Source organism: Cetorhinus maximus, chromosome 5, assembly GCF_964194155.1.
Source record: "Cetorhinus maximus chromosome 5, sCetMax3.hap1.1, whole genome shotgun sequence".
In the NCBI taxonomy this organism is placed as follows: Eukaryota; Metazoa; Chordata; class Chondrichthyes; order Lamniformes; family Cetorhinidae; genus Cetorhinus; species Cetorhinus maximus.
This window is the reverse complement of record NC_135883.1, coordinates 79,350,811-79,639,168: the sequence shown is the minus strand read 5'-3', so window position 1 is coordinate 79,639,168 and position 288,358 is coordinate 79,350,811. Positions and strand designations below refer to the sequence as shown.

Here is a 288,358-nt window from a genome sequence, read left to right as displayed (position 1 = left end):
CACAAAGCAAGATGTTTATGATTGTTGGAAGCCAATCAACTCAAACCCAGAATATTGCTGCAGGAGTTCCTGAGGGCAGAGCTCTTGGCCCAACCATCTTCAGCTACTTCATCAATGACACTCCCTCTGTCATAAGGTCTGAAATAGGAGTGTTTGTTGATGATTGCAGTGTTCAGTTCTATTTGCAACTCATAATATAGCAGGCACTGCTTAAGACCTGGACAACATTCAGGCTTGTGCTGGTAAGTGGCAAGTAACATTTGTGTCACACAAGTGCCAGGCAATGACCATCTACAACAAAAGAGAATCTAGCCATCTTCCCTTGACATTCAATGGAATTACCATCATTGAATGCCCTACCAAGATCCTTGGTATCAAACTGACAACCATATAAATACTGTGGCTACAAGAGCAGGTCAGAAACTGAGAATTCTGTGGTGAGTAACTCAACTCCTGACTCCTCAAAGCCAGCCCACCATCAACAAGGCACAAGACAGGAGTGTGATGGAACACGTTTCATTTGCCTGTATGAGTGTGGCTCCAACATTCATGAAGTTTGACACATTCTGGGACAAAGCAGCCTATTTGACTTGCACTGCATCCACCACCTTAAATGTTAATTCCCTCCACCACCCAGACACAATGGTAGCAATGTGCATCATATACAAGATGCACTGCAGCACTCTCCAAGGTTCCTCAACAGCACCTTCCAAACCATGACCTCGACCATCTGGAAGGCCGAGAAAAGCAAGTGCATGGGAACACCACCACCTAGGGCAGGCAGAAGAGTGCCATTGTGGCAATGTCACTGGAGTAGTAATCCAGAGGTCCAGGCTAATGCTCTGGGTCACAGGTTCAAATCCCACCATGACAACCGGTGGAATTTAAAATCGATTAATAAATCTGCAATTAAAAGCTAATCTCAGTAATGGTGACCATGAAACCAATGTGAATGGTCATAAAAGCCCATCTGTTCACTAATGTCCTTTGGAGAAAGAAATCTGCTGTCAAAAAGTGGTCTAGTGGTTACAGACTCAACTACGTGGTTGACTCTTAACCAAGCCAGGCAGTTGTATCAGACAAGTCAATAAAGAATGAAATCAGACAGGCCACCACGCACCTGGGCACCAGAAACAATAATGGCAAACCCAGTCCCATTGACCCTGTAATGTGCTCCTTAACATCTGGGGGCTAGTGCCAAAATTGGGAGATCTGTCCCACAGACTAGTCAAGCAACAGCCTGACATTGTCTGTAAGATGTGATTCTGTGAGTGTGACTATGTCCCAGACACCACTATCACCATCCCTAGATATGTCCTATCCCACTGGCAATACAGACCCACCAGAGGTTGCGGCACAGTGGTATACAGTCAGGAGGGAGTTGCTCTGGGAGTCCTCAACATTGACTGTGGACCCCATGAAGTCTCACAGCATTAGGTCAAACATGGGCAAGGAAACCTCCTTCTGATTACCACCTAATGCTGCCAGCTCTCCACCCCCTCCCCCACCCCACTCTCAGCTGATGCATCAGTGCTCCTCCATGTTGAACGCCACTTGGAAGAAGCACTGAGGGTGGCAAGGGGACAGAAGGTACTCTGGGTGGGGGACTTCAATGTCCATCACCAAGAGTGGCTTGGTAGCACCACTACAGACTGAGCTGATCGAGTCCTGACGGACATAGATTCTAGACTGCGGCAGGTGCTGAGGGAGTCAAGAGAGAAAAAACCTACTTGATCTTGTCCTCACCAATCTACGTGCTGCAGATGCATCTGTCCATAACAGAATTGGTAGGAGTGACCATCATACAGTCTTTGCAGAGATGAAGTCCCATCTTCACATTGAGGATACCCTGAGACATGTTGGGTGACACTAGCATCCTGCTAAATGGGATAGATTTCGAACAAATCTAGCAACTCAAAACTGGGCATCCATGAGGCGCTGTGGGCCATCAGCAGCAGAAGAATTGATTTCAACCACAATCTGTAATCTCATGGCCAGCAAATCCCCCACTCTACCATTATCATCAAGCTGGAGGGTCGCCTTTAGCTCAATGAAGAGGGCAGAAGGGCATGCCAGGTGCAGTACCAGGCATACCTATAAATGAGGAGTCAACCTTGTGGAACTTCAACACAGGAATATTTGCATGCCAAACAGCGTGAGCAGCATGCATAAACAGAACTAAACTATCCCACAAACAATGGGTCAGATCCAAGTTCTGCAGTACTGCCAGATTCAGTCATTAACAGTGGTGGACAATTAAACAACTGGTGGAGGCTCCACAAATATTCCCATCCTCAATGATGGGGGAGCCCAGCACTGCAGCTGAAGCATTTGCAACCACCTTCAGCTAGAAGTGCCAAGTGGATGATCCATCTTGGCCTCCTCCTGAGCTCCCCAGCATCACAGATGTCAGTCTTCAGCCAATTTGATTCACTCCAGTTCAACTCTTTTGTCCACGTTTGGATCAATGCTGTAATAGGTCAGGAACTGAGTGGCCCTGGCAGAGTCCACGCTCAGCGTCGGTGAGCAGGTTATTGCTGAGTACATGCCACTTGATAACACTGCTGAAGACACTGCATACTGCAAAGGCTGTGGGCCCCGACAATATTCCAGCAAAAGTACTGAAGGCTTGTGCTCCAGAACTAGCTGCACCGCTAACCAAGCTGTTCCAGTACAGCTACAACACTGGCATCTATCTGGCAATGTGGAAAAATGCCCAGGTACGCCTGTCCACAAAAAGCAGGAAAAATCCAACCCAGTCAATTACTGTCTCAGTCTACTCTTAATCATCAGCAAGTGATGGAAGAGGTCGTCAGCAGTGCTATTGAGTGGCATGTACTCAGCAATAACCTGCTCACTGACGCTGAGCGTGGATTCCACCAGTTCCTGACCTCATTACAGCACTGGCCCAAACATGGACAAAAGAGTTGAACTCCAGAGGTGAGGTAAGAGTGACTGCCCTTGACATCAAGGCAACATTTGACCAAGAATGGCAAAAAGGAGCCATAGCAAAACTGGAGACAATGGGATAAAGGCAAAATACAGTGGGTGCTGGAAATCTGAAACAAAAACAAAAAATGCTGGAAATACTCAGCAGGCCTGACAGCATCTTTGGAGAGAAAGTCGGAGTTAACTTTTTGAGTCCGTATGAGTTGTTTTTGTTGTAGACAATGGGAATTAGGGTAAAATTCTCCACTGGCTGGAGTCATACTTAGCACTAAGGAAGATGGTTGTGGTTGTTGGAGGTCAATCATCTCAGTCCCAGGACATTGCTACAAGAGTTCCTCAGGGCAGTGTCCTAGACCCAAACATTTTGAGGTGCTTCATTAATGACCTTCCCTCCATCATAATATCAAAAGTGGGGATATTTGCTGATGATTGCACAATGTTCATTATTATTCATGACTCCTCAGATACTGAAGCAGTCTGAGTCCATATGCAGCAGGACCTAGACAATATCCAGGCTTGGGCTGATAAGTGGCAAGTAATATTCGTGCCACACTAGCGTCAGGCAATGATTATTGCCAACAAGAGAGAATCCAACCATCTTCCCTTGATATTCAATGGGATTATATTGCTGGATCTCCCACTATCAACATCCGGGGGCGGGGGGGGGGGGGGAGTGGTTACCATTGACCAGAAACTGAGTAGGACCAGCCATATAAATACCGTGGTTACAAGAGCAGTTTATAGGCTGGGAATTCTGTAGTGATTGACTCACCTCCTAACTCCCCAAAGCCTGTCCACTATCTACAAGGCACAAGTCAGGAGTGTGATGGAATACCCTCCCACTTGTCTGGATGAATGCAGCCCAAACAACACTCAAGAAGCTTGACACCAACCAGGATAAAGCAGCCCGCTTGATAGGCACCCCATCTGCCACCTTAAACATTCACTTGCTCCACCACTTTTTACAGCAGCAGCAGTGTGTACCATCTACAAGATGCACTGCAGCAACTCACCAAAGTTCTTTTGACAGCGCCCTCCAAACCCGTGACTTCTACCACCTCGAAAGACAAGGGCAGCAGATGCACGGGAACACCAGCACCTGGAAGGTGCCCCGTAAGGCACTCACTATCCTGACTTAGAACTATATCGCCATTCCTTCACTGTTGCTGGTTCAAAATCCTGGGACTCCCTTTCCAACAGCACTGTGGGTGTACCTACAACACATGGACTGCAGCTGTTCAAGAAGGCGACTCACTCCCACCTCAAGGGCAATTTAGAGATGGGCAAGAAATGCTAGCCTAGCTAGTGATGTCCACATCCCATGAAAGAATTAAAAAATACTTGCAAGTTCCCCTCCAAGCCACACACCATCCTGACTTGGAAATATATCACCATTCCTTTATTGGTACTGCTGGTCATAGAATTCCCTGTGGTTGTAACTTCACTACATGGATTACAGTGGTTCAAGGCGGCCGCTCACCCCCACCTTCTCAGGGGCAGTTAGGGCTAGGCAACAGACTCTAGCCTTGTCAGCAACATCCAATGAATTAATTTTAAAAAATGCTTGTGCTTCTCAAGATCATTCCTCGTATTCTCCTTTACAAAACTTTAAAAGACTTTCTGAACTTTGAGATTAAGTCTTACAGGTCTAGTTTGATTATTTACTGCCCCCCTCCCCCCACACCACCACCCCAGTCCCCCATTTTGAAGATGGGGACAACATTTACCATTTTCTAACCCTCTGGTATTTAAATCCAAAGGACTGAAAAATATCTGCAAGAGTACTCACAATTGTCTCAGCCAATTTGTTCTGAAACCTAGAAAGTCATCAGGGTCAGGAACCTTATCCACCTTGAGCTTTCATACTCTAATCGATCCTCTTGTCACATAAAAGTGAATGCGTACTGATCTTTTTTAAAAAACTGTTCACTCCAATTCCAGTATTTCTCAGAGAAATAACAGTTAAACACTTTGGCAATTATTCTACTGTCATGAATGCTGAACTTTGCAAGCCAGTCAGGTTTTAAAAGCACCCTCCAACTCAGTGGTTCCCAAACATTAACATCCTGCGAATCTCTTTCATGAAAATGCTAAATTTCACAAACCCCCTCCTAAAAATAAATAATTTCTAGGGATTTTCTCCCTTACCCGAGTATAAATTATTAAAGCAGTGATCTTGGGAATATAAAATTTGTTTTTCATATGACACTTTATTGTACATTATTAATAATTACACTATTATTTCATTATTTAGCAAAATGCAATAAGTGAAAGATAACTACCTAATATAAATTAAATGCACAAAATCAAACCTAGTTGCCTACAGAACTGCTAGACTCCAGGTTGATGAGGGAATGTCCCAATCATTTCCATTCTAGCCAGATTATGTCACCAGTCATGGCCAAATGGAGTCTTTAATATTGGGCATGAGGGCACATGTCTATAAAGATGCAATAAAGGCATCTTTGATTTTCTAGCAGCAAGAGAAGCAGCAGCCTCCCATTCTGATGAGCAAAAGTCCTCCCCCAGACCTTCGACCATAAGACGTAAGAGAAGTAGGCCATTCGGCCCATTAAGTCTGCTCCGCCATTCAATGAGATCATGGCTGATCTGATAATTCTCAACTTCACTTTCTTGCCTTTTCCCCATAGCCCTTGATTCCATAACTGATTAAAAATCTGTCTATCTCAGCCTTGAATATACTTAACAACCCAGCCTCTGCTGCTGATGCATCGAGGGATAGGGGTAGCCATTGAGAGATTGGAGTAGGACTCAGAGAAGAGAAGAGGCCTGGGCCACAGGTCCATTATCGAGGGACTGGACTGGGGAATGGCTTCAAGACTCAGAAGAGGTTGGGAGGGGAAGCTCCCTAGGCAGCTGGGGAGTTAAATTAAAATGCAGGTACTTACCTAAAAGCTTCACTCCAAGCAGAAGACACAGCACACCCGAACAACAACAACTCTCCATCTTCAAGTCCAGTCACGAGGTGCAAGAAAAGTCGCATTCTCCAGGGCCAATGATTGCTGTTGTCAGAACAACAGCAACCATTGGCCAAGCAGCCTGTCAATTGGGGTGGTCTACATACCATTTGACATTGACCATCCTGAATGACAAGCTGCTTGGCCAATGAGAGCCGCCCACCCACTGCTACCACCTGAGAGCCCAGGCCCTAGTCATTTGGTGGGTGCCAAACTGACAGCTGTCATTTTCCAGTAATTTTGGCATACAAGCACTTCTGCTTCCGCCATTATGGTATTTTTCCCGCTAACTCCCTGAAATCTTTTAGGGGTTCATGAATCACAGTTTGGGAGCCACTGCTTCAACTCAAATTAAAACATAATTCTGAAAGGTGGAGAGAGTGGGGAGAGGGGGGGGGGGAAGAAAGGAAGGGTGGTGAATCCCTGGTAAAGACCTCAATTTGGAGAAATGTCCATGTGACTTCAGGTTGCCATGGGGGACGAGAGTTGAGAAGGGAGAGAAAGTCAAATAGAAACTCATTCAGGCGTCAAGTTGCAGCTTCTATCATTTCTCACATAAGTTCACAAAAAAAGGAAAAGCTGCTGCTGAGAAGCAGCTAGAAGATAATCAAAACTCTCCCAGAAACCGGTCTTCTCTGTTCGGGAGGAAATGATGGGGAGAAGTATGGGAAGTAATGCTGAAAAAAGACATTCTGTCGAAGCTTTTCGTCTTACTCATCAGGATAATCGCAAGAATACCAAGATCAGGGAAAAAGTTTTACCAGAGCCAACTAAACTGTTTAAAAGGAATTGGATACAGAATTCTCTGGAATTCTGGGTTGTTAGGATTGTTGTGACCCAAGGGAGACGGGAATTCATTGAGGTGTGGCTTTCTGGTGATAATCATATCCAAAAAACTTGGTGGGTGTGGACTGGTTGGCGACAGATACTAGAAAGATTCGAATTGGCATGTTGAGGAGTGATTGAGTATGGCTGGGAGAAGAGCTGGGGGAAGCTTCTGGACTGCCCTCTGATACTACATGTGTACCCGAAGCATGGCATGAAGTTAAAGAAATTTATCTTTTTTAAAAAAAATCGATATACCATTTGCCTATTATTTGAATTTTGTTGATTTTAGTTTGTTTGTTACAGTAAAAGCTTTAAAAAGTGAAATCTTGTCCTTTGGTTATTTCCACTGGTTTTGGTAAATTCATCTTTTCTAAGTAGTTATTGGTCTCTACAGGGACAGTAACATGCCTTTGGATACCATGTCACTATTGCCATTTTTTAGTGGGTCCTTTTTTATTTCTGAACTGCTGAAAATGCTCCACTGTTCTGCTTTATGTTTCCGGCAATGCTTTCCTCATGGCCCATCTTTGCAGCCCTCAGCAGTTCTTTGACATTCCTTAGAATATCTTAATTGGATATCCCTATCCTATTCTTTTCCTGAAAACTTACAAATGTTGTACTGTACAGGTAGAGTGTCATAACCGGCAATCTCAGGACCGAACCTGTGCCGGATTTTGGATCTTGCTGGTTTTCGGAAGCAAGGTGATGGTTGGCTTCAGCCTCACGCATATTGCAACATGTCTGCACCTATGTATTTATCCCTTCCTTATGAGACTTGTTTTGCCCTAGGGTCAGACTATTTCCCTCTTCTATGTTGCTTCTTTTCATTCTAAATGTCATATAAGATATAGTTGCCATGGGTGGTTATAGATACTGCTTACCTGCCAGAAATAGAGTACTATTGTACAGTACTTTCATTCACCAGCAGTACCTGCAGCTGGGCACTAATGGGGAGATTGGCAACATGTTGTGACTTAGGTTCGATTGGGCTGAGCTGGGTCAGGTGGGGTCAAGGGTCGCTCCAACCACTCAGTGCAGGAAATGACAGGCGTGTAATACAGCATGGAAGTGTTCATTTTATTCTCATTCTACTACTGGTCAGAGGGCAAATTTGGAATTCTGCCTTCTACTGTGGATTTGTGGTTAATTAACTAAAACTAGCAGAATAATACAAATGTTTTAGGGGCTGAAATTTTAAATACTTAACTTCTAATTATGCACTTGTTTTCATGGGGTATTTTTGCATGGCTCACTTAAAAAAAATGTCAAGTTTTCAGACATGGCCAGTTTCTGGACTGCCGGATTTGACGTACCATACCTGGGGGATTTTTGTTTCTCGCCAATGTGTCATTGCTAGTAAGCAAAAATAGTCTTCCTCCTTTATTCTATTTATTCTTTTATTTGATTGCTGACCTAGCTCAGGGATAAATAATTATGCATCTTAAAATTACCCCTTTGAAATTATTTCACTTTCCTTCCACACTTTTTCCTGCAGTGTCTATTTCCATGTTAACATTCCAATGTTTTCTCTCATATCCATAAAAAACAGGTTTAAGTTTTTCAACTGGTTTCCTTTGGTTTCCTACCCTCATATCTACTTTGAAAGTGAATAGGAGGTGTGATTAGCGGATTTTTTTCTTCAGTGTTGTCAGGAAATGAAATGTACCACCACAAAAAGTGCTGTATGAAAAGATAATGACTTGAAGTATTTAAAAATCAACATTTAGAAGAGTAATTGAAGTGACGTGAATGGGGCTAACTGAATAACACTGGGGTAATCCTGAACAAGGGGTAAAATCTTAAACTTAGGAGTGAAATCAGAAAGAATTTCTTCACCAAAGGGTGGTGGAAATCTGGAAATCTCTTCCAGAAGGCTGAGAATATAGCATCAATTGAAATTTTCAAGACTGACTCAATAGATTTTTATTAAGGTTATCATGGATATGCACAAATAGGAGTTTAAGAACAGATCAGACATGATCTAACTGAACAGTGGAAGAGGGAGCTTCTCCTGCTCCTATGATCCTTTGAAGTGTGGCAGAGGCACGATGAACTGAATAGCCTCTTTCTATACTGTAATGCTCAAGTTACATTTAACTACCTGTTCTCTGTTGTTAATACAGCTCCTTAGTAATTCCATTTGGTTTCTTCTGAATGTCAAAAATTATCTACAGTTATGTTTTGTTTTTTAGGTCGTATTAATTTCGGGAACTTTATCAAAAACAAGTTTTTGTAAACATGTATATGACAGGCATCTATTCAGCCAACTGCAATAAATTTAAAAGAGAAAAATCATTCCTTCTGTCTTTATTTAAGAAAAACATCAAAATTTCACCATCATATTCTAGAATGTGTGTCTGTGTAACTATAAAATCGATATTCAGTCAATTTTGTTTCTGTGGTAATGAAAAATAAACAATGACTCACCAATAAAATTTATGATTACCATTTTAGACACAAATACCATCACCATTTAAAGGTCTTTATAATCTACTCACCTGATCCTTCACACTGTCGCCTGTAAACATGTATTTTACATGATAAAGAAAATCACAAATAGGGTCCATATAGCTCAGGTGCTTGCTGTTTTGGTCTACATTCTGTAACATCTCATAAAATGCAATGCCAATCTGCAAGAGATAGGTATTAAAATTGATTAAATTTAATTTATCCATTAAATCCAGGGGTTACTCACCATTCACTTTAATTATTCAATACAACAGTCAATTCTCACTAAAAAAAACATTGGAACTATTCAACAGTTCTAATCGCATTTGTAAAGAGTGAACAGGTTAACACTTTGATGCCAAAGTCCAAGCTGCTATCACAAGTATATTATAATGAGGGAAAAGATTTCATTAATTGAAAACTAAGCACTCAACCTAACTTAACATGTTTCTTTGGGCTTCACTGGTTAAAACGTTCACAAGGGGGCAAATACAGCAGTTTGTAGCAAGACACCACATGGAACTACATTTAAAGAGAGGTGCAGCAGAATATATTTCCAAAAAATCTCAATGTGATCAAATTGCCATTAAGAAGTGAAAAGCTGAAAAGAAAACCGAGGCCATGTTTTAATCAGAAGTCACATTCCAGCTGATCAGCTTGTCTATTACTAATGAGGGCAGTAGAAGCATTGGGAAACTCAAATGTCAAAGAACTCAATGCTAGCTGAAGTACATTTAATGGGTTACAGGTGTCATTGAAAGCTAGGAAACTATTATGTGTAAAAACAAAACACATGCAGGATTGCCTCAAAATTCTAGCACTATTGCACAATAAGTAGCCTGAGCAAAGTAGTATAACGTGAATACCCAAGAGGAAAAAATGCCACATTCCTTTGCAACCACACATGAGAAAAAATGGTTTTAGGGAAAACATGTTAGAGATTAAGTAAATTAATAGAAGCAAAATAGTAATTAACAGCTCATTAAGGAGAGGAACTGAAAGGAAAACATGGCTGGATGCATGATGTGTCTCTGCAGAAGCTATTAAAATTAGTAAGGAAGAGCTAGTGTAAAAATGGTGAATGCAAATAGTTGTGCATCTAAGAACCCTAAAAACAAATGGCCACATACTAGGTAAAGGAAAGCAGTAACAAACTTTACCTCAGAGAGCTGAAAATGCAATTACAGCTGAACCTGCAAATTATATTAGCCCATAAACCCCCAATGAAAATCAAAATGGTTACAACTCCATGCAGACAGAAAATAATCAAACTTTTATTAGCAAAACTGAGACAGAAAATAAGAAAGAAATACTGTCCAACTGGTGGGGCAGCCCCAACAGAGGCAGAAAATGGCAATTACATTCCCCTTTGCTGAGGCAAAAAACATTGATCTTATGGTGGAACTTCTCCTTAGCCCCATTCTGCGCCTAGCCGTTAAGGGAAAATTAGCCCAACTTTTCTCCTCTCTACTGTTCCACCCACTCCCCGCCCTGTCCATCGCCACCTCTTTTCATCTCTTCCCTATTTTTCTCCTCTTCCCATTTCCGCTATTCCTCTCAATTCTTGCCTCTTCCCTTCCACTCCGTTCCTCTCGCCCTCATGCTATGTTCTCTCACTTTCACTTTCTGCACCCCTCTTCCTTCTGGTCTTCAGCCAATTTTCTCTCTCTCCTTTGTCTCCTTCCCTTCCTTCACAGGCAATCATAGACTTCATCCCCCCCATCTCTTCCTCTTCAACCTCCTCCTCAGTTTTGGTTCAGTTACTTCCTCTCCAAGTCACAAACGATCCTGACTTGGAGCTATGTCGCCAGTCCTTCACTGTCACTGGGTCAAAATCCTGGAACTCCCTAACAGCACTGTGGGTGTTCCTACAACACATGGATTGCAGCGGCTCGAGAAGGCAGCTCACCACCATCTTCTCAACTGTAATTAGGGATGGGCAATAAATGCTGACCCAGCCAGCAATGCCCACTTCCCATGAATGAATGAAAAAACTTCCCTGTCCTTTGACTCTGCTTGACTTGGAAAGTCCCTTTGGTCTTGACTCTTTATGTGGAAGAACATATGAAATAGACAATAAAATGGTAAATGGGGGGCTATGTGACAGTTGCACTTGGAGAATCTCAGTAATCCGACAACAAAGCAGAAATTTAGCACAACCATGTTAAACTGGGAAGGCAGAACTTTAAAAGATTGTTCGTCCAGAGGTTTAAATTGTATGTAGCATGGGATAAAAACAAACTTAGACGAATCAATATTTAAAGGAAATAATAAACAAAAGTTAAATCAAGAAGGGAAGTACCAGTGATAATTAGAATTCAAAGTGGATCACTGAAATTCAAAGTGAACTAAAGGTTGAAGGAGTTTCACAAATGGAGTGCACTACCCTGTCAAACCTGAAGGAGGGAATTGGGAGAAGTATAAGAAAGGGCACCTATGAAGTTACTATTGGGATTTAATCAGGGAGTGAGTCATCACAATTTGGGAAACGGACAAGCAATCAGATTAGTGATCAAAGCTGAGTTCAGCACGCTTAGGGGCAGAGTTGACATGAAGGTAAGGAAATGGAGACAGTAGATAAATTAAGAAATAAAAAGAGAATTTGCTAGAAATACTCAAAAGGTCAGAAAGCATCCGTGGGTAAAGAAACAGTTAATGGCCCACATCTTCCAGTCTCCGAACCATCAGAGGCTGATGTACCCCCCAAGATACTTGTTGGGACTTCTCGGAAGTCCCAACGCACTGACTCTGTGGGAATTGCCCGGGAAGTTTGAACTTCCGATGGGCAATTACCCTGCCCTCAGGAGTCCGTCAACAGAGTCTCCAAATCTGAGTTAAGCATCGGAGACTTTGGACAGTTCCAACTTACTTACTTGAACAGTTACCCAGGAAATGTTAGTCAGGGAAATCCTAGTCTAACTCCTGGATAACCATACAACTGACCCACAACCACTTACTCTGACCCCCACCCACCTGACTCCCCCTCGACTCCTGGACCTGACCCAACCGTTATCCCTGACCCGACCTCATCATGTGGCTCCCCACCACCACCCTACTCCCTTTCCTTACCCACTCAACCACTTTACCAACCTACATATTCTCTCATTCACTCAGACACCTATACATTAACACACAAAAAGCTGTTTAAATGTCTAAGCTTTTCAGTGTGGTGCTGAATTCATACCAGAATATGGTAGCTAGTGCCGTAAAAAGGAGGCGTGGCTTGTCTTCCTCGAATGATCCAACGCTATGGAGGAAGCAGCTGGATTAAAGGTACATTCCACATTTCGGAAGAAGCCAGGGTCAGGTGGCCTGGCCAGAAATGTAGAGCTCCAGCACGACGCAGAAAAGCAGGAGTGGAGTGGCAATCTAACAGTGATTGACGTTCCTTGGAAGATTGGGCCAATGTTTCAGGTCAATGACCTTTCATCAGAACTGGGTTTGGAGTTCTAATGAAAGGTCAATGACCTGAAATGGTAACTCTTTTTCTCTCCACTGATACTGCATGATTTGCTGAATATTACCAGCATTTTTTGTTTTTATTTCAGATTTCCAGCATCTGCAGCATTTTGCTTTTGTGTTAGTGGATGAATTAAGGTTAGGAAAAATAGTAAAGGTAGACTCTCGGGCATTTTTTTAAACCCAAGCGATGACGTTGGTGAACAGATAGCAGACTGGCTACCAGTGCAGAAAGAAACAAGAGGAAGAGACGCCAGCTATAAAAAGAAATGATAGATTGAACTGAAGTTTGCATGTCACGGAGAGATTGTAGTCTCAAGGAATTCTTTGCTCAAGACAACACCGATTGGATGATAAATTGAGTACCTGCATCTAGAGCAATAAAACAATTAAAGGTTAGAAGAGACCCTGAAATGACAAGGAGGAGAGGACTAAAATGTTGGGGTTGATGATATAGGGAAAGAAAATACAGGAGCCTTTAAAGTCACACACGCAAGGGTTGCCTCCAAACTCAAAAATGGCTGGCAACAGAGTGCAGGATCAATACTGTCCTCATAAATAACTTGGAACAATCTTCAGAACACAAAACATTGGTACAGGAAAGGCCAGCTGCACCTGAATCAAATACAATTGCAGAGATTTCTGAAAAACATTGAGGCAACAATTGAAAATCATTTAAATGTAGACATTAGGAGGCGAGAGAGACAGGAGTGGGGAGATTTCAGACAGGATAGTTCACAGGGTAGAAGGCGTCAAGTGGCAATGTGGTCAACAATGCCCAGAACCAGAGACCTGGAACAGACAGACACTAACCAAAGAGAGCTTAGCCATCTGAATCCCATTCCCAGTGACGATGACAATCTGCACCTCTTTACCTTTGCCAATCAACACAAGCAAATATTAAGAAATGAGACATTTGACAGTTAATGGGATTCAAGGTTCTGCTAAAATGGATTCAAACATGATAAATAAATGTCCCAGCTGAATTTAAGCATATTACTAAGCGGAGGAAAAGAAACTAACAAGGATTCCCCTAGTAACTGCGAGTGAAAAGGGAACAGCCCAGCGCCGAATCCCCGCTCGCCTAGCGGGCGCGGGAAATGTGGCGTATAGAAGACCTGAGGACTTGAAGGGATAATGGTCATGTGAAGAAATCATTCTACTTTATTCTTTCATGTGATGGGGGTGTCGCTGGCAAGGTCAGCATTTGTTGCCCAATTGTAATTGCCATTGAGAAGGTGGTGGTAAGCCACCTTCTTGAACTGCTGCAGCCCATTTCGTGCAGGTACTCCCACAGTGCTATTAGGGAGTCCCAGGATTTTTAAAAAAATTCATTCATGGGATGTGGGCGCTGCTGGCCCAGCCAGCATTTATTGCCCATCTTGTTCAGAGGGCATTTAAGAGTCAACCACATTGCTGTGGGTCTGGAGTCACATGTAGGCCAGATCAGGTAAGGACAGCAGATTTCCTTCATTAGTGAACCAGATAGGTTTTTACAACAATTGACAATGGTTTCATGTTCATCATTAGGCCTTTAATTCCAGATTTTTACTGAATTCAAATGCCACAATCTGCCATGGCAGGATTCAAACCCAGGTCCCCAGAGCATTGCCCTGGGTCTCTGCATTACTAGTACAGTGACAATACCACTACTCCATCGCCTCCCCGAATATTAAGACCCAAGAGCGGTGAAGGAACAGCAATACAGTTCCAGGTCAGGATATTGTGTGGCTTGGAAGGGGAACTTTCAGGTGGTGGTGTTTCATGTGTATGCTACCCTTCCTCTAGGTGGTAGAAGTCACGGGTTTAGAAAGTGCTGTTAAAAGAGCCTCCATGAGTTGCTGCAATGCATCTTGTATATATACTGATGTCACTGTGGGTCAATGGCAAAGGGAGTGACTGTTTAAGTTGATGGATGGGGTGCCGATCAAGTGAACTGCTTTGTCCTGGATGGTGTCGACCTTCTTGCAAGTAGCGAGTGTTCCATCACACTCCTGACTTTTGTCTTGTAGATGGTGGACAGCCTTTGGGGAGTCAGATGGTGAGATACTCATATCCGAATTCCCAGCCTCTGACCTGCTCTTGTAGCCACAGTATTTATATGGCTGCTTCAGTTCGGTTTCTGGTCAATGGTAACCCCAGGATATTGACAGTGGGGATTCAGCAATCGTAATGCCATTGAATGTCAAGGGAAGGTGGTTAGATTCTCTCTTGTTGGAGATGGTCATTGCTTGGCACTTGTGTGGCACAAATATTACTTGCCATTTAGCAGCCTAAGCCTGAATATTAACCAGGTGTTGCTGCATGTGGACATGGACTGCTTCAATATCTGAGTCATGAATGGTGCTGAACATTGTGCAATCATCCGCGAATATCCCCACTTCTGACCTTATGATGGAAGGAAGGTCATTGATGAGGCAGCTGATGATTGGGCCCAGGGCACTACCCTGAGGAACTCCTGCAGTGATGTCCTGAGATTGAGATGTTTGACCTCAATGACCACAACCATCTTCCTTTGTGCTAGGTATGACTCCAACCGCTGGAGAGTTTCCACCCCCACCCCCGATTTCCATTAACTTCAATTTGCCAGAGCCACTTGATGCCACACTGAGTCAAATGCTGTCTTGATGCCAAGGGCAGTCACATTCAACTCCCCTCTTGAATTCAGCTCTCTTGTCCATGTTTGGATTAAGGTCAGGAGCCCAGTGACCCTGGTAGAACCCAAACTGAGTATCAATGAGCACTGACAAATGCATCTATGACAGGTAGATTGGTAAGGACAAAGGTCTAGCAGGTTTTCTCCTTTTTTTGGTTCCCTCATTAACTGCCACAGGCCCAGTCTGACTGATATGTCCTCCTTCAGGACTATGCCAGCTCGGTCAATAGTGGTGCTACCAAGTCCTCCACACAGAGTGCATTCTGTGCCCTTGCCACCCTCAGTGTTTCTTCCAATTAGAACTCTGGATTACTAGTCCAGTGACATTACCACCATCTCATACTGGCATGTCTCATTTTCAATTCTAACACTTGATGACATTTAATTCAGTAAGAGTTCCAACTGAGAAATAACAAACTCATTTTCTATAATTATGCTCAGCGGTTGGTTACCACAAACTGCAAGTTAACATTTAAAATTCATACTGAAATTAAATTTTCGTAAACAAAGGACTGACCTCAAGCATACATCGGGTCCTTTCTTGCTGGAACCGTTGCAGGAAAGGGCCAACGAGATGATATATGTACAACAACTGGAATTCAGTCTTCACCAAAGGCTTTAGCACTTCTGTGAGAAATCTGAGGAAGACAAACAGCTTATTTATTTTCACAATATGTTCTAATTTTCTACCTTCTTACTCTTCTTTGGACTCAAGCTACAGGTTTGTGTTGTGGACAGGCTAAGGAAACAAATGGAACTATATTTTTTTCTTTCCATGACATTAAATAACATGTCCTTGTTCAAACTTTACACAAAACTATACATAAATTAAAAACCACTGTACAGCCTTCAACCTCACTTATGTGAAAAGTTCTGAAGTTTTATATCAATGCTGACATTATGCTTTTTTTAACACAATGCTAATTTAGACTTGCCAACCCCACCATCTCAAATCATGGGACAATTTCTTAAAAATCAAGAGAGTGCAGTTCTGAAGAAGTGTCATATTCAATTGGAAAAGTTCAGTCTGTTTCTCCAACAGATGCTGCCACAGATCTGCTGAATATTTCCAGCATTTGTTTTATTTCAGATTTTTAGTATCCTCAGAATTTTACTTTTATTTTAGTGAATAGATCAGTTTATTTTAAACCATAAATTTTGTTCCGCAATCAGATGCAAGTTCAAAAATTTTCAATTAATTTAATCACTTAAGAGCTCAGGCAAACATGTCCCTCCTTGTGATGGACTATTGGAATTAATGAAAGGTTTCTTTCATTGAAACTATAAAATAAATTCTATCCTTCCATGATAGGCAATGTGTTTATTCAATCGGTGACTACTTCCTGCTTTTTTAAAAAAAAAATCTATAATATTGGACATATTCACTTGACCACACAATAAAATTAAAATTATAAAATTATATAAAGTTAAAATTAGCTTAGTTAGGAAATATTCAAATGTGAAAAGTTCAATATTTAAAAGTTATTTAAAAAAATTTATTAAAATTCTTAAATAAAATCATGCAGGATTCTGTGACACCCAATTTAAAAGAAATCTGAAAAGGTAAACACTTATTATGTCAAAAGAAGGATACTCTGCCCTATTTAATTCAAATTCAGTTGAATTCTCAGTAGAAATATTGTTCAAATCATGAAAATCACTTGGCCAGTTTTAGATGGAGGAGATTCAAGTGGGGATATTAGATAATTACTTTAATTTATTCAAGGAGCTCGAAAGTGCTAGATTAGTGAATCAGGCAAGTGCTACAGAGGTTTCCCGGTGTCTGTCTTTCTTTCTTTCTTGAGAACTCAGTGCTTCAATATCCTCTTTGTATGCCAAACATCACTGACACAATATCTATCATTATTCCACATCTAATTCCCATCAATGCTGGTGCTTATAAATCTCACTTCCAACATCCTCCAATTTGTAGATAACCTCAAAGTAAGCAACTCTTATTTTCATGAAAAATATAGCACCTCATCCACCATTTGATCTTCAAACAACGGTCCTCAAATTTCAATTAGCAACACATGTCAGGATGAAAAAGAATAGTCTCAATTTTACTTAGTGAAGCAACAATAGTTTATTTTAGGGCAACAGAACTCAACTAACTAAATTAAATTGAGCTTGCAATTAAATTAACCAAAGCTTTTTTTAACCCTCACTATCCAACAGATTTCACTTACTTCACATTAATGGCTTTCTCCTGAAGCTTATGGGACAATTTTCAGAAATTTAGACTAATGCACTATGATTCATTACAAATAATAAAACAATATTCTACACATTGAAGATCAAAGTTATTTTGTTGGACACATTTAGATGACAACTTTTAAATATAGTATCCTCATATATCTATACTGTTAATAAAATAACTTATTGTCGTATCACATTAATGGACATACTGGCTGCTGTTTAAGATCAAAATTCTTTTCCCCATTGACATCTTTGTCAATTCCTCTTCTTACATCTCTCATAATTCCATGATGTCAAGCACCATGCCTTTAATCGAGCTCCAATCTAAACTCACCTTACTCCCTACTTGACCATCCTGACACCGTTCTAAGGTAATATCTCCATCTACTTCTCTAAGGTCACTTTCTCCAATGTCCTCATAACCCTCTCTTCCCCCACACCTTCTTTGATCCCACTGTTATGTTCTCCTATGCCAACTACATCACTCAAACAAGTCCGCAGTTGTCCAGTCCATCTGCATCATTCTTTAAAATGTCTACTTTTTTGAGAAAATCTAGCTCTCTATCCTCAACCTCACCCAGGACAAGCATATTGACATCCTGAGGTTGACTGTAATTTGGCACCTTAGTTGGGGTTTTGTCCTGTTCGACATGATCTCTTCCCTTCCCCAAACCACCACAGAAATAGTGTGTCATGCATCTAATACTATAATTCCTATTTCACTTGTATTTTCTCTATATTTGAACATTTTACTATCTACCATCCATCCCCTGGTCCTGTAACCACTGTGGGTCACGTTATATCCTGTCTACGTTGCTCAGTCCTAAGCCTCAGTGCTTCGCACACAGTTTCTGTTCAAGCTGAACCCTCAGTCTAGGTCCATAATACCTACACAACCTTGAAACCTATACACCCAACCAGTGTCCTGATGTAGCTGCCAATATGGTCCTCTTGCTGACTGATAGACATTGTGGTCATAAGAGGTCAGTGTGCCAAATATAAAAATCTTCGACTCTTACTCCCAACAGGGACTTCCCCTCTCTGCTTCATTCAAACATGAAGCTTCTTATGTCTGATCTTACCTATCTGTGATTGCCTGTCTGCTGCTTTTTTGTGATCTGATTAATCTATTAGGCGGTAAAGATCAATCAGATTCCATTAAAAGTAGGGGAGAACACAAGCATTTTAATTAGATATACAGAGAAACAGACTTTATATATTTAGCAGGCATTTTAACGAACATTTTGGACAAGTTTGACTAGTGACTGGACCTCATTCAGTCAATAATCGCCAGATGAATGGATCGACAAAAAAAAAAAATAGTTTGAAGTTTTAGCTGGAACTCTCCCTCTCATCAATAAGTTGGGTCAACAAGAAAGGAAATAGATTAAATTGCTGCATCCCATGTTGAATTCAGTTGTCATATATGGTTCTAATTTTCATGTAAACTGGCCCGCTTAATTTCACACTTGAATGCAGGAGACTGAATAACTTCCATCAGAGAACGGAATTAAGTGGAGTTCAGGAATTACTATGAAGACATTAAACTTTAGTCAGATTTTTTCTATATTTTCCCATGACCTCACTTATCAAATGTGATGAATGAGGGATGGTGCCGAATCATTGGCATATGAGAAAAACACAGCAGGCCCATTACTGGTTTTATGGAAGTCTAGACAACATTAGTCTACCCAGCACACAAATAACAATTCATTCCTGGAGGGAGGAATAAAACACTCTTCAAAGGGTCAACATCTTAGGTCCAAAATCAAATGGTATAAAATCTCCTCAGTGGTTATAAACATGGAATCTCGTAGTATAGCTTGGCAGATCCCAGGGCCCTCTCACCAGCCACCCTCTTCAATGTTTTTTAAAAAATCTTGAGAATAAAGTCAGCATTTCACCTGATGGAGGATTCTGAAAAAATAGCTTAATATGCCCCTACACATCAGTATTGAAACAATTGAAAAGGGGCATAGGAAGCAGGATTTGCATTAATCAAAAGCTCACTTTTAGTTTGACAGAAAAGCAAGAGGGAAGAGCAAACAATATAATACTGAAGAGAAATACACACTGCACAACTCATTTCTGAGCATTATTACCTTTTACTGAACTTACAACTTGTGCCTAGTAGTTGGGTAGAATACAAGCCTTTGAAAGCTTAAATGATAATTTCCATTTTGAGAAGAACCAATTTGGTAAAAATTACCACGTTAGAAATAAGCATTAGAAAGTTTGTGCTATTGTTTTCAACAACAGTAATTGGATATCAACCAGTTTCACAAAGCTATGTGCAGTTTAAGGGGGAACAAAGCATCATTTACAACAATTTTGGCACATAATCACTAGGTCTTAATGTACAATTAGTGTGTCTGGAGCACAGTCCCTGAATACCAAGAAGAAATTCATTTTATTTAGGCTATTACTACTTGCTATGTTTCTGAACAATTTCTGGTAACACTGTTGAGAGCCAGAGATAAGAGAAATATTTAACCGCATGATACAAAACTGGAAGAACTCAACAGCGTACAATGAATTATGGAGCTACAAAACACTTCCAATGCTTGAATCAAGTCTAGAACATTTTATGAAAAATAAATGAAACAAATCAGCTTTACTATCAAAGCAATGCACTCATGAAAGTAGAATGTAAAAATTGAGACTTTATTGCTCAAAAGTGTGCACATTAATTGGGAAAGGAGCAAATACCACACAATTTGTCTGCATGTATCGAAGTGTGGTACATCAAGACTACTGAATCAACAGATTGATCTGCTAGCCATTGTTAATGAACTCTTGAAACATGCTCTATGTCCCAACACCCCTGGGGACCAAGCCAGTAATGGGAAAAGCATTCAGAAATATTTAGCAAACCATTCTGTTACCTCTTTTCACCTGTTATCCTTTATTTTTGATGCACCTTTAATTTGTATCCTGGTCAGTGACTAAAATCTTTGCGGTGGCAGATACAGAATTATGCGAATCTGCATAATTTGTGTCGTAAGTACAATCCAAGTATAAAAAAGTAATTCACTTTTGAATGATCTATTATTGCATTTGTGAAAATAACTACAACCAGTGATGTGCATTGTAAAACACAACCTATTTCAAGCTAAATTAGTAAAAATATTCACTCCCAACCAACTTGTGACAATTAATGAACCAAACAATGCTTTGAGCTCATCTGCAAAATTTTTCTCCTCCTTTGGTCATTTTTTCAAAATGTCAGCTAGTGAAGGGATAGTTCTGAGCATTAGCTGACTTAAGGCTTAGTGCCAGACTGGTATAGCAATGTAGGCTTAATCTTTCACTTTGCTCGGTTCCTTATCTGAGCTGGAGAGAGAAAGTGAGGATAGTCCTAACAACTGGAAAATATAAGATATTCACAGAGGTCTGAGTGCAAAAAATAAATGTCACTAATCAAATTAGAGTGCACACGAGTTCTTCTTAAAAAATTAAAATAGAGCTTTTTTTAAAAAACTGCTAGTACATGCATGCTTGGCTCATCAATTCTTCTATAAAATAAAAAGATGAGAGGTTGCAATGGAGAGGGAGGTTGTGGGTGAGTAAGGGATCATCTATCAAATTACCATCTTTCATCATTTGTCTAGGAATATGACAGCCGTCTTGGATAAACTTGGGCTTAAGAGAGTAGAGTTGTTGAAGAAAAAGGGCTCAGATGGAATTCCCACATCTCCTCCAATACAAAAGCTGTCCCAAGAAACTAGTTTCCTTTTGTGTGCTACACACATTTCCCTTCAACGACTCTCCACTCCCTTAAGCCCAAGTTTATCCAAGATGGCTGTCACTTTCCTAGATAAATAAAGACGGTAATCTGATAGGTGATCCCTTACTCACCCACAACTTTCCTCTCCATTGCAACCTCTCATCTTTATTTTATTAATCTTGCTGATGTCCAGTGCTAATCTGCCTTTTTTTTATTCCCACAATCCAAAATTACGCAATCTTATAGTATTTATCTTCCCTACAAAAAGATCAGATGCCTACTCTTACTTATTTTTTTCCCAGGTTTCAAAAGTGTGGAGCTTTTTTTTTTAATAGTTTTGGTTTTCTCCTAATGTTTTTAACTTGTGTTCACAGTTTCCAGAAGCAGGCCAGTCTCAAACTGCATTCTTATGAGTATTGTGATCATTCATAATACCATGTTACAGGACAATTACCTTTCACTTATAGTGTAATGCACTAGAGATCATTTGAGGTGCCCACCGTACTCTCCCACTTGCTTGAAAATGGTGTAAATACCATACTGTTGAACCACATTCAGTTTAAAGATAAGACATATTCACAAACCTATACACTCAACAGAGATGCTATTGGTAGAACGCTTGGCCGAGAAATTATATACTTTTTCAAAGAAAGAGGAGTCCAAGCTCTTTGCATGTTCCTTTCAATGGCTCTCAAATAAGTCTTTGCTGAATGTTACATAGAAATTTATCTTGTACAGAGTGTTATCTGTCTCAACAGGGAAATAGGCTCTGCTTTACTTTCTTCTTGGTGATTGTATTTAGTTTCATATTAAAGCAGGCTTATTTGATCAAACTTTTAAGTGCTCAGGCAATTGAGATATTAATCATATCCAATACTTCAGCAGATAAAACAGTGGTTTCAAGAAAATCTGAGCATTCATTTGCCTTTGACACCTGATTTTTGTAGAACAAAACTCCCTTGATAAATCATATATTTGTCTGCAGACTTGCATACTACATCACTTGAGTATTTCAAGGTCTTTATGTTTAAATATGATTTGCAATCTTCAAGTGAGGTATCATCTACAGATCAAATAACCAATGATTTATAGATAGCTGGATTCCTGTCCTCGTTATGAGGTTTAATAGGAAAGGCGACTTGTCTAGTAACCTATATATCTTGTTGGTCACACAAGCAGTCCCAACCTTCAGGTTCCCTTTTCCTCCTCTAATTTTCAGGCTTTTAAAAGTTAAGCTACATTTCTCTTTACTCTTTTCCTCATTTTTTTTGTCACTTTTTTCAACTTTGCTGGTATTCTGCTACATGCACCACAACTTCTCAATAAAAAGAATCTGAAGTTCTGAACCTTCCTTTCCAGTTTCAGAATTTGACTAATTCAATTAAACCCTTTGTGTGTAAATAACAACATACTTAAATCATCTAAACTTGAGTTAAAAATGCCTTATATTGAAGGCATCGGTTTACTCGAACCATTACTTGCAGGCCATCCATGAGTGACAGAACTTTCTCATAATTAAATGTGTTTTTAAGAGTAGCTTTTTCTGCAATACTTTTCTGTATTCTATAGGTTTTTATTTTATGGATTTTTATTGCACACTGATTTCCATATCAAATTGCTAGTTGTAGACCCGCAATAATCTTTCAAGACTCTTTTCCTGGTCTTTATCTTTTTAAAAAAATTCATAGGTTTTGATTGTAGGGTTTTAGTCAGAGCGAGTAAAAGAACCTGATCAAATTTATGTGACTCTCCTCAAAAGCTATACCCTAACATTTATTTTGAATTAGCTTGAAGAGGCACTGACTGCACGAAAAGGGTTGAATTATTTTCCATCAGAAGTCATTTTCATTAGTGATGCCTTACTCAAATTATGAACTTTGCATTATGGAGGCATGTATTTTTAAACATGGAAAAAAGTTTCCAAAATGTATTCAGGAAGGTGATGCTCATTTTAAAAGATGTGGGTCAGTCAGCAAAGGAGTTGGGTTGCAGGATCAAATTCTAGTAACATTCATTCAAACTTTCATTATTCCAAGGATGGTCAGAAATTCCCTACAATTAAATATTGGGAAGACTAAACCCACTGCCTTCTGTCCCTGCCACAACCCTCGTTCCCGAGCCAACAATTCCATCCCTCTCCCTGGCAACCATCTGAAGCTGAACCAGACTGTTTGCAACCTTGTTGTCATATCTGACCCAAAACTGAGCTTCTAGCCACATATCTGCGACATTACTGATACTGCCTATTTCCAGTTCCCTAACATCACCAAAGGCTCTGGCTTCAGCTCATCTGTTGAAACCCTCACCCACTTGCCTTTGTCACTTCTGGCCTTGTCTATTCTGACACATTCCTGGCTAGCCTCCTACATTTCATTCACTCTAACCTGAGGTCATCCAAAGCTCTGCTGCCCGTGTCCTAACATGCATGTTCCATTCACCCATCACCCTTGCTTGCTGATCCACACTGGTTCCTGGTTAGGCAATGGGAACAGTGTCTCCAAATCTACGCTGTCCAGACCCCTCATGATTTTGAATACCTCCATTAAATCTCCTCTCAACCTTCTCTTCTCCAAGGAAAACAGTCCCAACTTCTCCAATCCATCTATGTAACTGAAGTTTCTCATCCCTGGAATGTTGTAAATATCTAATTCATGGTTCATGTTACTATTTTAGAGGTAATGTTTAGTTCCGGGAAGATTAAAGCTTAACTGTAGAAAATGGGATAAATGCAACTAAAGCAGCTTGGAGTCTATTACGCTTAAATGGTTGGGGCCATGTCAACTTAACGGGTTAACAGCTAGAAAGATGATACTAAAATAGCAGGTTGGTTTACTTAACTAGGGAACTGGAGATGTGATGTCTACACTGCTTGCAAAGAAATGCCATCCAGGGAGATGTTTTGTTTTGGAATTAGAGCTAAATTAATTTAAAAGCATTCAGTGAACCCTGAAGGGCTATTTCGTCATGGGGATGGTTGGAGCTTAATAAGGTTCTCTGGTTTCCATTTATCTGTGTTTGCTTGAAGAAGGGGCTGATTGCAGTTGTACCTCATGTGGTTTGCAGCTCAGACAGAAGCCCTGGGAGCTGACAAGGTGGCGGAAGGCCGTTGATTCTGTGCTGGAGACAGTTAGGGCTCAGAAAAGCACTGAGAGCCATTTATAGCTTGGAGAAGCTGGGAGACTTGAGTTCGGAGAAACCCAGGAGCGTGCCAGCTTAGTGAAGCTAGTGGTCTGTGAAAAAGTTGGAAGTGTGCTGGTACTTAGATGTGGGAGTGAAGTCTCAGAAGGGACTGAATCATTGGGAGATGAACAGTTGTTGAGGCAGTTGGAGTCAGAGTGGCTTTTGAGGGAATTCAATGGCTAGATCTTCAAAAGTAAAGAGTTGAAATCCCTCCCAAGGGAAACGGTTTTACCAAGATTTTGAGACATATGATGGACACGGGTGTCTGGGTGCGTTACTGAGAAATCGAAGAGAGCTGTCCTGGTCCGCACCTGCCATTTAACGTGCAGTGTGGTGTCTTTGACCACACTTTTCCTGTTAATTCATATTTACTTCATGTTAATTCTGAATGTCAGAGTATAATATAGATATTGTAGATTGTTTTACAAAGTTTGTTTCGCTTGTTTAAAACTGTGGAATCTTGTGGCTTTATTCTCCTTGTGGGTAACTGGGATTTCAAACTTTGTCTACTCTAAAAAGTTACAGGTCCCTAACTGGATTGTAACACTTTCCAAAGTGTGCTGCCCAGAACTGGATGCAATACTCCAGTTAAGGCTGAACCAGTGTTTTATACAAATTTAACCAACTTCCTTGTTTTTGTACTCTATGCCCCATTAATAAAGATTAGGATGCTGCATGCTTTATTAACCACTATTAACCACTCTCTCAACCGGTCCTGCCACCTTCAATGATTTGTGCACATATGCACTCAGGTCCCTCTGGTCCTGAACCCCCTTTAGAATTTTACTTTTTATTTTATGTTGTCTCTCTGCGTTCCATTTACCAAGCGAATCATTTTATGCTTTACATTAAATTTCATCTGCCATTTGTCCGCCCATTCCGCCAACTTGTTTATGTCCTTGTGAATTTCCCCACTCTCCTCATAGTTCACAGTACTTTCAAGTTTTGCATCATTCGCAAATTTTGAAATTGTACCCTATACACCAAGATCTAGGTCATTAATGTATATCATGAAAAGCAAGGCTGCCAACCCTGGGGAACTCCACTATGAATCTTGCTCCATTTCGAAAAACATCCATTAACCACTACTTTGTTTCCTGTCACTTAGCCAATTTCGTATCCATGTTACTACTGTCCTTTTTATTCCATGAACTCTAACTTTGTTCACAGGTCTTTTGTGTGGCACTTTATCAAATGCCTCTTAAAGGTCCATGTACACGACATCAACAGCATTACCCTCATCAAACCTCTCTGTTACCTTCTCAAAAAAAATCAAGCTAGTTAAACACAATTTGCTCTTAACAAATCCATGCTGGCTTTTCTTAATTAACTCACATTTGTCCAAATGATTTTTAATTTTGTCATGAATTATCATTTCTAGAAGCATCCCCGCCACCGAGGATAAACTGACTGGCCTGTGATTGCAGAGCTGATCTTTATACCCTTTTCTGAACTAATTTTGAATTAATTCATGGTTTGTATGGACAAAAAAAAAGACTTGCATTTGTACAGCACCTTTAACAACCCCAGAATGTTCCAAAGCACTTTACGGCCAATTAAGTACTTTTGAAGTACACGTTTGTAATGCAGGAAATGGAAGAGCTAACTTGCACGTAACAAGGTCCCACAAACAGCAATGAGGTAAATAACAAAACTTTCTTTACTGCTGTTAGTTGAGGGATAAATATTAGCCAGGACATGTGGGAGAGCTTGCCAGCTCAAAAAATAGTGCCATGGGATTTCTTTACTTCCACATGAGGGGGCATTAGGGGCCTTGGTTTAACATCTTACCTAAAAGACAGCATCTCCGATAGCACAGCACTCTAACATACTGCACTGGGACTGTCAATCTAGATTTTGTGCTCAGATGTTTGGGGTAGGACTTTAACCCTAAACCTTCTGACTCGGACAAGAGCGTTACTAGCTGAGCCACAGGTAACAGCTGAGCGATGGAATGTGTTTCAACTCTGGTATCACTTGGTTAGCGTATAGCCATCAGAAATGCTATAAGCTCACTACATTATTATAGTAAGATAATATTACAGACAGAGTCATATTTTAGAAAGACTTCTATTACATACTTGGGGATAAGGGAAAGTTGTCCAATGCTTGAATGGTGCCACACTGCATGTGCCAAGGCTAAAACATAGCTGCAGTACATCTCGCAATAAGACTGGTGACAAGCTGTGAAATCAAATAGTTGGAATGGATATCCAACCCATTCTGTATCCGAGGTCAGTGTAGCACTGTTGATAACACTCACAATCCGATCATTCAATACTATCCAGTAGGGCTCCTTTAAATACAAAATAAAAGAAAAAATTATTTTTTGGAAACAAGACTTTTACTAGAAGGCATTTTTGAATCCAATATTTCAAATTTGGGAACATAGCACACTTTCAACTAAATTGTGAACCAGAGTGCCTGCAACCTTGGGGTCATATTTGACCCCAAAATGAGTTTCCGACCATGTATCTGTGCCATCACTAAGCCTGCCTAGTTCCATGCCGGTTATGTCACTTGACTTCAGCCTGTCTCAGCTCATCCACTGCGGAAATCCTCTTATATGGCTTTACCTCTAAACCTGACTATTCTAATGCACCCGGGCCAGTTTCCCATGCTCTATCCTCCATAAACTTGAAGTAATCTAAAGCTCTGTTGCCCATGTCCTTACTCGCACCAAGTCTTGTTCAACCTTCACCCCATGTTTGATGAACTACACTGGCTCCCAGTTAAGTAATGTCTTGATTTAAAAATTTTCATCCTTCTTTTTAAAATCCCATGACCTTGCCCCTCCCAATCCCCAGAATCTCCTTCAACCCCACAACCCTCCAAGATATTTGCGCTTATCTAATTTTGGCCTCAAGTATCCCAAATCTTAATTTCTCCACTGTTAGCAGCCATGCCTCCAGGCGCCTGGGTTCTAAACATTGGAACTGTCCCCCCCCAAAGTCTCTTCTTCCTCCTCGAAGACATTCCTTAAAACCTAGCTCTTTGATCAAGCTTTTGGTCATCTGCCTTAATATTGACTTATGGGGCTCAGTGTTAATATTTGCTTATAATGTTCCTGTGAAATGCCTTGTTTTATAACATTAAAGGCACTACATAATCACAAGTTGTTATTTATTGCACTGCAAGGCATTTGCCTGCATGTTGGACAACTAATTTTAATGTCAAATATAACACAGTAGGACATTAATGATTTCACTAAGTTGAAAGGTTGCGACCGAATTTGTCCTACAAATTTTACTGCCATTCCATAATGAGTTTTTCAGCTGAATGGTGGAAGCAGTCAACTAAATCCACTGCTACTTTGACCTTATCTAGTACAAACAGGCGTTGCAGACAAAGTCTGAGCACTCTTTCACCTTGTCTTCTGATATCAGATTGGAGTGGTCTGGTGTGCTGCCATACCAATGTAACAGCCTAGCTTTTCCAATAGGTTACTTCTATTTTTCCAGATATCCTCCCACTTTATCCCCAACCCATTTTCCAGTTACAGCATGTGGTTTGGGAAGTATCCATGCATCTTTGGATGAGCAGATGCAAATGAGGCTGCAACAACATACTGACATCATACCCTCCAGAGTTGAAGGGCATAGGGGGTAGGAAGGAAAGTGGAGTGAGGGCACAATCAGATCAGCCATGATCTTACTGAATGTCACAGCAAGCTTGAGGAGCCAAATGGCCTACTCCTGCTAACTCGTATGTATATATGTATCTTCTGATAATATTATACTTGTTCTCGTTCTTTTTCTTGCCTGCATCAAATGTTTCTGGATTCTTTAGAAAAGGAGAAAAGTGAATTGAAAACAGCCCAGCAGTTTGAGCTGTAGGACAAACATTGAACCCACATACTCCCTTTCTCAATATCACTACTGTGGCAGCAGGAGTGTACTTCACTCTCTCAATGTGAAGCATTTTGCAACTTGTAGAGCTATATAATGAAGCCCCCATTCATAGGATATGATAAGATCACAATAACAATGCTTGTACATGCAATATCTTCTTTCTTATATGCTGCCAAAGGCTGTGACCCCCTACCCAATGCGCTCCTCTCCAACTTATTAACTGCCCACGCTGCATGGCACTCAGCTAATGTAGGAATTATTTACAAGGAAACTCTACAGCATTTTATTGTTCTAATACAGTTTTTTCCCCACCTATACCAAGGGTGTTTATACATGAGGTTTATAGAGGTTGGTGACTGTACCATTTCTTGATAACACGTGGAATCGAATTGGCTATAGACGGGCTTGTGTGATGCTGGGGACATCAGGAGGCAGCTGAGATAGATCATCCACTCAGCACATCTGACTGAAAATGGCTGCAAATGCATCAGCCTCGTCTTTTGCACTGATGAGCTGGGTTCCCCTATTATTAAGGATGGGGATATTTGTGGGCACTCCTTCTCCATTTAGTTGTTTAATTGTTCACCACCATTCAGACTCGATGTGGCAGGACTGTAGGACTTAAGACGCGATCCGTTGGCTGTGGGATTGCTTAGCTCTGTCTATCACTTGCTGCTTGGCATGCAAGTAGTCTTGTGTTGTACCTTAACCAGGCTGACACCTGTTTTTTTTTAGGTATGCCTGGTACTGATCCTGGTAAGCCCTCCTGCACTCTTCATTGAACCAGGGTTGATCCCATGGCTTAAAAATAATGGTAGAGTGGGGGATGAGGCCAGGCCATGAAGTTACAGATTGTGGTCGAGTACAATTCTGCTGTTGCTGCTGATGGCCCACAGCACCTTATACATGCCCAGTTTTGAGTTGCTAGACCTGTTTGAAATCTATCCCACTTAGCATGGTGGTAGTGCCACACAACACAATGAAGGATTTCCTCAATGTGAGGTTGCGACATCATCTTCACAAGCACTGGGCGGTGGTCATTTCTACTGATACTGTCGTGAAAAGATGCATCTGCGGCAGGCAAGTTGGTGAGGACGAGTTGGTTCTTCCTCCTTGTTGGTTCCCTCACCACCAGCCGCAGACCCAGTCTAGCAGCTATGTCCTTTAGCTCTTGGTCAGCTTTGTCAGTAATGGTGCTGCACTCTAGGTGATGGACATTGAAGTCCCCCCGACCCATTGTACATTCTGTGCCCTAGACACCCTCAGTGCTTCCTTCAGGTGGTGTTCAACATGGAGGAGTACTGATTCATCAGCTGTGGGGGGATGGTGGGAGGTTTCCTTGCCCATGTTCGATCTGATACCATGAGGCTTCAGAGGGTCCGAGTCGATGTTGAGAACCTCCAGGACAACTCCCTCCCGAATGTATATCACTGTGCTGCCACCTTTGGTAGATCTGTCCTGTCAGTGAGATAGGACATCCTCAGGAATGGTGATGATGTTGTCTGGTACAGTGTCTGCAAGGAACAATTCCGTGAATATGGATATGTCAGGCTGTTGCTTGACTAGTCTGTGGGACAGGTCTCCCAATTTTGGCACAAGCCACCAGATGTTAGTAAGGAGGACCTTGCAGGGTTGACAGGGCTGGGTTTGCTGTTGTCATTATTTCTTGTTTCACTATTTCTTTTAGACTTCATAGTGTTTTGATGCATCTGTAATACTGCAGACTATTCAATTTATCCAGGTGTGATCTGGTTCCAGGTGCTAAGTTTGCTCATCTATCCTCAGCAGCAGAGCTGCCACATTTTCTGTTACTTAATATCTGGCCAGGTTTTAAATTATTGCAGGGTCCAGATTGGAGACAGGGAAGCTTGCAATTTCATGCTGTTGGCCTCAGTGCCAGTTTGCCAACATGGTCCCAACCCCGAGCCCAGGAGGCAGCTAATTTAGGCCAATTAATGATAATTATGGGGCTTTTTCAGGCTGGCCCCATTCCCACATCGACTGGGATTTTCAGTCAGCAATGCAGGTAGCCCACATCAGCCTGGACAATGGACAATTTAGTGGGCTCAGTGCAGGAAGTGGGGCGGTGGGGGGGGGGGGGGGGGGGGGTTAGAATCGCACAAGGGATTGCCCACGACCTATAACGGCTGCTGCCATCCCATGGAAGGGTTGTCCCCTCACAATCATAGCCAAGCAGCTGTGGCAGCTTTAAATTTAAAAAAATGACCTCTTCTTCAGAGGGCACCTCCATGTTGAGGTGCCTGTTTGCTCTCCATTACGCATGTGCAGCTCCCATTCTCAGCTGGCAGGGCTGCTGATGTGTCAATGCTCCGTTTGGCTCTCCAGCCTCAGAAGCCCGCCCAGCATCCTTCCTTGGATGGTGAATCCACTCCCTGCCATTAACTGGTTTGGCCCCTTAAAATTCTCGGTGGGCATGTCTGGAACATACCGTTCAGAGTTGAAACCCAGAACTGAACCGGCTGCCGGGTTCCCAACCCAGAACTGAAAATCCCGGCCATCATTTTTCATAGCTGGGGAAAAAAGCCTCTAATGGTAATTTTCAGCCATAGGATGAGTTCTGGAAGTTCGGCTCACCTCCGAATGAATGGTGGAAGCCAGGATGTGGAAAAATGCCTCCCAAATTCACTAATTCTGGCATAAGCGATCCATCCACAGATGACCTATAGTGCTGATGCTATCAAAGCATGCAGGATAAGTCAGCAATCAACTGTTTTACAAATGGCAAGCAAGTGCCTGCCCTACTAGGTGTGCATTTTGGCTGCGTCTCAGTTGGGACAGGATGCAAAATATTGACCCTGCCCTTCCCCAGGTTCAAAAAATGTTCTTAGTGACCCACAGGTTTACACAACCCCCTTCTCTATTCTAAGGGGGCTGAAAAGTAAAGGCCAAATAATGCTCAGGGCTAGGTAAATCCCACATCCACTAACTGCCAATGCAATATTCCTGCTCTTACTTGGCAACCAGCTTGTTGTTTGTCCATCAGGCCAAGAGTGAGGACACACCCAAGTTGGAAGTATCTCCTTCCCAACCATTCGTCCTTTTATGTCCTTGTTTGGGGTAAGCAGAAGCTAGGCCCCAAAGAAAGGCAGGAGAATTGGTGAGAAAGAGTTCTTGTGCACAACTGTTCTGGATCTTCTTTGCAATCTTATTGTCAAGCTATAAATCGTGTTAAGGCCTTTTTAAGAAATGCTTGCTGCAGTTGCTGTTTTTTTTCCAGTTCATTAACATTGGAACGTAACGCAGGCTTGAATGGTTGCTGGATGGAATTTTCAAAGCTTGGTACTTTAAATAAAAAATTGATCAATATTTAAATTAATTTTGAATTTCTGCTTTTTATTGAAAACTTTTCTCATCATACTACAACCTGTGCTGTTAAGACTTGTAGACTTCCATGTGTCCAGTGCATTCAATTGTTTAATCTCATGTGAAGCAAAAGAATTGGCTAAAGATTGGCATCTTTGGTGACAGGGACTTCAGGAGGAGGCCAAGAAGAATCATTCACTCGGCACTTCTGGCTGAGGATAACAATAAGCCAATGTCCGCACTATCATGTCACTGGAAAACCAATGGGTTTTCATAGTAAAGCATTAACCCCAGAGAGACTGTGGAGACTTGATAGAAAACCTTGTTTTCCCCCATTAAAAAGTTAGAAGAAAGAAAGAATCCTTTTGGTATTATAAACTAATCCTGAATTCAGACTCCACAATACAAAGGCTCATTGACTGCATCAATTATTAGTATGCACTCAGAAGTTATAAAACTTCAAAACTTACAGGTAGTGCAGTTATCACAAGTCCAATTGCATTCATCCAGGCAGTAATGTTCTCTCTCGGCACTAATGGCTGGCTGAAGAAAAAAAAAAATTTAAATGACTAGTACAGAAGCAAATGACAAAAATACCAGCACAGAAATAGAATACTGCGGATGCTGAAAATCTGAAATAAAAACAGAAAATACTGGAAATACTCAGCAGGTCTGGCAAGTGTGGAGAGAAAAAGAGTTAACGCTTTTGGAAGTTGGCAAATGTTACTGTTTTTGAAGAAAGAAGGGTAGAGAAAGCAGAAAACATCAGTTGTTAGGAAAATGCTTGCATCTATCATTAAGGAAGGTTTAACAATGCACTTAGAAAAGCATAGTATGATTCGAACAAGTCAACATGATTTTACAATGGGGAATCCTGATTTAATAAATTTGTCAGAGTTTTTTTTGAGAATGTAACTAGTAGGTTAGATAAAGGGGAACCAGTAGATGTAGGATTTGGATTTCCAAAAGGCATTCAAAAAAGGTGCCACATAGAAGGTTAATAGGCAAGATAAGGGCTTATGGAGTTTGGGGGTAATATTTTCGCATGGATAGAGGATTGGGGTAACAGATAGAAAGCAGGTAGTGAGCATAAATAGTACTTTTTCAAGTTGGCAGGCAGTGAATGGTGGAGTCTGCAAGGATCAGTGCTGAGGCCTCAGCTATTTACAAGCTCTATTAATGACTTGGATGAAGAGACAAGAGAGTAATGTATCGAAGTTTGCTGATGAAACCAAGCTAGGGAAAAGGTAAGCCGTGGGGAAGATACAGAAACTGCAAAGAGATAATAGACAGGTTAGGGGAGTGGTCAACAAAATGGCAGATAGAGTATAATGTAGGGAAGTCTGAGGTTATTCACTTTGGTCATAAGAATAGAAAAGCAGAATATTTTTTAAAAAGGTGTGAAATTTCTAAGTGATGTTCAAAGAGACTTGGTGTGCTCATACAAGGAACACAAAGTTGGCAGGCAGGTAGGGGATTGGAGTACAAATGTGAAGTTTTGCTACAATTGTACAGGGTTTTGCTGAGAACACGTCTGGAATACTGTATGCAGTTTTAGTCTCCACAATTAAGAAAGGATATACTTGCATTGGAGGCGGCACAGCGAAAATTCATTAAATTGGTCCCTGGGATGATGGGGTTGTCCTCTGATGAGAGGCTAAGTAAACTGGGCTTATATTCTCTGGAGTTTAGAAGAATGAGAGGCGACCTCATTGAAACCTACAAAATTCTTAAGGAGCTTGATGGGTTGGACAGAGAGATTGTTTCTCCTGGCTAGGGAATCTAAAACACATGGGCAGAGTCTCAGGATAAGGGCCCGATTATTTAAGACTGAGGTGAGGAGAAATCACTTCACTCAAAAGGTAGTGAATCTTTGGAATTCTCCACTACAAAGGGCTGTGGATGCTCCATTGTTGAATACTGTTAAGGCTGGGGTAGACAGGTTTTTGGTCTCAGGGAATTAAGAGATCTGGGGAGCAGGCAGGAAAATGGAGTTGAAGCCTAAGATCAGCCATAATCGTATTGAATGGCAGAGGAGGCTTGACGAGCCAAATGGTCTACTCCCGCTCCTATTTCTTGTGTTCTTGTAAATGAACTTCCATAAGAACATCAGATCATGAAAGGTCATCTACCTGGAATTTAACACTTGCTCTCTCCACAGATGCTGGCAGCCCTGCTGACAAAAACACCAGCCTAGTTTTAGAGACAATCCGTACAAGATTTTTCTGACACATTAACAAGGAGAAGCTTCCAAAGAATCATTAATTCGAAAGGGACTAAGTTAAAAACCCACATAAATTTCACAGAAAATTATGATTTTAAACAAAGATATGTTGTGAAACATGCTCATCATTCTACAAAGACAAAATTTATAATCCCACCCAATGCACTCCTCTCACAAGACTCAATAGAAACAACTTGATTTTTGCAACAATGTGCAGCTTCTTTTGTATTGAAAGGTGTGGATGGAAACAAAGCAGAGATGTAAGAAAGTGTAAAATCTGCTATAAAGATTACTCTGGGGTGAAGGCGTGTTTGTGATCTTTACAGTTGATAGTGCACAAGCACATACAACAGTGAAGAAAATGACACTCCCAAATTTTCACACTTTACAGGGTGGACTGACTCTTAGTTCTAATTACTTGTATCACTAATATCTAACAAGTTAACCCATGAAGCCTAAAACTGATGTGATTATCATAAAGAATTCAGTCAAATCACATTTTGGCAAAATACCATTAATTTACATATTAAAGCTAAAGCCTTCTTTCCAAGCCATTGTTGTCCAAACTGTACAAAGTTAATTTCCAAATGAAGTTACCTCTTAAGTACAACGTTAAGAAGTGCATTTCCTACTTCCTTCCCTGGAACAGACAATGCCATAAGTTCCACACAGGTTACATGAAGGGCATGTGCTGCTGGGTTGGGAAATTCATTGAATCGCCAGTCACAGTTTGGAAATGGACCAGGTGATTTTCCTGCCATTGGTGTACTGATTAAGGGAAATATTACTGAATGTGTAACAGTGAGTAAAGTTTTCTACAAGTACGAGACAAAATAAAATTACAGATTATGCACAGCCGTACCTTACTAAGTACATTGTTCAAAAAATAATTCTGATGTACCAATTACACAATATTTAAAATAATTCTAATTTGACTAATGCTTATAGATCAAGAAAGAGTAAAACAAGTGCTTCCATGACCCATGCTCAATAGGAATTATTGCCAATAGAAGACCTCAAACCACAACAAAATCTTACAGTGCTGACTTCGTCTGCACCGGAGTGCTGCTTTGGGCTGCAGTAGAGTGCTTAAGTTGCAGTTTGGTGACTGAGGGAGTTCGGTGAGGAGGGAACGAGGTGATCCTTTGAGTACTGTAAGTATGGTCAGGTAAGTATTTATCGCTTATAGTTTTTAAGGTCTTATTTTGTGGTTCATCATTTGTAAAGACTATATTTTGTAACAACAAGGAGCAGGGAAGAAGGGCCCTAGAGTAATTGATATTAAGTATCTTCCAAAAGGTTTAATTTAATTTAAAAGGGTAAGTCATGGCAGGAGAGCTTAAAGCTGTGGTGTGCTCCTCCTGCTCTATGTGGAAAGCCACGAACATTTCTAGTGCCCGGGCCCAGCATGTGTGTGGGAAGCGTCTCCAGTTGCAGCTCCTGGAAGTTCAGGTTTCGGAGCTGGAGCGGCAGCTGGGGACACTGTGGAGCATCTGCGAGGCGGAGAGTATCGTGGATAGCATGTATAGAGAGGTTGTCACACCACAGGCTAAGAGTCCACAGGCAGGAAGGGAATGGGTGACCACCAGGCAGAGTAAAAGGACTAGGCAGGCAGCGCAGGAATCTCCTGTGGCTATGCCCCTGCAAAACAGATACACCGCTTCGGATACTGTTGAGGGGAATGGCCTCTCAGGGGAAAGCAGCAACAGCCAAATACGTTGCTCGACGGTTGGTTCTGATGCACAGGGGAGGAGTAAAAAGTGTGGGAATGCAATAGTTTTAGGGGATTCAATTGTAAGCAAAATAGATAGGTCGCAAACGAGACTCCAGGATGGTATGTTGCCTCTCTGGTGCTAGGGTCAAGGGTGTCTCAGAACGGCTACAGGACATTCTGAAGGAGGAGGGTGAACAGCCAGTGGTCGTGGTACATATTGATACAAACGACATAGGTAAAAAAAGGGATGAGGTCCTAAAAGCAGAATATAGGGAGTTAGGAAGTTGAAAAGTAGGACCTCAAAAGGTAGCGATCTCAGGATTACTACCAGTGCCACATGCTAGTCAGAGTAGAAATAGCAGAATATATCAGATGAATACGTGGTTGAAGAGATGGTGGAAGGAGGAGGGTTTCAGATTCCTGGGACATTGGGATCGGTTCTGGGGGAGGTGGGACCAGTACAAACTGGACGGGTTTACACCTGGGCAGAACCGGGACTGATGTCCTAGGGGGAATATTTGCTAGACTGGTTGGGGAGGGTTTAAACTAAAATGGCAGGGGGGTGGGAACCTATGCAAGGAGTCAGAGGAGGGGGAATCAAGGGCAAGAACAAAAGACAGAAAAGGGAATAAGAAAAGTGATAGGCGGAGAAATCAAGGGCAACAATCAAACAGGGCCTCAGTGAAACATAGTGGGAACGGGACAAGTAATGTTAAAAAGACAAGCCTTAAGGCTTTGTGCCTTAACGCGAGGAGCATTCGCAATAAAGTGGATGAATTAACCGCACAAATAGATATAAACAGGTATGATATAGTCGGGATTATGGAGATATGGCTGCAGGGTGACCAGGGATGGGAACTGAACATCCAGGGATATTCAGTATTTAGGAAGGACAGACAAAAAAGAAAAGGTGCTAGAGTTGCATTGCTGGTTAAAGAGGAAATTAATACAACAGTGAGGAAAGTTATTAGCTCCGACGATGTGGAATCTGTATGGGTAGAGCTGGGAAACACTAAGGGGCAAAAACCATTAGCGGGGGTTGTATATAGGCCCCCAAACTGTAGTGGTGATGTTGGGAATGGCATTAAACAGGAAATTAGAGACGCATGCAATAAAGGAACATCTGTAATTATGGGTGGCTTTAATCTGCATATAGATTGGGCAAATCAAATTAGTAACAATACCGTAGAGGAGGAATTCCTGGAGTGTAAACAGGATGTTTTTCTGGACCAATACGTTGAGGAACCAACCAGAGAACAGGCCATCCTAGGCTGGGTATTGTGTAATGAGAAAGGAATAATTGGCAATCTAGTTGTGTGAGGCCCCTTGGGGCTGAGCGGTCCGAATATGATAGAATTCTTCATCAAGATGGAGAGTGATGTAGTTGATTCTGAGACTAGGGTCCTGAATCTTAATAAAGGAAACTACAATGGTATGAGGCGCGAGTTGGCTATGATGGTTTGGGAAATGTTACTTAAAGGGATGACGGTGGATAGGCAATGGCAAACATTCAAAGAGCGCATGGGTGAACTGCAACAATTGTTTAATCCTGTTTGGCACAAAAGTAAAACAGGAAAGGTGGCCAAACCATGGCTTACAAGTGAAATTAGAGATAGTATTAGATCCAAGGAAGAGGCATATAAATCCGCTAAAAAAAAAACAGACCTGAGGATTGGGAGCAGTTTAGAATTCAGCAAAGGAGGACCAAGGGATTGATTAAGAAGGGGAAAATAGAGTACGAGAGTAAGCTTGCGGGGAACATAAAAACTGACTGTAAAAGTTTCTATAGATATGTGAAGAGAAAAAGATTGGTGAAGACAAATGTAGGTCCCTTACAGTCAGAAACAGGGGAATTTATAATGGGGAACAAAGAAATGGCTGACCAACTAAATACATACTTTGGTTCTGTCTTCACAAAGGAGGACACAAATAACATAACAGAAATGTTGGGGAACACAGGGTTTAGTGAGAGGGAGGAACTGAAAGAAATCAGTATTAGTAGGGAAATGGTGTTGGGGAAATTGATGGGGTTGAAGGCCGATAAATCCCCAGGGCCTGATAATCTACATCCCAGAGTACTTAAGGAAGTGGTCCTAGAAACGGTGGATGCATTGGTGGTCATCTTCTGAGATTCTATAGACTCTGGAACAGTGCATACAGATTGGAGGGTAACTAATGTAACCCCACTATTTAAAAAGGGAGGTAGAGAGAAAATGGGGAATTATAGACCAGTCAGCCTGATGTCGATAGTGGGGAAAATTCTAGAGTCCATTATAAAGGATTTAATAGCTGAGCACTTGGAAAACAGAGGCAGAATCAGACAGAGTCAGCATGGATTTACGAAAGGGAAATCATGCTTGACAAATCTACTGGAATTTTTCGAGGATGTAACTAGTAGAATTGATGAGCGGGAGCCAGTGGATGTGGTTTATTTGGACTTTCAGAAGGCTTTTGACAAAGTCCCACATAAGAGATTAGCATGTAAAATTAAAGCACACGGGACTGGGGGTATTGTATTGAAATGGATAGAAAACTGGCTGGCAGACAGGAAACAAAGAGTAGGAATAAACGGGTCTTTTTCCAAATGACAGGCCGTGACTAGTGGGGTACCGCAGGGATCAGTGCTGGGACCCCAGCTATTCACAAATATATTAATGATTTAGATGAACTAAATGTAATGTCTCCAAATTTGCAGATGACATAAAGCTAGGTGGGAGGGTGATCTGTGAGGAGGATGCAGAGATGCTTCAGTGTGATTTGGACAAGCTGAGTGGGCAAATGCATGGCAGATGCAGTATAATGTGGATAAATGTGAGGCTATCCACTTTGGTAGCAAAAGCAGGAAGGCAGATGATTATCTGAATGGCTATAAATTGAGAGAGGGGAATGTGCAATGAGACCTGGGTGCCCTCGTACACCAGTCGCATAAGGTAAGCATGCAGGTGCAGCAGGTGGTAAAGAAGGCAAATGGTAAAGAAGGCAAATGGTATGTTGGCCTTCATAGTGAGAGGATTCAAGTACTGGAGCAGGGATGTCTTGCTGCAATCATACAGGGTCTTGGTGAGACCGCAACTGGAATATTGTGTGCAGTTTTGGTCTCCTTATCAGAGGAAGGATGATCTTGCTATAGAGGGAGTGCAGCAAAGGTTTACCAGACTGATTCCTGGGATGGCGGGACTGACATATGAGGAGAGATTGAGTCAGTTAGGATTATATTCGCTGGAGTTCAGAAGAATGAGGGGGGATCTCAGAAACCTGTAAAATTCTAACAGGGCTAGACAGGGTAGATGCAGGAAGGATGTTTCCGATGGTGAGAGAGTCCAGAACCAGGGATCACAGTCTGAAGATACAGGGTTGACCATTTAGGACTGAGATGAGGAGAAATTCCTTCACCCAGAGAGTAATAAGCCTGTGGAATTTGCTACCACAGAAAGTAGTTGAGGCCAAAACACTATGTTTTCAAGAAGGAGTTAGATATAGCTCTTGGGGCAAAAGGGATCAAAGGATATGGGGAAAAAGCGGAAACAGGCTACTGAGCTGGATGATCAGTCATGATCATAATGAATGGCGGAGCAGGCTCGAAGGGCCGAATTGCCTATTCCTGCTCCTATTTTCTATGTTTCTATGTAAAATAAACAAAACAACTATATTTTCATTCTTATTAATTAAGTTGTGTCTTAATCTGCAGATATAGTAGGAGCTGAACAACATGAAGAGGATGGTAACTGGACCAACTTATACTGCATAAACTACAAATAAACATTAATCATCTAGAACTACCAATATCTGTTCTAAAGTTTCTTGAATGCTTTCGCTACACTTGGACACTAATTCAAAAATCCTGTATGTAGCATTGAATTACTTCACATCAGGACTTTAATGAAAACATAAGAATCATAAAAATCTTTTGAATCTCTGGAAGAAACCTCAACATTACAATTTAACAAACTTTCAATTGGGTGTGTTTCTTGTAAAGGCAATATTCTGGTTGTGATTCATATATCCTCTAATGAAATTATATTAACTACTCAAGGCTTTTTGTGGTATTCACTTGCTGCACAAGACAATCTAGCTAGCATAGAGGAAGGATATTCTCCACTAATCGACCAATTAACTTGCAGTAGTATGTGTCGTCAGGAACCCATGGATTGTCTTCTCGTGCATTCATGGCAGATTTCAGATAGGTTTCACTTAAACACCAGCCTTGCGGTCTGTTATCTTTTAGTGAGCCAATGACTGCATGAACGAGCTTGCGTTTAAGATTTGTGCGATCTCGCAGATGTCTCTCATAATAATGAAGTGTGTTGTACAGGTAGGTCACAGGCCGGTCTACAGTGGAAACAAAAATGCATATCCCTCAGTCCACTGAAAAAAATATATCTGAGATGCTATATTTTAGTTCATTTAGTGAAAACAGAACAAGCATTTCTTTTCAAAATAAAAATGCAAATTCTCCCCACAAACAGGAGTGCGATAATATTTGCAGACACCATCAGTGCCATTCTTTGGCTGATTGTCCACCAAGTTTGTTCAACGACTTGTTACATCGAGAGACCGAGAAGTTAGGATTATTCTTTTCATTGAATAAGGGGAGATTTAATTGAGGTGTTCAAAATCATGAAGGAATTTTGAGACAGCAAATAAAGAGAAACTGCAGTGGCAGAAGGGTGGGTAACCAGAGGACACAGATTTAAGGTGATTGATAAAAGAACCAGAGACAGCATCAGGAAGAAGATTTTACGCAGCGAGTTATGATCTGGAATGCATGATTTGGAAGAGTGGTGAAACAGATTTAACAAAAACTTTCAAAAGGGAATTGGATAAATAATTGAAGAGGAAAATCTACAGGCCAAGGAGAAAGAGAAAGGGTGTGGGACTAATTGGACAGCTCTTTCAAAGAGCAGACACACACAAGAACCTAAGAGTCTCCTTCTGTGCTGTATAATTCTTTGATTCTATAAAGAATCAGGTGGTTAATTTTCTTCTCCAAGAGAAAACTTGAACATTAGAACCTAGAACGATACCTAAATAATGCATTTCTTTACATTTACTTTCTTTTGCATACTGTAAAAGAAAATCTCTCACCTATCCTATTCATTTTGAGCGCTGTCCTGACTTGGGGTTTGAAACAGTTTCTAGTTCACTCTGTAGTGTTAACAACTAAGTATATTCATCACTTCAGACAAATTTCTCAAATACCCTTTACACCTTTCCCATCTTTCAAAATCTCTACTTGCTGTAGGAATCTCAGGTCACTACCCTCTCTCCCATAAAGCCTTAACATAGCCATCATCCGATCCTTCCCAAACTCGAATGTCCTCCACTTATTCAACATGAAGAACCCTGTTGCTTAGCAATCTTCTCTGGATGCATGGCCCAGCATGGATCCTTCACTCTTCCAATTTACCCAATTTTTTTTGAAGTTGTTGTTGAATCTGCTTCCACCACCCTTCCGGGCAGTACGTTCCAAATCGTAACTCGTTGCATAGAAGTTTTTCCTTGTGTCATCTCTTGGGGACAAATTTAACCCCAAAACATGTAGGTTTGGATCAGGTGGGAAGTTAAAATGATAAAAATTTCAAACTCAATCCAAATTCACCTATTTCTGGCTTTAACGGTGACAGGACAAGTGACCAATCAGCTCTGTTAAAACCTTCTTTCATTTACATTTTCTATTTTTGACCCATGAACATTCGTTTTCTCTGGCCTTGGGAAATCTGGCAGATAAAGGGAGCTGACAGTGTGTGGATTCAGAAAGCAAGTGTCTTTACAGCATGGTTTGTGGGCCAGGAGGAGCAGCAGTACTTCCTCTCGGCCTAACAAGCTACCCAGTAAACCCATCTTACGATCTGTGTGGTCCCCACATTCAAATCACCCACTCCTGATTCACTCCAACACCCAGCAATCACCGATACCTCACCGTGAGCTCTCTGTTCCACCGCGATCTCTGCTTTCTTGGCCCTGCAAATTTTTCAAGTATTTATTCAATTCTTTTTTGGGAGTTATTATTGTATCTACTTCCACCTTGGTTTTAGGCAGTGCATTCCAGATTACAACCACATTAATTCTTTCCCCTCACTTCATCCCATTTAAAACAGTCAACTTATAACTTAGGGATGCCATAAAAATCTTGCTCCTGCAGTGTATTTGATGAGTATTCTCTCTTCAGTAGGGGCAAATCTTTTTGAGATTCTGCACCACTGGCCGTGTCTCATGCATATCAAGTGGCTCAACAGAAAATCATTGGCACCGCACTTGCAATTTTCCATTAGGTTGCCCTGCTGGTGTTAAGAGGCTTGAAAATTCCATCTTACATTTGCTGACAATAGGCTTAAAATATGAGCAACCTTGATGCTAAGAATAACATATCAGTTCACTAGCCACACAAAAAAAAAGGATTGAAACTGAGCTAGTTATAGAAAAAATATAAACTACATCTACCTCATTAATGCACAAAGAAATAGATAATGTCTATTGAATATTCCAAAATACAAAAAAACCTACCATGAAACTTATATAGGCCTCCTAGGTGATCAAGAAGTGTTTCCAAAGATTTTGAAACTGGAAGTAATTCCAAAAATCTGTGGATTACAATATCAAACACTGGCAAAAATCGAAGGCAGACATTTCCAAAATAAATGGGGAGATACTGAGGCTGAATCTGCACGGGGGGATTAACCTGTTCAGCCAGGCCCTCAAAATACAGCTTTTCAGGATATTTCTGAAAGAGAAAAACAGCAAATAGAGAACCTTCAGACAATGGATGTCAAAATGGATTCTATTCCTACACAAATTTCTTATAAATATTTTGCACTTCTAATTCTGTCTTTTTAAATATTAATTAGCAGCATAATTTTATTCTCAAGAGCAACAGTTTATATGAAAAGGTTACAGTCTTTAATAACAAAAGGACATAAAAACCTTTCAAACTAAATTTTCTAGTGATTTATTAAACAGCTGTTGCACAGAGTATAACAAGTTTGCAAGCCACTTCTCATTCCAAATTATATGTTAAAAACAGATTTTGAAACATACGTACCCACACACAAAGGAAGGCAAATGAGGTTCTGACCTGAACAAAAACTCAATGACCGTTCCTTTCCCTAGTGGAGATTTTCCACTTCAGCCTTGCAAGCCAAAGGCTTTCTTATGATTTTCCAAACAGAGCTGTACCTTTATATATCTGTATAAAAAAATGCTGAAGGGCTGCATCTGCCCAGTGGGTACACCGCTGGTTCCTCTGATTGCCATCCAATAAGCCTCGCCAACAATGCTGACAAAATTATTCTGCTTGAAAACTGCAATCTTAGTTTCAGGCAGTTATCTTAAAAATATTTTTACGATCACAGTCAATGGCTACCTCAAATCTGGATACAGCAATACTTTCCATTGGTTAATTATATTTTCCATGCAAAAATAAAACAAAATCTTTCAAGGGTCTTTACTTGAATTAATGGATCAGAATGCTGATTGATACTAAGAATGAATTTGACCTAAACTGCTGACTACATGAAGTGCATAAGTTTAAACCAAGATTTTCCTTAGCACTTTCGTGTTTTGATACTCATACCATCTTGAACATTTTGTAAACTTTGACCATAAAGCGTAGCTTGCTGTGGGATGAAGTTCTCAAATTTTAATGAATATAGTGGGACCCTATTATCTTGGAAATGGTCTCCCAATGAACCTTTGAAGAAAAATTAAATGTTTTGTGCAATTTTTAAAAAAAGGGCTGTCTACATTTGCAAACTCTACAAATAATATAGTTTTCTTACTATTAATAGAAGTGGGATGGGAAGAGGGGGAGAAAAACTAAATGTTAAGTCAAAAAATCGATTGAATAAAATTCAGTCATTAAACCTTTGGGGCTCACTTTATACTGGTTATAAATTAGAATTTAACTTAAGTAACGTATCCAATATTTAGTATCACTGAGCTGAACCGCACTGGATGATTACTGTACAACTTGAAAATCTGATTTTGGTCATGTCATAAAATTACATCAATTTTCCTCTTACTTGAACTGTGCCCAAAGAGTCCTTATAGCAATACAATTCAAATGAGGTTTTAGACCAAATAATGTAAAGCTCCAGTTATGACAAACCATTTCTCAAACTTGGAGCCATCATTAGCTGAGCAGTTGGTATGGTGCTAACAAAGAATGTTTCTTCTAAGTGCTAAAGTATTAATATAGTTCATAATATCTGCTCTGAAGTTTGCTCCACAGGCTTTGTAGCAATCACTTTCAGTAAACATCAAACAGCTCAGATATCAGCAGGGAAATGGAAAAGCTAACTTAAAATGTACAAATTGAAATGGATTTAAAAAACAATAGATGCAGAAAATGCTATACCTTATTTTAGTATCTAGTTTAATTAGAATGAAGGAAGAAAAATTACATTACTTGGGCTTGACTTGTATTACAATTGGGCCAGTACAGGGTTAAATGTTAAATTCATTAGGATCAGAGCTCAAACCGAAAGCATAACGTGCCACTGACAGTGCTATCAAGTGACACTTATCCACCAATAACATGCTCACCAATGCTCAATTTGAGTTCTGCCGGCACCATTTGGCTTCAGACCTCATTACAACTTTGGTCCCAACATGAACAAAAGAGCTGAATGTAAGAGGAGAGACGAAGAGTAACTTGCCTTGGGCATCAAGGCAAGACCTGACTGAGTGTGGCATCATGGAGCTCTAACAAAATTGAAGTCAATGGGAATCAGGCGGAAAATTTCACTAGCAGCAATCATACCTAGTGCAAAGGGAGATGGCTGTAGTTGGTGGGAAGCCAAACATCTCAGCCCAAGAACACTGATAGAGGAATTCCTTGGGACACTGCCCTAGCCCAAACATTTTCAGCTGCTTCATCAACCACCTTTCCTTTATCATAAGATCAGAAGTGGAGATGTTCATTGATGAGTGCAGTGTTCAGTTCCATTTGTAACTGTGCAGATAATGAAGCAGTCTGAGACTGCATGCAACAAGACCTGGACAACATTTAGTCAACAAATAGAAGTAACATTCAGACTATACAAGTGCCAGGCAATGACCATCTCCAACATGAGACACAAAAAACCACACCCCCATGACATCCACAGTATTCCCATTGCTGAATCTTCCATCAACACCCTGCGGGGGTCACAACTGACCAGAAACTGAACTGGACCAGCCATATAAATACTATGGCTACAAGAGCAGGTCAAAGGCTAGGAATTCTGTGGCAAGTAACTCACCTCCTAATTCCCCAAAGTCTGCCTACTATCTACAAACCACAAGTCAGGAATATGATGGGATTCTCCCCATTTGCCTGGATGAGTGTAGCTCCAACAGCACTCAATTGCCTGGAAGAGGCATTTTGCTCCTCTTGAGCCCATAAAATGTAAAGTTAAAGCTTACTTTTAGATGTGTCCTCAGAGCAGCATTCACTGCATATTTTAAGTGATAATGAGTGCCCACTCAAACCGTTGTTAAAAGGCTGTCAGGATACTATTAATGTAATAAACATGGATTCACAAATAGGCATGAGGCCACTGCCTAATTTATGTGGTTACCTAATCAGCAGCATACATAATGGCATTACAACTCCCGCAGGGCTGGAACAGCATGCATAATTAACCCACTCCTTTATGACTGCCCCTTGCCCACTTGTGCTCAGTAGAAATGATCCCTCTAATTCCCCATCACTATATGTGCGAGCTGTTTCTCACATTGCATGGTCCCTTTAAGATTGCCATGCAGCTGCACATGCATGCATCTGGGAACCTCTGCTTGCACGTCGTCTGTTTGACCCCTACTGGAGAATTCTGGATTGCTGGGCAGTCACACACCCACGCAACTTAAAAGAAACATTGCTCGGCAAAGGAAATTAAAAGCCACCCTGCCTCCAGCTCATCTTTTTACTGACTGCTCTTTTCCTTTTAGTGCTATCTATTAAAATTCACCTTTTGCTCTAAGTGTACTTTTAAAAATAATTATAACAGCCAAGAACACAAAATACAACAAACTACAAACTTAGCTAGAATATGTTGTCAAAAAAGGAAGATGGATGAACAGAAGTTCACCCTATTCATTTCAATGATTTCCATTTAGTGCTGTAACTGGAACCCTAAATCATTAACACAATGTTTAAAAGGGGGAATCAAGGTCCAAAGCTTAGGTAACTTTGTCATTACATACTTTTCGTGATTGTAACTGTCATTTATATATTTCTTCCTCCAGTGAATGGAATTCTGCAATTTGAAATTGGCATATATACCCCCAAAAAGTAACATTTAGAAAATAGCATGAGACTCCTTTTGGCTAGAGGTGCATGATTAAAAGCTTTGAAAAACAGGTTGGTATTTTTAGAATCACTGAATCCAACATGCAAGCAAAAACACTACCAGGATTTTGTGATTATCAGGTTTGCTTACAGTTGTTTCACTACACAATCCATTTAACACAAGATAATTAATACATTTGAAAATGTCTTTCATCTGGTAAGTTTTTGAAAAATAAAAGGTTTAATTTTTGAAGAATGATAAATTTTAAGTTCTGTATAAAAATGATACAAAAAACATCATAGCCTTGACACAAATGTATGTCAAGGGCTACCAATATTGATTAACAAAACACATGAAAAACTACTCTCAATTAGAAATGGAAAATGAACACAGAACAGTCTTTACAAAGAGGACCACAGATCTGCTACTGATATTTAAACTATAAAACCTTGCATCAATACCTTTAGTTTTATATCTGACATAAAACATTAGAGATGACCAGAGACAGTCACTCACCTTGTGGTAGTTCATGTGTTTTGTATGCCAGTCACTCTGCAGCCAGTGCTCTGGGGAGTTTTCCTTCACAAAGTCACTCACTCGGTTCCTAAAATCATTTGGTTTTAACAGCAGTAGCTGAATAATGAAGTAACAGACTTGGGCCTCATTTCCCTCATGACTTCGCAAAGCCTACATTTAAAATTAAAATCCAAGCTTCCATTACAATAGAGCTTTTTGAAGGTCATTGCTAACAACAGTGTCAATTTTTTCTCTACAATAGACAAAAATGATGATGATGATAAGCTTTGGGGAATTTCAGTGGCTGGTTACTTTCACATCCTCATTCTTCGCTGTGCCTCACAGATTTAACAACTACTGTCCAGCTTTTGCAGTAGTACCAATGGCAAAGCTATCAGTACTCTGCTGAAACCAACAGAAATTTCAGGAGTCCACAGAGGTGCAGAACAACATGGAAATCTAGAAGGTGCTATCAGTGATTCTCCCCGGAAGGTGCGCTATTGAGGCACTGCCTCCCCAGAGCGCAATCCCTAAGCAGTCAGTGAATTGATGAAAACTTCCAATGTCAGGCCAATAGTCTTACAGTAAAAACCCTTGGAAAAAGTTTTGTTGTTGAATGAGGTACAACTAGGTTTTTAAATGGCATATTAATTACTGCTTGAACACCCTTACTGACCCTGAAAAGCTAATTCTATATTATGATAAAAAGTTCCACATTTTTGAAATGTTTAAAATTTGCTTATATTTCAGCTTTGATATTAACCCATATTCACAATCATTTATTTTGTTATCTGGAAATTAAAATTAATAATGAAGGGATTCAGTGATTTTAACATGCTGTTTGTGAAGATATTTCAATGTAATTGGCTGCTTACCCTGCTGGCTGGCATCCTGCAGCTATACACCTGGAGATCCCCTTGATTTGGCACCAGATTTAAACTTTCATTGGCAAAGAGCAACTCCGCACCACAGATCTCTAGTTATTTGTGGGCGGCTCTCTTCGAGGTTATCAGTAAGTTTGCTTCTCTGCTCACTGCAAAATCTAGGCCAACTACATTTTACTTTGAAGGGGAGGGGGGAATCAAGTAGAGCACAAATCCAGATACAAAAGGAGAGAAATCCTGTCCATCAGTTACAATATCAGCAATCCAGTTATAAGATAAATTACACATAATTCCCTCTGAAATCTGTCAAAAGAGCTTTCTTAAAAGTTAGTTGTGCGGGTGAACAGGAAAACAAATCAGAACCATAAATTCCAAATTCCAATCCACATCAGCGTTAGCCCTTGTTGGACCTTATCTGAGGGGACTCAAAATGGGTATCAAAAATAGAAAGAAAATTCAGTGCTTACTTTGAGGGGCATTCAAGTCACAAAAACTATGAAAATCTTAAGGTGTTATATATTCAATTCAAAAATGTTCATTTATCCAAGTTACAATATTCTAGTGCCTCAAAATCTTGTTGGTCTGAAATATCAACAATGCTGCATGACATATTCCCATTCATAAAATGCTTTTTAAGAAATTTTAAAAGAGAATAACAGTGAACTTTAATTACCAGGCATAATATCAATCTGTCCAAGGTGACGATGTTATATTTCCACACCATGTCATTGAGGATCTCTATGCATTTATTCAATTGTTGTCCTCCAGCAGAGGTTGAAAATTCATAGACTAGGAAGTCAGCAAATGTTCGAACGTGAGCTACCAAAGCTCTAGCTCCTATTCTTTCCAACACTCTGCAGTCAAGTGAACAAAACAAATCTCTTTTCAAAGGACATAATTTACAGAAAAATAATGTAATAGGGTAATATAGTAATATACAAATGACAACACATTTGTGAAGAACTAAAATAGAGAAATGGGCATTCTATAATATGAGCATTTACTTCTTTTGCTACCGCAAATAGGAATAGACATTTCCACTGGTTTAACATTAATGGCAAAACTATATTACAATATAAATTTAATTTTATGTAGATGGAAAATAGAAGTAATTTTTAAAATTTATTTTGAATCAGCTAAAAACTGACAATGCCTATAAACAGAATCTCATTATCATATATACATTAAATACAGGTCTATCTCCTATATTATTGCACACTGAAATATTGTCATCTTCAAATTAAGTGTGATTAAAGGGTGGAGGTTAGGACATAATTCAGTCCTTACTTTTATCTTACCCAGTATAAATTTCTATACCCATATTTACGAAAAGCTGCTTAGGTAAACTTGAGACACTGTAATTACACCTTCTCCTTGGTTTAGTTGCAGCATTTTTACTAAGAGGGAGGTGCAATCATGACTTGACATACGAGATATACAAGTCTTGTGTCTTTGCCTGTAATGCTGACTACAACACCCACTCCCCACACGTCTCTTAAGCAGGTCATCCCTCTTCACACAATTTGCATTTTTTAAAGCACAATAAAGTCTTGTGCATAAAGAATTGCAAGGGCTATATTCAAGGAGGAAACATACTGTTGCACAAACACCCTTGGTGTCACAATTGCAGACTGTGGGTTTGTATGTGGCCACTTTTCAAAATGAGGGGGGCATGATTTCTTCTCTGAAGGAAGTCAAAAAACAATAGCCAATTAAGATGACAATTAAAATCTCAACTCCTGCACATCAAGATAGCTCAAAGTGTAACAATGGCAAGGTTTTAGGAACAAATCTGTTCTTTCAATTAAGAGAATGATACATGCCATGGTGGAGGGAGAAATTAAAATAAAATGTTTTAATTAAACGAGATGGTAGCTAAACATATCCATGCTATTATTTGGCAGATCTACATCAAAACTATTTTGCAGGACATAGTTCGCACATGCAGACAGCCTGTTAATTTTTAATATCCCTCACTAAACTCACAGTAAGAAATCTCTTAAGGTGCTCACCTGTAGCCAATCTGGTTAATGTGATCTGTCTCTAATAACATTTTCCACAGCAGACAGAGGAAGAGTGGTGGAGATCCCTGCATGGAGAAGTGAGTGATGATATCGTTCTCATTGGTCATGGACTTCCACTTCCTGTATTCTTCTTCTACGTTCTTCTTTAAATTAAACCGACTCTCCTGAGGGACATTGTTCTGCTTGAAAAAGGCCTAACATAGATAAAATATCTCAAGTTAATATAAGTGCACAAAGAAATGTAATTTAGGTACTTATATATTAAAACAAGATAAAACAAAGTAGTGGTTGCCCATTTTTTAAAAATACTTGATCAAAGTACTCAATTCCATATCTGGTTGAATTACTTTAGATTTCAACTCACTAGGGGTTTAAAAACCTCCTGCTAATATTTCTACTCCAACATTAAAACATGTTTTTAATGGATTTTCCCTCTTTCTTTTTGTTTACTACTTAAAACAAATACCTAGACACTACTCCCCAGACCATTTTCTTGAGTAGATATGGAAATAATGCTCAAAATGACGTCCTGTGATAGTATTCTTTTCTCTTTCTGGACATCACTGATAATCCATGGCATATTTTTTATAATATGTTGAAGAATTCAACAGGATTAACTTAATGTGAATTATAGAAATTAGGTCAAAGAAATATTCCTTCATAAAAGAATCAAATGAAGCCAAGAATGAACTGCAGCAAACAAACTTAAAACAGATACACCCCTTGGGTATATACTATTGCTACAACAAGTACTTATATATTGCCTTTAATGTAATAAAACATCCCAAGGTGCTTAACTGGAGAGTTATTAAGAAAAATTTGACACCAAACCAATAAGGCGATATTAGGGCAGATGGCCAAAAGTTTGGTTAGAGAGATAAATCTTAACGAGTGCCTTAAAGCGGAAAGAGAGGTACAGAACTGGAAATGTGTAGGGGCGGAATTCCAGTTGCAGGCACTACCTAGGTGAATTAAAACTGGGAATGCCCATCAGGCCAGAATTAAGAGGAGTGCAGATATCCTGAAGAGTTGTGGTGGTGAAGTTGATTAGAGAGATAAGGAGGAGCAAGGATGACAGAGGGATTTGAAAACAAGGATGAGCATTTTAAAATTGTTTAATTGGGAACCCAATAAACAGAAGAGATAGAATTGCATCGATATAGCACTTTTCATGACCATCAGACATTTCAAAGTGCTTTACAGCACCTTGAAATATATTTACTGTTGTAAAATAGAAAACAAGGGAGCCAATTTTTGCACAGCAAGCTCCCAGAAACAGAAATGTTATAACGATCAGATAAAGTTTTTGATATTGATTGAGTGATAAATATTGGCCAGGACACCAGAGATAACTCCTTGTCCTTCTACAAAGCAGTGCCCATGGGATTGTTTACATCCACCCGAGGGGGCAGATGGGGCCTCAGTTTAATGCCTCTTTCGAAAAATGCCACACCTCTGACAGTGCAGCACTTCTCAATGTTGAACTGGGAGTGTCAGCCTTGATTTTTGTGCTAAAGTGGGATTTGAATCTGGAACCTTGAGATTCAGAGGGGAGACTGCTACCATCTGAGCAGCCATGGCTGAAATTGAAGGTCAGTGAGCACAGTGGTAATGAGTGAATGGGACATGGTGCAAGCAAGGGCAAGGGCAGTAGAGTTTTGCATGATGTAAAGTTTACTCCTGGCAGGCTGGCCAGGAGTATGTTGGAATAGTCAAGTTTAGGTAAAGAGAAGATCGAGGGCTTCAGCAAGTGAGTTGACGCAGAGTCAGGTGATATTAAGGAGTGGAAATAGGCAGTCTTAGTGGTATGTGGTCAGGGCCTCACCTCTGGGTCAAATATGACACCAAGGTTATGATCAGTCTGGTTCAGCCTTAAAGATGCCAGGGAGGGTGATGTGGTCTGTAGTTAGCAAACTGAGTTTGTAGTAGGGACCTACGATGATGCCTTCAACCTTAATTGGAGGAAATTTCTGCTCACCAAGCGCTGGATATTGGACAAACGGACAGATAGTTTAGCAACAGTGGATGAATCGCAGGAGGTGGTGGTGAGGTAGAGCTGGGTGTCATCAGCATATGTGAAAACTGATGCTATTGATATGAGGTCATCCCACTAACCCATAACAAAATGCATTAAAAATATTGGGTTAATGCAAACAACTTTTGAACCGTAAAAAGTGGCAATTAAGGTCTACTCAAAGTAGCAAGTCTGATTCTGAAGCCTACCATTGCAGGTGTGCATTTCATAGCTACTTGCCTTACAATATTGATGCCCTTCCATAAAACTATAGTAGAAAACACAGATCATTCTGATGTTATTGCAATATCTTCATCATTCCTGTATGGTTTAGTTTCGAAAGACAGCAAATTACTTTCCTGAGGTACTTCAACAAGTTGCCTTCTGGATTTATACCCAGTTCTCCTGCATCTGTTTGAACATGCCTAATCAGGCCTCCCTTCCATCTCCATCATCAAAATAGCCCCAACCAAAATCACAAACAACATTCACATCATATTTACAGATTTTTGACTATTTGACCCGTGTGGAATTTTAGGTAAATTACATCAAGATGTTCGTCCAAGATGAATTCATCTATAAGGAACTAAATGTGCAGAACACACAGACCTTTGAGAATGCTGATTAAATCCAGATGAACCAGCTGGAGAAGTACTGCTTCCCACGTAACACTGCTTGAGACAATGCAGGTTCATCGAGACATTCTAGCAAACATTCACTCGGTCAGAAAATGTTAGAAAACACCCAGGTCAGGCCTGCTAAGTCTTTTCCAGAATTTTCTGCTTTGAATTCACATTTTAGCAATTTTTGCTTTTGTTCGCTCATAATATACAGGAATGGCTTCAAGGGTTGGTGGCAGTTTGATTAACAGCTTAAATGGCCAATTTCCAGACATGGTTAAGTTGGAGGAGGTTTAGAGACTTTCCTGTCCATCTACAGAAAAAATTCTGCAGAATCTGGAATGGGAGTCAGAGTTAAAGCTCCTTTCTTAAATTTAGTGCTGATTAGTATCATAGAATTGCTACTCAGTAAAGTGAAATTAGCCTAATAGGGATAGTTTGGAATTCTTCGTTGTTTTCTGTGTTATAAGAGCATTATAAAATAGATTCACTCTAAGTGAACTACGTTTCCATGCCAGTCCCACTGATGTGCTTTTCCTCTTTAGTCTACCCCTTTCCCAGCCCTGTCCCAGCCAGATTATCTTCCCATACTTTAAACTTGCTTGAGTTAAAGATAGGACAGGTTCTTGGACAGCACACACTGCTGAGGGAAATCAACTAGTGAGTAAAACAATGGAATATTTGTTACAACTATCACAGCACACTAATACAAAAGCAAAATATTGTGGATGCTGGATATCTGAATTAAAAACTGTAAATGCTGGTTATGCTCAGCAGACCAGGCAGCATCTGAACATATAGAAACAAAGTTAACATTTCAGTTCAATGTTCTGATTGAAAGGTCACTGCTCTGAAAAGTTAACTCCATTTCTCTTCCAACAGATGCAGCCCGATTTGCTTAGTATTCCCAGCATAAACTTCTGATCATATAAGTGAAGTTTGCTTATGGGAGGGAAACCCTTGCTGTTCATCTGAAGAGAGTAACAAACTCAAACCGAAAGCAGGCTATGACCATAGTGCAACAGATTATGATCTCCCTCAGCAGCCAAAGACATGGGCACACCATCGTCCTTCAATGCCTCTCCTCCACTACCCAAATCCACAAGGCTGCCTTCTTTTGCTTCCAAACTTACTTAATCCATTTTTGTCAAAGCATCCTAACAATGGCTTCTCTACTACCCCAGTGCCATCCAATATGGAGTTTTCCCAAGAATTCTTCCTGGGCAGCCACTTCATCCTTATTTGCATGTTGCCTCTTTGTGTCATCTGAAGACATGAAAGTTTCTGTATTTACAGTAACTGACATTCAAATCTACCTCTTGCCTCTCAACCTCATTCACCATCGCCACATTCACATGCTGCTTATCCAAAATCCAATCTTGGCTGAGCCTTAACTTCCTCCAGTTAAACAAAGCAAAGTCTTTGCCAGAAACGTCATACCTTTCACACAGACTTCATCGCTTTCCCTCAGGCACAGTCTTAGGTTGAAGCAGACAGGTTGCAACTTGCGCATCCTGCTCAACTACAAACTTAAGTTTCCAATTGTATATCCTCTCCTTTACAACCACTTCTAATTCAGTCGGTCCATCTGCTACTGGAATTGTGGATTTCAGATTCTCTCCTCTTTCGAGGACAAAAGACAATCCTTAATTTAGTTATGCTTCACTGTGGTCTCGTTCAGGAGATGAAGTTTTGTTGACGCCTCATTGTAGGAATGTGAATTGTGCCTTGGCCAAAGCAAAAGCTAAGAACCCCAGGTGGAAGGAAGGGTGCTTGATGTGTCAATGCCTTATTTGGGAGATGACATTTTGAATTGAATTTCTCATTCAAGGGCTAGAAAATACACACACAAACAATTCATGGGAGATTTTGGCGAAACACCTTGCAAAGCAACCATGACGAGTGCAGCACTTTGACAGCATGTCTCTTTTTCCAGCAATACTCAAGTTCTGCACTCCCAAGCAACTCCTTTACAATAGACTTTAACATTTTCCCAATAATAGATGTTAAGCTAATTGGCCTATAGTTAACTGTTTTTAGCCTCCCTCTCTTTTTGAATAAGGGCACTACATTGGCCATTTTCCAATCTTCTGGGAATCTTCCAGAATTTAAGGATTCTTGGAAGATTACGACCAGTGCATCCACCATCTTTGTAGCTACCTCTGTTACTATCCTTGGACGCAACCCATCAGGTCCAGGGAACTTATCGGCCTTTAGCACCATTAGCTTCCCTAGTACTTTTTCTCTAGTGATAGTTATTGTATTTATTTCTTCCATGCCTTTTGACCCTTGATTATTTAGTACTTTGGAATGCTGTAAGTGCCTTCTACCGTGAAGACTGAAGCAAAGTATTTATTCCACTCCTCTGCCATTTCCTGGTTCCCCATTATTATTTCCCCAGCCTCATTCTCTAAGGGGCCTATGTTAAACTTGGCCTCTCTCTTCCTTTTCATATATTTAAAGAAGCTCTTACTGTCTGTTTTTATATTACTTGCTAGTTTACCCTCAGAGTTTATTTTCTCCCTCTTTAATAATTTTTTGGTCATCTTTTGTTGGTCCCAATCCTCTAGCTTACCACTAATCTTTGCCGCATTGTATGTTTTTTCTTTCAATTTGATACTGTCCTTAACTCCCTTGGTTAACTATGGTTGGTTTATCCCCTTCCTTGAATCCTTGTTCCTCAATGGGATATATTTTCTTAAACGTCTGCCATTGTTCATGATCTTGTACACCAGCCGCTGAAGGTAAGCATGCAGGTGCAGCAGGCGGTAAAGAAGGCAAATGGTATGTTGGCATTCATAGCCAGAGGATTCGAGTACAGGAACAGGGATGTCTTGCTGCAATTGTACAGGGCCTTGGTGAGAGCACACCTGGAATATTGTGTGCAGTTTTGGTCTCCTTATCTGAGGAAGGATGTACTTGCTACAGAGGGAGTGCGGCGAAGGTTTACCAGACTGATTCCTAGGATGGTGGGACTGACATATGAGGAGAGATTGAGTCGATTAGGATTATATTCGCTGGAGTTCAGAAGAATGAGGGGGGAATCTCATATAAAATTCTAACAGAACTAGACAGGGTAGATGCAGGAATGATGTTCCCGATGGTGGGGGAGTCTGAGGATGTGGGGTAGACCATTTAGGACTGAGATGAGGATAAATTTCTTCAACCAGAGAGTGGTGAGCCTGTGGAATTCGTTACCACAGAAAGTAGTTGAGACCAAAACATTGTATGCTTTCAAGAAGGAGTTAGATATAGCTCTTGGGGCGAAAGGGATCAAAGGGTATGGGGAGAAAGCGGGAGCAGGCTATTGAGTTAGATGACCAGCCATGATCATAATGAATGGCGGAGCAGGTTCGAAGGGCCAAATCGCCTACTCCTGCTCCTAATTTCTATGTTATGTTTCTAAAACTGTCATTTGCTCCTTTGTCACTTTAAGATTTCAATCCTTTCCTAGCCTGCCTCTCATCCTCCATAAACCTCAGCTCATCCAAAACTCTGCTGATTAAGAATGAGATATAAACAAGTTCTATTCATTAATCATTGCTGCCTTTATCAATCTTTCTTAATTTCTAGACCCCAAAACATCTCAAATTAAAAATTCTCAACTTCACTTAAATTCCTTCACTGCTTGCCCCTTTTTGTGTCTGTAACCTACCAAACTCTGTTCCTTTGACTTTGGCCCCTGATTCTGAACTCCCTTTCTCTTTGTCCCATTGCTGGCCTCCAACCACCTAGGCTTCACTTACTGCAATTTTCCCACTTAGTCATAGTCATAAGTCATTATGGCACGGAAGGAGGCCATTCAGCCCATAGAGTCCATGCAGCTCCCTGTAGAGCAAACTAGGAGGTCCTATTTTCCCGCTTTATCCCTAAAGTCCTATAAGTTTATTACCTTTAAATGTCCATTCCAATTTCACTATGAAATTACTGATCGTCTCTAAAACCCTTCATCTATTTTCTCCTCCTTAAAGGCCGGCCTTTAAACTCATCTCATTGGCTAAGTTCATGGTCACTGTCGTAGTTTGGGATTTTTCCATAAAACACATGCAGGCAAGAGCCATCGATCTTAATGTACATTTGCAGCAGTGACTGATTGCTTCAGGCAGTTCCAGTTTGAGCTCTCGCTCAAGTGATAGTTGAGAGATTTTCAAATATGAAATAGGCTGTTGTTGGGACAAGTTTATAAACAATGGTCCTTTAGTTAGCAATACCTAGTCATTCAGGACACATTTAGCACCTTGACAATTTGCTTTGACTCCTGCCAGTCTTGAAGGGGGCACTTTTTAAAAAAAATCAAGACACAAATTCAGAAAAGCACCAGAAAGGGTTCAAAGGGAACAAAGGCTGAGGGGAGAAAAACTTCCATACTGTCAGCAGAACAGAAAACACAGTGAATCTACCTTCCCACATTGTACAAGAACCCCTCCAAGTGGGCTAGTCTAATGCATTGTCTCTAGATTGTATTTCCTGCTGATACAGTGGGTGCTGACTTTCTGTATCCCTTCAAAGAGGGAGTAGACCGGTCCAGACATCGTACTATATAGAAGATAACTGGTTTTACAGATAATACATGACCCATGTAATTTCTTGGATTGGCTTAGGTCGTCCAAGAAGTCGGAGAGGAATTTTCCAGAGTATTTTATCATTTATCGGCACTGGGTTTTTGGCCTCTCCCAGGACACTGCATGGTAGCAGGGATTGAGAAGTCATGATGCTCCAGCCATCATGAAGTGGGGTAGGTTTAATGGACCGGCTGGTCGTTTTCTGCCCATCCTTTTAATATGTTCACATTCTTTATTTTTGTAATGGTACACAAACAGAAGTTGAACTGTTTAGCAACTGTCACAGACAACATGGGCTGAATTTTGCCGTCGGCGAGCAGGGGGCGGGGCCCGCTTGCCGACGCGAAAATGACGCGGGATGATGTCAGGGGGAATCCCCAACGTCATCCCACCCCATTTAAATCTTCAGGAAGGCGGGGGTACAGCAAAATCAGCTGTCTGCCCACCGACCTGTCAATGGCCAATTGAGGCCATTGACAGGATAATTAAAACAATTAAAGGACCTGCCCGTCCAACCTTAAGGTTGGTGGGCAGGCCAGGAGCCCCAACGGGCTTCTGAAAAAACATGAAACCTCATTCACCGGCGGGATGAGGTTTCATGTAGGGTTTAAAAAAAGTTTATTAAAGTTTCAGTGAAATTTATTAACGTGTCCCATCTTGTGTGACATTGTCACATGAGGGGGACATGTTAAGGATTTTTAAATTTTTCTATTTTTAAAGTTTATACAGGTGTCAGCAATCTCCCTGAGAGCCTCAGGGAGATGTGCACTCTTTCGTGCGCATGCGTGAAAGAGCGCACTCTCGCTTTTGGGGAATCCCCCCCGCCCGCACATGAAGTGCATAGCACTTCCCGTTGGGCAGGCCTTAATTGGCCTGCCCACTTAAAATGGCGGCGGGGCCTGCTTCTCCGGCAGGGATTGGCTCCTCGCCCGCCGGAGATTGGGTCGGGCCCGCCCGCCCTACAGGCAGAAAATTCTGCCCCATGTTTCTTTGTCACAATGGAATAAAGCAGTTCATGAACCAAATTTCTCTAGTGTTAACTCAATCTGTCTTAAAGGAGATTAAGGAAGCACATATGCTAGTCACAGATTAAGTTCAGATCACGGCAAGTTTCATCATTATCTTTGAGTTCTGCTGCCACACTAGTGAATACAGGGCAGAGGGAGTCAAGTTCTATGGGGAAAAAACAAGCAACCTGACAGCTTACAAAAACTGATATCATTGACTCTAAGTAAATATCTGTTGCATATCTAAAGTTGTAACAGTTACCCTTTTACACATTAAAGCCTCTTGATTAATGCAAGTTGCTATTCCTGTTAAAGTTGTGCAGATGATTCAGAACAGTTCTGTTTCAGTGGAAAACTAGAGCATGGCCATAATTTAATACAGAAAAATAATGCAGTTACAATATGCCATGCAAATCAAGACTAAGTTGTCAGATAAGAGGTTAGAGATGTGTTAATGTTTGGCAGCACAAAAACAAACAGGTGGTGTTAAGAAGAAAATATAAAGTGCTAGAACACACCTTCATTTGAATTTTCCATATTTATTAACTTTTCCAATTCTTGGTAAAATGAGAACTTCTTTGACAATAATAAAACTACTGTCCACGTCTGATAATCAGATTACATCTTGCAACCAGTAAACAGTTGGTAATAGGAACAAAACAATCCCATATTTGAATCAGTCTTGAAGGAATGACGTGACAGAGCTTAGGGCCTGGCCAGTTTGAATTCATATTTTCTATTCTTACATTAATTTGTAGCTTGGCTCAGCAATGTGACAACTGAAAATGATTTATCTGTTTGTTGAAAGGGTTTAAGCCTACATTTTTTGTAGCTGATGAGTTGTGGATTGGGAAAATACATATGCTATCTGATTTGCCAGTCAAGTTTAAAAAACAGCTTTTCTCTAATGACTTTAATAACAAGGAAAAGTGCACAAACATTAGCCTGGAGTCCAAATTCAGTCAAAGCAAATTTTGTTTGATTCAGGGTTGGAGATGGCTGCTGAAGTTGTTGACTCTTCTGGAATCCCTACGTCCCCACTCTCCCACTACAAGAATTAATTCAAAGTAGGCCATTAATGATTAATTAGGAAAAGTAAACATTTTAAATCTTTCTTTATACTAAGGCCAAAAAATGAGACAAATATTGGCATTAGGAAAAATGAGACAATTAACCAAGTTGGTGCTCATATCCTTTTGTTTATTTCGCTACGGGGAAGGGTCTTGCTCAAAATTTACTGAAAAAACATTAACATTTCAAAACCTTTGTATTGGAATAGACTTATGTCATTAATTTACTGATGATTAAGATAGTTTATTGCAATTTACTATTTATTCTTGTTTGTGTGTTAATTTTACATCTTATAAATGCAAATAATTCCCTTTTAATCTGAGACCTATGGTCTGATGACATGGTGTTCTATGCCAGTTTGGAGAGATCTGAACCAAATAGTGGCTTGGTCGTATTATTTCTGGTACCCATGTCAGTAGTAAAATGAAACATTGTTCATCCAGCAGTACTACTGTAGACAAGTAGTGCAGGCTTGCATTTAGCAGCTGCCTTTAATAGAAAGCATGATAAAGAGGACTGAGAAATTGCCAAATTTGGATCTATCCTGAAAGAATGGCACTGGAACTCATTGGAATATAGTTGGTGCACAACAGAAGATCGGTGAAATGATGAATTGCAGAACAGGGCAATAAAAAGTGGAAAGATACATTAATATTGGCCTAACATGGCTAAAGAAACAGCATATTCAGGTTAAGATTTCTGTTGCTGGAGACCACCACCTCAGTGCTTTTTATGTATAAGTGCTTTAATATTCACCACCAGGTTAACTGAAAACACAACAAAACTTATCTTACTTGTAATGGAGCTGGGAAACAGCTGAGAGTGTGTGAAGCCCAATTGTGAGGGGTGAAAACCATGATAGTCTGTAGAATGTCTTTACACCAGGTACCTTGTATAGATTCTGAGCCTGTAAAAAAGTCTACATTTTTTTTTAAAAGACAAGATAAACATTAGAGGATAATGCAAGTGTAGCATTGTAGGGTGCAGTGGTTATGTCATGTAAGAACATAAGAAATCAGGACAGTAAACCATATTGCCCCTTGAACCTGTTCTACCATTCAAAATGATCATGTCACCTTCTGCCTCAATTCTATTTTTCTGCCCGCTCCTCATATCCTTTGATTTCCTGATATATCAAAAATCTGTCTCAGTCCTAAATATACTCTATAATGGAGCATTCACGACCTTTTGCAATAGCAATTCCAAAGATTCACAACCTTCTCAGTCTCCTCATCTCAGTTTGAATTGATCAACCCCTTATCCTGAGACTGTGCCCCTTGTTCTAGATTTCCCAGCCAGGGGAGCAACCTCTAGTTCCTTTCAGAATCTTGCATGTTTCAATAAGATCGCCTCTCATTCTTTTAAACTCCAGAGTGCATAAACGCTCTTCCCTGGAACAAATCTAGTGAACCTTTGGTGTACTGCCTCCAAAGAATGTATATCCTTCCTAAACATGGAGACCAAAAATGCATAGAGTACTCCAGGTGCGGTCACATCAAAGCCCTATACACAGCTGAAGCAAGACTTCCTTATTCTTGTATTCCAATCCCCTTGCAATAAAAGGTCAACATACCATTTGCCTTCCTAATTGTTTGCTGTACCTGCATACTGACTTGGTATTCCAAGTGTGCCCAAGTCTCTCTAGAAGTCAATATTTAGAAGTTAGTTGGTACTTTGAGTTGGTACTGGATTAGCAATCCAGAAGTCATGACTACAACCTTACTGTAGTAGTTATGGGCACAAGTTCAAATTCCACTATTGTGAAACTGAATTCAATACATCTCAATTTGGGCACTTGCACCAGGAAAAAAAGCTTCTGCCATAATGCCATAAAATCTTAATTAGTTCATTAATGTTCCTCAGTGAACATTATCTGACAACCCTATCAAATCTGATCTATACTGGAGTCCCACACCAGGTGTCTGACTCTTAATTCCCTCTGAAATGGTCTTGCAAACTTCTATTACTTAATAAAACACCATCACTACAAACCAATGATTCAAGAAGGCCCACCACAATCTCACGGCATCTAGTAATGAGCAAAACAATACAATCTTGTCAGTGTTGCTCACATCTCAAGAACAAATGTAAAAAGAATTCCAGAAACAAGGCAATACATTAGTTGTTAATTGATATGATTACAGGATATTTGACTCAAAATAAACATTCTAAACATGGAGCAATTCACAATGCAGTTGTAATACAATTGAATTTTTAAATTAACTTACCAGTTACATGTGTTGCTCTAGCTAGAGTTAGGATTAGAGCTCTGTTAAGTTCCTCCGACTCAGCAGAAAGAACTGTTTTGGGGTCACTGAGAAACCGTGTGAATTGGGGCTGGACCTCTGAACTGCCCAATGCTGTGATCAGTCGGAGAGCTGTGCTTTCAACACTAAATGGTCAAAGGCAATTATTAAGTTAATAAAATTTATGGTTCCATATTCAAACTTATTCTAAAATTTAGTGACAGTGTTATTGAAAAATCCAGGAACACTAATCACATCAGGGCAAAGACCACATCAGTGATCTTAAATCTGTGTTATGGTATGTGAACTACAATCACTGGTCACCATCGTCCCCCGACGCACACGAAACTAAAAACTAGCGTTAGCCTGGCGACCTTTGTTTCTAGCTGCATTGATAATTATAGCTAACACTATACCCTTTTCAACTGTATGGTTTCAATGAGAATACTCAAGAACTGAATTAATACTGACTGCTGCAGACCAGCACCTGCTATGTTCAAATTCATCCTGGTGTACCAATCTCACCATTTGTTTGTTCTACCTTGCATCTGCAATTGCCTCCAACCCTAAATTAGTTGGCTTGTCTCAGTGGAGGCTCTAAGTCAAGTCAGGGGTTCAAGCCCCACTCCAGTATTCAGGCATCAAACCTGATATTTCCTTGCAGTACTAAAGTTGTGCTGTTTTTCCAGATGAGGTGTTTGGAGACCCGATCGACTGTTCAAGTAGATGTAAAACATTCTCTGAAGCTATTTAAAGAGCCAGGAAGCTGTCCCATTGGTCTATGCAACATCTATCCCTCTACCTAAATTACTATAAACAGATTAACAGGGCACTTGATGTTTGTGGGAACTTGCTGAGAATAAAATGGCTGCCATATTTACCACATAACAACAAATACTATTGCCTGGAGTGTCTTGGAATATCTTCCATTTTTTTTTCCAAGAATCCTCCTGATACTCTCCACTTCCTCTTCTCTCTGTTCCATTATTGAGAGTACAATCTTTGGGTGTTTCCATAATTTAAAATACATTATATATTAGTGCACTAATGTTGTAGTCATTACTGCTGTGCAAGAGTAAGTAGTGAATGTGGAGCAAACAGATTGCCTACCTAGCCTGAAATGGTTAGTCTGCTTTAAGATACAAGACAGTGCTATAAATAACTTTTCCCAACAGAAAGAAATCCCCTCAAAATATTGGGCAATATTCTAAAATAGTAGATAGGGGTCGAAGGCACCTTTCATTTAAAAGTACTTAACTAATTATAATATTTTTTCTTTAAAAACAAAAAATAATATTACTGGCAGGTTATGTACATCCTATTATTTCTAAAATGATTACCGTTATCAACACCAAGAGAATTCTTCAAAATAAAACTATTATGCATTACAAGTTTTATATAAATTCTATCTATAAACAGAATACAAATCTGGGGTGTTCCAATTATAAAGGTAATACTGAAAATTTGAAATTATATTCAAATGTTTCAATTAAATAAGGAATCCAGGGGACAAGAGAGCAAGAAAGATCTTAAACGGAGAACCTGACACTTTGTTCAGGATACTTATAAACATTTTAAGAATTGGGTAGCAGTAATCCTCTTATCTGGATTTTGTTTGTAAGGATTAATAGAGATCTTCAAGAATTATGATAAGTTTTCAGATAATGGATGGTAAAGGTTGGTCCCACTAATTGGTGAATCAGTAACAAGAGGCCATGGACTCAGAATAATCCATTGAAGAAAAAATGAGGCCAAGTTTCAAACAGTTATTTGAATTTGGAATACTTTACCACAAGCAGCCACTGAGGCAGAGATTATATCTTTTGAAAGGCAATGGAATAAGTATTTGAAAAACTGAACATTAAGAGATCTGGGAAAAGACAGTGATGCAGATTTCAGATCGCTCCAGTGAAAGAGGTAGCATTGATAAGGTTCAATATTCCAAGGCCTCCTTCTGTGCTGTAACTTCCATTGCTCAAAAGGTAACTCCAGTCCATTGAAGTCACATTTAAAAGGTTTATAAGATCACCTTTACCACACTATTGTTCCCATTTAAAGTCACACTGCATGGAAGTACCAGCCCAGTTCTATACATGAAAGATTAAAAATAGCTTACCACAGGTGAAGTTGGTTTTGATTGGTCTGTGGTACAGCTGCCAATGAATGAAGGTGGCTTAACAGTTGTACTCTGTAGTGAGGTTGGATGTGATGCATGCGATAGCTGAACATCTCCAGCAGAGTGTGTAGGATCCCCCAAGCATGCGACTTGAAAACATTTGGTAAAAGCTGGCCTAAAAGAAAAAAAACATTTAGTCCGCTTTGTATGCAAACATGAAATTCGTGTTCGCTTTTTTCAGATCTGTATTTCAAAAGAGCTAAACCACCTGCCCATAGTATATATGAGAGTATTTTTCAAGGCTACGGATGCTATTTTGGAAATTTCATTCTTTTCAATTACAAAAAGGAGATCACATAATTATAAGATGAATCTAAAAATCCATTCCTGAGAACTGCAGAGTCTTACAACAGGGAGCTGTAGTAAAAATATATTTTATAACGGTCAGCAAATATCAATTCTGGGACATTGAACAATATTAGATTTTGGGAATTTTATCAATGCCAAGCACTTTCAGTACACCTATACCTGATTTTGGAAGGATAAAACTCCTATCCCACCAATCCAATTTCTTACATTTCTAACATCAATCAATCTTGAACTACCCTATGAGTGAATTCTGCCAAATTGGATGAGATTTAAACACAAATTCTAGAAGTTCACTGTAGCATTGAGAAGAGACTATTTATATTCCAAATTGGGTTAAATATTTCATTGTTTTCCTTACTGGCAGCAGTTAGCATTTAGACATCAATCACATACAGGTTTAATGCTGCCTTTCATCTGTCTGGAACAAAGTAGTTCAACCTGACCCTTGTAGAGTAACAGCTAAGATATCAGTGTGACATTTCCAGTCTCCACACTTCTGTGATTCTGAAGAAAGGTTACAGACCTGAAACATTATTTATCTCTCCACATATGCAGGCCAGGCCTGCTGAGTATTTTCAGCATTTTCTGCTTTTTATTTTGAGTTTCTGTGTCATGCTGCATTATATTATGACCTTTCAGACAATACAATTTTGAACAAAAATAAATTGCCAAAATCATGGCTCCTTTGGCAGTATCAGCTCCAGACAGTTCCAAGAGTCAGCAAATATCTAGTTAAACATGGACATTCAAAGCCATCCTCTGTTTAAGGATAGAATGTCAACAAATGGACTATAGCATTCCAGCCAACTCGTCTCGTCTGTCTGGTTCACCATGGACAAAAGACACATTGAAACTCAATGTGTGTTAGATGAATTTGGAAGGGTCCCTCTCAACCTCCCAGTATTTTATGATGGTCCCTCATGTGAACCCAAACTGGGTAAATTTCAAAGTGCCAAATAATAACAGGGTGTTTATGGACCTGAACACCAGCCTTATTTGGAAAAGGACTTTGGACTTGTAACAGATCATATTGGTGTTGCTTGCTTTTAAAACAGCAAGAATCAACTTTGGAGTGACAGAGTCACCATCAGGCAGCCATCGAACCAGCTGCAGTCAACTAAGCAGCCAAGGTGCAATACCTTGAAAGTGCGAGGTCTCTCCACAACCTGTTGCAACTTCGAGTTCACCTGAAAATCAACCTCCTGGAAATTCAACTACAAGCCTTGCAGCTTACTGGCAAACCTCTGCCTACAAGGCCTTCACTTCAACCAAAAGCATCAGCTCATCTATGAAACTACAGGCCTGCCTCAATAGACAGACTGAGCCAATTATCCATTGTAATTGTATTTTTTTACTTCATTTGTATCTAGTCTTCGTGTGAGTGAGTGTGGGTGAGTCGAATGAGTGATTCATCACGTTTTTTAAAACCTCCGAGCAAGTGTGAAATAATAAATAACCTTTATTTTAAAACTCAAAAAAAGGTTTGCTGCTGGGATTACTTAAATTGAGACCACTCTGATGGTAAGAAAATACACACAAGGGAGGTGATGGTGTAGTGGTATTGTCGCTGCACTAGTAATCCAGAGACCCAGGGTAATGCTCTGGCCATGGTGGAATTTGAATTCAATAAAAATCTGGAATTAAAAAGTCTAACGATGAAACCATTGCTAATTGTTGTAAAAACCCATCTGGTTCACTTTAGGGAAGGAAATCTGCAGTCCTTACCTGGTCTACATGTGACTCCAGACCCACAGCAATGTGGGTCTTAAATGCCCTCTGAACAAGGGCAATTAGGGATGGGCAATAAATGCTGGCTTAGCCAACGATGCCCACATTGCCCACATCCCCTAAATGAATTTAAAAAATTCAAAAATATGCACACTGATCAAGGACAGTACGAAAACACAAAATTCTGTCTGTGACACCTGCATCTGCAGCATTTTGCTTTCATCTTGAACCCCATTTGTAAATACGTATCATATTTCCAACTATTTCCAACTGTTAAGAACTTTCACTAGGAAATGGAAACTGAACCAAAAACCAACTGTCCTGCCTGAACTCAAAGCATGGGAAATCAGCACGCCTACAGCATTTGCATGAAGTTCTCTGTCTCTGCTAGAGGGAGGGAGCTGTGCCTGATGCAAAGATTTGAATTCTTGTTCCTTGTTCAAGAGCAAGGACAACTGCAGCAATTGCAACAACTATCTTCCTGCTAAGCACTGGGGGATAAGTGTTTGCCCGCGTTGCCCTTGTCAGACTCCAAATCCTGGTTGAACACACTCCTAATCCCAGAGTAGTTTCAGAACTGGGAGATGTATAATTGACATGAACTTCATAGTCCGATGGCTGCAAGAGAAATGCTGTGAACAAAGGAGACCACTATATATGGCCTTCTTCAATCTCACCAAGGCATTTGACAATGTGAGCAGTGGTAGTCTATTTAAGCTGCTGGAGAAAATTGGCTGTTCGAAGCCGCTCAGTATGACTTTCTATGACAACGTGATGAGCAAGGTCAGCTAATATTGGAACCCTTTGAGATCTGGAGTGGGGTCAAACATGGTTGTATTCTGACACTGACATTATGGTATATCCTTCTCTTTGCTCTTGTCACATGCCTTCAGGTTTTCTACAGAGGGTGTTTACTTACATGCCAGAACTGATGGAAAGCTGTTCAGCCTTACTCACCTGAGATCTAAGGCAAAGGTACACCAAGTCCACCTCAGATTTGATCCTTGTTGAAGATGCTGCACTAACATTCCAGACCAAGGAACCCTGCAGCTGCAAATTGACAGACTCTCTCATGCCTGTAAAGAGTTTGGTTTGATCATCAGGATGACAAATGTCATGGTGTAGGACTTTGCCATACCATCATCCAACAGCATTGACAATGTGACACTGGAGGTTGTTGACAGTTTCACATATCTAGGTTGCACAATCACCAGCAATCTGCCACTTGATGCTGAAATCAACGCATGCATCGCAAAAGCTGCAGCTGTTATGAGCAAGCTGAGTAACAGAGTAGGGAACAACAGCAATCCAACTGAGAATAACAAACTGAGAGTCGACCAAGCCTGTGCCCTCAATGTACTCCTCTACAGCAGTGAGACCTGGACAACATATGCTAGGCAAAAGAGGCTGAACAGTTTCCACCTTCATTGTCTCAGATGTATCCCCGGCATCGCTAGGCTGGACAAGGTCACCAACTCAGAGGTCCTGGAATGCGCCAATTCGATCAGCATACACTCATTGCTACGTCAACGACATCTGTGTTGGCTCGGCCACGTTCATAAGAAGGATGGCAGCCATTTACCAAAGACCTTCTGTACTGTGAACTGGCCACTGGGTCATGAACTCCTGGGCGCCTACACTGCAAGGACACCTGCAACTGAGATATGAAGTTGATGACACTGACAGTGACAACTGGGAGATAGTCACTGGTGGCTGTGACCTCTGGAGGCTGACTGTTTGGAAGGGCATTGGCAGGGGCGAGCAGAAATGAAAAGCTCAGCTGGCTGAGAAGAGGGCCCAGAGAAAAGAGGCCAGCGAGGCCAGGTGGTTAAAAGTGAGGTTGAGTGTCTTGGGCCACAGGAAGATATAGATGGGATGGTCAAATGGGCAGATAAGTGGCAGATGGAATTTAACCCTGAAAAGTGAGAGGTGATATACTTTGGAAGGAGTAATTTGACGAGGAAGTATTCAATGAACGGCATGACACTAGGAAGTTCTGAGGGACAAAGGGACCTTGCCGTGTGTGTCCATAGATCTCTGAAGGCGGAGGGGCACGTTAGTGGGGTGGTGATAAAGGCATATGGGACACTTTCCTTTATCAATCGAGGCACAGATTACAAAAGTAGGGAGGTCATGTTGGAGTTGTATAGAACCTTGGTGAGGCCACAGCTGGAGTACTGTGTGCAGTTCTGGTCGCCACATTATAGGAAGGATGTGATTGACTGGAGGGGGTGCAGAGGAGATTCACCAGGATGTTGCCTGGGATGAAACATTTAAGTTATGAAGAGAAGTTGGATAGACTTGGGTTGTTTTCGTTGGAGCAGAGAAGACTGAGGGGTGACCTGATCGAGGTGTACAAGATAATGAGGGGCATGGACAGGGTGGATAGGGAGCAGCTGTTCCCCTTAATTGAAGGGTCAGTCACGAGGGGACACAAGTTCAAGGTGAGGGGCAGGAGGTTTAAGGGGGGATGTGAGGAAAAACTTTTTTACCCAGAGGGTGGTGACGGTCTGGAATGCGCTGCCTGGGAGGTTGGTGGAGGCGGGTTGCCTCACATCCTTTAAAAAGTATCTAGATGAGCACTTGGCACATCATAACATTCAAGGCTATGGGCCAAGTGCTGGTAAATGGGATTAGGTAGGTAGGTCAGGTGTTTCTCACGTGTCGGTGCAGACTCGATGGGCCGAAGGACCTCTTCTGCACTGTGTGATTCTGTGAATCGTGCACCTTCTCAGCCAATTGTCTTCCTCTGCAGCAAAAATGGCAGAGACCGGAGACTGCTGCCCGCCATGCCAGAGTGGAGCCACACCAGGCAATGCCCAACACAGAATTGACCACCAATGTCCAAACCATTGTCTTAGAAGACACAAGACTACTACCATATAGAGTGAGAGACAGAAAAGGAAAATAAAATTTCCTTCTACTGGCTTGATGTGGGAGACCAGTGATGAAACTACCGTGTGCCACCAATCCCCAGAATTTAATATTCTCAAGGTCCAAATCAAATAAGCAAGGTTTATCAGTAATGCTCAGAAATCTGACAAGTACTCCACAAGTTTGGTTCCTTTGGGTTCCTTTAGCTCTCTTGTACTCAAAATACAATTTTTAATTTTCCAACTCAAAAGCATGCAACAGTCTTCAGAAACATGTCCTTCATAAATTAAATCTGAGCTTTAGGGAAAAAAATAAATTAAGGATGTGTACTGATTCTCCACAGATGCATCCAGGAATAATACACTTACTGATAAAACCTTTAATTCCAAGAGATTCAATCTCCATATAAACTAGGAGACGACTGTAGGTTTCCACGAGAGCAGGAGCCAATGCTAGACTCGATTTAGCATGGGCTAGTTTGATCACCCTTGTAGCTATACTGTGAATGAGGCTGAAACACAGGATATTTAAATCAGTAAAAGTTCAAGCAGTACTATATAAATACAGAACAACATTAATGCACTTCGATTACTGATTATAATTATATTGCTGCAAACAGGTAATTTAGAAAGTTTCAGCTTGTAAACAAAAAGCTAATTCTAATTATGTGGCATAGTATAGAAAGGATACTCGCTATTGTGATATTACCAAAATATAATATGCAGTCTTATGACAATCTAAAACCTAAACTAATGCCATTTGAGCCAAAGAAACAGGCTTATTTGTAGCATTCAGGTCATTTAACTGTGAGCTCTGCACAGAATAAATTAATTTTTAATAGGAAAAACAAGGTACCTTTAATAGTCCCTGAGCAGGGCATTACTGCAATGCTTGGTAGTTATTTATGCTTTCACCACTAATATTTATTTGGGCCAAATGTAATGCTATAAATCAGTAATCAAATGATACAAAGTCTATTCTGAAAACTGTTCCTTCCTTTCACTATAGGGCATTTCATTATCTACTTGGCAAATGAATAATGATGATTATAGTAATAATAGAGGCTCATAAAAAAACATTATTCTGCCACAATGTGGTCCAGCAAGATTAAATTCCAGTGACTACCTCATTTTGGCATGGACGGTTAGTGAATCTAATAAGTTCATTGGTAGTGGGGTAATAGATCCCGAAGCCGTGCAGTTTGTTCCAGGAAGAGATATCCTCAAGCTTCCATTCCCATAAATTGTTTCAACCAATACTCCCATAGGTAATGTAAAACATTCAGAATTAGTAGAATATGCATTGCACAGCAAGGCAATCTTGTAATCGTTCATCTGTAGGCTTTTGTTTCTCAAACTTTGCTGTAAAAATCTGTATTGAAAATAATTAGAGTGAAGTTAATAACTTTGCTGCATTTATGATTATTAATAAAGTAAACGTTTGATATTTACTAATATTATGAGCTGCTTTTCATAAGAAATCAGTCTTTTTGTCTTCCAGGGAATTATTTCCTCTAAAGGCATTTACTTTCATTGCTCTTGCACTATGCAAACCACTTACTAGATTTTTCTCTCCAGGAATGGTGATGAAAGAAGGGGTTTATTTCTTCAGAGCATTTTAATGTTTTGGTTTTATTCACCTTTACCTTTCAAAAACGCATCTTTTAGGATACAAAGTCATAAGCACGTATTAATGGCATTGCCATACATGCAACAATGTTATGCTAGTACAGAAGAACCCACTAATTTTAATTATATTTTTTATTGACCATCACAAGCAGCACCGCCAGAGAACCTCACTTGCCTGCAATCGGAAAAAGGCACATTTCCTGCCATTTCCTATTGCACTAGCTTAAAAATCAGGTATGTTGCCCTGATCCATTCACAGACACGCCGACCCTTAAACTTTACATTTAATAGCTTACTCATGGTGGAGTTTGAGAGAGTGAGGGATGGGTATCTGCAGTTTGGAGTTATCATTTTGTGCCTTCCTGTTGAGATGGATCCAGATACAAGTCATGGCAAAAGCATGAGTAGACTGTGGTTTGCTAATGTCAGGTACAGGAATGCACTGAAAACAAAGTAAAATAAGCATATCAGAATCTGGAAACACTCTTCCTTCTTCACTAAAAAAACTGTAACAAGATGGATTTGACGTATAAATCCTACTTCTTTCTCTGGGTACAGCAGATCAAACAGCTTCATCACTGGGAGGAAATCAGCTAGTGCATTCTTCTGGATACTGCCAGAAATGAACTGCAACAAAACCCACATCAGATGGTCTCGCCCTTTTATTAGACCTCGGCCTGCCAGCTACAAGATAAAGACAACAAAGTTACAAAAGTTTTGCTTTTAGTGCTGCAGACAAATAATTTTGTGGTGGAAAGGAGGATTTCAACAACAAAAGTTTTTTTTTTTAAAAAAAAGTGAGACACACCACAAAATTCTTTGTACCAAGTGCCTGAAATGGGGGTGGACAGAGTAGGGAAGTGAGCCAATTTTAAGCAGTTTTGTGGAAAAGAGAATTTAGAAGTTGCCCTTCAATGGCAGAACACAACCGATGATCATGCAGGAAGCGGCTGAGCCACATAGAAATAACATGTCTCAAGGCTGGCATTTTGCCCATCATACATGTGACAGCAAGTCTTCACAGTATCACTCCCATGTTTAAATATCCTCCCAACAATGGGATGCCCCAGGATTGCACGTGATACTCGAACTGTGACCTATCCTTTTTAAACTTAGCACCCAAAGTATGAAACCCAGAATTAATTTGTATTTTTTCTTTCCTTTTCAATCTAACGACCAACTTTAAAGATGTAGCTGTACTCCTAGATCTCTCTGTTCTCCCCGATATTAACTAGTTTACCTTTAAGGGCAAGGGAACATATTCTGTCAATAATCATGCACTCTAATTTTCATAACATATGTTCTAAGTGATGCCCCAATGCTGTCAAAATTCCAGGCTCATTATGTTGTGATTTCTTCAAAAGAAAAATCAAGCCACTCAAGCACACCTTGTCTTTTACAAACCTAAGCTGAATGTCTCTGATCAACCCATGCCTTTAATTTTATCTTATGTTATGAACTCAAAAGTTCACTGGTAACCCAATCAATAGTTAGCTTATAATCTCCTGGTTTACCCTTTCCTTTTTTTGAACAGATATTGCTTTTTCCATACTCCAATCCTTTACCACAATTTCAGTTTTCAAAGATTTTGTGTAAAATTATAGTTAGCATAACCATCAACTCCTTTCCAACCTTCATCAGTATTTTCATAAATATTAACTTGGCACAGTAACTTTTGCAATTTTCAGCAACTAATATTTTAAATCATACATACATTTTAATATTTATCTCAAGTAGTGGTCCTTCAACACACTACTTTGACACTTATACTTTCATATTCCTTTATAAAGCTAGGCCAAATTACTTGAGAATCTCTGCCACTCCTTCGCTCTCAAATACAAAATTGTTTACGGGTCTAAATAGCCCAATTGTTGTTCAATTATTCTTTCACTTATGTGCTCATAAAGCATCGTCCTTCTTCCATATTCTTTTACCTTCTTAATGTTTTCCATCGTTTCCCTTTCACAACTTTCATGTTTCTCATTTGTTTCTCCTACATGACCTCACTATATTTACTACGTCTGCTTAAGCTTCATTTTTGTTGTAAACTTCATTTGGAATCTCATGACCTTTGTCTTTGAGTTAGAATATTTTAACTTATAAATTAAAGCATCCTGCAATTTGGATACTAAATTGGTTTGTTTCCAGTCCAACACTTTTATACCGGACTTTAAAATCTCTTTTTAATGTGAATCAAATGAGTTCTGGTCACTATTTTCCTAGCACTCAACTACCAAGAAGTCACTTACATGCCATGCTCTGATACTCAGAACTGGAGCAAAAATTACCTTCTTTCTTGTTGGACATGCAACATATTGGGTGAGATTCTAACTCATTCAGAACCCATTCACTTGCACAGGGTTAAAATTGGGCCCACTGATTAAAGGAGGTTTTCTGGGTGGATTCTAAGAAACCCTCTCCATTTTGACTACAAATGCTGGTCTTATCCTGGCCTAGAATTAGTCCCATAATTACAATTGTTATCACTGCATCTGCAAATCACACCCTCAATTTCTTTCTATTTTTCAGTGATCCATAACATACACTCAATACAACAACAGATTATTTATCATTTCTTAGGTATCTGGCACTGTATATATTACAGACCCCTGGAATTTCCTTTATTATCTCTGCCTGAGACCGCTTTGTTTTTACAAACCAGTTTTCATTCAATTACCTTTTCTATACCTATCTTGTATATTATGATAGTTCCAAATACCATATTTAAATGCCATCTTCTGTTAATAGCTTCCATGCATCTCTTCTAGGCTTGCAAACGGCAATTTCTTTACTGATTGCAAACTGTGCAGTTGAGTTTTGCTGCATTTCTTAATGAGGTTCAGAATCTGTCCACGTTATATATTTTGGTATAATTTCCCATTTGGAGCTTAAGCCTACTAATTTACAAACTACAAGGTACAAAATGTGTAAATTCAACTTATACAGTCACTGGATAATCATGGAGCAAAATCTGTGTACCAGTGTAGATTTGAAATTATATACATTTATAACTTGGCATTTGTATCCCAAACATACCTTCTGATGAAGTGATAACACCATGTGTGGGAAACTAGCAAATTGAAATAAGACAAAGAAAATGAGTTGACTCGAGAGGTGCTGCCACAATAACTGACTGGTGCCTCCATCATCAAACTTTTCTTCTGTCTCAGAGCGTTCCATTGCATAAACCACTAAATCCACAAGCTGGTCTTCCAAAACTGGACAGCGCTGTTTGTGCTGTAAAGTAGACACTTATTACAGAAATGAACATTAAATACATAAGATTGATTACTTATGCAAAAGAAACTTGACAAAGCATGAAATGCTAACCTAAACACACTGCAATGAGATATTTCAGAAAGCACCTAATTTGCATGTAGCGTAAAAAAAAGATGCCAAGCGCTGCAATGATTTCCCCTCTTCCCCAAATCTACATGTCCAGAAACTCAACTTTTGTTTTTTTTGAAGTCTCAACTTTGGCCAACAAGGAACATAACCACAAGTGTTCTGGTAGACAAATTAATAAAAAAAGATTTTTTCATATTTCTTTAGAACCTACATTCTATTACTACCTACATATAAAATTAGCATGCTTTCCATTTGCGATCATGAAACTTAAAAAATACATTGTATTTTCTTTGAAAGCATGCCTTATGAGCCCTAACAAAAGTACAGCTACTTTGAACACATCTGTTGATTCTACTTTAATATACAGTGTAACTACTTTTCACAGGTCAACAACAGAACATTTGCTCAACAACTTCTCCATGACGACTGTAAAAATCTTAGGTGCAAGAATTGCAACAATCACACATTCTGTAGCAGACAGCGACAGACACCACTGCATTCTCTACGTATACCAGCATGCAGATCTACTTTATTCTCTAAATGGCATCAGTTGCTACCAAGCAGTCAGCATCTCGTTAGTCACAATACAACAGTAAGATTGTAAACATACCTGAGCAATGTTCAAGGTCTAGAGCATTGTAGGATGGGCAGGACAAGACAGGACAGAACAAAAATAAAGGAAGAAAAAAAGAAAGACATAACAGTGACTATGAGGCCAGCCTCAGGTTGCCCCGACAGGTCAAGCCCCACAAAAACCAAAAATGTACAAGTTCTAATATTTGAGGCTGGCCTAATAGCTAAAGCAATGTAAATAAAACTCAAATCATGTATTTCTTTACATTAATTCTACAATTTTTTCCACAAGATGCTGCATTTACAATATTTTACCATTCCCATCCACAAGGCAATACAAACTAGATTTCAAAACTTTTTTTCCTATTTCAAGTAGCTCAAAAGTAAAATCCGTAATAAGATAAACTAATGCTAACTTACAATCCGACTATTTTTGCTGAACACTTGTTTGCTTATTTTGCCATAGCAACAGAAAAGAGAAAAAGAACAGTGCAGGCTATATTTAGAAGTCAAGTCCATAGTAAAATACAGTGAGATACAGTACCTGTTTATTCAGACCTAGCATGTTGCAGACCATATCCCTGGAGTAAGGCTGTTCTAAAACATATCTCAATAGAGCAGTCTGCGGGTCAAAAAGATCCTAAGAGAAATAAAACGCAGACTTGACGTTCACTTTATCTTTTTTAAGAGAGGATTTCAAAATAAATGCTCATAATACCCCACCCCAAAGAAAAACAAATGGGATTGTGAACTTGTTTGGGAAAGAAAAGCCAAGTCTCATTGTGCAGTCTGTTGAAACAGCTGTGCCCAAGTGAAAACACTGCTTGATTGACAGCTTTTCTCTTAGATCTGATTCTCAATTGCTCAATGTTTATTCACACAAGATAAAGGGGTGTCAAGTGCTTGCAGTTTCTTCTACTGGTACTGTGAAGGTCTGTTGATTGACACTTTTATAGGGCTGTAGTAAAAGCAGTTTTTTAAAATAAATTCTGAACGAATGATGGCTTCTTCAAGCTTTTCCACACATGCCAGTGTTACTACTGGGTTCGCTGGTTCTGTACAAAGTGTATACTGGATGAATGGGTATGGAAGTGCCTGAAATTGGCATGGGGGTTACAAGGAACAATGGGGGTTGGATGGAGGGGCAGAAGGCATGGAGGATATGAGGGGCCATTGGGGGTGGGTGGAGGGGTATAGGTTGGCATGCGAGGGGCTTTGGGAGTGTGCGGGTGGGGGGGGGGCGGTGACCTTTTAACCACCCACCTCAACACTCAGCAGCCCATGGCTGCCTATGCATTATTCCAGGGGCAGCAGGCCTGACTCTGGTTAACACCAGCCCCAGGAGTGAAAATTTCATCTTTGCAGGCACTATCACCAGCTGGAAATTTCCCAACTCCCGCTACCTGCCTCGAGAATGAAAATCCAGCCCTTGAAGTTTGCCAATACTGGTTTATACTGAATTTACACAGAAGCCTTTTTATATCTGCTTTGCATCAATAACTTCATTAAAGGGACCATTAAAAGGATATGATCTCATTGGTTTGGAATTGTAAAAAGCATTTCATTATATTGAATATTGCTCTCCTCACCAAACTGCCATTTATTTCCTTTAATTGTCTTCTGTGGTTTGTATGATCATGTACCTCGGGAATTCAGCAATATTTCCCCTTGATTTTTAAGAACTGCAAAATCAACTAAGTGCAACGTTTTAGCCAGTAACTAGACTTGAAACCAACTTACACATTAGTTACCAAATCTAGTATCCTAATCCTGGAATTTGATCAAAGTTCCGATTTTAATCCTGCTGATGCGGGTTTCAAAATTTGATGCAAAATTTACCAACTTTTTTTAAATGACTTGCTCATTTATGGTTCTCCCCAAAATTCATCATTTACAATACACTAGCTTGCACACTTTCCATGTTGTGTTTGGGGCACACAATCCAGGTGAGAAACCAGGATCCTTACCCTGTTTCATTTAATATCTACTTTGGAACCATTTCAGCTCCAAATCTCCAAGAAAATCAGCGTATTAAATTCTTACTCACCAACCATGTGTCTGGTCAATATACCCTCTAAGTTTCTCTCTAAAATAGTTGCTAATTCTTCAACCCAATTCTCTAGTAGGCTACTTGATGAAAGTCATGCATGTACAAGTCAATTTTCTGCAATGTTGCCCGTGGTCAAACAACGCTGAAAGGTGGAACAAGATTAAAGGGCAGGGGATATATGGACCAGAGTGTACAGGTTGCCATTTTAAAGTTATACAGCCTGCATGTATTTTCATAATATTTTTTAAATGAAATGATTGTATGTAAAATTAAATACAAAATACACTTTGATTGGGAAATGGAGAAGTACAGCTAGGTGATGCACACAAGTTTCTCTGCAATATAAACTGAGGAGCTGAGAAATGCGAAAATGATATGCAAGTGGCAACAGAAGGGTGAAATGACAGTGTGATTATTTTACATAGGCATTTTCCACTATAAATGGGAAAGATGTCAGGGGGTACATGTCGACACAGGAATTTTAATAAATACTACATAGGTTTTCCTGTGTCTAGATATTAAATTATTTATATATGCAATCTTTGTTACAGATTACTTACAATATGCACTATATTAAATCACTTTGATGATAGTATAAATCACTTGAAAACACTTGAAAAATTCAGTGAGTATATTCTATATTAAAGTAAGAAAATAAAGCCAGTAAAACACTGGCTATAAAAAGCAGTCTGCAGGGTTTCCTTGCATTAGCAAATAGGAGGAAGTAGAACTAGATTTTGAAGTAGGGTGCGTTTTTAAACAAACGAAGCTTTGAAGTACAAAAGTTTCTTCTTGCTTTAAACAGATTAAGCTACTGGCAAGACAAACAATTTCTTGCAGGACAAAGCCCGAAGTAGCATTAACTTCTTTAAAATAAAAGGGCACCACAAAACATCTAAGCCGTACTTAATCAACTTCATAACACAGGAGGCCATTTAGCCCACCAAGTCCTTGCAGACTCTTAGAGCAATCCAGTCAGCCCCATTCCCCTATTCAATCCGGATAGTCCTGCAAGTTTATTTTCCTCAAGTACCCATCCAATTTCTTTTTGAAATCATTAATCACCTCTGTTTCCACCATGCCCAGGAACCACAAATTCCAAATTGTTACTATTTGCTGTGTAAAAAATGTTCCTCCTCACATCTCCCCTGTATCTCTTGCCTTAAAACTTAAATCTCTGAGCCGTAGTCCTTATACCATCAGGTAATAGGAACAGTTTTTTTTTCCCAGTCTACCATTTTTAAACCTATCATAATCTTGTATACCCCTAATAAATCACCCCTCAATCTCCTGTGCTCCAAGAAGAATAACCCGAGATTCTCCAACCTCACCTTGCAGCTAAAACCCCTTATCCCTGGATCTATTCTGGTAAATCACCACTGCACCCTTTTAAGGGCCCTCATATCCTTTCTAAAATGTGGTGATCAGAACTGACAACACTCTAGGTGTGGCCTAAATTGTGTTGAATTATTATTTTATTGGCATAGACTGCACACTTCTACCATTTTAATAGTATTTTTAATTTAACGCTTAGCTGCTGGATGTTTTCCTCTTTAATTTCAGTGTAATATGAAGGAATGTTACCAGTGTCACAATGGCGAAAGGTATTGGATAATATGAAATCTCTGATCAAATTGGCATTTGGTTGTAGTTACATATGTAACAATGACAGCTGAGAAGAAAACTAAAAGATAGCAATAAAGCATAAAAGTTCAAAGAACTCTGAAATAAAAAGGCACAGTTCAAGCAGTAATAACATCTGAATCCAAAAATCAGACTCACTGGGTGTAGAGCATTATCTGAGACAGCTAGTAATAGGAATTTTGTTCTAAAAGTTAAAAATCCTTCTGACTTACCAGTTTTACAGCTCCACATGTTATACTGTGTCATTCACAAGTGCAAGTAGTAATTGTTTGTGACATTAATACAAGATTCAAGATCACAAGAATACAAACACAAAATTGCCTTCAGTTATTTACTGAATACTGACCAACTATAAAATATATACTGCAGCTACCAAACAGAAATGACAGCTCGTCTTACATAATTGCACACACAAATCTAATATTTCAAAATGCATTAAGTATAAATAGGGGTTTAATGAAAATGACAAGATTGAGCATAATTTACTATCCAATGTCAAATATGCAATTCAATACAACCAGCATTCTAACTTTCAAAGTCTATCTCCAAACACACAAAAATAAATCAACTTGCAGTTTAGCCTTTAGAATCATTGATGTTTTCCATTTTTGATATGCAGTCATACTTCAAAAGTATTTTTGTTTCTCTTCTTTTGTACCAAACAATTTCTACTTGTTTTTGCTTTTTAAAAACCACGTAGCATTAAGAGTTGAGTTCACAAAAGATAGAAGCACAATATAAATTAATTCAGATGATCCTTCAGTTACTCTTTACATGTGCAATGTGCAATAACTAAAAGTGGGCCCTATAAGTTAATAAGCAATTCTTGCTTGCTGCTTTAATGAAAAGTCAGGAAAAACAGAGCACATCAACTTTTGTTCATAGATGGCAGAACATTCTCCCTACCTTGATATAAATAGCCAAGTTCACATACATGTGTGAAAAATACAGATTCATAATTAACGGAGATATCCTAGCTGTAGGAATTCAGAGAAAAATGTCTAGAAACAAGTTAAAAATTTAATTTGTTGAACACCTGAAAATAAATTTGAACCAATAAAAGAAAACACCCACTTCTATTTTCAAGTCATCGTCACAAAAAGGACAAGCTACTATAAAATAGTCTATTCAGTGGCTCCATGAATCTTCAAATAAGTTACTAGGGCTCAGAATTTGCAGAGTTTTTGACAATGAACTGTCAGGGTTTGCCATTAATACCCCTCTGATCTGACTGCAGATTCAGGGTTTAGTGCAAGCGCAGATTAAAGCAGAAATCCTGAAAATGCAGTCTATCTCTCATTGCTTTGTTAGAGGCTGCATTCTGGATCTGCATATTCCACCCATTTGTTAAGAGCTGGGAATCATTGAAATCAATTGATCTGGAGAAAGCTCGCCCTTCTTAGGTCTCGTATCGCTGTCAGAAACCCCATAAAAATGTAAACTTTGTTCAATGAAGCATAACTGGATTTTTAACGGTGAGCTGAGTAACAACTACTGCTGAACAACTAATCTGGCCCTGAAAAATATCTATGGAATATTGTTAAATTTCTCCATTACGAATAATTGCTTTTAAAATAATTGAAGTTATTTCAGCTTCTACTTTAACCCATGTGTATGCCCCAATAATTATTTCATGTTCTGTAAATTTTTTAAAAGTGATTTGATAATTTGTGCTTTTCATTTCTTGGTTTCCTGCCTGAAAATTCTTTATTATTTGGACAGCTTGATGACATCACTACAGCAAGATGCTGGGAATCCCCATTAAACTAGACCATAATCAATTGCACGTCAAGTGGGGTAAAGGTTGTTACATCCCTCAGCGCAGCTTTCTTCGAGACCAGCAGCCTGCACCCTTGCTTCAGGGTTGACTGCAAAATCCATGTTAAGATTTTGAAAATGAGTGAAGTTTCTACTTGTCTAATCATTAAAGATAGGAATAGGGAACCTGAATGCAGTCAGTCGCACAAGTTTACCTTGTCATAAGGCAAGAGTCCTCTCAAAGGAAAACGAAGTGTTGTTGGATCCAGTTTCCAAGAATTGCAGATTGCACCGGAGTTATTCACCACTGGCAAAAGACTGCAACGTCCTAGTCATTGTGTGTGGGGATAAAGAAAGAAAAGCAAGCAAGAGTGCACAAGATTATCGTTTATTTTTACATTATTCGTAACCATATAACTGAATTCCTAGTTTCTGAACAATGAAGCAACATATGGTTAAAATATGAACATGCTCAATTTTCAAATTTAGCTTCCAGTAGTTTAAAAAAAAGTAATCTTAAGTGAGGGCAGCGCATCTCACCAGTATTAAAAAAGCAAATATATGTGTATGTAGATAATCAGCAAGGTGCAAGTAAAATGGTTGTTGGCTGATTTAGTAACAATATTTAACTACAATTTACATTAATATAGCACTTTTAACGTAGAAAAATATTCCAAAGAATTGGTATGACAACAAAAGGATTCTATGCCAAAGAGATTAGAAGTGTAATGAAAAGGGTGTGCTTCAAGCAGAATGGGGTGCAGCAGGGTCAGAAAGGAGGAAAGGGAGATGAAGATGTTGTCAGGATATTCCAGAGTGCAGAATCTAGGCAGTTGAAAGTACTGCCATCAATAATAGGGTAATGCACAAGTGGGCAGAGTAATAGGAATGGAGTATTCGAGTGGGGGTTGGGGGGGGATGGTGGTGGTGGCGGGGAGGAGGGTAGTTACAGAGATAGGGAGCTGTAAATCCATCAAGGAATTTAAACAACAATGAGAATTTTAAATTTGAGGCATGATTGTACATACAACAGTGATTAGACTTAACATGTACTTCATTGGCTATAAAGCACTTTGGGATGCCCTGAGGTTTTGAAAACCACTATATAGATGCAAGTCTTTCTTTCTTTTTAAAAGGCCAGTGAGCACAACTGATGGGTGAATGTGACTTACAGGGGGATAGGAAATAAACAGCTGTTTTTGCTAAATTGGAAGCTCGTGGAGAGTGGAGAATGAGAGGCTGGTCAAAACAGCAGTGGAATAGTCAAATCCCAAGACATGGATAAGTGTTTCAGTGGCAGGTAAGCTGAGGCAGGGGGTGGAAACAACAACATTTCAGACCTCCCCAACAGACACTTTTTGCGATGAACAGCTCAGAACTGGATAACTCAGAATCTCAGTTCAGAGACAATGAGAATACCAAGGTTGCAAATAATGTGGTTCAATGTAAGACGGTGGCAGAGGAAGGAAAGTAGGACATCAAAACGGGAACTAATTACTCCTATCAACTGCGGTTCAATTATTTCCCGTCCACCAACTGCGCATCAACAGAAAACAAAGATCTTGGCCCACGATCTCAAGAGCATTCTAGAAATTAGCATCTAGCTCTCTAAATTCAAACTTCCTCAATTCAAATAATGTAACCATGTTTAAAAAGCCTCAAATTTCCACTTTGCAACATTATGTAAAAAGCTCAAGCTGAATTATTTGGTAACTAAAATTTATTAAGCACAAAAATGATCAATAGGCTACAAATGGAAAGAGATTGGGAGGGAAAGATAATTATAATGAGCAATCTTCTATAACTAAGCCATTATTTCCCAGACTGTCACTGATTTCATCTTCTCTGGCGGGTATCTACATGTCTGGCATTGGCTTACTCTTTCCTGGTACTTCTCCAATTTGCCAGATTTTTGATGCTTCCCTTCCCCTCTGCTATTCCGCTGTAAGTGCTCATCTATTCTTTGTGTCTCAGATACATCTCTTAATCATCTATTTTTTATTATTCATTCATGGTATGTGGCAGCACTGGCTAGGCCAGCATTTATTTTCCATCCTTAATTGCCCTTGACAAGGTGATGGTGAGCTATCTTCTTGAATCACTGCAGTCCATGTGGTGTAGGTACACCCACAGTGTTGTTAGGGAGGGGGTTCCAGGATTTTGACCCAGTGACAGTGAAGGAACGGTGATATATTTTCAAGTCAGTCTCAGCATTGCCTCCTTGCCTCATGCCATTATCACTTCTGTAAATTAATCACCACCTGTCTTCCACCTAATCACAGGCATTTCATTTTCTTTTCTCCACACCCCCTTTTCCCCTGCTCTATTTCTCCTTAAAAGCTGGTCATTTGTAACAGCTCCCAGTTCTGACAAAACATCGACCTGAAATGGTAACTGTACCTTCCTCACTACAAGCAGTGCCTTAACTGCTTAATCTTTGCTGTATTTTCTGTTTTAATTTTTAAGGTCAGTTGATGGATTCAAACCATAGCATTGAGTTGCCAAATGCTGACTAGCAGCAGTTTGGTTTATTTCAGATTTCCAGCATTTATTTTTTAAATGAGTAAAGTTTTGGAAGACTTTGTGAGGGTTGTGAATGAAGAATCACTAGTTGAGAGGGAACTAAATAAACACTAAGAGTAAAATTATTGAAGTATACAGGGAGGCAGTTTCAAAGTAGGTATCTCTCATATGGAGCTTGCACTAAAGAATTGGGCCAACTCTTCTCCTTCTATGCTTAAGCTATGATTCATATAGTGTCTGCCAATTGCTATGTATCATTCCTATATTCAAACAATTATAGCCATCTCTATAAAAAGCTTACTTAAATCAATAACTGAAGTCAAAACATTTACTGTACATTTTATGTAAACACTTAAATGTTTAAGTCATCTACAGAATACCCTGCACAAAGGCCTTTACAAATACTTCTGATATACAGTAAAGGTTCTGATGAAAGGTCATTGACATTGGCCCAGATCTTCCGGTTTCCGGATTGTTGGAGACCAGACATTCAAAAAGGTGTGCATCAAGATCCCGTGGAAGTCCCGAAGCACTGAGCTCTGTAGAATTGCCCAGAAAGTTTAAACTTCTAGTCAGCAATTCCCCAATTCCCTGGGACACTCCGCAAAAGTCTCCAACTCTTAAGTTAGAGTCGGAGACTTTGGACAGTTCCGATTTACTTATTTGGATAGTTACCCAGGAAATGCTAGGCTGAAAAATCCTAGTCTAACTCCTGGACAGCTATGCAACTAACTCTGGACAACCCTCCCGACCCTACTACCCCTCCCGACTACTCCCCGCTATCCAACTTGACTAGCCCCCGAGCCGACTACCTGACACCCTCACCCAGCTGCCGTTTCACCAACTTACCTCACCCACATACCCTCCTGCCACCCTACCCATTCACTCATACACTAACACTGGACACTTAAATTTCCCATACAGCAGCTAGTGCCATAAAAACAGCACATTTTGCCTTCTCCCTCTTACACTAACAGCGCCGTGATGGAATGCTCAAAGGCATGACGTTTCACATTTCTGGAACAGTCGGGCCTGGGAGAGCCAGCAAGAAATGTGGAGCAGCACCGGGTCATGGACAAGTTCGAGCGGAGTGACAATCCGACGATGATTGCCGCTCTGCAGAAGATCCAGGCCATTAACTCTGTTTCTCTCTTAGCTGCTGTATGATCTGCTCAGTATTTCTAGCATTCTCTGTTTTAATTTCATGTTTCCAGCAGCTGCAGTGTTTTGCCTATGTACAGGAAAGATATGTCAGTTTCAAGGTCAATGATTCAAATAACGAAGAGTTCGAAACCCTTAATTATGAGCGTGAATCAAGCACATCATGAGAATCAGGCAGGAACTGATATTCAGTCTTCACTGATTTGAAATTGATGTCACAGGCATTGTAAATAGACATTTAAACTGGTTGTTCCTCTTGAGATTTAATGCATTTATTAGTTCAGAGAGAAAGTTTGCACTCTTACCACAGATAGAGTTTATTCGTGCAGTGGGTCTAAAGCTGTCCACAAAATCAGATGCCAGGTTGCCTAGCAACTGAAAGAAAAACCCCAAAACAAGACAATTTTTAGTGAAGCAGATAAATATGTTGTATCCATTGAAGTTTTCAGGAGTTAAAGTCAGTCTGTAGAAACAGGCAAGCAACCAGATAATTACAAAAAAAAAAATTCAGCTTGCACCCTTGTACAGGATATCTATATTTAGACAAAAATAGAATTACAGAATCTGGTTCACAGAATCTATCTATTTAGTATGTCAGTGACAACTTCTGAAATGAAGTGCACTAATTCAGGTTATTTAATTGCATCTTTAAATTAAAAAGAAATTTCCATCACTTCAATGTCAGCTTTTCATGGAACCCTGCATCATTCACTCCTCTCTTAGCAAGTACTATTGCAGGTATATCCACCTGAGTGATTTAGAGAGTCAGTTAAAGGACAGTCCATCAGGTGGCACAAACAAAGCATGAATAAAGAGGAGCAGATAGCGGTGGCAGAGGAGAAGGAACCTCATGGTTCAAGAATTTAGATATTATAGGGCCGTCATTTAAAAGAAGGATATTTTCTATGATAAATGTGAGGTAGTACATTTTGGTAGAAGAATATGGAGGTCAATTATTACTTGGAAGGTCCAAGTCTTGGTGGGGTAGGGTTACAAAGGGATCTTGAAGCACAAGTACACCAATCATTAAAGTTGAGCCAAAGGTTAGCAAGGCTATAAAAAAATCAAACCAAGCACTTGGCTTCATTTCTAGAAGGGTAGAACTGAAAAGTAGGGAAGTTACATGAAACATGTATCAAACCTTGGTTACATCACACTTAAGGGTACTGTATGCAGTTCTGGTCATCATAATGTAAAAAGGATATATGGAAGAGATGGTGCAAAAAGCTTTAAAAGATGATGCCAGACATGCAAGGATATACATATAAGGAAAGGGTTGACATGCTGGATCTCTTCTCCCTTGAAAAGTGGTTGAGAGGTGACTTAATAGAGGTATTTAAAATTTAAAATTACGAAAGGTTTTGATAGAGTGGATAAAGAGAGAATGCTTCCTCTCGTGGGGAAAAGTAATAACAAGAGACCATCAGTACAAGATAGTCACCAAGAAATCCAATATGGACTTCAGGAGAAACTTCTTTATCCAAAGACTGGTGAGAAAGTGGAACTCGTTATCACAGGGAGTGGATGAAGCAAACAGTACCAGTGCATTTAAGGGGGTGCTAGACAAGCATTTGAGGGAGAAGGGAATAGATGGTTACAATGATAGATTTGGATGAGGAAAGATGGGAGGAGGCTCAAGTGGGGCATAAATGAGGGCATGGACTGGTTATGCTGCGTGCTGTCTATCCTATGTAACATCTATATCTCTTCCTGACAAGAGATGTCGCATGTAGAACATAAAAGTTATCCTCTTTTTTCAGGAAAAGAATAGCAACAGCCTCTTACCCAATGAGATAATTTTCCTTCAGGATAAAGCTTTCTAATCTCAGTAACTGCAAAATATGCTGGCAACAAACAAGCATTTCTGTCTAAGATGTATGCCACAACCTAGAAAGAATAAAGCAGGGGAATATTTATTTAGATGAAATCAAGTTAGAACAAAAAAAACTTTCCTCAGTTTAACAGACAAACTACTGCTTGAAAGAAAATTAGTAATTCTGTTCACTTACAAAATTGTTTTAGTTTGTTAACTAAAAGAATGCATTCCTAATTCTACACATTGGGGAAAATTAGTTGGCCTTGCGCTCCAAGCATGAAGCTCAATTCAAAAAGAGTACAGATTGGAGAGTTGGTGCTACAGCATTGTAGCCACATTCCAGATCCATGATTTAAGCTCAGCTCCTGACGAACAGTGCAGCGTAGATTAATTTATATCTTAATTTATTTTCCGGACTAATAAAAGCAAATATCATTCCGTCCATAAAATTAATGGTATGATGTAAAACATCAAAGGCACAATTCTACTTCTTAAAGGAAATAAAGCATCTGCGCAGGCTCAAGTAACTTTTAATATTAACTTCAAAGGCTGGAAACACTTTAGCAGAAACTTACATCTTTGGCTGTTTGCAATTGTTGAACAACAGCAGAACTGACTGTGTTAGGAATAGTTTGGATCTTCTCTAGAATTGCTTTCAACAGGTCTCTTACGCCCTAAAAGAAAGATTAAATTATACTTTACAGATTAATCAAATATTCCTCAATGCTAATTCAATGCTCCTACAAGTTCCTTCAAAATGACAATAGCTCACTTACAATAACATTGTTTGAAGTTCTAATACAACGGCTTTGAAACACATTATAATTGGTAGTTACCTATAGAATTTGGGGGTGTTATTTCACCCATTCAGGAAAATGAATAATCATACATTTAATCAACAGAAATTGGGTTGGAATTTGCTGCCCACAAAGATCTAATCGCCTCCCCAATGTTTCCCCCCTCCCTTTATTGCTGGCAGCTTAAATCTGGTGCCAGGTCAAGGAAATCAGCAGCAGCTGTGACGTCAGAAAGCAGGTAAGCAGCCAAGCACATTGAAGTATTCACAAACAGCAAAAGCACTTAATTTTCTTCACTTTTAATTTAAATTTTAGATAACAAAGTAAGTGATTATGATAGGATTAAGATAGAAGCTAAATAAGGCTTTAAAAAATTAAAAATATGGAATTTTGGGGAGAAATTTGGCTTTCCACAAATACAAAACTAGCTTTTCAGGGACAGTAAGGCTTTTTAACAGTAATTATGAAGTTAGTACACCATTAAAAATCCAGTTCACCTCACTCAAAAAGGTACAGCGTTTTTATGGATTTTTACTGCAAGTGTATCATAATAAGAGTGGAATTTTCATTAATTCATAGATTCCAGTCTGGGGTTGCAACAAAACTGCATCCTCGGGTGAAGTGTAGAATCACTGACCGCAACTTCTGAATTTCCTCATTATTCCACTTATGTTTTAGTGCAGTAAGTGGAATGATGATGCCGAATGCTGCTGGTTTCCTCATCATTACCACCTTAAAATCTAGACTACTACTAGACAATAGGCAAACCTAATAATTAGAAATTCTCCTGTTATTAACACCAAGTCAAGTTAATCAATTCCTCGAACAGTACCTTGTAGTCAACGCCACCTATTATTTTTCGAATGAGTTTAAACGTTAGAGCCCAAAGCTGCATCCTCTCCCATTCCAGATTTTCAGAGTTAATTAAAGACTCGCAGACCAGTCTGGTAAACAAATACAGAAAAGCATTTTGGAATTTTATATACAAAATGCCACTAACTATAACTTTCACATAGCACAGAACTGTTATTATTGCACAAATGTGAACTAATACACAGATTACAGGATTTGCAGTTTTTGCTTGGATTGATAGTTGAAATGTTACTCAAAATAACAATTTTTAAGAAATCTGATCTCTGACAGGCAGTAAAGTTCACTCTTAAGGATCACTTCGTATATTTGTCAAATAAATGGGTCAAACCTTGTCATCTAACAATATAACATGCTCTATTTCATCCTTGCAGTGCTAAGAAGCAAAAATTCATTTTTAAAGAGGGAAATTAGAAACAATGCCTCGAAGTTAATTTCAAAGATAAAGCACTTACATGCTCTGCATGTTTGCTCAATTCATATACAAAGGGTGCAATGTTGAGAGTAGACATTCCCATTACATTTGAATTTACCTCTCTGGCATTCTTCCTTCTTCACTAATTCACTATTTCTTCAGTGAAATTTGATCTTTCTCATGGGAATGCATTTTTAGATGGTGCACCAGAAGTCAAGTTGCAACTTAAGCAACAAATTGGATATTGGAAAACAGCAGTTGCGCTGCTCAAAATGTTGGTATATCACATAACAGCACAAACCAATCAGTAATGTCAGTATTACAAACTAACAGTCCAATGAGGATTTTTATCAAAATACTCAAGGATTAGGCCATTAGAGGGCTTTAATCTGGGTTATTTCTTATATCATGATTTATTGAATGAAAATGACATCTCCTGGTGCATGAAAGCTCATTGTCAGATAAAAACAAACAAAAAGCCATAGCCAGTGATTGCGTTGGATTTGAAAGGAGTGAAGAAAATGAAAATGGAGATTGAGGAAAGGGAAGCATGTATTATATTCACAGAATGCAATACATGAATGAAATTATATCATTTCCTGTAATATTACATATTTGGCCTTTTCCTACACTTAAATCAGTCATGTTATAAATAGTTTAAAAACAGCTTCCTTTCTTCTTTCAGTTATACCTGGGAGGCAGCAACCCGCTTTCAACTGCCATAGCCAAGCAGTCATACAAAAAGGAAATCCTCTTGGGGTTGTGCTGCCCATGGATGAAGCGAACAATCCACTGCACACACTGTTCATGGGATTCCTAATGTTCAAAAATATATATCAATATATTATTTGCAGAAACTTCTATAGTTTGAAAAAAAAGTTGTCTGGAACTGGAAATAAACTTCAGGCAATCACTGATAAATATGATTCCAACCTGAGGAAGATTTGTCCAGAGTTGTCTGAAAGCTCCAAGGCAGCTAATCAGCTTGGTTTTCTCATCTTCAGCTGTGTCCATAAACATACTGTGAAAGATGTGTTTAAATAAAACAGGAGTTGACTTCAAATGCTCTTAAAGTACATTCATATGCAACACTTCAGGAAAGGATAAAAAAAGTACACACAAGTGTTGGCATTCAAAAATCTATTCCAGTAAGAAAATACATAGTACAAATCTTCAAAATTTAACAGCGCAAGTGCTTAAACATTGCAAAGAAGCAACTGCATATTGCAACGCAATGACTAATTTTTTGAACTTGGAACAAAGAACAAAGAAAAGTACAGCACAGGAACAGGCCCTTCGGCCCTCCAAGCCTGCGCCGATCATATTGCCCATCAACTAAAACATTTTGCATTTCCGGGGTCCGTATCCCTTTATTCCCATCCTATTCATGTATTTGTCAAGCTGCCTCTTAAACACCACTATCGTACCTGCTTCCACCACCTCCTCTGGCAGCGAATTCCAGACACTCACTACCCTCTGCATAAAAAACTTACCCCGCACATCTCCTCTATTGTTTTCTCTTCTCACCTTAAATCTATGTCCCCTAGTAATTGACTCTTCCACCCTGGGAAAAAGCTTCTGACTATCTACTCTGTCCATGCCACTCATAATTTTGTAAACTTCTATCAAGTCGCCCCTCAATCTCCGTCGCTCTAGTGAGAACAATCCGAGTTTCTCCAACCTCTCCTCATAGCTAATAACCTCCAGACCAGGCAGCATCCTGGTAAACCTCCTCTGCACCATCTCCAACGCCTCCATATCCTTCTGGTAATGTGGCGACCAGAATTGCACGCAATATTCCAAGTGTGGCCTAACCAAGGTTCTATACAGCTGCAGCATGACTTCCCAGCTTTTATACACAATACCCCTACCAATGAAGGCAAGCATGCCATATGCCTTCCTGACTACCTTATCCACCTGCGTTGCCACTTTCAGTGACCTGTGGACCTGTACACCCAGATCCTTCTGCCCGTCAATGCACTTAAGGGTTCTGCCATTTACTGTATAATTCCTGCCTGTATTAGACCTTCCAAAATGCATTACCTCGCTTTTGTCCAGATTAAACTCCATCTGCCATTTCTCCGCCCAAGTCTCCAACCGATCTATATCCTGTTGTATCCTTTGACAATCCTCTTCACTATCTGCAACTCCTCCAACCTTAGTGTTGTCTGCAAACTTACTAATTAGCCCAGTTATATTTTCTTCCAAATCATTTATGTATACTACAAACAGCAAAGGTCCCAGCACTGATCCCTAAAGAACTCCACTAGTCACAGCTCTCCATTCAGAAAAGCACCCTTCCACTGCTACCCTCTGTCTTCTATGACCAAGCCAATTCTGTATCCATCTTGCCAGCTCACCTCTGATCCTGTGCGACTTTACCTTCTGTACCAGTCTGCCATGAGGGACCTTGTCAGAGGCCTTACTGAAATCCATGTATGTAACATCCACTGCCCTTCCATCGTCGATCATCTTTGTCACTTCCTCGAAAAACTCGATCAAGTTAGTGAGATACGATCTCCCCTTCACAAAACCATGCTGCCTCTCACTAATACGCCCATTTGCTTCCAAATGGTAGTAAATCCTGTCACGAAAAATCTTCTCCAATAATTTCCCTACCACTGACGTAAGGCTCACCGGCCTGTAATTTCCTGGATTATCCCTGCTATCCTTCTTAAACAATGGAACAACATTGGCCATTCTCCAGTCCTCTGGGACCTCACCCGTTGCCAGTGAGGATACAAAAATTTCTGTCAAGGCCCCAGCAATCTCCTCCCTTGCCTCCCTCAGTACTCTGGCGTAGATCCCATCTGGCCCTGGGGACTTAACCACCTTAATATTCTTCAGGGCGCCTAACACCTCTTTTTTGATCTCAACATGATCCAGGCTATCTACACACTCTTCCCTAGACAAATCAACCGCTAAGTCCTTCTCTTTGGTGAATACTGATGAGAAGTATTCATTTAGTATCAGTTGAGGTTCTTCTCCCCAAAGAATCATTTAAACAGTGAAAAGCAGCAAAAACAAAATTTAGGTAATAGCAGTTAGCATGAATAACAACTTTACATTATATGGCACTTTTCACAAAGCTTTTTACGTCTAATATAGTACAATATGCATCCCAGACATGATAGTTACCTATCTACATTCTTCAAACATTGAACAGATTACACTGTTGGTGCATTGCATTTAAACTTTTTTTTTATTCATTCACGGGATGTGGGGTTTGCTGGCTGGGCCAGCATTTATTGCCCATCCTTAGTTGCCCTTGAGGTGGTGGTGGTGAGCTGCCTTCTTGAACTGCTACAGTCCATGTGGTGTAGGTACACCCACAGTGCTGTTAGGAAGGGAGTTCCAGGATTTTGGCCAAGAAACAACGAAGGAATGGCGATATAATTCCAAGTCAGGGTGGTGAGTGACTTGGAGGGGAACTTCCAGGTGGTGGGTGTTCCCATCTATCTGCTGCCCTTGTCCTTCTAGATGATAGTGGGTTTGGAAGGTGCTGTCGAAGGAGCCTTGGTGAATTCCTGCAGTGCATCTTGTAGATGGTACACACTGCTGCTAATGCGCGGCAGTGGTGGAGGGAGTGAACGTGGTGCCAATTAAGTGGGCTGCTTTGTCCTGGATGGTGTCAAGCTTAAGTGTTGTGGGAGCTGCACTCATCCAGGCAAGTGGGGAGTATTCCATCACACTCCTGACTTGTGCCTTGTAGATGGTGGACAGGCTTTGGGAAGTCAAGAGGCGAGTTACTCGTTGCACGATTCCTAGCCTCTGACCTGCTCTTGTAGCCACAGTATTTATATGGCTAGTCCAGTTCGGTTTCTGGTCAATGGTAACCCCCAGGATGTTGATAGTGGGGGATTCAGTGATGGTAATGCCAATGAACATCAAGGGGCAGTGGTTGGATTCTCTCTTGTTGGAGATGGTCATTGCCTGACACTTGTGTGGCACAAATGTTACTTGCCTCTTGTCAGTCCAAGCATGGATATTGTCCAGGTCTTGCTGGATTTGGACATGGACTACCTCAGTATCTGAAGAGTCCTGAATGGTGCTGAACGTTGTGCAATCATCAGTGATCATCCCCACTTCTGACCTTATGTTGGAGGGAAGGTCATTGATGAAGCAGCTAAAGATGGTTGGGCCGAGGACGCTACCCTGAGGAACTCCTGCAGTGAGGCCCTGGAACGGAGACGACTGACCTCCAACAACCACAACCATCTTCCTTTGTGCTAGGTATGACTCCAACCAGAGACGAGTTTTCTGCCTAAATTCCCACTGACTCTAGTTTTGCTAGGGGTCCTTCATGCTACACTCTGTCAAATGCGCCTGAATATCAAGGGCAGTCACTCTCACCTCACTTCACCTCCAAGTTCAGCTCTTTTGTCCATGTTTGAACCAAAACTGTAATGAGGTCAGGAGCTGAGTGACAGTGACGGAAGTCAAGCTGAGTGTCAAGTTGTTGCTAAGCAAGTGCCACTTGATAGCACTGTTGATGACTCCTTCCATTACTTTACTGATAACTGAGAGTGGACTGATTTTTTTGGATTTGTCCTGCTTTTTGTGTATAGGACATACCTGGGCAACTTTCCACATAGCCAGGTAGATGCCAGTGTTGTAGCTGCACTGGAACAGCTTGGCTAGGGGTGCTGCAAGTTCTGGAGCATAAGACTTCAGTACTATTGCAGGGCCCATAGCCTTTGCAGTATCCAGTGCCTTCAGCCATTTCTTGATATCACTTGGGGTAAATCGAATTGGGTGAAGGCTGACATCTGTGATGCTGGGGACCTCCAGAGGAGGCAGAGATGGATCGTCCACTCAGCACTTCTGGCTGAAGATTGTAGCAAATGCTTCAACCTTATCTTTTGCACTGATGTGCTGGGCTCCTCTATCATTGAGAATGGGGATATTTGTGGAGCCTCCTCCTACAGTGAGTTGTTTAATTGTCCACCACCATTCACGACTGGATGTAGCAGGACAGCAGAGCTTAGATCAGATCCGTTGGTTGTGGGATCACTTCACTCTGTCTATCACTTACTGTTTATACTTATGACTTCACATTAGTCGTGTTATAGCTTCACCAGGCTGACACCTCATTTTTAGGTATGCCTGGCGCTGCTCCTGGCATGCACTCCTGCACTCTTCATTGAACCAGGGTTGATTCCCCTGGCTTGATGGTAATGGTAGAGTGGGGGAAAAGCCAAGCCATGAGGTTAGAGATTGTGCTCGAGTAGTTCTGCTGCTGCTGATGGTCCACAGTGCCTCTTGGATGCCCAGAGTCTTGAGTTGCTAAATTGTTCAAAATCTATCCCACATAGCATGGTGGTAGAGCCACACAACATGATGGAGGGTATCCTTAATGTGAAGGCAGAACTTCATCTCCACAATAACTGTGTGGTGGTCACTCCTACTGATACTGTCTTGGACAGTTGCATCTGCAGCAGGAAGCTTGGTGAGGATGAGGTCAAGTATGTCTTTCCCTCTTGTTGGTTCCCTCACCATTTGTCGCAGACCCAGTCTTGCAGCTATGTCATTTACGACTCGGCCAGCTCGGTCAATCGTGGTGCTACTGAGCTACCCATGGTGACGGACATTGAAGTCCCCCACCCAGAGTACATTCTGTGCCCTTGCCACCCTCAGTGCTTCCTCCAAGTGGTGTTCAACATGGAGGAGCACTGATTCATCTGCTGGAGGGCAATACGTGGTAATCAGCAGGAGGTTTCCTTGCCCAGGTTTGACCTGATGCCATGAGACTTCATGGGGTCCGGAGCCGGTGTTGAAGACTCCCAGGACAACTTCCTCCTGACTGTATATCACATTGCCACCACCTCTGCTGGGTCTGCCCTGCCCGTGGGACAGGACATACCCAGGAATGGTGGTGGTGGTGTCTGGGACATTATCTGTAATGTATGATTCCGTGAGGATGACTGCGTCAGGCTGCTGCTTGACTAGTCTGTGAGACAGCTCTCCCAATTTTGACACTAGCCTCCAGATGTTAGTAAGAAGGATTTTGCAGGGTCAACAGGGCTGAGACTACCGTTGCAGTTTCCGGTGCCCAGGTGGTCTGTCCGGTTTCAGTCCTTTTTTGTGTCTTTGTAGCGGTTTGATACAACTTGCTGGGCCATTTCAGAGGGCATTTAAGAGTCAACCACATTGCTGTGGGTCTGCAGTCACGTGTAGGCCAGACCAGGAAAGGACGACAGATTTCCTTCTCTAAAGGCATTTGTGAACCAGATGGGTTTTTACAACAATCGACAATGGTTTCATGGTCATCAATAGACTTTTAATTCCAGATTTTTATTGAATTCAAGTTCCACCATCTGCCGTGGCAGGATAAAAACCCAGGTCCCCAGAGCAATACCCTGGGTCTCTAGATTTCTAATCCAGTTTTACCAGACATTTGAACACAAATAATAATAACACAGTTTAACATTGAAAACATCCAGTTGGGTCACTAAGTGTGGAACTCAATCACGAGACTAACTACACACTGCAACTAAACGATCACAAAAAAAATCTGACATTTCTTTGAGAGGTTGAGGCACGTAATGATAAGGTAGAGCTGGATGGCATCATCGTGCACCTGAAAGTTGATCTTATATTTGTGGACAATATGAGTAAGGGACATAACGTAATGTGAGCTAAGTTTCATTCCACGTCAGGATGCCAATACAATCATGAACAATAAAGTTGTGATCTGGTAGAACCCTTAACTTCTCTTGTTAGCCATGGTTGGATCACTTTTCCTGCTGGCTTTTTGTACCTTAAAGGAATGTAGATTTGTTGTAAACCATGTATTAATTCTTTAAATGTTCGCCATTGCCTGTCTACCATCATATCTTTAAATGTAGTTCTCCAATCTACCCCAGCCAACCTGCCCTTCATAGTTACCTTGTTTTAGATTAAAGACCCTAATTTTGGATTGAGCTATATAATTTCAAACTTCATGTCACTCTTCCTTGAAGGCTCCTTTACAATGAGATTACTAATTATGCCTTTCTTATTGCACAGTCCTAGATCTAACATAGCTCGTTCTCTGTTTGCTTCCTTAATATACTGTTTGAGAAAATCATTGTGTCTACATTCCAGGAATTTTTTCTACTCAGCATTAGAGCTAATTAGGTTTACCCAGTCTACATGTAGATCGAAGTCCCCCATGATTACCGCATTACCCTTGCTTTATGCACTTCTAATTTCCTGATTTATACTGTGCCCTACGTTACCACCACCCATTTGGTGGCTTATAATCAACTCCTACCAAAGTTTGTTGCCCTTTGCTGTTTCTTAACTCCACCCAAACTGATTCTACATCTTGATCTTCTGATCCAAGATCCTCTCTCGCTAATGTACTGATCCCATCCTTTATTAACAGTGTGACCCCATCTCCTTTTCATTTGTCTTTCCTAAATGTCGAATACCCTTGAACTTTCAGTTCCCAGCCTTGGTCACCATGCAGCCACATCTCCATCAGCTTTGAGTATCCAGAAACCAATACCCAGGTTCAGAGTTGATTACGGGTATGGAATGGTCCCAGAAGGGAAAAGTATGGGCACTGGTGGATGTTGTCTGATGGAATCAAGGAAGAGTAGAGAGCATACTCGGAGCCAACAGCAGTTGATCCTGGAGCCCAATGAAGGTTAACTGTGCTAAACAATCAATCATAGGCATTTCTCAATTAAAAAGTGAAAAAGTGACTTTATAATCCCAATGACACAACAAGTAAACACCATACTGCAAGATTGATCACCCAGAGCAGGATGCTGTAAGATTCAATCCATATCTGTCCTTCAGCCGATTAGTTGATCTTGTCTGGGTTAGAAGTAATGGTGCCACAATTTGTAGCAAAGCCTTGGCTCAGAAAAGAAAGAATTAATTTTCAAAACCTGATCATTGACCAATGCTTCTTGCTGCATATGTGGAGAAGACTGGAGTGAGCACACAAGACAACATAACTACCGCTGATAATCACTGTCCATGCTATGGAGGAGTATATGGGGGAGGGAAGGAGAACAGATATGAAAGATTAAGGAAATATATGTCTAAGCTTAGCTACTTTTAATTTTATTGAGATGTTTATTTCAGGACATTATTTTAGGCCCCATTAATTTGTAATTTGCAGAAAAGAAATTTAAACTTGAGTAGGTGGAGCTGGGGTCTATTTGACGAAGAATTTATCTTTAATAATGGGTTCTAAGTTACAGACTAAAACTGTTAAGAAGTGAAAGTATGTACTCACCCAGCAAAGGCTTCCTCGATTACTTCAGTTTTCTGCAAAATAAAACAGTGTAATGGCCACATGAAATCTAAATGAAAACAATAAATGCTCAGGAAACAATAAAAGGGCGGGAAGGGTTGTGATAGGGGGTGACACAGACAAGGGAAGGAAGAAATAAAGCTAAAGAAAAGCTACTAAACTGTCAGTAAAATGTCATGAAAGTGACATTCAGCCCTCAAAATATTTTTTCATAGTTTCATAAATTCATAAATATTTTCACAATATAATCCAAGGAAAAGATTGAAAATGAATTATTGACACGTTGGTGTCAAATATTGAGTTACACAAAACAGTTAAACTCCAAATCTTACACAATTTCTAAGACAAATGAAAAAGTTGAACATATCCAGTTGTAGGATAGTACACATGTTGTAGGCAAACAATTACATTCCAGTTCCATTGTGCCCATCTCATTGCATGTTTTCTAACATTCAATGTGTAGTTGTATTTTTGTCTGTCGTAGTCGTTTTGCACCTCCGAATGTCCTTGGGTTGATCACTGGTCAAAATTACATCTTCTCAGTAAAAAAATGAAACCAGAATGGAATGAAGGCCAGGCCTGGTAAGGATGGCGAAACCCTTCCCTGAATGACATTAGCGACCACAGTGAACCTGTTCAGTTTTTGCATAGTTTTTGGGGTGACAGCCAAGAAATTGCCAGATCTATTGAATTCAGTTGCACAATTTGTCATGAAGAGATTTGAACACATGCCTGGGTTACTAGACCAGTTCCAAAACCTCTGGGTTACCTTTTTGACTTATTAAGCCTGCGCCATCCCTTAATGCAGCTGAAATAAAATAATTGTCATTTTGCACTTCATTAATTTCCATCTCTCATTCTCTCCTAAAGCTAATAACACTGTTTAATGGTGATAGCTGCCTTCTAGCATTTTACACAAGCGTTCAATATTCATCACTCTGATCATAAGTTAAGAAACAGAGAAAAAGCAGGCCATTCGGCCCCTTGAGTCTGCTCTGCCATGCAGTAAGATCATGCTTAATCTGACTGTGGCCTTAACTCTACTTTCCTGCCTGTCCCCATAACCCATGACTTGCTTGTTGATCAAAAATTTGTCGAACTCAGCTTTGAATACATTCAATGACCTAGCCTCCACTGCTCGCAGGGGTGGAGACTTCCAAAGACTAATGGCCCTCTGGAATGTTAAAACCAATGCATCCAATTTCTCTGCAGCCACTTCTTTTAAGGCGCTAGGATGCAGGCCATCAGGTCAGGGGACTTGCCAGCCTTTAGTCTGAGAACTTTATCTCTAGTGATCATGATTGTTTTAAGTTTCTCCTTCCCTTTTGCTTCTAGATTTTCTACCATTCTTGGTAAGCTTCTTTTTTCTTCTACTGTGAAGACCAATTCAAAATGCTTTATCAAAGCCTCTGCCAATTCCTTGTTTCCATTATTAATCCCCCAGTCTCATCCTCTAAGGGACCAACACTCACTTTAGCTACTTTTTACCTTTACTCGTAGAAGCTTTTAGTGACTGCTTTTATGTTTCTTGCTTCTTTTCTTTCACACTCCAATTTTTCCCTCTATTTTTTAAGTCATCCTTTACTGTTTTAAAACTAAAACTGCAGCTTTAGCTGTGAATCATTTAAAAAACTGTATAAATGTAAAACTCTGAGCATTACTCTCTCTTTACTCCATTTCACATTACTCTAAATCCATCCATCTGAAGGCAATATTTGTGATGCCCATCTCCAGCTTTCTGTGCAGAGGTACTCACCTGTTTCTCTGCACAGCACCAGATTTCTGCCGTCCTCTGTCTCTATATAGTTTTAAATTAGATTCTCCCGATGCAATTTATTCCCCCCTCCCGACTCCTATTACCTCCCTCCCCTCCCCTCCGTCCCTCCCTGCGCCCAGCTCCCCCCTCCTCTGCCCCTTACTCCCTCCTCCTCCTCTGCCCCTTACTCCCTCTCCCTGCACCGTAACTCCCCCCTCACTTTCCGAAACTTTCTATTTCTCACTCACCACCACCTCCTCGAAGATGCTCTGGAGCTGCGTCTCCATGGAAACCGCCATCTCGCGGGCTCGAGCTACTCTCTCCCCTTCAAACCATGGGAGCCGCGAGCAGTTTCCGTTTCCGGTATTAGTCGCCCCGTCTCCCCTCATCTTCCGCTGCGCCCCAACGGCCTCAGCACTTTGGTTCCGGCCTAGTGAGAAGCCCCATTGTCAATGCCGCTGGCTCAAAGTTTCCTTTCTCATGGCTAAGTTTGCGCCTGAATAGAAAACCAACGTTCTGCAAGAAAGCTGCGTCTTCAGTGCTTGCCCCGCACTCTGTTGCTAGTGTCCGGTTCGAAGCAGTGACCGAGCACCGGAGTTTTGCTGCTTGAATGGAGGAAACCTGCTTCATGTGAGCAGGAGTGAACGCCGAGCGCCGGCGCCCTCCAGCGGCACCTGGGGCACTGGCTATCCGGACAGACATGCAATAGCGTCAACATGGAAATGACACCTTGGGCACAGCCCCAGGATTTGATCCAAAATGTATTCATTCCGCCGAGGTCAAGTTACGCTCAAATTTCCTGCACATCTCTTTATAATCCATCCCAATTGTGGACCCATCCCTCTGGATTCTTACCTGCTCTTGATCTTTTCATTAAGAACTGTCAGCATGACATCAGCGGTCTCAATTTCTCTGCTCCTCTCAGTCTCCATCTGAACTTGCCGCACTCCATTCTCTTAGGTCCAACCCAGACTTGTTATCAAACCTGCTGACAAGGGTGGTGCTGTTGTCTGGCGCACTGACCTCTACCTTGCAGAGGCTGAGCGCCAACTCTCAGACACTTCCTCCTACCTCCCCATGGTCCATGACCCCATCACTGAACATCAAGCCATTGTTTCCAAGACTGTCACTGACCTCATTCCTCTGGAGATCTTCCCTCCACAGCTTCCAACCTCATAGTCTCCCAACCCCAGACAGCCCACTTCTACCTCCTCCCCAAAATCCACAAACAGGACTGTCCCAGTAGACCGATCGTGTCGGCCTGCTCCTGCCCCACGGAACTTATTTCTTCCTATCTTGACTCTGTTCTCTCTCCCCTTGTCCGGTCTCTTCCCGCAATTCCTCTGATGCCCAACGTCATATAAACAATTTCCGGTTCACTGGTCCTAACCGCCTCCTCTTCACCATGGACGTCCAATCCCTCTACACCTCCAGCCCCCACCTGGATGGTCTGAGGGCTCTCCGCTTCTTCCATGAACAGAGGCCCGAACAATCCCTATCCACCACCATTCTCCTCTGTCTGGCTGAACTTGTTCTCTCACTGAACAATTTCTCCTTAAACCTGTCTCACTTGCTCCAAATAAAAGGTGTACCTGCATGGGCCCCAGTTATGCCTGTCTCTTTATGGGTTATGTGGAACATTCCTTGTACCAGTCCTACTCAGGACCCCTCCCACAACTCTTTCTTCGGTACATCGATGACTGTTTCGGTGCCGCTTCATGCTCTCGTCTGAACCTGGAAAAAATTATCAATTTTGCTTCCAGTTTCCAGCCCTCCATCACTTTCACATGGTCCATCTCTGACACTTCCCTTCCCTTCCTTGACCTCTCTGTCTCAATTTCTGATTCTAGACTGTCCACCAATATTCATTACAAGCCACCGACTCCCACAGCTACCTCGACTACACCTCCTCACTCCCTGCTTCCTGTAAGGACTCCATTCCATTCTCTCAGTTCCTTCGCCTCTGTCACATCTGTTCCGATGATGCCACTTTCCAAAACGGCACTTCTGACACCTCTTCCTTCTTCCTTAACAGAGGTTTCCCACTCACGGTGGTTGACAGGGCCCTCGATCGTGTCCAACCCATCTCCCGCGCCTCTGCCCTCACACCTTCCTCTCCCTCTCAGAACCATGATAGCGTTGTCCTCCCTTGTCCTCACTTTTCACCCCACCAGCCTCCGCACTCAAAGGATCATCCACCGCCATTTCCGCCAACCCCAGCATGATGCCACCACCAAACACATCTTCCCCTCAATTCCGCCCCCCCCCCCCGGCTGTCGGCATTCCGTAGGGACCGTTCCCACCGGGACTCCCTGGTCCACTCCTCCATCAACCTCAACACCTCATTCCCCCTCCCACGGCACCTTCCCCATGCAATCACAGAAGGCTCAACACCTTCCCCTTTACCTCCTCCCTCCTCACTTTCCAAGGACCCAAACACTCCTTTCAGGTGAAGCAGCGCTTCACTTGCACTTCCTTCAATTTGGTCTACTACATTCGCTGCTCCCAATGCGGTCTCCTCTACATTGGAGAGACCAAACGCAGACTGAGTGGCTGCTTTGTGGACACCTTTGGTCTGTCCGCAAACATGATCCAGACCTCCCTGTCGCTTGCCATTTCAACAAACCATCCTGCTCTCATGCTCACATGTCCGTCCTTGGCCTGCTGCAATGTTCCAGTGAAGCCCAACGCAAACTGGAGGAACAGCACCTCATCTTCTGATTAGGCACTTTACAGACTTCTAGACTCAACATTGAGTTCAACAACTTCAGACCACGAACTCTCTCCTCTATCCGCATCCCTTTTTTTACCTCCTTTTTTCAATATTCATTTTTATTTTTTATCCACTTATTTTTATTTATTTTAATTTTTATTCATTTATTCATTGTTTTATCCCCACCTTTTATCCTATTTTCGATCTTTTTTCCCCACCCAACATCTTCTCGCCCCATCCCACCCCCACTAGGGCCATGTTCATGTTGTTTTTTCCAGAGTGCTTACCCTTGTCCTGCTATTATCACATTCTGCTTTCTTACCTTTATGCCACTATCAGTTCCTCCTTTAGCACTTACCACTACCATTAACACCCCTTTGTCCTTTTGTTTTTTGACATCTTTGTCAATCTCTCCTTTGCCTCCACCTATCGCTGGCCTTCTATCCAGCTTCACCTGCTCCACCCCCCTTTAACAGTACAAATTTCATCACATTTTTACTTCTCTTTAGCACTGAAGAAGAGTCATACGAACTCGAAACATTAACTCTGTTTTTCTCTCCACAGATGCTGTTTGACCTGCTGATTTTCTCCAGCATTTTCTGTTTTGTTTCAGATTTCCAGCATCCGCAGTATTTTGCTTTTAACCAGTTGGGTACCAGATCAGTGTCAGGATCCAAGGAAAACAATCAACCCACACCATTACATTCCTTCTTTAAATATGGAAATCCAAGTTTCAACTTCTTTCAGTATTGTTCATGGATGGCATTTTTTTATTATTCTTATTCTTTCATGGAATGTGGGCATCACTGTCCAGGCCAGCATTTATTGTATATTCCTAGTTGCCCTTGAGAAGGTGATGGTGAGCCTCCTTCCTGAACTGCTGCAGTCCATGTGGTGTATAGGTACACCCACTGTGCAGTTAGGAAGGGATTTCCAGGATTTTGACCCAGAGTTAGTGGAGGAACGGCGATATATTTCCAAGTCAGGATGGCGTGTGGCTTGGGGGAATTTGGAGGCGGTGGTGTTCCCATGCATCTGCTTGCCCTTGTCCTTCTAGGTGGTAGAGGTCACCAGTTTGGAAGGTGCTGTGGAAGTAGTCTTGGTGAGTCCCTTCAGTGCATCTTGTATATGGTATACACTGCTGCCTCTGTGCTTCAGTAGTGGAGGGAGTGAATGTTTAAGGTGGTGGATGGGATGCCAATCAAGCGGGCTGCTTTGTCCTGGATGGTGTCAAGCTTCTTGAGTGTTTTTGGAGCTGCACTTGTCCAGGCAAGTGGAGAGTATTTTATCACACTCCTGACTTTTGCCTTGTAGATGATGGACAGGCTTTGGTGAGTCAGAAGGTGAGTTACTTGCTGCAGAATTCCCAGTCTCTGACCTGCTCTTGTAGCCACAGTATTTATATGGCTGGTCCAATTCAGTTTTTGATCAATGGTAATCCCGGGATTCAGTGAATGTCAAGGTGAGATGGTTAGATTCTCTCTTGTTGGAGATGGTCATTGCCTGGCACTTGTGTGGCACAGAGGCCTTGCAACCTATCAGCCCAAGGCTGAATCTTTTCCAGGTCTTGCTGCATATGGACACAGACCTGCTTCAGTATCTGAGGAGTAATAAATGGTACTGAGCACTATGCAAACATCAGTGAACATCCCCACTCCTGATCTTATGATGGAGGGATGCATTGATGAAGCAGCTGGAGATGATTGGACCTAGGACACTAACCTGAGGAACTCCTGCAACGATGTCCTGGAGCTGAGATAATTGACCTTCAACAACCACAGCCATCAATCTTTGTACCAGGTATGACTCCAAACGCTGGAGAGTTTTCTGCCTGATTCCCATTGACTTCAATTTTGCCAGAGCTCCTTGGTGTCACACTTGGTCAGATATTGCCTCAATGACAAGGGCAGTCACTCTCAGCTCCCCTCTTGAGTTCAGCATTTTTGTCCATGTTTGGATCAAGGCTATATTGAGATTAGGAGTGGAGTGTCCCTGGCGGAACCCAGATGGGGTTTCAGTGAGCAGGTTTTTGCTGTGTCAGTGTCACTTGATAGTAATGTCAACAACATGATGATCGAGAGTAGACTAAGATGGGGTGGTAATTGGCCAGGTTCAATTTGTCCTGCTTTTTATAGATGGGACATACCTGGGCAATTTTCCACATTGTCAGGTAGATGACAGCGTTATAGCTGTACTGTAACAGCTTGGATAGAAGTGTGGTCAGCTCTGGAGTGAATGTCTTCAGTACTATTGCTGAGGTGTTGTCAGGTCACATAGCCCTTCAGCCATTTCTTCATATCACGTGGAGTGAATCGAATTGGCTGAAGAATGGAATCGGGCTCTTCAGGGGGAGGCTGAGATGAATCATCCACTCGGCACTTTTGGCTGTAGATAGTTGCAAATGTATCAGCCTTATCTTTTGCACTGACATCCATCATTGAGGATGGGGATATTTGTGGAGACTCCTTAGTTGTTTGTTTGTCCACCACCATTCAAGCTTGGATGTGGCAGGAATGCAGAGATTAGATCTGATCTGTTGGTTGGGGAATTGCTTAGCTCTGTCTATGCATGCTGCTTATGCTGTTTGGCATGCAAGTAGTCCTGTGTCAAAGCTTCACCAAGTTAACACCATTTTTACGTCTGTCTGGTGCTGCTCCTGGCATGCCCTCCTGCACTCTGCATTAAACCAGGGTTGATCTCTTGGCTTGATAGTAATGGTAGACTGGGGGAAATGCTGTGCCATGATGTTTAAGAACCTGCCAGATAAACTCATTGAAAGAAATAAAGCAAGTCACAGAGAGGATAAATTTTTTAAAACTCAAAAATTTGCAAAAAATACCAGAAAAAATTACTGTTTCCGAACCTGGAAAGCTGGGTGTAATTTGAAGAAACCCTCTGAGCAAGTGGAATACAGGAAAGTTTGTAACTTGGGAGGTCAGAGATGAGTGGAGAAATCGATAGATGATGTTTGTAAGATCCAGGTGGTTTGGGCGTTTTTAACTTCCATAACCTTTAGGCCATTGCTTTAGGCCAATACTCCAAACTGGAGTATTGTGTACAGTTCTGGTCACCACATTACAAGAAGGACATAATAGCTCTGAAAAGAGTGCAGAGGAGGTTTACAAGAATGTTGCCAGGGTTAGAAAAGTGTAGCTACGAGGAGAGATTGGATAGGTTGGGGTTATTTTCCTTAGAACAAAGAAGGCTGAGAGGTGACTTGATTGAGGTGTACAAAATTATGAGGGGAATAGATAGAGTGGACAGGATAAAATTGTTTCCCATGGTGGAGAATTCTAGAACCAGGGGACATAGATTCAAGATAAGTGGCAGAAAGTGTAGGGGGGACATGAGGAAGAACTTTTTTTACGCAGAGGGTAGTGGGTGTCTGGAATTCACTTCCCAAGTTGGTGGTAGAGGCAGAAACTCTAAACTCGTTTAAAATGTATCTGGATCTGCACCTTAAGTGTTGTAAGCTGCAGGGCTATGGGCCGGGTGCAGGAAGGTGGGATTAGAAAGGGCACCTGGGTGTCCTCGGGCTGGCATGGACAAGATGGGCCGAATGGCCTCCTTCTGTGCTGTAGCTTTTCTATGGTTTCTATGTCTTTGATTTAGGCCCTGATTACACAAGAACCTTCAAGAGCTGGGGCAGGGAGATTGGCAATCAATGGAGTCAGGGTTGGGGGAGTGGGCAGGCTAAAGGCTTCCTTGAGTAGCTGTTGGAGGATTCTCCTGGCCCATCCTGCTCCTTTTCTTCATTCATACAAGGGATGTGGGCATTTATTGTCCATCCCTAGTTGCCCTTGAGACGGTGGTGGTGAGCTTCTTTCTTGAACCACTGCAGTCCATGTGGTGCAGGTACACCCACAATGCCTTTAGGGAGGGAGTTCAAGGATTTTGGCCCAGCAACAGTGAAGGAACGGTAATATATTTCCAAGTTCAGGATGGTAAGTGGCTTGGAGGGGAACTTCCAGGTGGTGGTGTTCCCATGTATCTGTTGCCCTTGTACTTGTACATGGTAGTGGCCGTGGGTTTGGAAGGTGCTGCCTAAGGAGCCTTGATGAGTTTCAGCAGTGCATCTTGTAGATGGTACACACTGCTGCCACTGTGCATCGGTGGTGGAGGGAGTGAATATTTGTGGATGGGCTGCTTTGCCCTGGATGATATCAACCTTCTTAAGTGTTGCTGGAGCTGCACTCATCCATGCAAGTGGGGAGTATTCCATCACACTCCTGACTTGTGCCTTGTAGAGGGTGGACAGGCTTTGGGAAGTCAGGTGGTGAGTTGCTCGTCACAGGATTCCTAGCCTCTGACCTGCTCTTGTAGCCACAATATTTATATGGCTAGTCCAGTTCAGTTTCTGGTCAATGGTAACCCCCAGGGTGTTGATAGTGGGGGATTCAGTGATGGTAATGCCATTGAACGTCAAAGGGCGATGGTTGGATTCTCTCTTGTTGGAGTTGGTCATTGCCTGGCACTTGTGTGGCGCGAATGTTACTTGCCACTTGTCAGCCCAAGCCTGGATATTGTCCAGGTCTTGCTGGATTTGGACATGGACTGCTTCAGTATCTGACAAGTCACGAATGGTGCTGAACATTATGCAATCATCAGCAAACATCCCCACTTCTGACCTTATGATGGAAGGAAGGTCATTGATGAAGCAGCTGAATATGGTTGGGCCAAGGACACTACCCTGAGGAATTCCTGCAGTGATGTCTTGCTTTTTCTGGCAATTTTATATGTCTCCTCTTTGGATCTAATACTATCCCTAATTTATTTTGTAATCCATGGTTGAGCCGCCTTTCCTGTTTTATTTGCGCCAGACAGGAATGAATAATTGTTGTAATTCATGCATACGTTCCTATAATATTAGCCATTGCCTATCCACCATCAACCCTTTTAGTAAGGTTCCCCAATCCGTCATTGCCAACTCGTGCCTCATACCCTCGTAGTTCCCTTTATTTAGATTCAGGACCCTAGTTTCGGATTCAACTTCTTCATTCTCCATCTTAATGAACAATTCTATAATTTTATGGTCGCACTTCCCCAAGGGACCCCGCACAACAAGATTGTTAATTAATCCTTTCTCATTGCACAATACCCAGTCCAGGATAGCCTGCTCTCCAGTTGGTTCCTCAACATATTGGTCTAAAAAACCATCACGTACACACTCCAGGAAATCCTCCTGCACAGTATTCTATGTGTAGATTAAAGTCACCCATGATTACAGTTGTACCCTTATTGCATGCATCTCTAATTTCCTGTTTAATGCCTTCCCATACATCTCCGTTACTGTTTGGGAGCTTATAGACAATATCTATCAATGTTTTTTCCCCCCGGTGTTTCTTATTTCCACAAACAGATTCCATATCATGACTTTCTGAGCCAATATCCTTCCTCACTATTGCATTGTGTAGGCGGGATTCAACCTCCTTCCCTGAGACCCCGGGTTGATCTGGCTTTCGCGTGGGCCAGCTGCCCTCTTAACTACAGCTCAGACCAGGTCTCAGGTCAGGACAAATAACTCAGGACGTCCATTGTTTGGATTCTCGAACAAGACGGTTTATTCAAGCTTGTATAAGCATATGCAGGGAGAGCAGCCTCTTAGTCCATCAAGGGGCTGTCTGCCGTAATTACAAAGTCTCGTAACTTATATACTTTTTCTTATCACAATACATTTGAGTACATTTGAATATATTCACTTGGTAACCGACACACAGGTGCCATGTTAAAACTATCCTATTGAGTACATAAACATGCGATTCTGCTAACCAATTATTCTGAAGGGTGTATACATAATTATATTATCCAATTAAAATTAAAACACGTACGCAAGACCTTGGTTCTCACAACTCAAGACTGCTGGTGTTTCATCAAAGACCCCTCTGTCTATTGTATGTTTTCCATATCTAAGCTAAAGCCACCTGCCCCTTCCCTATCTGAGAGAGGAGTATACCTAAACTAACTTTATGTTAGTTTTATCTCCAGTCCAGCTCTCAAGGCTTCAACGCACCATTTTACCACTTGAACGGTTCTGTCTGTGCCTAGATATCAGCTCACCTCTTAAAACTTTGTAAATCACACAAAACTCAAAGCTCCTTTGTGTGCAATGTCCATCTGCTTACCCTCAGCAGTCAATATGTTCAGCATCCATGTCTACCTGGAGATTTTAGGGTTTTTTCAGTAAATTCTTAGTGTTCTCTTTTAGCATTTTTAATTTTCCCCTAACCCATTGATTTCCTCCTTTACTAATAGTGCGACCCCACCTCCTTTCCCTATTTGTCTGTCCTTCCTAAATATTGAATACCCCTGGATGTTCAGTTCCTATCTTTGGTCACCTTGCAGCCATGTCTCTGCAATTGCAACTATATCATAACCGTTTATATCTATTTGTGCTGTTAATTCATCCACCTTATTGCGAATGTTCCGCACATTAAGTTACAATACCTTTAGACTTGTCTTTTTAACCTTGTCAGTCATCTTAGCTTTATTTTGCACTATGACCCCAGTTGTTTCTCGCCTTTGTTTTTTCTGCCTTCCACTTTTACTTCTTGGTTTTCTGTCTTTCGTTTCTATCCTTGTTTCACCCTCCTCTGTCTCCCTGCTCAGGTTCCCATCTGCCTGCCATTCTAATTTAAACCCTCCCTGACAGCACTAGCAAACACCCCTCGAGGACATTGATCCTGGCCCTGCCCAGATGCAACCCATCCTGTTTGTACTGGTCCCACCTTCTCCAGAACCGGTCCCAATGTCCCAGGAATCTGAATCCCTCCCCTCTACATAATTTCTTCAGCCACATATTCATCCGATATATCATATTTTTTCTACTCTCACAAGCACGTGGCACTGATAGTAATCCTGAGATTGCTACCTTTGAGGTCCTACTTTTTAATTTATGTCCTAACTCCCTGTATTCAGCTTGTAGGACCTCATCTCTTTTTTTGCCTATTTCGTTGCTATCAATATGTACCACGACCACTGGCTGTTTGCCCTCCCCCTTCAGAATGCCCTGCAGCCTCTCCGATTCATCCTTGACCCTGGCACCAGGGAGGCAACATACCATCCTGGAGTCTCTTTTGCAGCCGCAGAAACACCTGTTTGTTCCCCTTACTATTGAATCCCCTATCATTATAGACCGGCCATTCTTCTTCCTCCCCCCTTGTGCAGCAGAGCCACCTGTGGTGCCATGGATTTGGCTCCTGCTGCTTTCCCCTGAGAAGTGATCTCCCCCAACAGTATCCAACATGGTATATCTGTTAGAGAGGGGGATGGTCACAGGGGACCCCTGCACTACCAGAGTGCACCACTCTGCCTGGTGGTCATCCATCCCCTTTCTAGCTGTTCAGTCTTTACCTGCGGTGTGACCACCTCACTGAACATGCTGTCCACAACACTCTCAGCATCGCGGATGCTCCACAGTGAATCCACCTGCAGCTCCAGCTCCGAAATGCGGTTAGCAGTAGCTGCAGCTGGACACACTTCCTTCACACATGGTTGCCAAGGACACTGGAAGTGTCCATGACTTCCCACATAGCGCAGGAGGAGCATATCATGGGTGCAAGCTCTGCTGCCATGACTTCCCTTTAGATTAAGTTCGTTAGTTACTCCCTTTAAAGAATACTAACTATGCTAGGGGCCTTATTCCACTACAAACACTCCCACTGCAGCCCAAAGTCCTCACCTTATTTTGTTTAAACTAATGGATTGCAGCAGTTTAGTTAGTAGAAAAAGTAGAAGTACTCACCTAACCCTACTTACCAATCAGCTGCCTCCCCTGTGTTGCGTCACTTTTTTAATCATGGCGTTACTTTGAACTCCACCGCCTGAAGGTCCTGAGGGTTCGCCTCTCCTCTCCAGTCTTGGCCTGTTTTTCGCGCTCTTTTATGCCGCTCTCGCTGGCCTCTCCTCTCCGGTCCCGGCCTCTGTTTTTCGCGTCTTTTTATGCCGTCCTCGCTGGGCTCTCCTCCCTGGTCTAAAACTCACCTTCTTCCAACCCTAACAGCAACTTTTAGTTTATTGCTAAATTAAAGAAAGACTGGACTTTGGATAGAATTTAACCCTTAATTTAACCCCACCAATCTCCAACTGAAGCTCTCCACTGCAGCCAAACACAGCACACCAATCCCAGGGATGCTGGAAAATTCTGGCCACTGACCTAGAATCTGCAATCTTGGCTATGGCCAATTTTAAACCAGGGTCCCAATAAAAAGGGTCAAAGGGCAGAATTTTACGTCCTACTCGATCAGGCATAAAATCACACGTGATGACTTCGGGCGAGTGTCCCGATGTAATCACGCACTTGCGTGATCCTTCGGTTGACGGGCGCGCGCAAGAGTCGGCAGCATGCCCGCCGACAATTAAGAGGCCCATTAAGGCCCTTAAGCAGGTAATTAATCTGTATTTTTTGCTGCCCATCCAACCGTTCAGTTGGTGGGCAGGCAAATCGGCCAGGCGGCCTTTGGATTTTTTATGAAACCTCATCCATGGCGGGATGAGGTTTCCAGAAGGAATTCTTAAAAAAATTTTTGAAACATCGTTTTAAACAGGCCCCTCTTCATGTGACTGAGTCACATGTGGGGACATGTTTCTCTCATTTTTAAAATGTTTATTTTTGTGTCCACAAATCTTCAGCTCCTTGAGGCAGCTCTGTGCCCTCAGGGAGCTTTCAGCGTGTGCTTCCCCACGCATGCGCAAACCTCTGCCCTTGCACACCTCCTGCCCCCACCCCGGCAGCTCCTCAGCACGTGTCTCACACCGGCTGGCTGTTAATTGGCCAGCCAGCATGAAATCGTGCTTGGGGCCCAATTGCGTGTGGCGGATCGTTTCGCGGCCACTCCCGGGCCTGCCCCCTGCGCCCGCCCGACAACTGGAAAATCCTGCCCTTAGAATCTTCCTGCACAGAAGGAAGCCTTTCAGCCCATTATGTGCCCGCTGGCTCTGCGAAAGAACTTTCCAATCCGTCCCACTAAATATTTTTACATATCCTAGTTTGTAAGCCATTTGTGCCACACACACAGAGTTGAAGTCTCCTTAAATGTTCAAGCAGCAGAATTTACAAACTCAGATAGACTAAGGAAGACAAGGGTACAGACTCAGATGGGGCCAATTGTGCTCATAGTTTCTGCCATGCTGAGGCCAGAGTTGATGGTCAAGGACCTTTCAGATTGGACTAATCTTTTTTTCCTCCCAAATCAATTGGCTCCCATGAGAGCAGCACAAACTAAAATGAAAGCACAGGACTGTGCAAGCAGGGACGATTTCCAACAGTGGAAGTTGTAACAGTGTCACAAAACATTTTCTGTGGGTTACGCCCTTAGAATAACATTAGTAGCCAGGAAGTCAAAATTATTGCAGGCTTTTCTTAAAATCTGTGGCGCACATACCAAGCATTGGGACAAGCAGAAACATTATGGACAATTCTGAGAGTAGGCAAATTCTTAAGTCACACTGGAACATGTAAGTTTTTTTTGCAGCATTTTTACTTCCATCCTGATTGCCTTTTGAAGCTTTACAATGCACTGTTTCCAGATTATTAGCAAAAAGCGTTGAGCAGGGCAAGATTGAAATTTAAAAATTTAGTAAGCAACCAGGAGACCACAAAAATTTTAAATATTTAAACCTAGATTAAGAAACGTCATGTCATCCAACTCTGTGAATATACTAATGATGAAGTGAGTTGGCTAACAAACCTCTGAAAACAGATTTTAACGGCTAAATCATTTGGGGCAGGAACATTTTTAACAATTCGTACTGCTCCTCGTTAAGGAATGTTGGTGAGGCCAATTTATTCCTCAGTGCTGCAAATATGAACTTCTTTCCCAAGAAGCTGTTGCTTATGATGAACCAACTGATAGTAAAAGAATGTGGTCTAATTTCAAAAGAAATTGTGAGCTGTAGATTGTGTTTCGTAGTCCTCACCTAACAGGAAGGGAAATCAAGGCTTATCACCAGCTGACAAAGCTCCAGACATCTCCAATACATGTGCTGTACTTGTGTTATTAAAAGGCAAATCAAAATCCTGCATTGCAGATACATATCAGACAGCCTTTGAACCCTGTGCATTCTGTTGCCTGAGACCTGGAAACCGCTGGAAGATTCTGGGATAAAAGCAAAAAACTGCGGATGCTGGAAATCCAAAACAAAAATAAAAATACCTGGAAAAACTCAGCAGGTCTGGCAGCATCTGCGGAGAGGAACACAGTTAACGTTTCGAGTCCACATGACTCTTCAACAGAACTAAGTAAAAATAGAAAAGAGGTGAAATATAAGTTGGTTTAAGGCGGGGTGGGGGGCGGGGTGGGAGTGGGACAGGTAGAGCTGGATAGAGGGCCAGTGATAGGTGGAGATAGTCAAAAGATGTCATAGACAAAATAACAAAGAGGTGTTGAAGGTGGTGATATTATCTAAGGAATGTGCTAATTAAGGGTAGAAAGCAGGACAAGCAAGGTACAGATAGCCCTAGTGGGGGTGGGGTGGGGTGAAGGGAAGGGATCGAAATATGCTAAAAGGTAGAGATAAAACAATGGATGGAAATACATTTAAAAATAATGGAAATAGGTGGGAAAAGAAAAATCTATATAAATTATTGGGGAAGAAAGGGGGGGATCGGAAAGGGGGTGGGGATGGAGGAAAGAGTTCATGATCTAAAATTGTTGAACTCAATATTCAGTCCAGAAGGCTGTAAAGTGCCTAGTCGGAAGATGAGGTTCTGTTCCTCCAGTTTGCGTTGAGCTTCACTGGAACAATGCAGCAGGCCAAGGACGGACATGTGGGCATGAGAGCATGGTGGAGTGTTGAAATGGCAAGCGACAGGGAGGTTTGGGTTATGCTTACGGACAGACCGAAGGTGTTCTGCAAAGCGGTCACCCAGTCTGCGTTTGGCCTCTCCAATGTAGAGGAAACCGCATTGGGAACAACGAATGCAGTAGACTAAATTGAGGGAAGTGCAAGTGAAATGCTGCCTCACGTGAAAGGAGTGTTTGGGCCCTTGGACGGTGAAGGGAGGGGAAGTAAAGGGTCAGGTGTTGCACCTTCTGCGGTTTCATGGGAAGGTGCCGTGGGAGGGGGTTGAGGTGTAGAGGGTGATGGAGGAGTGGACCAGGGTGTCCCGGAGAGAACGATCCCTGCGGAATGCCACCGGGGGGGTTGAAGGGAAGATGTGTTTGGTGGTGGCATCATGCTGGAGTTGGCGGAAATGGCTGAGGATGATCCTTTGAATGCGGAGGCTGGTGGGGTGATAATGAGGACAATGGGGACCCTATCATGGTTCTAGGAGGGAGAGAAAGGTGTGAGGGCGGATGCGCGGGAGATGGTTGAGGGCCTTGTTAACCACCGTGGGTGGAAAACCTCGGTTAAGGAAGAAGGAAGACATGTCAGAGGAACTGTTTTTGAAAGTGGCATCATCAGAACAGATGCGACGGAGGTGAAGGAACTGAGAGAATGGGATGGAGTCCTTACAGGAAGTGGGGTGTGAGGAGCTGTAGTTGAGGTAGCTGTGGGAGTTGGTGGGCTTGTAATGAATATTGGTGGACAGTCTATCACCAGAAATTGAGACAGAGAGGTCAAGGAAGGGAAGGGAAGTGTCAGAGATGGACCATGTGAAAATGATGGAGGGGTGGAAATTGGAAGCAAAATTAATAAATTTTTCCAGGTCCTGACGAGAGCATGAAGCAGCACCGAAGCAATTATCGATGTACCGGAGAAAGAGTTGTGGGAGGGGGCCGGAGTAGGACTGGAACAAGGAATGTTCCACATACCCCATAAAGAGACAGGCAAAACTGGGGCCCATGCGGGTACCCATAGCCACACCTTTTATTTGGAGGAAGTGAGAGGAGTTTAAGGAGAAATTGTTCAGTGTGAGAACAAGTTCAGCCAGACGGAGGAGAGTAGTGGTGGATGGGGATTGTTCGGGCCTCTGTTCGAGGAAGAAGCGGAGAGCCATCAGACCATCCCAGTGGGGGATGGAGGTGTAGAGGGATTGGAGGTCCATGGTGAAGAGGAGGCGGTTGGGGCCAGGGAACTGGAAATTGTTGATATGATGTAGGGTGTCAGAGGAATCATGGATGTAGGTGGGAAGGGACTGGACAAGGGGAGAGAGAATGGAGTCAAGATAGCAAGAAATGAGTTCTGTGGGGCAGGAACAGGCTGACACGATTGGTCTTCCAGGACAGTCCTGTTTGTGGATTTTGGATAGGAGGTAGGAGATTCTGGGATCCTTCCTCAATTAAGCATTTGCAAATCATTCCTTCTGTCCTGTAAATTCTTACTTTAAGGACTGAGAAGCAAAGTTGTTAGGTCAGAAGCAGCTTTAGGTTTATTTTAGATAAAGTGCATGATTACCCAGTGTACCATTTTCACAGTGAGTACTTTGATGACCCAATGCTGGTTGATGTTGAAAAATAATATAGACCCAACTTACTAACTCTGTAAATATTGCCTTTTTTCTAGCTAAGCTGAAGCTAACTGGCTTAGACTTTGAAAATATAAACTTGGTCTTCTGCCTTTGTTAGAGTATAGTTTGGCCTCTTTGTGTCTGTGTCTGTGAAAGAGTTACCTGTCACCTGCCTTAAGTCAGAAATGGTAGGGGTCCCACTAAGCTGTCAATCAGTGTTATTATCCATTTTTGTGTTAGCTTGAGCCACCCACTGTGTAAATGAAATAGAATGACATCTAGACCCACAGGTAGCACAAGAAAGCCTGCTTCTCACAATGGTATTATATGCTTGAGATTCACTGGGGGTGATTTTGACTTTAGATGGTAGTATAAAATGGGCAAAAATGGATCAGCAGCCTGTCTTACAGTTCTCCCCATTTTTATTTCCATTCAAGCACTATGCAGTGAGGATGTTCAGTGACCCCATTAACTATAAGAATGTGCACAAATAAAATATGTGTGTGAACCTACATTGACTTCATAAAAATAATGTACCTATAATTGTACAGTGACTTCATAAAATATTTTTGAGTGTGCACATATTTATATATACTCCCTAACAGTACTGTGGATGTACCTATGCCACCTGGACTGCAGTGGTTCAAGAAGGCAGCTCACCACAATATTCTCTAGGGCAATTAGGGGTGGGCAATAAATGCAGGCTTAGCCAGTGACACCCACATTCTGTGAAAGAGTAAATAAATATATAGAATGACTTAAGGAAATGTAAAATAATCCATTTTTTAAAAAAAGAAATAAATTATTCTCCAATTTGGCTGGAGCTGGATCTCTTCCAATGTTGTTAATTTTCAACCACGTGGAGGTTGAACTCTTCAAGTGTTCTCTCGGAGCAAGAAGTGAACCTGCTGATACTAGCTGAAACAATCTTTGTAATTATGGGTATGCCACCAAGTGATAATGTTGGTTGCTGACATGGACACGTTTAATCATTGTATCAGTTTGCGATAATGGAGATACTCCCAAAATGATGTCACTGGGCACGAAGAAAGATTTGAAAGTGTGAGGTACCCATGCAATTAAAGATCAATCGTGAAATCAGGCAGATCTTCTGCTCAGTGGGCAGTTATTGATACTATTTTTAAATAAATGCTTTTTATATAGCGAATGCCCAACTACTTTGTGTAATTCTTTAATAATTATGGCCAGAATTTTCCAGCCCTGCCATGGCGGGTTTCCCCATGGTGGGACCGGCGAGCTATTGAAATCTCCGTTCACATTGGTGAAACCGGAAGATCCCGCTGGCATGAGGAGCTGGAAAATTCTGGCCTATGTCTCAGCAGTTTATTTGTCTTTGATTTTACCTCATGCTTAGAATTTATTGCTCTATGTAAGAATTTATTGATAAGTTTGATTACCTTAGATGTAATAATTTCAACCTACACACTTTATAAAGTCATTTGAGTCTAAAGATTTACATGATATAAGGAAGTAAAGAATTAATAGAAGAAGCACGTATCAGAGAGAGGATGTATGTGTGAGAGCTGTGTATCAGCAGCTTTTCAACAAGCTTTGGGAACTTGTATGTCTGAGGATTATTCTCAAAAATGAGATCATCACAGGAGCCAATGGTGAATGTTCAAGTGGAGACTTCAACAAAAGAAAATAGGGAACTAAAAATATACAAAATACTATGTGTGGTAAGTATAATGATTGTCGACAGAAACAAGTATTTTGGATTTAAATAGTTTTAGTAGATTTACTACATTTGTAACTACCAGTACAGAACAATATGAAGAAATTAGCTGATTCTGAAATGAGTTTTCATACCATTATATTCATTCCTGAGTACAAACATCACAATTTCAAAGGAACAGGCTCAAAAAAACTAACTTGAAAAGATTGTATTTGTTTTTTCTCATGCGAATGAAATTGATTAAATTATTCTAAGCTATTTTAAATTGTTAATAATAACATTTTAATTAACACAGTAGCATCTGTAGTGACTTGATTAAAAATTACAATTGACTTGACATTACAAACTTTACTGAACATTCATTTGATGGTGGAACAGCTTTATAACAGTTTCAACTGTAAACCCTCACCGTCACAGATACACTCGTATCACTTAGTTCAGGTAATTTTCATAATAAGAATTAACAAAATTCGTTGGGTAAGAAATTAGGATCATCAACTACTTACAGGTTAATTCTGGCTAGAACCTTCTATAGTTGTGGCAAGCTGCAAATGTCTCCAGGGAGTGTTGTGGCAGGTGTTGAAGCACCTTTTGTTTGACTGCAAGGCTTCTGCAAAAACTGGTTGCTCCCAGATATGGATGCACTAAAAGTCATTCCCCTTGGAATACAGCATGCCTTGGAGAATGATTAGAGGGCACACAGAGCTGGATAAGCTGTTACAAGAAGGAGGAAGGGAGAGGGAAGGAGAGTTCTTTATAGAAGTGATATCTACCCAGGGTGTTCAGAGAGCAATTCCCTTTCCTGAAATTCAGTGAGGAAGTAGTCCATGTCCGAATGCAGCAAGACCTGGACATTATCCAGGCTTGGGCTAACAAGTGGCAAGTAACATTTGCACCACACAAGTGCCAGACAATTATGCATCTCCAACAAGAGAGAATCTAACCATTGCCCCTTGACATCCTTGACGCCCCTTGGCATTACCATCGTTGAATGCCCCGCTATCAACATCCTGGGGGTTACCATTGACCAGGAATTGAACTGGGACTAGCCATACAAATACTGTGGCTACAAGAGCAGGTCAGAAGCTCAGAATCCTGTAGCGAGCAACTCACCTCCTGACTCCCCAAAGCCTGTCTGCCATATACAAGGCATAAGTCAGAAGTGTGATGGAATACTCTCCAATTGCCTGGATAAGTGCAGCTCCGACAACACTCAACAAGCTTGACACCAGCTTTAGACATCAGGTGTCTAATTTTTTTTTTTTTTGCAATCTTCTGGCCCACCACTAATCTTTGCAGCATTGTACACCTTTTCTTTCAATTTGATACCATCCTTAAGTTCCTTAGTCAGTCACGGATGGTGTGCCTTTCTCATAGAGTCTTTCTTTCTCGATGGAATATATCTTTGTTGAGAGTTATGAAATATCTCCTTAAAGGTCTACAGCTGCTTCTCGACATCTTACATTTTAACCTAATTTCCCAGCCCACTTTAGCCAACACTGTCTTCATACCCTTGTAATTGTCTTTATTTAAGTTTAAGATACTAGGTTTAGATTCACATTTCTCACCCTCAAACTGAATGTGAAATTCTATCCTGTTATGATCACTCTTATCTAGAGGATCCTTTACTATGAGGTCAATGATTAATCCTATTTCATTACACATAACCAGGTATAAAATAACCTGTTTCCTGGTTGGTTCCGAATGTATTTTCTAAAAAAAACTATCTTGAATGCACTTAATGAACTCATCCCCCAGGCTTCCTTTGCCAATTGTTTTGTCCAACCTATATGAAAATTTATATCATTCACAGTTATTGCAGTACTTTTCTTACAAGCCCTCATTATTTCTTGATTTATGCTCTGTCCTAAAGTGTAACTATTAGAGGGCTTATAAACTACTCCCATCAGTGACTTCTTTCCCCTGCTATTTCTTATCTCCACCTGAACTGATAGAAACATAGAAAATAGGAGCAGGAGTAGGCCATTCAGCCCTTCGAGCCTGCTCTGCCATTCATTATGATCATGGCTAATCATCCAACTCAATAGCCTGGTCCCGCTTTCTCCTTATATCCTTTGATCCCTTTCGCCCCAAGAGCTATATCTAACTCCTTCTTGAAAGCATACAATGTTTTGGCCTCAATTACTTTCTGTGGTAGCGAATTCCACAGGCTCACCACTCTCTTGACCTTCCGAACAAGATCATTTTTCATTACTGTGGTGATCTCATCCTTCATTAACAGAACTACCCCACTTGCTTTATCTTTCTTCCTGGTCTCCCAGAATGTCAAATGTCCTTGAATATTCAGCCCCACCTTTGGTCATGTTGCAACAACGCCACTGTAATGGCTATCATATCAGACTCATTTATTTCTATTTGTGCTATTAATTCATCCATCTTTCAACAAATAAAAGCAAAATACTGCAGATGCTGGAAATCTGAAATAAAAACGGGAAATGCTGTAAAAACACAGCAGGTCTGGCAGCAGCTGTGGAGAGAGAAACAGAATTAACGTTTTGAGTCCATGTGACTCTGCTTCAGATACGGACTCAAAATGTCTAACAAATGCTGGTTATCATTAGCCATATTTCTACCTTGAACTATTGCCTTATCCTGATTCTTTAACTTTTTAAATCTCCCCTCACGTGTACCCTCCCCCACCCCCACCCTACTATTGAGTTTAAAGCCCCAGCGAGCGTGTTATAATTATCTCTCTGTTAGGAATGCAAGGCCATGATTATTTATTTGACCAAAGGTTTCCAAGTATGAAGCTTGTTATCATTTACTATCACAGAAAATATAAAACCATTTTGTGGAATAAGTTATCTTAAAATTTTCACATGTGAGCTATGTGCCCAGCTTATAGGCTGATTAAATCATAACACCTGGTTAATGCCTTCATGGATCTATTTAGGGCTTTAATGTATCTTTGTACTGGTATAAACATGACCTGTCAGTAAGTTCAGCAGGAGATAAGTCCCAATATAAAACTGGAAAAATAGTTTAAATAAATTGTTAAGTATAAGCTGCTTTAGATGTCTCGACCTGTCAAAAGTAGGAAGGAGCTTAACAAATACAACAGAATTACATATTATGACTCCTGGGGATTTGGGAGTGGGGCATGAATTTCCATGGAGATTTTCCAGCTCATCCACCATAATGGCTGCAGAAACCCGGGAAAAACTGTTGTCGCCATTATTCTGGTGTTCCCATGGCTCTTCCGTCAAAGTCACGAGAAATAGGGGGCCTATCATGGAAGTGCACTACTAACGACCATTATTGAAATATTTATTGATGTTCACTCTTTTAGTTATTTAACACAGCTGCGGCCAGAAATTAAATTCATTAATTGGTCTCATGCCCAGTGAAGGCATGTCCTATTCACACCCTTAAGCATAGACTGCATTCAGGATATAATTTTCTGAAACTGTCTTCTATTTAAAAAATGGACACTGACAAGGTGGCTAAGATAGCTTCTGGAGGTCAGCTGATTTTTGCAATTTCTGCCCCATACCCCCCAGAAAGTTCCTACTTTAAAATTAAATGGTGATGCTGGGCTCCAGTCACCCAACAGGTATTGATGTTATTGTAGATAATCTTCCATTTATGGATCCATTTATAGATGAACCTGCCCCAATTTGAAAAGTTTTGAATCTTGTGCCAGGTTCTTAGGTCATTTGGAAGAGACCATCTTGCATGACATTTTAAAATCTGTATTCAATGAATTTTGGTTAACTTTGCAACTGGTACTAGGAAGGGACAAAAGTGAAGTACCTAACAGAAATGAGTACAACATGTTCAAGTCAAAATATGGCTCTTGTGGAGTAAAGAAATTGGACAGTGCCTGGCAATGTGAGGCTAGGTTGTAGAAGCATAAAGGTTGATTGATTCAAGAAGTCTTCCAAGTGTACAATAAAATGATTGTATCACATAGAGTGTAATATACACTCACTAGGAAAATGTGCATATTAATATGTACAGAAAAGCTTTGGGGTACATTTCAATGAGAGTTTTTTCACTTGTCCACTGTAACTTTGGCAAAAGAGCCATGGAAATCTAAAAACATTGAGAATGTCTTGAAACTATTTTCCCTGAGTACGAGAATCCTAGCAGAAATTCATCCCCTCTGGGTTTAGTCATCCAAGTATCACAAGAGTGAAAATGGAGAAATTGGACTATTAATGTTTTGAATCACTATGAAATCACTAAATTTAAATCAAATTTTTTTCTCAACAATTTATTTTGTAGCACTCAAGTTCTAAATAGGCTTTCTATATAATACTATCCCACCAGTTGAGCAGTAGGAGCCTCTTGGTATTTTTGGTAAAGCTAAGCAGCAGGGAGTAGTCATTCTTTTTTTTCATTCATTTATGGAATGTGGGCTTTGCTGGCTGGGCCAGCATTTATTGCCCATCCCTAATTGCCCTTGACAATGTGGTGGTGAGCTGCCTTCTTGAACCGCTGCAGTCCCTGTGGTATAGCTACACCCACAGTGATGTTGGGGAGGAAGTTCCAGGATTTTGACCCAGTGACAGTGAAGGAATGGTGATATATTTCCAAGTCAGGATGATAAGTGGCTTGGAGGGGAACTTCCAGGTGTGGTTTTCCCACATATCTGCTGCCCTTCTCCTTCTACATGATAGTGGTCGTGGGTTTGGAAGGTGCTGTCTAAGGACCCTTGGTGAGTTTCTGCAGTGCATCTTGTAGATGGTACACACTGCTGCTACTGTGCATCGGTGGTGCAGGGAGTGAATGTTTGTGGATGGGCTGCTTTGTCCTGGATGGTGTCAAGCTCTTGAGTATTGTTGGAGCTGCACTCATCTAGTACTCTATCACACTCCTGACTTGTGCCTTGTAGATTGTGGACAGGCTTTGGGGAGTCAGGAGGTAAGTTACTCGCTGCAGGATTCCTAGCCCCTGACCTGTTCTTGTAGCCACAATACTTATATGGCTAGGACAGTTCAGTTTCTTGTCAATGGTAACCACCAAGATGTTGTTAGTGGGGGATCCAGTGATGGTAATGCCATTAAATGTCAACGAGCGAAGGATAGATTTTCTCTTGTTGGAGATGCTTATTGCCTGACACTTGTGTGGCACAAATGTTACTTGCCACTTGGCAGCCCAAGCCTGATTGTTGTTTAGGTTTTGCTGCATTTGGACACGGACTGCTTCAGTATCTGACAAGTTGCGAATGGTGCTGAACATTGTGCAATCATCAGCGAACATCCCCACTACTGACCTTATGATGGTCACTGATGAAGCAGCTGAAGATGGTTGGGCCGAAGGCACTATCCTGAGGAACTCCTGCAGTGATGTCCTGGAGCTGAGCTGACTGACTTCTAACAACCACAACGATCTTCATTTGTGCTTGGCATGACTCCAATCAGAGGAGAGTTTTTCCTCTTATTCCCATTGACTTCAGTTTTGCTAAGGCTCCTTGATGCCACACTCGGTCAAATGCGGTCTTGATGTCAAGGGCAGTCACTCTCACCTCACCTCTGGAGTTCAGCTCTTTTGTCCATGTTTAAACCAAGGCTGTAATGAGATCAGAAGCTGAGTGGCCCTGGCGGAACCCAAACTGAGCGTCAGTGAGCAGGTTATTGTTAAGCAAGTGCCGCTTGATAGCACCGTTGATGATCCCTTCCATCACTTTACTGATGATTGAGAGTAGACTGATGGGGCGGTAATTGGATGAGTTGGACTTGTTCTGCCTTTTTGTGTACAGGGCAATTTTCCACATTGGTGGGTGGATGCCAGTGTGGTAGCTGTACTGAAACAGCTTGACTAGGGACGTGGCAAGTTCCAGAGCACCATCTTCAGTACTATTGCCGTAATATTGTCAGGGTCCACAGCCTTTGCAGTATCCAGTGCCTTCAATCATTTCTTGATATCACGTGGAGCGAATTGAATTGGCTGAAGACTGGCATCTGTGAGGCTGGGGGCCTCTGGAGGAGGCCGAGATGGAAGGTGCACTCGGCACTTCTGGCTGAAGGTTGTTGTGAATGCTTCAGCCTTATCTTTTGCACTGGTGTGCTGGGCTCCCCCATCATTGAGGATGAGTTCCCTTCAGTGAGTTGTTTAATTGTCCACCACCATTCATGACTGGTTGTGGCAGGACTGCAGAGCTTAGATCTGATCCGTTGGTTATGGAGTTGCTTAGCTCTGTCTATCAGTTGCTGCTTATGCTGTTTGGCACACAAATAGTCCTGTGTTGTAGCTTCACCAGGTTGATACCTCATCTCTAGGTTTGCCTGGTGCTGCTCCTGGCATGCCCTCCTTCAGGTTTCATTGAACCAGGGTTGAGTCCCCTGGCTGATGGTAATGGTAGAATAGGGGATATGCCAGGCCACGAGGTTACAGATTATGTTTGAGTATAATTCCACTGCTGCTGATGGCCCACTGCGCCTCATGGATGCCCAGTCTTGAGTTGCTGGATCTTTCATAGATAGCACTTGAATTATACATTCACCCAAAGTGAATCATTTATGGTAGATCACAGCTATTTTCAAAATGCGTTGTGGTTTCCACTCCAGATTTTACTTTGATCAAGTGTTTCCCTTTGTGCAACGATTTTGATCTAAATACATGATTAGACTGTGAGCTGTTCCCCATTTTTCTCCAGGTGCTACTTTTGCCTGATTAAATGACGCCCTGGAGTGATCTTTTGCAAGTTAAGCAAAATATTAATTCACAAAAAATTAACTGAATATCAATTGATAACACAAGCTAAATTACGATCATTAAGTGGCCATGTCTTGTGCAACATAACTGAAAGTGGCTGTGTTCCTGATTAAGTTTATGTTCTAGGTAGAATTTGGACTTTGTTATGCTTGCTTGAAACAAGATAAACAATAGTTAATTATGGGAAGTAAGAATAAGAATGTCTGATCCAATGTTGGGTTGGGCCATTTTTCAAACGTCCCGCGACCACCTAAAACAGGTTTTAGGCCACTTTTATATGTAAATGAGTGTCCTATTTTAGGCCTGCCCTGCAAAATTGGATTCTGATGAGTAGAGCAGTATCTTCAGCAGTCACTGTGACCTAGGTTTTTTTTTAAATCACAGGAGTGTTCTCCTAGACTCCACAGTACTCATGCCTGCACTACCTAACCCCGCCCCCTCGCACCCTCACTCCCCTCCCAACCCCAAACCAAACTTGAGCTGCTGAGTCAAGCTTCCCAGAATTAACTTACTTAAAATGGGTGAACTGCCTGTGGAGGCACAACAGGCACCAACAGCGCTCATACAAATAATGTAAATGAAGTCCAATTTTGGGCCAGTCTTTTTATTTTCCAGTTTTGGGCACACACTAATGGTACACCACTAATTATGTGCCCAAAGGTGGTCCACAACCAATTTCTACTCCTTTATTCCTTTGCTAAATCAAAATATCTCAGCTGGGGATAAACTGACACAGTTACAGCTTTCTTAAGTAAATTTATTTGTATGTGACCACCTCTGGAAATAAAGCTAACATGGGCCTACTCCACATTGACAACTTAGATTCTGCAATTATAGGAGTTGTTTGATACCAGCTTTAAGTTGCTATGTCACTCCAAGTCAAGTGGGGCAAGAATCAAAATGTGTTGCGTCACGTGCCTTAAGTGCACAAAAGTAAAATCCTCTGCAACAATTTATATTTATAGAATTCCTTGAACATGTTTTAGGTGCCTAACAAAAGAATAATCAGGCAAAAGTGGACATTGAGCCAAAGAGGGTGACATTAGAAGGGGTGACTAAAAACTTGGTTAAAAAAGTGGGATTTAAGGAGTGTCTTAAATGAAGAGAGCACGGTGGATATACTTATGTAGGAGGAAATTCCAGAGAACAGGGTTGGAAGGCTGAAGTCAAAGCCATTAATGATGGAGCAAAATGGGAGGTAATGTACAAAAGAGGCCAGGGTCTGAGGAATGCAGATTCTTTGGGCAATTATATAACTGGATTACGGTTCAGTTATAGGGGGAGGTCATGAAACAATTCAACCAAGTGGATGAGAACTTTAAATTTGAGGCATTTGGGGATTGGTAGCCAATGCAGGCCAGCATGCATAAAATTTGTGAGCAGGACTTGGTGCAGGATAGGATTTAGGCAGCAGAGTTTTGGATGAGGTGAAGGGACATGGGGAACGGGAGGCTGGCTGGAGAGCATTGGAATATTCAAATTGGGAGGTGAGAATGGTATGGACAAAAGTTTCAACGGCAGATGGAGTGAGGTGGGGTGGAGGAGAAATTGTGATTTTCATAATGCAGAGAATATAAAAAGCACAGCTCAAGGTCAAAACTGAGGTTGTGAACAGATAGGTACAAACGTAATGGGACACGAAGCAAAATTCGGTGAGCTGCTTGCAGATGCATATCCGATGATGTGCAAGATCACCCGTGGTCAGCCGTTCCACCTCCCCAGCAGAAATTACTCTCACTTCCGTGCCCACCACTAGACTTAGACTCCAAAATGGAAGACCTCAGTTTCAAAGAGAAGGATTCCTTTGATATAGCAATGCATTTTTTTTTCAGCTGGGTTATTAAAAATTGTTTAAAACTTGGACAATGATATTTGCAACAGAATTAGAAATTATGAGTAGATTTCAGATATTGCACACCTCCAAAATTGAGAGCCGTATACTTACTATAGATGTCAATACATCATGATTGAACCAAGCTTTTAAACATTGAACTTGTACATTTTGTAAATTCTCCAGGATTGTAACTATTATTGCCAAGAATCCGAAGTTCAGTTTGTTGTAATATGTTGAGAATTTCTTGTATTTATCATTTGCTTTACAGAGTATTGCATGCACCATGTCAAACCGAATTAATTTACATTGCATACTGATTTATCATTACTGATAAATGTACCACACCCATTTCACAAACGTTCATTTTGCAAGATTTCTGGCAAGGGTATCTTCAATGCGATAAGACACTTTCATCTTTGAACCTAAGATTGCAATGTGCTGAATTCAGAGGTTCTATGGCTTATTACATCATTATTATCTTGTGTTATCTTGTAGAGCTAATTCAGTGACAACATTTTCTTGGCAGGTGCTACTCGTTTGTTTAGTTGTTGTATCTCTTGGACTTGGACTTGGACTGGGCCTGAAACCTCAGCCATCTCCTGTTGAAAAAAGATGTGAGTTTAGTTTACTGATTCTTTACACAACTCATTAAAACCTTTTGGTAGGGCCACTGCTTAGGCCACAGCAATTGCTGAAAACTTCTCAATGAAGCGGTTCTGACACCTGCTCCACTCAACCCGAACTAATTGCTGCAAAGGGACCTAAAACAGGCATTTAGACTCCTCACTTACATATGCAAGGAAGCTAACTTCACAGCCCCCTTGGCAGCACCAAGTGGACAATGGCATTGCTGCAGCACAAAGGAGAGGGTGCTTCGATATGAAGGTACCCGCATATGGTTATGTAAATCCTTTTGAAGAAACTGTGTCCAGCCAGACCCTGGTGCTCAGGGGTAGGGGAGGGGATATTATTCCAGTGGCAGTGAGTTTGGCATAGGGATGTCCCTTGCTGCCAGGGAAACCCCTCCATGGGCCACAGAGGACCCATCATGGAGAAACCTCCCTATGCCTAGCGCCCCCCCCCCACCCTCCACCATGCCCCCTCAAAAACCTGATGGGAAGCTACCAGGTATACATGATGGTCTCTCCTTGTGGTGTAGGCCCTTCCAAAGTGGGCAAGATGCTGGGAAGGTGGGAAGTGTCCTCAGTTGGGCTGTTAAGTGGCCAGTTGGCTGCCTGGCAGACAGTTGCATTGCTGACCCAGAAGGGAAAAACAGTTTGGACCAGTATTCTTATTTCCCAGTTTTTACTGTTTTCTCCTTCTGGGTAGGTGCCTGCTGCTAGCAATATGGTGTAACATTATGATCCCCTCATGACACCTCCCCCCACCATATTGCCAGCACACTTGCATCCCAGCCTTTGAAAATTCAGCCCCATATTCCTGCTTTCCTTTTTACGGCCAATGGTATCTGTCTGACCCAAGTGGACATTCATCATACGTAAGAAGCTTAAGAGAGTGGGTTTTGTTTGAACATGAAAACATCAGAACTCCAGCCCTGAACTTGCCCACAACCACATTCCAGAAAGGACCATTGAAATGAAGAGCAGTGAGAACCTTGGCTAGTAGGAATTAACATGCTGACTTCAGTTACATCAGTGGAGAGAAAAGTTTCAGTCTGAAACCTTTCTGGACTAGATGAACTGTACACTTACCAACTGAACAATCAGCGGTTCCTTTCTTCAGCCTTAATGTAGCTTTAGATCTGACAAGCTCAAATTCAGTTGGAAACTGACTTGACAAATAGAGTTGGCTTATCAACACACTATCATACCAGCTATTATTATCTCATATAATGACCAATTAATGTTTCCAGTTAGCTGCAGAAACCGATGCTCTACACCCTTTGACGAGGAAGTTGGGGATTGTCGTTGTGATGATCTCTGTAATAAAACTGGCAGCTGTTGCTGGGATTTCACAGAAGCCTGTCTTCAGCCAGGTACGTGTCAGAGAAAGAAATCCACAAACAGTTCAAATGTCACCTCTCCAAAGCTGCTTTCTCTTTCTCTCCTTTTCATTAATCATTATTCTTATTGAAAAACTTTTGATATTGGGAGATAGGAAACATGTTTTGAAGCTTCTGCTCTTTCATGTGACTATTTCTGAACAATAGTTTGGGATATATTTTGATTTGTTAAAGAACATGGATGTGTTGGTGGAATGAGCAGACAACTGGCAGATGAAATTCAGCACAGAGAAATGTGAGGTGATTCATTTTGGAAGAAAAGATATGGTGAGACAGTATAAAATAAAAGGAGAGCCTCTAAAGGAGGTGCAGGAACAGAGGGGCCTTAGTGTATACGTACATAGGTGATTGAAGATGGCAGGGCATGTTGAGAGAGGAGTTAATAAAGCATATAGTATCTTAGGCTTTATTAATAGGGGCATTGAGTACAAGAGTAAGGAGGTCATGTTGAATTTGTTTAAGACACCTGTTAAGCCTCATCTGGAGTACTGCATCCAGTTCTGGGCACCATACTTGAGAAGGGATGTGAAGGCTTTGGAGACTGTACGGAAGAGATTCACAAGAATGTTTCCAGCGATAAAGAGCTGTAGCTATAAGGATAGATTGGAGAGGTTGGGACTGTTTTCCTTAGAGAAAAGAAAGCTGAGAAGAGGCTTGATAGAGGGATTCAAGATCCTGAGGGGTATGGACAGGGTAAATAGTGAGAAACTATTCCCACTCAAGAGAACATCAAGAACTAAAGGACACAGATTCAAAATAATTGGCAAAAGAAGTAAATGTGATGTGAGGAAAAATTTATTACCCAGAGGGTGGTTGGAGTCTGGAACAAACTTCATGAGAGATGATGGAGGTAGGTTCAATCGAGGTATTGAAAAGGAAATTGGATTGCTACCTGAAGAGAGAGAGTGTGCAAGGTTATGGGGATAAGGCAGTGGAGTGGGACCAGGTAAAATGCTCTTTCAGAGAGCCAATGCAGACTCAATGGGCTGAATGGCCTCCTTCTGCACTGTAAAGATACTGTGATAATGTGAAGGTGCTGTGATACTGTGAAAATTATTTTAGGAAATACGTATTCTAATCCAATAATGGTTTAGAACCATAGGGCTGAATCTTAGCTCCCTAAAATGGGTGGATTGGTGTTGGTAAAATTCAAAAAAATTGCAACAGGAACCCACCCTCCTCAAACCCACCCACTTCTCATTTTAACAGAGATGAGATGAGGGGCGAGTAGCCAATCAGTTTGTGGGAAGTGGGTTAGACATTTGAATGTTGTTGCTGTCTACCTTCATTTTAATAGTCATTAACTCACATTGGCTGGATTTTCCAGGCCTTGGAAAACCCAGCAGCTGAAAGGAGGTGAGAGGGCCTGAATCCATGGGTTAAGTGCCTTTACAGAGCTGCTTGTGGGACAGGAAGAGCAAGAGTGCTTCCGCCAGGCCATTCAAGCTACCCTGTAACACCCCCCCTCCCTGACCATGATCTATCTGCTCCTCCCTCCCAACTATCACCTGTTCCCCCTAACCACAGTTGCACAATCCAACCCCAACCTCACCCGACAGCCCTATGCCCACCATCTGCTCCTCTGACTATTATTACTGCCTCCACTGCCCTGTGATTGGGAACACCCTCTACCGCCATGATTGGGATTCCACCACCAGATATCCCTGTCCTCCTTGACTGAGGCCTTGTGAAGCAGGCTTCCTGTTCAAAGACTCCCAGCCTGTCAATCTGGCTGTCTGAGGGCCGGAAACTGCCACAAAGTTTTAAAGGAGGTCTGAAGATAAAAGCTACAGAACATTTGGGGTCTCGGTCTTCTGAGTTTCCCGACCTCATAACAGGTCCCCTGAACAGAACTTGCTCTGGGCTAAAATCCAGGCCATTCAATTAGAACTTAAAGTATCAAGGAGGCAATTCAATCCATTGTGCCTATGTGCTTGTGCTAACTCTCCAACTAGATTTATTGATCTAGTTCAATTTTCCTGTCCTTTTCCATATCCTTCGACATTCTTTTAAAAACACATAACATCCCTTTTAAATGACTTTATAGGCTCTACCTCAAGTATTTCATGTTTTAATAAACTTCTGTGTGAAAATATTTCTTCTCATTTCCCTTCATTGTTTCAGCAATGATTCTCAATTTATTCTTTACTGTCGCCAATTCACCAACCAGCCGAAATAGTCTAATTATTTACTCTTAAAATATTTCACAATTTTGAGAACCTTTAATAAATGCCATTTAATTAGATGTTTATGGTTTGAACCATGGTTTGTTAGAGTCTTCATTCTTCCATCTAGCAAAGTCAAGAAAATCACATGGTATATCCAGTAAAGCAGAATGCAAAGACTCAGGTTCTTTGGGATGCCCGAACTAGCCACAGTGACTTAAATAGAAGTACATTCCAGATTGTAGTAAGGAGTGGGTGTTTGCTTTACAAGTGTTGAAACCCAAAAATGTAATTGTCCTAAAGGAAGATACTAAACTGAGCTCCTGTTGCCTGGTCCAGTGGCTCAGATAAAAGTTAAAATCTCAGTTCAACTATTGGTATCTTGAGGTTCCTGACCAAAAACCCTTCCTCAAATAAAAATGGATTAACTAGCTGTTCAACTTATTGGTCAGGATTTTACATCCCTCCTGCCCGTTGTGATATTACAGTCCTGCCGAACTGAATGGAGATTTAACTGGTTCACCCTGTCTGCCGGGCAGGAGGGGACACACCACTGCAGGGCCGTAAAATGCTAGCCATTGTTGCTAATAGGATCTCACTATGTGAAAGATGTTTGACTACATAACAAGTCACTGCATTCACAATGATTTATTATATGTTAAACACTTTAATGTATTTATCAGGCATGATAAAATGCTGCTTCATTTTAATTCAGAGTGGCTGGTTCATGCTTATCAATGGCTGCCATTCTAGCTGTTTGCATTTCCTAAGAAGGAAGCTGGATTAACTGGATATTTTTGTAATTTAGCTAAGCTCTGGACATGCACTAAGATCCGCTGTGGTGAGATGCGTTTACCCATGAGCCTCTGTTCATGCTCTGATGATTGTTTGAAAAATGGTGATTGCTGCACTGATTACAAGACTGTTTGCAAAGGTAAAGAATTTCAACTGCTCAATTTTTAGCATTAGCCCTGCTCTATATGCTTAACACTACAGTTACCTACAATAAATGTCTTCTGTGAGAGATGGCCCTATTTAATCATCATATCTAGATTCAAATGTAATTTTTTCTTCATCCAGAGTTGTGGCACAAGCACAAACCATTGTGTTATCTGCAGACTCAACACCTTCATCCGGATCATAAATATAGATTTCAAAGAGTAATAGTCCTAATACTTATCTATAAGGGATTCCGTTAGTAACCATTTGGTACATTGTGATAATGACTGTGAACTATCGTTGAGCAATCTACAATTATATCTATCAGAATCTGAGTATTGCTGAAAATAAAGGCATGCTGTCAAAGCTTTTCATCTTGCACTCAACAGGACAGTTCGCAAAAATAGCAATAGTAAAGGGAACAACAATTTATACGGCATGAGAAGAGAGTGTTGATTTGTTGGCAAGTAGACTCTGATTGGTAGAGGCATTACCATGGAGAATGCACAAGGAAGCAGTTAACTGCAATGCTTTTGTTCAAATTCAAACCAGGCAGGCCAACTCTGATTGGTCAAGGCATTGCCATGGGGAATGAACCAGGGGATAGCTGTCCCCCAAGCTTTTGTTCAGTTGAAAAAGGCACAATGCATGGCACCTACATACCTGGCATTGGTCCTGAAAGGTGCCCAGTCTACCTCAGATTACCCTGGAAAGGTAAGGTGTCTCAAATATTTGAGCAACAGGTGAAGCTATCCATTTCATGCTGTTACTATGCAGTAGCAACACGAATGGTATTCTCCACTAACAGGATGCTGCCGTCAAGCCAATAAGACGATCTGTTTATCACACAGAAGGGTAAAAAGTGCCAGGTATGTTGGCTGTGCATCCCAACAACTGGTGGATTGTATCAAATAGCATGGCCCTTTAGCTGTTCGCAACAGGCAAAGCACAGACTGTACCCAACCAGCCCTTATTTGCAAAACTAAAAACATAGGTTGGAATTTTCCAGCCCCTCACGCTGGTGGGATCTTCCGGTCCTGCCGATATGAATGGAGATTTCGATGGCTCACCGGCCCTGCCGCGGGGGTGACTGAAAGATTCCAGCCAAAGTGTGCAATATTAGATGTGATTCTGCAATTGGACAACACTTGTTAAAAAATCCTAATTACGCTAAGGATTACACTGACAACCAATTTAAGGATATCAATCAGGCTCACAGTATGGCTTACTTACAGATGCTAGGAGCTACATATATTCACACACAGGGCCCTATCCTTTGCAGACAGAAGGAGCATGTCCACGCATTCTGCCTTTGTCAATTAACTGAAAGCTTGGGGAACAGCCATTTCATGGTTTATTCCCCATGGCAATGCCTTGACCAGTCAGAGTCGACTTGCCTGGTTTGAATTTGAACAAAAGCTTGGCAGTTAACTGTTCCCTGATGCATTCTCCATGGCAATACCTTTACTAATCAAAGTCCACTTGCCAACCAATCAGCACTCTTCTCATGCAAATTGTTGTTCCCTTTACGATCAGTATTCTTGCAAACTGTCCTGATGAGTGCAAGATGTGAAGTTACAACAGCATGTCTCTTTTTTTTAGCAATACATCTCATCAGTTGAATGACAGAAGTTGACGGGTCCTGTGGTGTAATTTTAGTTAAAACTTAAATTGAAGTTTCATTTGTCTGTGTCAAGTATTTGCGTCAATAGGATTCCTGCCAGTTGTAGGTATGGTTCTAAATGATGGATCCAGCAGTAACTACACTTAATTTAATGAGAGCCACTTGCAAATTTCAAAAGCTAATTTCAATAATTTTGTTTCTTGTGTAGCGGAAAGGTCCTGGGTGGAAGATGAATGTGAAGAAATCAGTGATCCCCAATGTCCAGCAGGGTAAGGGATGCTGGAATTTGAAGAACCTGTCAGCTCTATTATTTGAGTGGTAGAGGGAAGATGAAAAGGCAGCCACATTTAGAATGATAAAAATGGACAGATTAAATGAAAGGAAATCATTATTTGATTTCCTAGCACAGTGTACATTTTAGAAAGTGAGCCCGAGTCTAATCTACATCTGTGTCCCACCGATGTGTATATATCTGAGCTGGTGGAGGGTGCGTGTGAGCGCCGTGATGGTTATTCTGGAGCTTCGTCCTTTCAGTTAGTGAGCATAGGAGCATAGGAACGTAGGAACATAGGAACAGGAGAAGGCCATTCAGCCCATCGAGTCTGCTCCACCATTCAATACGATCATGGCTGATCAAACTCTTTAATGCCTTTTACCCACACTATCCCCATAACCTTTTACGTTATTGCTAATCAGAAATCTATCAATCAGAAACCTTAAACATACTCAATGACTGAGCTTCCACGGTCCTCTGGGGCACAGAATTCCAAAGATTCACAACCCTCTAAGTAAAGAAATTTCTACTCATCTCAGTCCTAAGTGGCTTCCGCCTTATTTTGAAATTGTGTCCCCTGGTTCTAGACTCCCCAACCAGGGAAAATATCTTACCTGCATCAACCCTGTCTATTCCTTTAAGTATTTTGCAGGTTTCAATGAGATCAACTATCATCTTTGAAACTCTAGAGAATACAGGCCCTGTTTCCCCAAACTCTCCTCATAAGACAATCCTGCCAACCCCGATTCAAGTCTGGTGAACTTTCATTGCACTCCATCTATGGCAATAATATCCTTTGAGGTAAGGGGACCAAAACTGCACACTGTCTAACCAAGCTTCCATACAATTGAATCAAGGCTTCACTACTCCTGTACTCAAATCCTCTTGCGATAAAGGCTTAAATTCCATTAGCCTTCCTAATTGACTGCTGCACATGCATGTTAGCTTTCAGTGACTTATGGACAAGGACATCCAGGTCCCTTTGTACATCTACACTCCCTAATCTCTTACCATTTAAGAAATAGTCTGCACATCTGTTCCTTTTACCAAAGTGGATAACCACACATTTTTCCACACTATATTCCATCTGCCATGTTCTTGACCACTCATTGGGCTGAATTTTACGCTGATCAGGTGGGCACGAGCCTGACACGATAGGGCATGAAATTGCACGAGATGATGTCGGGCAAGCATCCCACTTCATCCCGTGCCCACGCGATATTTCAGTCAGCAGGCTCACGCAAAAGTGGGAAGCGCGCCCGCTGACAATGAAGAGAGAAATTAAGCCCATTAACGGCGCAATTGTCTGTCATTTTACGCAGCCCGTCCAACCTTATGGTTGGCGGATGGGTGAATCAGTCAGGCGGTCTTTACATTTTTCAGCAAACCTCATCCAAGGGCAGGATGAGGTTTCCGTTATTAAATTAAATAAAAATAAAAATAGAAATCTGTGGACAGCATTTTTATAATCTATATGGTCAGGTGTCTGATTGTGATGCTTGGACATTTTTTTCCTGATTTTAACAAATTTCCTGGGTTTTGGGTCCTCAGCTCCCTGAGGCTGCTTTCTTCGGTGAGCTTTCTGTCAGTGCTCGCTCGCGCCCGCGTTGAAGTCATCGCCCATCCTCTTCCCACCCCCCACCCCAGCAGTGCTGAGCTTTTCAGCACGCGCTTCACACTGGCTGGCCATTAATTGGCCAGCCAAAGTGAAATGGCAGTCAGGGGCCGATTGTAGCCAGCAGTCTATTTCCTCACCACTGCCGGGCCCACTGATGGCGCCCTCCTGCCAAGCTGAAAATTCAGGCCACTAAGTCTGACAAATCCTCCTGTAGCCGCTTTACATCTTCCTCACAATAATTCCCACCTAGCTTTGTATCATCTGCGAACTTGGAAATATTATATTTGTCCCCACATCCAAATCACTGATATACATTGTGAACAGCTGGGGCCCAAGTATGGTACCCCACTAGTCACAGCCTGCCGAAGCAAGAATGACCTGTTTATTCCTTCTCTGTTTTCTGCCTGTTAACCAATCCTTAATCCATGCCAGTATATTGCCTCCTATCCCATGTGCTTCTATTTTGCTAATCAACCTCCTGTGGGGGACTTTATCAAAGCCTTCTGAAAATCCAAAGATACAACATCTATCAACTCTCCTTTATCAATTTTATTAGTAACATCCTCAAAAAACTCCAACAAGTTCGTCAAACATGATTTCCCATTCGCAAATCCATGCTGACTATGCCCAATCAGATCACGATTATCCAGGTATCCATTTATCACATCCTTTAGAATAGATTCTAGCATTTTTCCTACTACTGATATAAGGCAAACAGGTCTGTAGTTCCCTGTTTTCGCTCTCCCTCCCTTCTTAAATAGTGGGGTGACATTTGCTACCTTCCAATCTTCAGGAACTATTCCGGAATCTATAGAATTTTGGAAAATGATCACCAATACATCCATTATCTCTATAGCAACCTGGGATGCAGAATATCAGGTCTGGGGACTTACCAACTTTCAGTCCCATTAACTTCTCCAATACAACCTTCTTACTTATACTAATTTCCTTCAACTCCTCATTCTCTCTAAACCTGGGAGAAACAGACACAAAGGCCAGGATTTTCCCCTCGGTGATTTGGGGGCGGGGCCCGCTCGCCGAGGGGAAAATGACGCTGAATGACGTCAGGAGGAATCCCTGACGTCATCCCGGTCCCTTTAAATTTTTAGGAAGGCGGGTGGACAGCGAAATTCAGGCCATTGACAGGCTAATTACGATAATTAAAGACCTGCCCGTCCAAGCTTATGGCTGGCGGGCAGGCCAGGAGCCCCAGCGGGCTCCAGATTATTCATGAAACTTCATCCACTGGCAGGATAAAGTTTCATGTCCGTTTTTTAAAAATGTAATAAATTTTATGTGTTTATTATTAACATGTCCCATCTCGTGTGACATTATGAGGGGGACATGTTAATAGTTTTAATATTTATCTATTTTTAGACTTGACTTACCTTTAACGAATCTCCCTGAGACAGGACTTTGCCTCAGGGAGTGGTGCGCTCTTTCGCGCGCATGCACAAAAGAGCACACTTTGACAGATGGGGAATCCCTCCACCCCCCGCACAGGGAGCGCATAGCGCTTCTTGTCAGGCAGGCCGCTGGGTGGGCCTTAATTGGCCCGCCCACTCAAAATGGCGGCGGGCCCTGTTTTGGTGGTGGGGGTCGGCTGTCTGCCCGCCGCCGAGCTGGTGGGGCCTGCACACCATCCAAGGGCAAAATTCTGCCCAAAGTAATTGTTTAGCTTCTCTGCCATTTCATTATTCCCCATTATGAATTCTCCTGCTTCTGCCTGAAATGAACCCACATTTGTCTTAGTCAAACACTTCCTTTTTACATGCCTAAAGAAGCTTTCGCAATCCATTTTTATATTTTTTGCTAGATTGCATTCATATTCCATTCTCCCTTTCTTTTCCAGTTTCTTGGTCTTCCTTTGCTGCATTCTTAAAAACCTCCCAATCCTCTGGTTTACTACTACTTCTGACAACTTTATAAGCCTTTTCTTTTAATCTTATACAATCCTCAACTTCCTTTGTCAGCCATGGTTCACTGACTTTTTTTAGGTTTTTGCACCTTGAGTGAATGTATAGGTGCTATAATAGTTCTTTGAAGACGATCCATTGCCTACGTACAGTCATACCTTTTAATGTATTTTCCCAATCCACCTGAGCCAATTTGTCCCTCATACCTTTATAATTTCCTTTATTCAACTTTAACACCCTTGCTTCAGAGTGAACTACCTCACTTCAAATATAATGTAAAATTCTATCATATTGTGGTCACTTATCCCTAAAGGTTCTTTTACAAGAAGATTAATTAGCCCTTTTTCATTACATAATACTAGATCTAAAATAGCCTGTCCTCTAGTTGGCTCCTCAACATATACTGCACTAAAAAACCATCCCTAACACACTCCAGAAACTCTTCCTCCACAGCATTAGTGCTCAATTAGTTTACCCAGTCTATGTGCAGATTGAAGCCACCCATGATTACTGTATTGCCCAAGCTACATGCTTCTCTCGTCTCCTGTTTCATACCGTGCCCCACATTACCACTACTGTTTGGTGGCCCATAAACAACTCCAACCAATGCTGCCCTTTGCTGTTTCTTAGCTCCACCCAAACAGATTCTGCACATTGTTTTTCCGACCTGAGATCCTCCCTTACTAATGCACTGATCCCATTCCTTATTATCAGCGCAACTCCACCTCCTTTCCCTTCTTGTCTGTCCTTCTTAAACGTTGAATATCCTCGAAAATTCAGCTCCCAGTCTTGGTCGCCATGCAGCCATGTTTCCATAATGGCAATTATATCATATCCATTTACCTCTATTTGTGCCTATTTGTAGACATCATCTACCTTATTGCGAATGCTGCGCGCATTCAAGTAGAGTGCCCTTAACTTTGTCTTTTTGACATCATTCCACATTCGAAGCATACTCAATGCTCTGCTTTGTTTCCCCTGCCTTCTAGTCTCACTACTACTTCCTGTTACCAACTTTACTTTCTTCCAATTTGGACCACCCCTCAGGTTCCCACCCCACTGACAAGCTAGTTTAAACCCACCCCAATGGCACTAGCAAATCTCCCTGTGAGTATATCAGTCCAAGCTCTGTTAAGATGTAACCTTTTCAGCTTGTACAGTTCCCACCTGTCCCAGAACTGGCCCCAATGCCTCAGGAATCTGATGCCCTCCCTCCTACACCAGTTCTCCAGCCATGTATTTAATCGATCAATCCTCCTATTCCTATACTCACTAGCACGTGGCACTGGGAGTAATCCTGAGATTACTGCTCTTGAGGTCCTGCTTTTTAATGTGATTCCTAACTCCCTGAAACCTGCTTTCAGGACCTCATCCCTCTTTCTACCTAAGTCGTTGGTACCAATGTGGACCACGACTTCTAGCTGATCCCCCTCCCCCCGAAGGATGTTCTGCAGCCGCTCCGTGACATCCTTGACCCTGGCACCAGGGAGGCAACATACCATCCTGGAGTCACGTTTATTGCCGCAGAAATGCCTGTCTGACCCCCTGACTATGGAATCCTCTGTCACTATTGCCCTTCCATTCTTCTTCCTCCTCCCCTCCCCCGACCTCCCATACAACTGAGTCACTCATGGTACCACAGGCTTGGCTCTGGCTGCACCCCCCTGAGGAACCATCGCCCTCATCAGCATCCAAAATGGAAAACCAATTAGCACGCAGGATAGACTCAGGGGACTCCTGCACAACCTGCCTGGTTCTCTTAGACTGCCTGGCAGTCGCCCATTCCCTCTCTGGCTGTGCGCTTCTGACCTGCGGTGTAACCACCTCCCTAAACATGCTATCCATGTAGCTCTCTGCCTCGCAGATGCACAACTGTGTCTTTAGCTGCTGCTCAAACTTGTGCAGCTGGTGACACTTCCTACAGATGTGTTTGTCAGGGACACATGGTACATCCACGACTTCACACTAACCGCATGATGTACGTTCCACTTGGCTGAGCTGACCTGTCATCCCCTAAGTCTAAAAACTATTTATTTCACTTAGAGTAAGTAGAGTGAGTAGAATAAATTACTAGTAACTTAACTGCACTTACACTAACTTTATCTTACTTTGGTTTACTTTATTATTTCATTTCACTTTGACTTGATTTAACTTTGCTTCCCTATTGCTAGTGTTCCTTACTGAAATCCAAGTAGCTACTTCTTTATAAATGATAGGTTTGTCTATTATTAAGCTGTTTAATCACACTCCCTAACAGCAGCTTTTTACAATTTCCTGTGATGTCACCCTGGTATTTTGTTTTCATACTCAGCCCGCTGCCTGAGTAGAGGTCTCCCTCGCAGGTCTGGCTGTCTCCCCTCCCAGAAGGTGACTCAGAGGAAACATGCAACTTGCTCTTAGATTGATTTTATTAGGGGGAACCTGGATTTAAACCAGGGTCCTCTTGATCTGCAGTCAAATGCTCTACCACTGAATTATACCCCTGACGTGTTGAGCATGAGCTAGGTAAGACTGCAAGTGACTCACTGTGAATGTCAGGATTTGATGAGGTGATGGAGCTGTGATCCGTATAAGGTTGGTTGGAGAGGCTGATCTCCCCCTTCCACGCAGGATCAGTCCCCAGCCAGCTCGGCTGCAGCCTCTTCGAGTTCACTGAAGGCAAGGATGTCAGACGTGCCTCCCCCCGGTCTGCGTTCTCTTGCGCCTATTGTGCGCCAGCTTGGCGTGTAGGAAGAAGAAAGAAAGGCATGTGGTGAGAAGGGATGGAGCAGAGATTGGGTGAGATCATGTCCCCTGTGTGTGGTGAGCCCTCCCCAGAAGGGCCAGAGGATGGAGTATGAACAACATGATAGATGGGATGGTGATGTGAACGCTTCAGTGAGAGAACGAGTGTTGAAATGTGTCTCCCGCTAATGGTTGCATGAAAGCCCTAAAGAGAGTAGCCATTTGAGCGCATGATGCCATGATGAGAGTTTGATATTGGAGGGTGTTGAAGGATGACTTACCCTGGCAGGGCGGATAAGATCATTCATCCTCTTCCTGCATTGGGTGGCACTTCGGGTGCGGGTATCAGCCACACTGACCAACTTCACTACGGTGTCCCAGGCCCGCTAGGTGAGGCTGCTGTGCTTCCTGCAGCCATCCATGGAGTAGAGTATCTGCACCGCTGTTCCTGCACCTCTCTGACCCAGGCCTGGAGGGCCTGGTGGCTGAAACTGGGTGCAGACTTCGTCCTGAGGCTCTCGGCCTTTCTCTTATGGGTTGCAGACATCTCTGGTGGGCTGGAGAGATTGAGGTTGTGTGTTGGACTGGCCTTTAAATATGGAGCCCGGACCTTCGAATCAGCCAGCTGACGGTGGACGGATGAACCTGCTCCCGACTCACCAGGTGATTCGGAGCGAAACGCGCCTCTGAATAATTAATGAGGCTCCAAGTGCAGAACCAGGTGTGAGTTGCCGCCATTACGGACAGCGGGCTGGGCGCTGCCGAAACCGCTCGCCAATGCACTTAGTTTCATTTTGGAAGAATTCAACCCGATAAGTCTGAAGAAAAAAGAACAGAGTGGCCATTTGGGTAAAATCAAACAGACTGTGTCAGGAAGGGACAGAGTTTGACGACATTAATGAAGAAAAGTGACCAAGGTCACGTCAGAGAAAAATAGTAAGAAATAAAATTAAAGGCACTATATTTGAATACACAAGAATTTGTAACAAGATAGATGAATGTAGTGTGCAGTTTAATCAAACTGCACGAAGGTTATAAAACAATGCTTTTTTTTATTCGTTCATGGGATGTGGGCATCACTGGCAAGGCTAGCATTTATTGCCCATCCCTAATTGCCCTTGAGAAGGTGGTGGTGAGCTGCCTTCTTGAACCGCTGCAGTCCATGTGGCGTAGGTACACCCACAGTGCTGTTAGGGAGGGAGTCCCAGGATTTTGACCCAGTGACAGTGAAGGAACGGGGATATATTTCCAAGTAAGGATGGTGAGTGACTTGAAGGGGAACTTCCAGGTGGTGGTGTTCCCATCTATCTGCTGCCCTTGTCCTTCTAGATAGTAATGGGTTTGGAAGGTGCTGTCTAAGGAGCCTTGGTCAATTATTGCAGTGTATCTTGTAGATGGTACACACTGCTTCTATTGTGCGTCGGTGGTGGAGGAAGTGAATGTTTGTGGATGTGGTGCCAATCAAGTGGGCTGCTTTGGCCTGGATGGTGTTGAGCTTCTTGAGTGTTCACTCAATCCAGGCAAGTGGGGAGTATTCCATCACACTCCTGCCTTGTGCCTTATAATTGGAGGACAGGCTTTTGGGAGTCAGGAGGTGAGTTACTTGCCGCAGGATTCCTAGCCTCTGACCTGCTCTTGTAGCCACAGTATTTATATGGCTGGTCCAGTTCAGTATCTGGTCAATGGTAACCCCCAGGATGTTGATCGTGGGGGATTCAAAGATGGTAATGGCATTGAATGTCAAGGGGCGATAGCTGGATTCTCTCTCATTGGAGATGGTCATTGCCTGACACTTGTGTGGCATGAATGTTTTTACTTGCCACTTGTCAGCCCAAGCCGGAATATTTTCCAGGTCTTGCTGGATTTGGACATGGACTGCTTCAGTATCTGAAGTCATGAATGGTGCTGAAAATTGTGCAATCATCAGTGAACATTCTTACTTCTGACATTATGATGGAAAGAAGTCATTGATGAAGCAGCTGAAGATGGTTAGGCCTAGGACACTACCCTGAGGAACTCCTGCACTGATGTCCTGGAGCTGAGATGACTGAGCTCCAACAACTGCAGCCATCTTCCTTTGTGCTAGGTATGACTCCAACCAGTGGAGATTTTTCCCTCTGATTCCCATTGGCTCCAGTTTTGCTAGGGCTCCTTGATGCCACACTCGGTCAAATGTGGCCCTGATGTCAAAGGCAGTCACTCTTATCTCACCTCAGGAGTTCAGCTCTTTTGTCCATGTTTGAACCAAGGCTGTAATCAGGTTAGGAGCTGAGTGGCCCTGGCGGAACCCAAACTGGGCATCAGTGAGAAGATTATTGCTAAGCAAGTGCCACTTGATAGCACTGTTGATCCCTTCCATTACTTTACTGATGATTGAGAGTAGACTGATGGGCGGTAACTGGCAGGGTTGGATTTGTCCTGCTTTTTGTGTACAAGACATACCTGGGTAATTTTTCACATTGCCGGGTAGATGCCAGTGTTGTAGCTGTACTGAAACAGCTTGGCTAGGGGTGTGGCAAGTTCTGGAGCACAAGTGTTCAGTACTACTACTGGAATATTGTCAGGGCTCATAGCGTTTGCAGTATCCAGTGCTTTCAGCTGTTTCTTGATATCACATGGAGTGAATCAAATTGGCTGAAGACTGGCACCTGCGATGCTGGGGACCTCCAGAGGAGGCTGAGATGGATTATCTACTCAGCACTTCTGGCTGAATATTGTTGCAATTGCTTCAGCCTTATCTTTTGCACTGATGTGCCAGGCTCCCCCATCATTGAGGATGGGGATATTTGTGGAGCCTGCTCCTCCAGTGAGTTGTTTAAATGTCCACCACCATTCACGAGTGGATGTGACAGGACTGCAGAACTAAGATCTGGTCTGTTGGTTGTGGAATTACTTCACTCTGTCCATCACTTGCTGCTTATACTGTTAGGCACCCAAGTAGTCCTGTGTTGTAGCTTCACCAGGTTGACACCTCATTTTTAGGTATGCCTGCTGCTGCTCCTGGCATGCCCTCCTGCACTCTTCATTGAACTAGCGTTGGTCCCCTGGCTTGGTGGCAATGGTAGAGCGGGGGATATGCCGGGCCGTGAAGTTGCAGACTCTTGAGTACAGTTCTGCTAATGCTGATGGCCCACAGCGCCTCATGATTGCCCAGTCTTAAGTTGCTAGATCTGATTGAAACCTATCCCATTTGGCACGGTGGTAGTGTCACACAACATGATGGAGGGTATTCTCATTGTGAAGACGGGACTTCGCTTCCACAACGACTGTGCATTGGTCACCCCTACTGAAACGGTCATGGACAGTTGCACCCGTGGCAGGCAGGTTTGTGAGGATGATGTCAAGTATGTTTTTCCCTCTTGTGGGTTCCCTCACCACCTGCTGCAGACCCAGTCTAGCAGCTGTGTCCTTTAGGAATCGGCCAACGCGGTCAATACTGGTGCTACCGAGCCACTCTTGGTGAAACATAGAAACATAGTAAATAGGAGCAAGAGTAGGTCATCACCCTTCGAACCTGCTCTGCAATTCAATATGATCATGGCTGACCCTCTATCTCAACGCCATACAACCCTTCTCTCCCATCGCCTTGATGCCTTTAGGGTCTAGGAATCTATCTATTTCCTTCTTAAATATCTGCAGTGACTTGCCCTCCACAGCCTTCTATGGTAGATAATTCACCACTTTATGAGTGAAGAAGTTTCTCCTCATCTCAGTCCTAAATGGTCTACCCTGTATCCTAAGACTGTCACCCCTTCTTCTAGACCGCCCAACCAGAGAAAACATCATGCCTGCCTCCAATCTGTCCATCCATTTCAGAATTTTATATGTTTCACTGAGATCCCCTCTCATTCTTCTAAACTCCAGTGAATACAGGCCTAGTCAGCCAATCTCTCCTCATATGACAATCCTGCCATCCCAGGAATCAGCCTGGTGAACCTTCCTGCACTCCCTCTATGGCAAGTATATCCTTTCATAGGTAAGGGGAGCAAAACTGCACACAATACTCCAGGTGTGGTCCCACCAAGGCCCTTTACTGCTGCAGTAAGACATCCTTTCCTCCTGTACTCAAGTCCTCTCGCAATGACAGCCAACATACCTTTTGCCTTCTTAACTACTTGCTGCACCTGCATGCTTGCTTTCAGTGATTGGTGTACAAGGACACCCAAGTCCCTTTGTACATCAACATTTCCCAATCTATCACCATTTAAATAATATTCTGCCATTCTGTTTTTCCTACTGAAGTGGATAACTTCACGCTTACCACGTTATACTGCGTCTACCATGTATTTGTCCGCTCACTCAGCTTGTCTAAATGGCCTTGAACCCTCTTAACACCCTCTTCACCATTCACATTCCCACCAAGTTTTGTATTGTCAGCAAACTTGGAAATATTACATTTGGTTCCCTCACCCAAATCATTGATATATATTGTGACTAGCTGGGACCCAGGCACTGATCCCTGTGGTACCCTACAGTACATAGTAATCAGCAGGAGGGTTCCTTTCTCATGTTTGACCTGATGCCATGAGACTTCATGGGTCCGGAGTCAAGGTTGAGGACTCCCAGGTCAACTCCCTCCCAACTGTATGCCACTGTGCTGCCACCTCTGCTGGGTCTGTCCTGCAAGTGGGACAGGATATACCCAGGGATGGTGATGGTGGTGTCTGGGAAATTGTCTGTAAGGTTGTCATACTCTATTGGCATCAAAGTGGTATCAACGCTCAGGGGAAAGTGTAACTCCAAGAAACAAGCTATTCACAGAAAATATTCACTGCTGATGCTCCGGATCTCTGTCCTATTCGGGGTCTTGGCCCCTCAATGCAGCCATCACTAGGCTTTTTCTGCTGCCCAGCTCCTGGCTGCAGTCCTGTTCTCTCACTCTCTCATGAGGATTCTCAGATGAGGGGTCCTTCCAGTCGGTTTAACTAGGTTTCCAATTCCATTGCTGGCTCCTTCGCCACTCACTTAGGGGCTTCAAGATGTCCTAGGCTCCTGCCACTCACAATCCCTGGATTCGTCCTTGCTGTTTTCTCCCTCACCTGTTAGCATCTAACTCTGCCCTTCAGATTGTCAAAGACACTACTCCTCAAGGGATAGGCCTACTGGGGTCAACCAGCTATCTTTCTCGGTGCTCTCCCCCAACATTGCCATCTGCTGCTGGAGGCCCAGCTACGTGAATTAGTAGCAAAAATAGAGATAAATGCGTTTGATCTAGTAGCCGTTATTGAGATGTGGTTGCAGGGCAACCAAGGTTAGGAGCATGCAGGATACTTGATATTTTGAACAGATAGTTAAATGGAAAAGGGGGTCTGTTAGATTTGATTATAAATGATGAGGTAAAGTCAGCAGAGAGAAAGGATCTTAGCCTCAAAAATCAGAATATAGAACCTGTATGGGTGGAGCTAATAATTAGCAAAGGGCAGAAAACATTGATGGGTTTAGTTTATAGGCTCCCTAACTGTAATCACAATGTTGGAGTATAAATAATTAATTTTAGTAAAGAGAAGGTACTGGAGAATTTAATTGGGCTAAAAGCCAATAAACCTCCTCGGCCTGATGGCCTACATCCTAGGGTTTTAAGAGAGGTAGCTGCAGAGATAGTAGATGCATTGGTTTTAATCTTCCAGAATCCCTTTGATTCTAGAATGATCCCTTTGGATTGTAAGGTAGCAAATAAAACCCCACTGTTCAAAAAAGGAGGGAGATAGAAAATAGAGAACTATGGTCCAGTTAGCCTGACATCAGTATCAGGTAAAATGCTAGAATCTATTATTAAGGGCATGGTTACAGGGCACTGAGGAGCTCTTAATTCAATTAGGCAGGGCTAACAAAGATTTACAAAAGAGAAATTGTATTGGCAAATATTTGAGAATTTTGAGAGTATGACTAGCAGGATAGCTAAGACAAAACCAGCAGATGTAGTATATTTGAATTTTCAGAAAGCTTTTGATAAGGTGCCACACAAGAGATTGTTACATATGCCTTAACTGTATGGGGTTGAGGATAATACATTAGCACGGACTGAGGATTAGCTAATGAACAGAAAACAGAGCAGGGATAAACTGACAGTGTGCAACCAGTGGACTGCCGTGAGGATCTGTGTTGGGTCTTAAGTATTTTTAACCTCTATCAATAAGTATTGCTGAAGAAAGATATTTTGTCGAAGCTTTTCATCTTGCACTCATCAGGACAATCACAAGAATACCAATGTCAGGGCTCAGCAGCAAGGGCTGGGGTTTGCTTTCAGCAGGCCTTTGAACGAGGGACCACCCCACCCTCCCAACTCGGAAGTCCGAATGATGAGTCCCCGCCCACCCCTGGGTGAATACCAGCAGAGGGGGGATGAGGCCCTTAAGTGGGCATTGATTGCCCACTCGTGGGCCTCAATTGTCGGCAGGGCAGGAAGGCTGTCCTCGAGCCTTCCTGCCATGGATTTAACTAGGGCAGTGGTGAGAAGGTGGCGGCAACCCGCCACTCACACCTAATTAAATGCGCCATGCCGCCAAAATCACCATGGGGAGGGCATTAAATTCTGCCCCATACCTGGGGCAAATTGCCTTAAAAAGGCAACCCTGGAAATGCAGAGGGCAGGCTGGGGCCTAGTGCATCAGGTCCTGGACTAATTTTACTGCAGTCCCAGTGATTTATGGCTGGGAATGTGCAAGAAATTCTAACAAATTTTGGAAGCTTTTTTTCTATAACTTTGTAGATAGAGCAAACCATGTGCCTATGTGCAGTTTTTGGTTTTGCACTCTTTTTACTAGATGACCTTTAACAATACGACCAGCATATTAGGTTTGCTATTGAATTTAGTTTGGGAAAAAGGCATGATGTATTCTTTATTACACTGTTGTAAATTATACAGAAATAATCTAACTTGTGATCCTTGAATTTCAGGTTTTCTCACCCACCTTTGATATTGGTTTCGTTAGATGGTTTCAGAGCCGAGTATTTAAAGACCTGGCACAGTTTACTGCCAGTTATTCAGAAACTCGGTAAGTAACTGAAAATAGCAACAAACTGAAAGCCTCTGTTAGAGTTGATATTATGCTGTACAATAGTTGTACTCAAAGTACTAACACATTCACAAAATCAATAACAAAAGCAATAACATAAGGATTAATGTCTATAAAAATGGAATTCTGTACAAAGGCTTTACCAATAACATACAATTTCAATCCATGTGTTCCTTTCCATGGTTTAACCTTTTCAAATCTGTGTCATAATTATCTGGAAAACGCATTCAAATGTAATTTTTCAATATCCTGAAAACATCCTTGAGATATAAATTTTAAAATAATGAAAGCAATGAAATCCTGTTTTTAAAAACGCGGATTGAAATTCCAACCACTCCTATGATAGAATTACGAAGCAAAAATGATACATTTTTGAGACATTATGGAATTGATTTTAACCAGATACAAGGAACTAAAAATTCATTTGGCTCATATTTTGGGCGCAGTGATTCTTGACCTGCCTGCGCCAATTATGTTGGAGATGGGGAGCATACAAATCTGGTGCTCCCACCTCAGTACTACGATTGCGGCATGAGGCTGAGTGGGTTCCTTACTGCTGGTGGCCTCTGCACTCAGCAGGGAGCTAGAGACTGTTGTAGCGAGACCACGTGAAGCAGGAAACACTCTAAAGACAGAATGTCACTCTTAAAGGGAAACTGCAATGAATAAGCTTGCTGGAAATTAAAAGATGAAAAAAAGATCGCCAGGGCAGAAGAAAGGTTCCAAAATATCAGATGCGGTGTTACAGAAAATAGTGTTGGAGGTGGGCAGGAGGAGAGGCACCATGGGTCCACTGGAGTGGGGTTGGAGGATGGGGCAGGAGGCCCTGAAGGACTTTTTTCATAAGGTAGTGGGAGCTGATGACTTTGAGGGTCAACCTTTGGAGTCTGAAACCGAGAACTTGAAAGCTACACCTCAAGAATCTAATGATCTCGTGTGGGTGGTCAAGGTCAGGGAACACATCTTCACAAAACATCTCCTACACTCCCACAACATCAGCCTCTCACACTGCTTAATGCAGCACACTCCCAACAGTTACCCAGCAGCACTTTTTGATGCTCAGGATTCATTTCTAACATTCAGAGATTCCACCTCACTCTCGCACACCTTCCAATGCTACCAGTCTCATACCCACCTCTTGCTGCCTCCACATACCTCCAGTTATTCAGTCATGACAGGCACATCACATAAACGCAGTGCAGCACAATCACTGACAATCTGCTGTCTCCCTTGTAGTACAAGGTGAAACATAATAGAAGGGAAAGAGCAGGCAAGAGACAAGGACACCCTCACCTCAAGTGTTTTATGGTTCGTAGTGTTATAATGCCAGCTGTGACTGGACCTGTGGCATCCAACATCACTGAGAGCATTGAGAATGATGGCATTTTCCTTCCTTATGACCTTCTCAAATCACAGCTCATCCTCATCCTGCTATCTGGAATGATGAGCAAGCTACAGATGGTGTGACCACGGACCTCTTGCTTCCCACCTCAACCTTCTTCCCTCACATCAACTTTCCCCTTCTAATTTCCTGTTTTCAGACATCCAAGGACTTCTGCCTGATGAGCCACAGGAGCCCCAGGAGGAGGAAAGAGAGCAGCACTGACCCAGAGGCATTGTCTCTTGATCTGACACTCACAGCCACCAGTGCAGATACTTTACATACTTCACAGGCAAGTCTAGGATGGAGATCTGCATGTGGTGAGTCATCTGGGCCTAAGTGAGCTGCAGCCAGGCCAGGGATAAAGGTTGGTTCATTTACCAGTTCACCAGAGGATGAGTTCTGCTACAGAGGACTTTGATGGGAATCATTGGGGAGAAGGTTGATGGACATGCACACCAAACTACTGAGTGTATTGGCTGGCCTGACAGACAGCCTCCTGTCACTGATAAGGGGCAAAAACGTGTCTATCTCCAAGTTGGCAGAGGGCATTGCACAGAGCGTACCATCTCTGCAACCTCTGCTCCATTTCATTGTTGTGCTGCAGACCCAGAGGCACTTCACAGCTGCCCCAAAACTTGTTGGAGCTTTTCTATGGACAGGTCACCAAATGATCTGCCTTTCCCATGAGCAGCAATGCTCCCTGCCAAAACCTGGAACTCACCATAACACCTGCAAAAACACTCCAGAGTACTTTCTGCACTTTGTCATAGCAGAAGTTCTTAAATATTGCCTTATATGCAATCTGAGTACCTGACCTTTTAAATAACACCAGTACAGGGACCATATTGCAGGTTAGCCATTGTTGCTTGCAGAGTAACAAGCGAATACATTACTTTGACATTCCTGGTTGGGCTGTGTGACGTCAAGACAGTGCTACTTCATAGGCTTCCAACACAAACAGCATCATCCACAAGGGTCCCCTTCTCATGAGGGCATGCCATGTGGGCCACATTGGATCTGGTGGGTGGTGGTACAGTGCACCATAGCAAAACAATGTGTGGCCTCTGCAGCGCTAAAGTAATTCAAGTACTGGCATTCTCCTGTACACAGATCCCCACATTTCCAATGTACAGTTTTGAGACTATTGCTTTTCAACAGTGCAAGTTCCTACCAGCAGGTGTCCCCAAAGTGTGCATCACTTGCAATCTTCACCCCTCCATAAACTCCAAGTTACCTCTCTTCCTCCCTTTCCACTTATAAAAACTTCCAGAAAATTCAGCTTTTGGCCAAACTTTTGATCACCTAGCTTACAATCTTTCTCTATGACTCTGGGCAGGATACTCCCCTCAGGCTATGAGACCATATGTCAGGGTTAAATGGGGGTCACAAGCCCACACTGATTTAATCCAAGCGATGGGGGTCTCATCCGCTCTTTGGAGAAGCGATTTGAGGCCCTCGTCACCTCCTTTACGGAAGGTCTGCCATATTAAATGCTGTCAGGCACTTAACTGGCCAGCAGTGGGCCTTCCCCAGGATTAAGGACCCCATGGTGGGAATCCTGTCCATTCCCCTGCCCCCCACTCTGCTGCAGGTGCTGCTGGCACCAAATCCACAAACATTCACTCCCTCCACCATTGACGCACAGTAGCAGCAGTGTGCACCATCTACAAGATACACTGCAGGAATTCACCAAGGTTCCTTCAACAGCACCTTCCAAACCCACGACCACTACCATCTAGAAGGACAAGGGCACCAGATAGTTGGGAACATCACCACCTGGAAGCTCCCCTCCAAGTCACTCACCATCCTGACTTGGAAATATATCGCCGTTCCTTCACTGTCACTGGGTCAAAATCCTGGAACTCCCTCCATAACAGCACTGTTGGTGTACCTACACCACATGGACTACAGACGTTCAAGAAGGCAGCTCACCACCACCTTCTCAAGGGCAATTAGGGATGGGCAATAAATGCTGGCCCAGCCAGCAAAGCCCACTTCCAGTGAATGAATTTTAAAAAAGCATCACCAGAGGAATTGCTCACCGCAATGCACTCACCATAGGCCCAGGATCAGTGAGACAGTCAGTGCCCAGGTGAGTAAGGGTGGAATGGGGTCATGGGGAGGGGGTTGTTGGCTGGGAAGGGACTGGGGTGTCAGAGAAAAGGGCAAGGGAATGGCCCTCAGCAGGCATCCTCCTTCCTGATATCGGGTCCCTCATTCAGACCAGGGTTTTGCTTTTTGGGCCATCCCGTGGCAACTGCTCACTTAAGGGCCTCAATTGGCGTCAGGATGGGAAGGCTGTCCAAGAGCCTTCCTGTCACAGACTTAATCAAGGCAGATGTGGGAAGTCAGCATGACCCCCAGCCCACCCCCTCTAGCCTGATTATATGCCCCCACCCATCCCCGCAACCTCCAAACTCACCTTGGGGTAGGAAGGGCATTAAATTTTGCCCTGTGTGAAAGACTGTCAATGGTTTTCCCTGAATTGGTCAATTAATGTGGCCAAAGTACGGGTTCACTGTCAAATTAAGCATGTCAGGTGGGCTCTCGAAGCTATAGGCCAATGGGAGGCCGTACCCAGCAATAAAGAAGCAGGATCTTGCCTTTCTCGATAAGCAAGAGAGAAAGAGAGAGAGAGAGATGGCACCTTAAGCTGAAGGGACCCACTCTGCAACTTTTTAAACTTTTAAATGAAAAAGTCCCCTTGGCAGCCAAGCCATCATTGTGGTGGGAGAGCTCCTCTTTAGGGTGGCTGCAGCCAGGGCCAGGCAGGAAGTAGGGCCTTAAAGCCTGTTTGCAGTCCTGGCCCTCCTCATTTGTATTGAAACCAAAGGCCCAATTTTTAGTTCCCTCAAAACCCATTCACTTAAACAGAGTTAAAATTGGGCCCCTGTTTTCCTAGCATTCTGTCCTGTATAAGAAATGTCCTAAATCCTGGTGGTGGATAGGCATGTCCAAATTCCCCACATTCCAGGGAATGTATCTTTGGGAGATCATGGTCTGTCCTGGGAACTCCGTTCATTACACCTTAAAATCCCTAAATGGAGAGTTAGCCTGAGTTTCATTGAGGACCTTGGAAAGGACCCAGAAACTGTCAGGCTGAATGTAATTGATCCTGGAAAAGCTTGATTATCTTTATTTGAAAGACAGGTGTGTCACGGACAGAATGTATTTGCTCTGTTCCTACCCGTAATGAGTATGTTTTGTATGGTAAAAGAGGTGTCTTTTCTTACCCTTAGAGTGTGTACTCTAATTAAATATTTCAGCAGCAAGCTTTCATGAGTTTTAAAAATAAAGATTATTTATTCTCACACACTTACCCTGAATTAACGCAATGTCAGAAACTCGGTCTCACACGTACACAGAATCACAGAATCACGGCATTGTTATGGTGCAGAAGGAGGCCATTTGGCCCATCACATCTGCACTGGCACTCCGATTGAGCAACTCACCTAGTTCACTCTAATTTCCTTTTGAATGCTTCAATTCACACAAACACACACATACGCACAAAGATTGGATACAGATACAAATAGTGCACTTTTATGGATTACAGTTAATTCAGTTTTTGACTTACGATTTCCAGTCTCTCATATGGCAACCCTATGATTTTTTGAATGGGTTCGATGATTTAATATTGAAGTGAGGGTCTTGTAAAGCAAAGGGTCACATCAGGTTGTGAGGTTTATTGTAATCGAATATCCAGGAGTTGGCTCGATGGCGAACCTTGAAACTGGAACAGGTTAAGTACTTTGATTGCTTAATGACTTGCAATTTGTTTCAGAGTCTGATTCTCAGACTGGCTGATGACTAATGCCTCTGATGGATCTGCTGGGTCCTGGGGTAATAAGGGTGCAGTCCCTGAAACCAGCTTTTTATCTCATGACCACTGGGTTAACACTTCTGAGGCTCACCCAGTCCAGTTTGGATAGGGGATGCCATTGTCATACAATGGGAAGTTGATAGTGGCTGTTGAGTTTCGATCTCCCCTTTTGTCCAGTATGGAATATGGAGACAGGCAGTCTGGAAACTCCATAGTATTTAGGTGTTGGCCCATCCTTAAACAATGAAATGTGTGAATTTCACAAATGGCTCCGAGGTATCCTCACCCATAAGCATATTTAATTAGATATTCACTGGATACTTAATACAGTCTGTAGTCCAAATACCATTTGCATAAATTTGCAGCAGCCATCTTAATAGCTTTTTGGTGTCCAATTTTTAAAAGTATTGTCTGAAAGTTCATAATATGAGATGCTGATGCTGGGCATGACACGCCTCCACTGCATAGAAAAAATAAATTCAATTTTCCTGGCTTTCCTGTAAAGCAAGAGAAAACATACACATATATTCTGACATTCATAGAGGAATCTAGTACCGCAATAGTTTTCCCCATTTGTTGGATTCCATTGCTGATTTATACTCTGAATAGAGTCAACAGCAATGTGTGTAGCCTTAGATTAAAAGGCTATAAGGGTAAGCTCCATTAGAACAATCTAGCATCAGTCACGTTAAATTTTTCTAGGAGCCTTAAAGGGTTATGGTCCATCTATATTAGGATCCCGTGGTGCCCATTGCTAAGATAGACCTCAAGATAAAAGCAAAATACTGCAGATGCTGGAAATCTGAAATAAAGACAGAAAATCCTGGAAAAACTCAGCAGGACTGGCAGCATTTGTGGAGAGAGAAACAGAGTTAATGTTTCGAGTCCAAAGAAGAGTCGCATGGACTAAAAAATTAACTCTGTTTCTCTAGGCCTCAAGATGTTGGAGAGCTAATAAAAGGCCTAATGTTTCTTTCTTATGTGTAGAGTACTTTTTGTGATGTTTATTTAGCTTTTTTGAGAAATAGCCAATTGTGCATTCAATCCTGGTGTCACTTTCCTGGCGAGGTACTGCTCCAACCCTTATATTGCTTGCGTTGATAGCTACTCTAAAAGATTTACCAAAGTTTGGGGTGGCTAGTAAGCGTTCATTTGTCAGGATGGCTTTTAATTTATCAAAAGCCTTTTGGCACATCTCTGATCACACTACTTTGGTGGTTTTCTTCAGTAAATCTGTTAGCAGGGTGACTAGAGTGCTAAAGCTTGGGGCAAACTTTTGGTGGAACTTGTACATTCTCAGAAATCGCAGGACTCCTTTCTTTGTTTTGAGAATGGGAAAATTGACGAGGGTGCGTATTTTCACTTCCCAGGGCAGCTCTCGACCTGGCCCCACCAAGTGCCCCAGATTACCTTTGCCTTAGCAGGTTCACTCTTAGCTAAGTTCACTACAAGGTTAGCCCTCTGTAGACCTGGAACACTGCTTTTGGGTGGTCTAAATGGTCCTTCCAGGCATCACTGTAAGTTAACAGATTGTCTAGGTATACTGCACAGTAGGTTAATCCAGCTATTACCTGGTTTGTCAACCTCTGAAAGGTTGTTGGGGCATTGTTAAGCCTGAAGGGCATGACCTTATACTGGTATAGATCATCTGGGGCAACAAGAGGTTTCTCTTTCTCTGGGGGTCATGGGGACTTGCCAGTACCTTTTCAAAAGGCCAATTTTACTGAGGTAGACAGAGTGACCTACCTTACCTATACAATTCTCGATGCAAGGGATTGGATATGAATCAGTTCGGGTCACTGCATGAACCTTCCAATAATCAATGCAGGGCTGATTTTATCTATCTGGTTTTGGGTGTTCAAATATCATTTTTTTCAAAGAAGGGGGAAAAATCATTACGCTTTCCAAACTACAACTTATATGTTAACTCATTTATTAACTTGATTTTAAAAAGCAGTTTGTTTTATAATAAATCTTTTATAATACTTTTTGTGTTTACTGAAAGAAGCCTGGTTAGAGTCTTTTTATATAAGAACAGAAAATGCTGGGAACAACTCTGCAGATTTGGCAGCATCTGTGGAGAGAGAAACAGCATTAACGTTATAAGTCCATATGTCTCTTCTTCAGAGACATATGGACTCAAAACATTAACTCTGCTTCTCTCTCCACAGATGCTGCCAAACCTGTTGAGTTTTCCAGCATTTTCTGTTTCTATTTAAGATTTCCAGCATCCGCAGTATTTGCTTTTATCTTAGAGTCTTTTTATGCTGGGGATAACAGTATCAAAGGTAAACAATTGGCCAGTCTTGTGGGTGAATTAAACATTTAAACCATTGTTATGGCCTATGGAGAAGTGGGACTAGAATTAACTGCACATTCCTCCCATCTGGGTCCGTAACACAACATACACCCTATTGAGTGGCAATGTTGGCATATTTCTAGGAATCCTAGCTTTATCAAAGCTGTATCAAAGACTGAAAAGCCATTGAAGATCTGAGATTTGAATGAACTTAGACAATGAAGGAAAAAATGACCAACTTCCTCTAAGACTATCAGGAAAAGGAGAGATAATTTACCAATGATATTTCGGTAAGACTGTCTATTGTCTGTAGGCATTGTAAGAGAGCCACACTTCTCTCTGTATCACATTGCTCAACTATGGGTAATGGGAAGAGTTGCTGAGGATATGGAGACAAGACATCTTCTGTAATGAGACTAATTTTCTGTAGATAATCAACTCAGAGACAAGATCACTGTACAGGATTCTGCAGCTTCAGAAGTGCTAAAGATTCTGTGCTAACATACAGCACTGGAGGAAAGAAGACTTTCAGCTGGGACTGAAGTATGGGTGGCAATTGACTTACACCCTTGGAATGTATCAGCTCTTGAGCAGTGTGATCCACTCTGGACTCTGACCTGAACTCAGGTAAAGCATCCTCTCTGGAAGATTCTTTATGGACAACAGGAGATAAAGTAGGCAATACATTGGCAGATTCAGTGGAACTTAGATCTGAATGCTGCTCAGCACGAAAAGCAAGTTGACTTCTCTAAAAAGACAACAGAGACTTCATAAAGTGCATCCATCAATAGGAAGGAAGAATCATTCTCTAGGACCTCTAAACCCTCCAAGAGATCACTCTGTACTGCAAGGGATTCTTCCTCATCACTCTCTGGGAAGTGCCAATTCAGGTCCCACAGGTCTTCCTGGGGATGGTCACCATCTACTGCAGTGCCTTCGATATCCATCACCTCTGGCTATAGCTTGTGAAGAACTGAGAGATTCATAAGTTCAATCTCTGCCCTGGGTCTAGTGGATGGTGTCTCTGTGAAAGAAATAACTTACTGCTGAGTGTATAAACTTCCTCAGCTTCTGAAGGCTGAATTAATACTGTTTCCAAATAAAAGGTTGAAGATTGTTGCATGAAAGACAGTGAGTTGTTCAAATGGTGGGCATAATCTGGTTTTATTAGGATTCCGAGAAGTATGGCAAGATTGCCATTCAATAAGGGAATATGTTGATTGTGAAGAACATAGAGAGAATCAACGATCTGACTCCCCCTGTAGGGAAGAGGAGCAATAATCCTGCCTTTGATTGGAAGGTATATGCCACCTGGACCTTGTAACTTGATGTCTGATGGATGTAGATTCATTGGCTGAAGTCAGTTAAGGTCATCTGCTAATATGTTAACAGCAGCTCCTGCATCAATTTTAAAAGTAGTAGCTTGTACTGTAACTGCCCAATAGTCTGGATTAGAACTATCAACTTCTCCTACGAACTATGTAAATTGGTCTGTTTCTTGACTTTCCATTTCTTGGATGGAATGTGTTTCATAAATACCTTCTGGTCTTCGACTTTTATTAAAATTGCTGAATTTGCAGAAATGCTTGAAATGTCCAGTTTTGCCACACTTCCATGCCTCCTGCTGGGAGAGGCAATGGCATACCGGTATTGTCACTGGACTAGTATTCCAGTGTAATGCTCTGGGGACCTGGGTTCAAACCCCACCATGGCAGATGGTGAAATTTGAATTCAATTAAAATCTGGAATTAAAAGACTGATAATGACCATGAAACCATTGCAGATTGTTGTAATCTGCTGTCTTTACCTGGCCTGCCCTACTACATGAGACTCCAGACCCACAGCAATATGCCCTGATAAAGGGCAGTTAGGGATGGGCAATAAATGCTGGCCTAGCTAGTGATGTCCACATCCCAAAATCTAAGCTGGGTTTTTGCATCACAACGCAAGCATCTCAAAATGGAACATAGGAACAGGGGTAGGCCATTCTTCAGGTGCACTTCAGGGAGCCTCCTTAGACAGTACCTTCCAAACCCACAACTGCTACCAGCTAGAAGGAGAAGGGCAGCAGATTGATGGGAACACCACCGCCTGGAATTTCCCTTCCAAGCCACTCACCATTCTGACTTGGAAATACATCGCCGTTCCTGCACTGTCACTGGGCCAAAATCCTGGAGCTCCCTTTCTAACAGCACTGTGGGTGTATCCACATCAATTGGACTGCAGTAGTTCAAGAAGGCAGCTCACCAACACCTTCTCAAAGGGCAATTAAGGATGGGCAATAAATGCTGGCCTAGCCAGCGATGCCCACATTCTATGAATGAATAATAAAAAATTCAGTCCACCAAGCCTGCTCCTCCATTCAATTAGATCATGGCTGATCATCTACCTCAACACCACTTTCAAGTGCTATCTTCATATCCCTTGATGTCATTAGCCTCCAGAAATCTATCCATTTCTGTCTTGAATACGCTCAGTGATTGAGCTTCCACAGCCCTCTTGGGTAGAGAATTCCAAAGATTCACCATTCTCTGAGTGAAGAAATTCCTCCTCATCTGAGTCTTAAATGTCCTACTCTTTATCCTGAGGTTATGTCCCCTGGTTTTAGACTCACTGGCCAGGGGAAACATCTTATCTACATCTACCCTGTCACGCCCTGTAAGAATTTTGTAAGTTTCAATGAGGTCACCCCACATTTTTCGAAACTCTAGGGAATACAGAACCAGTCTCCCTAATCTCTCCTCATAAAACGATCCTGCCATCCCAGGGATTAATCTGGTGAACCTCCGTTGCACTCCCTCTATGGCTTATATATCCCTCCTAAGATAAAGAGATCAAAACCATGCACAGTACTCCAGGTGAGGTCTTCACCAAGGTTCTATACATCTGCAGAAAGACATCTTTACCCCTGTACTCAAATCCCCTTGTAATGAGGGCCAACATACCATTTGCCTTCCTATTTGCTTGCTGCACCTGCATGCTAACTTTTAGTGACTCATGAACAAAGACACCCAAGTCCCTTTGGACACTTGCCCTTCCCAACCTCTCACCATTTAAGAAAAACTCTACCTTCTTGTTTTTTCTATCAAAATGAATACCTTCACACTTATTCACATTATATTCCATCTGCCATGTTCCAGCCCATTCACTTAGCCTGTCCAAGTCCTCTTGAAGACTCCTTGCATCCTCCTCACAACTTACATTCCTACCCAAGTTGGTGTCATCAGCAAATTTGGAAATATTACAATTGGTCCCCATGTCTAAGTCATTTATATAGATTATGAACAGCTTTGGAGCCAGCACTAATCCACTAGTAACAACCTGCCACCCTGAGAATGATCCATTTATTCCCACTCTCTGCTTTCTGTCTGTTAACCAATTCTCAATCCATACTAGTATACTTCCCCCAGTCCCATGTGCTCTAATTTTATTTACTAATTGCCTGTTTGGGACCTTATCAAAAGCCTTCTGAAACTCCAAATTCACCATATTGGTTCTCCTTTAACTATGCTACAAGTAACATCCTCAAAAAACTCTGACAAGTTTGTCAAACATGATTTCCCTTTCATAAATCCACGTTGACTCTGCCCAGTTTTATCATTCCTTTCTAAATGTCCAGTTGTCACCACCCTTAACAACAGATTCTAACAATTTCCTTACTACTGACTTTATAATAACAGGTCTGTAGTTCTCCGCTCTCCCTCTTCCTCCCTTCTTCAATAGTGGGGTTACATTTGCTACTTTCTAGTCTGCAGGAACCTTTCCAGAATCTATAGAATTTTGAAAGATAACCACCAATGCATCTACTATCTCTCTAGCCACCTCCTGCAACACTTTAGGATAAAGCTCATCTGGTCCAGCGGATTTATCAACCTTCAATCCATTTAACTTTTCAATTACTACTTCTTCACTAATACTAATTTCTTTTAGTTCCTCAGTTCCTCATATTTCTGGGAGATTTCCACAGATGCAAAGCAACTGTTTAGTTTCTCTGCCATTTCTCTGTTCTCCACTGTAAATTCTCCTGTCCCCACCTGTAATGGGCCCACTTTTGTCCTAGCAAATCTTTTCATTTTCATGTACTTAAAGAAACTTTTACAGTCCACCTTTATGTTCCTCACTAGTTTGCATTCATATTCTCTTTTCCCTTTCTTAATCAGTTTCTCGGTCCTCCTTTACTGGGTTCTAAATTGCTCCCATCCTCAGGCTTACCACTTTTTCTGGCATCCTTATAAGCCAATTCCTTTGATCTAATGCAATCTTTAACTTCCTTCATTAACCATGGCTGATTTACTTGTCCTTTTGGGTGTTTATGCCTTAGAGGAATGTATATCTGTTGTAGGCCATGTAGTATTTCTTTAAATACTAACCATTACCTGTCTATTGTCAAATCTTTTAGTGTATTTTCCCAATTCACCATAGCCATCTTACCCCTCATACCTTCATAATTTTCTTTCTTCAGATTTAAGACCCTAATTTCAGAACTATATCACATTCAAACTTAATGCAAAAGTCTATCATATTATGATCACTGTTTCCCAAAGGCTTCTTTACAGCAAGGTTATTAATTAGCCCTTTCTCATTACACAACACAAATTCCAAAATAGCCCAATCCCTAGTTTGCTCCTCAACATACTGCTCCAGAAACCAATCTGGTACACACTCCAAGGGCAGGATTTTGAGGTCGTCGGGCGGGCATGGCGGGCAGGCCTGCGAGCTGCCAGGAAATGATCCGCTGCCTGCAGTTGGCCCCCGATGGAAATTTCACTCTGGCGGGCCAATTAAGGCCTGCCCAGTGTGAAACGCAGTTCCGCACAGGCTAGGAAGGGGCGGGGGCCTGTCGGCCGCCAGGTCCAATGGCGGTGGTTTAAAAATGGTCCAGGAAGCCCCTGGAAGAGTGCATGGAAGGACATGTGTTCAGTGTTCCAAATGGAGTCGAGTGCGGCTGGACACGGCGGGTAGGTCGAGTGGGCACTTGGCCCCCCACTTTTCTGATGAGTACCTCGCCATCCTCCTGGAGCCCTCGACCCCAGAGATAGGAGGAGGAAGCCACTGCACCTCACCAGGAGGGTATGGGAGAAGGTGGCAGCAATGGTGAGCAGCCATGATGTGGTGCCATTCTAGTGTAGGGTCTTCACTGATGTGAGCCTCGAACTTGGAGTCCCCATTGATCATTGGAAGATGATGGCAGCATGATGCAGATCCCCATTGTCTCACCAGGGTACCTGGTATGCGCAGTGAGTGTGGTGACTTTAACTAATGACATGTCCTTGTTTTTCCTTTTAGGTTTGCCAGCAGGTATTCGCTCTGCGGACCCCAAAGGGCTACCCTGACACCGCAAGACCACCGAGCTTCTGTTGCACCTGTCACACCTGCTCTCTGAAGCAGGCACCAACGCAAATACCAGCACCTCGGTTGGCATAGGTTCGGCGGCTAGTATCTCAGTGCACATTGGTGAGGACACTTCACACTTGCTTGAGGTGCAGGTGGAAGCAGAGAGTGCCCAGGGCACCGGCAGTTGGAGGACTGCTGAGGACCAGGATGATGCTCAGTCGAAGGCTGATGATGAGCCTCTGGAGTCATCCATTAGGTGGTAGATGCTGGATGTCCAGCGAGATGTGCAGGAGGATCTATCGGAGATCATTGAAGGTATGCATGCCATGGTCTCCGTTATGGAGGAGTCCATGTGGAGCGTGAGCACTGCGTTGATCCTCATGGCTGAGCACATTGGTCCTCCATTGAGAGAGTGGTGACTCTCATGGAGAGGCAGCTCCAGTGACAGAATGAGGTTCCTGGGGCTGCACTCGGACCTGCAAGCCCTCTCATAGGCAATGACCTCAGATGGTCAGTGCCAGTGTAGGAGATGGATGAAGCACCCAGTATCCCAGCTAGGTGCCCATCCATCAATGGTGAGCAGGGAGGCCGGAGCGACCTCACGTTGGCACACGAGCTGCTTGTTGTCTCTGTGGGCTCCTTTCAGGGTGCTCTGGATGATGGCAGCAGCTCCTCTGCCCCTCTACCAGTGAGTGTTGCATCTGATGATGCTGTGACGACTGGGAAGATGCCAGCCATGGAACTGGCCACTCCCTCCCAGGCAGGGCCAGCACAGGCTCCATTGGCCAGAGGACGACTGCCAAGATCATCAAGGCCAACAAAACAGCAGAGTCAGCAGGCTGTCTCCAATGCTGGTGCCAGCAAGGTGGGGGGGGGCACCAAGACATAGTACTCGGCAACGTAAGTTAAAGGCACCATGAGCACAAGAGGGACAGGTCACGGGTGATTTTATGTTCATTTATGTTTACTTTATCTATACTGGTCTGGGGATGAAGATCAGCGAAGTTTATTTAAATAGTTTGGAATTGTCAAAATTAGATAAATTTTGTTTTTGTCGTCATGGCCTGAGTATGCTTCACCTTTTTATTATATTGGTGCGGGTTATGCCAGTATGTAATGTTTGATGTAATTGGCTCTGAACTTTATTGCACAGTCACTGAGCGTTCTTTGTGTTCAAATGAAATGGTCATTTCAGACATCTGGGATGGAGGCGGCAGCCTTGGCATGTGGTTAAAGCTGATCTTTAACAGCCTAACTGAAGGAGCGTTGGATCAAGACATTCCTGGTGTTCCTGTCTCCCTGGGGTTGCCAAAGTCCGCCTCCACGCCCTCATCGTTCTCCTCACTGTGCTTCTCTTCTGACTCACTACTGGGCTCATCATCTGTGGCCTGTGCAGCTATGTCAATATCCTCTTCCTCCACTGGGTTCCCCCTTTGCCAGTGCCAGATTTTGGAGAGTGCAGCATGCAGCCACTATCAGTGACACCCGCTCTGGGGGGTATTGTGGTGCTCCTGCTGAATGGTCCAGGCATCAGAAGCGCATCTTCAGAAGACCTATGGCTCTCTCTACCACCACCCTTGTGGAAGCATGACTTCTTTTGTAACACTTCACTGCCTCTGTTCTTAGGTGGTGGGGAGGCGTCATCAGCCACCTATTCAATGGATAGCCCTTGTCACCCAACAGCCATCCATCCAGTCGGGCTGGAGCACTGAAGAACCTCGGCACCTGGGAATGTCTGAGGATATACGCGTCATGGGAGCTGCCAGGATACTTTGCACAGACTTCCTGTGGTCACACATTATCTGCACATTCATCGAGTGGAATCCCTTCCTGTTGATGAAGGCACCCGACTGACCCTCTGGTGCCTTGATGGCCAATGTGTGCAGTCAATGGCACCCTGGATACGGGGGAACCAAGCAATCGCTACAAAGCCTCTGACTCGCTCACAACCTGGCTGGCCTCATCCGTATAGTAAAGAATAAATGTCTACCTGAACAGAGCTTCTGTCACCTGTTTGACACAACTGTGGAAAGCTGATTGGGAGATTCCACAAAGATCCCTCTCTAAGTCCTAGAAAGAGCTGGAGGCATAGGAGTTGATGGCTGCCATGACCTTCAGAGCCACTGGCATGGGGTGTCCACCCACACAGTGGGAGCCGATCTCAGGCCTAATCATCTGGCAAATGGAGGTCACGGTCTCCTTTGAGAGGCGGCATCTCCTTCGGCATTGCGCCTCAGACATATTGAGGTAGCTGCATCGCAGCCTGTAAACCCTGGCAACAGGATAGTGGCATCTTCTGGGGCCCCTTCTGCCTTGGGCTTCCTGCTGGCCCTGTGCCTTTTGTGCCTGCGCCTCTCCTCCCACAGGTGCCTCCCCTGGAAGCTGCATTGGGACACGTGGCCTCCTCTCCCTTCTGCCCCTCTCTTCCTCCTCAGAGGAGGTGCCACCAGTCAAGACCACAATCCCCATTACCAGGGTAACAGAAGGCTGTCTGATACCTGGAAGGGTCTGCACAGTCTGAACTCTCCGGGGGCCTTGCAAATACCAAGGAGACCTGAAATGAAGCCTAGAAACGCTAACAATGAAGCCCTGAACAGAGATGAAGCTGCCACATACCAATAAGTCACCAGCAGCAAACTATCTACCAAACTCCTCACTAATTACACTGGCAATGCTGCTGACCCTTTTTTCCGGCCCTTGGATGAGGTTTTTGAAAATGTCAGCTGGCCGCCTGCCCGTTTTGCCTGTGTAATGAGTGCAAAATCGCACTGGGCATTGAAAAATCAGTGTCAGTTTGACTGTTAATGGCCTTAAGTGGCCTGTTAATTAATGGCGGGTGTGGCTCTGGCACCCACTCGCGCCCGCCAAGCAAAATATTGTGTGAGTGCACCATGATGTCGGGACGTTCGCGTGCTATTTTACCCCCTATCGGGTCGGGGCACCTGCCTGCCCGCGGGTCGTAAAATTCTGCCTCAAGAATTCCTCCTCTAGATCATTAGTGCTGACTTGGTTAACTCAGTCTATGTGTAAACTGAAGCCACCCATTATTACTGTGTACCCATGTTACATGCCTCTCTAATTTCCTGATTTATACCCATGTGTCCAACATTACCACTGCAGTTTGGTGTCCTATGTACAATACCCACCAATGTTTGCTGCTCCTTGCAGTTTCTTAGCTCCACCCAAACTGATTCTACATCTTGATCTTTCGATCTAAGATCATCTTTTTCTAATACACTGATCTTGTCCCTTATTAAGCGTGCTACCCGACCTCCTTATCGTTTTTTGCCTATCCCTCCTGAATGCTGAATATCCTTGGATATTCAAATCCAAATCTTGGTCACTCCGTAGCCGCATCTCCATAATGTGAATTAAATCATACCCATTTGCCTTAATTTGTGCATTCAAATCATCAACCTTTTTGCAAATGCTATGTGTGTTCAGATAGAGTGCCTTTAATTCTGCCTTTTAACATGATTCTCTATTCTGATCCTATCTGATTCTTGCCTATGCTTCATCTGTCTTCTATTTTTACTTTATTCTTCCTTTTACCAGGTTTGCTTCCCTTGAATCTGAGCTCCCTCTCAGCTTCCCATCTCCCTGCCAATCTAGTTTTAACCCTCCCCAGCAGCACTATCAAATCTCTCTGTGAGGATGTCAGTCCCAGCCCTGTTAAGATGCAGCTCTTCCATTTTGTACAGGTCCCACCTGCCCCAGATCTGGTCCCAGTGCCTCAGAATCTGATGCCCTCACTCCCACATTAGTGTTCAGTTCTTCAATTCTCCTACTTCTATGCTCACTAGAATGTGGGACTGGGAGTAATCCTGAGATTACTGCTTTAGAGGTCCTGCTTTTCAATCTCCTTCCTAGCTCCCTGAGATCTGCTTTCAGGACCTCTCCCCTTCCTACCCAAGTCATTGGTACCAATGTGGACCATGACTTCTGGCTGTTCACCCTCCTCCAGAAGAATGGCTGCCAGTATGGAGTTTCCTACCCTTCTGGCTGGTTTGGCGGGCTGTCTTATGGGCGGGGCTGCTGCCCATGGGCCTACTCAAGCTATGGAGTCACGAGAAGCTTTGGAGTTGCCCCAAATTATATCCCGATTAAATGCTCTAAGCTTGGCCTGCCTAGCATACTGGACTACTTGGTCCAAAGTAAGATCATCTTTGGTCTGCAGAAGGTCGGAGAGTTTTTTATCCCAGACACCCACGACTATTGTGATTATGGATTAGCACATCCTTCCACAAGAACCAGCCAGGTGATATATGTCAGTTAGAAATAATTCAATCGATTCCACAGGTTGTTGTGACCACTGGTTAAAATGTGCTCGTCCGACTACTAAATTTTGCTTGAGGCTAAAATAGTTGTCAAAGGCTTTAAGAATGTATTCAAAGTCGGTGGTGGACTCCTGCACACCCTGCTCTCGGAGAATTGTATCTGCTACTGGACCTATTGCATAAAAGGAACTAACTTGGAGTTTTTACTCCTTCTTGTGAAGACTCGATGCTGCTCGGTACCGGAGAAAATGGTGCTTCCATAACTCCCACTGCTGGCCTCTCTGAGGTCCTGTGACGCTGTCAAATGGGCAGGGTAAGGGCAGCGACTGCTCACCTGGTACAGTCATCGTTACCTCTCTCCAGTGTGCCTCCTTCTCCTGCTGACTTTTTACAAGGTGCTTTCAAAGGTTTTTTCCCTCTGTGGTTCCTTTCATAACACCAATATGTTTTTTACATCGATGTCTCCACTGCTGCCACCACATTCTGAGATGTGTTCTTCTACTTTGGGTCTAAGCATGGGGCTTTGTTTTTAGGCAGACTGTCGACATACCCTGGTATCTACTTAACATTTGTTTGTTAGTGCTACATCTAAACAGGTTACAGGGTAGGCATGTTGCTCCTAGGCATGATTCCAACCTCTTTCTCTTGAGAGTTTAACACATGACTGACAGATGTCAGTGGTACATCATGACCTCCGTCGTATATTAGCATATCCCATCTGTCAACCCTTTATGGCTATACCTAGTGGCTATACCTTTCCGCTGATCTTCTACTAGATGGATCAATAGGGCATTTAGATTTTCCAGTATTTCTGTGTTTGCCAGCCTAACAACCGGGGGTTTGACCTGGGGGTCATCCAGTCCTTCCTCCTCATCTGACACATGGCTGTCCCCTGCTATTTCTAGCATTTGGCAAATACTTACTGTTTGCCTAGGCTGTGATATTTCTTTACATATTAAGGTGACATAACTGATGTTTCTTTCTCCAGCCAGGGGTGTGGATCAAATAATTTACTTCACTGATCCTTTTGGCCACCCAGTACGGACCACTAAATTTGGCCCTGAAACGATCTTTTTGCAGTGGCAACAGCACTAGGACTTGTTCTCCTGGCTGAAGAGTTCTGGTCTCAGCTTGCCTATCTGCCTGTTTTCCATGACTTGCTGGCAGGCTTTTAAATGTAACTTTAACACTTGTGCTGTGGCCAAGAGTCATTCTCGGGGTGTGGATACGTACTCTAGCAGTGAGGTGTCCTCCCTAGGCGCCAGAAACTTTTCTTATAGTGGCAGGAAGGCTAGAATTTCATTCCACAGCTCTTCCATTGGCGAAGTGGATTCCTGGAATTTCAGGCCCCAGGAATAGTCCTGCTGATAGTACATTTCAGGCACTGTGACTGATCAGAATCATGTTTAAAGAAGAATGCAATATTGTTTAATCTTCAAATAACTTGGAAATTTTGATACAAAGTTAAAAAAACAGCCTTACTGAAATTAAGAATGAGTTAAAAATGAAGGATAGGTTTTGCTCTCAGAGAACTTGAGTGCAGAGGATCACCAGGGAGGATTGCACGCCTGTAATGGAGTCAGCCTGATTTTTCCATCCATTTGAAATAATGGACAGAAAAGCACACAGGATCTGCCATAGGAGTGCAAAGCTCCTTGCCTGATTTTCCACCATGCACTCTGGGCATGCGATTCAATATACCAAACATTAAAGTGTCAAATCTGCCCTACCTTCTTATCATTTGAGACATTTGAAAACGACTTTTGCCACAAAACGTGAAGGTAACTTAATTTTTTACACATAAACTCTCAGAATTAATCTATAATTAAGATTGAGGATTAATCTGGTAGTAACAAAGCTGTGTGATAAGTCCCAAGGTTTCACCATACGTTTTAGGAGATTTCCAACATTTTCAATTGGATTTCACAGCTGGTTGAGGTCAACTTAATGAAATCATGTTCCAAATGTACCATGTAGTAATCAAACTGTAGTGATTTTATATCATATATAGTCAGTGCGTTTACATTCTTATTCTAGTGTCAGTAGAAAATGATTTTTCATCTCAAGGTGTCTCACTTGCATTGCTTTGGCATCAAATCAGCTCCAGACTGCAGATTTAGGTTGCATTTGTAGTTATATTACAATTGTAGTGCAAATGCCCCTTAGAATTGTTTCTGCACAAGTCAAGCAAATTGATTTTGTACCATGTTAAGCAAAGTAAACTGAGATTATGTCGTGAAACTATAACTAAAGTGAAATGAAATTTTATTTGACCTTTTAGAAATAGAATTAAACATGATGTGATTATTCCAGAGACCTGTGGAACACATTCCCAGTACCTGAGAGCCATGTACCCAACTAAAACATTTCCTAATCACTACACCATTGTCACGGTAAGTTTTGTTTTTAAGCCCCAGTGACTTTCGTTTAATGTTCTGTAGAATGTGTTGCTTCAGAAATGAAAAGGGCAAACAAGATCATAAAGACATGGTATCAAGCTAGTTAGTCTGTGGACTCAACAGTCTGCTGTCACCAAAGACTGAAATCAGTGAACGATAAGGAGACAAAAGCTGTCACCTGTGTTTAAATACGTCCCTCTTCAGTAAAACCTTTTCCTGGCATTTATCTCTTCCCATCTTGTACACTTTGGGATTTCTGCCCAAATTTTCAATTGGATTTCACAGCTGGTCCAGATTGGCATGAATGGTAAAAATTACAACAGACATTGCATTGTGCAGGAACACAGTGGAGGACTGGGCAGTGCTTCCCAGAGAGGAAAAACATTTCAAAATGTCAAATTCCAGTAACACTAAGTAATATTGGCATCTGTAATACCAATCTTCCATTTTAAACAATTCAAGATCAGTCCTGACAAGTTTAACTGGCATCCTTCATTTCCAAGTTTTACTGTTTTTCCCATTCTCACAATGACTCAAGAATTTTTACCATCCCAAGAGCAGAATGGCAGTAGGAAATTACTGATTTGCTTTTTTATATAATTTTTAGTGATTGTTCTGCATCAATAAGAAAGTGTGCTGTTTGAAGTAATGCTAGAAGCAAACCTCTTTTGCATACAGATTCTGAAAGATTCCCAAATGGCACATTATTGAAAATACTCGTTACAATGTACTAAATGGCTGTTTGCTTTCCTTTGCATTTAACATAAAACTTCTCACATTTGAAAAGGTTAGGGAAATGCTTTTACTCTTAATGATCAATTTTATGAATGTGCACTTTGATGTGTCTCCTTCCACATCAGGATTGTTATTTGGTGAAATCATGGGGAAGGTCCCTGTGATTTCCCCAAATGCTCTCAAGGAGGTGTCCCATTGGGAAGGTATTTTTTTGTAAAATTTACCCTTAACAATGACGGAGAATTTCTTTCCAATGAGATATTGTTATTTATGTAGGCCCAAGATTTTCTTGGGGCCCAGGGTCCAATGAAAAATTAGGGAGGAAGCAGCTGTTCAGGGTTTGAACAGGGGTGGGTGGGGGGGGAGGGGGTTAGGGTGGTTGATGCGTGGCGGCTGGAGGGGTGGAACTACATGCCAGATGTGGAAACACTGGATCTTGGCTCTGGAGAAACATTAAAGGAGTGTCTCCCTAGAATTTGGGCAGGCAGTGCTTCCATAGAAAAGCCCACAATGTTAGAAGGACCTTGAGCTAACAGAATGGCTTTCCGCACTGGAATTGCCACTGCTACCACTTCCTTTGCACTGAGTGATCTGGAAATTGGCAAGTTACTGGCATTCAGGTCTGTACACTTAGGGCAGGATTTCATGTCCCACAGGCAGGCACGTGCCTGACCCGATTAGGGCGTAAAATAGCGTGCGATGGCGTCAGGTGAGTGTCCCGACGTCATTGTGCACTCACGTGATATTTCGGTGTTGGCGGGCACGTGCGAGAGTCGGCAGCATGCCTGCCAACAGTTAAGAGGCCTATTAAGACCATTAATCAATTAATTAAAAGCAATATTTTGCTGCCTGTCCAGCACCTGTTGGTGGTGGGTGAACCAGCCAGATGGCCTTTGGATTTTTTAGGAAACCTCTTCCACAGGTGGGATGAGGTTTCCAACAGTAATTAAAAAAAATATATTTTGACAGCATTTTTACCAAGTCGTTGTTCATGTGAGTGAGTCCTATGTCGGGACATGTTTTTCACATTCTCAAAATGTTTATTCTTGATTTTCTTCAGCTCCCTGGACAGATATCTCCCCCCATCAGTGGTGGGGTGGGGGGGGGGAGTTGATGGGCGGGCGTGTGCAGGCGCACTTCTGATCGGCGCCCCCAATCGGAGGCATGGCACCATTTTACGTGGGTGGGAAAATTAAGGCCTGCCCAGCGTGATGTCCATACAGAAGCGCTATGCGTTCCCTGTGCGGGCGGGGGAAATCCCAAAATTGAGGGTGTGCCCTTTAGCGCATGCGCACGAAAGAGCGCAATCATCTCCCTGAGGCTAAGTGCTGCCTCAGGGAGATCGCCACTACTTTTGATAATATTAAAAATAGAAATAAAATATTTCCCTTACATGTCCCCTCATGTGACAATGTGACATGAGTTGGGACATGTTCATAATTTCCATAACAACTTTATTAAAATTCTTAAAACCCTACATGAAACCTCATCCCGCTGGTGGATGAGGTTTCATGTTTTTTCCAGTTGCCGCCGGGGCTCCTGGCCTGCCCGCCAACCTTAAGGTTGGACAGGCAGGTCCACTAATTACTTTAATTGATCTGTCAATGGCCTCAATTGGCCATTGACAGGTCAGCGGGCGCGCAGCTGATTTTGCTGCACCCCTGCCTTACTGAAAATTTAAATGGGGCGCGGTGATGTCGGGAGTTCTGCCCGACGTCACTGCGTGTCATTTTATGCGTCGGCGAGCAGACCCTGAGTGTGGTGAAGTGAGGTTCCTTGTCCCTTTAAGAGAATGCACATGTACTGATCATGTGACAGCACTGATGAATCAAAATGCAGCTCGGGCAACTGAGAACTCTAAGTCTAGTTCTGGAGGTTTCTGAGTGAGCACTTCTGATCTGGTGCTCTGCCCTATGTCTCAATAAACCATCACTGTTTATTCTTACATCAGTCTCTCCCCGTTATTGATTGCAAGCAGGAATTGATGAGAATATAGGAAGGCATGCAGTTAGAGTTCGGTTGGCCAACAAACTAATTTACCTAAGACATGAAACTGAGGCAGCTCCCTTCCTTCAGGAAACTTTCAGTGCGCACTCCCCCATGCATATGTAGACTTTTGCACTCGCACTCCTCCCGCCCCCACCCCGGCAGCGCTGAGCTTCTCAGCGCAGCTTTCATGCTGGCTGGCCGTTAATTGGATTTGGCTAACTTCAACAATGAAGTAAATTCTCGTCCCTATCTGATTATCTGTTAGCTATTTCTTTTGTATAGTTACTCTTTGCTGTCAGGATATGGCAGTAACTCTAATAGTAAGTGATGAATTCAGTTAATCTGAAGTTAAATACAATATACTTTTATTTATACAGGGACTGTACTCAGAAACACATGGCATTGTTGATAACAACATGTATGATGTTAATTTGAACAAATTCTTCTCTCTGCATGGTGATGAAAAAAACGATCCAGTTTGGTGGGGAGGACAACCAGTGAGTAAAGTGTATAATATTTCTATTTTTGTACAATTAGAAATTAGTACAAATCATGTCAGTTCTTGATGTCTGAAAATCTGAGCATGAAGAATGGTGTGAGAATGATTCTGTCTGAACCAATGCTCCTTCTAAGCTGTGCAGATGCATGTTCATGTGACAAAGAGGAATGTGGCACCCAGGGACAAAAAGGCTGTGCACTACCAGCATCCCTTTAAGATGCATGCATGCGTGATCACATGGAAATCAGAAAGGGACAGTGCAGTGAAATAAATGGCACAGTGCTAGGAAATTATTGATCTAAACTAGGTCAGTAGTGTCTATATGCATTCATTGTGTGTTATATAGTGATGATAAAAAAATAACTATACAGTGCAAAATGTACTAATTAAAATAGACAAAGCTGTAAATACATAGAAGCTAGAAACAAAAACAGGTTATGGAATTTGCACATAAACCCTTCATCAGAACCCATGTTCTCGCTCCAGATGCTAAATGATCTGCAGTGTCTTTACAGTTTTTATTTTGTTATTTATTTCAGATTTCCTGCATTTGCAGATTTTCCTTTTTATTTTACCATTGAATATGAGTTTTGTTTGTGGGTGAAAGCTACTTCCAGTGAAACTGCTAAGGGCAGGTGGCAAATTTGAACTGTTACATTCAGAAATTCATTCTGCTGGTAATATAACTGAAAAATGAGATGAAATGTAAATAAAAGAATGCAGCTGCTGGGACACTGGGTTATGTGACAGGTTGAAACACTGACTGTTTAGCTCTGGGACCTTAGTTAGAATTTATCTGGACTAATGGGATGAAAATTCTTTCCCTCTGTAAGTGTTCTACATGAGGTACATTTGGGCAGTCTCAGTGTTTCATTATTCGCCTAAACCCACATTAAGTCAAGTCACACATAACCTGGGGTGATTTTTTTAATTAATTCAGGGAATGAGGGCTTTGCTGGCTGGGCCAGCATTTATTGCCCATCCCTAGTTGCCCTTGAGAAGGTGGTGGTGAACCGCTGCAGTCCATGTGGTGTAGGTACACCCACAGTGCTGTTAGGAAGAGGGTTCCGGGATTTTGACCAAGTGACAATGAAGGAACGGTGATATATTTCCAAGTCAGGATGGTGAACGACTTGGAGGGGAACTTACCGGAGGTGGTGCTTCCATCTATCTGCTGCCCTTGTCCTTCTAGACAGTAGTGGTTGTGGGTTTGGAAAGTGCTGTCGAAGGAGCCTTGGTGAATCCCTGCAGTACATCTTGTAGATGGTACACACTGCTGTTACTGTTCATTGGTGGTGGAGGGAGTGAATGTTTGTGGATGGAGTGCCAATCAAGTGGGCTGCTTTGTCCTGAATGATGTCAAGCTTCTTGAGTGTTGTAGGAGCTGCATTCATCCAGGCAAGTGGGGAGTATTCCATCACATTCCTGACTTGTGCCTTGTAGATGGTGGACAGTCTTTGGGAAGTTAGGAGATGAGTTACTCGTTGCAAGATTCCTAGCCTCTGACCTGCTCTTGTAGCCACAGAATTTATATGGCTAGTCCAGTTCAGTTTCTGGTCAATGATAACCCCCAGGATGTTGATAGTGGGGGATTCAGTGATGGTAACGCCATTGAATGTCATGGGGCGATGGTTGGATTCTCTCTTGTTGGAGATGGTCATTGCCTTGGCACTTGTGTGGCGCGAATTTTACTTGCCACTTGTCAGCCCAAGCCTGGATATTGTCTGGTCTTGCTGCATTTGGACATGGACTGCTTCAGTATCTGAGGATTCGCGAATGCTGCTGAACATTGTGCAATCATCAGGGAACATCCCCACTTCTGACCTTATGATGGAATCAAGGGCATTGATGAAGCAGCTAAAGATGGTTTGGTTGAGGAGCTCCTGCAGTGATGTCCTGGAGCTGAGATGACTGAGACCTCCAACAACTTCAACCATCTTCCTTTGTGCTAGGTATGACTCTAACCAGTGGAGAGTTTTCTCCCTGATTCCCATTGACTCCAATTTTGCTAGGGCTCCTTGATGCCACAATCGGTCAAATGCGGCCTTGATGTCAAGGGCAGTCACTCTCACCTCACCTTGGGAATTCAGCTCTTTTGTCCATGTTTGAACAAAGGCTGTAATGAGGTCAGGAGCTGAGTGGCCCTGGCGGAACCCAAACTGGGCATCAGTGAGCAAGTTATTGCTAAACAAGTGCTGCTTGATAGCACTGTTGATGACCCCTTTCATTACTTTCCTGATGATCAAGAATAGACTGATGGGGCAGTAATTGGCTGGTTGGATTTGTCCTGCTTTTTGTGTACAGGACACACCTGGGCAATTTTCTACATAGCCGGGTAGATGCCAATGTTGTAGCTGTACTGGAACAGCTTGGCTAGGGGCGTGGCAAGTTCTGGAGCACAAGTCTTCAGTACTATTGCCGGAATATTGTCAGGGCCCATAGCCTTTGCAGTATCCAGTGCCTTCAGCTGTTTCTTAATATCATGTGGAGTGAATCGATTTGTCTGAAGACTGGCATCTGTAATGCTGGGACCCCCGGGAGGAGGCTGAGATGGATCACTCACTTGGCACTTCTGGCTGAAGATTGTAGCGATGCTTCAGCCTTATCTTTTGCACTGATGTGCTGGGCTCCCCCATCATTGAGGATGGGGATATTTGTGGAGCCTCCTCCACCAGTGAGTTGTTTAATTGTCCACCACCATTCATGTTTGGATGTCCAGGACTGCAGAGCTTTGATCTGATCCATTGGTTTCTTATGATATTTGGCATGCAAGTGGTCCTATGTTAATAGCTTCACCTCACTTTTAGGTATGCCTGGTGCTGCTCCTGGCATGCCCTCCTGCATTCTTCATTGAACCTGGGTTGATCCCCTGGCTTGATGGTAATAAGGTTACAGATTGCGTTCGAGTGCAATTTTGCTGCTGCTGATGGCCCACAGTGCCTCATGGATGCCCAGCCTGGAGTTGCAAAATCTGTTTGAAATCTATCCCATTTAGCATGGTGGTAGTGCCACACAATACGATGGAGGGTATTCTCACTGTGAAGGCAGGACTTCATCTCCACAACTACTGTGCAGTGGCCACTCCTACCAATACTATCGTGGACAGATGCATCAGGCAGGTTGATGAGGTTGAGTTCCAGTATTTTTTTCCCTCTTGTTGGTTCCCTCATCACCTGCTGCAGACCCAGTCTAGCAGCTATGTCCTTTAGGACTCAGCCAGCTTGGTCAGTAGTGGTGCTACCGAGCCACTCTTGGTGATGGACATTGAAGTCCCCCACCCAGAGTACATTCTGCACTCTTGCTGCCCTCAGTGCTTCCTCCAAGTGGTGTTCAACATGGAGGGGCACTGATTCATCAGCTGAGGGAGGGCGGTATGTGGTAATCAGCAGGAGGTTTCCTTGCCCATATTTGACCTGATGCCATGAGACTTCATGGGGTCCGGAGTCAATGTTGAGGACTCCCAGGGCAGCTCCTTCCCAACTGAATACCACTGTGCTATCACTCCTGCTGGGTCTGTCCTGCTGGTAGGACAGGACATGCCCAGGAATGGTGATGGTAATGGTGGTGTCTGGGACAGATATGATTCCATGAAGATGACTATGTCAGGCTGTTGCTTGACTCGCCTGTGAGGCAGCTCTCCCAATTTTGGCACTAGCCCCCAGATGTTAGTAAAGAGTAAGAAGCAATGACAGGGCTGTCGTTTCCGGTGCCTAGGTCAATGCCCGGTGGTACGTCCGGTTTCATTCCTTGTTTCAGACTTTGTAGCGGTTTGATACAACTGAATGGCTTGCTGGGCCAGAGGGCATTTAAGAGTCAGCCACATTGCTTGGGTCTGGAGTCATATGTAGTCCAGACCAGGTAAGGATGGCAGATTTCCTTTCCTAACGGGCATGAGTCAAGCAGATGGGTTTTTACAACAATCGACAATGGTTTCATGGTCATCATTAGACTTTTAATTCCAGATCGTTACTGAATGAAATTCCACCGTTTGCCATGGTGGGATTCAAAGCCAGGTCCCAGAGCATTACTCTGGGTCTCTGGCTTATTAGTTCAGCGACAATACCACAACGCCATTGCCTCCCATGGTTTGGTCTGATACTTGTCATAATCCAAGGGATTCGAACTTGATACCAATTGGTTACAACAGACCTTTTATTAACGCATAATGGAAATCAACACATTACAGTGCTTAGGCAGTAATTTACAGTTCCAAACAGAGCCTCTATCACTTTTTAGGTAACCGGACAGAGTAGCATGTATTGTCTATTTCTCCTTGTTCAGCTTCTTTAGCGAGATAGGTGTTAGGCTCCTGCCAGCATTACATCCACCCCTACAAGCTACAGTGCCTTCTCCTTTGTAATGTTAGTTAAAATCCTCCCACAATCTTGGAGATGTATCCTGTTTTTCTCCCCCTCTTTGGTTTGGACCAATAATCAACCTTTAATACATTAACTAGCTTACTTCATTGATCTTTCACAGAAAATAGCATTTGTTGATGTGGCTCACAAGTTTCAGCTACTCATTGATCAAAAGCACTTCCTTGAGACCCACCATCCTATTTTAGACAGAGAGGTCTCTTCAAGCAAGCAGTTTATATTTTGGAATTACTCAAACTACTGCCTTTCTAAAGCTACTTGAGCTATTGCATCTTTAACATTTGATCAGATTATTTCATTATCAAAGAGAAAATCTTACCCTTACAACAATAGATCAGCAAATAAATTAGTATGCAATTATTAGTAAATTAATCCATAACTTTATCTAACATCATGAGGAGATCTTACCTTACATGACATTCATTTCACACTAGTTCCTTCATGACAGGATACATCTGTCCTCTGCTCTGCATTTTGCAGGCATTCATAATTTAGCTTATGGGTGGAATTTTACACCCCCTCCTGCCGGCGGGATTTTCTGGTCCCGCCAAAGTCAATGGAATTTTGAACGGCTCGCCGCATTTTACAGCCTTTCCCTGCTGCAACAGGGCCATAAAATTCTGCCCTATATTTCACATCTCCTTGCACTTCACATGGCAATTCGCAAACTACAACTTATTCTTACAAATTATTGCCAAATACTTGTTATTAAAAGCAGTAGGTCAAAGAAGAAAAATCATGTCCAATCTCCTCATATACTACCAGAGAGATGGGTTTTCAGAATTAGTGCACCTGGCAGAGCAGCTTGCATTTAATTAAAAAACATTTACTACAGGGTGCCTAAATGGTGTCAATTTGCCACATGAACACCCCACACTTTGATAAACCCGAATTCATGAAATTATCAAGCCCAGCAGAATTGGCTCTGTTTAAAGGAAGTAAGAAAATCCAACCAGAAATTTCTGGTGAACTGTGGAATGAGTGTCCTTATAACATCTTTGAAAATTACTTCCATATACAACTCAGTGCCTAGTAACTCTGGACATCCCTTTACATGGTGTGATTTGGAAGTCATGTGCATCTATTGTAAAGGTTGGAAAATGAGGTGGCAAACATGATATTATTTTTACATCATTGGAATATCATAATATAGCTCCAGCCTGTTTCAGATGGGAACTTTCTCTGCCACTCCCTGGCACACTGAAGTATCTGCCCTACGTGGGCATTACAAGGTGAAACATGTCTTTACCCTAACTTCAGAACAAGACCCCGCACCAATGTGGGGAACATAAGAAACATAGAAATAGGAACAGGAGTAGACCATTCGGCCCCTCAAACCTGCTCCACCATTCAATGAGATCATGGCTGATCTGCTTGAGTTTTGAATTCTACATTCCCATTTGCCCCTGATAACCTTTGATTCTCTTGTCTAACAAGAATCTATCTACCTCTGCCTTAAAAATATTCAATGACCCCGCCTCCACCCCCTTCTGAGGCAGAGAGTTCCAAAGTCACACAACCCTCTGAGAGAAAAAAAATTCTCCTCATCTCTGTCTTAAAATGGCGACCCCTAATTTTAAAACAGTGCCCCCTAGTTCTGGACTCATCCACAAGAGGAAACATCCTTTCTACATCCACCTTGTCAATACTGTTCAGGATCTTATATAGTTAAATCAAGTCACCCCTCACTCTTCTAAACTCCAGTGGAAACAAGCCCAGTCTGTCCAACCTGTCCTCATAAGACAACCTACTCATTCCAGATATCAATCAACTAAACCTCTTCTGAACTGCCTCCAACAGAATCACAGAATTGTCATAACAGAGAAAAAGGCCATTTGGCTTATCATGTCTGCGCATCTCTGAATTACCAATCCACCTAGTGCTATTACCCAGCCTTCGCCCCATAATCCTGCACATTCTTCCTTTTTAGATAATAACCCAATTGAATGCCTCTATTGAATGTGCCTCCACCACACTTTCAGGCAGTGCATTCCAGATCTTAACCACTTACTGCATGAAAATGTTTCTCCTCATGTGTCAATTGCTTCTTTAGCCAATTACTTAAATCTATGCCTTTTCATTTCCGATCCTTCCACCAATGGGAACAGTTTTTCCCTATCTAGGTTCCTCATGATTTTGAATACCTTTATCAAATCTCCTTTCAACTTTCTCCTCTCCAGGAAAAATGGTCCCAACTTCTCCAATCTATCTAAGTAATTGAATTTTCTCATCCTTTGGATCATTCTCATTTATCTTTTCTGCACTCTCTCTAATGCTTTCACATCCTTCCTAAAGTGCAGCATCCAGAACTGGACACAATGCTCCAGTTGTGGCTGAACTAGTGTTTTATACAAGTTTAACATAACATCCTTCTCATGTGTTATGATCCCAGTTGAGGTTACCCCTGGACAAGCCTGATCCCAGAGTGAAACCCAGCTTGATAGATCCTAACTTTTAATTTGTTTGTTTAGATATGTGGAGAGTGGCTATTGAACAGAGTCACCAGAGTCAGCTAGTGAACTTTTAACAAAAGAATAAAACATTTATTTAACAAGAAAAGATGAACTATATTACAATACTCCTTCACACACAACTATACCTTTATAGATATACAGATATAAAAGGATAACACAAGTTACAAAAGCTTTCTTATACTTTAATGTTTACAGTAAGTACACAGTCCATGTAAACCTATGGTGACCTGTAGTCAGGTACACCACATTCTGAAACCAAGTGACAGATGCCACCTCAACCAGATGCTATGGATCTTTCCTCAAAGACGCCAGATGCTTGTCACATCATGACCCAATCTGTCTCACTGAACTCTCTCTTTCACATGAGGGTTTCCAATCTCCACTTTCCAAGAACTCGTTTTGGAATCTTCTCCCAGACCAATGCTTCCTCTCAGATGCCTTCTGCAAGGGTTCACCTCCAGGGTTTTGAACTCTCCTTCCGATTTTCCTCTCCCCTGGGTCACCACATGCATTCAAACAGTCTTCCACACACTCTCTCTCACCGACTCAGCTGTCAACAGTACACCACTGCTTCACATGTCCATAGCAAAGAGTTGTAGACCTTCTGCCATCTCTTTGGATCTTCTGGCCTCTTGCAAGCTGTTCTCACGTTAAATCTACTTTCTGCAGCTTTTGTCTCTTTAAATCTGGAGCTTGGAGCCTTTCTCTCTGGCCCTCACTCTTAACTTCATTTAACAGGACCTTTTCCAGGCTCCTGTCCTTCCACTTGACTAAAAGGTCTTCTTGCGACTTTCTCCTGTTCCACTCCCCTGGATTTTGGGATCTTTTCTTTAGCTTGGGACTGGCTATCTGTTCCCTTTGCTCCAGTTTCTCCTGACAGCTACTTTCAAAACCAACTGAACTCAAACAACTTCCAAATCAAACTGCTGTTTATAGTTTCTCTTGTGTGTCTGTGGGAGGGTCTTGCTTCTCTGGACCCTTGCTGCTAGGCAACAGCCCAGTTTCTCTACTCTTGTTTGTTTAACTTAGCTGCAACAGTCATAAAACTCTCATTAGAAATGCAAGCACCTTTTAAAGTGAAACTAAAACTCAATTTGACCTTTTCGTAACACACGGATATAGAAATACAAATCAAACTTTAATGTTAAAGCTAAAGCTCATTCCTAACACCCACAAAATACAAATATAATTTAAACTATCTATATTTCCTAACACAAGTAATCCATACCTCTATTAATAAAGCTAGGATATTGTATACTTTATTAACTACTCTCTCAACCTGTCCTGCCATGTTCAATGACTTATACACATATACACCTAGGTCCCTTTGCTCTTGCACACCACCGCGCCCCCCCCCACCCCCCGCACCCCTTTAGCGTTTTACCCTTTAAGTTATATTGTCTATCTCTGTTTTCACAGAGTCTGGGTCAGCAAAGAGCTAGGGAATTGTTGTATCAGTGCCTGCTGCTAACATAGACCAGGGGGTGAGCAGAGCCTGTGATACTGCGCCAGCTGCAACATCAAACCTATCTGCACCTCCAGCTAAGCATGTCTCAATGTGGACTTTTAGCAAAGGTGCTTAGATTGTTCCAGTGCACAATCAGCTCTGCAGTATGACTTCCAATACAGCTACATTGAACAATGGTGGGGGATCAGATACTGAGCTACTCCATCACTTGCCTATAGTTGGGCTTTCTTTTCCTTCATTTTGACCTGTCATTTCTTGATGCTTTATCCCATCAACCTCATCAAAGATTAGGTTCAGATGCCCTTTCAACCTTCCTAAAACTTTTGAAAATTTTTGTCACCTTATTGTCTTTTTAATTTTTCCCATCCCTATAAATTTCACTTATATACAATTTCTTGCTTCCACCATTAGTGGAACTCTTATACTCACCCTACTGAATCTTTAAATAATTATACGAAACATCTGGCCCAGAAAATGTTAGAGTTATCAACACGATGTCATTTGGCAGGATGAGCATCAGCTCTTAGCCATTTAGAGTTGGTTTACATCAATGGACAATAATTGAACCTTTGTTTGGACAGATTAAAGAGAGCTTTACTTTGTTTTTGGCTATACTGTGTCTGGCCTGGAAGTGGTTGAAGCCAACAATGCTGGACAAAAGCAGCAAAAAATGCAAGGGTGAGAGGGTAGTATTCCAATGAACTGCATCACTGAGCTCTACTGTCCTAATTGATGTGAATCACTGATCACATAAACATGTATTAAATATAATTTTGTTCTTTGAATAGTTGTGGCTGACAGCTATGTATCAGGGTTTGAAAGCAGGTACCTTCTTCTGGCCTGGATCTGAAGTGAAAATAAATGGAACATACCCAAACAAATTTGAGAAATTTGATAAGTAAGTACAATGTTACAAGCATATGCAAATTATGTGGACAATCCTGAAGCAATTTGTTGGAAAATTATGAAATGAGCACAGTTGTGTTATTATACCAGGAATGAATATTTGAAATCCAGAAATCTATTTTCTATGCAAAAGCAATGAAGTGAGTTTTAGGCCCAGGTTTTTTGCTGAGTCGGGCTGAATTAGGAGCCCTTCAAAAATGGCAAGTGGGACCCAATTCTGGGATCCCCGCCCCATTCCAGTTTCCAGCAATCTTTTGCCAGTGCGGGATAAGGGTGTGGGAAGCCTGCCCATGCACAGCAATCCCATCCTTGCCAGCTCCATTGTAGGGGTGTGTAAAAGGACCATACCTACATTTCCCATTGATAATAATTTTGTCAAAATCTCGGATAAACATCAAACTTTTTGTGTAAATATATATGGATACTAATCTGTGGAACGGTTCTGTGGGTAATTTTTCTATACAGTTTTAACTTATTAAATCTTCTTCAAGAAGGTAATGGTAAAATTTGGGAAATTTAGGCAGTTTGAAATTGTTATAATTAGACTTCCTGATTTTCCTGGATAATTTTTGCCCAAATTTAAGTCAAATCAACTGTGAACTTTGTTGAGTTAAAAATAACACTGAATGTTATTGGCAGAAGGATTAGAAGGGAGTTGAGGAGGACATTTTTGCACTCAGAGAATGATGGGAGGCTGGAACTCTTTGGGTGGAATCAACCCAGATTTGCACTAAGTGCGGCAACAGGTGTGAAAAAAGACGTTTTACCCGCTGGCTGCAATGGCAGATTTTTGCATCATATCATCTGCTTCCCTCCTCATTAATTATGCAGTCACAGGAAACACGCTGTCTCGCTGGCGGGCAGCCTCTGAAATGCCCGCTATGTCGTTACTTCACTGTTTCCTCATTCCAGGTGCCATATCTAAACTGCAGCCACGCAGACGGTTCTCAATGCTTGCAGCCCAGGACTGCTCCAGTGAAGACATGGCCCTGAAAACCAAGGAGAGTTCAGTGACCCTTCACTGGAATGCCTTTTGGAGGTGCAACGTGATGTACTCCATCCCTGCTCTGGTCCAGCAATCTCACCATTCCAGCTTGGGAGGAAGCGGCAGTGGTGGTCAGTGCCAATGCTGCACAGGAGAGGTTGGCCATCCAATGCAGAAAGAGGATGAATCATCTCATCCGTGTCGCCAGGGTACAGCAACCACCTCATCACTTTAAACTCACACACTCACAAGGCCATTCACTGGCATGTCACTCACTGCCAGCTCAAGGGACATCACCACTCACTCTCTCACACACACCTTCACATCTCCATCTGGTCTCATCTCATCTGGAGACTGCCTCCTCAGTCCTCACTATCTTGAAGCCACTTGCACAGATCAACATGTGCCCCCACACACACCCTGGGACACCCCCCTTCCCCAGTACAGCCCTCGCCCTGCAGCCTCTTCCCTTGCCTGAGGCCACTTCTCCCACTTCCCCAAGCAAGCCCTAGTAATCAGGCCAAGGTGCCCGGATGATCCAGCTTGGGGGGATGATCTCAGCGAGCTGGGCTTATACTGAGATGTTATCGTGCATGCGGCGGCAGGAAATGCAGCCTGCCATTGACGATCACAAACTGGTTTCACAATCGCATAAAGCCGATTTTTGGCCTTCTCACGATATTGTCCACCCACACCCGCCATGATGCCCGCTGCCAATGGGACCAGATGATTCCGCCCACTTTTTGATAGAATGGTAGAGACAGAAGTCCTCATAACATTGCAAAAATATCACATTAGGTGCAGTAACTTACAGACCAACATCTGGAATGTGAGCTGTATAGCTCTTTTGTTAGCTACAATGGGCTAAATGACCTCCTTCTGTGCCACAGATTTTCTATGTTTCTACATTTGTAATCAGAAAACTTCAGAAATTGTAGAAATTCAAGAAAATATTGTGTCTTCAAGTCAACATTGGGTCACAAATTGATTCAGGGAGCAGGGATCTGTGAGCAGAATTTTATGGTACCCTGCCAGCAGGTTTGCAGGTTGTGGGGGAGTGGGGTGGGTGGGGGGGGGGTGGGGCGTGGGGGGTGGGGGGGTGGTGTTTGGGCGGGTGGTGAGTCGTTTGGCCTGTAAAATTCCTGGGTGGCCTTCCTGCTGCCCTCATTTTGAGGGTGGGGGTGGAGTTCAGGGGCAGGGGCGAAGCCTGGCCGGTCACCCTGCTCAGGCCTTGGGTAGGAAGAGGGTGGGATGCATCCCTCAAGGGGCCCCCTTTTCACATTAGGTGGCCACCTCACCCCCACCCCAACAGGGTTTTCCCCCCTGGGATGCTCCCCTTCCCCCACCCCTCTGTCCTCTGCAACAAAATCCCCCTGCCACTCTCACTCTCCCCCCACTCCCAGGGCCTCACCTCCCCTCCCCGCTGTGTGACCCCCCCTGCAGTTACCTGGTCTTGGACTCCACTGCTACCACTGGCACTGCTGGGACTACAGAGCTGCTGCTTAGTCAGTTTGGCTGGCAGCTCTCTGAGGCGGGACTTGTGTCTCCAGCCAATTAATGCTGCAGGGATGCTGTGGTCAGTGGAGATGCGTTCCCTGCCAACACTTTGGGTGATGAGGTGGAAAACCCTGCTATCTTGAAAAATTCTGCTCTATTGTGTATGTTGTGTGACATTTACCTACCCAATTATAGCGGAGGGAGGATATGTGAAGATTTAATTTGCCTCAAGGGTGATTGGCTGAATTTTCCAGTGTGCATTGGGACCTCAACGCTCAGCCCAATGTGGGGGTCCCATGACCATCCAGGTAATCATGTCCCCGCCGACACATCCTCTCAGGAAGTGTCCTACTGATTGGCTACCTCCACTACTGTCATCCTATGAGGATGATGGGTAAGCTCTCAAAGGCCTACAGCGATGTCAGGCCAGCAGCTCCACCAGGAATGATGGCCATTGCTGAGATTGGTATGCCTCTGGCTCCAAGGGGGGGATGATGATCATGGTAATATCACTGGACTAGTAATCCAGAGACCCAGACTAATATTCTGGGGACATGGATTCAAATCCTGCTGCTGCACTCTCCCTTGCATCTAACCTCAGGTAGGGAAAATTCAGCCCGATGTTTCTGTTTCAGAATTTAATTGGGCATCACTCTAATATTTGATTCAATCTTTTAGGGTGCAATTATCAGATTTTACCTGGTGAAACGCTATAATCAGTAGGCCTAGTTGCCATAAAATGAATACGATAAAACTTAGCAGCTGAGATTTGTCACTTGCCAGTAAGCAGCAGTGGGATTGCTGCTGACAGGTGATAGCGAATGCTGACAGATTTGACACTTGCTCCTCCCTCTAATGCTGGTGTAATTAGGTTACATCCTATGCGGCTGGGTAGAGGGAATAGGAACAGGCTGTTGGTGTTGCCAGGTTTCCTAATTTTAAGGCCCTAATTTTTACTTCTGGTTTGGGTGCGCAGAGATGGGAGAAATCCCGGCTCCGTGAACCTGATATTTAAAATGGCTGCCGGAATGTCGGATTTTCCATCTCGATGTGGGGGTGGGGGCGTGCTGGTAGGGGGGGTGGCGGGGCAGGTGGGGGAAGCTGGAAGGAGTCCTAGGCCCAACCAGCTTCAGCTGCTTCATCAATGAACTTCCTTCCATCATAAGGTCAGAAATGGGGATGTTCGCTGATGATTGCACAATGCTCAGCACCATTCACAACTCCTCAGATACAGAAGCAGTCCATGTCCAAATGCAACAAGACCTGGACAATATCCAGGCTCGGGCTGTCAAGTGGCAAGCAATATTGGTGCCACACAAGTGTCAGGCAATGACCATCTCCAACAAGAGAGGATTGAACCATCGCCCCTTGACATTCACTGTCATTATCATTGCTGAATCCCCCACTATCAACATCCTGGGGGTTACCATTGATCAGAAACTGAACTGGACTAGCCATATAAATACTGGGCTACAAGGGCAGATCAGAGGCTAGGAATCCTGCAGCAAGTAGCTCACCTCTTAACTCCCCAAAGCCTGTCCACAATCTACAAGGCACAGGTCAGGAGTGTGATGGAATACTCTCCACTTGCCTGGATGAGTGCTGCTCAAACAACAGTTAAGAAGCTTGACACCATCCAAGACAAAGCAGCCCACTTGATTGGCACCCCATCCATAAACATTCACTCCCTCCACCACCGACATACAGTGGCAGCAGAGTGTGCCATGTGCAAGATGCACTGCAGAAATTCACCAATGCTCCTTAGCTCTGAAGAGGTGTAAAGACTCGAAACGTTAACTCTGTTTCTCTCTCCACAGATGCTGTCAGACCTGCTGAACTTTTCCAGCATTTTCTTAGAGTTTTTACTCCCTCGACAGCACCTTCCAAACCCATGACTGCTACCGTCTAGAAGGATAAGGGTAGCAGACACACGGGAACACCACCACCTGGAAGTTCCCCTCCAAACCACTCACCATTCTGACTTAGAAATATATCTCCGTTCCTTCACTGTTGCTGGGTCAAAATCCTGGAACTCCCTCCCTAACAGCACTGTAGGTGTACCTACACCGCAGGGACTCAGCAGTTCAAGAAGGCAGTTCACCACCACCTTCTCAAGGTCAATTAGGTATGGGAAATAAATGCTGGCCTATCCAGCAATGCCCACACTCCATGAGTGATTAAAAACAAAGTGAAGAGGTTGTTGGATGTGGAGGCAAGCTGAGAGGAAGGCCTGCCTCAGGGCTCCAGCGCTGCATCCAGAAATAAAAAATAAGGTTTAAAACATAATATTCTATGGTCCTGCTACATCCAGTCGTGAATGGTGGTGGACAATTAAACAACTCACTGGAGGAGGAGGCTCCACAAATATCCGCATCCTCAATGATGGAGGAACTCAGTACATCAGTGTGAAAGATAAGGCTGAAGTATTTGCTACAATCTTCAGCCAGAAGTGCCGAGAGTATAATCCATCTTGGCTTCCTCTGGAGGTCCCCAGCATCACAGATGCCAGTCTTCAGCCAATTCGATTCACTCCACGTGATATCAAGAAATGGCTGAAGGCACTGATAGTGCAAAGGCTATGGGCCCTGACAATATTCCTGCAATAGTACTGAAGAATTGTGCTCCAGAACTTGCTGCGCCACTAGCCAAGCTGCTCCAGTACAGCTACAACACTGGCATTTACCCAGCTATGTAGAAAATTGCCCTGGTATGTCCTGTACACAAAAAGCAGGACAAATCCAACTCAGCCAATTACCACCCCATCCATCTACTCTCAGTCATCAGTAAAGTAATGGAAGGGCTCATGAACAGTGCTATCAAGTGGCACTTGCTTAGCAATAACTTGCTCACTGATGTCCGGTTTGGGGTCTGCCAGGGCCACTCAGCTCCTGACCTCATTACAGCATTGGTTCAAACATGGACAAAAGAGCTGAACTCCCAAGGTGGGATGAGGTGAGAGTGACTGCTCTTGACATCAAGGCAGCGTTTGACAGTGTGTGGCATCAAGGAGCCCTAGCAAAACCTGAATCAGTGAGTATCATATCAGGGGGAAAACTCTCCGTTGGTTGGGGTCATACTTAGCACAAAGGAAGATGGTTGTGGTTGTTGGAGGTCAATTATCTCATCTCCAGGACATCACTGCAGGAGTCCCTCAGGGTGGTGTCCTTGGCCCAACTGTCTTCAGCTACTTCCTTAATGACCTTCCTTCCATCATAAGGTCAGAAGTGGGGATGTTCGCTGATAATTGCACAATGTTCAGCACCATTCGCAACTCCTCAGATACTGAAGCAGTCCATGTCCGAATGTAGCAAGACTTGGACAATATCCAGGCTTGGGTTGACAAGTGGCAACTAATATTCATACCACACAAATGCCAGGCAATGACCATATCCCAACAAGAGAGAATCTAACCATCGCCCCTTGATGTTCAATGGTATTACCATTACTGAACCCTGTACTATCAACATCCTGGGGGTTACCATTGACCAGAAACTGAACAGGACTAGCCATATAAATACTGTAGCTACAAGAGCAGGTCAGAGGCTAGGAATCGTGTGATGAGTAACTCACCTCCTGACTCCCCCCAAAGCCTGTCCACCATCTACAAGGCACAAGTCAGGAGTATGATGGAATACTCTCCACTTGCCTGGATGAGTGCAGGTCCTACAACACTCAAGAAGTTTGACACCATCAGGACAAAGCAGCCAACTTTATTGGCACTCCAGCCACAAACACTCACTCCCTCCACCACCGACGCACAGTAGCAGCAGTGTGTACCATCTACAAGATGCACTGCAGGAATTCACCAAGGCTCCTTAGACAGCACCTTCCAAACCCACGACCACTACTGTCTAGAAGGACAAGGGCAGCAGACGGATGGGAACATCACCACCTGGAAGCTTCCCTCCATGTCACTCACCATCCTGACTTGGAAATATACCGCTGTTCCTTTACTGTTGCTGGGTCAAAATCCTGGAACTCCCTTCCTAACAGTACTGTGGGTGTACCTACACCACATGGGCTGCAGCGATTCAAGAAGGCAGCTCACCACCACCTTCTCAAGGGCAACTACTGATGGGCAATAAATGCTGGCCCAGCCAGTGAAGCCCTTATCCCGTGAATGAATAAAAAGAAACATCCCACCAGCCCTCATCCCTCACATCAGGCCAACCCATAGCCCCCACTCACCACCCTTTTCCCTTACACCTCCCAACCCACCTAGAATCCACCAAGGGCAGACCTCAAGACCCATGCAGCGATGAGATAATATAATGTTCTATAAAATAAATTTCTAAATGTCTACTGAAGACTTCATCATATTGAAAAAATATTCATTCGTAAGAACCCATTTGCTACATTTACATTCGTTCAACTAAATAAAGCCTTATAAGAACAAACATTTAAGTTAAGTTCATAATCCCTTATAGCAACAAGCATTGGAATTCCTAATCCCACATCAAAGAGTCTATAACCACTTGCATCTGTCAATCAAACTGTAAAATGGCAGGCATGCTAATGTGATAATGGATGGTTGTGAAATCAGTCATGCAGTACTAACTCAGTAATGGAACCCCTCAGGCTTATCTCACCGGACAGAGTGAAATAGCAAGATATCATTTTTGTTTAACACTCCAGACATTTTTTTCAAAGATTTAAACAGCTAGACTTTTATTGGTCCCTTTGACAGGTGCGTCTGACAGTTTTGACAGGTCTGTTAACAGTTCCAATGCGCTTGAAAGTGATAGGTTTATGCACTTTTAATGGTTATTTAAACCTACTTTTAACAATTTCTAAGGACACTGTACCTACCTCAAAGGGCACCTGACTTCCACCAAAGGGCACTTTAGCTCCTCCAAAGGTGTCGCAGGACCAGATCCAAAGAAGTGCCCTGGCAGTCCGAATGAATCCATCAAGCTCAGATCTCCTCTTACCTGGTCTAATTTGTACATGTTGGATTTCACACTCCTGGCCGACCAAAATTCCACTTCAGTGGAAGCAGCTGATGATTTAAATGGCCAGCTGCCTCTGTGAACTGTGCATGAACAAAATGTGGCCTACACCCAATCCCGTCCCTGTGAAAATGGGAAGTGCCATGTTCGAGGGTGGGATTTCTGATTTTCAGGCATTTCTGCTATTTTCGCCATGACAGAGAGTCTCTCCATCGTGGCAAAAATCTGGGCCTAAATGTTTCTGGAAACAAAAGCATTACAAGTTACTTTTGTTTTGTAACAAAGGTATTTTTAATATTGTACTTTTCAACTTGTCTCCACTATTACCCAGGGACAAATTTAGTTCCCCCTCTGCAGCTGACATTGGTCACCCAAAACGGCTGCTGTACTTCCACATGCTCACTATATGTGCATAGAAATATTGATATATGTAGGGCACATTTGAAAAGTAATTTTTTTGAGATGGCTGGAAGATTCTTAGTGACTCTTGTTAACTGCTGCTGACTGTCTAAAGCAAATTCCAATCATTTTAATCCAACAATAAGCCTCAAAATGATATTACAATGAAAATTGTGCTGTGATATTTCAGTAACAGATATATTTGTATGAAATTCTTTTGTCTGCTATTTTAACAACAATCTAATTAGTTTAAATAATTTGAGACCTTTATTAAAATAGTGAACAGTGGAATTTCATTTAAAAATTAAGAAATCATAGATACCTAATTGTTTTTGATCAAAATAAAAAATGGCTGTAACTGAATCTTGACAAAATGACAGGACATGTGAACAGCAAAATGTGTCATAATGCAATAATGTGTTTTGATCTGAATTACATTGGCGTATCAGGGTTGGCAAATTTAAGGAGGTTTGTCACTTTTTTTATGTAGCCTTTTAAGCAAGCTTGAAAGGAGCTAGTTGACAATAGAGCTCAATGCGTCAAAATATCAACAATATTACCAAGTATCCATCTTGAGTCTCTTTCCATCTCTCACTTTTCCTTGCAACTATTTATATATTTCAGATCTATTCCATTTGAAGAAAGAGTATTCACTATCCTGAAATGGCTTAGCCTGCCTGATTCAGAGAGGTAATCGTTTTTGGTTATTATCAGTCTTATAGTTGCTCATTAGTAATCAGCCTGTTTGCATATAAAAAAAGTCTGTCCATCTAATGTCTGCCAAGTGCTGGTAAATAGGAAACAAAAGCAGAATTACCTGGAAAAACTCAGCAGGTCTGGCAGCATCGGCGGAGAAGAAAAGAGTTGACGTTTTGAGTCCTCATGACCCTTCAGCAGAACTGAGTAAAGTTAGGAGAGGGGTGAAATATAAGCTGGTTTAAGGTCGGGGTGGGGTGGAAAGAAGCTGGTGGGGGGGGTTGTAGGGACAAGCAAGCAGTGATAGGAGCAGATAATCAAAAGATGTCACAGACAAAAGGAACAAAGACATGTTAAAGGTGGTGATATTATCTAAGAGAATGTGCTAATTAAGAATGGATGGCAGGACACTCAAGGTACAGCTCTAGTGGGGGTGGGGCGGAGAGACTGACAGGGTATTACAGTTATAGATTTAAAAATAACGGAAATAGGTGGGAAAAGAAAAATCTATATAAATTATTGGAAAAAACAAAAGGGAGGGGGAAGAAACGGAAAGGGGGTGGGGATGGGGGAGGGAGTTTAAGATCTAAAGTTGTTGAATTCAATATTCAGCCCGGAAGGCTGTAAAGTGCCTAGTCGGAAGATGAGGTGCTGTTCCTCCAGTTTGCGTTGGGCTTCACTGGAACAATGCAGCAAGCCAAGGACAGACATGTGGGCAAGAGAGCAGGGTGGAGTGTTAAAATGGCAAGCGACAGGGAGGTTTGGGTCTTTCTTGCGGACAGACCGCAGGTGTTCTGCAAAGCGGTCGCCCAGTTTGCGTTTGGTCTCTCCAATGTAGAGGAGACTGCATTGGGAGCAACGAATGCAGTAGACTAAGTTAGGGGAAATGCAAGTGAAATGCTGCTTCACTTGAAAGGAGTGTTTGGGCCCTTGGACGGTGAGGAGGGAGGAAGTGAAGGGGCAGGTGTTGCATCTTCTGCGTGGGCATGGCGAGGTGCCTTAGGTGGGGGTTGAGGAGTAGGGGGTGATGGAGGAGTGGACCAGGGTGTCCCGGAGGGAACGATCCCTACGGAATGCCGCCAGGGGGGGTGAAGGGAAGATGTGTTTGGTGGTGGCATCATGCTGGAGTTGGCAGAAATGGCGGAGGATGATCCTTTGAATGTGGAGGCTGGTGGGGTGATAAGTGAGGACAAGGGGGACCCTATCATGTTTCTGGGAGGGAGGAGAAGGCGTGAGGGCGGATGCGCGGGTGATGGGCCGGACACGGTTGAGGGCCTGTCAACGACCGTGGGTGGAAAACCTCGGTTAAGAAAGAAGGAGGACATGTCAGAGGAACTGTTTTTGAAGGTAGCATCATCAGAACAGATGCGACGGAGGCGAAGGAACTGAGAGAATGGGATGGAGTCCTTACAGGAAGCGGGGCGTGAGGAGCTGTAGTCAAGGTAGCTGTGGGAGTCGGCAGGCTTGTAATGGAGTAAATGGGGTTAGGTAGGTAGGTCAGGTGTTTCTCACGTGTTGGTGCAGACTTGATGGGCCGAAGGGCTTCTTCTGCACTGTGTGATTCTGTGATTCTGTGTGATTCTGTTATACGGAGTGTGAGAAAGGCCACACACCAACAGAGAGAGAGAGAGAAAGAAAGAGAGAGAGAAAGAATTAGAGAGTAGGAGATAAGCTTGGGGATAGTCAATGGAAAATAGAAACACAGTTTGTGTTCCTGTGATCAATAACACCAGTAAATCAGCTAGTTTTACCAAAATGACCATTCAAATTAGCAATATGTGTTTTCTGAAATTCATACTGTTGCTATACTAAAAAGTGTTTGATTTTGTCACATCAGGCCAAACTTTTATACCATGTATTTTGAAGAACCAGATGGTGCTGGACATTCATTTGGACCTGTTAGTGGTGGAGTAAGTTAAGGGTTTATATCTTTAATTAGGTCTTTAAAATAGTAATAATCAGCCATTTTGGAAAATGCTTATATTACTTACACATGTTTTCCCTGGATGAAGCTTGTACATTATTGTTTTAAAGTATTTCATTTTCCTCAATTATTATCTTTCATTAAAAGTTACCCATTAATGTTGTTTAATTATGCCTTTGATATTTGCCATTTTAAAGTCATATAATTTGACTTTGTCCTTACTGGGTCTAATTTCCAGATAATTCTAATTGATTTTGTTTTTGAATTATTACAGTCTTTATGCCAACAGTTCTCCCACATAGACACAATGTCTTTCCATATGCTAATTCTCATCAAGTGTTACATTTATGATCGTGTCCTATACATATTGTCCTCCTAATATTAATCCCATTCTCTAACTCTTGTTAGCTGAAGGTAAACTATTTTAATTTACTTCTTCCCCTGGGATGTCAATTCACCTTCCCTGATTGCCAAGTTATCTCTCCGCTCTTCTGTCATCCCCTATCTGTTGTATTTTTCAGTGTCTTATACCTGTACATATTGGATTCCCATTTCCTGGGGCATCACATGTCTCTGTAGTCCCTCCAACATTGTTTATTGCCTCTAAAAGACATCTTAATTTCAATGATTTTGGAATTCAGATATATTTACCTAATATCAGTTTTGATTGTCTCCTTCGATAGCTTAGTTTCTTTACACTTCGTAACTTTTTACTTTATGTAAATCTCAGCCTGTATCTGTCCACCTTGCGGTGATATTGCTTTACTGAATTCTAAACAGTTCGAGGAGGAGCCTTGGGAAATGTGGACCTCTCTCATTATAGTGCACATTTAGTAATAGTGCTGTGAGATGTTTTGCACCGCAGTGATATTACACATACCAAACAGAAGTGTAAATTTCTTATTTTGTATCAGCAGTGAGAGCATTTGAAGACAAAGATTTCTCATTTTTAGGGCAGTCATATTTTAAAACTTTGAACTTAAAAGAGCTCAAGTCATTTTGAATTTTTGAATTTCTAAGGATATTAGATCTGACCCGATTACCTTTTCACTAACATTAGAAATTATACACTTGTGGAATGCCAGTGAGTAAAGCTCTAGACATGCACCTGCTTCCTTCAGCCCAAGAATTGTGCAAGTGAACAGCTTTCCACGTATGCTATACCACTTATTTCTGATAATTGAGTCTATAAAACTTTGAAGTGGGACTGTGTTCTACAAGTTGATTGATTGAATTGTGAAGCAAAAACTGTTTTTGAGTAAGTAAGTGTGTATGTCTTGATTGAAAGTTAATACCTCTTATTATTTTGCAGGTGATTAAAGCATTACAGTCAATTGATCGGATTGTAGGAATGTTGATGGACGGACTCAAACAGAAAAACTTACACAATTGTGTTAACCTCATCATTGTAGCTGATCATGGTATGTCTTTTTTAATGTTGTTTGTCATCAAGGCAAAAGATACACCCAGCATAGGATTTTATTGGAACAAAGAAACACAAGTTTGAAAATAAATGAATATAGTGGTGATACCATAAATTTACTACATCTCATCATGCAGGAACATTTACTATTCTGAGAGGCACATCGCTACTGCAAATAGTATGAGCCATTCCAGGCTTTTATATTTTGCCATAAAGCACAGCACAGCAGAGCAAAACCAATACAGTCAAGCCCATTTAAATGAATAATTGATTAAAGAATAAAACATCTAAGAGAATAAAATAGAATCTCAGGTGATCAGTTGATATCCTGACTATGGGCTGAATTTTGCCGTCGGCGAGCAGGGGGGCGGAACCCCCGACGTCATCCCGCCTCATTTAAATCTTCAGGAAGGCGGGGGCACAGCAAAATCAGGTGTCCGCCCGCCGACCTGTCAATTTCCAATTGAGGCCATTGACAGGATCATTTAAACAATTAAAGGACCTGCCTGTCCAACCTTAAGGTTGGTGGGCAGGCCAGGAGCCCCGGGGGGGAATAGAAAAAACATGAAACCTCATCCACCAGCGAGACGAGGTTTCATGTAGGGTTTAAAAAAGTTTAATAAAGTTTTAGTGAAATTTATGAACATGTCCCATCTCGTGTGACATTGTTACATGAGGGGGACATGTTAAGGATTTTTTTTTCTATTTTTAATGTTTATACGACTATCAGCGATCTCCCTGAGGCAGCACTTAGCCTCAGGGAGATGTGCGCTCTTTCGTGCGCATGCACGAAAGAGCGCACTCTCGTATTTGGGCAATCCCCCCTGCCCGCACAGGAAGCGCATTGCGCTTCCCGCCGGGCGTCATGCTGGGTGGGCCTTAATTGGCCCGCCCACTTAAAATGGCAGCGGGGCCCGCTTCTCCGGCGGTAGGCAGAAAATTCTGCCCTATATCTTCAGCGTGAGCATTCATTAACATGTTCAACTGTTCTCTGAGAACTCCAGGTGTACCTGTCTGATCTTGATGGTCCTTCAAACTTCTACTTATTGTTGCAATAAATACAGCAATCTTTAAGCTGGGTCCAACAGAGAAATCCCATCCAATTCACATAGTAGGATATAGGTCTGGAGTAGTGTGGGCCACAAAGGATTTTTGCGTTCATAATGGATGGAAAATCCCGCAGGATCTGCTTATCCCCTGATCTGTGCTCCTGCTAGACAAAACTCTGTGCTGAATGTGCAGTTATAAATGTTATCTTATTTATGTATCTATCAATGATTAAATCTGATATATGCATAGAGCTGCAGTTGCTTCAGTGTTAATTATACAAAGGCTAAGCTAATATAACAAAAATGGTCTCAATGAGAATGTTAAAATTAAAGAAGATTCATTATTTTACTTTCTGCACTAAATGCAAATGCTGTTCTTTGAAAGTGTAGTACTTGAAGTGGTTAATACATTTTCAAAACTTTAATGATGTTACATTGCCTTACGATTGTTTCCCTGGATTTCATTTTCTTCCAGGAATGGAAAAAACTTACTGTGATCAAATTGAATATATGACTAAATACTTTGAAACCGTGGACAATTTATACGTGTATAGTGGCCCAGCTGCTCGCATTCGAGCTAAAAATGTTCCAAAGGACTATTTGACATGCAAGTACCTTTAATGTAAAATACAAAAATGATCTGTTAAAAATCATAGTTTGGTGTACAACATAAACTGTGATGCCATTGCCTCCAGAGTGTGATGAAGAGAGCATTTAAAATTACAATTTCAAATACGAAGGGAAGATTAACATAAATTAGTTAAATTCATTACCTATATTATAAATTAACAGTTAATTAACATTTTTTTTCTAATTTATTAACTATAGTGTTTGTTCTGTTAATGTTTTAATGATTGTCATCCCAAGATTCTGCAGGGGTTCTTCTGGTCTTGCCTCACACCTTTGATAGGAAATCAATGGAACCTCTACAGAAAGAGTGAAAGTGGCTGAAAATAACCCTTCATGCCATTTCTTTGGAGGTTCTGTGAGTCTCCTGCTAAAGTTTCGGTGCAAGACCAGAAGAACACCTGCAAAATCTCAGGCTGGCAATTATTCCCTTCTTTATTTCACACTTTCTTCTCTACAACAGTTCTCCATTACATTCCTTTGTTCCTGCATCACTACACCATGCACCACCTGCCAGCCAAAAGGATGGCTTCTCCTCTCCTGGATCTCTTAAATATTGATAGGTATAAGGACAGTCCTAGAGGATAGTTTTCAAGGTTCCCTCTTGTGTGAAATATCTGGTCTCTAACTGAGGGCTTTCCACAGCAATGAAGATGATATTGAAAGAGCTGGAACTGGGAAATTAATTTGTCATTGACCATTCACCATGCCATAGCATTACCTTCTGCTGCTGAAACCTGCTGCTAGTAGTAAAACAAATAATAAAGTAATTACTATTTGTCTGTTTGACTATTGACAGTTAAGCGAGCTCCTCCAAAGGCTATCTTTGGACATGCAGTACCTGGTGAACCAATCAAACCAGGGAGCCTCTAGTTTTGTGATAAGTGAGCCGATCCCTGAGGGAGCAATGATGAAGAGACCACAATTGACCTCACTACTCTGGGGTTACGAAAATGCAGAATCCATCAGGATTCCTGATCCTGATCATTTTTCAATAACATTGATAATGAAATCAGACGAATAAAGGATTGGGCCTCATTGTGAAGCTCTTCACAGGAGAATTGCTTACTGCTATTTATAGTCTAGGCGCATACATGTAGTATGGTGACGAGTGTGGTAGTGGAAGGCAGAAGGCACTGATAGAATTGGATTTGGGATGTGTTTTCATCTTCACAAGGGGCTGGATTTTGGGGGCAAACAGGGGTCTTGCCCACTGGTTGGAAAATCAGCAGGGGACCCCTGTCAAATTATGTGAGGGAGGTCTAATGGAATAAAGTGCCCTTTGGGCACTTAAGTGGCCATCATTGGGCCTTTCCCACGATTGAGGGCCCTTTGCAGCTGAAATCCTGCCTGCCAAAAGCTTCCAGCCAATCAGAGACTGGCAGCTACTTAACACCGACAGTGCCAGCGGGAACGATGGCTGCTGCCAGCAATGCACCCATCAAAGGTCTAGGATCATCTTGGGACTGCAGGCCAAAGGTCATTGAGGATGGGATGCAGATTGAGGGATTGCGTTCGGGGTAGGGGTTGGCAGGGGGGGTCAGAGGCAAGGGCAGGGGGGTGGGGGGGTGGCTTTCAGCAGCCCCCAACCCTTTCCTGATGCTGGGTCTTCAAAGTTCCTGATATCAAGGGAACCCTCCCCCCTCCCTTGGGAGGCCACTGTTGCTGGGTTGCCTTGTGAGGTCATGGGAAAGCCGTGCGGCTCCTGTTAAATCCCTGAGGCACCACCAAATTGTGGTGGCTGCAGGGATAATGGGTGTCAACTGGCTCATTAATGAGCCTAACTGACACCCTGCCAGTGGCAGCTGGGAATCCCACATCAGCTCCTTCCGCCCTCCCACTTAAACAGGGGGAGGTTCTCCCATCGCCTGGAGACTGGCACGGGGCCTTTCCTATGATTAAGTGGGGTTGGCTGCCATGTTACTGCTATGACAGACTGCATTAAATCCAGCCCAAGAGGTGAAGGGGAAAGGAACAGAAGAAAGGAATATACAGTAGCTTTGACTTCATTCCCAGCATTTTGTGAAATGACTACAGTTCTTTGTTTCTTTTTCAGTTGATTCAGAAGGAGTTGTTAAAAACCTTTCTGTAAGTAATAAAAAATAATTTCCATTTGCTGTAAAGATATGGCTGGTTCTAACTGTATTGCGCTTTAATACCACAAGTTAACTACTATGAAGTAGGATTACTAAATAGTCCTTTACTGTAATGTCCATTGATATTCCAGAATTAGGGATTTTTTTCACTGGAATAGAGAAGGTTGAAAGGATTAAAAGTGATGAAAGCTTTTGCGAAGATAAACTGCAAAACATTGGCTCAATACTAACTTCCCCATAATGGTTGGAAAGGGTTTGGGTATGGATTAAAATGAGTTAAATGGCAACACAATCGTTGCTTTTTTTATGATGGTGGATAATGTGTTATGCGACTGACCCATTCTTGAGAGGCAGGGCACTTCATTAACATATTTAAATCAGGCTTCTGCAGTGCAATTGGGAGCCTAATTTAAATGTTACCATTGCAGGACAGATTTCCCAAGGCTTGGGAAACTCTGTGGTGAAATAAAACTGGGAGCTGTTGGCTCCAGAAGGTGAGTCCTTTTTGCAACACTCCTTGTGGGCAGGAGGAGCGAGATTTCCCTGCCTGGGCCCTCAAAGAAGTCTTTGGGCTTCACCCTCACCACCGCATCCACCCCACCCCCCACCACCCACACATATGCTTTCCCTTCCCACAATTGGTGACTTATACAAAACACCCATCCTGCTGATAGCCACTCTGTTCCTCCCTGCCCACCAAGCTTTTAACTTCCCATCCCATCCTCCCAATTTCCACTCTCAGCCTCATTCCCCCCACCCTTCCAGTGACTGTCTCCAAGATCCCCAACCCTGGCTTCCTGTCACTAATTTTCCTACCTTGCAGCTGACCAGCCTGTCAATTCCCCTCTGATACCATGTTCCCCTGCACCCTCCCCACTTTGACATTATTTCTAACTCACTGGCAAAGGGAAATTATTGCTAGAAGAACAAAATTTGAAGAATTTTGTTTTGTCATGTAGGTTTGTTTTCAGGTAGCTTTGTTAGAACATCAAATGCTTTATAACAAATGACTATTCAAGCAGAGACTATAAAATCAATTAGAACAGAATTAGATAAGTACTTGAAAGGGCAGAATATAAAAAGTTATGGGGGAAGTTTCTGGCAGTGATTAAGAGTAAACTCCAGTTAAGGAGGTAGCACCAACCTGATGGGACAAATGGTCTTTTTCTGTGCTGTAATTTCTATGACATTAAGTACAGGAGTACAGGACTACTTTGGAAATGTCAAAAAATCATTGTTTGATTTTGTTACGATGTGAAAGATTAGATCATTGACTAGTTTTTCTAATAGTACAAAATTTCCTCACTATGTTTTTTATTGGGCAGGAAATGTTTTGCACCCATTTATAAATTTACCAATCCAAACACTCCTGTGGTACATCCCAAATCAAATCTGGACATTTGATATTCCAGTATGGCTGGAATAGGACTCAAGTGATGACATTGGGCTGGATTTTCTTAAAAGAGATGGGTATCGGGAATTTAAAAAACAGGCCCCGCAAACTCGTCTCCGTTAAAGAGGCCCCCACCCAGCATATTTTCATTCTGGGGAGGTGGGAAAGGGATGAAGTCAGGCCCACCACTTTCGGAGGCAGACCCAAGGCAGCAATGGAGGTGGCAGGCTGCAATGGCTGCCTCTGTTTGCAGGGACATCGGCCCAATTGTAATGATGAATGTCAGGCCCTCAAACCTTTACCGTCACACCAACCCCACATGCCCTCCATGTCCCCTCCATGAGCCCCCACACCTCTTCCATGCCCTCTTAAATGCCAATGCCCATCCATGCTCCCTCATACTTCCCATGCCTCCAACCTACCCCCATATCTCCCAGGCCCCCTAATTTTTCCCATGCTACCTCCATGCTCCCTGATATCTTCTATGCCCCTTCCATACCCGCTATGTCCTCCAACCACTCTCCCAGTATACACAATGCACAGAACCAATGAGCCATTGGCAGGTCTTTAAAATGATCTTGAAACTGACACATAAGCAGAGACTTTGAAAAGATCCTTTGAAAAAAAGATTCAGTTTACAACCTCTTAAAAGTGCAACAATCAACCACAGCCATTCAAATTATCAATGTCAGAAGCCTTTTATCCATCTCAAACCTCCTAATCTTGTGTAAATAAGCAGTGAAAAACCCTTCAAAGAAACAGGTAATAGAGATGATGATCAATCAAAACTTTTCCTCCCCTTTGCAGCTGTATAATTATTAATTGCTGAGATCTAAGTGGATTAGCCATTTTTGAAGCGCAACTAAGCCTTCATAATGATTCCACCTGTTCAACTTGATTTTGTTGATAAAAAATCATTATGAATGACCGGCTGAATTCCAAGAATGGCTAATCACTTAGATCTCAGCAAGCAATGTTTATACATTTGCAGGGGGAAGGGAAAGCTTTACTGATTGATGTTTATGATTGATGTTTTTTTAAGGGTTTGCACTGCCTGTGTGCTTATTTATGCAAGATTAAGAACCTTGAACTGGATAAAAGCCTCTGACATTGATACTATGAATGACTGTGATTGACAACTTTATGAGAAGGTCAGAGAGACAATGTATTTCAATTGAGTGTCAAATGGCTGTTTTTGTTTTGGTTAAAGACTTGGGACTAGGGTTCTCTGAGAGGCTGTGAGCCAGTCCTACTTACAGAAGGGGCCCAACTCCGCCAAATTATGGGGAGGTTTGAACTGCCCACCCCTGCAATGGAATCAGTAGAGTGGGAGTGCCGTGTGCAGACTTGCTACTCGCACCTTTATCCCACACCAGTGAAAATTGCTGGAAACAGGAATGGGGGTGGGAATCCCGCTATCAGGTCCCACTCCTATGACTCGGTGAAAATCTGGGCCATTTTCTGCATTGCAAAGAAAATTGCTCGCAATCTAATGCACTTTATATCATAACAGGAAGACCATCATGGCAACGTATTTGTTCTCTTCATTAGGAATGAAGAGTGTTGAAAATTCATGATATGACAAATAGTTTACGGTATGAAATGGCGCAATACAAACAACTTGCCATATAATTATAATTCGGGACCACATGTGACAGATTAATTCTACAAGTGGCAAGCTCCCTATGAGATCATTTTTCTTCCATAGCTGCATAGAAAACAGGTTTTGTTATTAGAGTTAAATATTTTAAAGGTAAATTTAATATCTGTTAACTTTCTTAAATTTCTTCTGTATTTATTTCCATTTTAGTGCAGATTTCCTAACCAACATTTCATACCTTATATGTCCTATGATTTGCCAAAACGTTTCCACTTTGCCAACAACATTAGAATAGACAAGGAGGTCCATTTGTACTTGGACAAACAGTGGCTGGCTGGACGGTATGTCATTCCATTTTTTTTACATTTTTTGGACTTCTTTGTTGCTTTTACATATCACTCTGCACTGCCTGCATATCTCCACCTCTATCTGATCTCCATGTTCAGTTATGTCATATGCAAACAAAGAATTATACAATTTCCCTTCCTATTTCCTAAATCTACCCAAATGGATTCTGTTTTAATGCAATCCATCCTTACAATATTGTGCTGTAATAGAATACTTCAGTAACACTTGCACCCTGAAACTGAACAGGGCTAGCCATATAAATACTGTGGCCACAAGAGCAGGTCAGAGGCTAGGAACAGGTAACTCACCTCCTAACTCCCCAAAGCCTGTTCACCATCTACAAGGCACAAGTCAGGGGTGTGATGGAATAATTTCCATTTGTCTGGATGAGTGCAGCTCCAACAACACTCAAGAAGCTTGACATCATCCAGGACAAAACAGCCCGCTTGATTGGCACCCCATCCACAAACATTCTCTCCCTCCACCATCAACGCACAGTGGCAGCAGCGTGTACCATCTACAAGATGCATTGCAAGAACTCACCAACTCTCCTTACACAGCACCTTCCAAATCCAAGACCACTACCATCTAGAAGGAGACACATGGGAACACCACCACCTGGAAGTTCCTCTCCAAGCCACTCATCATCCTGACTTGGAAATATATCGCTGTTCTTTCACTGTCTCTGGGTCAAATCCTGGAACTGTCTCCCTAACAACACTCTGGATGTACCTATACCACATGGACCTCAGCGGTTCAGGAAGGCAACTCACCACCACCTTCTCAAGGGCAATTAGGGATGGGCAATAAATGCTGGCCTAGCCAGCAACACCGACATTCCATGAATGAATTTTAAAAAACCCTTCCTCCTGTTGGACAGCTTTTTTGTTCTATTTTCTATCATTACTTAAATACAGACATTGATTGTTACAACCACAGAAACAGTTTCTTGTCTTTCGCAAGCTCATGTTACACAAACCAACATTAGTGTTCAATCAAATGAAAAAACAATTCTACATATAATTCCTTACTCTTGAATTCACAATTCACTACAGAACTCGGGCATCAAGCTTAATTATTCCACTTGACTACAGCAGACAATAGTGCACTCTAAACACTTAGACCAATTCTAGCTTTTGATCCCTACATTCCATGTATATTAACACAATACATTAAAAGACTCTAAACAGTGACTAAGGAATGACCCAAAATCTTAAGTCTCGCATGAGTGCCTTTCTCACTTCTTCACCCTCTCATCTCTAACAAAGTATCCCTGTTCAGCAGACTGAAAACTGTTTTAACGCATTGTGTGCTGATCCTACAAACAAGATACATTGAAATACTTGGGTAGTGTGAATCCACATTCTCACACCTCCAATTTCTCTCCCTATCTCTCCTAAATATTTTACATCCAAGCATATTAAGTTAGTTCTATCTAAATTTAGGCATGTCCCCATTCTAGTGACTATATTATATCCTTCCATAGTTATTTATGCTTCTAATTCTGCAACTTTAATTAGAATACTTTCAGTATTCATTTACATGTCATTCTATCCTGATTTTTGAAACGTTGACTTATTTTTTCATTATTTTCTCATTTGTGTTTTTAATATCCTTTGCCCTACAACTTTAATGTTTTAACTACCTATTGTCCTCCTTCATGTACCATGCCCTAAGAGAGCATTGGAAAACATGGACTTCTGTTGGATTGGTCCATTATGCTTGGCAATGTACTGCTGTGCCTTCTGCAGTATGGCTGACCAGGAAACGCACTGTCCCGCTCTTCACTACCTAATAGCCTGCTTATTTCTCTTTAGCTATTTCTGATAAGCATTCTGTTTCCACTCTAATATATTTATTGATCCTTTTCTCTTTTTCTGTAGTTTCAAACCTAGGCATTGCTCACACTTGCCATATCTTGTATTACTCTCTCTGCAAGGACATTGCTGCTGTTTTGGTTCCAATGAATGCTATTCCTTCTCTATAGCCTTCTATTATTTTAAATCTTGCCCCAATGCCTCAAGAATGTAAACCCTTGCCTCTTGCACCACACCTGCATCAATGAAGCATACATTAATCTTCCTAATTTCTCTCCTTAGCCTGTCTGGCACATGACACAGGTATCAGTCTGGAGATTAGTGTCACTGAAGTTTCATTTTCCAATATAACTGAAAATTCCTTCATCAAAACCTCAGGTGTATTCTATTTATTTCTTCTATTTATGTCAATGGCTCCAAAGTTCCAGCTTTCTCTCCCTGTCCTTCAATCTGACATCATAGTGCAGTGTACTGTTCAGGACTCCTGGTAATGACTAAAAAAGACAATCTATACCCGTGATTGTAGAATCCCCCAGTACTATCTCTTTTCTATTTTTGTAGTTTATCTTTTTCACTCTCGAGTAGTCCTTTGCTCTGTTGTACTGCATATTAATCAGGATCAAGTTCCTCTGATTTGTTGTCACTATCAGTCTCATACCTGTCTAACATTATGGAACTATTGGACAATTCCAGCATCCAGTGCTTCTGTACACCTATTTCTGCCACTGTGGATGGTCAGCCAGTTCTCCCTTTCCACATTATCCTTATGTCCTGAACTGTCTAGCATTATTTCTTGGGTGACCATGAGCATGATCTAGAAATCCCTCATCATTCCAGTTGCTGTGAAATGTGGCTAATTGCTTTTGCAGCACAGAGATCTTCTGCTCCAACTTTCAATTTTCAGGCATTTGTTGCTGCCTTTGGATAAATTGGCATTCTGATGGTCCGCATGTTGCACTCCACATACATCACAAGGCTGCAATGTCGTCCTTTTGCGTTTCACTTAAAAATGTGAATAGTTATAACCTGAACTCCTACTAGCACCAAACCCTCACAAGAATCAAATCCCTCATAATCACTTCACACAAAGGAAAAAACTCCACTCCAACAGCATCTCAAGCTTTCATTCCCACTGAGGATAAACTCCAATCTCAGTCTTTGGGTGCACAAGTTGCGATGTCCAATCTGGACCTGTTGAGGCATACAGCATGCAAACGTTGTGCTGCCTTATCTAAATGATTTTAGTGTACAACCCAACATGAAATGTGCTGCTGACTGGCTGCACACTCAACAGCGTGCGCAGCAGCATGCGTGGCTAGCATGTGTTTCACCTGGTGTGGTAATTCTGGTTTTATGTAATGTGTAGTATATCTTTAAAAAGGATGTTATAAAGGAAGATCACATGATTTTATATAACCGATAGAGGAGTAGCGCAGGCTACCTCTGTAGTCAGTAGTCTGAGTTAGTAAGGAGAAGTATGGAGACCGGATTTGAATTGAAAGCACACAAGTGTATCTGCTGAGTACCTTTGTAGATAAACAGAATGTGTTCCACCTAAGAACTGTCGGCTGATCAGCTCTGTCTGTTGTACCAACTCGGCCATCCCAAAACAAGCGTGTAACTCAGATCCATAAGCCCCAACAAACTGGTGACCAGGATCCAACACCTAGTCTGTATGTCCGAAAGGCAGTCTGCCCTTCTTAAAATGAAGCTGTGTTGTAGTTATATAGAATTGCTGTGGACTGTCTGTGGGAGATTTGGAGAGAAGCAAAAGCAGAAAAAATGGAGCAACAGGCAAGAGAGAGACCTCCTAGGTTTTCTGATTCAGAACTGGAGACATTAGTTAGGATTTGGAAAGGAGGAAAGACACAATGGGGGGAATTTTACCATCCCACCCACCTGCCCTCACCATCAGTGTATTTGAAGGTGGAGGAGGCAGGTAAAATAAAACAGGTGGCTACTCCACCACCTTCCCGCTCACCCCTGACCTATTAATGGCCAGTTATGGGCCTCATTCCGCATCCGCTATAATAATACATGCAACTGGGGCACCGCCCCCCCCCCCCCGCCCCTCCCCACAAGATCATATCCCATCTTTGTGCCACTCTCCCTGGCCTCCAAAACCCAAACCACCACCTCTTCCCATCCCCACTCCCCCCACACTGCACTATCGTCACCCCCCACCCCCCATCACACTGCCAGGGTCCCTGATTCCTCCCAGACTTACCTGTAAATCTGGGCCAAGATCTTACGGCCCCACTGCGGCGTCTCTTCCTCCAGCGGATGCGGCGAGCCATTTAAATCTCCATTCAATATAATATCCCACCGGGTGGGAGGGGCCATAAAGTCCTGGTCCTGGACTCCATGGCTCTTCTGGGGACTCCCTTGTAGTTTCAGCAGCAGCCACCACTGTGTTATGGTGCTGCTGGAACCATTCAGCTGCCGGACAATCAGATTGGCCGACAGCTCCCTGGGGTGGGACTTCCTTTCCCCTGAAGAGTGGAAGTCCCACACTCACCTTGTTAAGACCACCCCCAATGTTGTGGGAAGCTACCAGTTGACTTTTCAACTGGGGGTGGGGGGAGGTGAGGAATGCAGAATAGTGGCATTCATTGAGAGGGCCTGTTGGTCATTGTCACACACTAACTGGGCAGTGTAAGAGTGGTGGCTCCTGTGATAATGGAACATCTCCCCCATTAACATGTGGGGCCCACAGAGCCATGTGTCTCTGCAGTCGATTGCACCCTGCCCCAGTGGGAATCGTGTCATTCTGGCAAATCCATATGCTGTCTGTTTCTCTCTGGTTAGTGAGAAGACGATGAAGTCCCCTCTCCTTCTGTACAGGGCCTCTGCCAAGTTCCTGATGCAGTGATGGACAGTGATCTGCGAGATTTGCTGATGTTGCTTGCTCCTGTCTCAAAGATTCACCGGCATAGAAATTTAGGGCAAGGGAGACCTTGATGATCATCGGCAGCGTCGTCTTTGTCCTGCTGTCAAAGGCAGCGAGCGCCGTCCTTGCCCTGCAGTCATCGGCAATATCGTCTTTGCCCCGTGGTCATTGGCAATATTGTCCTTGCCCTGAGGTCATCGCAATGTCGTCCTTGTTCTGTGGTCATCACAATGTCGTCCTCATCCTGTGGTCATTGGCAGAGTTGTCCTTGTCCTGCGGTCATTAGCAGCAAGCAATGTCCTTATCCAGCGTTCATTGGCAGTGAGCATTATCCTTGTCCTGCAGTTATTGGCAACAGTGTCCTTGTCCTGCAGTCTTTGGCAACATTGCCCTTATCCTGCAATCATCGGCAGCGTTGTCCTTGTCCAGTGGTCATTGGCAGCATTGTCTGTGTCCTGCATCTGTTGGCAGCAATGTCCCTTCCTGTTTACACTAGCAGCAAGCATTGTCCTTGTCCTGTGGTCATTGGCAGTGTTGTCCTTCTCCTGTGCTCGCTGGCAGCAAGCAATGTCCTTGTCCTGCGGTCATCAGCAGCATTGTCCTTGTTGCGCGGTCATTGGTAGTGTCATCCTTGTCCATTGGCCATTGGCAGTGAAGGTTGTCCTAGTCCTGTGGTCATTGGCAGTGTTGTCCTTGTCCTATGCTCACTGGCAGCAAGCAATGTCCTTGTCCTGCGGTCAGCAGCAGCATTATCCTTGTTGCACGGTCATTGGTAGTGTCATCCTTGTCCATTGGCCATTGGCAGTGAGGGTTGTCCTTGTCCTGTGGCCATTGGCAGTGAGCGTTGTCCTTGTCCTGTGGTCATTGGCAGCATTGTCCTTGTCCAGTGGCTATTGGCAATGAGCGTTGTCCTTGTCCTATGTTCACTGGCAGTGAGCATTGTACCTGTCCTGTGGTCATTGGCAGTGTTGCCCTTGTCCTGTGTTCACTGGCAGTGGTGTCCTTCTCCTGTGGTCATTGGAAGCGTTGTCCTTGTCCTCTGTTCACTGGCAGTGAACGTTGTCCTTGTCCTGTGGTCATTGGAAGTCCTGCCCTTCTCCTGTGTTCACTGGCAGTGAGCATTGTCCTAGTCCTGTGGTCATTGGCAGCATTGTCCTTGTCCTATGGTAATTGGCAGCGTTGTCCTTGTCCTGTGTTCACTGGCAGTGATGTCCATGTCCTGTGTTCACTGGCAGTGAGCATTGTCCTAGTCCTGTGGTCATTGGCAGTGTTATCCTTGTCCTGTGTTCACTGGCAGTGTTGTCCTTGTCCTGTGGTCATTGGAAGCATTGTCCTTGTCCTGTGTTCACTGGCAGTGCGCGTTGTCCTTGTCCTATGGTCATTGGCATTGTTGTCCTTGTCCTGTGTTCACTGGACGTGGGCATTGTCCTAGTCCTGTGGTCATTAGCAGCGAGTATTGTCCTTGCCCTGTGGTCATTAGTAGCGAGCATTGTCCTTGTTCTGTGGTCAATGGCAGTGAGCATCATCCTTGTCCTGTGCTTATTGGCAGCATTGTATTTATCCTGTGGTCATTGGCAGCATTGTCCTTGTCCTGCGGTCAGTGGCAGCATTTTCCTTGTCCTGTGGTCATTTGGCAGTGAGCAGTGTCCTTGTCCTGTGGTCATTTGGCAGTGAGCATTGTCCTTGTCCTGTGGTCATTGGCAGCTTTGTCCTTGTCCTGTGTTCACTGGCATTGAGCGCTGTCCTTGTCCTGTGGTCACTTGCAACGAGAATGGTCCTTGCCCTGTGGTCATTGGCAGTATTGTCCTTGTCCTGTGGCCAATGGCAGTGTTTTCCTTGTCCTGTGGTCATTGGCATTATTTTCTTTGTCTTGTGGTCATTGGCAGCATTGCCCTTGTCCTGCGGACATTGGCAGCATTGTCCTTGTCCTGTGTTCTCTGGCAGTGAGCATTCTCCTTGTCCTGTGGTCATTGTCAGTGTTGCCATTGTCCTGTGTCCACTGGCAGGGAGCATTGTCCTAGTCATGTGCTCATTGGCAGCGTTGTCTTTGTCCTGTGGTCATTGGCAGAGTTGTATTTGTCCTGACGTTCACTGGCAGTGAGCATTGGCCTTGTCCTATGGTCATTGGCAGTGTTGTCCTTGTCCTGTGGTTACTGGCAGTGAGCATCATCCTTGTCTTGTGGTCACTGGCAGTGAGCATTGTCCGAGTCCTGTGGTCATTGGCACTGTTGTCCTTGTCCAGTGTTCACTGGCAGTGAGTGTTGTCAATGTCCTGTGCTCAATGGAAGTGTTGTCCTTGTCCTGTGTTCACTGGCAGTGGGCGCTGTCCTTGTCCTGTGGTCATTGGCAGTGAGCATTGTCCTTGTCCTGTGGTCATTGGCAGAGGGCGTTGTCCTTGACCTGTGGTCATTGGCAGCGGGCGTTGTCCTTGTCCTGTGGTCATTGGCAGCGAGCGTTGTCCTAGTCCTGTGGTCATTGGCAGTGTTGTCCTAGTCCTGCGTTCACTGGCAGAGAACATTGTCCTTGTCGTGTGGTCATTGGCGGCGAACGTTGTCCTTCTCCTGTGGTCATTGGTAGCGAGCATCGTCCTCGTCCTGTGTTCACTGGCAGTGAGTATTGTCCTATACTTGTGGTCATTGGAAATGTTGTCCTTGTCCTGTGTTCACTGGCAGTGAGCATTGTCATTGTCCTGTGGTCATTGGCAGTGTTGTCCCTGTCCTGTGTTCACTGGCAGAGGGCATTGTCCTTGCCCTCTGGTCATTGGCAGCGAGCGTTGTCCTAGTCCTGTGGTCATTGGCAGCATTGTCCTTGCCCTGTGTTCACTGGCAGTGAGCGTAGTCCTTGTCCTGTGGTCATTGGCAGCAAGCCTTGTCCTTGCCCTTGCCCTGTGGTCATTGGTAGCGAGCATCGTCCTTGTCCTGTGGTCATTGGCAGCATTATTCTTATCCAGCAGTCATTGGTAGCGTTTTCCTTGTCCTGTGGTCATTGGTAGCGAGCATCGTCCTTGTCCTGTGGTCATTGGCAGCATTATCCTTATCCGGCAGTCATTGGTAGCGTTTTCCTTGTCCTGTGGTCATTGGCAGTGAGTGTTGTCCTTGCCCTGTGGTCATTGGCAGTGTTACCATTGTCCTGTGTCCACAGGCAGGGAGCATTGTCCTAGTCCTGTGCTCATTGGCAGTGTTGTCCTTGTCCTGTGGTCATTGGCAGAGTTGTATTTCTCCTGACGTTCACTGGCAATGAGCATTCGCCTTGTCCTATGGTCATTGGCAGTGTTGTCCTTGTCCTGTGGTTACTGGCAGTGAGCATCGTCCTTGTCTTGTGTTCACTGGCAGTGAGCATTGTCCTAGTCCTGTGGTCATCGGCATTGTTGTCCTTGTCCCGTGGTCACTGGCAGTGAGCATTGATCTTGTCCTGTGATCATTGTTAGTGAGCATTGTCCTTGCACCGTGTTCACTGGCAGTGTCCATTATCCTAGTCCTGTCTCATTGGCAGTGTTGTCCTTGTCCTGTGGTCATTGGCAGTGTTGTCCTTGTCCTGTTTTAACTGGCAGTGAGCGTTGCCCTTGTCCTGTGGTCATTGGCAGTGTTGTCCTTGTCCTGTGTTCACTGGCAGTGAGCGTTGTCATTGTCCTGTGGTCATTGGCAGTGTTGTCCCCGTCCTGTGTTCACTGGCAGTGAGCATTGTCCTTGTCCTGTGGTCACTGGCAGTGAGCTTTGTCTTTGTCCTGTGGTCATTGGCAGTGTTGTCCTTGTCCTGTGTTCACTGGCACTGAGAGTTGTCCTCGTCCTGTGCTCTTTGGCAGCGTTGTCCTTGTCCGGTGGTCATTGGCAGTGAGCGTTGTCCTTGTCCTATGGTCACTGGCAGTGAGGGTTGTCCTTGTCCTGTGGTCATTGGCAGTGTTGTCCTTGCCCTGTGTTCACTGGCAGTGAGCATTGTCCTTGTCCTGTGGTCATTGGCAGCGAGTGTTGTCCTTGACCTGTGCTCACTGGCAGTGAGCGTTGTCCTTGTCCTGTGGTCATTGGCAGTGTTGTCCTTGTCCTGTGGTCATTGGCAGCAAGCATCATCCTTGTCCTGTGGTCATTGGCAGTGTTGTCCTAGTCCTGTGGTCACTGGCAGTGAGCTTTGTCCTCGTCCTGTGGTCATTGGAAGTGTTGTCCTTGTCCTGTGTTCACTGGCAGTGAGTGTTGTCTTTGTCCTGTGGTTATTGGCAGTATTGTCCTTGTCCTGTGTTCACCGGCAGTGAGCTTTGTCCTTGTCCTGTGGTCACTGCCACTGAACGTTGTCCTTGTCCTGTGGGCATTGGCGGCGTTGTCCTTGTCCTGTGTTCACTGGCAGTGAGCGTGGTCCTTGTCCTGTGGTCATTGGCAGCGAGTGTTGTCCTTTTCCTGTGGTCACTGGCATTGAGCGTTGCCCTTGTCCTGTGATCATTGGCAGCGAGTGATGTCTTTGTCCTGTGGTCACTGGCAGTGTTGTCCTAGTCCTGTGGTCACTGGCAGTGAGCTTTGTCCTCGTCCTGTGGTCATTGGCGGCGTTGTCCTTGTCCTGTGTTCACTGGCAGTGAGCGTGGTCCTTGTCCTGTGGTCATTGGCAGCGAGTGTTGTCCTTTTCCTGTGGTCACTGGCATTGAGCGTTGCCCTTGTCCTGTGATCATTGGCAGTGAGTGATGTCTTTGTCCTGTGGTCACTGGCAGTGTTGTCCTAGTCCTGTGGTCACTGGCAGTGAGCTTTGTCCTCGTCCTGTGGTCATTGGCAGTGTTGTCCTTGTCCTGTGTTCACTGGCAGTGAGTGTTGTCCTTGTCCTGTGGTTATTGGCAGTATTGTCCTTGTCCTGTGTTCACCGGCAGTGAGCGTTGTCCTTGTCCTGTGGTCACTGCCACTGAACGTTGTCCTTGTCCTGTGGACATTGGCGGCGTTGTCCTTGTCCTGTGTTCACTGGCAGTGAGTGTTGTCTTTGTCCTGTGGTTATTGGCAGTATTGTCCTTGTCCTGTGTTCACCGGCAGTGAGCTTTGTCCTTGTCCTGTGGTCACTGCCACTGAACGTTGTCCTTGTCCTGTGGGCATTGGCGGCGTTGTCCTTGTCCTGTGTTCACTGGCAGTGAGCGCGGTCCTTGTCCTGTGGTCATTGGCAGCGAGTGTTGTCCTTTTCCTGTGGTCACTGGCATTGAGCGTTGCCCTTGTCCTGTGATCATTGGCAGCGAGTGATGTCTTTGTCCTGTGGTCACTGGCAGTGTTGTCCTAGTCCTGTGGTCACTGGCAGTGAGCTTTGTCCTCGTCCTGTGGTCATTGGCGGCGTTGTCCTTGTCCTGTGTTCACTGGCAGTGAGCGTGGTCCTTGTCCTGTGGTCATTGGCAGCGAGTGTTGTCCTTTTCCTGTGGTCACTGGCATTGAGCGTTGCCCTTGTCCTGTGATCATTGGCAGCGAGTGATGTCTTTGTCCTGTGGTCACTGGCAGTGTTGTCCTAGTCCTGTGGTCACTGGCAGTGAGCTTTGTCCTCGTCCTGTGGTCATTGGCAGTGTTGTCCTTGTCCTGTGTTCACTGGCAGTGAGTGTTGTCCTTGTCCTGTGGTTATTGGCAGTATTGTCCTTGTCCTGTGTTCACCGGCAGTGAGCGTTGTCCTTGTCCTGTGGTCACTGCCACTGAACGTTGTCCTTGTCCTGTGGACATTGGCGGCGTTGTCCTTGTCCCGTGGTCACTGGCAGTGAGCGTTGTCCTTGTCCTGTGGTCATTGGCAGTGTTGTCCTTGAACTGTGGTCATTGGTAGTGAGCGTTGTCCTTGTCCTGTGGTCATTGGCATTGTTGCCCTTGCCCTGTGGTCACTGGCAGTGAGCATTGTCCTTGTCCTATGATCATTGATAGTGGCGTTATCCTTGCCCTGTGTTCACTGGCAGTGACCATTATCCTAATCCAGTGGTAATTGGCAGTGAGCGTTGTTCTTGCCCAGTGGTCATTGGCTGTGTTGTCCTTGTCCTTTATTCAATGGCAGTGAGCATTGTCCTAGTCCTGTGGTCATTGGCAGTGTTGTCCTTGCCCTGTGTTCACTGGCAGTGTTGTCCTTGTCCTGTGGTCATTGATAGCGTTGTCCTTGTACTGTGTTCACTGGCAGAGAGCGTTGTCATTGTCCTGCGGTCATTGGCAGTGTTGTCCTTGTCCTGTGTTCACTGGCAGAGGGCGTTATCCTAGTCCTGTGGTCATTGGCAGTGAGCATTGTCCTAGTCCTCTGGTCATTGGCAGCAAGCATCATCTTTATCCTGTGGTCATTGGCAGCATTATATTTATCCTGTGGTCATTGGCAGCATTGTCCTTGTCCCGCAGTAATTGGCATCGTTTTTCTTGTCCTGTGGTCATTGGCGGTGTTGTCTTTGTCCTGTGGTCATTGTCAGTGAGCGTTGTCCTTGTCCTGTGGTCATAGGCAGCGTTGACCTTGTCCTGTGGTCATTGGCAGTGTTGTCCTTGTCCGGTGGTCACTGGCAGTGAGCATTGTCCTTGTCCTGTGGTCATTGACAGTGTTGTCCTAGTCCTGTGGTCATTGGCAGTATTGTCCTTGTCCTGTGGTCACTGGTAGTGAGCATCGTCCTTGTCCTGTGGTCACTGGCAGTGTTGTCCTTGTCCTGTGTTCACTGGCAGTGAGCGTTGTCCTTGTCCTGTGGTCATTGGCAGCAAGCATCATCTTTGTCCTGTGGTCATTGGCAGCATTATATTTATCCTGTGGTCATTGGCAGCATTGTCCTTGTCCCGCAGTAATTGGCATTGTTTTTCTTGTCCTATGGTCATTGGCAGTGTTGTCTTTTTCCTGTGGTCATTGGCAGTGTTTTCCTTGTCCGGTGGTCACTGACAGTGAGCATTGTCCTTGTCCTGTGGTCATTGGCAGTGTTGCCCTAGTCCTGTGGTCATTGGCAGTGTTGTCCTTGTCCTGTGGTCACTGGTAGTGAGCATCGTCCTTGTCTTGTTTTCACAGGCAGTGAGCATTGTCCTAGTCCTGTGGTCTTTGGCAGTGAGAGTTGTCCTTGTCCTGTGGTTATTGGCAGTGTTGTCCTTGTCCTGTGTTCACTGGCAGTGAGCGTTGTCCTTGTCCTGTGGTCATTGGCAGCGAGTGTTGTCCTAGTCCTGTGGTCATTGGCATTGTTGCCCTTGTCCTGTGGTCACTGGCACTGAGCATTGTCCTTGTCCTATGATCATTGGTAGTGGGCGTTGTCCTTGCCCTGTGTTCACTGGCAGTGACCATTATCCTAGTACTGTGGTAATTGGCAGTGAGCATTGTTCTTGTCCTGCGGTCATTGGCAGCGAGTGTTGTCCTTTTCCTGTGGTCACTGGCATTGAGCGTTGCCCTTGTCCTGTGATCATCGGCAGCGAGTGATGTCCTTGTCCTGTGGTCACTGGCAGTGAGCGTTGTCCTTGTCCTGTGGTCATTGGCAGTGTTGTCCTTGTCCTGTGGTCATTGGTAGTGAGCGTTGTCCTTGTCCTGTGGTCATTGGCATTGTTGCCCTTGTCCTGTGGTCACTGGCAGTGAGCGTTGTACTTGTCCTATGATCATTGGTAGTGGGCATTGTCCTTGCTCTGTGTTCACTGGCAGTGACCATTATCCTAGTCCTGTGGTAATTGGCAGTGAGCGTTGTTCTTGCCCAGTGGTCATTGGCCGTGTTGTCCTTGTCCTTTATTCACTGGCAGTGAGCATTGTCCTAGTCCTGTGGTCATTGGCAGTGTTGTCCTTGCCCTGTGTTTACTGGCAGTGTTGTCCTTGTCCTGTGGTCATTGATAACGTTGTCCTTGCCCTGTGTTCACTGGCAGTGAGCATTGTCATTGTTCTGTGGTCATTGGCAGTGTTGTCCTTGTTATGTGTCCACTGGCAGAGGGCGTTATCCTAGTCCTGTGGTCATTGGCAGTGAGCATTTTCCTTGTCCTGTGGTCATTGTTAGCAAGCATTGTCCTTGTCCTGTGGTCACTGGCAGTGAGCATTGTCCTTGTCCTGTGGTCATTGGCAGTTAGCATTGTCCTAGTCTTCTGGTCATTGGCAGTATTGTCCTTGTCCTGTGGTCATTGGCAGCAAGCATCATCTTTATCCTGTGGTCATTGGCAGCATTATATTTATCCTGTGTTCATTGGCAGCATTGTCCTTGTCCTGTAGTAATTGGCATCGTTTTTCTTGTCCTGTGGTCATTGGCAGTGTTGTCTTTGTCCTGTGGTCATTGTCAGTGAGCGTTGTCCTTGTCTTGTGGTCATAGGCAACGTTGACCTTGTCCTGTGGTCATTGGCAGTGTTGTCCTTGTCCGGTGGTCACTGACAGTGAGCATTGTCCTTGTCCTGTGGTCATTGGCAGTGTTGTCCTAGGCCTGTGGTCATTGGCAGTGTTGTCCTCGTCCTGTGGTCACTGGTAGTGAGCATCGTCCTTGTCCTGTGATCACTGGCAGTGAGCATTGTCCTTGTCCTGTGTTCACTGGCAGTGAGCATTGTCCTTGTCCTGTGGTCACTGGTAGTGAGCTTTGACCTCGTCCTGTGGTCATTGGCAGTGCTGTCCTTGCCCTGTGTTCACTGGCACGGAGTATTGTCCTTGTCCTGTGGTCACTGGCAGTGTTGTCCTTGTCCTGTGTTCACTGGCAGTGAGCGTTGTCCTTGTCCTGTGGTCATTGGCAGCGAGTGTTGTCCTCGTCCTGTGATCATTGGCATTGTTGCCCTTGTCCTGTGGTCAGTGGCAGTGAGCATTGTCCTTGTCCTATGATCGTTGGTAGTGGGCGTTGTCCTTGCCCTGTGTTCACTGGCAGTGACCATTATCCTAGTCCTGTGGTAAATGGCAGTGAGCGTTGTTCTTGCCCAGTGGTCATTGGCCGTGTTGTCCTTGTCCTTTATTCACTGGCAGTGAGCATTGTCCTAGTCCTGTGGTCATTGGCAGTGTTGTCCTTGCCCTGTGTTCACTGGCAGTGTTGTCTTTGTCCTGTGGTCATTGATAGCATTGTCCTTGTACTGTGTTCACTGGCAGTGAGCGTTGTCATTGTCCTGTGGTCATTGGCAGTGTTGTCCTTGTCCTGTGTCCACTGGCAGAGGGCGTTATCCTAGTCCTGTGGTCATTGGCAGTGTTGTCTTTGTCCTGTGGTCATTGTCAGTGAGCGTTGTCCTTGTCCTGTGGTAACTGGCAGTGAGCATTGTCCTTGTCCTGTGGTCATTGGCAATTAGCATTGTCCTAGTCCTCTGGTCATTGGCAGTGTTGTCCTTGTCCTGTGGTCATTGGCAGCAAGCATCATCTTTGTCCTGTGGTCATTGGCAGCATTATATTTATCCTGTGGTCATTGGCAGCATTGTCCTTGTCCCGCAGTAATTGGCATCGCTTTTCTTGTCCTGTGGTCATTGGCTGTGTTGTCTTTGTCATGTGGTCATTGTCAGTGAGCGTTGTCCTTGTCCTGTGGTCATAGGCAGCATTGACCTTCCTTGTCCTGTGGTCATTGGCAGTGTTGTCCTTGTCCGGTCGCCACTGGCAGTGAGCATTGTCCTTGTCCTGTGGTCATTGGCAGTGTTGTCCTAGTCCTATGGTCATTGGCAGTGTTGTCCTTGTCCTGTGGTCACTGGTAGTGAGCATTGTCCTTGTCTTGTTTTCACAGGCAGTGAGCATTGTCCTAGTCCTGTGGTCTTTGGCAGTGAGAGTTGTCCTTGTCCTGTGGTTATTGGCAGTATTGTCCGTGTCCTGTGTTCACTGGCAGTGAGCGTTGTCCTTGTCCTGTGGTCACTGGCAGTGAGCGTTGTCCTTGTCCTGTGGTCACTGGCAGTGAGCTTTGTCCTCATCCTGTGGTCATTGGCAGTGCTGTCCTTGCCCTGTGTTCACTGGCACTGAGCATTGTCCTTGTCCTGTGGTCATTGGCAGTGTTCTCCTTGTCCTGTGTTCACTGGTAGTGAGCGTTGTCCTTGTCCTGTGGTCATTGGCAGCGAGTATTGTCCTTGTCCTATGGTCACTGGCAGTGAAGATTGTCCTTGTCCTGTGGTCATTGGCAGTGTTGTCCTTGTCCTGTGTTCACTAGCACTGAGCATTGTCCTAGTCCTGTGGTCATTGGCAGTGTTGTCCTTGCCCTGTGTTCACTGGCATTGAGCGTTATCCTTGTCCTGTGGTCACTGGCAGTGAGCGTTGTTCTTTTCCTGTGGTCATTGGCAGTGTTGTCCTTGTCCTGAGTTCACTGGCAGTGAGCGTTTTCCTTGTCCTGTGATCATCGGCAGCGAGTGATGTCCTTGTCCTGTGGTCACTGGCAGTGAGCGTTGTCCTTGTCCTGTGGTCATTGGAATTGTTGTCCTTGTCCTGTGTTCACTGGCAGTGAGCGTTGTCCTTGTCCTGTGGTCACTGGCGCGAGTGTTGTCCTTGTCCTTTGGTCACTGGCAGTGAGCGTTGTCCTTGTCCTGCTGTCATTGGCAGTTAGCGTTGTCCGTGTCCTGTGGTCATTGGCAGTGTTGTCCTTGTCCTGTATTCACTGGCTGTGAGCATTGTCCTAGTCCTGTGGTCATTGGCAGTGTTGTCCTTATCCTGTGTTCATTGGCAGTGAGCGTTGTCCTTGTCCTGTGGTCATTGGCAGCGTTGTCCTTGTCCTGTATTCACTGGCAGTGAGCATTGTTCTAGTCCTGTGGTCATTGGCAGTGTTGTTCTTGTCCTGTAGTCATTGGCAGTCTTGTCTTTGTCCTGTGGTCATTGGCAATGAGCATCATCCTTGTCCTGTGGTCATTGGCAGCATTGTCCTTGTCCTGCGTTCATTGGCATCATTTTCCTTGTCCTGTGGTCATTGGCAGCATTGTCCTTGTCCTGTGTTCACTGGCAGTGAGCGTTGTCCTTGTCCTGCAGTCATTGGCAGCATTGCCTTTGTCCTGCGGACATTGGCAGCATTGTCCTTGTCCTCTGGTCATTGGCAGCGTTTTCCTTGTCTTGCGGTCATTGGCAACGTTGTCCCTGTTCTGCGGTCATTGGCAGCGTTGGCCTTGTCCTGTGGTCATTGGCAGCATTGTCCTTGTCCTGCGGTCATTGGCAGTGCTGTCCTTGCCCTGTGTTCACTGGCACTGAGCATTGTCCTTGTCCTGTGGTCATTGGCAGTGTTGTCCTTGTCCTGTGTTCACTGATAGTGAGCGTTGTCCTTGTCCTGTGGTCATTGGCAGCGAGTGTTGTCCTTGTCCTATGGTCACTGGCAGTGAAGGTTGTCCTTGTCCTGTGGTCATTGGCAGTGTTGTCCTTGTCCTGTGTTCACTAGCACTGAGCATTGTCCTAGTCCTGTGGTCATTGGCAGTGTTGTCCTTGCCCTGTGTTCACTGGCATTGAGCGTTATCCTTGTCCTGTGGTCACTGGCAGTGAGCGTTGTTCTTTTCCTGTGGTCATTGGCAGTGTTGTCCTTGTCCTGAGTTCACTGGCAGTGAGCGTTTTCCTTGTCCTGTGATCATCGGCAGCGAGTGATGTCCTTGTCCTGTGGTCACTGGCAGTGAGCGTTGTCCTTGTCCTGTGGTCATTGGAATTGTTGTCCTTGTCCTGTGTTCACTGGCAGTGAGCGTTGTCCTTGTCCTGTGGTCACTGGCGCGAGTGTTGTCCTTGTCCTTTGGTCACTGGCAGTGAGCGTTGTCCTTGTCCTGCTGTCATTGGCAGTTAGCGTTGTCCGTGTCCTGTGGTCATTGGCAGTGTTGTTCTTGTCCTGTATTCACTGGCAGTGAGCATTGTCCTAGTCCTGTGGTCATTGGCAGTGTTGTCCTTATCCTGTGTTCATTGGCAGTGAGCGTTGTCCCTTGTCCTGTGGTCATTGGCAGCGTTGTCCTTGTCCTGTATTCACTGGCAGTGAGCATTGTTCTAGTCCTGTGGTCATTGGCAGTGTTGTTCTTGTCCTGTAGTCATTGGCAGTGTTGTCTTTGTCCTGTGGTCAATGGCAATGAGCATCATCCTTGTCCTGTGGTCATTGGCAGCATTGTCCTTGTCCTGCGTTCATTGGCATCATTTTCCTTGTCCTGTGGTCATTGGCAGCATTGTCCTTGTCCTGTGTTCACTGGCAGTGAGCGTTGTCCTTGTCCTGTGGTCATCGGCAGCATTGTCCTTGTCCTGCAGTCATTGGCAGCGTTTTCCTTGTCCTCTGGTCATTGGCAGCGTTTTCCTTGTCTTGCGGTCATTGGCAACGTTGTCCCTGTTCTGCGGTCATTGGCAGCGTTGGCCTTGTCCTGTGGTCATTGGCAGCATTGTCCTTGTCCTGCGGTCATTGGCAGTGAGCAATGTCCTTGTCCTGCATTCATTGGCAGTGAGCCTGTCCTTGTATGGCTCTGAGGCTGAAAGTCAGAGAATTGGAGGTGGTGCAGTTCAGTGACTACATCCTTGGCGAATCTCAGTGGCCTTAGACACTACTGCTGGCTGAAATGGAGGTCAGAAAAGTGCTCATTCCCTATCACGGTGAGTTCAGCCTTCCATTGAAAGTCCTCCTGCCCCTCCTTCTGAGCACAGCTCCTCCCTCAGCTGCTGTTCTCCGTTTCTACATCATGCAGCAGTCAAAAAGGAATTTAATGAAGCAGATGTTCTCCTGACAGCCTAAACAACTCTTCTGGCTTCCTTGTGAGGACCCAGCACCCTTGCCTTGGAAATCCAAAAAGATACTGAAACTCCTCCAATAACCATGAACACAACACTTCCACTTACTCTGCACCAGCAAAAATAAATCAAAAATAATTCACCTATTAGCTCTTTAAATAGCACTAGTCCAGGAGTTCCCTAATTGTTCAACTCAGAGAGGTTATGAGAGGGTTTTAACTGGACATGCGTGATTCAAAATGGTTGATCATCTGTTAATCAGCATCAGAAGTGTTTACCGTCATGATCTGCCTAACCTGTATGCTTCCAGCATGCACAGGGCACACCCATGCTAGCACACTATCGGTCAGGGCGTGCTGTGCCAGAAATGTCTTGCCTGATTATTTTTCAGTTGTAGCACTAGCACTCGGGTTGCTATGGAGCCCAATTACATACCCATAGGGTTCAGTCCATGATTGGTACCTTGTTCATGGTTTGTGCAAGAATCAGGCTGGATAGACTGAAGTTAAATGCCTTGTCTTATTGCAATGATTTATGTTCTTAGTGAAGTACTGAGGGTAATCTTCAGATATGATATATAATATTTATCTGAGGTTATAATGGCCTGATTAAATGGGTATTAAAGATCCCAAGGCACTTCTTACAGAAACACAGTGTGCTTACCAACTTTCTTCACTGAACAAAAACCATTGAAAAATGCATTAATTGGTTATTCAGCTCAAGTAAGTTGTTGCTTCAGATTTGACTGAGTAACAATGATCACTGCGCTTTAAAAAAAGCAATGCGTTGTAAAGGTTATGAAATCACTTCTACATGAAAGGTGATAATATTATGCTTTGGTTATAGAATTACAACTGATTAAAGGATTAATGCATATAGTTATATCTGTGTTCTCTGTAATTAAACACATTTTTTATATGAACATATGAATTAGGAGCAGGAGTAGGCGACTCGGCCCCTTGAGCCTGCACTGCCACTCAATAAGATCATGGCTGATCTGAATGTAACCTCAATCCCACATTCCTGCCTACCCCTGATAACCTTTCACCCTCTTGTTAATCAAGAATTTATCTAGCTCTGTCTTAAAAACATTCAAAGACTCTGCTTCCATCACCTTTTGAGGAAAGAGTTCCAAAGACTCACAACCTTCTGAGAGAAAAAAATTCTCCTCATCTCCGGCTTAAATGCGTGACCCCTTATTTTTAAACAGTGACCCCGATTCTAGATTCTCCAACATGAGGAGACATCCTTTCCACATCCATCCTGTGAAGACCCCTCAGGATCTTAAATGTTTCAATTAAGTCGCCTCTTACTCTTCTAAATTCCAGTGGATACAAGCCTAACCTGTCCAGCCTTTCCTTATAAGACAACCCGCCCATTCCTGGCATTAGTCTAGTAAACCTTCTCTGAACTGCTTCTAATGCATTTACATCTTTCTTTAAATAAGGAGACCAGTACTGTACACAATACTCCAGATGTGGTTTCACCAATGCCCTGTACAACTGATGCATAACCTCCCTACTTTTGTAATCAATTCCCCTCACAATAAATGAAAACATTCTATTAGCTTTTCTAATTACCTGCTGTACCTGCATACCAGCTTTTGTGATTCATGCATTCGGACACGCAGATCCCTCTGAATCTCAGAGCTCTGCAATCTCTTACCATTTAGATAAGCTTCTTTTTTATTCTTCCCTGCCTGTTATGACCGATATAGTTGGTAAAGCTGAGTTATTTAAAAATCCCAGAGGGAAACTTTAAACAACTGTCATAACCTATAATTTTAAGTGTTATGTTTGAGGTGCGACTCTAAATTCAGGAATCAAACCACCAGTTCTCGAGGTTTTACATTAAATTAAATGAAACATTTTATTAAGTTACACAGATTAAAATATATATACACATGGCTTCAAATTTAACAAATTCCCAAATTAACCTCCATTAAGGTAACAGCAACCCATAGTCTTAACCAGACACCAGGCAAAGCATTTTCACCTTACAAATTCAAAATTAGGTTCTTTTCACTTTGGTTCCTGTGGCGACATTTGGAGGTTTACAGCTGCCTTTTGATCTCACATTGCCTCTACTCTGCACACCCAAAAACTGCTTAAGTTATACCTACCACCACTCGTTGGATGTAAATTCTCATTGTATCATTAGCCTCTTCTAACAATAAAACCCCTATCATAGCACCAATTTTATTAGTAATGTAAACATATTGCTTGGTATCTGCTAGATGGGTGTCAGTTTTCACCTCACTTCTTGAATGCTCTATTCAAAAAATGCAAATGCACGCTATCTCTCCTACATTTCAAAACTAGTTCACATCAAAGCACCCAGGCTAACTTGGCTTTAATCCTATTAGGACATACCTATAGACTAAACCTCCATTTTAAAAGAATAATATTTTCCAATAATATATTAATAGCTTCATGACACTACCAAAATGAATGATTTCACATTTGCCCATATTATACTCCATTTGCCAGATCTTTTCCCATTCACTTAGCCTATTTATGTCACTTCGTAGCCTTCTTATGTCCTCTTTACAATTTACTTTCCTACCTATCTTTGTGTCGTCAGCAAATTTAGCAACCATTCCTTCGATCCCTTCATCCAAGTCAGTTATATAAGTTGTAAAAAGTTGAGGCCATAGCACTGATCCTTGTGGCACATCACTCGTCACCTCCTGCCAAATAGAAAAAGACCCATTTATGCCAACTCTCTGCTTCCTGTTAGCTAGCCAATCTTCTATTCATGCCAATATGTTACCCCCTACACCATGAGCTTTTAGTTTCTACAATAACATTTGATGTGGCACTATATCAAATGCCTTCTGGAAATCTAAGTAGAGTACACCCACCGGCTCCACTTTACCAACAGCACATGTGACTTCTTCAAAGAACTCCAATATATGGTTAAATGTGATTTTCCTTTTCAAAACCATGTTGACTCTGCCTGATTGCCTTGAATTTTTCTAAGTGCCCTGCTGTAACGTCTTTAATAATACTATCCCTAACATCTAACATTTTCCCTGTGACAGATGTTAGGCTAACTGGCCTGTAGTTTCCTGCTTTCTGTCTCCCTCCCTTTTTGAATAAAGCTATCACATTTGCTATTTTCCAACCTAATGGAACCTTTCCAAATCTAGGGAATTTTTAGAAAATTAAAACTAGTGTATCAACTATCTCACTAGCCACTTCTCTCAAGACCTCAGGGTGAAGTCCATCCGGACCTGGGCATTTGTCAGCCCACAGCCCCAACAATTTGCTTAATACCACATCACTAGTAAGTGTAATTTTCCCAAATTCCTCCCTCCCTTCCATTTCCTGATTTACCTGCTATTTCCAGGATGTTACTTATGTCCTCTATAGTGAAGACCAAAGCAAAATAACTGTTTAATTCATCTGCCATCTCCGTACTTTCCATTATCAATTCCCCAGGTGCACTTTCTATAGGACCAATGCTCAATTTGTTAACTCTTTTCTTATTTAAATATCTATAGAAACTCTTACTATCCATCTTTATATCAATAGCTAGCTTTCTCTCATACTTTAATTTTTCCCTCCTTATTAATCTTTTTGTCATCCTTTGCTGTTCTTTATATTCTTTCCAATCTTCTGACCTGCCACCCATCTTTGCATAATTATATGATTTTTCTTTAAGTTTGATACTGTCTTTAATTTTTTAGTTAACCACGGATGGTGAGCCCTCCCCTTGAAATTTTTCTTTCTCATTGGAATGTATCCATTCTATGTATTCTGAAATATCCCTTTAAATGTCTGTCACTGAACCTCTATTGACCTACCCTTAACCTCATTTGCCAGTTCATTTTAGCTAGCTCCAATTCCATGCCATCATAATTGCCCTTATTTAAGTTTGAAGTATTAGTTTTGGATGCACTCGATTCTCCCTCAAAATGAATGTAAAATTCAGTCATATTATGATCGCTGCTACCTAGGGGTGCCTTCACTAGGAGGTTATCAATTAATCCTATCTCGTTGCTCAATACCAGGCCTAGTATAGCCTGCTCTCTGGTTAGCCCCAGAATGTGCTGTTCTAAGAAACTATCCCCAAAACATTCTATGAACTCCTCATCTACGCTACCTTTTCCCATCTGATTTTTCCAGTCTATATGTAGATTAAAATCCCCCATAATTATTGCCGTACTTTTCTGGCAAGCTCCCATTATCTCTTCGTTTATACTTTGTCCTACTGTGTAGTTACAATTAGGGGACTGTACACCACTCCAATAGCCAATTTGCAAATCATTATACTGCTCCCATCTGATTGTTCATGCAGCAATTGAATTGAATAATAATAGAAAGCTTCATAAAATATTGCACTTTGCCTTAAGGCATTCTTCTTTTGAAATTTCTTCTATTTCTATGTGACATATAATAGGTATTGACAGCATTTTGTGTGATCGGCATTAAAACAGGTAATCTGGGACTGATAACAGTTCAGGAAGCTATAAGATAGGAATGAATGAAGGGAGTTGTTTCGTTGAAAATAATTGTTTGGGGATGTTAACTATGGCAATGAGTGTACATGAAAAGGAAAGCAATGAGAAATGCTGGAAATATATTTTTCAATTAACTAATATTGGGTGCTTTTCATATTAGAGCATTTTGGGGTCCTAAATCTGTTGTGAGTTCTGGGATTTTAAATTAATATCAGAGCCTACAAATCATTACACTTTGAACTGGGCTGCCATACAGGCAGCTGAAATTACTGCCTGAGTACTTTTATCTGCATGTCAAATACCAACATATATGTGAACATGTATTCATTGAGTAATGACAAATAAAGTTGATGTTAATGAGAAATTTGAAATAAACATTGGGCTGCTTCATTGCCACGGTATAGAGTATTAGTTTCCATTGTAATTACTTAGGGGCTGAAGTTTGTCGGATTTTCTGGTGGACTTCCAACATAATTCCAATGGCTTTGAAATAGACTATGGCCTAGATACGCCAAGTTCCAACCTAATCTGGGATTTCTCACTTCACCTTTTAAGAGGCGGAGTCTCTGCTCACCCATCACAAGGCCAGTGACCTGTAAGCATTTGGGATGGACACTCCTGACTAGGAATTCCTGTTTTACCAAGCCATATGATACATGGCATTTCATATGCTGTGCTACATATCATTTCACAGAGCTGTGTATGTGGACCCAAGGGGGCGGGGGCAACATACACACTAGGAAGTGGACAGCAGACAGGTGACAGAGATTCTGGCAGCATGTGTTGGCTCTGTGCAAATCAGGCATCTTTCAGTTGATCTTGCATTCTCATGTGGGACCACCACCGGAAACTATCATTACTTTCAGTAAATTAATCTTCATGACCTGTATCTTTTCCATTCTGTGCTGAGCATATTTCTGTTCTTTTATAAAGTTTCTGTTTTAAAAATCATTTTCAGAGATCCATCGACATTCAGCTTCTGTGGTGGTGGAAATCATGGCTATGATAATGAATACAAAAGCATGCAAGTAAGTAATTAGATATGTATAAAAATGTGCAGCTCACAATTGCCATATTTAGGGATGCTCTCCTCTGTCCTGTGTGAAGATTGAATACATTCTTTATAAACATGGTATGATTTTGATACACATAACCATCCAGTTTCCAGCTGACATGCTTGGGATAATTTCCTATTCTGCATTCCTGGCATGAAATGTCAACCATCATGAGCACATATTGGAAAATTGCACAGGCTCAGGGCATGATTGTACATCATTGAAATCGTTGTAGCACAGAAAGTTGTTGATGCCCTTCAGCCTCACTTAGACATATCACAAAGATGGCAAATGTGGGAAATTGGTAAATTCACAATGGTGTAGTTGGAAGTGAGCCTCAGCATATTCTTCAGGTAGAGCAGTAGGGTCAAAACTCTGCATCTGACAGTGGTTCACTTGGTTGATGTTGACACTGAGGAAAGGTAATTCTTTTAGTCCATTTTCCAGCAGAGAACTTCAATCTTTGGGTATGCATATCATAATGTTTAGATTGCACGGCCCACAAGCTTCTGACCATGATGAGACAACTGTGCACAATGTGCATCTGAATTTGCAGTACGCACTTCCAACAAATAAGGAACCCACAGGAGTGTTGTCTTGTGACATTACCTCGTGGGTACCAAAATTGACAAGATGTCTACCATCTTGATGAGTAGAAAAATATTTTCTTTTGCAAGATCTGAGGACAATAATTCCCTTTTAATGCATGCCTTCCCCTTTTTTATTCATTCATGGGATGTGGTTGTTGCTGGCTAGGCCAGCATTTACTGCCCACCGCTAATTGCCTTTGAAAGGTGGTGGTGAGCTGCCTCCTTGAACCACTGCAGTTGATAGGATGGTGTGTGGCTTGGAGGGGAACTTCCAGGTGGTGATGTTCCTATGCATCTGCTGCCCTTGTCCTTCTACACGGTAGTGGTTGTTGTGGGCTTGGAAGGTGGTGTCCAAGGAGCCTTGGTGAGTTTCTGCAGTGCATCTTGTAGATGGTACACACTGCTGCCAGTGTGTGTCGGTGGTGGAGTAAGTGAATGTTTGTGGATGGGGTACCAGTCAAGCGGGCTGCTTTGCCATGAATGGTGTCAAGCTTCTTCAGTGTTGTTGGAGCTGCACTTATCCAGGCAAGTGGGGAGTATTCCATCACACTCCTGACTTGTGCCTTGTAAATGGTGGACAGGCTCTGGGGAGTCAGGATGTGAGTTACTCATCACAGGATTCCTAGTCTCTAACCTGCTCTTGTAGCCACAGTATTTATATGTCAAGTCCAGTTCAGTACCTGGTCAATGGTAGCCCCCAGGATAGTGGGGGATTAGGTGATGGTAATGCCATTGAATGTCAAGGGGCAATAGTTAGATTCTCTGTTGTTGGAGATGGTCATTGCCTGGCACTTGTGTGCTGCGAATGTTACTTGCCACTTGTCAGCACAAGCCTGGATATTGTCCAGGTCTTGCTGTACTTGGACGTGGACTGCTTCTATATCTGAAGATTTGTGAATGGTGCTGAACATTGTGCAATCATCAGCGAACATCCCCAATTCTAACTTTATGATGGCAGGGAGGTCATTGATGAAGCAGCTGAAGATGATTAGGCCTGGGTCACTACCCTGAGGAACTCCTGGGACTGAGATGATTGACTTCCAAAAATCACAACCACCTTCCTTTGTGTTAGGTATTACTCCAACCAGCAGAGAATTATCCCCTTGATTCCCATTGACTTCCAGTTTTCAGTTCCTTGATGCCACACTTGGTCAAATGCTGCCTTGATGTCAAGGGCAGTCACTCTCGCCTCACCTCTGGAGTTCAGCTCTTTCATCCATGTTTGAACCAAGGCTTTAATGAGGTCAGGAGCTGAGTAACCCTTGTGGTGCCCAAACTGAACATCAGTGAGCAGGTTATTGCGAAGCAAGTGTAGCTTGATAGCACTGTTGATGACCCCTTCCATTACTTTAATAATGATCAAGAGTAGACTGGTGGGATGGTAATTGGCCGGGTTGAATTTGTCCTGCTTTTAGTGTACAGGACATACCTGGGCAATTTTCCACATTGTTGGGTAGATGCCAGTGTTGTAGCTTGTAGCAAGGAACAGCTTGGCTAGGGGCTCAGCAGGTTCTGGAGCACAAGTCTTCAGTACTATTGCAGGAATATTGTCAGGGTATCCAGTGCCCTCAGCTGTTTCTTGATAACATGTGGAGTGAATCGAATTGGCAAAAGGCCAATCTGTGATGCTGGGGACTTCCAGAGGAGGCCAAGATGGATCATCCACTCAGCACTTCTGTCTGAAGATTGTTTTAAATGTTTCAGCCTTGTCTTTTGCACTGATGTGTTGGGCTCCCCCATCATTGAGGGTGGGCATATTTGTGGAGCCTCCTCCTCCAGTGAGTTGTTTAATTGTCCACCACCATTCACAACTGGATGTGGCCGGACTGCAGAGCTTAGATCTGATCCGTTGGTTGTAGGATCGCTTAACCCTGTCTACCACATGCTGCTTACACTGTTTGGCACGCAAGTAGTCCTGGGTTGTAACTTCACCAGGTTGACACCTCATTTTTAGGTATGCCTGGTGCTGCTCCTGGCATGGCCCCCTGCACTCTTCATTGAACAAAGAACAAAGAACAAAGAAAAGTACAGCACAGGAACAGGCCCTTCGGCCCTCTAAGCCTGAGTCAATCATATTGCCCGTCAACTAAAACATTTTGCATTTCCGGGGTCCATATCCCTCTATTCCCATCCTATTCATGTATTTGTCAAGCTGCCTCTTAAACACCACTATCGTACCTGCTTCCACCACCTCCTCTGGCAGCGATTTCCAGACACTCACTACCCTCTGCGTAAAAAACTTGCCCCGCACATCTCCTCTAAAATTTTCTCCTCTCACCTTAAACCTATGTCCCCTAGTAATTGACTCTTCCACCCTAGGAAAAAGCTTCTACTCTGTCCATGCCACTCATAATTTTGTAAACTTCTATCAAGTCGCCCCTCAATCTCCGTCGCTCTAGTGAGAACAATCCGAGTTTCTCCAACCTCTCCTCATAGCTAATAACCTCCAGACCAGGCAGCATCCTGGTAAACCTCCTCTGCACCCTCTCCAATGCCTCCATATCCTTCTGGTAATGCGGTGACCAGAATTGCATGCAATATTCCAAGTGTGGCCTAACCAAGGTTCTATACAGCTGCAGCATGACTTCCCAGCTTTTATACTCAATACCCCTGCCAATGAAGGCAAATATGCCATATGCCTTCCTGACTACCTTATCCACCTGCGTTGCCACTTTCAGTGACCTGTGGACCTGTACACCCAGATCCCTCTGCCCGTCGATGCACTTAAGGGTTCTGCCATTTACTGTATAATTCCTGCCTGTATTAGACCTTCCAAAATGCATTACCTCGCATTTGTCCGAATTAAACTCCATCTGCCATTTCTCCGCCCAAGTCTCCAACCGATCTATATCCCGTTGTATCCTTTGACAATCCTCTTCACTATCTGCAACTCCTCCAACCTTAGTGTCGTCTACAAACTTACTAATTAGCCCAGTTACATTTTCCTCCAAATCATTTATGTATACTACAAACAGCAAAGGTCCCAGCACTGATCCCTGCGGAACTCCACTAGTCACAGCTCTCCATTGAACTAGGGTAATTCCCTGCTTTGGTGGTAATGGTAGAGTGGGGGATATGACAGACCATGAGGTTACAGATTGTGGTTGAGTACAATTCTGCTGCTGCTGATGTCCCACAGCGCCTCATGGATGCCCAGTCTTGAGTTGTTAGGTCTGTTCGAAATCTATCCCATTTAGGATGATGATAGTGCCACACAACATGATGGAGGGTATTCTCAATGTGATGTTGGCACTTCATCTCCATAAGGACTGTGCTGTGGTCACTCCAACTGAAACTGTCATGGACAGATGCATCTGTTGCAGGTAGGTTGGTGAGGATGAGGTTAAGTATGTTTTTCTCTCTTATTGGTTCCCTCACCACCTGCTGCAGACAGTCTAGCAGCTATGTCTTTTAGGACTTGGCCAGCTCAGTCAGTTGTGGTGCTACCGAACCACTCTTGGTGATGAACATTGAAGTCCCCCACCCAGAGTGCATTCTGCACCCTTGCCACCCTCAGTGCTTTCTCCACATGGTGTTCAACATGGAGGAGTACTGATTCATCAGCTGAGGGGATAATGGTACGTGGTAATAAGCAGGAGGTTTCCTTGCCCATATTTGACCTGATGCCATGAGACTTCAAGAACCGAAGTTGATTTTGAGGACTCACAGGTCAACTCTTTCCCAACTCTTTTCCACTGTGCCACCACCTCTGCTGGGTCTGTCCTGCCAGTGGGGTGGGGCATACCTAGGGATGGTGAAGGTGGTCTCTGGGACAATACCTGTAAGGTATGATTTCATGAGTATGACTATGTCATACATACTATGTTTGTTTTAATAAACAAAATTGTGTGTTTCTTTTCCTTCTTGTACTAACTATGTTTTGCCCTGTTGGTTAATTCCAGGCTATCTTCATAGGTCATGGGCCAGGCTTCAAATATAAGACTGAGGTCGATCCATTTGACAATATTGAACTCTACAACCTGATGTGCGGTAAGTGCTTTCATATTATAAATAAGTTTATGTAAGTGAATGGCTTTATTTCAGCTTCAGTTTACAGCTGACTACAACTGATGTTTCTGTAAATAAAATCTATCATTGTATCTGCTTTTATATTCTAAGGATTCTCCATAATGCACATATCTTTAATGCTCTTGCAGTATAACTAGTTCAGAATGTCTGCAGTGCAGATGATTGAAGGTAGTGACTCAAAATATCCTGAAGTGATCCAACCTCAGCCATGAGGACTAAAAAATGATAGTGAAACCATATTGGGGTTGATTATTACTGTGAAATGACACCAACACTCCCCAGTACAGATGTGAAAAAATACACTTAAAGTTGGCTTCTGGGTGAACGTGACGGTGCAAGTAAATCTTACAAGTTGGTGTGACTTAATTTTAGTGTATTCTGCTGAACTATACTATCTTGTAATGGTCTCACTCACATATTTCTCCTTCCTTAACCATCTCTTGAGGGAGATGGTGGTGTAGTGGTAATGCCACTGGATGAGTAATCCTTGAGGCCTAGTTAATTCAGAGAACCTGGGTTCAAATCCCACTGCAGCAGCTGGTTGAATATAAATATATTTTTAGTAATGGTAACCTTTAGAACTATCACCGATTGTTGTAAAAATCAATCTGATTTACCAATGCCCTTTAGGGAAGGAAATCTTTCATCCGTACCCAGAACTTCTGACTTTATGCCACAACTCCCTATGGATAATTACAAATGACAAAAACAAAGATTTCCTGTCGGAAATATATACTTGCAATGGGATTTCAGGCTGTCCTGCCAAGTATTGTAACATAAGTTTCTGTTCTAGCACCATCGTTTGCAAATTATATTAGAACTATGCTTCCGTTCTGGGCTGACAGAGAGCTGCTAGTTTGTGTTCAGTGCCTGCCAGAATATGTTGTTATACTAGCAGAAAGTTATGATTTTCTTTTTCCATTTCAATGCTGTACACTTTGCTGTTGAACGAGGCAGTACGGTGTTTTTCTCCAAGGATTCATATGGAAGTCAGCTCTTTTTTGAGAGAGTGAAAGTTCAGGACAAAACCCAACTTCAAGAAAAAGAGAACAGTAAATAGGCAATGGCTAATATTTAAGAAAAAAATGAATGCATTGCAACAGTTATACATTCCTTTCTGGCACAAAAGCACAACGTCATCATGATATTTCATTCGGCGGGCGTGTGCCGGAGTCGGCTGCATGCCCGCCAAAATGTCAACGGCCTATTAAGGCCATTAAGAAAGTAATTAAAGTATCTAAGAACGCTGCCTGTCCAACCTTAAGGTTGGTGGGCAGGCTTAAAGCCCAAACGGCATTCGCATTTTTCAGGAAACCTCATCCGTGGGTGGGATGAGGCTTCCTGAAGCTTTTATAAAACAATTGAATAAATTTTCCCATCTTCACAAGAATGTCCCAACTCATGTGACACTGACACTGTCACATGAGGGGACATGTTTAATCAAATTTTTACTTCATTTATTGTAATGTTTTATTATATATTCAATCTCCCCGAGGCAGCTCCATGCCTCAGGGAGATTGCTGCGCTCTTTTGCTCGCATGTGCGAAAGAGCGCAGGCCCCAACTCTCCTTCCTCCCCTCACCTGCACAGGTAGCACTGAGTGTTATGCTGGGCGGGCCTTAATTGGCCTGCCTGCATAAAATGGCAGCACACAGCTGATCGCCTGCTCCCACCCAGCCCACCCGCCATAGGAAAAATCTAGGCCCTGGGAACAATGAAATTTGCATTGAAAGGGAGAAATATGTATAAAGGAGATGAGGTTATATGTAAAGGGAGAAGGCATGCTAAGAGCTAAGACACATTTGAAAAGCCTCCAAGTTGCTGTCTACAGGAACCAAAGCTAAGAAAAAGCACTTTGAATATCACTGTCCAGGTAATTGTTTAAATCTATTTGTTTTTACTGTTGCCTTAATGGAGGTGTAACTGGGAGCCATATTAATTAGGGGATTTAGGAGTTATTATAGTAGTAATTTGTAGACCTATGTGTGTGATTAAATCTTTTCTTTTATTAATAAATGTTTAATTTAGTTTTGTAAAAAACCTCTAGGTCTTGGTAGACTTAATAACACTGAATTCAAGGCACGCATCTTGAAATAAAATACAAATTGCAAAACAATTGTGGCAGCTGTTTCAAGTTTCCCTCTGGGATTTGAGCAGCTTGGCATTTACCATCTGCTGTGCCATAACAGCTACTTTAGTTCTGTCTTCACAGAGGAAATAACTTCCCAAAATCCTAGGGAAACAAAGGTCTCGTGAGAAGGAGGTATTGAAGGAAATTAGTATTACTAAAACAATAGTGCTGGAAAAATTAATGGGACTGAAAGCTGATAAATCCCCAGGGCCTGATAATCTACATGCCAGGGTACTAAAGGAACTGGCCATGGAAATAGCAGATATGTTGGTTGTCGTCTTCCAAAATTCTGTGGATTCTGGAACAGTCCTGGCAGACGGCAGGGTGGCAAATGTAACTCCACAATTTAAAAAAGGAGGGAGGGAGAAAGCAGTGAATTACAGACCGATTAGCCGAGCATCAATAGTAGGGAAAATGCTGGAGTCTGTTATAAAGGATGTGATAACAGGACACTTAGAAAATATCAACAGGATTAGACAGAGTCAACATGGATTTACAAAAGGGAAATCATGCTTGACAAACCTACTGGAGATTTTGAGGACATAACTAGCAGAATAGATATGGGAGAACCAGTGGATGTGGTGTATCTGGATTTTCAGAAAGCTTTTGATAAAGTCCCACATAAGAGGTTAGTGTGTAAAATTAAAGTACCTGGGATTGGGGGTAATATATTGACATGAATTGAGAATTGGTTGGCTGACAGGAAGCAGATAGTAGGAATAAATGTGTCTGTTTCGGAATGGCAGGCGGTGACAAGTGGGGTACCGCAGGGATCAGTGCTCGGGCCCCAGCTATTCACACTATATACCAATAATTTGGATAAAGGAGCCAAATGTAATATTTCCAAGTTAGCTGATGACACGAAACTTGGCGGGAATATGAGTGGTGAGGAGGGTGTAAAGAGGCTTCAAGGCAATTTATACAGGTTGTGTGAGTGGATAAATACATGGCAGATGCAGTATAACATGGATAAGTGTGAAGTTATCCACTTCAGTAGGAAAAACAGAATGGCAGAGTATTATTTAAATGGTGATAACTTGGGAAATGTTGATGTATAAAGGGACCTGGGTGTCTTTATACACCAGTCACTGAAAACAAGCATGTAGGTGCAGCAATCAGTTAAGAAGGCAAATGGCCTGTTGGCCTTCATTGCGAGAGGACTTGAGTACAGGAGCAAGGATGTCTTACTGCAGCTATACAGGGCCTTGGTAAGACCACGCCTGGAGTATTGTGTGCAGTTTTGGTCTCCTTTAGCTGGAAGATTCGGAAACTTTTAAAGATCAACAAAGGATTACTAAAAAAAAAATAAAAAGAGCAAAGGTAAATTATGAAAGAAAACTAGTGCAAAATGTAAAAACTGATAGCAAAAGCTTCTACAAGTATATAAAAGGAAAGAGAGTAGCTAAAGTGAATGTTGGTCCCTTGGAGGACGAGACTGGGGAGTTAATAGTGGGGAACGTAGAAATGGCAGAGATGCTTAATCAATATTTTGCCTCAGTTTTCACAGTGGAGGACACTAGTACCACCCCAATAGTAACAGGTAGTAACAGGTAGATATAGAGAAGGAGGAACTTAGAACAATCATTATCACTGGAGAAAAAGTACTGAGCAAACTATTGGGACTAAAGGGTGACAAGTCCCCAGGACCTGATGGCCTACATCCCAGGGTCTTAAAGGAAGTGGCAGCGGAGATAGTGGATGCATTGGCTATGATATTCCAAAATTCCCTGGATTCTGGAAAGGTTCCAGTGGATTGGAAAAATGCTAATATAACACCCTTATTCAAAAAGTGGGGGGGCAGAAAGTAGGAAACTATAGACCAGTTAGTTTAACGTCTGTCGTTGGGAAATTGCTGGAATCCATTATTAAGGAAGTAGTAATGGGGCATTTGGAAAGTCAAAATGCAATCCATCAGAGTCAGCATGGTTTTATGAAGAGTAAATTGTGTTTGACTAATTTGCTAGAGTTCTTTGAAGATGTGACAAGCAAAGTGGATAATAGGGACCTTGTAGATGTAGTATATCTGTACTTCCAGAAGGCCTTTGATAAGGTGCCGCACAAAAGATTAATACACAAGGTAAGATCACACAGAGTTAGGTGTAATATATTAGTTTGGATAGAGGATTGGCTAACCAACAGAAAGCAGAGAGTCGGGATAAATGGGTCTTTTTCTGGATGGCAAGCTGTAACTAGTGGGGTGCCACAGGCTTCAGTCCTTGGGCCCCAACTGTTTACGATCTATATTAATGACTTGGATTCAGGGATAGAAGGTACAAACGCTAAATTTGCAGATGACACCAAAATAGGTGGGAAAGTAAGTTGCAATGAAGAAATAAGAAATTTACAAATGGATGAAGACAGGTTAGGTGAATGGGCCAAAATTTGACAGATGGAGTTTAACGTGGATAAGTGTGAAGTTATCCATTTTGGTCAGAAGAATAAAAAGGCGACTTATTATTTAAATAGAGAGAAACTTCAGAATGCTTCAGTGCAGAGGGATCTGGGTGTCCTCGTACATGAATCGTTGAAAGCTAGTATGCAGGTACAGCAGGTAATAAGGAAGGCAAATGGAATTTTGGCATTTATTGCTAAAGGAATACAGTATAAAAATAGGGAAGTGTTATTGCATCCGTACAAGGCATTGGCGAGACCGCACCTGGAGTACTGTGCACAGTTTTGGTCCCCTTACTTGAGGAAGGATGTAGTTGCACAGGAGGTGGTTCAGAGGAGGTTCACTAGATTGATTCAAGAGATGTGGGGCTTGTCTTATGAGGAGAGATTGAACAGTTTAGGCCTATACTCGCTAGAGTTTAGAAGGATGAGAGGAGATCTAATTAAGGTATATAAGATGCTAAAGGGGATAGACAAAGTAGACGTGGAGCAGATGTTTCCCCTTCTGGGGCATTCTGGAATGAGAGGCCATAGTTTTAAGCTAAGGGGTGGTAGATTTAAATCAGAGATGAGGAAGAATTACTTTTCTCAAAAGATCATGAATCTGTGGAATTCACTACCTCAGAGTGCAGTGGATGCCGGGACGCTGAATAAATTTAAGGAGGAGATAGACAGATTTTTAATTAGTAATCGGTTGAAAGGTTATGGGGAGAGGGCGGGAAATCGGAGTTGAGGCCAAAATGAGATCAGCCATGATCGTAATGAATGGCGGGGCAGGCTCGAGGGGCTAAATTGCCTACTCCTGCTCCTAGTTCTTATGTTCTTAAAGGTAACCCTTGCCACAGAGGGAGTGCAGCGAAGGTTCATCAGACTGATTCTTGGGATGGCAAGATTATCATATGAGGAGAGATTGGGTCGACTAGGCCCGTATTCACTGGAGTTTAGAAAAATGCAAGGGGAGCTCATTGAAACATATAAAATTCTGACAGGGATGTACAGACTGGATGCAGGAATAATGTGTCCTTTGGCTCGCCTAGAACAAGGGGTCACAGCCTCAGGATATGGGGTAGGCCATTTAGGCCTGAGATGAGGAGAAACTTCTTCACTCAGAGGGTGGTGGACCTGTGGAATTTTCTACCATAGAGGGCTGTAGAGGCCAAGCCACTGAATATATTTAAGAAGGAAATAGATAGAGTTCTGGACTCTTTAGGTACCAAGGGGTATGGGGAGAGAGCAGGAGTATGGTGTTGAGATAGAGGATCAGCCATGATCATAATGAGTGGCGGAGCAGGCTCGAAGGGCTGAATGACCTGCTCCTGTTCCTATTTTCTACGTTTCTACATTTCTATCCTATGAATTTCTCATGCAGGTATGAAATTGAAATCATAAACTTGATATTCCATGTAGCCTTCAACTCTGAAGCGTTTGTTGTCATAAATATTTGTATCATCTAGTGCTGTTGAACATTAAAGCAGATCCTGCATGTAGCAGTTACAAAGGAGATTATGATTCCCAGTGTCATAAAATAGAAAAGCTGCTTTAATTTCATTATACCTACAACAACATTAGCTTTAAAGTGGTAAAACATCACAAGGCACTTCACAGGAATGTTAGTAAATAAAATTTAATTTAAATTTATTAATTTATAATGTTTGTATTATTTTATGTGAAGTAATTACTGTAACATAGGGGAGAATTTTTGGCTCAGCGAGCAGGGGTGGGGCCCGCTCTCCAAGGCGTAAAATGACACGGGGTGACGTCGTCGGGCGTGCGTCCCGTCATCACCGCGCGTTGTTTAGATTTTCAGTTCAGCAGGCGCGCAGCTGAGTCGGCTACGCACCCACCAAATTGTCAAAGGCCTGTTAAGGCCATTAATTAACTGTTGAGAAAGCTGCCTATCCAACGTTAAGGTTGGCGGGCAGGTGAAAAGCCCAGGCGGCCTTCACATTTTTCATGGAACCTCATCCACGGGCAGGATGAGGTTTCATGAAGGGTTTATAAATTAAATAAATTTTTCCATTAAAGTTCATTGACATGTCCCAGCTCATGTGACACTGTCACATGAGGGAACATGTCTTAAATTTTAAAACTAAAAACTTATCTCCCTGAGGCCCCTCTGTGCCTTAGGGATATTTCTGTGCTCTTTCGCGCGCATGCGTGTGAAATAGTGCACACCCAACTCAGGGAACCCCGCCCCGCCTACACAGGGAGCGCTCAGTGCTTCTGGGCATGCATCATGCTGGGTGGGCCTTAATTGGCCCACCCACGTAAAATGGTGGCACGGACCCGATCGGGGGCACCGATCGTGTATGCGCCCACCTGCACCCGTCCCTGCACAGACCCCCGAGGGGGGGAATATTCTCTCCATAAGAATATAAGGGACTATGATCCTGATATTTGGCTCTACAGCCAGGTGAATCTGATGTAGTGGTTATCACCTTATTCCTCCTGACATCTGGCCAACCCCATTTTGATTGGTCTTCTGATATTGATGGTTCGGGCACCTGCCAAAAACAGCCATTACAAATCAAGATCCTGTGATGTTAATCAGACCATGATGCAGTTTTCAGGTGCCGAAACATGGAGCATGTGCTGTAGAATCCTCAGACAAAGACACGTTAGAGGTTTTTAAAATTCTTCTGTTGGGTTGACGAAGAATTCATACTTTTTCTAGACCCCATGTGGCTGTCTCCCAGGATTGTCTCTCATCCCTCTTTACCCCGGCAGGCTGTGCCAATTGGCGGAGTGGTCAGATTACTGGGCTTCTCTGATCAACGAGCTGCTCAAATTGCATGAATAACTTGCTGATGGAATGGTAATGGGACCCAACCCAAAGGAAATTGGTCGAACCTCTCAGTAATGGCATTAAGGGGGTGCACTCCATAAACTACCTGCCTGATGTCTGCCAAAACTGACAATAAATGCCTGAAACATGACTAAAATCTTTTTGACCAACATTACAACAATGACTATACTTTGGGAATTCCTGAGGTTGTTAAAGGTGCTATAAAAATGCAAGTTTTTCATCTATTGAATCCACTTCTTTGCAGACAAGGTACAATCTACTCTATCATGGGCTCTACATTTATTTAATGGTCCCAAGAAAAATGTTGCTTTCCACAAATTTTCTATTCAATCCAAACAATGTAGGAATTATTATGTATATTATAAGAATCTGGCACGTATAGTGTTAATGTGGGACTGAGCACATTACTGCCCACACATTGATGTAACAGACACAAGGCCCACACATAGACAGAGCCATGTGTACCAGCAAGCATGGAGACAGATCCTAGCTTGTATTTTTACTGTATATTTTCAAAAAGTTCTAAGAGACAATAAAGACTTCCAGTTAACCTACATTTGACTACGAAGACTTCTTCAGACCTGCTGAACTGTATTACAATATCATGTCCCAGAAAGCATTTGACCATTTCGGTCCAAAATTAATTATGTAAGATTTAAATAACATTCATGCATAAGTTTTTCAAAGCTATCGTACTTTGTAATTAAACAGCACTTGCAGCAGGAGTGCATGAATACGTCCAGATTTCTCAGTATGACTATGCTTGTACTGGGAGATATTTGGGCCAAGAGGTTGAGGCAACCTTCCATATGTTGCATAAGGGAATTAGTTAGCGTTGGGAATAGCGAAGAAGGAGAATGGGTTGCTCAATCGTCTTCAAACCCAATCAAAGGACCACAGAATTTTAATGGCACAGAAGGAGGCCATTCAGCCCATCGTGCCTGCACTAGTTCTCCAAATGAGCATTATGACCTAGTGCCATTGTCCTGCCTTTTCCCTGTACCTTTGCACATTGTTTCTATTTAAATAATCATCTAATGCCCTCTTGGATGTCTTGATTGAACCTGCCTGCATCACACTTCCAGGCAGTGCATTCCAGACCTGAACCACTAGTTGTGTGCAAAAAATTTTTCTCACATCACACTTGCTTCTTTTGCAAATCACTTTAATTCTGTGCCCTCTCATTCTTGATCCTTTTACAAGTGGGAACAGCACCTCCTATTTACTCTGTCCAGCCCCCTCATGATTTTGAACATCTCTATCAAATCTCCTCTTAGCCTAATTCTCTCCGAGGAGAACAGTCCCAACTTCTCCAATCTATCTTCGTAACTGAAGTTTCTCATTCCTGGAGTCATTCTTGTAAACCTCTTCTGCACTCTCTCCAATGTGTTCACATCCTTCCTATAATATGGCGCCCAGAACTGTACGCAATACTCCAGCTGAGGTCTAATGAATGTCTTATATCAATTCAGCATAACCTCCTTGCTCTTATACTCTATGCCCCTATTAATAAAGTCCAGGATACCATGTACTTTATTACCTGCTCCCTCCACCTGGCCTACCACCTTCAATGATCTATGCACATATACACCCAGGTCTTTCTGCTCCTCACCCACTTCAAAATTTCACCCCTTTGTTTATATTTTCAGTTCATGTTCTTCCTACCAAAATGCATCACCTGACATTTCTCCACATTGAACTTTATCTGTCACCTATCCTCCCACTCCACCAACTTGTCTATGTCCTTTTAAAGTTCTACATTGTCCTCCTCGCAGTTCACAACACTCCCAAACTTCGTATCATCCGCAAATTTTGAAATTCTTCCCTGCACACCAAGATCTAGATCATTAATATATATCAGGAAGAGCAAGGGTCCCAATACCGACCACTGGGGAACTCCACTACAAACCTTCCTCCAGCCTGAAAAATATCCATTGACCATTACTCTATGCTTTATATTTTTCAGCCAATTTTGTATCCACGTTGCTCCTGTCGCTTTTATTCCATGAACAATAACTTTTCTCACAAATCTGTCGCGTGGCACTGTATCAAAAGCTTTTGAAAGTCCATGTACACCACATCAACAGCATTACCCTCATCAACCTTTTCTGTTACCTCTTCAAAAAAACTCCAGCAAGTTAGTTAAACACGATTTCCCCTTTAGAAATCCATGCTGGCTCTTCCTTATCAACCCATATTTTTCCATGTGACTACTAATTTTATCCTGAATAATTGTTTCTAGAATCTTGCCCACCACTGAAGTTAACCTGACTGGTCTGTAATTGCTGGGCTTATTCCTACAACCTTTCTTGAACAGGGGCATAATGTTTGCAATTCTCCAGTCCTCTGGCACCTCTCCTGAGTCTAGGGAAGACTGAAAAATTATGGCCAGTGTCCCTGCAATTTCTACTCTCACTTCCTTCAATATCCTTGGATGCATCTTGTCCGGTGGCAGAGTTTCCTCATCTGTCACCATGGCCTGGGTAGCATCTACCTCCTAAAGACTAATGCAAAGTGTTCATTTAATGCCTCAGCCATGGCCCTTTCATCCACCTGTAAATTCCCTTTATGTCCCTAATCTGCCCTACTCCTCCTTTTATCAACCTTTTACTATTTATATGTCTATAGAAGACTTTCTGGATTCTCCTTTATGTTGGCTGCCAGTCTTTTCTCATAACCCCTCTTCGCTTCTCTAATATGTTTTTTTGCCTGCTCCCTGGACCTTCTGTATTCCTCTTGGTTCTAAATTGTATTTTCCACCTGACACCTGTGATAAGCACACTTTTTCTTCTTTGTCTTAATTTCTAGCTCCTTTTTCATTCAGGGAGCTCTGGATTTGTTTGCCCTACATTTCCCTTTCGATGGAATATAACTTGACTGTGCCCAAACCAATTCTTTTTTGAAGGTAGCCCATTGTTCACCTACAGTTTTTCCCGCCAATCTTTCATTCCAGTTTATCTGGCCCAGCTCCGTTCTTGCCCCATCGAAGTCGGCTCTCGTCCAGTTAATTTTTCTTACTCTGGATTGCCTATCGTCCTTTTCTACCATCATCCTAAAATGTACAATACAATGATCACTGTCTCCTAAATGTTCCCCCATTGACACTTGATCTACTTGGCCCACCTCATTTCCAAGAATCAGGTCCAACAGTGCGTGTTTTCTTGTTCGATTGGACACATACTGCTGTAGAAAATTTTCCTCAACACAATCCAGGAACTTTTGCCCCTCTCTGCCCTTTACACTACCACTGTCCCAGTCTACATTCGGGTAATTAAAGTCACCCGTTATAACTACTTTATATTGCTTGCATCTCTCTGCAATTTCCTTGCAGATTTCTTCTTCTACATCCTTCTCACTCTTTAGCTGTCTGTAGACTACACCGAGCAACATAATTGCCTCCTTTTAGTTCCTTAGCTCTAGCCAAATTGATTCTGTCCCTGAACCCTCTGGGACATCCTCTTTCTCCAGAACTGCAATGCTCTCCTTAACCAATACAGCCACCCATCCTCCCTTCCTTCCTTTTCTATCTTTTCTGAACACCTTGTACCCTGCAATATTTAACACCCATTTCTGCCCTTCCTTCAGCCACTTTGTTATCGCCACAACATCATATGGCAATCACATGGCATAACATGGCAATCTGTGCCTGTAGCTCCCCAATCTTATTTGCTATACTGCGTACATTCACATACATGCATAGTAATCCTGATTTAGATTCTGTTACTTTCTCCCTCATCCCGACTTCACCTATTAACTTACTATTCTCTATACTAGTGCTATCTGTCCCTCCCAGTATTTTGTGCACCCTGGTATTCCTCTCTAATATTTTCTCCTGGTTCCCACACCCCTGCTGAGCTAGTTTAAAGCCCTCCCAACAGCACTAGCAAAACACCCCATAAGGAACTCAGTCCCAGCTCTGTTCAGGTGCAACCCATTTGGCTTGTACAGCTGCCATCTCCCTCAGAGCCAGTTCCAGTGTCCCAGGAATCAAAGCCCTCCCTCCTGCACCATCTTTCCAGCCACGCATTCATCTCATTTGTCCTCCTATTTCTGTACTCACTGGCACGTAGCACTGGGAGTAATCCAGAGATTTCTACATCAGAGGTCCTGCTTGCTAATTTTCTACCTAGCTCCCTAAATTCTGATTGCACTTCCCCCTTTTTACCTAAGTCATTGGTACCAATGTGGTCCACGACCTCTGACCGTTCACCCTCCCCCAGAAGAATGTCCTGCAGCTGCTCTGTGACATCCTTGACTCGGCACTAGGGAGGCAACATACCATCCTGGAGTCACGTCTACCACCACAGAAATGCCTGTCTGTCCCCCTAACCAATGAATCTCCTATCACTATTGATCTTTCTTTCTTCTTCCCCCTCACCTGTACAACCGAGCCGTTCGTGGTGCCACAAACTTGGCTCTGACTGCACTCCTTTGAAGAACCAGCGTCCTCACCAGCTTCCAAAACAGAAAACCGATTCATGAGCAGGGACCCCAGGGGACTCCTGCACTACCTTCCTACTTCTTTTGGACTGCCTGGTGGTCATCCATTCCCTCTCTGTCTCCAGGCCCTTAAGCTGTGATGTGACCACTTCTCTGAACGTGCTATCCACGTAGTTCTCAGCTTCGCAGATGAGCCACAGTGACTTCAGCCGCCGCTCGAGCTCTGAAACTCGGAGCTCATGTTTCTGCAGCTGGTAACACTTCCTGCACGTGTGGTCGTCTAGGACAACGGTAGTGTCCATGGCTTTGCACATATTACAGGACACGCGTTCCACTCAACTGAGCTGCCCTGCCATGTCTCAAATCTACTTCCCTTATGTTAACTTTATTCCAGTTTGGAATATTTATATTACTTTATTATATTGGCCCTAAATTTCCATTACTCCTGGCGCTTCTCAGTTAAATCAAAGTACAGCAACTTGTTTAAAAATATTACACTTTTCTAATTTACTCATCAGGTCCTACTTACCAAGGCCGCTGCTCTTCTTTCTGAGGAAATGTAGAAAAGGAAAGGAGTACCTCCTCCCTCCTCATCAAACTCCCTCAATCACCTCTGCTCTCGAACTCTTGCCACTTCTGTTTTTATAACTCTTCTCTCCTCTAGGTGCTGCTGACTGCCTGACTCGGGGTCCTCCTCTCACACTCTCTTCAAGGTGCTGCTGACTACCTGTCCCTGGGCCCTCCTCTCGCACTCTCCTCTCCAACATATTAATACACTTTACCAATTTCATACTATATAGATATCTAAAAAATTTCCTAATTATTAAAGTAAAGTAAATTGTTAACGGTAATCTGCCAATTGCTAAAAATACTGTTCTAATACCTAATGGTGCAAGATGGCCTCAGTACATGTTGAGAGCCACATAACACTACTCAGCATGAATAATGATACGTACTGGCAGACTCTTAATGAATAGTGCAGATAGGAAATTGTGGGAATAAAGGGCAGAATTCTACCATTCTCTGCTGCTGGGTTTCCATGCAGGGGGGGACCAAAAATTGTGGAGGTGTCCTTTCCGCTGTCTACACATCAACCCCTGACCTGTCAGTGCTTTTATGGGGGCCAGGGGAGGGCTGTTCGCCCTCTCCCCAGTTGAAGCCCTTAAGTGGACAATTAGCCCCTTCTCCCCCTCCCCCTCCACACCATGCCTCCTCTCCTGAGCCGTCGGGTGATCTTTGGACTTACCTCCACCCTAGTCTACCAGCACTTTGTTCTGTGGCACTGTCCAAACAGCTTCCACTGCTTCCAGTAGCACTGTTGGGACTAGAGAGCTTTTGGCCAATCAGATGGCCATCAGCTCTCTGAGGCAGGACTTCCTCCCCAGATGCGGTGGAAGACCGCCTCCAGTCAATTAATGCTTCTCGGCATGTGAAATGGCTGTGGGAGTGGGGGTACATTCCCCACCAACCTTTATGGTGGAGGGACAGGAAACCTTGCCATCTGAAAAATTCTGCCTCAAAGGGTTGAAACAAAATCTCACTGACAGCTATCTAGGAACATGTGTAGCATTTCAGTGGCTGTGTAGCCCAGAAATTACTGCAAAAATAATCACAAATTCACAGCACATGCCATTTTCAATGCATTAAAAAAAAACAACTTGTGGTAGGAAGAGATAAGCAGTAAGTTGTGAATAGCCACAAAGTACTAGATGACTGACTTTGCTCTGTGAGGAGGGTAATGAGTGTTAGGAAATTGCTGGATTTGGTCCCCAAGTATGAATGAATCTCACCACAGACATTTAGGACTGGTATTCCACCTAAATGATACGATATTTTTAGGTCTGACAAGAGGGTGGCCCAGAAGGGGGAGAATTGAAAATGTGAAGTCTCACACCTGCAGGTCATAAAATTGTTCTTGGAGATTGTTAAAATTAAAATGTTCAATTAAAAAAAGGTTTATTTAACTTGTCTCTTCCTCTCTCTTTTAATCCAAATTTTTTTCCCCTCTCTTTATTTCTCTTTGAGTATCTAATTTGATTCTAATTCATCCCATTTCCTTGTCCATCATACACTCTGTTTCCTACTCTATCCTTAAGTTTCATTGGTTAAAGAGATGGACCAATGGTCCCTATGTTCATGGAGTTCCAGATACCTCACTGACATCACTGCTCCATTATCAATTTACATTTCCATTAATTTGCAGCACCAAAACAATATGACCTGAGGGGTGAGAAAAAAAAAAATGGCACTCACTGCAAAAGTGTAATACTCCAGCAATTTCTGGGCCATCAAACTTCATTTTTAAAAATTTATTATGATTTGCTGATTTGAAAGTATGGCTGAAGACGGGAATTCTGAAACCCTTTTTCCGCAATATGTTCGGAACTACTACATAAGTATCATGAAAACATATTTTGTAATTTCTCATCCCATACCACAGAGTTGAATTGTGTACAAAATAACCAATGGGCTAAACCTAGAATAAACAAGTTCCAGATTCAATTACAGCTATGTTTGTAAGAGGATTATATACTTTCTTGGCACAAAATTTACATATTGAACAGTTTGTTCCAAGTTGATGCAAGAATGGAGAAATTTGTCTTATTGCAGGAATGTGTAATTATGATCTAATTTCCTTGCGTGAATAAATATTGTACTTCCAAGTGATTCACTGAATTACATCATCAAGACTCAGGCCTGATGAGATTCCAGGGCTGAATTTTACCAGCCTTTTGGGAATGGGCTGGGAAGCAAGACGGCTGGAAAAATGACACAGGAAGGCGCGCTCGAAGGTGGTGCGCTCGACATCTTCCCTCCGCCATGCTATTTTGCCAGTGGGAAAGGTGGTAGAAGAACCACCTGTCCAGAACCTAATTGAGGCACTTAAATGACCCATTAAAGGCCTTTTCCCACCTCCACTTTTATTTTGCCAGCTTCTGGGTGGCCCCCTGCCATGTGGGGAGACTGCCTGGTAAGCCCTGGTGGCCTCCCAGCAGACTTCGGGCAGGGACCTCCTTTCCAGGTACTTTTTGGCCCACATGGTGATCCCCGGCAGCAATGGCCACCCCTGCGCTCAGAAATACCCATCTTGCAGGGTCTGCCTGACTGAACCCAGCACCCCTAGATCCCACTTACCAGACTTTGAGGGAGCTCAGCCATTGATGTGCCCTCATCCCAAAGGTGCAGCCTCAGCAGTGGCCATTGGTGGTGCTGTTGAGGCTACTGAGCTGTCAGTTCTCTGATTGGGCTGGCAATTCTTTGAGGGCAGGCTGCTGTCTTTATTAAGGACAGCAGTCCTGGCCGCAGCCATTTCATTGGCTCCTGTTGGCAAAGTGCAGATTCAGCCCCCACTGCCCCTTGATGCAGGGTCAGCCCCCATTTTTGGCCCCAGTGGCAGGAACCCTACCACCTACTTAAAATTCAGGCTATAGTGTCTCTCAAAGCATTGATGACAATGCATTTTCCTTTTGCAACAGCAGTGATGCTAAGGGTCTGATGCTGACTATACAGTGAGAGTGGGGTATGTTGGTGTAGGTGGAAGAGGGGTGGGTGAGGGTAAAATGGTAACATTAATCTATTGCAAACTGACTGCTGATGCTAATGTGACACATGAGTGTAAATCTGTAAGTCTGGAAAAATAAAACTAGATAAACACATACCTACCCTGAGGAGAGTCCATGTAAAACTTACTTTATTGGTTTGTAAATTTAATGCATGCTTATCATTTGCTCCATATCTAATGTCTAATTTTCCACCAGCCCTAACTCAGCGATTAGTCGAGAGTAAATATCACTTTCTTTAAACGTGCCATTTCAATACATACTGTTAGAAAGGTGATACCAAAAAAGAACAGGCAAAAATGTATATTTGTAACAGGATTGCTCTTGTCTTCCCCTGTTAGATTTGTTGCAGATTACACCTGCGCCTAATAATGGATCTCATGGCAGTCTAAACCATCTGCTGAAAAACCCTTTTTACAGCCCTACTCTTCCTAAAGAGGTATCTTTACCTTCTTATCCACTCTCCAAATTGATTGCAAGTGACAATCTGGGATGTTCATGTAATGGCTCGGTAAGTACAGGACTGGCTGAATATTTCACAGTATGTTGGATTGTACAAGGTTTCTTTAAGAGGTACCAAGTGAACTTTGATACCAACAGAATGTATATGTCCCTTAGACCCTGTCTATTGAAGAAATGAATAAAAGAATCAACCTTACTGCCGCGAAAGGTAAGGTAATATATTGCTTTTCTAGTTCTTATGCCATGCTAAATGTCAAGTCTGCAAGTGTGAATGATGGAACTTAAGTACACTGTGACTAAATTCTAACAGTTTAGAGTTATTGACTGGAAAAAAAGACTGCCAAATTATTACAGAATAAATTCCTAACTAAAAACAACTAATCCACAAGATTTCTCTTGGAAGTACTGGTTATCCTTGAGAATAATCTTTTCTCCATAATGAAGCTCTGTCCTTGAATATGCAACATAGCTATAAAGGATAGACAATTCAACATGAGTGAAGCCAATGCTGTAAGAACAGTTAAGTTTCCAAGAAAATGTTCTCCTAAATGGAATATTCCTGTAATCGATATAAATGTTTCACTACTGTGTTTGCAGTAGGGTGTTAGATTAATGCACTCAGTATTTTCAGGAATGTGAAGTATTGACAGTCGCCCACTCCGCACACACGTATATGTGTACATATACACAATGATAATTTGATTTCATATAATGCATGAATACTAGAGAAGGCAACATTGACATACTAGTCATGAGATTTATAGTTGTTAATTATAGTTAATCATGTTAAAAAAAATTAAGTGGTAAGTTACTTAAATTTTGAAGCTCCTGTTTGCATTGTTGTGAAAGGCATCTTGCAGTTTTCTTTTGAAGGAGGTCTTGTGGCACGGTGGAAGCATCCCTGCCCCTTAGCTAGCAGCTGTGGGTTCAAGTCCCACTCCAGAACTTAATGGCCAAGGAATGTGCTTTCATAATGTGACCAAACAGGTTGAATATCAACTTGTAAATCCTTCCAATGTATGCCAATGGCAGGTAGTAAGAACAGGAGAGATTCCTGGTCAGTCATGTGTTGGAAAGAAATTGGAGCCTCTACCATTGCTCCAGGTTACATGTTCATAAAAGTGTATGTTACCACAGCAACTTGGACACCTTGGGGGTGCTGGTTGGCAGGACAGCTGGTGCAGATTAGATTTGAGCCAACAGTTTGATCTCCATTCAGGCTGAGATTGATTTGGAACCTGCCTCCTTGCCCTACCCATGGTGGAGATCATTGTGCTATGGGTCAGACCTGCCTTCAGGCAGAGAACTCAGGGAAAGGTTTTCTTTCCTCTCTGTTATTCTCCCATCTTTTCGATTTGCAATATCAAAGATTCTTCCACTCTGTAGCCTTGATTACTATAGAGAAGCCTACAGTCATCTAAATTAATATAGAGTAATAAAGTAGAGCCAGTTCTTTCAGGTCAAAATCCTGGAACTCTCTACCTATCTGCACTGCGTGTGTACCAACAACAAATGGACTCCAGCAGTTCAAGAATGCAGTTCACCATCAGCCTTACAAAGACAATGAGGAATGGGCAATAGATGCTGGCCTAGCCACCAAGCCAACATCCCATGAACAGCCAAAAAAATAGTTGACATTAGGAAAGACTTCTTCATGCAAAGAAGTTTTGAACTCTCTTCCGCAATGGCAATTGATGCTAGATCACTTGTCAGTTTGAAAACTGAGTTTGATAAAATTTTCGTGAAGCAAAGGTTTTAAGAGCTATGGGGCAAAGGTGGGTATATAGAGTTAGGTTGCAGATCAGCTGTGATTTCATTGAATGGTGAAACAAGCTCAAGTGGTTAAATGGTTGCTCCTGTTCCAACTTCCTATGTTCCAATAATCACATATGTAATTTAGGCAGATTATATTTACCAGGTGGTGGAGATGGGAGTGCCAGCCCTGAATACAGGGTTGACATCTAGTGGTTGGCCTCTTGCACTCGACACGAGTGGAGTGCCCAACATTTACTCACGACCCTCCCCATGCCCCTCCCCATTGAAGACCCGGTGAGTTGGAGCTCTGTTTATAGATTACTAGGTTGACATCGAGTGGAATACCTGCATCTGATGATAGTGGATTGGAGTCACCCCCATTGTATCTAGCCCGGCCTTCTGGTAGGGAGTTGTAATTAAGTCAGGCTAATGACCTATCCATGTAAAAAGGAGTCTTCATTATGGAAATGATCCGGAGCACAATCTGCTGGATGTAGAGACAATAGAAGAAATCAGTTGCTTCATGTATCACTAGACATGGAAGAGAGAAGATTAATTGGTTGAAACATCATTAATTTCATATTTGGAAAGTAACAGGATCCAACAGCTCAAGGGTGAGAATTCTCATCTTACAAACCAATGCTCACCAGCCCAGATTATGTAGCTATTTCAACAGCTTTGATAGCTGCTATAATACAGAAATGTCCTAATTTATAACAAAGCAAAATATATATCTTTTTTTTCTCATTTGGAAATGTAGCTCAGCTGACTTATCAGACTATGTGATGCAGCATTTTCACAGTGATGTTTGCACAATTCTTGCTTCCTTTGGGCGGGATCTTCCAGCCTCGCCGTGGCAGGTTCCCCTGTGGCGGATGCGGCGAGACAGCCAAACATCCATTGACTTCGGCAGCGCCAATAAATCCCACTGGTGGTCGGGACTGGAAAATCCCACCCAAGTTTGTTATTCTATCATGATTACTACAGATCTTTTTTATTCGATTACGCATGAATCACCACATCATCAGTTATATACAGTTAGATATAATTTCTTTTGTCAATTTGTGCTATTTATATCCAGAAACAAATCAGAACCAAACCCTTGAATACTTTCCAAATGTCAGGGCAAGGGCCAAGTACTTTAAAAAGTGTTGATCTTTGTTGTGGAGTTGCTTTTCCAGGCAACTTCTCTTAGTAGACACATTTAACTTTATTTACAAGAAGCAGCAGCAACCACATGTGTGCATCAAACTCTATAACTAAAGAAGAACTCTCCCACCTAGAGGTTCCCCGTGCTTCTAACTCATTGGTTTACACAGATTACACAGATCATGTGATCTTACAACACAGGGGCCAGGATTTTTGCCATCGTCGGGCAGGCTCAGCGGGGGCGAGCGGAAATGGTCAGGAAACCGACCGCCGCCCGCGATTGGGGCCCAACCACGATTTCACGCTGGTGGGCCAATTAAGGCCCGCCCAGCCATGAAACACATGCTGCAGCGCTCAGCACTGCCTGTGTTGGGGGGGAAGGAGGGCGAGCGGAGAACTTTGTGCATGCACACAGGTGCATGCAGGAAAAGCTCCCTGAGCTTTTAAATTATAAAAAAGACATGTCCCCTCATGTGACTGTCACACGAGCAGGAACATGTTATTAATAAAATGTTTACATTTTTATTTAATTTTTAAAAGCTGTTGTAAACCTCATCCCGCCTGTGGATGAGACTTCCTAAAATATCCAAAGGCTGCTTGGCCTTTTCGTCCGCCCTCCAACCATAAGGTTGGACGGGCAGCGAAAAGTGTAATTCAATTGGGACTTTAATGACCTTAATAGGCCTGTTAATTGTCGGAAGGTGCACTGCCGACTCCTGCGCACACCCGCCAACCAAAATATTGCGCAAGTGCGCGATGACATCGGGACACTCGCCCGACATCATCGCGTGTCATTTTACGTTTGGGCGGGTCGGGCATGTGCCCGCCTGCTCAACAAAAAATTCAGCCAAAGGCTATCCTTAAAGCTACAGTCCTACGTTTATCAAAACTATAATCACTACAATCTTCCAAAAGGCAAACAAATTAATGTATCTTTGATTAACATTAGTCCTACTTTATAACCTGATCTGACCAGGAATACCACCAGATATACAGCAGACAAAGATTTTCTGGCCAAAGCAAGTGTCTGTTGCTTCCGGTGTAGGCAGCATGTAACCTTCGTGCTACCTTCTCAGTTAAATGGTTGTAATGTGCTGTTGAGTGACTGCATGTCTCATTAGGGGCACAAAATCGTGATAGCTGCCATCATTTAAATTAGCCTGCAATATGTAAAGCCAGCCTGCATTTTAAAGGGGAGCTCCATTCTGGCTGGAGGAAGTGCTGGTATTGGTTGCAGAAGACAGTGTGAGCAAGAACACTGAATTATAGCATAACATGGCAGAGAGCAGGCTCCAAGGGTGGAATTTTCTGTTCCTGCTTGCAGCAGATTTTGTGGTGGGCAGGAGCAGAAATTCAGAGAGAGGTCAAAGATCAGATTTCTACTGGTGGGAGATCAGTTTGGAATTTTCCCCTCATCACGTTCATGGTGGGCTGATGGCAGGTGAGGTTTCCTGCTGATCCATGGCAGGAATGACATTTGCATGCATGACCTTGTCATGAATGTTTATTAAAAACGCTACCTGCCAGAATCACATTTCACCTCTCAATCTTGTACCACGTCAGCCAGAAATTAAACCGGTCTAACTCACGTTTATAGATGGGTGGCGTGCAGCTGTTCCACTCCCTAAATGTTCAATTGGTGTGCACTCATCTGAAGCACAGCATACGTGTTTGTACCAGGTACCCTGAGAGTTCCCAGGGCTCACACATCCTGAGTCACTCTCAGGTGCCTCACGTATTCTAAGGGCCTCAGCAATTACAGGGATGGCTGCTTGGGGATAAGGGGTACCCGCTCAAACAGTGGCCCATGGCATCTGTGCGTCAACCTCAGAGTACCTTGGAGGAGAGATAAAAAGCGGCACGTTGCTCAACATGGTCCATCATCGAGCAGACCACTGGCATCCTGAAGATGTGCTTCCAATGTTTGGACTGCTCAGGTGAGGCTCTGCAGTGCTCTCCGCAGACGGTGTTCCCATAATTGTGGTCTGCTGCACCCTCACAAACTGCCGCTTCAAAGTGGGGTTCTCTTGTCAGAGGGAAACATGGCGGAGGCTGAGAGCTCCTCAGACAATGAAGAGCAGGAAGGTCAGGAACCTGAAGAGGGAGATGAGAGTCAACTTTCTCATGAGGATGCTATTGAAGAAGCATGACATGGAAGACCTGCCCATGCCACACTGATAGCCACCAGATTCCAGGAGGAGTAAGGTGCATGCAATGGGATATGGCCACATTCCTTCCGTCCCTTAGTACTATGTTAGTGCACTGAAAGGCCTTTACAATCAGTAACATCGAGAGCAAGTTCAACATTCTTGCACCTTCAAACCTCATGATACACCTGGCCCTAAACGCTGGAAAGGTCAGCGGCAAATCCTATATCCGTGTGCTCTGGGAAGTGAAAGTCTGCACAACAGCGCAAATGCTGCGTCAAAAGATTTGATGCCATCATCGCCACCTTAGTGAGAAACTTTTAGCGGACACTGAAATGCACGCATGGTTGGAGAGACCATCAAGGCTGCAGGTCTTGTGCTTTGGCCCTGCCAATAAAGACAGCCATCCCATTTTGAGAAACAATTGCAGCTAACCCTTCACAGCTATTGAGCACATCTAACTACATGTTGTAAGGGGTACAGGTTACTAACGCATTTTGCAGACACTTCCAGTAAAGAGTTTGACACATCTCCCTGACATAACACAAGGGTCAAGTAACTATTATGACTCAGCCACACATCACATAAGTGTGAGGTTCACAAAGAAACCCTGAGTAGGAGCATGGCTCACCCTCACAATAAGAGGGCACATAGATGCATATGCACAAAACTTTCAAATGACGAGACCATTCTCATGAACAACATATGTATTTACAAAGGTTCATGATGTAGACAGTGATTGAATACTTGTGACCCAGAAGGGATGTCAAAGTTTCCTAATTTTTCTAATCCTACCACTACATCTTGGTGTATCCCTGATATCCACAACAGAGGTAGAGGCAGCCTGCTGACTGCTATGCCCTGTTGTCTTTGATGATTTGGGCAGTTGTCCTCCAGAGGGGATGAGACCTGGATGGCTCCAGCCTGCTTTGGGTGTCCTGCTGTGGGACAGGTGCACCCTCCACGGCCTGTACGGCTGGAGATGATGGGGTCACAGGCAGAGGGGATTGGGATCATTTAGAGACTCTCGATGTCACCTGGGTAGATGGCTCTGGGGTGTCCAGCTGCTGGTCCTCTTCCTTATTAGTGCCTGAGGGCCCATGCCTGGCTCCCTGCAGAGAAGGGGTTCCTGGAGAGAGGTTGAGGTGCCTCACCCCCTCTCGCCTTGTCACTGATAGATCTCACCAATGCCTATAGCAATGGAATGCAGGTCTCAGTGATAATCCGGCAGGATCTGTTGGACCAAGGTCTCCAAGGCAACTGCCACCCTTCCCATGGAGAATTTGAGGCATTTCGGAGCCATGACATCAGACAAAACACAGATGGACTCATCCATCTTTCGCTCTAGTCTGTTGACTGCCTCTTGCAACTTTACTTGATTTCTGCCACCTGTTGATGCATCTCCAGCATGTGAGAAGGCTGTTTCCACAGGCTCATCATCTGACTTGGACTCAGCAGGTGCCTGATCTCCAGCAGTGCTCCAAGTGCCAGAAACCTGGGCTGTCACTGCTTCTGACTGCTGCGGAGGTGTTCATTAAAATGTGACCCTGAGCCTAAGTCTGAACTATGACCCATTGGGGTGTGTGTCTCTGCGCTGGTAGAAGATGGAGGTGAACACAGTGACCAGTGTTCTTCAAATGAATCCTCATCATCCACCTCTGAGGTGGGCTGGGGACTGGGGCTTAGGTTTGCTCTGCTGGTCTGTCTGGACCTGCTGGTGCCTGTAAGAGAGAGAAGGTAGTTTTAGTTCATGAATAGGCTGAATATAACATTGCATATCACTTACTGAGAATGTCAGGATGTGATCAACGCATCAGTAAGGGGCTGGAGAAATGGAGTAGGAAGGAGGGCTTTAGATTTCTGAGGCATTGGGATCGGTTCTGGAGCAGGTGGGTCCTGTTCAAGGAGGACGGGTTACATCTTAACAGGACTGGGACAAATGTCCTTGCAGGGAGGTTTGCTAGTGCTGTTGTGAAGGGTTTAAACTAGATTGGCAGGGGATGGGAACCTGAGGGGAAATTCAGAGAGGAGAGGAGAAAAACTGGCAGTAGAAAGTAGAGAAGTATTAACTAATAAGGAGGATACTTCAGAGAGTATATCAAGGTAGGTAGAATACATGGAGAGTTTGATAGAATTAGAGTAGGCAATGGTAAGTCATTAGATGGGGCCTGAGTAAGAGGGAAAGTAAAAAAGACTATATCAGGGCTAATGTACATGTATGTGAATGCACGGAGTGTGGTCAATAAGATTGGTGAACTACAGGCACAGGTTGACAAATGGAATTATGATATTATTGCTATAACAGAGACCTGGCTCAAAGAAGGGCAGGACTGGGTGTTAAATATTCCTGGGTGCAAGGTGTTTAGGAGAGACAGTAAAGGAAGAAAAGGCAGGGAGTGGCAGTATACTTGCCATAGAGGAGTTAGAAGGTCCATAGAAGGTTCACCAGACTGATTCCTGGCAGGATTATCGTATGAGGAGAGATTGGGCCGACTAGGTCTGTATTCACTGGAGTTTAGAAGAATGAGAGGAGATCTCATTGAAACATATAAAATTCTGACAGAGCTGGACAGACAGGATGCAGGGATCATATTTCCTCTGGCTGGGGGGGTCTAGAGCAAGGGGTTAAGGTCTCAGGATACGAGGTAGGTGATTTAGGACTGAGATGAGGAGAAACTTCTTCACTCAGAGGGTGATGAACCTATGCAATTCTCTACCACAAAAAGCTGCGGAGGCTAAGTAACTGATTATATTTGAGAAGGAAATAGATGGATTTTCGGACTTTAAAGGCATCTAAGGGCATGGGGAGAGCGTGGGAGTACGGTGTTAGGATAGAGGATCGACCATGATCATATTGAGCATCAGAGCAGGCTCGAGGGGCGGAAGACCTACTCCTGTTCCTATTTTCAATGTTTACTTATTGATCAAGGATGGCATTAAAGTACTGGAGAGAAAGCATGTTCTAGTAGGGTCAAGGATGGAATCTCTGGCTAGAGGTAAAGAATGAAAAAAGTGCAATAACATTGACCAGGGTAGTATACAGACCACCAACTAGTGGAAGGGATGTACAGAAACAAATCTGCAAAGAAATTGCAGAGGTGCAAGACTTGTAGAGTAATTATAATGGGGGACTTCAATTATCCAAATATAGACTGCAATAGGAGTACTGCAAAGGGACAAGAGGGGTGAGAGTTCCTGGAATGTGCTCAAGATAATTTTCTGCAGCACTATGTTTCTGGTACAACGAGAGAGCAGGCACTATTGGACCTAGTTCTGGGGAATGAGTTGGCCCAAGTAGAACAAATATCAGTGGGAGAGCATTTAGGGGACAGTGACCATTGTATCATAAGGATTAGATTGGCCATAGAAAAGGACAAGGAGCAATCCAGTGCAGGGATAATTAACTGGGGGAAAGCCATCTTCGATGGGATGAGAATGCATCTGAGTTGTGTGAGTTGGAATCAAATGTTGGCAGAAAAAACAGTGACTGAATAATGGGCTACCTTCAAAGAAAAGGTATTTCAGGCAAATTCAAAGTATATTCACTTGAAGGGGAAAGGTAGGACAAATAAACCCAGAGCGCCCTGGGTTATGAAAGAGATAGAGGTGAAGATGAAAAGGGAGGAGTGTGCATCCAACAGATGTCAGGTAGAAAATACAATGGAGAATAAGACTGAATATAGAAAGACCAGAGAGGAAGTGAAGAAACTAATAAGAAAAGCAAGGAGAGAGCATGAAATGATACTGGCAGCTAACATGAAAGGGAATCCCGAGGTCTTCTATAAGCATATAAATAATATAAGGGTGGTAAAAAGAAGAGTAGGGCCGATTAGGGACAAAAAAGGGGACTTGGCATGTGGAGGCAGGAGAACTAGCAGAGGTATTAAATGAATACCTTGCATCTGTCTTTACAAAGAAAGAAGATGCTACCCAGACCGAGGTGAGAAAGGTGGTAATTAGTACACTAGTAGAATTTACAATTGAGAAGGAGGAGGTTTTAGAAAGGCTATCTTTACTTAAAATTTGTAAGGTACCAGGAATGGATGAGATGCATCCAAGAGTACTGAGGAAAGTGGGAGTAGAAATTGCAGAGGCACTCTTGATAATCTTCCAGTCTTCCTTAGACACAGGGGAGGAGCCAGAGGACTGGAGCATTGCGAATATCACACCCTTGTTCAAAGAGTGGTGCTAGGATAAAGCCGGCAATTACAGGCCAGTCAGTTTGACTTCAGTGGTAGGGAAACTTCTGGAAGCATCGGGACAAAATCAATAGTCACTTAGACAATTGCAGGATAATTAAAGAATGGCAGCATGGATTCATTAAGGGAAAATCATGTTTAGCTAACTTGCTGGAGTTTTCTGAGGAAGTAACAGAGAAGGTTGATAAGGGAAATGCTGTTGATATGGTGTATATGGATTTTCAAAAGGCATTTGATACAATGGCACACAACAGACCTGTGAGCAAAATTCTAGCTCATGGAATAAGAGGGAAAGTAGGCACTCGGATAAGAACTTGGCTGAGTGACAGGAAATAGAGAGTAGTGATAAATGGTTGTTTTTCGGATTGGAGGAAGGTTTGTAGTGGAGTTCCCCAGGGGTCAGTTTTGGAACCCTTGCCCTTCCTGATCTATATTAATGGCCTCGACCGTGGTGCTCAGGGCATGATTTCAAAAGTTGCAGACGATACAAAGGTAAGAAATGGTGTCAACTGTGATGAGGATAGTCTTGAACTTCAAAGGGACATAGACATCTTGATGGACTGGGCAGACAAGTGGAAGACGAAGTTCAATGCAGATAAATGTGAGGTGATTCATTTTGGCAGGAGGAATATGGAGGGACAGTATAAAATAAAGGGAGGAGCTCTAAAGGAGGTGCAGGAATAGAGGGAGCTCGGTGCATATGTACATAAGCCATTGAAGATGGCAGGGCATGTTGAGAGAGCAGTTAATAAAGCATATAGTGTCTTAGGCTTTATTAACAAGGGCATTGACTACTACAGTAAAGAGATCATATTAAATTTGTATAAGACTCTAGTTAGGCCTTGTCTGGAGTACTGCATCCAGTTCTGGGCGCCATACTTGAGGAAGGATGTGAGGGCATTAGAGAGAGTACAGAGGAGATTCACAGGAATGATTCCAGCGATGAAGAACTGTAGCTGGAAGAACTGGACAGGTTGGGACTGTTTTCTTTGGAGAAAAGAAGGCTGAGAGGAGACTTGACAGATGTATTCAGGATCCTGAGGGGTATGGACAGCGTAAATGGTAAGAAACTGTTCCCACTCAAGAGAACATCAAGAACTAAAGGACACAAATTCAAAATAATTGGCAGAAGGAATAAAAGTGATGTGAGGAAAAATTTTTTGGAACGAGCTTCATGAGAAGGTGGTGGAGGTAGGTTCAATCAAGGTATTCAAAAGGGAAATGGATTGCTATCTGAAAAGTAAGAATGTGCAAGGTTACGGGGATAAGGCAGGGGAGTGGGACTAGGTAGAATGTTCTTTCAGAGAGTCAGTGAAGACTCGATGAGTCAGATGGCCTCCTTCTGCACTGTATGGATTCTGTGATTCTGTGGACTCATGGAGGGCTTATCCATACTGGCTTGCTGGGAGAAGCTGATCTTACCTTCCCCACAGGAGCGATCTCTGTCCTCCCCCACCAACTCAGTGGCAACCTCCTCGAATCAGCCATCCCTCTTCCATTCTGGGATCTCTCCCTCTTGTTGTGGGCGAGTTTGGCCTGCATGAAGACAAATTGAATGGAATGTGATGAGAAGAGATGGAGGAGAGGTTGGAAAGCATACATGCCTGATGTGTGTGCTGAGCCATCCTCAGTGTCACGAAGAGATATTAATGTATACAATGTTATTGGAAATTATTTTAAATTGGACTTGTGGTAGGATCTGTGTCTGTGGGTGTGACTGTGTGTGGCTTAATTGGATTAAAGCCAGTTAGTCTGGGTGCTTTGATATATAGTAGTTTTGAGATGTAAACAGTAAGGTAGAGGGGACATTTGTATTTTGTTAAATAAACCATGAAAGACTGGGGATGAAATCTTGCAACTAGCTAGGAGACACCAAGCAATATGTTTATATTACTAATAAAATTGGTACTATGAAAGAGGTTTCATTGTTAGAAGAGGTAGTGTTCAAAGGGCCTGGTGATGCAATGAGAATTTACATTCAAAGGGAAGGCTAGGTATATACAGAAGAGTTTTGTGTGGGTCAGAGGCATGTAATATCTAAGCACCTGTAAGCCTGCAACTGTCTGTATAGGAAACAAATTGAAAGGAACCTCATTTTGAATTCGTAAGACAAAATGTGCTTTGCCTGGAGTCTGCTTGAAGTCTATGGGTTATTGTTGCCTTGGGGAAGATTACCTGGAGTAATTAATTTGGGGATTTGTTTAGTAGTTATTATGGTAGTAATTTGTAGGTGTGTATGTGTTTAATACCTTGTTAAATTAATAAATATTTTATTTAATTTATATAAAAAACCTCGAGGCTTGGTGGTTTCATTTCTGAATTCCGAGCTGCATCTCAAACATACCAATTTAAAATGTAGTTTATGACAGTTGTTTAAAGTTTTCCTTTAGGATTTTAAATAACTCAGTCTTTACCAACTGCTGACCAATAAGGGCTGAGGATGGAGTTTGTGCAGCATGATAGGTGAGATTCTGGTGATGTTAAAGTGTCTGTGAGACAAGCAGTGCTGTGTCACCCTACTAATATTGTGTAAGATCCCTGAGCAGTATCACTCAATGGATGCATGATGCCATTATGAAAGTGTGAGATTAGAGTGTGCTGAAGATTGACTTACCCTGACGGAGCAGATGAGATCATTCATTCTCCTCCTGAACTGGATTGCATTTCTCGGATGGGTGCACAACCAGTTGTCCTCCCTTGCTACCGCTCCCAGGCTGGTGAGGTGAGGCTGGTTGGCCTCCTGGAACCATCCCTTGGGTAGAGGACACACCGGTGCTGGTGGAATCCAAGGATGAGGGCCTCGAGTGAGTCACTGCTGAACCTTGATGCAGCTTTTTTCTTGAGCGTGGCAATCTCAAAACGTTTCTGCCACACAGCTGGGCTAGAGAGAGTGAATGTTTGTGTTTGGGTGGTGTTTAAATATGGCATCCAGGCTTTTGACCCCATTAGGTAACAGCGGGCTGGACGAATCCGTTCCTATCCTGCCATGTGATTTGGAGAGCTACTCACCTATACAAACATGCTGGCTGCTGCACTTAGCCTCCAAAATGGAAAATTCTGCCCCAAGATTTTCCACTGCTGCACTGGAGGCCTTGGTCAAGGAGGTGCAAAGAAAGGGGTAAGAAAGTGCTCCAGACAAAACCTCAGAAGGCAGTGGGATGTGTGTATGGTTTATGGACTGGAGTCATGAGCCATCTGGTCAGCAGATAACCCTTGTCAGCCAGTAGCCCCCCCACTCTAGTTTGTCGTGGTGGCTCAAATGCAGATTGTATAATGAACTGCCACAGAATAAAGGCATCATGACTGCTGCCAGGACAACTGATTGAATGATTTGCTGCATATGGTTGCACACCAGCTGGACATTAAGGGAGTAGGATTCCTATCGGTTGTGGTAAATCTTGGAGTTGAAATGTGCACCCAGAAAGCAATGTAAATACCGTCAATGGCACCATGTATCATGAGAAGCCTGAAGCACGTTCTTACTCTGACTGTTTCTCTCTGGCATGATAAAAGTTCATGACCATGATCACCTTCACAGCCACCAGCAATGCCATTGTCTCCCTGCTCTCAGGCTGCTGTTGTGGCTGGTTTAAGTGAGGTCCTTTTTACTGAAGTTGAGGCATCTAATAGATTGTTCCTTGCTATGGCTCTGCTTCCTGCTAAGAGCCCTTCTTCCCCTCCCTTTTCCAGCAGCTTGTTCAAGGGAGATGCAAATTACTGCAGCCACGTCTTGGAGATCCTTGAGGTGCCACACCACTCAACTTCAACATCTTTGTATGACTCTGGAAACCACAAAACACTTTCACCATTGCAGTAAGAGCCAATAGGAATCAATCAGTAATTCACTAATTATCAGTTGATAATCTCTTTAAATAGCCCTGGTGGATTGTCCTTCCTGCTGCCGAATGGTTGTTCAGCCATGCATGTTTAAGAAATGGTGTTAGATGTAACATTGAGCTCAATGTGGCAGCGCTGGCATCAAATCAGTGTTACATGCTGACTGACAGCCAATCTGCTCACATTGCATACTTCCAATGCACACTCCCTGTGCATGTTCTGGCTTGAGTGATACCAGAAAAGAGAGAGAGAGTGTGTGTGGTCTTTATGTCTTTGTCCCTTTCATTTGATTCTGGGCTGTCTTGAAGGATTTTTATAAGTTTCGCAAATATTCCTGAAACAGTCAGATCTATTAATATTGCCTGCTACCTTTTGTTAATGTGCAAATTGGGGGGAAAAAGATCTTTTTCTGTATCATTGATCAGGACAGTTTCATTTATTTTTCACACTCTGAGTGTTAACTTTGAAAAGCATTAATGTGAATGCACTGCCTAAATTGACAGAATCTCCCACACTTGTGCCTGGGACAAGTTTCCCAGCCCACAGGACAAAATGGCTTAAGTATTCTCCGGTGTCTGCTGCTCCAAATTGTAAGATATGCAATTTCCATCAGCAGCCAATAGGTGGGAGGGATTTAGATCATGATCCCATCAAATTCATACCCATTAGGGTAATTTGAAAAAGTCCCACTTAATTAATATCAGATAGAAATGTTTATTATAATCACAAAAACAAAATACTGCAGGTGCTGGAAACCTGCATTACAAATAGAAAATGCTGGAAATACTCAGCAGGTCTGGGAGCATCTGTGGAGAGAGAAACAGTTAATGTTTCAAGTCAATGACCTTCCTTCAAAACCTGCTGAGTATTTCAGCATTTTCTGCTTTTATTGTATTACGTTGGGTTAGCATCAAAGCAGCTCCAGTGGTGACAGTTATCAAATGCTTTGCCCTTTCATCTTCCAAATTGAATTTCTGAAAGAATATAGGATTGGCAGCAGGAATCCATCCATTTTTGAAAGATGGCAACCCCAAATACCTGCCTTCTCAACTTATTCCTAAATCCTTATTTTTACCTGAAATTTACATAGCTGCATCCTCTTTGGACACAGGAGATTTGGAGGAAGTTCAGTTGCAGTATTATTCAGATTGGTGTCACCAGGTCCTTTCTGCTTTGACATGGTCATGTTATGCTAATATCATTAGTGGCTAGTTACAAAAAAATACCTATTGTGGTAAACAGAGTTTACAGATTTAGGTTAACCATTGAAAAGGACATGGGGCAATCTAATGCAAGATCGCTGGGATTTGCGCAGATCTCTGGTTTTCTACTGGTCCAGAGTGCCCTCACATGGCACTTAGATCTCCATGGCAACAAGCAGTCAACTATGTCAACCACAAGGGTTTTCACTCGCTGAATGTTCAGCTGGTGTGTGACCACCACAAACACAGCCTACAGGTCTGCACACGATTCCCATGGAGCGTCCACAACTCCTACATCCTCAGCAGGTCTCAGATCCCTGACATCTTCCAGAGTCCGGAGAGGCTGCAGGGTTGGCTCCTCGGGGGCAAGGGCTACCCAGAGAGGACATGGCTGATGATGCCTGTGTGGCCGCCTCAGGGTGCCACAGAGAGAAGATGCAATGAGGTTCAAGCTGCAACCTGGACTTTGGTGGGGTAAACGATGGGCATTTTGAAAATTAGGTTCCGGTGCCTCAACATGTCCGGTGGAGCACTGCAGAGGGTGTCACGCATCATCATTAATCAGCAGGCTGCCTCCGCCTCTGCTGTGAATGTCTGGGAAGCACCAAGATGTAGCGGCAGGGTTAGGAAGGTTAAGGAGATGTAGTTGCACAGCCTGAGCACGGGTAATCATTTGTGCAAAATGTTCACTATTGTCAATAAATTCCCAAGAATGTCTCCCTGCCTATGGCTCCATGTTCTGATAAGCAGTGTTCATGTCACTCAAATGTGAAACTTTTTTGCACAAGATAAAGGCAGGTGTCTCAGTCCAGGGCCTCTTCCTTATACTTTGTGTAACATTCAGACCAAAGTGATGGTCCGGCCTCTCACTCCCTGGACACATTACTGATGCCTGCACTTTGGCAGTGCTTGTCATTGTTGCCAGAATGTTGTGGGCAGGCGTCACAGAGTTTCGTCATTCTCTCTGTTGTCTCTCAGCACCTTTAAGGTAGGGCTGGCCCCCATCTCTTCAGCATCTGTGACCGGTGATGCTGTGCTCCTGAAGGGCTCAGGTGCTGAAGGCTGACAAAGAATCAGGTGCATTTAAAGTTGAAGCCCAACGCAAACTGGAGGAACAGCACCTCATCTTCCGACTAGGCACTTTACAGCCTTTCGGGCTGAATATCGAATTCAACAACTTTAGATCTTAAACTCCCTCCCCGATCCCCACCCCCTTCCCGTTTCTTCCCCCTCCCTTTTGTTTTTTCCAATAATTTATATAGATTTTTCTTTTCCCACCTATTTCCATTATTTTTAAATCTATAACTGTAATACCCTGTCAGTATCTCCACCCACCCCCACTAGAGCTGTACCTTAAGTGTCCTGCCACCCATTCTTAATTAGCAGATTTTTTTAGATAATATCACTACCTTCAACACCTCTTTGTTCTTTTTGTCTGTGACATCATTTGATTATCTGCTCCTATCACTGCTTGCTTGTCCCTACAACCACCGACCCCCCCAACTTCTCTCTCCCCCCCACCCCCCCTGCCCCCAACCTTAAACCAGCTTATATTTCACCCCTCTCCTAACTTTACTCAGTTCTGCCGAAGATTCATGAGGACTCGAAACGTCAACTCTTTTCTTCTCCGCCGATGCTGCCAGACCTGCTGAGTTTTTCCAGGTAATTCTGTTTTTGTTTTGCATTTAAAGTTTCATGGCTGTGTCTCTATGATATGGCCCTAATCACAGAGCCCAAGCAAGCTGCACTCGGCCAGATAGGAGTCAGACATTCACAGAGGCTATGTGAAGACCTATGGAGTGTCGTCACTGCATGTCATCATCATCCTCCTGCAATCAAGCAACCTTCAGGGCCTCAACTATGTCTCCATGACTGGAGCATTCTCACAGAGGGTATTCGTGCTACCATAAGCCAAACTGGAGTCAAACGTTCACAGATGCAATGTGAGGATCTATTGTGTCTCCTCAATGCATGTCGTCAGCATCCTCCATAAATCTAGCAGCTATGAGGGCCTCCCGAGCACACTGACTGGCCAGTGGGAGGGCCTCATCCCCATCATCGTCGTTTTTGAGGACCTCCTCACTCTCATCACCATCGATGTCCTCCTCATCGGAGGAGACCTCCAGCTCCTGCATCTCCTCCTCAGCCAGCACCTCTCCCCATTGCAGTGCCAGGTTGTAATGGGCGCAGCAGGTTACATGATGCATGAAACCCTCTGTGGACTGTATTGCAGGGCTCTACCAGACCGGTCCAGGCACCAGAACCTCATTTTCAGCATCCCGGTGGTCTGCTCCACCAAGTTGTGAGCTGCAGCATGAGCCTCATTATACCTTCGCTCTGCTGCAGACTGAGGCCGCCGCACGGGTGTCATCAGCCATGTCCTCTGTGGGTAGCCCTTGTCCCCGAGGACCCATCCCTGCAGCCTCTGTGGAACCTGGAAGACGTCAGGGATCTGTGACCAACTGAGAATGTAGGAGTTGTGCCCTGGAAATCATGCTCAGACTTGCAGGATGCATTTCCGGTGGTCGCACACCAGCTGCATATTCAACGAATGGAAGATCTTGCGGTTGAAGTAGTTGACCATGTGTTGCGACAGAGACCTGAGCGCCATGTGAGTGCAGTCGATGGCATCCTGCAACTGTGGAATACCCGAGATCTGGGCAACTCCAATCTCTCCTGCATCCTGGCTCTCCCAGTCCCAGGCAAAATGCACAAAGTTGTGTGCCCTCACGAAGATGGCATCTGTGACATCATTGATGCATTTGTGGGTGGAGGCTTGTGATATCCCACAGAGGTCACCTGTGGAGCCCTGAATGGAGTCATTGGCATAGAAATTGAGCGCCGCAGTCACTTTCACAGCCACTGGCAGTGGATGCCCTCCATGTCCCCGTGGCACCAAATCCTGCAGCAGGTGGCAGATGTGACCAATCAGGTCCCTAGACATGCGCAGTCTTTGGCGACACTGGTTCTTGGTCATCTGCAGGAATGAAAGGCAATGTCTATAGACCCTTGGTCTGGCTAGGCGCCAACCAGCGACGGCTCACTGTGGCTCTTCCGCGGTGTGTGCAGGAGCCCCAGTTGTCCCTTCTTCCTGAGGGTGCTGCTCCTCTCTCTGTCCAGCCAGGTGCCTCAGTAGCTCTCTTCTCCATTGTCTTCACTCTCTGTACGCCACGAGGCATACAGCTAGTTCACCATCCTCCATGATCCTGATCCACTCCTCCTGTAGGATGAAAGAGAGAGACGTGTGGGTTAGCATGGGTGCACTAAGAACGTCTCTTGGTTAAGTCTGAAGATCCCTTAACACAGGGATGGCCAGAGTTTAGTGCACTGCATGGCTGCATGAAACCCCACCTTCCTCCACTCCAGTCTACCTGACTGATTGGCGGCAACTTTGTCCATTGGACTGCATGCTGTGCTCTCAGCTCAGGTGCAGGCATTCTCCTAACCCGCACTGCAAGGCTACAGTGTTAGCTTGAACAATGGGGGAGACTGGTCCAAACCTGAATGATAACATTGCAAGGGGCTGTGAGTGCCTCCACCAGTAACTGCTTCATGGCCAGCTTTAGCAAGGGGATTGTACAACTTGCCCAGTCGTCCAACTGTCCTGCAGTCCACTAAAACACTCATTAGTTTGCAGTCTGTGCTGGATGGGTGAAAAGCTCTGGAGCACTTGGTGGCACTTTGATGCCTCTGTATTGCTTGCGTGGACAGATAAGCTAGGAACCCAAACCGAATCATATCAATGTGGCTGCGCCTGAACTATCTCAGTCGCAGAGGAATGGTCACTTTATATATATATATATATTATGTCCCTAATGCATGGCTGCTTCCCTTCAGCCCCCCCAACCCCGCAAGTACTTGTGCGCTATCTTCAACCGCAAGGCAGCCTTTCCCCCCCACCCAAAGTCACCTCTGTAGCAGGGAAGCTCTTGCCTCCACCCCCCACCCCCCATTAAAATCACCTCAGCCGCAGGGCAGCCTTTGCTCCTCCCCCCCAATGCGCTTCAACCTTGAAGTCCAACAAGCATCCCTCACAAATGCTCTGCCACGTTACTGTGCACTCATCTCTGAGTTCCCCTCAAAGTGCAGCCTGCCAAGTGCACCCCTTTTATATGCTGTTGTGAAACACGTCGGCGTGATTACAAACTGACGTGGGCGAACGATCCAGCTGGGGTGGGATGAATCCGGCAGCTAGCCTTATAATGATATGCAGATGTATTACAATGAAGTTCCTGACATCCAATGGTGGCAAATGCAGCTTGCCATTGAAGGTCTGAGCAGACGATCGTAAAGTGGTTTCACGATGTTGCGAAACCAATTTTTGGCCTACTTGCCATATTGTCCACTCATGCTACCGAACATGCCAGATGCCAATGGGCATGGATGATTCCTCCCGTTATCTTACTGGAACATAATCAAATAGCTTTACCACCTCCCCTGAGATTCACTTAATAAAGTACTCAATGTTGAAGTATTTGTGTCAATTTTAGTGGAACAGCCGAGACAATACACCAAAACTTAAAAGAATTTCATGACAGGATCTTATGTTAGAATGACCAGACATCCATGTTTTGCCAGGACAGTTCCAGTTTTTCATTAAATGTACCAGTGTCCTGGCAATTTCCTAAAAATAGTTCAATTGTCCTGGTTTTCACCCTTTCCCTTTTTGTCAAATATAAACGGGACCAGCGGGGTGAGAATCTGTGTGAAATTTCATCCTTCTTCCTGTAAACATCCATCACATCACATTGCATTGCATGCAGCAGACCTGTATCCTTTGACGTCTCAGGGGAGTTGTCATGCTTTTTTTGGTGCCAACAGCTCTATTGCTGATGACGCCTTTTAAACGATCTACAGAATAGGGTTGCCAACTCTGGCTGGACATATTCTGGGAGATATCATCACATGACCTCACACCTTCAACTGCTCCTCTCTCAGGCTCCTGATATTGGTCACCAACATGTCAGTCATCACATGCTCCACATACAAGGGTTTGTGTTTTTTGAAAGTTCAAAGGGCCTGGATGATTGACACTTTTATTAGCTTGCCCTCCAGACTTTGTTTCCAGCATAGGAGAAAGTTATCAATGAATGACATTTTTTCAAAGTTTTTTTTTTACAAATACCACTATACACTATATTGTTAATTGGTTCTAGACAGTATGCAGTGGGTCAATAGGTATGGAAATGCCAGAATTTTGGGGCAGGAGGAAGGGCAGAGCTTGGCAAAGAGGCATGAGGGGCCTAAGGGGGTGGGTGGAAGGACAGAGCTTGGCACAAGGGGGCATGAGGTGGCATGGATGGGACATGGAGAGCATTTGGAAGTGAAGGGGGTGTGAGGGGTGAGGGCTGAAGGGCCTTTGTATTTTTTTCATTGGGACAAAGTCCCACGGCACCGAGGCGGGCCTTTTAAACAGCCCGCTTCCGCACGCAGCAGCTGCTGTGGCTGCCTCCGCACTTCTTCCCTGGTCGGCTGGCCTGACTCCAGTCCTCACCTAGCCCTCAGCAATAAGGATCCTGCCTTTGTAGGCACTTTATACCGCGGCGGTCCGGACCAAACCGAGAGTTTTCCCAACTCAAGGATGAAAATCCAGGCCAAGGTTCCAGTGACCTCTTAAAAACCAGCTCAAAAGAATGGTGTTGCTATCTAAATAACAATGAATCTTAATGAATGTGCTAGAAATTTGGCAAGAAATAACTTGGTTTAGGCTTTCTAATCATTGGAAGTTAAAAGGAATGAATATTAATTTAAAGTGATGCTTTCATGTTAAGACTAACGCTTTTGCTTGAGCTCACACATCAGAACTTCCAGATCACCTTAGGGTAATTTTCCTTCCCTTTGATCGTCCCTCATATGCACTGTCAGACAAAGATTGTTGTCAGACCTGTTGCCAATCTCTGCCAAGGTTAATCTACAATTAACCATGAGGAAACAAGCAAGAACAACTCAGGATAACGTTCTATTCTTGTAGGGAAAAGCACAGTCCTCACTTCAGCATCTCTTCATAATGCCACATTTATGAATGTAACCTTGCCTTTTGAGAATGACAGACACAATTGCACACTTTGCGAAAGCAGGCTGAAGTTGTGAAAAAATTAACAAATGAGCAAGGGTTGACAAATTAATTTTTATGGACTATTTTGGCCTCAATTACATTTGAAATATGATAACCTTGTGTCTTTTCAGTTAAAGAAGCAGAAGCTTTTAATATGCCTTACGGAAGGCCCAGAGTTTTACAGAAGGACAACACATATTACCTTTTGTTCCATACATTTTATGTGAATGGGTATAGTGCTGATATTTTAATGCCCCTATGGAGCGCATACACTGTTCCCAAATCGGTAAGTTTGTTGCACTATATATCTAATGAGTAACGTTTGAAGTGTAATCACTGTTATATGTATAAAATTGCTAGCATGTTTGCATAAGATTCCATAAGCAACAAGAAGGATGAATAACCAGATAATCTTCTTTTGGTAACACTGGTTGAGAGATGATTTTTGGTTAGGATACTGGGAAAATTCCCCTCTCTTTAATAGCACTGTGAGATCTCTTATGTCTAGCAGAAAGACAGTTAAGGCCTCTTTTGACATCTCATAAAAGATGGCACTTCTGACAATATGGCACTCCTTCAGTACTGCATTAATGTGCCTTCCTGGAGTGGGGCTTAAACCCATAGCTAAATAAATACTGGTTCAATTTTTTCTTTTTCTTTAAATCCATTAGCATATGAATAGATTAATGGGTTTGTTTAGCCAGTATTTTTTTTAAAAATAATTCATTTGGATAGTAATGTTACACAATGCAATTTAACTTCAAATTGGTCCTCTATTGTACTGAAAGCTTGGCATTTAAATCCAAGCGGCTTAACAATATTAAGAAATTTTAAAAATAGATCAAGAAAATGCTGGAAATACTTAGCAGGTCTGGCATCACCTGTGGAGTGAGAAACAGAATAAACATTTCAGGTCAATGACCTTTCGTCAGAACTAGAAAAATCTAGAGATGTAAAAGGTTAAGAAAACAAAATTGGCAGATGATGAAATAGAGATAGAAGCGTTATGCGAGAGAGGAAAGTACAAAGGGATAGAATAAGAGTGAGCTTTTAGAGACAAATGAGGAACTGGCAAAAAAAGAGAGAGGAATGGAGACTAAGGAAGTTGGAGAAACAAAGTGACTGAGAGACCAAGAGAAAAAATAAAGTTAAAAAGGCAGTATTAGGAGTTTGAGTTCTGACAGTGAGGAAAAAGAGGCAGAAGTTGAGAAAAAGTGAAGACTAAAATGAGACATCAACAACCAGAGGAAAATACAAAGCCTGCATGGAACTCATTTGGAATGCTGAAATATGGCTGAGATATGGAAGTGGTTGTGGTTTGGAGACTGAGATGTTTTATTTGTGCAATGCCAGTGGAAGCGTTTTACCATTAAAATAATCCTGACAGAGACAAGAATCACTGGAAAACAAACTAATTTTCCCACATTCAAAATGAGAGTCTAAAACACAAGCAAAATGAAAGACAATTTTGTGCTGTAGTTTTTTTCATGTGGTAATGGATATTTTTTATTGTTTCAACTTTTGCCAACAAGAAATCTCTGTCACCCTGGAGCTTCTACAAGGAGCCTCTGCAGCCAGGAGGTCTGCTCATTTCTGCTAAAATATCTGGTCTATAGTTGGCCACGAGAAGATACATGAGCCTGACTTGGGCCACAAATTAGTTCATGAGGTTGTCGTAGCCTAACAAAAGATACACGAGGGTGGCTGTTTCTCATTCAACCCTCCTGTGAAATTGTCTTTTCTTGACTCATGGGGCTGAATTTTACCAGTCCTTTGAAGACCGCCTGGGAGACAAGAGGGCTCATAAAATAGCAGTGGAAGGCATCAGGAGGGAAGCCCAATGTTTTCCTCCCACCAGAGGTTCTTCTCAGAAGCGAGAACGTTAGCAGCTCGGCCATTTTACCATGACACCAGGATTTTCCTAGTGCCAGAATGGCCCCCTGCCACGTGGGAAGACTTATAGATACATCAATGCTGCTTCCCAGTGGCTTCCTCTGGGTGGCCTTCCTTTCTGACCATGGCGAATGGAGGGGGCCCCGACAGCAATGGCTGCCCCCACAAGTCCGATGCCACCACTGGAGGACTCAGCCTCCAAATTCTGAGGCCTTCCTGCCTGGCCCCAACACATTGGAAAGTTTCTTGCCTGTCTCTCCTTTTCCCTGCAGCCTCAGCAGTGACCACCTCCATCAGTGGTGTTTTTGAGGCTACCGAACGGCTGGGCCTCTGATCTGACTGACGGCTCTGAGAGGCAGGCTACCATCCTCGTTGAGCAGCAGTCACCTCTTAATTGGCCACCACCGGTAAGATTGCCCCACAGTCCTGTTGTCCAGCTGTGCGATCTAGTGACCTGCTTTTGGTCCCAGTGGCAGGAATTCCTTCATTGAGATAAAATTCAGCCCATCAATCTTTCCATGTCAAAATGACACAGATTCCAAACATAAGAACATAAGAAATAGGAGCAAGAATATACCATATGGCTCCCTTGAGCCAGCAAATACAATCATGGCTAATCTTCTGCCTCGATTCCACTTTCTCACTTGCTCCCCAAATCCCTCAATTCCTTGAGAGACCAAAAATATCTCTATCTCAGTCTTGAATATACTCAATAATGGAGCATGCACAACCCTCTGGGGTAGAGAAAGTTCATAACCCTTCGAGTGAAGAACTTCTCCTCATCTCAGTCCGAAATGATCTGTCCCTTATCTGAGGCTGTCCCTTTGTTCTAGATCCTCCAGCCAGAGGAAACAACCTCTGCACCTTCCCGCTGCCGAGATCTTCTGGATCCCGCCTGTGACAGGGCCGGAAAATCCCAGCCTCAGTGTATACCCTGACCAGCCCAACTATAACAATAACAACTTATATTTATATAACACCTTTAATGTAATGATACATCCGAAGGTGCCTCACAGGAGCATTATAAAACTAAGTATAAATAAAGAGATATTAGGTCACATGACCAAAAGCTTGTTCAGAAAGATAGGTTTTATGCAGTGTCTTAAAGGGGGAAAGTGAGGTAGAGAGGTGGAGAGGTGTAGAAGAGAATTCCAGAGCTTGGGGCCTAGGCAGCTGAAGGCAGGGTCACCAATGGTGAAACAATTATAATTGGACATACAGAAGGGGCCAGCATTAGAGGAGTGCAGATATTTCAGAGGGTTGTGGAACTGGAAGAAATTACAAGATAGGGAGGGACAAAACTATGTAGGGATTTGAAAACAAGGAAGAGAATTTTAAAGTCAAGACGTTGCTTGACCAGGAGTCAATGTAGGTCATCAAGCAGAGGGGTGGGAACAGGTGGGAACTTACTGCGAGTTAAGACATGGGCAACAGATTGGATGACCTTAAGTTTACAGAGGGTAAAATGTGGGAGACCAGCCTGGAGTGTTGAAATAGTTGAGTCTAGAGGTAACAAAGGCATGAATGAGGGTGTCAATAGCAGAAGAGTTGAAACAGGGGTGAAGTCGGGTGATGTTACATAGGCCCTTCAGAATCTTATATGTTTCAATGAGATTACCTCCTATTCTTCTAAACTCCAGAGATTATAGGCTCAATTTACTCATACTCTCATCATAGGACATCCTAGGAACCAATCAAGTGAATCTTCGCTGTATCACTTCCAATGCAAGTATATCCTTTCCATGGATATGGTGGCCAAAACCCCACACAGTAATCCAAGTGTAGTATCACCAAAGCCCCATGCAGTTGTAACAAGACTTCCTTATTCTTGTACTCCAATCCCCTTGCAACAAAGGCCCACCAGCCATTTTCCTTCCTCACTGCTTGTTGTGCTTGTATGCTAATTTTCTGTGTTCCTTGTACGAGAATGTCCAAGCCCCTCTGAGTATCAACTTTAGGAATTTTAACAGCTTTTAAAAAATATTCTGTTTTGTTTATTACTACCAAAGTAACAACTTCACACTTCCCACATTATATTGGGGCAACTCCCTATTGCATTCCCAATGCATTTCCACTGCAAGAGAGGACTCAAGGCGGTCAATCAATTTAAATAATTAAAGGTATAATTAGGAACAATTTAGAGGGCCCACCCTCATTTTGCTGGAAGTGGAATGCCTCCCTGGTCCGCCATTCATGGAGATTGCCAGCTTTATGGAGCCAGCCTCCCAGCGGCTACAGGGGATGCCATTGGATATCAGAGACTCCATGGTTCATTGAAGGTTTTGCATGAAGGAAAGACCCAAACACTCCCTCCAGAGGGCTCTCCCCTCTATTCTGCAGGTCCTTCTGCTCTCAGCCCTCCAGTACTTTTAAATTATTCTGACCCCTCTGAGGCCGCCTTCAATTTGAGGCAGTTTCACATTTTCTGAGCTGTTCCAATAGCGTACACTTCCACTTATGGGACTGCCAAAGCTTCAGAACTGGCAACTTCTAGATCTCATCCTGTTCTTAATAGGATGCTAAGCTTGGAGACAGCCAAATAGGAGGCAGCTCTGAGAATATCACTGTGTCAGTCTGGCTCCCAGCAAGTGTGGGCTTGGAGCCCACATTTGGTCCCAAAGCCCAGGGTAAATTCCTGCCCTTTCTTCCTAGTGTCCTTATGTCACCCTTTACTATTAGGGCTACACATCTTCCTTTTCTATTCTTTCTCGCTTTTCAAAAATATCATTTGCTGTGGAATATTTATTTCCCAACCTTGATCACATTTTAACCATGAGGTGGGTTTTACGTGCTCCCCACTTCCCCAACTAAAAAGTCACTCAGGAACACCCCCATGACAAAGCCCACAGCCCTGCAACCATTTTATGTTTGGAGGGGCGTTAATTGGCTCAGGGTGAGACTTCCACCACTATCTGGGGAGGACGTCCCACCTTAGAGAGCTGCCGGCCACTCCAATTGTCCGGCAGCTCTGTAGTCCCAACAGCATCAGGTTTGAGCCTTGGCCACTGCTGGGGCTACAGCCAAAGTAGAGGAGATTATGGAAGGCAGACTGTAGGTAAATCCCAGGTATTGGCAGGTCTGGCTGGCAGGTCCCAACGAAGGGGGTGAGGGAGATGGGGAGCTGGGTTTGAGAGGCCAGGCTGGATATGATTAAAGGGGGGGGGGGCCTGATCTTGGTGAGGATGCCTCTGTTAGGCACAAGGAAACCCCCAAAGGAGTTCCCACCCCTCCTTGGCTGACACCAGCACGGCCAACAAAACCTGCTGGGCTACCTGCTTGGCCTGGACCTCCCGCTGCTGCGGTTAGAATAGCAGTGGGGATGAGATGAGGCCACTAAGTGGTTAAATGGCCACTAATAAAATGAGAGACAGGTCAGGGTGGACAGGAAGGTGGCAGGCAGGCATTGTGCTGCATTTTATGAGCTGTTCCGCCTTCAAACACACCAGTGGAGAGCCATAAAATCCAGCCTCATGTGTCTACAATGGCAATGAGATTCAACCGTTTATCTCTATTTGTGCCACTTGCTTATCTATCCTTTTACAAATACTTTTAGTATTCAGATAAAAAGCCTTTAATTTTATTTTTTCACCATTATTCTTTATGGACCTTACTTACTGATATATCATTACCATTAAACTCTCTGTCCCACCCTGTCCCACTCTACTTGTCTTTACCCAAATCGCTACACTGCCATTTTATCGCAACTTTTCTCTTTAGATTTTAACTGACCCCTTCTTTTAATTTAAAATTCAGAAAGCAATCCAATAAACTTCAATCTCATACTACCGCCAAACATTTGGTACATTTATGCCTGGCAGCTTGCATAATGCTGGTGGCAATGACATCAGTCTTGGCTCCTAGTGTTGGTGGCCTTAGGTGAGAGGGCAAGCAAATAAAACACTACCCAGCCTGGGGACAAAGTCATCAGGTCTGGCTGAAGCGGTAAACTAAAGAAAAGCAAATGGCCCCCTTTCAACAAAATTGTGGGCTATCTGCCAGAGAAGCATTTTGGGGGAGAATTTGGACCTTGTTGCACATATTTTGCGAGTGTAACACAGGACCAATGAGGGCCAATATTGTGGAATAATATTCTGCACCTCAAAATTAGGTCGTGAAATTTTTCAGACATTCCTGGCAACCACCAACGATGTAAGAATATTTCAACAAGTGAGCTTAAACCCTGTTCAGGATTCTTCAGTGACCACTGTGCCCTAAGCAGCCATTAAAGACAGATTTTTGACATAATTCTCCTTTTCTTAAAAACAAAGTTGCCCATGGATACAAAATGAGCTGGATTTCTCCCCCCGATTCCATAATCCCACCTTCAACCACCACTCCCTCCATTGCTTGCTTCAAGCTCTGTCCTGGGATATTGCTTTGGTCTATTTCTGGCAAGGTAAATAGCCTGATGAGGATTGGTTAACTCAGTTGGCTAGATGGCTAGTGTGTGGCTCAGATTAATGCCAACAACATGGGGTTCGATCCCAGCTGCAGCTGAGGTAGACTTGGGGCCTGCTTCCTCGCCCTATCAGTACCAAAAAAAAACACAGCACTTAGCCATGGCTCGGTGAATAATTATCAAGGACCTGCCTTTGGGCAAGGAACTCAAAGAGAAGAAATGGCCTGATATTTTCTTAAGTAATGAAAGCCAACCGGCACTGGCAGTTTGTGCAAAAAACTTTTATGAGGCCTAATTTTAGGGCAGCTGGGGTGTGTAACTTTGACCCAAATGTGGCCTCAGATGAATTTCCATCCCTTTTTCAGACTGTTCCAGGTCATTAAACTGCACTGGACTATTCTTGTGAGTCCACCTGATGCTGAACCACTGAACACCCGTTAATTCCTCGATGCTGTAAGAGCAGAGCTCAGTTCAGCAAAATGCCTCTTTTAATCAATATTTTTCCTCTATTTCACCATCAGGCAAAGTTTGTTCCGCTACCACCAAATATTTCAGACTGCCTGTGGGCTGATCCTCGAATCTCAGCAAACATCAGCCAGAACTGTTCAAACTATAAAGCAGAGTTAAACGTCACCTATAATTTTCTTTATCCTCCAAGTAAGTGCATTAAGTGCAACTCCCGTTTGGTAAAGGAAACTGAGCATTGGAATGTAAAAGAATCTCAGCTAAACCACATTGGTTACTGATATTGGTATCGCTACACTACATTGAAAGTGGGTCGACTTGTCGATCACTTTTCCTAGTTGCAATTAACTGGAAAACTCAAATATTCAGAGCAGCCCAATTTGGAATGTCAGTTGGAATTGGGAATTGACATCCAATCTCCGACCTGAGCCATATTATTTTTGGTGCTGAACTTTGGAATTGAGATTGAGTATTGTGATCAGCCTTCAGACCTAATGCCAAACTTCAGTTTGCTCACTGTTTGCTGGCCGGAGATGGACCCTTCAGTTGCATTGCCCAAGCCTTGCAAAACAAAATTATTTTTTTATCATATGATTTGATTGTTGGGTACAAGGATTCATATTCATAGTCGTTCATGTTACAAGATTCTTTCTCTTCTGTTCTCTTCATGTTACAAGATTCTTTCATGATGGTCTTTTTCCAGATCTGATTAAAACAGAAACTGACCAATATGATGCATTAATTACCAGCAACATTGTGCCTATGTATCGGGATTTCATAAGTAAGTGAAATTAATGTGCAATTATTTCCTGTGTAATTTGTCGCTTAACTAAATTAATAAATGCTTCAAGTATGTAATGTCTTCTCTTGATAGTTGGGATTTTTGCATTCATTAAAATTGAATTATGCAGTAATTTAAATTAAGCAATGTAAGTAACACAACAAAGTGGAAATTTAACGCTAAAAATTAATTATTGGGTAGTTTGAATTAAGCAAATGATTTAAGAACAGAGTGTATTAACATTTTTATGTATAAATACACATATATTAAACATACATATGTTTTGGCCAAGTTACCAATTTGGGAGCAATCTGGCTGAAGATTGCACAGTTTTTCTGAAGCGAAACTATAGTTCAGGTTTCCACTCAATCATTTGCATAATCACAGACATAATATCTTCCATGAGCCAACACAGTCAAGCAGAGTAATAAAATGTGATTGTTTATATTTTTTTTACACAGCATTAAATATATTCCTTGATGTATTTAAGAATGGTAGCCTGGTACATTTATAATACAGCGAAAAATGGGTTTATCATAAAAAAGCATTTATAATGAGTATGAACATTCTAATTTAAGACACTGAAAAACAACATTAAAAAGCTGTTAACTAGTTTCATTGGTGAACACTAATCAGATTCTTGGTAAGTTAAATATGTTATAACATTTAAAAGCTTTTAAGAAGTTGCCTCCTAGTGCTTTTACACTGACAAAATAGAGCTCCATCTGAAGAACCGTCTTGAAAGATAGGTGAGAACTTTCTCCCCGTCGGGCAGTCTGGGCAGGGGCGGGTGCGTAGCCGATCGCCGCCCGCGATTGGCTGCACACCGCCATTTTACACGTGTGACGTGCACCCAGAAGCGCTGAGCGGTCCCTGTGCGGGTAGGGTGAGGAGGGAAAGTCAGGGCCTGTGCTCTTTCACGCATGTGCGCGAAAGAGCGCAGAAATCTCCCTGAGGCACGGAGCTGCCTCAGGGAGTTTACTTTGATGCTGAAAAATTGAAATAAAGAAAAGAAAATTATTCAGACATGTCCCCTCATGGGACAGAGTCACATGAGCTGGGACATGTCAGTGAATTGTAATAACATTTTTTATTAAACTTATACACCCTTCATGAAACCTCATCCTGCCCATGGATGAGGTTCCATGAAAAACACGAAGGCTGCCTGGGATCTTCGCCTGTCCGCCAACCTTAAAGTTGGACGGGCAGCCCTGTTAATTGTGACAATTGGTTGTTAAATGGCCTTAACAGGCCTTTGAAAGTTCGGCGGGCGCACAGCCAACTTCGGTGCACGCCCACCGAACTGAAGGTCGGAGTGATGCGCAGTGACGTTGGGACACACGCCTGACATCACCGTGCGTCATTTTACGTGTCGGTGAGCGGCGCCCGCCCCCGCACGCCGACCAGAAGATTCAGGCCATAGAATCAGCAGAAATTTGCCATGTTCATTAATGTGATTTGAGGCATGGTCAATTTCATAGGCTGGGCAGATTTCCAGAACAATATTTTTAAACCATCATTAAAGATCATGGAAAATCACTTTACACTTAACACAACTTATGCTTAAAATTCCTTGATCTCTTATGCCAGTTTGGCCGATTTTAGGTGAATTGTCCTGGTAAAAAAAAACTAGCAGAAACGCTAGGGGTAAAATTTTTCACTGTTGGCGGGTGCATGCAGGAATTGGCAGCACGCCCGCCAACAATTAAAAGGCCTGTTAAGGCCATTAAAGTAACAATTAAGTTAAATTTTTCATTGCCCATCCAACCTTATGGTTGGCAGGAAGGCGAAAAGGTCAAGCGGCCTTTGCATTTTTTTAGAACCCTCATCCACGGGATGATGAGGAGCTGCTGGCTTCTGGCTAGCAACACTTGGTGGGAGGGACATCACCACTGGGGTCCTCAATTACAGGGATGTCCCAGCAGTGGCCATTTAAGTGTCTAAAAGACACTTGATTCCATCCGTCCTCCCCTACAGAACACTCAGGGATTACCCAGCCGTACTTCAGCTGGCTGGTGAGACCTCCTAACAGAATCCTGGCCATGGAATAATTTACGGCACAGAAGGAGACCATTCACCCCATCAAGTCCATGCTGGTTCTCTGTAGATCAATGCAATCAGTCCGACTACCCCCGTTCAATTCCTGTAGCCCTGCAGGTTTATTTCCCTCAAATGCCCATCTAATTTCCTTTTGAAATCATTACTTCTGCTTCCACCACCTTCATGGGCACGCTCAAGGTCATTACCACGTGCTGCATAAAAAAAGTTCTTCTTCATATTTCCCGCAACCGCTCCCGAACCAACCACCCCCCCCCCCCACCCCACCCCCCCCTACCCCCACGAGGAGAAAATTCTCCCCCCAGCTGTTGGGAATGATTCTGTGCCTCCCATTCATACCTTCTCCAGACCCAGCTTTTATTTCTTTACTTGTCCCATTACCATCACACCATCGTATCAATTATTCACTCAATCAGTCCTGCCTTCTACCTTTCACAGACCTTCCTCTTTGCTCTTTTCTTCTATCCCTACCTCTCTATGTGAGACCCCCAAGAAACCACCCTTATATGAACACTGTCTTGAAGTTCCCAGCAGATCAGATACAGAAGATATTAACTAGTTGTTAGACTTGATGTATAGGTATGGCTTAAAGAGAAAGAGAGTTTGTTATTATTTTGCCAAGTGTAAATATATCTTAAGATGTCCAACTTGCTAATGACCAATGAAGGGTGTGTTTAGATAGAAATGCCCATCAGTGGTTTGAAAGAGATTAATCTGCCCTCATTAAACTGCGGCACACTAATATTGTGGAGCTAAAGGAAGTAGTGGTGGGAAACCACTTAAACAGTATTTTCCTGGTAATGGGATACTTTGAACAGGATCTTGATAGTCTTCTGGATTGGAAGATGTATAATCCATATGGATGGAGGTAATAAATAACATAGGGAAGAAGATACTGGTGGGAGTAGTCTTTAGGCCCCCTAACATTAGTTAAACTGTAGGACAGAGAATAAATCAAGAGATAATAAGGGCATGTAAAAAAGGCAGTACATTAATCATGAGTGATTTTAATCTTCATATAGATTGGGAAAATCAAATTGGCAGAGCTAGCCACGAGCAAGAATTCATAGAGCGTATCTGGGACAGTTTCCGAGAACAACATGTTGTGGATCCAACCAAGGATCAAGATATTTTGGATCTGGTAATGTGTAATGAGGCAGGTTTAATAAATGATCTCACAGTAAAAGATTTCCTAGGAAACAGCAACCATAACATGGTAGAATTTAACATTCAGTTTAAAAGTGAGAAACTTGGGTCAGAAACAACTGTGCTAAACTTAAATAAGGGTAATTACAATGGAATGAGGGCTGAATATTGAATTCAACAACTTTAGATCTTAAACTCCCCCTCCCCCCCATCCCCACCCCGCTTCTCCCCCCTCCCTTTTTTTTCAATAATTTATATAGATTCTTCTTTTCCCACCTATTTCCATTATTTTTAAATATAAAACTAAAACTTTGATAGTCTTTCCACCCCACCCCCACTAGAGCTGTACCTTGAGTATCCTGCCTTCCATTCTTAATTAGCACTTTTCTTAGATAATATCACCACCTTCAACACCTCTTTGATCCTTTTGTCTGTGACATCTTTTGATTATCTGCTCCTATCACTGCTTGCTTATCTCCACAATCACCCCACCCTCAACTTCTCTCTCCCCCCCGCCCCCCCACCTTAGACCAGCTTATATTTCACCTTTCTCCTAACTATACTCAGTTCTGCCGAAGGGTCATGAAGACTCGAAACGTTAACTGATTTCTTCTCCACCAATGCTGCCAGACCTGCTGAGTTTTTCCAGGTAATTCTGTTTTTGTTTTGGATTTCCAGCATCCGCAGTAGCTTTTAGCTTTTTGTTTTTATATACAATACTGCTGGCCAAAAAATTGTATAATTTACAAACACAAAATTTGGATTTACACACGGTCAAAATGCATGATCCTAAAAATTCATGGAGAGATGTGTGAGTTAAGTCGACTATTTCAGGGATTGGAATAAACAGGCAACTTAAAATAAAAAGAACGTTCGGGTTTAGAAAACAGTGAGCAAGATACAAGGCTTTTTGTCTTGGGATGCAAGAGAAGCGTTAGGAACATGGATAGAAATGAAATTTTTGGCAGCTCTTGTTCGTCATTAAGTTTCAAAATGACCAAGTTCCATCTGGCTGATTGCTTCACAGAGATTTGGCATTATCTGCACAGCGTTATGCTGCCGAGGGATGCCACACAGAGAAATGGCATCAATGTAATGAGTGGACCAGTGTTCGACTATAATTATGATGGACATTTCGATACTCTTGAAGAAATTAAAAAGTAAGCAAAATACTTTTTATTTTGTATTCATTTCCTGGAAACAAAACTCAGCTTTGAACTGTTATTGGCTAAGAGCAAAATTAAAATATCATGATGCAGGAAGACAATCTAGATGGAGATTTAACACACTGTATTAAAGTCCTGAAACCATATATTCTTGCTCAGCATTACCATTGTAATGTAGAACTGCATTCAACCACAATCTGTAACCTCAAGACATGGCATATGCCCCACTCTACCATTACCATTAAGGCCCGGGATCTGGTTCGGTGAAGAGTGCAGGAGGCATACCTAAAAATGAGGTGTCAAACTGGTAAAGTTAGAACACAGGACTACTTGCATGCCAGACAGCAGAGGCAGCAAGTGATAGACAGAGCTAAGTGAACCCACAACCAACAGATCAGATCCAAACTCTGCAGTCCTGCCACATCTAGTTGTGAATGGGGGTGGATAATTAAACAACTAAATGGAGGAGGAGGCTCCACAAATATCCACATCCTTAATGATGGGGGAGCCCAGCACATCAGTGTAAAAGACAGGGCTGAAGCATTTGGAGCCATATTCAGCCAGAAGTGCCGAGTGGATGATCCACCTGGGGATCTGACTGAGGTCCCCAGTATTATAGATGCCAGTCTTCAGCCAATTCGATTCACTCCATGTGATATTAAGGAATGGCTGAAGGCACTGGATACTGCAAAGGCTGTGGACATTGACAACATTTTGTCATAGTACTGAAGGCTTGTGCTCCAGAACTTGCCACGCCCTAGCTAAGCTGTTCCAGTACAGCTACAACACCGGCATTTACCCAGCTATGTGGAAAATTGCCCAGGTATGCCCTGTACACAAAAAGCAGGATAAATCCAATCCGGCCAATTATCGCCCCACCAGTCTACTCTCGATCATCAGGTAAGAAATGGACAGGGTCATCAACAGTGGTATCAAGTGCCATTTACTCAGCAATAACTGTTCACTGACACTCAGTTTGGATTCTACCAGGGCCACTCAACTCCTGACTTTATTACAGCTTTGGTCCAAACGTGGATAAAACAGCAGAACTCAAAAGGTGAGGTGGTGTGACTGCCCTTGACATCAAAGCTGCATTTGACCAAGTGTGAGATCAAGGGGCTGAGTAAAACTGAAGTCAATAGGAATCAGGGGGAAAACTGTACACTGAATCATACAAAAAACAAAAAAAGCTGATTGTATTTTTGGATGTCAATCATCTCAATGCCAGGCCATCACTGCAGGAGCTCCTCAGGGTAGTGTCCTAGGCCCAACCATTTTCAGCTTTTTCATCAAAGACCTTCCATCTTAAAGTCAGAAGTGGGGATGTTCACTGATGATTGCACAATGTTCAGCACCATTCGTGACTCCTCAGATACTGAAGCAGTCCATGTCCAAATGCAGCAAGACCTGAACAATATCCAGGCTTGGGCTGACAAGTGGCAAGTAACATTTATGCCATGCAAATGCCAGGCAATGACCATCTCCATCAAAACAGAATCTAACTATCGTCCTTTGGCATTCAATGGCATTACCATCACTGAATCCCCAACTATCAACATCTGGGGGGCTACCATTGACCATCACTGGGTCAAAATTCTGGAACTCCCTCCCTAACAGCACTGTGGGTGTACCTACACCACGTGGACTGCAGTGGTTCAAGAAAACAGTTCACCACCACCTTCTCAAGGGCCATTAGGGATGGGCAATAAATACTAGCCTAGCCAGTGATGCCCACACCCCTTGAATGAATAAAAACAAAGTACATGTGGTGTAGGTACACTCACAGTGCTGTCAGGAAGGGAGTTCCAGGCAGCGGCATTAAAGGAACAGTGATATAGTTTGAAGGCAGGACGGTGTGTGGCTTTGAGGAGAAATAGCAGGTGGTGGTTTTCCCATGCATCAGCTTCCCTTGTCTTTCTAAGTAGTAGAGGCCATGGGTTTGGAATGTGCTGTCAAACGATGCTTGGTGACTTGCCGCAGTGCATATTGTAGATGGTACATACTGCTGCTACTGTGGGTCGGTGGTAGAGGGACTGAATGTTTAAGTTGGTGGATGTGGTGCCAATCACGTGTGCTGCTTTGTCCTGGGTGGTATTGAGCTTCTAGATTGTTGATGGAGCTGCGCTCATTCAGGCAAGTGAAGAGTATTCCATCACACTCCTGACTTGTGCCTTGTAGATGATGGACAGGCTTTGGAAAGTCAGGAAGTGAGTTACTCACCACAGGATCCCTAGCCTCTGACCTGTTCTCGTAGCCATGGTATTTTTTTGGCTAGTCCAGTGCAGTTTCTGGTCACTGGTAACCCGCAGGATGTTGATAGTGGGGGATTCAGCGGTGGTAATACCATTGAATGTCAAGATGGTTAATTCTCTCTTGTTGGAGATGGTCACTGCCTGGCACTTGTGTGAAGCGAAAGTTACTTGCCGCTTGTCAGCCCAAGCCTGGATATTGTCCAGGTCCTGCTACATTTGGACATGGACTGCTTCAGTATCTCAGGAATCAAGAATGGTGCTGAATATTGTGCAATCATCAGCGAACATCCCCATTTCTGAACTTATGATGGAAGGAAAGTCATTGATGAAGCAGCTGAAGATGGTTGAGCTGAGGACACTACCCTGAGGAATTCCTGCAGTGATCTCCTGGAACTGAGATGATTGACCTCCAACAACCATCTTCCTTTAGGCTTTTTTAAAAATTCAGTTATGGGATGTGGGCATCACTAGCTAGGCCAGCATTTATTGCTCATCCGTAATTGCCCTAGAGAAGGTGGTGGTGAGTTGCCTTCTTGAACCACTGCAGTCCATGTGGTGTAGGTACACCCACAGTGCTGTCAGAGAGGGAGTTCCAAGATTTTGACCCAGCAACAGGAACGGCGATATACATAAGTCAGGATGGTCAGTGGCTTGGAGGGGAACTTCCAGGTGGTGGTGTTCCCATGTGTCTATTTTATCTCTACCTTTTAGCCTATTTCAATCCCTTCCCCCCACCACACCCCCACTAGGGCTATCTTTACCCTGCTCGTCCTGCTTTCTACCCTTAACGTCACCTATTATCACATTCCTTAGATAATATCACCACCTTCAACACCTCTTTGGCCTTTTGTCTATGACATCTTTTGGTTATCTCCACCTATCACTGGCCCTGTATCCAGCTCTACCTCTCCCATCCCCCCCCCCCCCCCCCCCACCCACCCCCCACCCCCAAAACCAGCTTATATTTCACCTCTTTTCTATTTTTCCTTAGTTCTGTTGAAGAGCCATACGGACTCGAAACGTTAACTGTGTTCCTTTCCGCAGATGCTGTCAGACCTGTGGAGTTTTTTCCAGGTATTTTTATTTTTGTTTTGGATTTCCAGCATCCACAGTTTTTTGCTTTTGTCTGTTGCCCTTGTCCTTCTAGATGCTAAGATGCTAGATATGACTCCAAGCAGCGAAGAATTTTCCCCATGATCCCCACTGACCCCAGTTTTGCCAGGACTCCTTGATGCCACACTTGGTCAAATGCTGCCTTGATGTAAGGGCAGTCACTCTCACCTCACCTGCAGTGGTTCAAGAAGGTGGCTCGCAACCACCTTCCAAAGGACAATTATGCATAGGCAATAAATGCTGGCCTAGCCAACGACATCCATGTCCCGTGAAAGAATAAAAAATAACATTATATCCCATTTATTTAACATAAAGCAGGAATAATTTTAAAAGTTATTTTAAGTCTTTTACTTTGCATGTGTAAATAGAATTCAGTCTGGGATAGCTATTAGTCACTTCAGTGACCACAAGGTTCATATAGTGGAACGTGGAATGTATGACAGCCATGGATCACCTCACCTCTGAGTCAGAAGTTGTGGGTTTCAGAGACTTGAGTACAAACATCTAGGCTAAAATTCCAGTGCTAAGGAATTGGTGTCTTTTGGACAACACGTTCAACGGAAGCTCCGTCTGCTCTCTCGGGTGGAGTTAAAAGATTCCCTGGTACTGTTGATAAGAAGAACAGGGGTGTTATCCTCTGTGTCCCGGCCAACGTTTATCACATAAGCATCATCACTAAAACAGATCAGGTCATTATCATATTGCTGTTTGTGAGACCTCTCAAATTTGTTGCTGTTCCATTTACTACAACAGTGACTTCAAAAGTACTTCATTGGCTGTAAAGTGCTTTGGACATTGTGAAAAGTGTTAGATAAATGCAAGTCTTTAATTTTTTCTGTTTATAAGATTTTACAGTGAATTTCTGTGTGTTTACCAACAATTTTACTGTCTTTTGGCATTGTACAGTTGTCCAAGCAATTAATGATTACCTAATTCTACTTTTGATCAATCTTTATTTTTTAAATAAAATTTTATTTATTTAATAGGGAACCATAAACTGCTCTAATAAATAGCTAACTAAAGAAACCATGCTGAGAATTCAATATCAGAAAATATGGTTCAGATAGTAAATGCGCTCCTCTTATACCCTTTTCTAATCAACCTATCAAACAGTATCAAAAGAGAAATAGCAAAGATAGGGGAAAAATAAAAATAAACTCAAATGAAGAAATGGCTACTTACCTTCATCTTAGCACCTAGCAACATGGATATCTGTTTTGTTCTCTGGCCCAAGTAAAGAAGGTTAATCCTTGCGAATCACACTAAATGATGATCAAAAAAAGACCAGCTGGTCCATTGAGACTGTCCCATAAGGTCATCGAGCCACTAAGCATCATGTTCACCAATGTCCCCATTCACCAGAAGCTATATCATATCCAAAAAAGCAAAAATAGATCAAAATCCAAAAAAAACCCTGGGGATTTCTCTCTGACCCACAAAAGTGATTATAACGAGGACCAGGAGACCAAAGTGACCATAAAACAAATCGCCCAATGTCACATCTACCATTTTACACTGATTCCACTCACAATCACAGAATCACAGAATCTTAATGGCACAGAAGGAGGCCATTCAGCCCATCGTGTCTGTATTGGCTCTCCAAATGAGCATTATGACTGAGTGCCAATGCCCTGCTTTTTCTTTGGAACCCTGAAAAACATTTCTATTCAGATAATCATCTAATGCCCTCTTGAATGCCTCGATTGAGCCTGCCCCCACCAGACTTCCGGGCAGTGCATTTCAGACCCAAACCACTCATTGTGTGAAAAGGTTTTTCCTCACGTCACATTTGCTTCTTCTGCAAATCACTTTAAATCTGTGCCCTCTCGTTCTTGATCCTTTCATGAGCGGGCACAGCTTCTCCCTATCTACTCTGTCCAGCTCCCTCATGATTTTGAACATCTCTATCAAATCTCCTCTTCGCCTTCTTCTCTCCAAGGAGAACAGTCCCAACCTCTCCAATTTATTCTCATAACAGAAGTTTCTCATCCCTGGAACCATTCTTGTAAACCTCTTCTGCACTCTCTCCAATGTGTTCACATCCTTCCTATAATGTGGCGCCCAGAACTGTGCATAACATTCCAGCTGAGGTCTAATGAGTGTCTTATATAAATTCAGCATAGCCTCCCTGCTTTTGTACTCGATGCCCCTATTAATAAAGCCCAGGATACTATATGCTTTATTTACTATTCTCTCCACCTGTCTTGCCACCTTCAATGATCTATGCACATTTACACCAGGTCTTTCTGCTCCTGCACCTCCTTCAAAATTTTACCCCTTGTTTTATATTGTCTGTCCATGTTCTTCCTACCAAAATGCATTACCTACACTTATCCACATTGAACTTCATCTTCCGCCTATCTGTCCACTCCACCAACTTGTCTATGTCCTTTTGAAGTTTTACACTGTCCTCCTCACAGTTTACAACAATATCAAGCTTTGTATCATCCGCAAACTTTGAAATTATTCCCTGCACACTAAGATCTAGATCATTAATATATATCAGGAAAAACAAGGCTCCCAATACCAACTCATGGGGAACTCCACTAAAATCCTTCCTCCAGCCCAAAAAATATCCATTGACCATTACTCTATGCTTTATATTTTTCAGCCAATTTTGGATCCACATTGCTCCTGTCCCTTTTATTCCATGAGCAATAACTTTTCTCACAAGTCTGTTGTGTGGCACTCTATCAAATGCCTTTTGAAAGTCCATGTACACCACATCAACAGCATTACCCTCATCGACCTCTTCAAAAAACTTCAGCAAGTTAGTTAAACATGATTTCCTCTTTAGAAATTCATGCTGGCTCTTCCTTATCAACCCACATTTTTCCACATGACTACTAATTCTATCCTGAATAATTGTTTCTAGAATCTTGCCCACCACTGAAGTTAAACTGACTGGTCTGTAATTGCTGGGCTTATCCTTCCAACCTTTTTTGAACAAGGGCATAATGTTTGCAATTCTCCGGTCGTCCGGCACCTCTCGTGAATCTAGGGAAGACTGAAGGATTCTGACCAGTGCCCGTGCAATTTCTATTCTCGCTTCCTTCAACATCCTTAGATGCATCCTGTAAGGTCCTGGTGCCATGTCAACTTTAAGTACCAACAGTCTATTCAACACTTCCTCCTTATCAATTTTGAACCCTTCTAGTGACAGAGTTTCCTTGTCTGTCACCATGGCCTGGGTAGCATCTACCTCCTTGATAAAGACAGATGCAAAGTATTCATTTAGTACCTCAGCTATGGCCCCTTCATCCATGTGTAAATTCCCTTTTAGGTTCCTAATTGGCCCTATTCCCCCTTTTACCACCTTTTTACTATTTATATGCCTATAGAAGACTTTCTGAATTCCCCTTTATGTTGGCTGCCAGTCCTTCCTCATAATCCCTCTTCGCTTCTCTAATATGCTTTTTCACCTCCCCTATGAACCTTCTGTTACCACCTGACACCTGTCACAGGTACACTTTTTTTTCTTTATCTTAATTTCTAGCTCCTTTTTCACCCAGGGTGGTCTCGATTTCTTTGCCCTACCTTACCCTTTCAACGGAATATACCTTGACTGAGCCCGAACCAATTCTTTTTTGAAGGTAGCCCATTGTGCAGGTCCAGTTTTTCCCGCCAATTTTTCATTCCAGTCTATCTGGTCCAGTTCCGTTCTTGCCCCATTGAAGTCGGTTCTTGTCCAGTTAATTATTCTTACTCTGGATTGCCTATCGTCCTTTACTATCATCATCCTAAGATGTACAATACAATGATCACTATCTCCTAAATGTTCCCCCACTGACACTTGAGCTATTTGGGCCACCTCATTTCCAAGAACCAGGTCCAACAGTGCATCCTTTCTTATTGGATTGGACACATACTGCTGTAGAAAATTTTCCTGAACACAAACTTTTGGCACTCCCCGTCCTTTACACTACCACTGTCCCAGTCTACATTCGGGTAATTAAAGTCCCCGATTATAACTACTCTATAATGCTTGCATCTCTGCAATTTCCCTGCAGATTTGTTCTTCTACGTCCTTCTCACTAGTTGGCTACGCCGAGCAATATAATTGCACCTTTTTTGCTCCTTAGCTGTAGCCAAATTGATTCTGTCCTTGAACCCTCTGGGACATCCTCTTTCTCCAGCGCTGTAATGCTCTTCTTAACCAATACCGTCACCCCTCCTCCTTTCCTTCCTTTCTTATCTTTTTTGAACACCTTGTACCCAGGAATATTTAACACCCAGTTCTGCCCTTCCTTAAGCCAGGTCTCTGTTATCGCCACAACATCGTATTTCCACATGGCAATCTATGCCTGTAACTCCCCTATCTTATTTACTATACTCCCTGGATTCACATCCATGCATAGTAACCCTGATTTAGATTTTGTTACTTTCTCTCTCACCCCGACTTCACCTATTAACTTACTATTCTCTATGCAAGTGCTATCTGTCCCTCCCAGTATTTTGTGCACCCTGGTATTCCTCTCTAATATTATCTCTTGGTTCCCACACCACAGCCGAGTTAGTTTAAAAGCCTCCCAACAGCACTAGCAAAACGCCACATAAGGAACTCAGTCCCAGCTCTGTTCAGGTTCAACCCATCCAGCTTGTACAGCTGCCATCTCTCCCTGAGCCAGTCCCAGGGACCCAGAAATCTAAAGCCCTCCCTCCTGCACCATCTTTCAAACCACACATTCATATGCCTTACCCTCTTATTATGTACTCACTGGCACATGGCACTGGGAGTAATCCGGTGATTACTACATTAGAGGTCCTGCTTGCTAATTTTCTACCTAGCTCCCTAAATTCTGATTGCAGGACCACATCCCCCATCCTAAATAAGTCACTGATACTAATGTGGACCACGACCTCTGGCTGTTCACCCTCCCCCAGAAGAATGTCCTGCAGCCACTCTGACATCCTTGACCCTGGCATCAGGGAAGCATCCTGGTGTCACATCTAACGCCACAGAAACGCTTGTCTGCTCCCCTAACCAATGAATCCCCTATCACTATTGCTCTTTCTTTCTTCTTCCTCCCCACCTGTACAATCAAGCCGCTCGTGGTGCCACAAACTTGGCTCTGACTGCGCTCCTCTGAAGAACCAGCGTCCTCACCAGCTTCCAAAATGGAAAACCGATTTGTGAGTGGGAGCCCAGGGAACTCCTGTACTATCTGCCTACTTCTCTTGGACTGCCTGGTGGTCACCCATTCCTTCTCTGTCTCCAGACCTTTAGCTGCGGTGTGACCACCTCTCTGAATGTGCTATCCATGTAGCTCTTAGCCTCGTGGATGTACCACAGTGACTTCAGCCGCCACTCGAGCTCTGAAACCCGGAGCTCAAGTTTACAGGAAGCGCATTCCACTTTACTGAGCTGCCCTGCCACGTTTTAACTCTACTTCCCATATGTTAACTTTATTCTACGTTGGATTATTTATATTACTTTATTATATTGGCCCTAAATTTTCCTTATTTCTGGTGCTTCTCAGTTAAATCCAAGTATAGCTACTTGTTTAAAAATATTACATTTTTCTAGTTTACTCACCAGGTCCTACTTACCAAGGCCACCGCTCTTCTTTCTGAGGAAAAGGAAAGGAGTACCTCCTCCCTCCTCACCGAACTCCCTCAGCCACCTCTGCTCTCAAACTCTGGCCACTTCTCGCGCTGTTTTTATAGCTCCTCTCCTCTCGATGCTGCTGACTGCCTGTCCCAGAGTCCTCCTCTCGTACTCTCCTCTCCAGGGCCTTATCCAGCACCTTTTTGAGTGCTAGCAGCAAATCCACACTTCTTGCTTGATCTGGTAACAACTTCAAAGTTCATTGAGCCCTTATCCCTTCATTATTTTAAAATAGCTTTGCAATCTTTTGGAGCTTGAAAGATTACTTTGGTGGGGGGGGGGCAACTTAACTTGTTGAAATATGGGATGGAGCTAATTTGAGGAACCTTCTCTCATGTACAGCCTTCACACAGATGATTTCTGTTTTCACCCAGTTATGGAATATTATTGGCCATTAGCATAATTAAAATAAGGTTTCCTCCATAAAGGTCCTGCAATAAAAATCAGTTTTAAACCAGCAATCATAGATAAGTAATTATGCGTTGCCAAGAACAGTGCATCATTTCATTTCATGACTTCAAGTCTCTGACAGGAGCAAAAACAAATTCCTTAGATTTTGTCACCATGATCGAAAACACTGTCTCATTTCAAATCAGAAGAAACTTATATGAGCCTGAAAATCCACAGTGCATCCTAACATAAATGTCGCTGTTAATGGCATCTAACCTAGCTGCTGAAGTATACAGGGTCAGGGAACATCCCTTGCATTCCTGTGTGAGACTTGCTCACTGGTGGTCTGATGGACTGTTTACAAATGCTATCAGTTAAGCCAAACTCGCAAGATTATAGTTACAAAATACTGAACTATTACTTATTTTTGAGAAAAGCTACCATTCTATTCCTTAGTAACCTTTCTTTGTATTCCTAATGATGAATGTTGAAATTTTTTTGAGTTCCTTTTCATGTTATTTCTCGAGGTATGTCAAGGACACAGCGATTCCCATCCCAACTCACTACTATATAGTCCTTACCAGCTGTAAGAACATCGCACAGACTCCTCAGGCTTGTGGAGGCTCACTGCATGCAAGGTCCTTCATTTTACCACACAGACAAGATAACAGTGAAAGCTGCCCAGTAAGTAAAACAAGAGCACAAATTTTGACTTTGTCTCTAATGTATGAAATCTATCATTAAATTTATTGATTTATCTCTAAAATGCTTTCATTGTTGGATGTATCGCCAAATGAGGAAAAAATTTTCCATGCAGTGAGTGACTAGGGTTTGGAATGCAATCAGGGTGCCCAACTCTGTGGAAAAAAAGAGGCACTTTGATGGGGGTGGCTGGAGAGACCATTGACTGTGTTGGACGACAGGGTGGGTGCTGGTGATACTGGGGATACTGCTGACCGGGGTGGGTGGTGCTGGCAAAATTGGAGATGAAGGAGGGTACTTCGGGGGAACAATATGCACAACATTGACAGGCTTGGGGAGGCCCAAAAGAGTTGCCCAAGAACAAAACTATATCCTTGCAACATTGCACATGTAAAATACCTTACTTACCATCTGCCTCCTCAAACCTGTTGACGTGGTGCATGCTATTCCCTCAAAGCTCCACGCTGCTCCCATACACCACAAACACATGCACATCTCTGCCCAATTCTCCTTCCCCGACAGAGATACTTGCAAGCCCCTCTCTTCAACCCCTCTTGCACGGCCCCATTGGGCTTGTTCGAACCCCACAACTTGCCAGATGCCCCTGGAGCTTCTGGACCTGCCCCTCTTGGGCCTGCTGGACCCCTCCCACAGGCCACCAGACACCCCCCTCGGGCCTGTTAGACCCCTCCTCCCTTCGGGCCTGCCAGAACCCCTCCCCCTAGCCTGCTGAACCACTTCGCTGCCTCAGTCCCGCATGACCCTCTCCCCACCGTGGCCTGCTGGACAAGCCTCACTGGGCTTCCTGAACGCTCCCCCATGATTTGCCAGACCTCTGCTGGATCCCAGCCTGAGACTTGAGCCCGCTGGATGCCACATTCCACTTCCCCTGCAGGGGGGACACCAGATGCTTCACCACCCACATTCCCCACCTCCGCATCAACTCAGGCCTGCTGGAGAACCCTGGACAATCCACACCCAACCACCTACCTGCCAAGACAAACAACTTTTTTGAGTGCTGGCTAGCCCTCCTGCTCCCCTTGGTTGAGTGCGCTGAATGGGCTGCATGTGAACAGCAACACAATGTGCATCTGTAGCTACCAAAGGTGCTCAGGCAGTGGCAAGTGGAAACGCCAGGAGCTTTCCCTGTTGCTTCCCAGGGAAATCCGGGACAAATGGCATTCCGGGGAGCCATCCTACGGGAGACAGGACAGCAATGAAAATTACTGGATGATCCTATAAAATACGGGACGGTTGGTGACCCTGAATCCACTGCCTGCGAGTGTGCTGCAGACAGGATCAGTTGAGGCTTTCAAAAGGGAATTGGATCATTATCTGAAAAATAAACATTTGCAGGACTACAGGGAGTGGCACTAGATGAATTGCTCCCTCAGAGATCTAGCAAGAACATGACGGGCTGAATGGCCTCCATTCTATGATCCTGTGTGTAAATTTATGTTATTATAATGGACTAAAACACCAGAAGCTGCAGGTTTCTATATAACCTCCAAATAAACTTTCAGAAAGTAATAAAGGAATGGGTAATGACAAGAGCATGGGGTTTCAATGGTTTTATTTACATAGGCTTTAATTTTAAGCTGTTTTCTATGAGTAATGTAACTTTGACTGACCTCTCTGCCACTGGCAGATGAATGCGACTTTAGCGTCAGGAATTTGATCCATTCACATGGCTGTTGAAAATCATCACGCTGTACTAGTTCTAATTTTCCTAGTTTGATAAATAATCTGAGACCTATAATTATTGTTGTAAATTTTGCAGAAAGTAGAAAGATTTCTGTTCACCAATAATTAGCAGTGCTTCCCACTTAATCCAAATTTACAAAAAGCTCTCAGTTTTATAAAAGCATAAAGACTTTGATACATTTCCAACTTGATTGCTTTCAGACTAGATACCCCCAAATTATTCTTGATCCTGATTTTGGGCCTTCAGAAGACTATTCTAAGGATTCCTGATGTAGCCTGGGAACACCCCAAAGATGTACCCCCAACTTCCCCAAAATTGCTGCAAGGATGCGCAAGGGTGAGGGGTTTGGGGTGGGGCAGTATCTGCAGGCGGGAAAAGCAGCCCTCACTCGATTGTTATCTGTAGTTTAAATAAGTTGGAAACATAACTGAGAAACATTCTATCCCAAATTCCAATCCACTGGTTAATTTTTATCTAAAAATATTGCACTTCGGTATAATCTATATTATTCCATTGTCTTTCTAAACAATCAAACGTGTTTTTTGAAACACATTTTCATGAAAAGAGAGTCCCTTTAACATTTTAATGCAGAAGGATTTTTTGATTTAAAAAAAAATGGAAGTTTGTTGTCAAGAATCTTGCAAATACAACTGGTGAACCAGTATTCATTCAGAAGATTGCAGAAATATCAGAGAATCAGTGAATGATACATGTCAAGGAACTATCCTATTTTTCCTGATATTACTGTAGGATATTTTAGAGCAGGCTTATATATATATATATGTGTGTGTGTGTGGTGTGTGCGGTGTGTGTGGTTTTGTGTGGGGGGCTAATTTAATTAAATTAGAGATGATTAGAGGGCAAGGTTTAAATTATCAGGAAGTGAGGTGTAAAACAGGCGTTTGAAATGAAGTTGAGTAAAGCTAGTGTGAAGTCTCAGCAGAGACAGTGTGAATGAAATTTGCATTTTTAGATAAGTGGAGAAGTGTTTGATTTTCAAAGGGACATGGGAAATGTTTACAACTGGCAAGATAAATAAGGCAAGGTTATTACATTGATTTTTCCCAAAAGTGCTGGCCATAATGATAACATGGAAGATTGTTATATTCTGGGAAAAGTAACTTCTAAAGTCAAGCTGAAACAATGAGATTTACAGATCTAAAAGGGAGAAATATATTTAAAGAAGGATGGAAGGCTGTGTGTGGTGTGGCCATGCGAGATCTTGAAAGGTGACTGTGTGAAACAGTGTGGAGAAAAATCTTCTATCCACCCTGCAGAGGTTTCCTGTTCCAGTAACCAAAGTTGTGTTAAAAGCCTTTGGAAGCCCATTGTCCAGTGGGCGCTTGTAGTAAAATTGTTGGGTGACTTTATAAATTGGAATCTATTTGGACTGTTGCCTTAAAGGGTACGTGTAGTTGGGAGTCTGGTTAAGTAGAAATTTTGGGAACTGTTATAACTGTGTACCTGTAATCTTGTGTGTGTTTAATGTTGTTCTTCTTTTGTTAATAAATGTTTTAATTTATCTTTAAAATCTCTAAAGGCGTTAGTGGATTCATTCCTTCTGACTTCAGTGTACAAGCCTTCTCGTAAAAAATACAAATTGCAAAATCATTGTGATAGTGCGGCCTTGTGGATTTGGTCAGCCTGGCAAATAACACCTGCCATATCATAACGTATAGCACATTTGGCCCATTGGGCCTGTGCCTGAGAGACTTATCCGATTAGTCAGACTCCCCTGCATTTTCTCCACCGCCCTACGAATTTTTCTCTTTCACCTATTTATCCAATCGCCTTTAAAAAGTTATTATTTAATCTCCAGCCACCACAGTGGTTAACCATTAATTTAATGAAAATTCTTTTCATAGTCAAATACATAGTAATCTGGAATTTCCACAGACGTTGTGTGGCAGGAAATTGGCAGACTGCATGGAGAAATTTTGTAACCGTTCCACTTTGCAACACTTTTCTTAAAATGCAAACTTTTTGTTCTTTCCCTTTGAAAATCTTATTGTTGTTCATTTAGCAAGTTACATTTATATAGCACCCATAACGTAGTAAAACATCCCAAAGTGCTTCACAGCTAGGAATGATATAAAAGCAAAAATTGACTCTAAGCTACATAAGGTTCAGCAGAAAGCCAAAAGCTTGGTTAAAGAAGTAGGAGTGTCTTAAATGGGGAAAGAGAGGTAGAGAGGTTTAGGGAGACAATTCCAGAGCTTTGTATCCTGGCAGCTGAAGACAAGGCCAATGGTGGAGCAATTAAAATCAGGGGTGCTCAATCAGCCAGAATTGAAAGAGCACAGATATTTTGGAGGGTTCTAGGCTGGAGGAGAATACAGAGTTAGATTGGGGGCGAGAGTATGAAAGGATGAGAAATTTAAAATTGAGGCATTCATTAACCAGAAGCCAATATAGACTAAAGAGCATGGGGTGATGGGTTAATGGGTAAACAAGACTCAAATCAAGTTAGGACATGGGTAGTAGAGTTTTGGATGACCTCATATGGGTAGAAAGTGGAAGGCCTTCTAGGAGTGTGTAAAAATAGTCAAGTCAAGAGTTAACAAAGTCATGGATGAGGGGTTTAGGAGCAGATGAGCTGAGGCAGGGGAGTGAAGGACAATGTGACAGAGATAGAAACAGGTGGTGTTAGTGATGGCACACATGTGTGTTTGGAAGCTCATCTTAGGGTCAAATATGACACCAATATTATGCAGAATCTGGTTAAGCCTCAGACAGTTGCCAAGGAGAGGGAGTGAATTTGGTGGATGTAGAATGGAATTTGAGCTGGGGACTGAAGACAATAGTTTTGATCTTACCAATATTTAGTTCGAGGAAATTTCTGCTCATCCACTGCTGTATATACAACAACGAGTCTGACAATTTAGGTACAGTGGGTGGAATTTAATACCCCACTCAGGGGATGAGCTTACAGATGATGGGAATGCGGGGATTACGTGTGTGTGTGTGTCACCATGCAGGAGGGAGAACCGCCTTTCTGCCTCCCTTGGATTAAGTCTGGGGCAGGAAGGCCTGCTGGTGTCCTTCCCAGCCAGAGGCCAATCGAGGTCCTTAAGTGACCACTTAAAGACCTCATTCCACTGCTGCTGGTTAAATACCAATGGCAGACAGAGGACTCACCATCTGAAGTGGCCACCCATTGCTTGCAGTCCTCTGGTTGGCAGGGGGCCTGCAAGAAGACACGCCCCCACTGCCCTTGCTATTGACCCCCTCTGCCCCCACCCCCAACTGGCACTTCCTTCTTGGGAACACCATCCCGTCCCACTTACCCTGACTCCAGAGGAACCATTGCCAATTCTCTGGGTCGGCCGCAGTGCAATACCAGCAGTGACCACTACTTCAGGCACTGCTAGTCAATTATGTGATGGAAACAATGTTGGAGCCTCCACCGTCACTATCCCCATAGCTCCAGACTACAACATATACCTAAAAGTGCATCCTGCAACAGCAACTCGAACTTCCTGAGTCGACTGTAACACACCACCACCACTCGTTAAAGACAAGTATGTATTAAAACAATGTGAACTATTTGAACTGTAAAAGGAAGTCTCTTAATTTTATCTAACAACGTAGAAGGTTTACGGTAAGAATATTCATAACCTTAAACAGGAAAAAGGCAAAGCATATAAATATGCTCAGTAAACAATGACTCCCTGTTCTTTGACAGGATGGCAAAGAGGAATCCCAATGGGTTGAAGAGCGAATCTGGGCTCACACAGCACGAGTGAGGGATGTGGAGCTCATCACAGGACTTGATTTTTATCAGAACAGAAAGCAGCCGCTCACTGAGATTTTACAGCTGAAAACATTTCTACCTGAATTTGTACCTAAAGTTTAATTATTAATCTTAACAAATATTTTGTTCATTTGGAACCTTTAATGTATGCTTGTTTCTTTTGCTAATCTTGAAAACTGATTTTGAGTAATGCGACATATTTATAGTGATGAATTGATCTCTTTTTCTCTGTGGATTTAAAATCCCAGCATGGAGCAAATTCTGCGAAAAATAATATTCTGTTTTTTGTAAGGTATTCTTACTTTGTCCCTCACCTGTTAGGGAACTACCTGAGTCATGTCATCACAGGCCACTCCTAGATCTTTGCCAATGTCACTCAATAACCGACTGTTCGGGATGTGTTTGTCAGCTCATGGTGACTACCCTTAGATTTAGTCTCCTTTTCTTCCTAACAGTGTTTCTCTAAGATAGCTGATAGGTGAATCACTCTTGGGAGACAGCCAAAGATGTGATCCAGTGTCCCAGACCCTCTGATTTTACACATTATATAGTACAGCGTGTTGTGTGGGTTTGCCAATTCATAAGATCATTATTTCTGGGTGTTGGTTTCAAAGTTTATGGGGTTTAATTGGAGCCTGTTGCACTAACTTTTCATGCTCAGTGCCTGAATAACACCTGAACTAAATGTGACGCCACATGGTTCAGACAACATATAGGTCCCCCAGACATCAGCCTTAAACATTTTTTGAGTCCTTCTGAATGAAGAAATTACTGGAGGCTTCCAATGGAAAAATAAGTTTCTGAATCTTAATTTATCTTACTGTGGAGGCAGGAGAAACAGGAGTGCTACAGGCTCTAAAATACTACCCTGGGCCTGGGCCTCTGCTAGCCCACATTCGCCTTGCTGCCTCCCATTTCCTCCACCCAGGACCTATTTGAGGACCGCCAATAATGTTGCTGCATGCCCAAATTCCATGAGCTGCACTGAAATCCCAAGGAAGTTCAACATCATCTTGGCCAAAGCAGTCCACTTGATCATCACTTTACCTACAAGCTTAAATATATATCCACTTCCTCCACTGACGGACAGTGGCTGCAGTGTACACTATCTAAAGGAATGCACTGCAACAACTCTCCAAAGCTTTTTTGGCAATATCTCTCAAATCCATGGTCTCCACCACCTAAAAAGATAAGGGCTTCAAGGGCATGGGATCATCACCTCAAAGTCACATACCATCCTTAGTTGGACATATATTGCTGTTCTTTCACTGTCGCCAAGGCAAACTTCTACTCAATTTACCTAACAGCATTGCGGGAGCACCTTAACCACACAACCTGCAGCGGTTCAAGACTGCCACATGGCAGCACATGTACACATTCTTAAGGCAATGCTACTTGTGCACCACCCATTTGTCCCCATGCAGCTTAGGGTATTGCTACATACATAATAACATAATGACTCCTAACAAAATAATATTAACATAGGAACACAGAGAAAGCTCACAATATGAACACTACTGCGACTTGGGAGACTGCCAATGTGCTGAATTGATCACAGAAGTCTACAATAGAACAACACACAATTCTCTCCACATTTCACAATAAAGAAAGGAAAATCAGATTTACAATAAAGGGCTCTTTTTGTACTGAGGTATTGGGAGACATTCAAGGCCTGGTGGTGAAAAGGGAAGAGCCATGAGACCGATCCTGGCACAAGTCAGGACTGCAATGGAATATTCTCCACTTGCCTGATGGATGCAACTTCAACAAAACTCAAGAAGCTCAAAAGAAGGAAACAGTCCATTTGGTTGGCACACCATTCACCAACTCGAATATCCACACCCTTCACCAGTGATGTGTTTGTGGTTGTAGTGTATACTATTTAGATGGTGCGCTGTGGCATTTTCAAGGCATTTTTGGAAGCATATTCCGAACTCGCTACCATCACCACTTAGAAGGGAATACTGTCATCATCAAGTTCCATTCCAAGTTGCACACACCATCCTGACTTGTTTCTTCATTGTCACTGGGTCAAGACCCTGGTACTCCCAGCATTATGGGACTATTTTCAGCAGTTCAAGAAGGCAGCTCATCGCCACCTTCTCAAGCACAACCAGGCATTGGCAATAAATGCTGGCCTAGCCAGAGACATACATATCTGAAGAATGAATTTTAAAAAAAAAGGAAACAGGGTGTGACAAATTGTACCCTGATAGATAGAAACCACTTCAGCATCAGCCTGAATTCAGCTTTATGACTTATGAGTTCCTAAGACAATTATTGTTGTTTGATTGCTGCTTGCTATCCTCCATGAATGTGTTTAAAAAATAAAATTTTGTAAATTGTACTGGAAAATAAATACCATCAATAAATAATGCATACCATACTTGTAACACCTGTTTTCACCTCTATTGTTAGTTGAAGACTGAAGTTTTAGGATTTCATTGAGAAACTGGATTGTGCAGTGAGTTAGTGTTATGATGCAGCAGATGATGTGTGCCAGGCAGATTAAATCCATGAGGCAAACTTGATCATGCGGTCACAACGATTTTGCAATTTGTATTTTATTTTGACATGCGTACCCTGAATTCAGTAGTAATAAGTCCACCAAGGCTCTAGAGATTTTTTATAAAACTAAATTAAACATTTATTAACAAAAGAAAAGATTTCAAGCATCTACTTAGGTCTACAAATTGCTACTATAATAACTCCTAAAACCACGAGATAATCTGGCTTCCAGTTACACCCCCGTTAAGGCAACGGTAAAAAATAAATTTAAACAGATCCAGGCAAGTCAAACACAATACCCTGGACAGTAGAATTCAAAGCGGCTTTTCCCAGCTTTGGTTTCTGTAGACAACAGCTTAATGCACAACTACTGGAGGATATTTGCACTTCTGGTAGATCTTACAATGCCTTTCTCTCTGACATATAGCCTCTTCTCCTTTATACATTTCTCCCTTTTAATGCAAATTCCATTGTTCCGATATGTCTCTGGAACTTTACCTTTCTCATAATATAAATCTTTTCATGGTGCTAATACTATTAGTAACCTTTGGGAAAAATAAACACACTGCTTAGTCTAGCTTCTCTGGCTAGGTGTAACATACTACCATCTCTTTGAAATTTCAAACTACTCTGATTTATTTAAAAATGCAAATTCCCTTCACCTCTAAAACTTCAGCCATGTTTACATATTTAGCATTACAAACCTAGCTTCTTTTGATGAATCAAAGCCTCCAACCAGCTGTCTCTAATTCAATTAAATCACACACACACACACACACAAAGAAACTATCCAAATCCCAGTTTTAACCTAATTTTACAATAAATCACAATAACATTATGAGAATTATTATACTTTCATGACAGATAGGCATTGGTAATTCATGTCAAGGACCAAATTCAAAGATAGCACAGACAGATGGAAGGAAAGTTGTTTTATATCCTGCCTGTATAGGTCCCATCTGAAATAAAAATTGGTAGCTTCAATCAGTGTGTGGGTACGAGCCAATAGTACAAAACTTCCCCTAATCGGGCACTCAGCAGTAATTTTATTCACATTTAAACTCTGATTTTAATACTGGCTGAGTGGTTAGCAAAGTGACCTTAAAACTGACCTGCTACCCTTGGAAACAGGTCCATCACCTGAGCCCTTCTCTGAGCAGCCTTCTCACCTGCTGTCTTTTAGCAGGTCCACCTGCTGATTTTCCTGCTTCACAAGGGCCTGAAATTTCCAAATGGCGCAGGGGGGCAGAGTGGAAGCGGGCGCGGGCAAGCACAGACCCAATTGCCGCCCGCGATTGGGTCCAAGCCGCCATTTTACGCTGGCCCGCCCAGGGTATTTCTCGATTCCCGAGGATAGTGAAAGTGTGGGGGTGGCAGTGGGCGTGCACAGACCACTGGGTCCAATGGCAACCTGGCAGTTTGTTTAAATGAAGGCCTGGCAGCCTTTTCTAGGCTGCTCACAATGGCAAGTGCAAGGCCATACCAGAGGGCTTCTGGTGAGCAGGCCAGTCTGGGGGTTAGGCCAGCGGGACAGGCCAGGCCGGAGGGTAGGGCAGCGGGACAGGACAGGCCAGGCCGGAGGGTAGGGCGGGGGGCCAGTGTGCCCATCGTTTTTCCAATAAATGCCTTGTTGCCCTCCTCGAGGAGGTGGCAGCACGGCGGGAGCTGCTGGTCCCCCAGGATGGGAGGAGGAGGCCCCCCCAAATGATGAGGCGTGCCTGGGAGGAGGTGGCGGAGGTGGTGAGCTCCCGCGACGTGGTGCAGCACACCCAGATCCAGTGCCACAAGCACTTCAATGGCTTGTTGTGCTCTGGCAGGGTGAGTACCATGTTGGCATTGGGCCTTTAACCCAGCAGGTCGGCTTACCACCATGCTGCGCCACCCCCCCCTCCCCCCGCCCATCCCCCTCAAGTCTGAGTGTAGTGACTGCATTGAATCA

At 42.9% G+C, this 288,358-nt stretch overlaps 2 protein-coding genes across 4 annotated transcripts in view; one reads left to right on the top strand and one right to left on the bottom strand.

The window, feature by feature from the left end:
• med23 (mediator complex subunit 23) overlaps positions 1-97,060 on the bottom strand; it is a 100,577-nt gene extending 3,517 nt beyond the window's left edge. Inside the window, exons 1-29 of one of the 3 annotated variants that reach the window (XM_078542086.1) lie at positions 96,675-97,060; positions 94,653-94,684; positions 87,353-87,440; positions 87,111-87,235; positions 85,967-86,078; positions 84,913-85,011; positions 84,307-84,408; positions 82,827-82,896; positions 79,053-79,165; positions 73,930-74,025; positions 73,423-73,440; positions 72,501-72,701; positions 70,005-70,148; positions 69,761-69,906; positions 68,962-69,207; positions 68,205-68,347; positions 62,866-63,040; positions 60,732-60,895; positions 59,298-59,422; positions 49,218-49,423; positions 47,879-48,059; positions 46,322-46,492; positions 42,042-42,258; positions 39,630-39,866; positions 34,421-34,586; positions 32,070-32,142; positions 26,506-26,720; positions 15,836-15,956; positions 9,254-9,385 (exon numbers count right to left, since the gene is read on the bottom strand). In XM_078542086.1, coding sequence (XP_078398212.1) covers positions 9,254-9,385; positions 15,836-15,956; positions 26,506-26,720; positions 32,070-32,142; positions 34,421-34,586; positions 39,630-39,866; positions 42,042-42,258; positions 46,322-46,492; positions 47,879-48,059; positions 49,218-49,423; positions 59,298-59,422; positions 60,732-60,895; positions 62,866-63,040; positions 68,205-68,347; positions 68,962-69,207; positions 69,761-69,906; positions 70,005-70,148; positions 72,501-72,701; positions 73,423-73,440; positions 73,930-74,025; positions 79,053-79,165; positions 82,827-82,896; positions 84,307-84,408; positions 84,913-85,011; positions 85,967-86,078; positions 87,111-87,235; positions 87,353-87,440; positions 94,653-94,684; positions 96,675-96,815 — 4,059 coding nt within the window. In that variant the 5' untranslated portion in view covers positions 96,816-97,060. The remainder of the gene's footprint in view (positions 1-9,253; positions 9,386-15,835; positions 15,957-26,505; positions 26,721-32,069; positions 32,143-34,420; positions 34,587-39,629; positions 39,867-42,041; positions 42,259-46,321; positions 46,493-47,878; positions 48,060-49,217; positions 49,424-59,297; positions 59,423-60,731; positions 60,896-62,865; positions 63,041-68,204; positions 68,348-68,961; positions 69,208-69,760; positions 69,907-70,004; positions 70,149-72,500; positions 72,702-73,422; positions 73,441-73,929; positions 74,026-79,052; positions 79,166-82,826; positions 82,897-84,306; positions 84,409-84,912; positions 85,012-85,966; positions 86,079-87,110; positions 87,236-87,352; positions 87,441-94,652; positions 94,685-96,674) is intronic. The other 2 variants (XM_078542087.1, XM_078542088.1) reach the window with 2 other exon arrangements.
• Positions 97,061-122,617: 25,557 nt separating this feature from the next.
• LOC144681114 (venom phosphodiesterase) lies at positions 122,618-286,297 on the top strand. The gene is made up of 24 exons (XM_078542845.1): positions 122,618-122,690; positions 123,612-123,734; positions 126,735-126,860; positions 128,698-128,758; positions 141,919-142,016; positions 161,468-161,547; positions 164,655-164,774; positions 173,883-173,992; positions 182,455-182,520; positions 184,364-184,436; positions 185,763-185,871; positions 187,398-187,529; positions 189,606-189,637; positions 192,849-192,979; positions 215,630-215,699; positions 220,219-220,306; positions 236,015-236,184; positions 236,292-236,343; positions 256,611-256,765; positions 263,293-263,428; positions 263,940-264,017; positions 268,249-268,381; positions 278,278-278,434; positions 283,843-286,297. The coding sequence occupies exons 1-24, from the start codon at positions 122,618-122,620 to the stop codon at positions 284,011-284,013; spliced, it is 2,544 nt and encodes an 847-aa protein (XP_078398971.1). The 3' UTR covers positions 284,014-286,297.
• Positions 286,298-288,358: the final 2,061 nt, after the last annotated feature.

Coding starts and splice junctions, on each gene's coding strand:
- LOC144681114 (XM_078542845.1), top strand. CDS start 122,618: ATGAAGGTACCCGCATATGGTTATGTAAATCCTTTTGAAGAAACTGTG. Junction 122,691..123,611: donor CCAGACCCTGGTGCTCAGGG/GTAGGGGAGGGG, acceptor TAATGTTTCCAG/TTAGCTGCAGAAACCGATGC. Junction 263,429..263,939: donor TAATTTTCTTTATCCTCCAA/GTAAGTGCATTA, acceptor GTCTTTTTCCAG/ATCTGATTAAAACAGAAACT.